The sequence below is a fragment of the Sceloporus occidentalis genome, unplaced genomic scaffold, assembly GCF_023333645.1.
Source record: "Sceloporus occidentalis isolate IW3139 unplaced genomic scaffold, rSceOcc1.0.p SCAF_313, whole genome shotgun sequence".
Classification (NCBI taxonomy): Eukaryota; Metazoa; Chordata; class Lepidosauria; order Squamata; family Phrynosomatidae; genus Sceloporus; species Sceloporus occidentalis.
The window spans coordinates 45-288,402 of NW_028317293.1; the positions used below are offsets into that span (position 1 = coordinate 45).

Consider the following 288,358-nt stretch of genomic DNA (forward strand, 5'->3'; position numbering starts at 1 on the left):
GGTCGGAGGGAGTCAGCGAGAGTTCAGGGGGCCGCAGGCTTCAGTGTATAGGAAGAGAATGACGCTCTATGGCAGCAGGCACCTGTTAGATGCTACTCACAATGGCTCAAGCGGCGAGTGCGATCCTGCCGACGGGAGAGGACTAACAACGCAAACAAAAGCTTGTTTAGGACTGATTATGAGAAGCAGCCATGCAGAGTGACTTGGTTAACCCTTTCTGCCAGGCTTAGAACCTACTGCAGGTTTCGTCTATAGAATTGGGGATTACCCCCTTTTTGCGGACGCAGGTGACAATGTAGTCACCCTGCTGGTGGACGCGCATTTAGTGGCACGGCTGGCGAGGGCACAAATGTTTTGCATGGTCTGTTTAACTCTCTGAACGTCACAGGGGCAGGGGGTAGCTCAGTACCAAACACATCCTTTCAAACATCCTAACAATTAAGGGTATGATTTGAAAATAAAAGGGGCCGTATTTTATTTACGGATTTTCCAAAATTAAGTCTGAATCTGAAACTCGTGAAACCTTCCGAAAAGATAAAAGTTTAAATAACATTAATGGGGTTGAGAAATGAAATCTTGGCCACGGTAGGGGAGTGTTTAGAGGACCACAAAGGGAGGGGCTCAATGATAGCTCCACCCACAGTATAAAGACACCACACGTGACTTCTTCACGAGCTGACACGGAGAAGCTTCTAAATATTACCCTATCGTCTCTTACCCCCCCCCCCCCTTATAAAGGCTGCCTGAACCAATCAGCAACAGTCATCAACTTGATAACAGGGGAGAGATAATTTAATGGGGGAGGAATAATCATGCAGATCCTGAGAACAAAATGTGAAGATGCCTGATCTAATGCATACATAATGCCTATTTTATTACATTGTTACATGTTGTACGTAGAACATTGAAACAGTATTTGGGAAAAATGACAGATAAAAAGAAATTTTGTAGCAAAATCTGTTTTGTATAAATTGTCTCTTTTCTCCATAGTCATGAAATGCATTATTCAGTAACATCAAGTATTTTAAGGCTTGATATCAAGCGTGTATAAGGAATGTAATCAAGATATAGAAAGCATATCTGATAAAGATACTAAGAAATAGAAATTCTGTAAAAATACAAAACATAGAAAAGAAGGGAAAAAAAACCCATGGTGTCTCATGGCAGCTGACCCAAACCTCCTGGAGAAATCATTAACATGATTGATTAATTAGGAATACATTTAAGGGGAGAAGAAAGTAGGGTTCGTGCAACATCATTCATTCACACACACGAAACCTTTTAATTCACAACTTAACTCGATATTATAGACGTTTTAAATACAGCTTTACTAACTACTGGCCGAAAAACATTTTATCACAGTTTTTGTTTCCATTTATGTAATAAAATTCCGTTTACCGCCCTTTCTGGCCATACTTGTAGCAAAGGAGATTTTTATGGCGTGTAAAAAATATATTGTAGAGAATAAAACAGTAACGCAGGCGGCGATTCTGTGAGCTCCGGCGAATGAACGGAAGGGGTACGGAGGCGAGAGGTCCAGTCTTTCCATCAGAACCTTGGACAGCAACAAAGACAACGCACACGTTTCAGCAGATCAGTGTTGGAATTAAGTTTATGTTCAATTATATCACATTCAAGGGCCTTTTTTCCCCATTAAAGACATTTAAGTCCACACCAGGTTCCCGATCATCTTTATCGTGCTTTGTTCTGTTCACTGGACAGAGAGGTCCACCTCCTTTCCGTAGGCTGATGCTGGCTCCATAACCAACGATGTGCTGTAAAGGCGAAACGCGTCGGCACCACATGTTATTCTTCCACCTAACATATCGGCCAGCGTGGGGACATCACAGATCTTGTTTTAAGCCTATCGGTTTCACTTTGAACGGGGGCTTAAAACGTTGTTCGGCCATGTCCTCAGAATTGTTTACTCTTTCCATTCATTGTCCTCATGGGCATAAAAACTTGGGAGTTCTTGTTCCTCCTTACATGGGAAGAGTTAAAAAATATACGTTTTAGATTAAAAAAAAGACCCAGAGATACAGGCTGAGGACGCAATCTCTTGTTTTATTCTGAAGAAGAATTCCGTCCTTGTAAGGTGCAAACCGACTAAACCCTGCTTTCTTCCCGTTTCAATAAGGTCTTTTGCTTCATGGCTGATTGGGGTAACATTAATCCTCCCGCATGTAAAACAAGTCTTAAAGGCTGAAGTTCTATTGGACGTGGACAGGGAAACTGTTGTATTCTGGGGAATTAAACCATCCGGGGAAGTCTAAAGACATTCTCAATACAGTAATCAGCGTGTTTTCACTGTGAAAGAATTTTTTTTTTTTTTTTTAGCTTAGAAAACACTGACCCCCCCCCCCCACCCCATTCTTGCTCTATCCTTTCTATGGCTTAAAAAAAAAACCTCCCCTTATTTCATGGCCTCAATACGCGTGCTTTGGAATATCTTATTGGACGCTACGGAAGCACCGGAATAAAAAAAACACAAAAAACCCCCCAAAAAACACTATGATTTTTTTCATACGCGGATTACGTTTGGATTGTTTTTCTGCCGTGAATTCAGGTGAAATTCTTTGCATTTGTATATGTTAGATCAGGATCTACGGCAGAATACTAATCTTATTGATAATTTAATTCAAGAACGTTCTACGACAATAAATCGGATATAAAAAAAAAATAAAAAAAATAAATATTAATTAAAAAACTTAATATAAAAAAAATAAAAAAACATTTAAAATATAATACTTAACACTTTCCCGTTGATGCATACTTCTTCTAATATATATACTTAAAAAGGTGAATCCAAAAGCCTGATAACTTAACCCTTACATGACTACACTTTTTTTTTTATAAATAAAATATGCATAAATCTCTCCCGGGCCTCCGCAGTTACGCCATGGCATGGGAAAAATCTGAAAATAAAACAAGAATATATATTCAATTATTATTTCGTATTTAAAAATAAAATATTCTGCTTCGAGGTGGAATGCGCTCACGAGAAATTGGCGTACGGGTTGAATTTTTAGAATTTCTCTAAAAGGTTTGAAGTTGAAAATATTTGTTCTGTTCTAATCTGAAAAATCCCCGATGACAACTGTGTACATTTCAAATTCATAAGAAAATAAGTCATTTTTTGTAAAAAAAAATAAATATTGGGCTTAACCTCGTTACATATTCTTTGTGCGGATTCTGTAAACCGGAGAAGCTGAAGGTCGACTCGAGAAACTAGCCGGCTAGGCCATAGGTAGTTTATACAGGGTCCGCACGTATCCCAAAAACTCTAAGACTAAAAGAACGACCGGAACGTTTTTTTTTTTTTTTTTTCCCTCTCTCAACCTTTTCATTCCGCGTCGCTTGGTTTCATTAACAATATAAAAAATGGAGAGCAGAGTACTTCAGCGTCACTTGAATTAATTAACTTGAAATTAGTATTGACGAACGCAGAGGGAACGAGTAGATTTAATCAAAGTGAGAACCAAAAACTTTTGTAGGAAAGAAAAAAAAAATAATAATAAAAAAATGATGAAATAAATAAATAAATACATCTCCCATCCCCCACTAACATTAGGTGCTCTATGCAAAATAATCAAACTCAAAAAGTTTTGGATACATTTTATTTCTATTTTTTGCCGACCCCAGTGGTGTTTTATAATCTTAGAATTTTTAAATCCGGTTGTTTTTAGATTTTTTTTTTGTAGTTTGTGGTAACCTAATACACGAAGTGCCCTGAGGAAACATGTCATGTTTCAGAAAACACACTGTTTACATGACTATAATGTCAAAGCGTGATGAGACCTGCCCCGTACTTTTTAAAATGTATAGAAGAGAGGACAGTACTGGAGGATGAACCCCTTTTATATTATAAATTACTTTAATACGAGCGGACAGGTAAGTGTCAGCTCTACAGCTGCCGGATAACTACAATTCCTATAATCCACCTTCACACCTGTAGGTAAAAACCAAACTTTGAAGATATTCAAGCGGTTTGATTCTCACAAAGAATATGGCCTAGCGGCCCGCAAACATTTTTCAAATTTATAGAAATTCAGTAATTTAAGTAAGTATTAATTTCTAATATTGGGGAATTCACTTATTACTGTAGGAAATAAGAGTTTAATTGGTAGATACATTGGGAGGGCCAACTGTTATTTTCTTTAATAATAATAATAATAATGATGATAACAATAACCCATTAAAAATAGGCTTTCTGAAATATTTAACCCATGCACCCCTGTTTATTTCTACCCCTCATCAAAACAACAGCTGAGATATTGATTTGTACCCTAAATTTTTTTCTTTTTATTGATCATTTTTTTTTTTTAACAGATACAAGTTCAATGAGCTATTATTGTCAGATTTAATAAGAATACAAATATTATTATAAATTTGTGCTTTTTGGCCGATATTGTGGAGTCCGTAGACACGATCTCAGAGGTCGTCCCCACATACGGCCCCCGCAAACCGCGTGCGCGACTTCTCGCTATGATTTCTTGGTGGATTTTAAAACAAGCTTCCCGTCGCGCTCTTGCACATCGAAGCCCATGCTCTTCAGCAGCGAGGTATCGGCGAGCCCTTGGCGTTCCATGGAAGCAATAAGGTCCTGGTTCTTCTCGTTGTTCTCGGTCAGGTTCCTGATGGCGTAGACGGCCCACTGGTTCAGAACTGGGGTCGTGACTTAAGGAAACGGACTCAGAACTCCTCACCCACCCAAAATAAAAATAAACAATTACCTGGAACATCACTGTATTTTAGTGTCTTTAAAGGTTCTGTTCCACTGATTTTAACAATTTTTGGCAGAATGCCCAAACCAGAAAAATCTTTACTCATGGATTCGGTCATCTTTCTTATGGGAATGCTTAACGGTCATGTGACATAAAAGCTGGCAATGATAGGTCGTTGCCATAGAAACAAAAAAATATAAAATAAAATATATATATATATATATGTTAAAATGTTTCTGTTTATGTGATTGAAATAAAGATGGATGGATTCGCAAAATCCACAAGGTTATAAAAACCTTAAATTTGGATATTGTTACGGAAATCACGATGTCTGCGAATATACCATTTTTATTTGTAGGTAGATCTCCCCGCGCTGCTATGGGATCTGGAAGTTTCTATTTACTGGTGTTTTTATAGGTCATATTTTTTTTTTTGAACGTTTGTAAAACGGGAACACGCCGTGTCCTTTCACAGCTCGTTATCCTATAACTCATGGTATAGTCGGTGCGGCCACGTACCCACACGGACACATAAAAGTTCCAACAACCACTGGAAAACCACGACGCTCGTGATCTGTCCCCAGCGCACGACAGAAAACAGAAAGCATGCACCGCCGGTCAATATTTCCATTCCTGATGATCTTAATAAGAACAGAAACACAGCAGTCGGGAACCAAGACATTTCCTGACAAATTAACCGGGATCTCCCAACATTCATATTCCTGGTGTCAGAATAAAAATACGTTTCCAAAACATTGCCCTGTTTTCTCATTTTTACCCCATAATATAAAGTTTTCAGGCAGCTGCATATCAGCCGTTTGTATGATTCTCGCTCTGTTATCTGACCCCCGATCTACTAAACCCCCCGACTCCTTATCATACTGCCTGTGGGGGCAATAGAATGGCTCAGTCTTAGTCACCAAGCTGAACACTTGCAGTTGTGACTTATGGAACCTTCTGATCCAGGATTGACACCTCTTTTAGGGAAGCGCTGGGAACCACAAAGATAATTCCAACGCTAAACCCGCTGGGACCGCACAGGACAGATCCAGTATTGGTGTAAATCCACCAAAAGTCTTGGCTTTTAGGGCACTTCTGCAGCTGTAACCACAACAAACAAAAAAGTTGTAGCTAGCGGGACAAAGTTTTAATATCAGAGAAACTGATCGGGCGAATGCCTCCATATACTCCCTGCAAGGTTTCCTCTTATTTTCTGTCTGTCAATGCCAAAACTTTCTGTCTCCCGGCAGCAGTGGTTCATAAGTGGAACAGCCTCTCAGCAGAAGTGGTAGAGGGTAATATAGTGAGGGTATTAAACATGCATGGGATAGACATACGGCTCCTGAACCTAAGATGAGACCAAGGACTGATTAAGGTTTGAGTCTTTAGAGCAGGAGAAACAGGCGACTAGATGGGGGCCGGATGGGGCCGGTCGGCTGGCAGAACCCATAGATCCAGACTCTGGTAAGAGGTATTACCCGTCTTTTTCAATTCTGGGATTTAGGCACATTATTTATGGCATATTCAATACAGTAGAGACAGAAGACGACCCCCCCCCATGAAAGAATCTACAATCCTTTTCTGCAAAAAGAAAAAATTAATTAAAAAAAACAAACAAAAGAAATACAAAAAAATGGAACCAACCGGGGCAAAGACGAAGTCTCTTTAATTTTCGGTTTGCTTGGAGCAGCTTCATAAATTTGAAAGCATATTGGAAGGACAGAAATCTAAAAATACTTCGCCAAGAGTTCCTTTCCCCTCTAATTACTTTGTGTATCTATTTTGTTATTCTTGGCTAATTCATTTTCATGGACTTTTTAAAACAAGGACTTTATTCTTCGGATTATCCTTCTTCTCTACATGGCAGATAGCAGAGAAGCGGCTAAAAGGGGCAATTGTCCCAGGGGGCTTCTCTCATCTATTAAAATACTTTTAGTGGTAATTCCAAGTCTAAACACCAGGGGGTCAATGAGGTTGCTCGACTGCACTTCCACCGTGACTGGGTTTTTCCTGTGCTCCTTCCAACAAAGGAAGGGATTCTTTACAGTGAGAGCAAGAAAGGTACGGAATCCACTGCCAAGGGAGGTGGTTATCATGAGATGCCTTCAAAAGGGGTCTGGATATTTTTTTTTTAGAAAGGCGTGACATACAGGGCTATAAATAGAATATTTTAGAAGCTTCTTCATCCAAAGAGAAATCCAATCGCCTTTTAGAGTCAAGAAGGAATTTTTCCCTCTGATGGCAGAATTCGAAGTATCTTAATTAGGGGTTTTCAGCTTAATTAGGGGGTTTTTTTTGGCCTTCTTTTGGATCAAGAGTAGGAAGGTTGGGTGGAAGGGCTGAACTTGATGGACTTAGTAAATAAGGTTGAAAAAAGACCATCAAGTTCTGCCCTTCTACCCAACCCTATTCTTGATCCAAAAGAAGGCAAAAAACCCTAATTAAGCTACTTTGTAACTATATGCGAATGCTTTTGGTGAATGGTAGTTTTGGGCCACTTTTTAGTGCTACGTCGCTGCCCAGGTTTCCAGGGTTAAAAGAAATTTGTAGAACAAATTGCCTAATTTTACTATTTACTAAGTCGTATAGTTTTATACTAGAACTATTCGCCCATCTTGTTTGCCCAACGGAGTGAGTGACTACTCTTGTTCTAGCCATGTATTTATCATTTTATACATAGAGGTAAAAGACGTTTACAAGAAGGAATGAAAGAAACTATTGCAAAGTCGATGGAGATAAGAAAAACACACAAAAAAAGTGGTGTTTTTTTGTTTTTGAGTGTATTTATAACGGGAAACAGATACATTGTTACTATGTGAATAATAAATGGGGATTGTACTAAGAATACATTTTTAAAATATACGTAAAAAATTTCACTTGGAGAAAGATAAGATTTGGCTTGGTTTTCGGAAGACGTTTGCCAAAAAACGTAACCAGGCAGGCGAGAGTTAAAATGCTTTGAGACCGAATGAAGTGAAAAAAAAAAAAAAGATGTTTTCATGAACAGAGAAAGAAAAGCTCTCGATGGAAAAGAGTGTGAAGAGCGGCAGAAAGCGGGGAGACTCGGAGTCGTCGGCGGAGGGGGGAATGAATCGGTTTCTAGGTTAAAGATCTCGTTGGGAAGGAATAAATAACGGCTCTCAAGCCGCGGCGGCTCAATTCACACAGCCCTGTCAATGAGCCGCGATTGTGCGAGCGCACCAAGGAAAAAACCCTTCTTTTGTAGCAGACACTCGACGATGCATTCGAGACGAGTCATAAGTTACACGGATCCCCGTCCTCCAGGACTCGAGTTACTGAAAGTTGTATAAAAAGTAGATTATGGCGAGTTTATCCGACTCCGGATCACATTCAGCGCCGGCCCTTCACCGCACAAAGACGTCAATAGGCTTTGTTTTGATGGCTTGGACATTATCTGCTCCCATGGAATAAAAGCCCAAGGAAGAATGTCTAAGAAGGGATCCGTGACGATGAAGTTATTCGCCGTCTCTCTGACAAAGGGGCTGAAAATATACGCAGCCACGAGGGAGATGCGACCCAGTACCACTATAACGGAGCACTCTATGAATATACCCCTCATCTGACTCCGCTGGGGGCAGCTAGAGGAATGCTGTCAAACACCACACTGAGCTGATGCTTTATGGCGATGCTAACGAAGTCCGTTCCTCTACAGACCTTCATGAGTCAAAGAGTCCCTCTGGGTGATTAAGACTGAGCCATTCTATTGTCCCCCACAGGCAGTATAAGGAGTCGGGGGGTTTAGTAGATCGGGGGTCAGCTAACAGAGCGAGAATCATACAAACGGCTGATATGCAGCTGCCTGAAAACTTTATATTATGGGGGCAAAAACTGCAACTTAGTAAAAAAACCAAAAAAAAACAAACAAAAAAAATAGTGCAGGAGTTTAATATATTTTAAACTAGGAATAAGAAAATTATGGGATATAAATCATATTAAATTTAAAAAAAGGAACATTGGCCCCTGGGAAGATGCTCAGGAAGATGTTTGTGACGCTATCCTCGCTCCTTGAATGCGTGATGGATGTGAACCAAGAAATATCTCGTTCCCTGCCTACAAAAAAATGGTATTAATTCCCACATCAGTTCAAAGGGTTAGGGTTAAAAATGATTGTCTCATACGGTATTTTACAGGCACATTCTGTCCTGGAAGGCACAAGGGGCTCCCGCGCTTCCATTCTCTGGTTTTGACATTTTTAAGGATGAAAATGAGGCTTAATGAATACTTAACCAGATCTGAAAACTGGGGACGTTTAGCGCAGTTTGTGGTTGGGTGCAAGAGTCGATCGGTGGCCTCATGCAGCCTCTCGTGAATTGGAGACCACATCATAAACATACCAGGCATAATTCCGCCCCGGCTCTTCTTTCCCCTCTGTGGCTGAGGCAGAGCGTGCTGTGTAACAACGCATTCGTAAGGGGTTCCTTCCAGCTCCACATTCTACTCAAACAGGTGTCCCGCGCCCGGGTGCCATAACAGTCCGTTATTAAAGGGACTAAGTCTAAGTCAGCGGTTCAGAGATATTTACTTTCAGAGGTAACCTCGGGGAAGCTGAGACCGGTGGCAGCCTGTGGCAGAGCCAGCATTACGTGATCGATTTCCTGTCCTAAAGTTCTCTCCCGTCTCCTCTCCCCACCCTTAAAAAGATTGCCACAATCAGCAACATAATAAGGGACAGAACACTTGGTGGATAAAATCTCATTTTGCCCCAACTCCTTTTATCCACAGACCTGGAGGCCACCATTGTTGCCATTTTGGGCGATTTTCCCGGATCAAACCCCACACTGAGCTGGTTCTTTATGGCAATGCTAATGAAGTCCGTTCCTCCATAGATGTTCATTAGTCAGAGTCCTGTTGGGTGATTGAGACTGAGCCATTCTATTGTTCCCCACAGGCAGTACGATAAGGAGTCGGGGGGTTTAGTAGATCGGGGGTCAGATAACAGAGCGAGAATCATACAAATGGCTGATATGCAGCTGTCTGAAAACTTTATATTATGGGGCAAAAACTAGTTTAAAAAAAGAAAACAGCGCAATATTTTTGAAAAAAATTTCTTAAACTGCCATTAGCAACAACCACGGAAATTCAGTGACAGCTTTCTGTGTCTTTTATCCAATAAAAAAACAACTGTTTATCAAAACTCATAATTAAACCTGAGCTAAAAAACCACGAATTGGCTTAAATTTTACAATCCTCTGCAATGAAGGGGTTAATAATAAGCAGAGCAGATGTGAAATGCTTTCCTTTTGCGGACGATGTCTCCCTATAGTTGTTTTGTCAGTGTGGTGACAGACGCCGTATACATACCATCGGGGCATCGGGATCGCTCTGATGTGGTGCACCATTCCGCTGTCCTGCGGCGGGCGGACCACCCATCGTCGTATAGCAGGATAATCCCTGCGTGGGCACAGGCAGCATAGGCTTCTATATGCTGAAGGGGGACGCCGCTGCCCAGGGATCTTTCCACAGCCAAGAACTTGTGAACCCAACCGCAAGAAGCGGAACGGTCCGGACACCTGCACATAACTCGGCGCCTCTGACGCCTCCTGTTGGTGGATCCGTGCTTCTGATCAAAGTACTTTGTATTCTGATAAATTGTTTGTACCGAATGACACACTGAGCGTCCATAAAGAGGAACGCTTTTGTTATAGGGGTGTGGTTAGGGGTGTGGCTGGGGTGGGGTGTTTGTGTAATGGGGCGGGGCATTAAGAAGAAGAATAATGGGGTTTATTTCCCCCGTTTAATGTATAAAGCCGTTCCCTGCTGTTTCTATACACATTATCGGGGCTTTTAGGGCTGTAGAACCCTGCGATCCCCTCATACCCAGCAAACATCAGGGGAGGTGGGGGCCATAGAGGGACTGGTCAAACTAAACAGTGACACTCGGGAGGCATGCAATCATACGGATGCCAGGCCATAACATATACAATTCTATACACACACTTCATACATGTTCCAGGTGCCAAACTTTAAGGAAGGAGAAGCAATTTACACTCAACAAGGAAGTGCTCAAGACAGAACGTGCACCATATATATGCTTCCCCCTGGCTGCCGAAAACCTTATGGGCTGGCAGCTTCCATTTTAAATAAAGTTTGTTTGCTTTCATCCTGTAAATTGTGTGATTTACTAATTTTTATTTATGAAAGAAAAAAGGGGGAGGAAAAGAAAAGTACAATATCGTGCCTCTTCTTGGCTTTTTTTTTTTTCTTTTCAAAACGAACATTTTCTGCTTTGGTTTGCAATCTTAAATCCAAAAAAATAAAAGGGATTAAAAAAATAAAAAAAATCTGAAAAAAATAAATAAAAATTAAATAAAATCCTCAGATGGTCTTTCCTGGCATTCGACGAAAACAAAATGCCATTGTTGTCGACCAGAGCAACTGGATTTGGGTTTAGTCTTTAGCCAGAGGTTTCCGAAGCCACAATTATACGGGGGGCTGCCAGAACGGCAGAAGTATTTTGAAGCTACCTCTTTGAGGACTTTTAGGCATCTGACAAAAGAGGGGGAACCGAGAAAGAGCCTCTGAAGGCGCTCGCCTTTCCACCATTTATATTTTTATCCGTTATCTAAACAAATGACTTGGTGATTGCGTCCGCAGAGACCGCCGGGGATGTAGGTGCCAAAACCAAAGCAGGTTTTTGTTGTGCCGAAAAAGCCGAGTACCGACTCCTCGCTGATCATCTTAACAGAGAGAAACGTTAACGCGGGCCTTTCGAGTCCTGCCTCGTGTTTGAAGACATATTATACAATTCCAAACCCAGAACCTGCAGGCAGATCGGCCCCAACCGGCCCCCGTCTAGTCGCCCGTTTCTCCTGCTGTAAAGACTCAAACCTTAATCAGTCGTTGGTCTCGTCTTAGATTCAGGAGCCGTATGTCTACCCCATGCATGTTTAATACCCTCACTGCATTACCCTCTACCACTTCCGCTGGGAGGCTGCTCCACTTAGCTCTACCCTCTAAGCCCCTGACCCTCTAGTTTGAGATTATGAGGCAGACGTGAGAGATGAGAGAGAGGATAGAATTTACCCAGATCTTTGGTTCTTGATACTCGGGTACATCTCCCCGGGGTTTCCTAAGAAAGGATACAGGGGTTGTTATCATCGATGCTGCAGTTGTCTAGGATGAGGGGGATCCCATCCAGCCGGTGGACCTAGAACAGAAGAAAAGCATAACATTAAAAATGCAGAGAACAAGGTGAAAAAGAGACTACCGAGGACACAAACATTCTCATGCAAAACGCAGGGAAAGGAGCCCTGAAAATGTTTTGCGAGTCGCCAGAATTGCTCCGGAAAATCTTTCAGTAACGCAGCTGAGAAATATATTCACAGGAGAAAACTCACCACATGCCTCCCAACTATCCCGCTTTGCACAGGACAGTCCTGATTACGTTACTCTATCTCGCTGAGATCTACCTCTTTCCCGCTTTTCACGACAGAGGTAGCGCTCTGCAGGATTTGGGACCCCAACAATAGTGCGCATGTGCGGTAACGCTGCCAGTTTGAGTGACACGCTACAAACGGACTACTTCCAAGTTCTCCCGGTGGGCTAGGTTCTCACTGAGATGGTGGGAGATAAGTGGAACAGCCACCCAGCAGAGGTGGTAGAAGGTAATACAGTGAGGGGATTAAACATGCATGGGATAGACGTACGGCTCCTGAATCTAAGACGAGACCAACGACTGATTAAGGTTTGAGTCTTTACAGCAGGAGAAACGGGCAGACTAGACGGGGGCCGAATGGGGCCAATCTGCCAAAAAAACGGCTTTTGAATTGATATTCCCACAGCCTAAACCCCAGCAGAAACATATTGTTTAAAAAACAAATAGCTTCCAGCGAGCGACGTATATGAGAGAAACGCGTCGGTCGCCTGCCTGGTACTTAAAGGGTTAATTACAGTCCCGGAAACGAGGAACTTAAAATACTTATTAGATGAAATCATTCGCTGCGTTAGGCTCTCGGGCAAATGCCTGCGCGTTAAGGGGCGGATCTCTACATCAAGCGTCAATCCATCTGATATTACTTCCTATTGGTCAAAAAAAAAATAAAACTAATTGAATACAAAAAAAAAAAAATAATAATTTTTTTTTTAAAAATTCCCCTTAGCGGGTATTCGCGGTGCGGTTTGAAACGATTAAATGTCATTGTATCAGTTAGATAAATAACAAGAGAATTGTTTCCAAGTCCCTTCCATAGCGACGGGGTTTCTTCAAGTTCTTAAATCATCTTAGGCACGGCAAACGTTTACTTTTAGAAAGCAGGGAAGTGGTTTCTGAAGTGCTGTCCAAATATCGAAATGAAAGATTGCCATCCTACCAAAAATGTGAAGTGGCGGAATAAATGTATTAATAAGCAAACTACGCCCTGAGTCCCGTCGCTAACAACCTCGGCCCTTACAGAAACTCTGAAGTGCTACACGTATTTTCAATTAGCTCATGGTTTGCGCGCGGCTATAATTGGACGCTTTCAGTTTGAAGACTTTGAAAATTGTGCAAAGGAACACACCCTGCGCGATAATCTAAATATTGGCTCACCTTAGGGTCAAACTTGTAAAAAAAATAAAATATATATAAATAATTTATTTATTTCTTTTTAAAATCTTGTTATTCTGCTGTCCTCTCACAGAGAGAAGGAATGAGAAGGTTCCATACAAGTCGTATCTCCAAGGTGTCCTTCTATAAGATGTTCGGTTACTCCATAGGAGCTGGATCAATTTGTCCCTCTTTCCTACCCGGTACAGATCAGTCCCACAAGCTCGGAACAGCTGGTATATAACAAAAATGGAAATGGCCCCGCCCCCGAGGAACAGGTTTAAGGAAAAAATGAACCAAAGCGGTATCTTCTAAGTTATTGTAGTTGGTTAAATAATCTGTTAATTTCTATATCAAAAATAGAAGGTATGATAACAATGAACAGGGGGATGTTGATATGTCTGGCTTGGGGGAGAGGAGAAAGAGAGAGGGGGGGGTGGGAGAGAGACAATAAATTACTTAAAGAGACATAGGACAGGAGGGAAACTTATTTTAAAGAAGGAGAATCGTTACAAGAAGAAGCCATAATCTAAAAGTAGGGTGTTAGAGGCTTTGATGGAATGGAAGGAAGTTCTACTTTTCAGAGAGAGTGCAACTGCAAGCAGAGGGATGTCCACAATGGCCCCCAAGGGCCATAACCCTACCATAGATCATCATTTGGAGATTTGTCTAATATGTATTAACTAACCAGAGTTACGCTCAAAAGCCCTGTTTATTAATAACAATAAAAAGTGTTCAGAATTGTTGGCAAATTCTCTCTTTTTTCTTAAAAAAAAATAAATCCATCATAAATGAGTGAAATCATGGATTTTATGCTTTGGGGGAACACAGAAAAGAATAAGGTTGCACAGCGACCTGGGCAGACCGGTCTATCAGAGAGGCATGCAAAAACCACTTAGGTTAAAATTCTCCACTTGAGGTTTAAGTAAATCACTAAGCCCTGCTAATGAAAGCTAAAATCCCTCGCATTGCATCACACGGCAGATCCTCCGTGCTGCGCTCTCCCCCAGTTGGCCAATCACAATAACTACAAGCAAAAAACAAAGCATTACACAGAAAATGTGGTGATTCAGATATTTTTTGCAATGCTGTCGGCGATCCAGGCCTTTAGAGTTTCTGACGCGTTTGACGGCCATATTTACTATATATATATATATATTATACAGGGGCTGGCTCGCCAATTTCATTACGTTATACAGGCCATCGTACCGATTCAACTATACATTATACAGGGGGCCGGCTCACTGATTCAACTATACATTATACAGGGGCCGGCTCAATAATTAAACTATACATTATACAGGGGCCGGCTCACTGATTCAACTATACATTATACAGGTCCCGGCTAAATAATTAAACTATACATTATACAGGGGCCGGCTCGCTGATTTAACTATACATTATACAGGGCATCTCACTGATTAAACTATACATTATACAGGGGCGGCCCGCTAATTTAAGTATACATTAGACAGGGCCAGCTCTCTGATATAACTATACATTATACAGGGGGCCGGCTCACCGATTTAACTATTTAAACATTATACTGGAAATGACAGCCGGTTATGCTCGCAGAAATTAAAGCTCTACGGTTTCCGTTTTGTGCCTTAGCGATACTTACTTACCATCTCGCAACAATGTCATTTACAAGTAAAAAAAAGTATTTTTTTTATTATCATTTTACTTATCGTCCCCCGCACCCTGCAGATTTAATCATTGCTGGATAAAGCGCACCCTTTGGAAATCCGACGTATAGATCCTGCCAAGGACAACAATCTACCGATCAAACAGAATAAATCTATATATATTTTTTTTTTTTTTTGTTACTGTGCCGGGGGGGGGGGGTGTTTGGTGATCACACACTCGTTACCGCAGCCAAACGCGCCGGGGGGCTGTACAGACTTGCTTGGCAGGGCGATCGTGCATACGCAGCACGGTCCTCCTCGCACAGGCAATAGGCACGAAAGACATTCTGTTACGTGCTGACCCTCACAGATCGGGCTCCAATTAGATCATTTATCATTTATTTAGAAATATTCTGACGTTCCGCTCCACCCTGAAATACCTTCGGAGGAACTGAATTATGATTGATGATTTAGATGACTGCGTACCGAGGAATTCCGGCTTTTAAAGAAGGTTGGTGATTGCCTCATTCTGGAGCTGGGGGGGGACTTTATTTGAGGTCAGGGGGGGGATATCAGAGGTATTGGCACCACGGGGATGTTTAACTGCAAGTGATATGAAGGGCAGACATCCATTTAGCCGGAGGGTGTATTTAACGTGGCTGCCGGAGCGCCATACTCCTCACGTTCTCCGCGGGTTAGCCCTGTAAGGGTTAAAAATAAAAAAAAAACCTGCCCCACGCGTTTTAAAGAGCCGACCGCGGGAAGCTTCTCCTGCAGGAAAGGATAAGCCGACCCTGTAGAAAAAAAAAATACTTCCTGAATTTGAGGAGTATTAAATCTTTTGTCGACATTTAGAGATAAAAATCTGCGATCTGAAATAAATGTCTTTCTCCGGTGATTTAGAAAGGTGAGCCGTGACATATTTTGTCTCCAGATAACGTGTAACTGATGGTGTGTGCAAGCCGTGACACTAGACTCTCACAATCCCCTGCGGACACACGCACCGCACCGTCTTATCAACTCGCCTTTCAATTACCGCCGGTGCCTTCCACGTACGGACCGAAATACACGCGTTAGGAGACATTAAACGCCCCAGCATACGTGACGCAGGATCCAAAAGAACTGTCTGCGCAATTTGATATTTTATTTCTATTTGTGTGTTTTGCGGATGACCACGACTCCCATGACTGATAGCCACACAACCCTGCTTCCCAGCTCGCGAAGCAGACCAGGTCCCGCAAGCGGCCCCAGAAAAGCTAATAGAGGCAACGCTCCGGACACGACACGTTTGCTTTAAAGGCGCTGTCGATTAGAATGCGATGACGCCCCGACGGCCCCCACTTCACCGCTGGCATTTCAGTTGCAAAATCTGTCATGTTGCGCATTATTTTGGAATGCAGAAAGAAAGGAAAAAAAAAAAAAAGAGAACTTTAAAGGCATTACGGATCTCCATCTTCGTTTTAGTAACCACATGAAAGGAGTCTGTATCCGTGGATCATTTTTATTCTTTCCCCCTCTTTAAAGGCTTAAAAAATATATTAATTACAGCCAGGTTAAAGAATGCAGAGAGATTAAAGTCTCTGATTTTTTATTTTTTTTTTTAAAGAAATTTTGATTATTTTCTTTAAAAAAAAAAAAAATAGAAAAAAAAAAAAATCAATTCGGTCTATCCGTCGCCAATCTCTCTTATTCTCATCGTCTAATAACGTAACAAGGTGTGTGATGTCACCGATAGCTGGCAACTTCCTGGCTCAGACTACCTGGAGCCTTTCCTTCTGGGCGGGACTGGTTTGGAGAGGAGCAGCCACAGATGGCTTAAAGTCTGGGGGTGTGTGGGAGGGGATTAGGGCGGGGAGTGGGTGTGCCTTAACCCTGCTGCTGCAGCCAAGAAACAGAGCACCGTGACCCAGAGAACTGAAGAAGCCGTCCTTGAGACTCCGGCCAAACTCGGGAGAGTTCCCAGGAATGCTGATGTCATCTTTATGAGGTTTGCGTGATGTCACCAATGTCCAAACACCATATCTGTATGTCAGCATTTTTGAACGGGCGTGAATTATACAAAAGGTACGAAATTTAGAGGTATTTAGATTAATGTACCTTATTTTTTTCAATCAAATATTTGTTCCCCTAAAATTTTCTTCACCAGGTGCATCCTTCTTGCACCCCAACACACCACGATCTCTGAAGAACACTAGGGAGCGATATAAAGATATCGCAGACAAAAAAAAGAAGAGAAAAAAATTGGAAAATAGTTTAAATTTATAAATATATTGGCAAATCCACCCCAAAAAAAGAAAATCTGGGGACAAAAAAAATTTTGCATCAACTCTATCTCCCAACTATATTCCATTATATATATATATATATATATATACACACACATATCTATATCTGACCGTTCCAGAGGATAAACGAATGCTGCTAGGCATGATATATGGAATATGACGTGCTAAATAATTGTATTGCTGGGAAAAAAAGGAATTTTAAACATGCAAAATCCTGCCTAAAATTCAGGTGTGACCATCTTCAATCTGCATAATATCATTTTATATAACGCCGTCTATTCTGGGTTTCCGGGAAAAAAAAAAAAAATGAAAAAGAGCGCACAAAGACAAAAGGTGTGATTCACAGCCAACCGCGGCGCACACAGCTCTAGGGTGGAAATATTTCAGGACTTCGGTAAGCTTGGCAGACACGCTCGGCTCCCAACTGCTAATTCCTTCGCCCTGTAAGAGACGGCTTCGTGACCTAAGCGCAGGGGCGTCAGGAAACCCTGGGGATTTTATGCTGTATATACCCATATAGTGGTGTTGGTAGATAAAGAAATAATCAACATATATCTATCAGAAACCCCCTTTTAGGTGTATAACATCGGAGTAGCCATCGCGGCTTCCTGTTTTCAGGATCTCCATGATTATTCCTCCCCATTAAGTTATCGCTCCCCTATTGTTAAGTTGCTGACTGTTGTTGATTGGTTTAGGCGGCCTTTATAAGAGTGAGGAGGAGAAGGGACTTCAAGGATTGGATAATGATAGTTCTGCCCCGTCTTAATCTTAAAAACAATTACAACGATTGGCCAAAAAAGGCAGAGACTATAGGAAGTTTTAAGGAATATTAGACCGGGGGTTCTACTGAGCATGTGCAGAAGTGTACTGCAGTACACCCCTGGCTTTCAGTACAGGCAGCTGTGGGCGGAGCTAAATGAGACAGATGTCTGATCTTCTACGGCTAGTAACTAAAGAACGCCAGCACTGATTTGCACGGGGTAAAATGCATCGGAGTCCGTGCAAAATGGACTCTGATATGTGTTTAAAACAAAAAGCAGGGTTAAGTTTTCCTTCAAAGTAAAGGTTAACCTGCGATCCTGGATCGTAATAGGCTGATTGAGGGAATCGGATGGTTTTTAAATGCCATCCTTTGTAATGGTCGGTCGGAGGAGAACAAAGAATACGTTTTTATGGGGGGGGGGAGAATAACAATGCACAATAAGTTTATAAAGATAAATTTAAGAAAATAAAAGGTGAAGAATCCCTCGATACCACGCAATACCTAGCAACATTTGCAGCCTTTACTAATGGGAATTTTCACTGATCAGTTAAACATTAATTTAATAGAACAAAATCCTTTAAGAGATTTATTTTTTTTTAGGAGAACTGTCTTGACCTCATCAATGTTCCTTTTTTTGAATGGAAAAAAAAATGAAGGATTAAAAGATAATCTAGGAAAAAAAGAATGACTCTGGGGGGGAAAAAATGAAAAGAAAATTTTGTTCAAATATTCTGTCATTGCTCCATCAGAAATTATTTGACTAATTGGGATAGGCTTCTGGTTTGCTTTAAGGTTTTGAGGGCATAAGTGAAGATCTGTGCATAAGAGCCCTTTTCTGTATTTACCCAATCTTTTCCGTTTGCAGTGAGAAACTAACCCCTCCAGCATTACTTCAAGGAGCTACGCCGTGATACGCTAAATCCCTGGCAAACAATTATGAAAGTCCCATCAAAAGACTTCCACTGAGCGCAGAACGGTGAATAAATGTTTGCCTTCCGTATAGATTTTAATTTTGAGGTCAAGTTGGTTTCTGGTGACCTCATAAAGAACAGGCAGATGTTACAGAATCAGCTATAAGGGATAAAATCGCCAGAAAACTCGGACGAAAGCCTCATTTATTAAGGGTTTTCATTCGGTTTTGCCGCTAAATGGTACAGCAGATCTTAACCGTCCCGTCGTAGGGACCAAAGCATCTTCCCACCTGTCCAAAGGTGCCAATCCCTTTCCAGTTCTTTGGGTGAGATCTATACGGAACGATGATACACAACGGCCCTCTTGGGTTTACGAGTTAGAACGACGCAGAGAGGGCAGCAAAGCTGGAGATGGCGGAGAATGCCGCGTCGGGACCAGACGTCACAATGAGAATAACCCTACCTTGTCTTGGTTCTCCGTGTGCCTGTAACAAAGGTTTGCGATCATGCGGATGAGATGAGCTTTGAATCCGACCACCGCGTGAGTCAAGTCCGTGCCTAAGGTGCTGGTGTGCGCGGACGTGAAGATGTTCTTCGTTTGCTTCCCGGCTAGATGCGTCAGACGTAAAATATCTAAAAGACAGGGAAAAGGACACAACGGAAGTTTTGTGTTGGTTCCCCGTCAGACCTTGGGGTGCATTTTACGGCCTCCAACTTGCTTGAAAACAGCGTCAAAAAACAAGATTAGTAATGTCATTTTCTAACTTTTTGGCAAGATGCCCGTTTTCTGTACTAAAAAGTATCACTATTCTTGTATAACAGCTTTACGTTCTCGCCTTGGAATTCTGGGGATCCCGAAGGCTCCGCTTACACCAGCCAAGCTCTGGGCCCCCCAGTATTTAAGCTCTTTAGCGGCCGGCCAAATCCCTCTAACAAGGCTTCGGCCCCTTATGGGCTACCAAAAGACAGAGAGAAGAGGAAGCCTGCAGCCCTTCCACCCCAGAGGTGATCCGCCCGTTATCTTCTCCATCTCCGTACCTATTACTGTTTCTAACAAAGAGGTGCAGCTCTGCAGACCATCCAGATACTCGTTGTTTGAGGTCATTTCACAGAGGACGTCGAGCAGCCGGACCACAACTAACGCCTCCTGTAAAGAAACGGACAGAGAAAAAAAATAGCTGTGACATAAAGCGCTTAATAGAGAAAAGTTTTGGGATCATGTATAACGGTCAACATTCTGGCTGTAACATAATTGCAAAAGGGTTTCTAACCATCAATTAGCCTTTTAAACTTAAACTCGGATCAGTGAACAGAATGTGCCACTGGAACACAGGAGTGATGGGAGTGATAAAGGGCCACTGGAACACAGGAGTGATGGGAGTGATAAAGGGCCACTGGAACACAGGAGTGATGGGAGTGATAAAGGGCCACTGGAACACAGGAGTGATGGGAGTGATAAAGGGCCATTGGAACACAGGAGTGATAAAGGGCCATTGGGACACAGGAGTGATGGGAGTGATAAAGGGCCATTGGAACACAGGAGTGATGGGAGTGATAAAGGGCCATTGGAACAGAGGAGTGATGGGAGTGATAAAGGGCCATTGGAACAGAGGAGTGATGGGAGTGATAAAAAGCCATTGGGACACAGGAGTGATGGGAGTGATAAAGGGCCATTGGAACAGAGGAGTGATGGGAGTGATAAAAAGCCATTGGGACACAGGAGTGATGGGAGTGATAAAGGGCCTCTGTACGCCTATGAAGAGATTTCATTAAAAATCAGCCGTTTCCAGCTACAATAGTCATTTACAGCATTAACCCCGTCTGCGCTGGATTTCTGGATCCATTTCAGGTTATTTTAATGGACAAACTTTTGAACAGTAGTGTATACTTTTGTTGCTGCGTCCCTTTAAATGCCAGGTATTGAATGCAATCCAGTGTTATATCGAGTTAGGTTAATAAAGGGATTTGTTGATCATGAATGTTTGCCAACAATAAATATATTTAATCTTTATGAAGGCAGGATTGCCGTTACCTCTCTGGCTAAACAAACACTATTTCTTTATTTCATTCGCAGCTAGTTTGCAGGGTAAATCTGCTGTAATATTAGCATTTTCCGGACGCGGCGTCTTCTCACCTGCTCGTCGCTATCCCCCGGCGCGATTAGTTTTAGGACGGCACGGCACTGGTGTTGGAAGCGTTCAGACAGAAACTTGCCAATCGTCCGCAGGCTGGTGGATTCTTCAGTGCAAGTTGGCTCTTTCTCTGTTACTTTGTCCAAAATGATCTCTAGCAAGGTTATCCTGTGGAACAGAACAGGGAATGATTGGCAGAACAGCGCTACGGAATATGATGGCGCTATATAAAACAATAAGTAATAATAATAATATTTAATTGCACTTATCAGAAGAAACATATTTTACTTTAAAGGGGCGCTGCAGCCATCACATTCAGGTTAATACTTTTGATATCTGAGAGGATCTTCCCCATGCAAATGCAACAGGGGGGGGGGATTCAGCAAAAGACCCCTACATATGCATTAAACCCTTTCCTCGTTTATTTTAATGGGAGCGCCTCGAAGCCACTGATTGCCTGTTTCCTATTGGCGGATACTTCATTCAACAAAGTTTCCCCTTTTAAATCAAACGAGAAGTTCAGAAATACAGAATTCTGTTTAAAGTTGTTTTTTTTTTATATTTTTATTATTTAATGACGCAGTAATCTGCACTCATCAAAAAAGAAGCATTAAACCCATTACGCTACTCTGGTGTGATATTAGATGAGCGTCAAAACTCACCCCCACAGATGGTTCATAGGATTGTAAGCCATAACGTGCTGGGTGGTAGATAAATAGTACAGTCACCCAGCAGAAGTGGTAGAGGATAATACAGTGAGGGTATTAAACATGCATGGGATAGACCTGAAGACGAGACTAACGACTGATTAAGGTTTGAGTCTTTACAGCAGGAGAGACGAGCGACTAGACGGGGGCCGGATGGGGCCGATCTGCCGGAGGGTTCTGGGTTTCTAAAATAAACGCAATGTTCGCCTTCCACGTAAAAAGAAATATACGTTACGGCCTTAAATCAGTTAAAGTTCTCTCTTTCTGAATGGCGCCAAACTGGATCCTGCCGTCTTACACAAATTGGTGCCAGTTTGTGGGCAACATGTAACGCAAGCAGCTAATTTAAAACCATTACGGACAGGAGAACATGTATTTAGGGACACCGTGCCAGCTGCGAAAACCACACCGTATTTCAATCATGTGAACGGGATGCACTTTGAGGAGCGGGACACGCACAGCGGCTCGTCGGGGGTTACCTTTCCGGATCAGTCTGCTTGGGGTACAGGGTCTTCACCAGGTCAGGACTCTTGAGGAAACATTCAGTTACGATCAGGTGTCTGAAAACGCAAACGGACAACGTTAGCGCCGTACACAAAGCTCCTACACGTCAAGAGAACACGCTGGCGACTCAAGAACATCCCAAGGTCAAACTGGTTCCCATCCCATGTGTCTTAAGGTGCCACGGGGAATATTCTTGAAGAAAAGTTCTGAGCCGAAGTTCTACATATGAGCAATTGCCATGGAAACCATATTTGTCCCAATAAACTCCCTTTATCTGCAGACCTGGAGCCGCCGTTGCTGTCAGTCATGTGATATTTTGGGTGACTTTCCCGGCTCAAACACCACACTGAGCCGATGCTTTATGGCAATGCTAATGAAGTCCGTTCCTCCATAGACTTTCATTAGCCAGAGAGTCCGGCTGGTGATTAAGACTGAGACATCCTATTATTTCCCACAGGCAGTATGATAAGGAGTCGGGGGTTTAGTAGATCGGGGATCAGATAACAGCGAGAATCATACAAATGGCTAATATGCAGCTGGCTGAAAACTTTATATTATGGGGGGGGACTGTTGGTCTTGCACTGGTGGAATATTTCTAACTTTTAAACAATTTCATAAAGAGGTATCATTTTCAATAATCGGGGCAATAACCAACAGAATCTGTCCTACTGGAATTCAAAACTTGCATTTCCAGTATCAGAGGATTTAAGGCAACAGATTTATTTGAAGTGTTTTGGTTTTTTAAAAAGCTTTCCTTGAGATTGCATTTTGCATCAATTTACAATAGTTTAGACAAAGAAGGATTTTGGCGGGGGGATTAGCTAATCTTCATATTTTTTTTTGTGTGTGTAGGGGGGGGGGTGGCTGGTTGTGTTACTTAACCACAGATAACAATACAGGAAAAAAAATGGTTATTTTCTTAATCCCGATACATTATAACACGAGAGGGCAAGAAAGCCGGGAATATATTTTGCTGTAAATAAACCAAGTAATGTTATTCTCCGAACGCGCAGCGAGCGGATCTGCCCCGCGCTTGCAATTAGAGAAATCCCTATACATCACTCATTATAAACCGCCTCTTAATGTTATAAATTGGGAAAAAACTGTCTGTTTTAAGAACGTAAGCTCGTAATCCGCTCTGAAGAAAAAAATGACTTGCAATTCAGACATTTGTGGGGCTATTAAAAAAATTCTAACAATGCCGGGAGACAAATAGAAACATGCTTTCCGCCCACCCCTTTCAGACGCGAAGCATGTCGGCCGGCGGAGAGAGAATGGAAGAGCGTCCGGGGGGGGGGGGGGCGTTGAGCCCTCGAGCCTGTGTGTTATGCCGTGTGTTAAAAACCTGGAGAAATTCAATGAGTAATTGCTTGCGAGCCGCGGAGGGGAACACGGCAAAAGGAGGAAAAAAAAGAACATAGCATACTTTCATAATGGTTACATAAATTAAACCCTTGTTTGTTCCTTGCTAGAGGGCTTAATGCCATCCAAAAGTTCCTAAGAAAAAAAGGGCATTAAAGATTTCCAGATTGAGGGTTGAAAAATTGAACTTAAAAGGTGTTGCAGTCGAGGCATAGGTTGGACGCGGCAGAACAAGCTCAGTGTGGAATACGGTCAGCAGTTCCCGTATTTGCTTGCTTATAAATTTGAGTTTTTTTTCAGAAAAAAAATAATCCGGAAAAACCAGATCCAACTAAGGCCTAGGGGTTTGTCACTCACTCTCTCACACTCACTCTCATGCTCTCACAAACTCTCTCTCTCTACCTCCGCTTCTTCTCTTGCCTCTTCTTCTGTCTTCTTTCTTCGCCAGCTTCTCCCCGCTACCAGCTCCGTTATCCAGGTACTCCCGCAAAAGGGAATAACGAAGGTGATACTGGGGAGAAGCGGGAGAAGAAATGGTGCTGCGGAAAAGGAGACGGGGACACAGAAGTGGTTGGCAGAGAAGGTAGGGAGACATTGAGAGAGTGTGAGGAGAGGGTGAATGAATAAATTAAGTGAATGAATGACAGCATGTAAGTGACGAAAGCAAAAACAGGGGATTTGTCCCCCCCCACCCCCCAATAGGATCATCTTATATTCAGGCATTTTCTTTTCTTTCATTAGGATCCAAACTTTGGGGGGTTGTCTTAAAATCAAGCAAGTACAGTAATGCTGGTGAGATACGGATGGGGCATATGCGAAAGCGGCAGCTACTGAACCATCTGGCGCCCCTGAAAAAAGTGGAGACCACCACAAACGGCTAATCTGCCTGAGATGCAACCCTGCCCTAACAAGATTAGACCCCACCTTGGGCAAGTAAAATGTGTCGCTGTTCAATCCCAACCCTGACATGAAAAGCCAAGCAGCTTCTGGGACAATTGATTAAATGAACCAGTCAAATCCATTTTATAAACCTTTAATGATCCAGCATGAAGTCCCTTTGAACTTCCTAGGAATTGAAGGATTAAAGCCACCCCATCACACAAATACTCTTTTGCGGCCTTCAAGCACTTAAAATGGAAATTTCTAAAAAAAAATAAAAGAATTTTCAAGTGAGGATATCTGGGAACCGGGTGACTGAATGAATATTTTGCCTTAAAAGGGGGGGGGGGGGCAAGAAGGCACCAGGCAGAGCTTTTGATAACTGGAATATCTGCTAAGGAGCTTCGTTGTATGAAAAAAAAAGTTCAGGAGATTTCCTAAATTACCGTGAAAAGAAGAGAAAAAAAAAAAAGAGGAGAAATCCAATTTAATCTTACATAGAAGTGTTAAGAATTTTGATAGAAAATCTTACAAGAGCCTCTTTAATTTAAGAAGCTGCATTAAGTACAGAGCGCAAATACTAGAGTTTTGTTGATGTCACAAAAGCCAACTTTACGATATCGTTCACACAATCCGGTGGCGTTTCGAGGGGCAAAGAGCAGGGATCAGCTTCCGACGGCTTACTTTGAAGAATGAAACAGCTCTCAGTAGTTAATCTAAGATACAAAGTATCATGAAGACAATGGCACATACTTCAGAAACGAGGAGCGCTGATATCCGACAGCTAGTGGATAATATGGGAACCTCGGCGTCCCCCCCCCCCCGACGCGGTTCGTTACTTTCTGTCCATGTTTGAAAACACATCGGCACATGAGTAGACTGAAGTGATTTCTGATTAAACTCCAAGCGGAAGATTAACGGGGGTTATTGTCTCCCGTTTATTTCGGACATGTGAGCACTTGATTTCCAGGCTCCGGTCCAGTTGGGCACAATAACCGCATTGTGCAACAGCGGCTTCAGAAATCGCTAAGAGGAGTTACTAGGAGTCCGCATCTGTGGGGGCAAGAATCCCCGCGCACAAAAGGGAACGAGCCCCGAGTGTGGGGTTCCAATAAAACATTCGCCCAATGTAGATGGAGGAAACGCGTTTTCCGCTGAACGAGACTTTTGTGCCTTTATTTCGCTTTTTTTTTGTGTGTGTTTTAAGTGGGAGGATTTGGTACTGCGGCTCTTTCACTCGCCGAAACGCTGTAATATGTAGTTAATTCCCCCGCTTTTGATTTGTGATAAAGGCATTTCGTGTTCAGAAGACCAGCTGGAGGTTTCAATAATAAGAGGGTTTAAGCCACATTCTCAGAAAATAAGAAGAAAAAAATTAAATCCCAACTCAAAAACAAAATTCTAGAACAAAAAAAAATATATAATGGTAATGATACTATGAGTTTAATGCTTTAGATTATCCAAAGCAAAAAATAATAAATAAAAAAGAAATATCCCAGTAAATCAGTTTCAGTTCAACATTTTTATATATATATTTTTTTGACATTTTTTTTCTTGAACGTGAAAGTTTGCTATACTCAACGAGCCAATGATAATTGGTTGATAAAAGTTCATTTAACTGTCATAAATATATAAGAAATCCGTAAAGTGTTTTAAATACTGTCACGGTCTTCTCCAACTTACTAAGCTTCTTCTACACTTAGGTGGAAGTTGATTGGCTCTTGGAGCCCCATGGTGAATCGTTATAAGGACAGAAAAAAAGGAGAGGGTTCCAGGATAAATAATCACTTAAATCAGAAAGTATTTACGCTCCATTGATTAAATGTCAGCTAGTGTAAAATAAATAAATAAATACAATTATAAAAAAAGACACCGTACGTCGCATTTAAGTAGCGATAAAAAGGAATACAATTAGAATACATACAGCCAATCAGCATCCTGCTGCCTTCCGTAGGCCGTAAAAACGCTAAGTGCGACGTCCGCATTTTCCAGTAAATCCCCCATTTTGTCGTCACTCATGCAGGTATAAAGGATCATAGAACTGAACCCGCAAACCTTGTTATCTGCGCTCTTCAGGCAATTTCTGCAACAGAGAACAGAACGGAAAAAAATACATATGTAATATGTATAGTATGTAATGTTAGTACAGTATGGAATGTTCCCACTGATTGGATTATTCTGTTGGTTGCTATGGTGATAGCCTCACTTTTGCATCAGAATTATTCTTTAAAGAGACCCTCTCGAGAACACGTTACGCACCAACTATGACGGTCTAGGGAAAAATGCTCCTTACGGCTCGGACTGGCCATTGGTCACGCTGGGTAAATACCCAACAGTACCTACCCACTAGTGCAGGACTTTTCTGTTTTCCTCCTCTATTGAATGTAAAGCTCGTCTGACCTCACATAATATGGTAATATATATTCCTATACAGCCGGCATCATGACTTGGGGAGCTTAACGGGTACGTGTGATAATGCAGCCTTGTGTTTCTTAATAAATATATTTATAAAAAATATATACAAAAATAAGCTGATGGTAATGTATGTATACAGACTACCGTTCAAACGATTGGGGTCCAGCACAGACGGGGTTAATGTTGTTTTTAATGGAATCTCTTCATAGGCGTACAGAGGCCCTTTATCACTCCCATCACTCCTGTGTTCCAATGGCCCTTTATCACTCCCATCACTCCTGTGTTCCAATGGCCCTTTATCACTCCCATCACTCCTGTGTTCCAACAGCCCTTTATCACTCCCATCACTCCTGTGTTCCAATGGCCCTTTATCACTCCCATCACTCCTGTGTTCCAACGGCCCTTTATCACTCCCATCACTCCTGTGTTCCAACGGCCCTTTATCACTCCCATCACTCCTGTGTTCCAATGGCACGTTGCGTTCGCTGATCCAAGTTTAAAAGGCTAATTGATCTTTAGAAACCCTTTTGCAATTATTTCCTTGTTTTCCATGAAGCATATATATATATATATACACATATAATTATAATATTTGGTACAAAACAATTACATCTGTTCCAGGAAATCCCGTAGAACATAATTTCTTGCTGTTTTTACATAAAATGTGCGCGGCCACAATTAAGGTCAATTAGCTGTATCCTTAAATGCCGTGTCTGCCTCCGCTGTATCCCCAGTCTGGTGAGCAATTTGAGTCTTTATGCTCCTGATAATAAGTTGCGGCGGAGGTTACCTTTGAACTTACAGCGTAAATAAATCTTATCAGTCAGGAGTCGCTGTATTACAATGCGCTTTCCACCACAAAACTGAAAATTATAAGACAGGGATTTACTGCACACGTCTCGTTCATGCTTACAAGAAGAGTTCTGGGAACGCACGCTTCCAAATGCTATTCTGGGAATCCGGGTTTCCTGCGGCAGCATTGCCAAGGAACTGAAGGCCGCAGCGGAGAGCTGAAAACGCAAAAAGAAAAAGGATCATTTATTTAGAATTCTGAGATACGGAAAATATTTTGAAGAATTAAAGCACCACCACTGGAAGCGGACCTGGAAGACATCTTCAAACCCCTTAGGTGGTATTTAAAAGAAGACCCCCCCCCCTGCACCCCAGTTCCTCTGATCGCAAGTGAAGCGGAGGCTCCGCCCCTTTTGCTGAAGCGCTCCGGGAGGCCTGGATACCTGAGCCGATACCGGGGAGAAAAGAGCATAAAGAAAGAAGATGGAAGAAAAAGAAAGAAGCAAGAGGAGAAATGGAACTGCGGAAAAGGAGCGTGCTTGCGTTAAAGTGACAGCTTTAAAAAGAATATTTTATTTTGAATTACAAACAAAAATAACATAAAAAAAAAAACAGCCGGAAAAAGTCAGGTGCAGAAAGTCAAATATATTATCAGCCAAAGAAATGGAATTTAATAACTGAATAACCATTTATCTAAAATATTGACATTTTTTTTGTAGTAATTTTTTTTTAGGTGTAAAGTAAATTAATTATTTTTAAAGAACTGCAGTTATATTCCTTTGAAATATGAAATCACTGTTACAGATACGTTTCAACAGATTTTGGGTTATAAGTGATCTTAAAAAAAGAAAACATTTATTATGGAAACATCTTAAAAAAATACACCATACTGGGCGCTTACAAATATTAATAACATATACGCATTTCTTTAAGATTTACCGATTTTTGTCTCAGAAAAATGCCAAGATTATCTACCAGTCCGTTTGTTATTTTTCAGAAAAGAAGAATAACTAACTAATGAAACATCCAAAACGAGCGGACACCCTACATAAAGAATCAGAAGATTTATTTTTATTATTTTTTTAACATATTTTTTTTAATTATATATATATTTTTTTTTATTAATCAAGGTACTACTAAACACAATGAAATAGATTGTGTTACATTTAATGAAAATGATAAATAATAATAATAATAATATCCCAGTATAATTTATATATATCCAATAGTAATTGGGCTCCAGCATGGAGATGAGTTCTGTTTTAGTAGAAGGTTTTGTGGTTATGAGTAACATCTTTCTTTTATTTATTTTTCTTAAAATTAAAACATTGTGTGTGGTCATAACTGCCTGATTTAATCCTACTGGTGAACCGCTTTTTTTTAACATTTTTCGTTATGACCTCAGCGATTGCTTGGGCCGGCATAAATATTCTTCCATGATATGAAATTTGTGAAGGAACCGACAGAAGGAAACTTCATTTTTTACAGGGAACGTGAGATATCAGGAAGTGTCTACAATGAACGAATGAATAATAATTATAATTGATTAATTATATATTATGCGTTTATACATAATCTGACGTCTGTAAACTTTTCAAGATATTCTGGATTGTATTGATCATGATTTTTTTGGACGGTCCGATTAATCTCTAGATCAGCTCCGGGATGCTTTTATTTTACAAAAATATTTCCAGTCCGTTATTAAATGGATCAACCTAATTCAAGACACCAGTGCCAAGCAGTGAACTTCAGAGCTTTACAGCCCTCACTGTAAAAAAAATATCAACAAATAAAAATAATTGACCGGTTATAAAAAGGTTGTTTTTCGAAGTTACAGGAAACTTTGACTCTGAATAGAAGTTGGGCACCAAATGTGACCATTACAGGAGTGTTGAGGTCGATGTCAAAAGTTGACGTTTTAGGCATCATTTGTTTCCCCCGGCACCACCAAAATCACCAAAATATGAAGTTTTACGCAGTTTTATATTTTAAGCCCTGGAAGCTCCTCTTTAAAATATCATTTATCTTTAAACAGTGGGGTACCGCAGTGTAGCGGAAAGGGTTTACTAACTACCACCAGCAGAATTTGTTCAGCCATAAAATAAAAACAATACCAACGGCTTAATAATGCAGTATATTTAATATTTTAGCCCAAAAGGAAAATTCACCAGGAAACCAAAAAAACCCCAAAGAAATCATCTGTCCAGCAGCTGCCCACCCACTGCAAGCATACATGTGCAGCGCGTAGATCTACAGCAGAGCAGGGGGCCGAGCAGGGCAGCCCCTACAGCAAAAGGGGGACAGAGCAGCGCACCGACTACTGCAGGGCAGGGGGCAGAGCAGCGCACCCACTACTTCAGGGCAGGGGGCAGAGCAGCGCACCCACTACTGCAGGGCAGGGGGCAGAGCAGCGCACCCACTACTGCAGGGCAGGGGGCAGAGCAGCGCACCGACTACGGCAGGGCAGGGGCAGAGCAGCGCACCCACTACTGCAGGGCAGGGGGCAGAGCAGCGCACCGACTACGGCAGGGCAGGAGGCAGAGCAGCGCACCCACTACGGCAGGGCAGGGGGCAGAGCAGCGCACCCACTACTGCAGGGCAGGGGGCAGAGCAGCGCACCGACTACGGCAGGGCAGGGGGCAGAGCAGCGCACCCACTACTGCAGGGCAGGGGGCAGAGCAGCGCACCCACTACTGCAGGGCAGGAGGCAGAGCAGCGCACCCACTACGGCAGGGCAGGGGGCAGAGCAGCGCACCGACTATGGCAGGGCAGGGGGCAGAGCAGCGCACCCACTATGGCAGGGGGCAGAGTAGCGCACCCACTACTGCAGGGCAGGGGGCAGAGCAGCGCACCGACTACTGCAGGGCAGGGGGCAAAGCAGCGCACCCACTACTGCAGGGCAGGGGGCAAAGCAGCGCACCCACTACTGCAGGGCAGGGGGCAGAGCAGTGCACCCACTACTGCAGGGCAGGGGGAAGAGCAGTGCAGGGAGGTAAGCAAAAGCATGCACTACTGCAGAGCGGGGGGCCGAGCAGTCACAGAAGGTGAAGGACCAGGACACTGAAAAAGCCACATATGAGGGATGTTATGTTTTAAGGCCAAAGCAGGTTTTTGGAATGTTTTTTTTCACTGCGTGAAATGGAAATTTTACAACAAACACCAGCTTCCGATGGTCAGACTGCACACGGAGAGGTTTAGACGGCCGGCCGGCCGCTTGGATTTCAAAGGCTTTTAAAAATAGAGCATCGGACGTGCCCCTAAGAAATTGGACGGCTGGAAATATGTTTTATTTTCCAGCTCACTAAAGCTTGAAAATAACTGGTTTTCCACCTATTAACCGGGTGCTAAATCCCCCCCCCAAAAAAAACTCCAAGAATTTTTATCCAATTAGGTAAACTAAACAACTCCACTAAAAACAATTCTCAACTTTAAGACATTTTAACTTTCAGCTGTTTAGCCTTCAGCCCCTCTTACCCTGGTACCATACTAAATAATACAATCAATGGTGGGCTGGGGGGGGGCGGATTACAAAAGGAAAACTTTCTTAGGATCAATGATATATTAGTTTTGCCTACTGAGGAAAACAGGAGCGTCCCTAACACCCTTTGTCCAAGAAAATAACATACACAATGTTAGTGGCTTTGTAGATTGGGCACGTGGTGGAACTGGGCAGCGCCGGCTCAAAATATGCTGGGGCATGAGGAGTAGGAGGAGCTATGTCTAACATCCTCCCCTGCGGAGCGGAAAAGTCTACTATGCACACCTTCCTTTTGTATCACATCCATGCTGACAACACACTAATTTACCTTCTTCTCTTACAACTCACCTCGCTGTCTCTCAGAAATTGCATCTTGGACGGCTTCCCACTAGGTGAACGCTCAGCATCTCCAATAGTGAGCTTCTGGTTATTCCCCGTCTCCTCTATCCCCAGTTCTTAATATCTCCATCTCTGCTGAGACCTCTTCAATCTACCCAACACTCAAGTTCACCAACCTGGAGTCTCACTCGACTCTACTCTTCCCCTTCACCTCTCGTGCCCAGTTGCTCACCATCTTCACCTGCTAAAAAACATCTCTCAAATGATCTCCCCGATTATTCTAGACGCTAAAATCTCTGTTTTTCTGCAGGTCAATTCTGATTTAAACTTACATCTCAAGTACTTTGTTCATGCTCAAAAAAAGAGAGGGGCAGTGAATATCGACTATAAGATTGACACACGTTAAGACGTATTGGTACAAATGGAGACGGGTGGAGCTGTTCTTGTGAGCTTACAATCTACTGGGTCTGTTAGTGACTAAACAACCCCGAAACATTGTGGTGTTGAACTTGGCAAGGTTTGGGATTTCGCCCGGACCCTCACCCCTAAATTGTAGGGTAAAAATCAGTCGACCTAAGGAACCAACATTTACCCTCTCGTTAGTGAACAGTGGGCTTACAGACAAAAAAATAAATATCGGAATAATAAAACATAACATATTCCAGCTACCGTTAATACCTACAGGCGCTTTATACACTAGCTTTGAAAAAACTAATCTCCACCACATTTTTAACGGAGACATAGAAAGGAAAGTGTCCAAAAACTCCCGAAAAAAGCCAAAAACAACAGCAATAAGTCAAAAGAATAAATATTAAAAAAGCACGGTCAAACCTATATTAAATTTTGAGGAGTATAATATATTTGTCACACTCCCATAATTATTTCCTGAAAGAAAAAAAAAAAAGTCATATAAATACTGTTCTGACAGCCTAATTATAGCCTCGGCTTCAGAAGCCGAAGAAGCGAACTGGCTTCTTATTCTTCCAATTAAACAAAACAAACAAAAAAAAAAAAAATAAATTGAAACAAACGGTAAACCAGGACGGGATATAAAATCAGCCGCGGAAAAGACTCTTCCAAGGGAGCGGATTTCCAGGTTCCGAGACGAAAATTAAGCTTGGATCTGGCGAAGCCTGAAAGGGTCGCGGATTCGACACCGTAAATCAAGCGATGGAAATTGTGCCCTCGGCAGCTGACGTCGGCGGAATGGCGCTTACCGTGCGGACGGTGACCTCAAAAACGACTAGCTGTCTCATTGAAGTCTTTAGGAGTAGCGCCAGTTCTTAAAGTCAGCCTGGAACGGCTCACCAGAAGCACAGGCCGTTTAAAGAAAGGGTCTACGCCTCTACGGTCTGCCATCAGATACAAGCATCTGCAGAGAGTCCGGAGTGATATGGAACGTATAATGGAAACTTTTGGCTACTGATAGCTACAGCATGGACTACCAATTTCAATCAAAAAACTGGTTGTGTATTAAACTGTTTACTATGTTGTTATTCGCAGCCTTGAGGGATATACGAGTTTCTTACACAAAAATCACGCGGTTTTAGAGGTTTTTAGGTTTTAAAAACTGATGACGAGACGTAACATTGAAGGCGATGCAGCCAGGGAGGGCTATGCTAGGGTGGGCTGGGCACCATTTTTAGTGGGGTCTCCTCTAATAAAACCTCTTGGGGAAAGGAAGATGGGTGTCCGGTCAACATGTCAACCATCGGGACACATTGAAGTCCACATGGCCTCAAATGGGACGCATTGGTTTCAGTGCAGACGGCATCGGAATCCCATTGGTCAGGCCAAGCAGGAAGTTGGAAGCCGCTTCCTGTTCTCCCCTCCATCAGCCCAAGCAGGAAGTTGTAAGCCACTTCCTGTTCTCTCCCCGCATTGTTTTAGCGGACCGCGCGTGAGCCTCTAGTGCTAGAGATTGTCTTAGGGGCAAGGGGACGATTTAACCCACGTGATGGGGCAGTAAGATGGCAGCTTAAACGTGCACAGCCCAGTAAAAAACAGGGAATTCATTATTTTTAATTCAGCGAAAAGGGGAAAACAATATACATTTTTGCCCAAGGAGCTCCGAAATGGCAGTTTTTATCTCCAATTGTTCTTTATTCAAGGCAACTATATAATTTAGATTTGCCTTCTGCCAATCAAGGTCCCGTGGTGACCGACTCTTGCTCCCACTGTTATTCACTAAGGGCTTCACCTTAACCTTATTTTTTATTAATTCGACAACAGGGTGCGTCGAGAAATATCCGCCAGATACACAGCTTCCCCGACAAACGGCTTCCTAACGACTCGCTGCGAGAAACCGGAGAAACGCACGACAGATTTAAGATGAAAACAGAAACCAAAGGCTGACTTTAATCTTCTCTGTGCAATAAATCACCGCCTTTTTAATGGCATTTGTGCCCTAGATGTTCTATTCAGAGAAACATAATTAAATATATTCTTTGCTGCCCACCGCAGCTCCGGGGGCTTGGCAACGGCACGCAGCAGTTTAGTGCCCCTGTCCGCTGGATCTGTAGAACATTCTGAACTTTCATTAGCAATTACTCGGCCACAAGGAGAAATAAAGGGGGTGGACGGGACTGAAATAAAAAAAAAAAAACGGTTTTCTGTAATCCTCTAATAGCAATTACCGCCATGGAAGAAAAAGCTCTCTTTTACACCCGTATCAAACAAAGGTTTTTTTTTTTTGAGGGGGGGGGTGAGAAGTTGGGCACTTAATTTGGGTAAAGTAACTTACAGAGTTACATACACTGTTGATTTTTGTCAGGTCGATGTTCCACTAAGAATTCCGGTTAAAATAATAACAAAGAAATTAAACAGTTAAAGGGAAAAAAAATGTATCATTCCCAGACAGCGAACAGAAGCGATGAATATTAGAAAATTAGAAAAATAAATCTGATGGCACAAAAATATTGAAATATATCAAAAAAACACGATAAATAGTTTATCTTAGCGCAATTTATCAATATAATGCTTGAGAAAAGAAGCAGAGACAGCAGATTTCCTTTAAAAAAAAAAAAAAAGGAAGCCCCATAAAAACAAAAGAAATTTGGGAAAAAAATGTAAAATAATCTTACCAATGAGCCCAGGTTCTTGTTTATCGTCGTACGTGCTGAAGCTCTTGATGAGGCCAACGGATTCTTCGATTAAGCCCACATTTCTATTGCAAAGAAATTTACGGTTTCAGAGCATTTGAAATGTAAAAGTATTTTTTTTGTCTATTTGCAATTACAAAGAAACATTCATTGAAAAAAGATCTTAAGTAGAAACAACCATTCTCGCGGTTTGTGCAGCTTTTGTTTCCTTGGTTTTTGGTATTTTTGAGTAGTACAAAATAAATAGCATCTCCTGCTGTACCACACGCGTGTGGCGTGTTTAATATTTGCTCTACGCTACAGCTCAAAAGTTTGGGGTCACTCAGAATTATTATAATTATTTATTTATTTTTAAGAAAAGCTAATTTTGTACATTTAATTGAAAATGGATCAGAAATCCAGCACAGACGGGGTTAATGGTGTGAATGACTATTGTAGCGGGAAACGGCTGATTTTTTATGTAATATCTTCATAGGCGTACAGAGGCCCTTTATCACTCCCATCACTCCTGTGTTCCAATGGCCCTTTATCACTCCCATCACTCCTGTGTTCCAACGGCCCTTTATCACTCCCATCACTCCTGTGTTCCAATGGCCCTTTATCACTCCCATCACTCCTGTGTTCCAACGGCCCTTTATCACTCCCATCACTCCTGTGTCCCAATGGCCCTTTATCACTCCCATCACTCCTGTGTTCCAATGGCCCTTTATCACTCCCATAACTCCTGTGTTCCAATGGCCCTTTATCACTCACATCACTCCTGTGTTGGATCAATGTTTAAATACACTCTACTAATGTATGTGAAATATTTCATTTAGTCCTGACTTTCTCATATTTATTTCTTCCCTACCAACGTGTTCGCCCGACATTGTTACACGATAGGGTGGGTGAATCATCTAAAACAATCATTATTTTCTTTATACCCGGTTACTGAACTGGCGGCTTCGTCCCGGTCAGTTCGTTCAGCATTAAACAGCCACAATTGGGTGGTGGAGGCAGCTGAAACGATGTTATCTCCGGACGCCGTTTCCTGAAGGTCGCCGTTGCCAGAGGCTCCCGATCCCATAGACACATCTGCTAAACAGCTCCCTAAGCTTTGCGGTAACATCATGCAAGGTTTCTCTGTCTAATTAAAGGGAAAGTCTTCAGCCCCACACAGAGAAGCCACACTAACATGCAGCTATTTTCTGGAGGACGCTACGTGCCAAAGCATTGGGGCAGAAACATCTGCTTACTCCGCACTTTTGTCGTGATACAATGTTTCTGTATAAATGAACCTGTAAGAACGGATTACATAGGACGGTAAATTCAAAGAATACAAACGTTATTCAAGTCACGTGACACGTTGGCTGGGTCTAGAACGGGCCATTTCTTCTGCCAAGTGGCCAGGGTCAGCCAATGCAGCGGACATCAACCTGTGATGTCATACGCGCAAGAACGCCTGCATCATCACCAGTCAAAAAATATTAAATAGTGGCCTATTAAAAACCAGAAAACAACCCATTATTAAGGATTTTGCGCCTTACCTGATCACGTCCTGATTCTGAGAGCACTGCACGCAAGAATTTCTCAAGCATCGGAAACATTCAGCCACCAGGAGAAACGAGTTCTCCAGCGCGTCGGCCCCGACCTCTGCCGTGTCGATCCGGTGCGAAGCTCTCGACAGCGTCGCCAAAATCACTTTGAATACACCGTCTTCTGCGAGTTCTCTGGAAAACAGTAAAAAAAATATATGAAGTGTGATAAAACATGGCGATTTTTTCAGCCTGGTGGATGAAAAGATGTTGTTATGAAAAGATTATTAACAATGCTATATATATACATACATACATGCATTTATGCATATACACACACGCACACATACACAACCCCACATACACACCCACATACGGTGAGAAAACAAAACCTGTCCCAACAATTCTATTACTCAAGCAGCATATGGAGCCGCTTAGGCCGTATTTATAGAAAGGAGGCTATAAAAATATTTGGGGGTATTTTTAGTAGAAGGAAAAGAAGGGTTATTTTTTCACCTGAGGCATGAGCTCACAATGCCACACTTTGGAAGCTCTTTTGCGGGGCGTTCTGCTGAAACACTCCGATGGAGGAATTAGTGGTCAGCCGCTACTAGCGCCACAACACACAACTATTTCGAATTAGCAAAGCAGAAGGGAAAAAGTACCCAGCTAAGTATATAAAAATAAGGAGCAGCTACTGTGCCGAGCTTCCGTTTTCCCCTGAGTGATAAAAACTGCCAATCTTGGGAGCTCCTTGGGCAAAAATGTACATTTTTTCCCACTTTTTGCTGAATTCAAAAGAATTAATTCCCTCCACCTCCACTGAGGGATCATGGAAAACGGAGAGGAATTTGCATTTTGGTAGATAAAAGCGACGTCAGATTTGTGAAATAAATTTCAAAAAGTTTATTTTTAGACGGAAATAGTTTTCAGGGCTGGATCCGTTATGGAGGATCCCAGAAGTGAGTCTCTCTAGAAAAAAAGAATAATAATTTAGGACTCTATAAACTAAAGAGAAACAAGTTATTTGAACAATAACCCCGCGGGGCGCCACGTTTCACAGAGTTGATATTATTGCTTTATAAAGCCCGGTTATAAGCCACAAGCTTCGTGGATATGATGCTGGTCCTTTATGTGGAGCCACAACGCAAAACATAATAGGAAAAAAAAAAGCGTGCGATCTTGCAGAAAATCCCTAGAAAAAATAAAATAATATATATATATAACACTCCCCTCTGACCCCAAAAGCAGGACAGTCCTGCAAAAACCGGGACTGTTGGGAGGTATGAGACTTTTTTGGCTCATCAGATTCATGTATATACACCTCGTCTGAACCCCCAGATATTTGTCTCCAGTGGATGCCCGAATAAACGCATCTCCTGTGCAGAGCTTCCCCCCTGGCGGATATCCGGCGGCGACGGTCTCCGGCAGATCGGAAGGGATCTAACAAGAATCCATATGCACCGGGGGATTTCAATGGGAGAACTTACTTGCCACTGACTTACGGGGAGCGGAGGGGTCCGAGCGATGCACCGTGTACAGCGGACGTACAGAACGAGTCGGGCTGCAGATCATACCTTTAATTACATTTTTAAGGATTTGACGCACAAGTAATTCCTGGGGAGCCATTCTGGGCCAAAATGCTGCCAATGCATAAATTATATATATATATATATATATATATACACACATATATATATATATATATACACATACATACACACATAATACAGGGGAGAAAGGAAGATACAAAGTATCCGGATGTAATTAACCCCGTAGGACAGTGATGGCACACCGTGACTACAGTCATACACTGTAGTCACGGCGTCGGCTCCCGCGGACTACATCTCCCACAGTTCTCTGGGGGAGAACCCTCCCCAGAGAACACTGAAGCCACGCCCCCCGCTCTTAAACATCTGACGCACCTGCGTGCAGTGGCATCGCTACAGGGGGGCAATTGCCCCCCCTAGGTTATTCCTTGCCCCCCCCGCCGAATTTGGAACCATCCAGCGGATTGCCCAAAAAAGTGCAGCCTAAAAAGCTATTTTTTTTTTTGGGACGCGGAGGAGAGAGAGAGAGGGGCGCCTAGCAACCGCTCGGCCCCCCTCACTCTCCTCCACGAGGCCTCTACCCCCGCCGCAGTGCTGGCGTTTCATACTGAGCGCCGGTATATGACGTCATATCCGGCGCTCAGGAGTGAAGACAGAAGCCTCGTTCTCCCGCTGCAGGACTTGAAAGGTGAGTGAAATACAAAGGGGGTGAGTAGGGAAAGAGGAGGGAGAGGGGTTAGAAAGTGATGAGGGAGAGGGGTTAGAAAGTGATAAGGGAGGGAGAAGGGGTAGAAAGTGATAAGGGAGGGAGAAGGGGTAGAATGTGATAAGGGAGGGAGAAGGGGTAGAATGTGATAAGGGAGGGAGAAGGGGTAGAAAGTGATAAGGGAGGCAGAAGGGGTAGAAAGAGATAAGGGAGGCAGAAGGGGTAGAAAGAGATAAGGGAGGCAGAAGGGGTAGAATGTGATAAGGGAGGCAGAAGGGGTAGAATGTGATAAGGGAGGCAGAAGGGGTAGAATGTGATAAGGGAGGCAGAAGGGGTAGAAAGTGATAAGGGAGGGAGAGGGGGTACATGTTAATGAGTAAGTATGAATTAATGTGTGGATGCATTGTGTGAATGCGTGAGAGTATGCATTAATGTGTGAATGAATTGTCTGAATGAGGGACAGCATGAGTTAATATGTGAATGAATTGTCTGAATGAGGGAGAGCATGCGTTAATATGTGGATGAATTGTCTGAATGAGGGAGAGCATGAGTTAATGAGTATGTGTGTATCATAGATGTGTAATTGTGGAAGGGCAAAGATGGCACTCACCGATGGCAGTAGGAATTATTTAATTTATACTTATCCAGAGATAAAATGCCCTCCTTAAGTTGTAGTGACTTCAGGGGACAAAACATTCAAGGCCCTGAAATCATTAAGTGGAAAAGTTGAGGTATTGTGTTATTTATGCTATAATATTTATTTAGAGGATTAGTCGTACTAAATTGTGGCTTCAGGCTTCCCATGTTGAATGACCGAGTATTATGTTAGTCCAATAACAAAAGTATCATTCCATAGCACATTACTTTTGGCAATATATATATATATATATATATATATATATATATTATATATATATTCTCAGTGGTATGATTTAATGGTGGAAATTATGAATGCCCCCCCAGTTTGACTGTGGTATCTTGTGTGCCCCCCCTATATATTGTTTCTAGAGTCGCCACTGCCTGCGTGGGATATCACCTGACACACGGACATCACAGGAGCGACTGGGGACTGACCCCACACCGATTCCAGCAAATCAAGTAAGTTTTATAACCAATTTAAAAAAATACCGTATTGGCTCGGATATAGGCCGCACTTTTTCCCCCCACTTTAAGTCTTTAAAGTGGGGGTGCGGCCTATATTCGGGGTCTAGCGCCCGACGCCCAGGACATGAAGTCCCGGGCGCCGGGCAGGGTTAGGATACAGATCCCCCGCAGCGGTGCAGGGGACCCGCATCCTACTCCCCGATACGCTCAGACAGCCTCCCCTGCACTTTCCCGGGGGGGGGGGTGCCGGCACGTTGTCTAAGCTTTACCTCTGCCCCCAAGACTTACCAGAGGAGACTCCCGGGGTGTCTTGCGGTGCCGGCACATCAGCTGAATGCCGGCACCGGAAGTTGTGTACGCGTATTGCGTATGTGCCCCGCAAGACACCCGGGAGTCTCCTCTGGTAAATCGGGGGGGGGGGGGGCAGAGTGGCAGAATATCTCGGGGGGGGGATAGTGGCAGCATATCTCGAGGGGGGAGGAGGACAGTGGCAGCATATCTCGAGGGGGGAGGAGGACAGTGGCAGCATATCTCGGGGGGGGGGAGAGACAGAGTGGCAGCATATCTCGGGGGGGGGAGACAGAGTGGCAGCATATCTCGGGGGGGGGAGAGACAGAGTGGCAGCATATCTCAGGGGGGGGAGACAGAGTGGCAGCATATCTCGGGGGGGGGAGACAGAGTGGCAGCATATCTCGGGGGGGGGAGACAGAGTGGCAGCATGTTTTTTTGGTGCTTTTTTAAAGAAAAAAACTTTTTCTTTAAAAAAGCACCAAACTTTTAGGGTGCGGCCTACATACGGGGGCGGCCTATATCCGAGCCAATACGGTACATGCACGTGTACAGTTGTTGTTTGTTTTTTTCAATAAAAAAAATGTTTAATGGAAACCTCTGTTATTGTGTTTTTCTTTTTAAACAAAAGCTGTTAATTAGTTTGAAAAACTGTACGAATTGTTTTTTCTAAACTAAAACCTCGTTATTCAGGTTTAATTGCAGTGTTGGCACGTTGAAAAAAATAAGTCGTTTTTGTTTGCAGTTTGGGCACTTGGGCTCAAAAAGGTTTGCCATCACTGCCGTAGGAGTTAAACATTAAGTCACTGCATTGCACATACACAAAAGGTCTTTGGGGTTAAGAGACTAATTTCGGTGAGCAATTTGGTGTTTTTTCTCCCCTCCAGCTCTGGTTTACCGCATGGGAGCGGCCGTCTCCCGACACACAGATGCACCGTATGTAACGGCTTGGTCGTGGCCAGCCGGACAAATACAAGTAAATTGGCAAACGAGCGCGGCAGATGTCAGGAAACGCGAAACAATCGCAAGATACTTATTAAGGGAAACGGATAAGGTCAGGACAAGCTGAGCAACCACATGTTCTGCCGGGGAACAGAGCATCCCACGGGCAGAATCTCAGAAAAATAGAGAAATATATTAAAAATATATATATTTAAGCCTAAACACTCTAATCCATGAGGTCAGTAGAACCTTTTTTATTATTATTATTATCTTTTAAGACAATCTAATTGAGTGTGAGTGATCATCAAACTCTCACGTTCACAAAGAGAGGCGAGTTATATCATAATATAAGAAACATTTATCAGCTCCCCAAACTATACAAAGAGGGACTCATGATTTTAATTTCACCGATACAGAGCGCGTTATCCCATAAAACATACATTATATGTATATATTCATTACAGTGCAAACTTTTGGGGTCACTCAGCTGTTTTCATGGAAAACAAGGACATTTCTGGCTGTAACATAATTACAAAAGGGTTTTCTAACCATCAATTAGCCTTTTAAACTAAAACTTGGATCAGCGAACACAACGTGCCATTGGGACACAAGAGTGATGGGAGTGATAAAGGGCCATTGGAACACAGGAAGTGATGGGAGTGATAAAGGGCCATTGGAACCCAGGAGTGATGGGAGTGATAAAGGGCCACTGGAACACAGGGAGTGATGGGAGTGATAAAGGGCCATTGGAACACAGGGAGTGATGGGAGTGATAAAGGGCCATTGGAACACAGGGAGTGATGGGAGTGATAAAGGGCCATTGGAACACAGGGAGTGGTGGGAGTGATAAAGGGTCTCTGTAACGCCTATGAAGATATTTTATTAAAAATCAGCCGTTCCCAGCTAAAATAGTCATTTCCAACATTAACCCCGTCTGCACTGCACTTCTGATTCCTTTCATGTTATTTTAATGAAAGCTCAGCGCACACTCAGTAACCAATATTAAGAATTAGACAGAACTCGTCGAAATTGGGGAACTCGTAGTGTGACGGAATCCCTAATATTTGGGCTTTTAAATGCTATTGGCTGAGTGTGCGCAGATTTCCTTGCTTTCTTGTATGTAAATATTGGGCACTTCTATATAAGCTTTTTTAGGGTGTGCTTTTCTCTCGACATTTTTTTGCATATATATATACACATACATTTTATCTGTGTGTATGTTTGTGAATATATGTTTATACACATTACATCATATATTTTTATATATATGTCATGGATTAAATATTGTATTCTAGTCATAGACACAAACTTTGCTGCAATGTTTAAAAATACATCTACTGATTAGACTAGTGCATTGGTTGCCATGGCAATAACACCACTGCATCACACCGTAGTCTGTGGCACTTCCTGCTGTAAAACACATAACTGTTACTACATTAATATAAGGCGGTGTGAGATCGGTCTCACCGGCACGCCGGGTCCCTGAACATGTCGGTGAGTCGCTGGAGCAGCTCCAGCCCCGGATCCCCCCGGTCCCAGCCCTCCTGCAGCCATGTCTCCAGCTCCGCACACACAGACGCGAGCCGCTCCGTGGGCGCCGCCATCTTGAAGGGGGAGAGCCCGTCTATACTGCTGCTATGGTAACGGAACGAAACGACAGGAAGTCGCTGAGGTGTGGTGGCATTGGCCCGGATTTGACAGCTGCCAGATCCTGATTGGTTTAAAATCCCATCCGTTTTTCAGTCAGCGAGCACATGGCTTGTGTTTATGGTGCTGGGGGTCAGAGGGGTATCTTTTGGGGGTCTTATTGTCGTTCCCCCCCCCATGATGCTGGGAGACTGGCACAGGATATGGGGGCAATTGGCAGACAGAAGCCAAAATACATAATCAGGGTTGGCAACCAGCTGTAATTTTAATGGCAGACTGGAAAAAATATGAAAATTTGAATTTGTGTTCATTTTATTATCTTCTGCAATGAGGAACCAATAACCCCATTCTGAGGTGGACTCCGTCTGTGACTCCATAACCAGAATCAGCGGGCGGATAAAGTAATTTAATCACCGTGACTTTTTCTTATCACAAGGAAAATTTTCATTTTAATCATTCGTTGGTAGTTATGTGGGGGGGTTTTGGCAATATTGTGGAATTTGGATTGAAACTTTAATCGGCGTCAGCGATGAACGGCAGACAAGCACACAGGTGAGGCGCACTTTTTTTTCTGATGCTCACTTAAAGCTGGAATATTAATGCAGAGGCTAAAAACTGGTTTCGGAAAACCATGTATCGGCACACCGTTTCATTTGTGAATGGGCTCATCAGAGAACGTGATGGAAAAGCGGAACAGCCTCCCAGCAGAAGTGGTAGAGGGTAATACAGTGAGGGTATTAAACATGCATGGGATAGACATACGGCTCCTGAATCTAAGACGAGACCAACGACTGATTAAGGTTTGAGTCGTTACAGCAGGAGGAACGGGCGACTAGACGGGGGCCGATCTGCCAGAAAAGTCTGTGTTGGTACAGTCCTGGTTTGACGCTTGGCACCACTGATTGGATGCTTGAAGCAGCCAATTAGTGCCAGGAAAGCTTTCTATGCATGTACTCCGGGGGTCTCGGAACGCTTGCTAAGCCAGTGCTGGATCTGACTGCTGGTAAGTATAGCACATGGCAGGACACGTGTTTGGCTGAACTCATCTACACGCCAGAGAGCTGGAAGGGGGGAAGAGAGGCAAATGTATGTGGCGGGGGTTCTGTAGAATGCATTTGCAAGGGGGACGCCATGAAAATTTAAAGGGACCTCTCATCACTTAGCCCTCAGATGCATTAAAGTGATGGCTGGAATGTCCCTTTACAACATGTTAAAGCTCTTAATAGTTCTAGATATGCTGGGGGGGGGCATTGGCCATTAGAAGAGTTTGAAGGTATGAGGCCCTTCAAAATGACGCCCCAAGGTGTTTCGAAATGTAATTCTGACCCAAAAAAAAAAAAAGAAGCCTCAAAGCGATGGGATTTCCACCCCGCCGATTTATCTTTCAACTCATCTCACCTTTAAAGTAAGAACAAAACCCCCCGACCATTTAACATATTTAGTAAAGTGCAATTAATCATTAAGAATCAGCGCAGACTCGGGAATACTGACGGTCGTGTAGCTGTGAGTGATGGGGCTCCGGGCTCTTTCTGTAGGAATCACACGCTTGTCAGTTATCCGGTACTTTGGTTCCGTGTGCTTTAAGTCATTTTACACGGCAGGTGTTGAATTTCCATTTTTTTAAATCTTTTGCTTGGGGCGGGGGGGGTTTCATGTTACTGTATCGATTAGTATACACTAAAGGCCATATCAAGGCCATTTGGAGGTAAAACCATTATAAATTCCATCGCTTCGGGGGTCCTGGTCATACTTTAGAGCCGTGTAGCAAAACTTTATCAGAGGTACGAAGGTTTTATCTTAGTTATGGCAATAAAACAACCAAACTGGGCTACTAAAATACATCTATGGAACGTAAAGCGTCATCTTCCCCCCTAACATCAGCTCCGATAACCAGGTCTCCTGGAGCGTGTCTGCAAAAGGGGGCGGGGCCTCCGTACGCACTCTCCGTACACGGCAGCGAGACATTGAGAGAGTGAATGAGTGTGAGAGAGTGAATGAGCAAAATCCCTCCGACTCTGTCCAAACCCAACCAAAATTAATTATCTGAAAACGAACAGACCGAATACAAAATATTTGGCGTTTTTGGGCCATTTGCACAAGTCTATTACTTCCTACCAACCAACCCGAGCACTGGCTCCTGCTAGAGTTCCATGGGGTTTAACGAGACCCCCCCCCCCGCGCACATCCTCAGAAAAAGCTGCCGCTACATACAATGCATCTTACGGAGCTTTCCCCTAAATACACAAATACACCACCCTCAAAATAATAAATGTGACTTTAGTGAATCTCCCTTTTTATAAAATAATATTCATGTCCCATTTAAAGAGCCGGCATACCTTTCAGTAACATTAATGCATTATATCGGAACTTGTACAAGATAACAGGTGTGCGCCGTCAGCGTAATGTTCCAAAAATGCTCTCGAACACTTGCATTTTTCCGGTTTGGGGGGAATTCTAGAGCATTTTTCGAGATCAAAGAAATAAAATGAAAATTACTGTGATGGTGACATCTAGTGGGCAATTTTAGCATTACACCCTTTTCAATACAATTCACACACCTTTTAACACAACGCTACATTTATTTATATAGCGCCACCAGATTCCGTAGCGCTGCTACTAAAGGGGACAGTGAAATTTGACAACATTAAAATTGACAAAATTTACTGTAATATAAATACACATTAAGAAATAAGGAGGAGAGGACCCTGCTTTTGCGAGTTTACAATCAAATTTGTCTTTACTTTGTTTTTTGAATGGTACTCATGTTGTCGTCAAGCCCCCTTAATGTTTAACGGGGGGTCGCATTAGTCTATAAAAAAAAATATATAAAATAAATGGATAAATTGAACTGAATTTATTTAAAAAATATATATGAATATAATTCTTTTCAAAATAGATTCTTTGATTTCACATCAAAGTAACACTGTAGCGTTTAAAGCCCGGTCAGTTAACCAACCTGAGTAGGATTTACTTGCAGATCAATGGATAAAAATGTCATATGGCGGAGAAAGCTTTTATTGTTTGTCCACCTCCTCCAGATCTGAAAAAGGAATCCAATTCCTGAACTCTCTTCCAACTCCCATAGACGAGAAGAAAAAAACAAAAACATGCATTTTTAATTGAAATGTGAAGGCGTGCAACAAGTCTGGCTAATCGTATCTCTGAAGGGATGCTTTGTCCATCATGTTTAGTATCGCTTTTCAAAGGATTTTGTTACCGTGATGAGTTTTAGGAAGATGGCTGATATAACAAAGATTGTCTGGAGATGCTACGATCTAGACGCATAGCATGCGACTCGACACAGAGATTGCATCAGGCTGGACGGGTCTGTCTACCCAAAGACTCCGACAGTAACTTCTAAGCAAAAGTAACTTTTTGTTGCGAGCGGAAGAGATGGCGAAGCATTCATTTACTCGTATTCTGCTGATAATATGTTCCTAGCGGAGACTATACTCTTTCTTTTAAGCAAATATATTACGTTATCTGACACTTTAAGGCCAATGGCCGTACATTACGTTTTTATACTTGCGCGGCTTGTAGCCTCTGCTCCAAAGGCAGATCGGGGAAGTATGAGGCGCTATTGGTATTTGCCTGGCGTGATAGATTTCCTGGCTGGTCCTATAGAGCGCCAGCAGATTATGTACCGACATTACGATAGGGAGGAGTGAAAATTGACAATTGACATAAAAAATATACAAAATTAACAATAATATTAAGACAGACTGGTACAGAAGGAGAAGAAGGTTCTGAGCTTATGATCTACGATCTGTTAGGGGGAATGAGACGTTGGGAGAGGGGCTGCCTGGTTGAGGATGATTTGATTGTGGAGATGTCAGCGTCCAGAGATCTCCAAGGTGGGGAGGACTGATGGCTTCTTCGGTATGCAGGCTGGAGATATTATAGATTGTAAGCTTCTCTGAACAGTTTTTAATGAGCATTTAAATTTAGAATAAGTAGGAAAGAGTCCGCAGGTTCGGAAATTCTGGATATCTGTATATTTCTGTATAATAAACCCCAGACTGGACAATTGTTTATTGAAACCAAGAGACTCGCCATGATTCTTTCCCTGGCTGATAATACAGAATCTCACGACATTCAATATATTAAGTGATCTCAGCCCAAACCGCCGTGTCCTGGCCAAATCTTACATCATACAGGTGGCCTTCTTATATATTAAATATTTATTATTTTTATTATTATTCTATTTAGTATTATTATTTAGTCTTAAAAAATAGTACATTTGCATTTTCTTTGTATTTTTTTATTCACCTGATTTATGATGTTATCGCATCTGTTTGGAAACCTTTAATTAATATTTATATGAACCACCTGCAAAAACTAAAATTGGCCTGGAAACTGTGTATTTATATATACTTACGTTTTCCCCAAAGATTTAATTTACTAATAACATTTTTTATTAATTTTTTTTGGTGTTAGCAGCCAAATATTTCATGTTTTTGCATTCTTTCGATGTACATTGTGAATTATTATCTAAAAAACTAATTCAAGCAGGATTGCATTATTTATAACTCACCTAAACGGCATTTAGATTTCCTTTGCAGTAATTATGTATGGATTTTTTTTATATATATTCTACAAGTTGCTGCTAAATTTAGATGGTTACAAAAAGTATTTTTGAAATTTTATTTTTGGGAATAAAAATCCAAATCGGCTAGAATTATTTTTTTTTCCCATGTAAATCATATTTTGTAGCAGGAACGGGTGGCTTTTGCCTTTTGGGGAATTTGTCGGGATGATTTCGGTCTTGTTAGGAGACCGGCCTGTACATGCTTTATGGAAGCTAATTACGAGTGGAAAGAATGCTTGTCAGGAACTGTCAACGTTATAGAATGGTAAGGATATGAGGCAAGCCGTTAGACTGCGTTGGGCTGGGATCCGGGAGGCTCCCACTGCGCTTATTTCGATAAACTTGCCAACCAGCATGGACTGAAATCCTGGAACCGTTTCATCTCGATACAGTAATAATTCCGGTGGTCGGTTACAGGGACGGACGGGGTATTCAAAATAAACCCCGGTACTTTAAGGCCAGCAGCCGTCTGCTGGATACATGCACACGCTATGCTCTTTACCAACTGGTGGCCACGCAAGCAACAATAAGCAGCATAGCTGCCAACAGTCCAGAATTTGTTGGAACTCTATGAACTGTGGTTTCCTTGGTTGACATGATAGCAGCACTTTTTGAATGGCAGGATGGTGAGAAGGTGTGATGTCACCGGAGCAGGCCATCGTCTGAGGAGTCCTTGTCCAAGATTTATATTCCAATCTATGTTATAACTGATAGAGGATTTATGTTTTTGAATATTTTCCACCCCTCCCCGGTTATCAGAACTGGCCGCAGGACTTCTCTTCCGCTGCACCACGACGAAAGTGTAGATCATGCCTCCATTATTGGGGGGATTCATACTTTTTTCATGAAGCTGATTGATCATTTCCCTGTCGATGAGAAAACCCCAACAAGATTCAGCGGCATGTGGAAGGCATCGTGATCCATGAGAGTGTGAAGAGGGTTCCTGGAGATCAAGGATTCCTGTTTTTTTTACCTTTTATTAATTTAAGTAATTTTTCCATAATGCAATTCTCCAAAAAAAGAAGATTATTGAGGACAAAAGAAAAAAGGCTTCTAATACCCCAAAGGGCAGAACGTCAGTAGCAGAGAAATAGCTAAAATGTCAATTTTTTTCCAGCAATATTTTGAAGAAATTGCATAAGCTGCACATCTGTCAGTCATGTTAATGGCGGTTATTGATGGTTTGTGGGGTAATTAGCCAGGCTGGATGACAGTGTATTCTAATCTTTTGGTTCCTATCGTATCACTCGCAGGGTCTTTCAGAATCTTTTAAATATCAATTGATTGCACTCGTTAAGGTATTAAGTTACTTTGTTTAAGTTTCAATTTTTAAATTTAAGGGGGTTTAATAGTCATAGGTTTGGGTACAAAACAGGAAAGCGTTTGAGGTATAGCGTCGGAAGAGCAGGAATTTGGTAAATTGATCCAGGGCTGGCACATCCATAAAGCCAAACTTTCTAAATGAGCAGCTTTTAATGCCACGTCAAGACACCCCGACCGCTATTACCAAGAACTTAACACAGTGAAATTTCCGCCCCAGTTGAATGTATTGAGAAGAAGGCTTTATATGCTGAAGATGAGGCTTCAGACAATGATGGTGGCAGCTGTGCCCCCCCCCCCCTTACCGTTTAATGAACTTATATGGTAAGACCTCCATACGCTTTAAATATTGGATGGCATACCCTTTAAACCATCGATACGGCTGATCAAACATGGAGATTTCTAAAAAAAAAACCTCACTTTTATAACTTATTTATGCGAAAAAAATCTAACTTGACTTACATCACCCTTTTCTGGATCCGTCGCCGTTTACCAAATTACCGTTGATTGTCGAGTCCGACCCAAACTATAAACCACAAACCTGCACTGCCCTTAATAAATGTAATTTCACTTCTAATAAAACTCTATCTCATAATAACGGCAATTTAGTCTGGATCCCAAATACCGTACCCCGCCGCCAGCCACAAAAAAAAAAGTGTCAAATTTGGCTGTCAAACAGGGGTACGGCCGAGAAACCTCAGCGGTTTTAAGAATGTTCACTCCGAACGACGCTGGTGAAAATGATCTGCGCACGGACAATTTTAACGCAGACAGCGTGAAACCGGAGGACGAGAAAACCATTAACATTCCTGCACTGTTTACCCTGCGAAATGCGGCAACTCTGTTATTTTTTAAGCTTCTTTCATGGTTTCAATAGATTGCGTAGAACTTTAGCTATATATGTTACGGAGCAACGGTTATAGAAGCTTTAACTCTGTGTTTGGAGCCTTGAATGTGTCCACATCTGGAATTTTACCGAATGATGGCCTCTGAAATGTTTTAATTGTTTCTTCAAGTGCTCCACGTGCTTGTTCTCTGGAGTCACGTTTGAAGACCCTTCTATTTTCCTGGGTTTTGGTCAATGTCAGAAACTTCCCTAGTCTACACGTTGACCAAGAACATACGGTCGCCTTACTAAAGTGTGGAAGAAAGTTGGGGAAGTTCTTTATTCTAGAAACTTTCTCAGCGGCCACCATGTTTTGTCTTCTGGTCTTCAAGGCATCATCTCATCGTGTTTTATGTGGGACCATCCAATGGCTGCGTTTTGGTGGATCTCCATCCTTGACTTCAATGGCTGTCAGAACTCTTCTTCTGGAGCCTTTGTTTATCTATTGGATTTACTGGGGAACTCGCCCTTCCTGGTACAGTTAAGCACCTGGGTTCTCTTGGAGTGTGCAGATTCCTCATTCTATTTATTCAGAAGTCTTCTTCTGTGACGGGAAGGTCGCCACATGGCCGGCAAGTAGACAGGAACTAAACTGATCGTGGCTGAAAGAAAGCCAAAAGCCACCATTGTTGGAAAGCTGTGGGTTCCCTGTTTCCACCTAATCCTGAAATGTCGAGATCTATGGTGTGAACTCATGTTGGCTTCATTGACAAATATTTTCCCAAGCTGGGGCTGTCTAACCCTGTTGTTATTACGAAAGGTCAGTCATTATGTGCTTCTGTTTATCCAGCAGATCATGAAGCTGAAATAACCAAGGCCAGTCCCGACCACCAGTAAAAATGTCCTCTACCTAACCAAAAAAATATTATATATAAATATATATTCTTTTTGTTGTTGAGAATTGAAATTGAGACGATAAAATTTTTTAATCTAGAAATAGAATGTTTATGTGTTTTCTTTACAAGGGTTCCAGTGATTGGCTTTGTGGAATTAGACACAAGAAGTTCTCATAGATCTATAAAGATAAGAACGCTAACATAATCATAAGATAATGAGCTGCCACATAAAAGCTAATTGTTAACGTCGTAGCCACCATTACAAGGAGTGGAGCGAAAAGCACCCGTCGGTAACATCGAGAGCAGTAGAGGGCTTGGGCCACCATGGTTTGTTTTGACCTGCTTGCTCAGATTGGGTTAGATTTAGCTTTTTAAAAAAAGGAGGGCAAAATAAAGTCCGGGACTGGCTATTGTCCTCATAACCCGTCAAAATCCCTACCAGATCAGAGCAGGGCTCTGCAGCAGGTAAACGATGACCAGTAAGCCATAATATGAATGGTCATGATCATTGGAAGATGGGGGTCCATTCAAAATCCAGAATTGTACAGCATGCCTTACCTGCCAAAAATAATCAATTTGGCTTTCTAAGAATCTTGGATTAAACAAAGATGATACAATATCTTGGTTTCTTCTATAAAAACCACTTTTTTAGGGGGCGGGGGGGATTTTTAGCCCTTAATGATAGACAATTAGCATGTAAACTTAGAGTCTTGGATCAGGATTCCTTTCTAGGTCAGCAAACCAAAGGGTTTCTAGATCTGCTTCAAGGTCACGGAGCCCCACTCATAATTAGACCTAGAAAGACATCATCTTTGTTTCCCTTTTTGGAAAAGACCCGGAAAAGAGCTTAAAGACAACGGACTGAATAAACAGAGCTATCGTCCATGCGGCTTGGCAGGAGAAAGGCGAAGAAAAGAGGAGGCGCGGAACCTTTTCTCGACGCGATCGCATAAACCCAACTGCTGCCTTGGGTATTATATCTGGCTTTAAAAAAGGAAAGTTTGTGGTCTCTGCAATGGGCTGATAAATGGCAGATCGTGTCTCTAGGATTTTGGTTTTTGATACAAGAAAAAAAAAACTACCATCTTAACCTTGGCTGCTCTGTACCTTTTATATCCAGAGCATCTCCCTGCAGTAACTCTGACTTATCACTTTTTGTCCACTTCCATTGTCCTTAAAACTTTTTTCTGTTACAGGAAGGTCACGCTAATTACCACGTCAATTATTTAAGCCCAGTGTATTGCGTACTAAGGGGGCTGTTACTATATACAGCGCTGGGGGGGGGTTACATTACTGTATACAGCGCTGGGGGTTATATTACTGTATACAGTGCTGGGGGTTATATTACTGTATACAGCGCTGGGGGTTATATTACTGTATACATCGCTGGGGGGTTATTACTGTATACAGCGCTGGGGGTTATATTACTGTATACAGCGCTGGGGGTTATATTACTGTATACAGCACTGGGGGGTTATATTACTGTATACAGCGCTGGGGGGTTATATTACTGTATACAGCGCTGGGGGTTATATTACTGTATATAGCGCTGGGGGTTATATTACTGTATATTACTGTATACAGCGCTGGGGGTTATATTACTGTATATAGCGCTGGGGGTTATATTACTGTATATTACTGTATACAGCGCTGGGGGTTATATTACTGTATACAGCGCTGGGGGGTTATATTACTGTATACAGCGCTGGGGGTTATATTACTGTATACAGCACTGGGGGGTTATATTACTGTATACAGCGCTGGGGGGTTATATTACTGTATACAGCGCTGGGGGTTATATTACTGTATATAGCGCTGGGGGTTATATTACTGTATATTACTGTATACAGCGCTGGGGGTTATATTACTGTATATAGCGCTGGGGGTTATATTACTGTATATTACTGTATATAGCGCTGGGGGTTAAATTACTGTATACAGCGCTGGGGGGTTATATTACTGTATACAGCGCTGGGGGTTATATTACTGTATATTACTGTATATAGCGCTGGGGGTTATATTACTGTATACAGAACTCGGGGTTATGCTGGATGAAATTTGTTTTGTTTTTGTTATACTTTAAGTTTCCCAGCTCTGATCCTCACGTCTGGCCAACAATTTGAAAGAACCTTTAAGGAGGAGAGTAAATTTTGGCCATTATTCTTGGGGAATAATAGTATCTTATTAGGTAAATTCCTCTAAATGAGTTTCTTTCTATCCGTGAGATTTACGAGTCTCCCTCCGTTCACCCCGGTATATCAGGGTTAAGGATGTATGTATCCTGACCAGACCATTATGGGGCGACCACAATGAACTCTCGGCCCCAGTTCTGAAGTCACCGCAGGTTCGCGTTTCACGAATGAGGCTTATTCTTTGCTGTTGTATAAATAACATAAAACTTGCTACAGTCAACAAAAACTTCAGGTTCTATATATGGTGAAAATATAAATTTCCTCGGGAGACGCAACGAACGTGCAGAGTCACCATATGTAGAATTATTTCTTATTATAATCATTAGAGCTCGAAACCAAAGTTCTGGCAGTTAAATTCCGCTCGGAACGGACTAGCATATAATTTTAGTAATGATTCCCCGCTGAATTCTGGCAGAATATGGTCTTTACGCTGAATTTAAATCTGAAGTAATAATAATAATAAAAAAAATTCTGATTATGCATTTTTATAGAATAAAAGCTCTGACTTTTAAAGGGACGCTCCAGGCGTGGTGGGCAAAGCTGGGAGCGGCTTTGTGTGGGGGGTGGTGCTAGCCCCAGTAGGTGGGAGGGGACTGATCAATGAATGGGCGGTGTTTGGGTGGGGCATGGGTGTGGCCACACGCTGCTCCCCTGTCCGAAGAAAGGAAAAACTGACCCCAGGAGCCAAGGCTTCACTGAGACACTTAACTGACATTGAAGCTGCTGATCAGTTAAGTGCTTTATTTTTTATTTTGAAGGATATATATTACTCGCAGGAGGTTAAGGTTACATTAAACTGTCCCTTTAAAGCTTTACGAGGTGTGGGAACCGCTGTGCGTCAATCGCAACACTAAATGCGACAATCTTCTCTTTCACACAAAACAAACGTGACTTTCTTTTCAATCCGTAGACAATGTCCTACTGATTATCCGTAATCCCCCGAGGGACACGGCGGGCGAGAGACAATTCTTTATAAAAGCAAAAAAAATTATTTTGGGATTTTAACCCCCCCCCCCCGGGTAAACAGGAACATTAGGCGTGATGCGGCATAGCTCAAAAGCATCAGCTTCCCATGGATTATCGGTGACACGGAAGAGATTTTCACAAGTTGTTTATTTTTCTGGGATACTTCTTAGAAAGAGAAGAAGGAAAAAAACACAATTTCAAAGAAAATAAAATACATTCTCTTAGCAAGTCACCATTCCATTCTGTATGATCCGGTCTGTTAAAAAAAAAAAAAAAAGATTTTTTCAACGCCATCGTTTATGTTTTTGCAGTCAGATATTTTTATAATGACATTATACCACCCAGAATTTGGGGCAAAAAAAACTGTGAAAGGATAAATATTTAAGATGATAAAATAAGTTTTATATAATTTTAGTACAGTTTTAGGGAATACATTTAATATTAAACCTCACCATTTAAAGTAGATTTTTGGTCCGCTTAACCTTACTCAATTTAAGAATTTATTTTGATACTAATTAATAATTTGAAACTAATTCTGAATTTATTTATTTTTTTTAAAATCGTTTTCTTTGTATGCATTATTTCCAGCTTTGTCATACAGCTTCATGCTCAAAAATGTTCTTTTGGGTACTTTTATATGATTTATTAGTGATTTGTAATTTTTGTTCTTCAATATAAAATCCTACATACTACGCGTATCAAACTGTGTGTTTTTATAGCAATTTACTAATCAATTAACCTAACTGATGAATGTATATATAGATACTTTTATACGAGGGCATTAAATATTTACCCCTATATGCAAATATTTCCTATTTACATATAAACCTGCTCAATTAACCTCATCTCCACCAACCTTTAGGTATTTAATACATCTCATAATCATGTGTGAAGAGGTGCCTATTCTAGGCTACCCTATTGTGGGGGAGTGGCTTTGTATAGGAGTGGGGCTAGCTGCGCACAGGGCTGGGATAGCCCCAAAACGCCTCTAGTGGGAGGGAACAGGGGAAAGTGGGTGGCTAGAAGGCGGAAAGTGGGTGGGGAGTGGGCAAGGTTTCACCCAGAGACCCCGAGCAAACCTGGAGAGTTCCCAGTTATGCTTATAAAATTCCTATTTATTGTTTAACTGGAAATAAACATCCATTATCAAGAATAAAACCCTGAATATTAAATATGTCTTTAATTGAATGTGATACTTTTTATTGGACCAAAGAATGACGTAAAAGGGCCTCAGAGGTCTCTTCTTCGGATTCCATCCATAGCAGGAAAAGCAAAAACATCTATGACTACAATTAGTGAGAAATAAGACAGCGATTTATATCCATATTTTATTACCATTTCTGAAACCATAAAGTGTTAAATATTCTGATTACAAATATTTTATTTTTATTAAAAAAAAAAAAGCATCGCAGCCTAAAACATTTCATGAAAAGACCGCGAAACGCGTTTGGCCGCTAAGCTAACGGATGCTGTTTTTCTCTAATGCCTCTGGTTACCTTCCAAAAAAAAAATCTGGGTTTAGGAATTTTAGAAATCTACCTCTAATAATTACTGAATAATTTAAATGGTGACACGAAAAACAAATGAGAAAACATTTTAGAACTTCAAAATTGCTCTAAAAATGAAAAGAAAAGAAATTTATCAACTAACGAAACCACACAGTGTATCTACGAATGTAAAAACTACTTTTCCGTTGTCTCCTAAAATAGCTATTTTTAATGTATTTACATATTTGTTGTAATCTTGGTGAAATTGAATGAAAAATGTTATTATTTGTGTCGTTATGTAGCATATTTCGGAAAAGAAGCTTCAGATTAATACTTATTTTTTACGCAGGCTTCATTAAATGATTTCTACGTAAAGCGTATGCATAGAACTCCTTTCTCCGTCTACCTATACAGTCGAGTCCGTTTGCCGACCGGCTCGTAGGAATCGTTTCGGACGCTCGGTTTAACGGGAGCTTGCCCGAAAAAAAAAGCTGCCTAGAACCAGAATTCCGAGATGAAGATGTGGACGTTGACGATGTTTCGATGGGAAACCACCCCTCCTATCACGTAATTCATCTCCAGTTTCAAGATTGCGTGGAATGGACCTACGATGGGCTTGACTTGACGGACAACACCTGGAGGAGGACACAAAATAGAGTTTTAGAACGAGATCCTAAGAGTTCTTCTGGAACATTCTTCCAAATATATGGTGAGAATCTGGATGGAAACTTCAGTGATGGAAGACCATTATTTAAAGGGACGCTCCGGCCGTCATGTGCACTTTAATGATATGATAGCTCAGTGGTCCCTTTAAATTGTTGTGGTTGACCTCTTTTGCCCGACCCCCACTTTGTGCAGGAGATGTGTTTTGGCCGAACACACATACTGACCACCAGTCAGCTCCAGCTCTATCTTGGAGAGCTTTCTGGGATGGGTCTAACCAGACCCCCACTTTGGAAAGCGCTCCCATTGAGTTCAATAGTAACACTTTCCTGCCACCGATTGTCTGCTTTGTTGGACCGCGTAGAAGTTGTCCTGCTGCAGCTCTGGTGCTGCAGCTTCCCCCTAAGGTAAGCATTTTATTTTGAACTGTCCCTTTAAATGGAGGACATTTTGGATGCTGCCAGTCCCTGGTGGTTATTGGGTAAAAATCGGTGCGAAAATAAATGCAACCGATTTAATAGTTCAACACTTTCCTGAGGTTTGGATGCAGTCCAGTCATTAGGATCGGCATGCGCAGACGCACCAACCTCAGAGGGTGTATACTTACCTTGGTTTCCGGCACTAATGTGTTAGGAATTAAAGATTGTGGCAACGGCCAAACATCTCTATCACGGCTTGATTCATGTAGAAGCAGCTATTCGGTGTCACAGAGAGGTACTTGGCGGGGCGGAATAAAGAGATGTCGCCTGAATTATATCCCTAACCACTTATCCAGCGAGCGAGGCTCCTACAATTCGTTAATGATATATATCCTGCGTGTATTACAAAAGCAGGTGGCGATGACGTAGCCCCCTTACATTGCAGGTGCCTAAATGGGGGCTTCGCTGTTGGAGGTGTGGTGAAGGGGGTGGGTCCCTCCTGGAAATGGGTGGGGCCATAGTCATGGACATCCTTCCAACTTACCGAAGAGCCGCCTCTCAACGCTCAGCTTCAGAGCCATGCAAGGTGGCCACGTGAGAAGCTGCAAAATCGGGACTGTGTTTTTGCGTAGTATTCCTTTCTTTTCTTGTAAAAAATCTTGAAATTGTTATAACACAATAGTTTTTTTACCATTTACTCAGTTTTTTATAGTTATGAAGATTAACCTCTGATTTTATTGTCTTCTTTAAAGGTCTAAATTCTCGTTTAGGCGATGCTGCCCCTTTAAACCTCACCCATCATTGTTACTCAGAGCCAGAAATGTTGCTTTTTAAAGGGGAAAAAAATATCCTCTGATGTCTGTATCCCAAAACATGACCTTTTGCCGGTGAAATCATGAGGTCAATTGTAGCTTGTAGTATTAATGTCAAAACAGCCCGAGTCTTGTGTGGCCATTTTAAGTAAATACAGTTTAAACAATGGCGGGGGTCAAAGGTCGGGCGTCTTTACTTTCCCAAGAGATCTAATCAAGGAAGATAATCCTATGAAATGAAGGATCAGTATCTACAGATTCTATTTATCAGCCGATATGGATAGGTAACCCCCAGGCGGAGTGCAACCCTCACAACCCTCAGCCATTTGGTTTAAAAAATTAAGATATAGTGGTTCGAATAAACGATAGTCCATGAATTTAAACAAATACATATTTACATATTATTATTATTAAATTTAAATAATTACATTTAAAAATGTTCCTTCTAAAACTCGTCTTAGATTCAGGAGCCGTATGTCTATCCCATGCATGTTTAATACCCTCACTGTATTAGCCTCTACCCCTTCTGCTGGGAGGCTGTTCTACTTACCCACCACCCTCTCAGTAAAGAAAATTATCTCAGCAATCAGTTAATTATGTAAATCATAGAACTGATATAATTTTTCCCTTTTTAAATCTCCAGTTATCTGAATGTCTCAGAAAATGAACGTATCTGAATTATCTGCTTCCGTCCTCAAACTGTCTGGAGGGAGCCGCAGTCTTCGCTACAAGAACAGATGGATTAGAGTTGGCAAAAATTTAAAATTTTATTTTAATTTTGTAATAATATCAAATATTTAAAGGGCTAATTTAGAAATCCTTGAATCAGTTCCAGAGGTTAAAAAAATAATTGTCCGCTAAAAAAATATTCTGGGACTCAGATCCAGGTTCCGGGAGAGACGGTATTGATTCCATATTGGTTTGACTTCAGGGGCGTAACAATAAAGGTTCACTGACTCAAAGAACCGTTCAGAGCGGCTCTGAGTCACCAGTTCACTGACTCAAATAATCCTCAGAGCAGCACTGATCGGCTCACTGACTCCAAGAACCGTTCAGAGCAGCTCTGAGTCACCAGTTCACTGACTCCAAGAACCGTTCAGAGCAGCTCTGAGTCACCAGTTCACTGGCTCCAAGAACCGTTCAGAGCAGCTCTGAGTCACCAGTTCACTGACTCCAAGAACCGTTCAGAGCAGCTCTGAGTCACCAGTTCACTGACTCAAATAATCGTTCAGAGCAGTTCTGAGTCACTAGTTCACTGATTCAGACTTCAGAGCAGCTCAATACTGCCGCCTACAGCCAGCCTGACGATATACACCCTGCCCCGGTCCCTGCTGAGGTGACTTTTCACCTATACACTGTGTTAGCCCGTTGGTTAGGAAATATATGTGTGAAAAGTTTGGGTTAATGTTAAATGCCCCCCCTGTGCACAATTACACGTACAAAAGACCCCAAGCGCGAACTCACCAACTATTATCCCGTCCATGTAACGCTTCTGGATGTCGAAGGAATCCCTCAGGTTGCCGTCTGTGATGTGGAAGATAATGTCTGGTTGGGGGCTGTTTGGGTACGAAGGGGTCAGAGCGCGCAGGAAAATAATCTCTGCGGGAAATCCAAGAAGAGACAAAGGTAACGAAAGGAAAATGCAGCATGAAATCAAGTTTAGATACATCCGCAATGAGCGTCCTATACTGTGATCTGATCACATCACTATCATAGCTACCAGCAGTCCTGTGTTCGCCAGGACAATCCTGAGAACATTTTGTCACTTGTTCTTGGGTGTCCCAGAAATGAGAAATGTGAGTGTTGGTGACCGTGCGTCCTGAATCTTTAAGGGTACTTTTACATTATTTAGCTAATTGCTGTTTTACTTTACATTTATTAAACTGATTTTATCTAACATGTATAGATTAATCAGTGACCGGCCCCCTGTATAATGTATAGCTAAATCAGCGCCCCGGCCCCTGTATAATGTATAGATAAATCAGCGAGATGCTTTTACCTTCTGGGCGGCTGAAGTCCCGGAACGTGGGCAGAGAGATGACCGTGTTGGAAATGGTGTGGACGGGATCCATGATGCAGCTGATGTCGTTGGACAGACAGGACTTTATACAGCGGACCGTGTCCGATCTTTCGTAACTGAAACAGAAGCCAAGAGGCGTTTGCTGGATAACTTTCATTAAAAGCCGAGCACCTTGGTTGCTATGGCAACTGCATCAGTTTTACTAGTCTTTAACAGAACTGCTCTTTGGTACGTAACCCCTCAATCGCTTTATAACACATTCTAGTGCAATGTGTAAAGAGTCCTATCGCCATGGCGATCAGCAGGATGGTCCAATCAGCAGAAACACACTTTTTATCCATAATAATGACCAATTCTTACCTCGATGCACTTAATGTGTATTTAATTTTATCGTGACAACACCATATGCCCATCACTGAAATTAATATCGAAGAATTCACTGGAACAATCGCCGTAGCAACCCAGACAATGATCCGCTTTTACCACTTTGCATTACCTTCCTGCCACCAAATGTATTGAAACAAATATGGCAACCCAACCGGCCCTCCAAGCCTCTTAAGTAATTCATTTTTTTATAGAGTTTGTTGTGGGCATCCCAGGCTTTTCTTGGATTTCTTTACTGTGTTTGGCTGTGCTACATCTTCTGGAAGGCCATTCCAGGCATCTACTACCCTTTCATTAGGTAGCGTTATCTCACATCACCCCGTGCCCTCTTGGTCTTGTCGTCTTTTTATATTTAGGTCAGAGGAAGACCCGAGTACAAGGTGTAGGATGGCATTTGTTAACCCACTGAAACCTCCAAGATATCCATTATTTATGCATTTTTTAATACACAAATACTTTTTTGGGGGGCTACTGGCAGTTGAGTGGCCCCAAAGCTACTTGGCCACCCCAGTAACACACTAGCGCACACACTAACACACATACACATACTTACACTAAAACATACTCAGTGCATCACACCCTTACCTGAGGGCGCTATTTGAGGAACTTTGGATCTGCCCTTATCTATGCAACAAAAGGGGCTGCCATGCCCCAGAAACTTTTCGTTGGGCATAGGTGTAGTCTGTCTAGGCCAGAATATACCACTGAGCTCAAGGAGTCTGAACCTGGATTAAGTGTTACGTATAAATAGTGATTCTGGTACAATGTATGAAAGTGTCCTGGTCACCCTACCAATGGAACGACCCAAATCAGCAGGAACTTTCCATTGGTTGCTATAGCAATAAGACCACTTTTCGAAACTGCATCAGAATCACTCAGGCCTGGACCAGCCGTCTGGCACACGGGGCAAATGCCAACAGTGCCACCGACGCACTCCTGAGGTGTAGCTGTGCGTAGCCACTCGTCGGCTTCCCGTAGGTCACCAGGTGGCTGCTGGCCTTAAAGTAGCAGTACCGCCTGGTCATTGCCAGTCCGGCCCTGGAATCAGTTTTGATACGTAACCCCCGAATTTCCCACCCTCTCCGGCATCCTTTGGCTCTGGCGTCGCCTCTATTGTCTTCCCTTAGACCTTATTCAACAGCTCAGAGTCCTCCATGAGAGCTTCCACCTGAGAACCAACAATTAGGCTGTTAAATTTAATAATATTTATTGAACTTTACCAAGTTATTACAAATTATAGAAATCCTATTTTTTTAAATTGTTTTGGGCACCAATTTCCGCTTCCGACGGAGAGCACGCTTTTTGGTCGCCGACTGTTTTGGATGTTGGTAGTCGGAAATCATGCGTTGTATGAAACTGTTTTGTTGCGTATTAATAAAGGTTGAATTTCACCCCCACCCCACCCCCATCGCACAAGCCGTGGCACGACTTCGAGGAGATACATCGCGTGGAGAACACGTGACCTTTTCTGCTGCCCCGGTAATTGGAAACACGTTATTACGAAACAGGAAGCTGCCATTCCCGCCAACCCAGCCGGAGGCACGTGCAACAACGTAAACTTTATTGAAACTAGAAAAGTCGAACAGAACATTAACGAAGACCCGCCCCGGAGCCCGTGGTTGGATTAAAGCTCGGCCGTGATAAAGACGTGTAGTTTGGCTACGAAAGTGTTGAGAGTCCCGTGGCGAATGAGATTCATCTGGATAGTAAGGAGGATGTCCTGCGCTTCTGCGATTGGTCGTTCTACAGCCACGAGACCGCTGTGAGAGTTGACCTTTTTCGTGGCGAAATAGCCCTTCTCATTCCCGCTGGTGATGGACAGTTGAATGTCATCGCCGGGGAGGGCATGGGACGGGCCCATGCGGAATATGTCGGCGGGGGCTTGGACGTTGGTGGGGAAAGAGAGGTGGTGATAGGTAACTCTCAGGGGCTGGCTCTGGCACTCATTGTCACTACAGGGCAAGCGGTCGCAACGACTGCAAGAAAAGTGAGAAGACAAAGACAAGAAAAAGGGTTAATGCACACGGAGCAAGCAAGCGGGGGAGACAGCTGCAGAACGCAAGGGCTTGGCTGCCAACTTAATGGGGTCGGGGGAGAGATATACTGGATGCACAGAATACATGCCTCTGGACATCTGACAACACTAGGGGTGTCCATGAAACCTGTGTTCAAGTATTAACTTTAAGCACAGGTGTCGATCAGATGCATTTAAAGGCACAGGCAAAGCGATACTGATAGCCCTAATGGTCAACATGCAAGCAATAAATTGTGTGATGTATGTGTACATACGACTTTTTATATATATAAATGCCTGAACTGAATCAGATGGGCTAAACAAACAGGATACAGGTGTATATATATATATATACACACACACACAGTATATTCAATATATATATGTGTATCACATAATGCTTTTAACCTGCCGGCACATCGGCCCCATCCGGCCCCCATCTAGTCGCCCGTTTCTCCTGCTGTAAAGACTCAACCCTTAATCAGTCGTTGGTCTCGTCTTAGATTCAGGAGCCGTACGTCTATCCCACGCATGTTTAATCCCTTCACTGTATTACCCTCTACCACTTCTGCTGGGAGGCTGTCCACTTATCTACCACCCTCTCGGTAAAGTCAAACTTTCTTACATCCAAGCCTCTGACTCTAGTGTTAATATTACTTGTACTTGTATATGAATGTATTTGACACCATGGAAGGAATCCAATTAACCGTTTCATTGCCAGCAGAGCAGTGAAAGAAAGATATTTAAGCAAAACTAGAAGAAGATTAATTACTGACAGCTTTCTGTGCAGCCGGGTTGATCAAATTAATGCAGGGCTTTGAAGTTAAAATATATTTTACATGTAAGAACAAATCATTAGGTATTATCCAGGATATTTGTTTTTAGGTTTGGAGGATGGATTTTTTAATGTTGTAAAAGTCAGCCCTACAGATTCTGAAACAACTATATTTCTTTTTTTTGGGGTGAAATAAGTTGTAATAACTTGAGGGATTTTAACTATCAATCAAAAATTGGCTTTTGAGGGCGTAGCCATGTTGGAAATACCAGCCACGCCCCCAGATGGACAGGAAGTTGTCAGGAGTGAAAGTGGCACAAAAACCACCACATAATGGAATATGCTTTATATATTGAAACATTCTGCTACCTGCTGTACAGAAAAATATTAATAATATTATTATTAGGCAACATTTATGGGTAAGGCATGATAGAACTGTGCATGTTAATATTTAACCCTTTTTTGTTATATAACTCCCTTGCATCCCTGTTTAATCTGAATCAGTTCCTTTTTAGGCACATGTGTCCCTTTTCTTTCCCCTGATTTTTCAGATATAGTCACATAAGAAAGTCTGGTTAAATCCCTATCCCGGCCACGTCTCTCACCGCACCGCCTAAAACTCAAGTGCCCCTCTGGCCATGTTTAATGTTGCAAGGTATGCCATGTATGTCTCATTGAAAACCTAGACCTGAAACTATCTCTATAACTATAATGGGTATGAGTGACGAACCCCTGCGCCAACGGGAAGAGTCTACCCACATATATATATCTATGTATGTATTTATATAATATAATATAATGTAGGTCCATATATATCCCAAACGTTTCTGGTGTCTAAGTCAGGATGTGGGAAGATACCTACTGGTGGTAGGGGATTGGACCAAGGTCAGAAGCTACTTTCAGAGCGGGGCAAGGTGGCCATTTGGCGGGTGCAATGGAGGCCTGACAACCAATACAGCTCCCTGGGCCAGTCAGGGGAGATCCGAGGAGCCCTCCAACTAGCCCATAATCCCCACTGATCAGGATACACCATGCTTCAAGGGTTGCAGATAAATGACCTTCCATTGAAGTCAAGAACGTTCAAACATACTATATCTCTACGGAAAGAAAAACAGTCCCACAGCAACACATAACGTATCCAGTAAAGATTCAGTGCAGGAATCCTTGTTTTGTTATTACACGTATACACGGAAGCCGTGCCCGGTGACGTAGGAGGACAATCCTACATTGTTACATTGCTAGTACATCCCTAGTTACTCTTGGTATCTCTTAACACCCTTTCTTGCCAAAACCCAATCCAATTTATTCCGAGAAGCCCCCGCGGACCACATAGCTAGTGGATTCCGGAGCTTTACAGCCCTTACAGGGAAAGAAATCTCTCTAGTTCATTTCCCCTCCTTGAATGTACCTCCTGGACTCTTTTCAGAGACACATTATTAGCTTTTTGCCGCGTTTCCAGAATCCCAGCCGCCTGCAACAATCCTACATCTATTAAACGGGCATTCTAAAGGCTAAAGTTTTTGGAACTTAATCTCATAGTGGCGTCTTTCTCCACTGTGTAAGAGTGTTTTACTTACTTGTCGCCGGATTTGCGGTAATTTTTGGGACATTCGAAGGCAAGGCACCGGAAGCCTCCCTGGATGTTGAAGCACGTTTCCGTCCCGGAGCAGTTGTGTGTCCCGGTTACACACTCGTCGACATCTGTGAATACATTTCATTTGTTACGCAACTAATCCGATATAACAATATGGCAAGATGACATTGAGCAAATTATTGAACCTTAGAAACTGAAAAAGTAGCCTATACGGTACGGCAGTCCAGGCAGAGCAATTTCCTGAGCGCAGGTAGATCTACAACAGGTGTGAAATCACTCCCATAAGGCTAAGTCAGCATGTTATAAAAAAAGAAGTATGCCTATAATTCCCCCAGCATCATGAGAATTGTAGTTAGCTACAAGTTATGCATTGAGTTGGGTTTGTACAGCATCAGAATAACCTTGATGAGAAGGAATTGTGTTATTACGTTGAGGCTCCACTAGGTGGCAGCATTTATCCGGGATAGTCAGCGCTAACCACATATATTAGTTTATATAGCGCCATCGTACTCCGCAGCGCAGTACAATGGGTAAACAGGGCATAACAAGTAGCGCATCACATAACAATCTGGACAGAAGCAAAATGTAAGGAGGGCCCTGCACTGAAATCGAGTCAAGCCACCCCCAAAAACACGTATTCTGGGGTCACCTCGCTGAAGACAGTGATAAGATGAGACAATTATCGCAATATCTCACGTTCCTTTGTGTTACATTGGACATTTCTCTGCCTCTGTAAATCTTCTTGGTTTTGTACGACGGTTCTATGAACCTCGATACCTTGGGATGGAAATGCGATGGGAAAGGTTTTAATACCTTGACAGTTGCGTCCGTTGGGTGCCAGTGTGTACCCGGTGACGGGGCAGGAACACCGGAAGCTGCCGGGGACATTGTTACAGCGATAAGAACAGATATGGCCCCCAGTCGGCAGGGCACATTCGTCGATGTCTGTAAACGGATACAAAACAGATACAATGTACAATGACAGCGTCCAATCACGAAGACCTCTTTCACAATAAGATCCAAGTATGTTGGTGACGGATCCCAAAGATCTACTTTCGGAACTGTACAGTTCAGTGGGTGACAATCTAGAACTCAAAAGTAAATATCAAGAAAAGGCACGCCATTTCTTGCTCTAGAGACTTAAAGATTGACTATTTTATTCTGTATTTTTAAGCCTTCAATTTTTGCAAGTTCTCTTGATTAGTATATTTTGGCTCAATTAAAACTACACGGATTGCAAGCTCTTAAGTCAAGACTCACTCTGATGTCTACAGTATGTATTCTGTATTTACCTTCGCATGTGATTCCATCCACATCGCTGAGCTGGTAGCCGCGCCGGCAGAAGCATTGGTACGAGCCGTACACGTTGGCGCACTCCTGGCTGCACGGATTGCTGCCGCATTCATCCACATCTAAAGACAAGATAGAGATGCGTTGGGTCCGGTCCGAGATCTGCCACCCAATGCCCCCCCCGCCCTCGTATTGTCCATCTGGACACCACGCAAGCCAACTCCTCACCTTCACAAGATCTTCCGTCCAGAGCTAATCTGAACCCGGTGGTGCAACTGCAGTAAAAGGAGCCGGCGGTGTTCTCGCACTTGTGGGCGCAGATACGTCCCGTATACCCCCGGCACTCGTTTATGTCTGGAACGGAAAGGAGCAGACATCAGGAAGGACGACCGACAACTGAGCTTCGCATTCTTAGCGCTTACTCGTATCGTTAATACAAACTGAAGACAGAAGATGGACAATGCTGAGAAGAAATTAAAGAGGCTGAACAGGACTCTGTGGACGGCACCTGTCTGTCAACCGTTAAGTAGACGCGGCTTCTATCTCCAGATGGGTTGCAATGAAAGATGTTTGGTCCTAAGCAGAATTCTGGAGAGGCTTCATGGCCGAACCTCCCCATCAGACAGAAGATGAGGCTTCTTACCGGCACAGGTTCTGGTCAACGCGTCAAACTGATATCCTGTCCGGCATTCGCAACGGTAAGAGCCGGCCACGTTCAAACATGTGTGTCCCTCGCCACAGGGGTTCTGAGAGCTTCCACACTCGTTCACGTCTGTGTGCAAAAAAGACTGGAGGTCATGGAAGGGGCAACGTGGATAGGGCAATAAAGAGTTTGCTCATTCATCCCAAGACTGAGACCCAGGAGACTTTGCCCCTGATACCCTGAGGCTGTGGAGAAACCACACACGCGCACCAAGCCACCCAACGTTTCATTGTCTCATCACTCGAGAGAAGCCTCTTGAGCTATTACCCACCTTCACACCGGGTGCCATCAGCGCTGAGGTGGTAACCCCTTCCGCAGTTGACCACGTGTCGCTGACATGTGTAGGACCCTTCCGTGTTAATGCAGGTCTGGCCATGAGGACACGGAGCGTTGAGGCTCAAGCACTCGTTGATATCTAAAATAAAACCGGAGCTTCATGAGACCTTCCGCACTAAAGCCCAGGCGACTCCAGGCGCAACGTCGCACAACCAGTGGTGCAAGGACACACAAAGCCACGCAACTTCGTAGCACTCGGTGTAATTCCGCACTTGTCCAAAGGGGGGCGCGCCGGACCTTACCCATGCAATTGCCCCCCGCATCCTGGATGTATCCGGCAGAGCACTGAAGTTTGGGGCGACATCGGAATGATCCCGCGGTGTTCTGACAGACGAAGTTGGGGAGGCAATTGTGAGTGTTGGAAGCACATTCGTCAATATCTGATAATCAAAGGGTACAGGAAAAATATATTCTGTAATAATTAACAATTCTAGTCATTTATTGTCATAGACTGTATTCATATATATATTATACATTTTATATTGTGACATTGTATCAGGAGACAAATAGTTTGAAGTCGATTTCAGGGATGCGATTATTCATTCCAGAGATTAAAAAAATACAGAGTAACTAAATCTATTTATTTTATTACTTATCCATTTATTTATTCACTATTGGTCAAAAGCCAGCATTGTCTAATAAGTTCTCTCCCTTCTCCCCTATCCTTACAAAGGCTGCCTGAACCAATCAGTAACTTAACAATAGGGGAGAGATAACTGAATGGGGAGGAATAATCATGCACACCCTGCACATAGTTTATTTTAATCTGTAAACAACATTTGTAAGGACGGACGTGACCTACCTTTGCAGCTGTTGTCCTCTGTGAGTTCGTATCCCGTACCGCAGTTAATCTCCCTCTGACACCGGAAGGAGCCCACCAGGTTGATACATACCTGGCCCACTTTACAGGTGTGAGACCCCGTTATACATTCATTGATATCTAGACAAAAGAAAATACAAAAGAGGCGTTTATTCAATCTACGAGGAAGTAGCCAAAGCGACCTCGATATGTGACGGGAGTTCTTATTACCTTCGCAGGAGACGCCGTCGGGCTGAAGTTGGTAGCCACTGTAGCAGGAGCAGACCACGCTGGCCCCCGTGTCTCTGCACTGCTGAGTGCACGGTCCCCCACCTGAGAATAGAAGAGGGGTACACAAAAATAAGTCTGACCCATCAGAGGTCTCCTGTCTGAACCCCCCTCCCCCTTTTCGCTGCAGTGTCTATGATGTATCAGAGACCACCAATACTATATAACCCAAAAGTTTGGGGTCACTTAGAAATGTCCTTGTTTTAGGAAGAAAAGCATATTTTATCCACTAACATCACATAAAAAAATGGATCAGAAATCCAGCACAGACGGGGTTAATGCTGTAAATGATTATTTCCCATCACTCCTGTGTTCCAATGGCCCTTTATCACTCCCATCACTCCTGTGTCCCAATGGCTCTTTATCACTCCCATCACTCCTGTGTCCCAATGGCCCTTTATCACTCCCATCACTCCTGTGTTCCAATGGCCCTTTATCACTCCCATCACTCCTGTGTCCCAATGGCCCTTTATCACTCCCATCACTCCTGTGCTCCAATGGCCCTTTATCACTCCCATCACTCCTGTGCTCCAATGGCCCTTTATCACTCCCATCACTCCTGTGTTCCAATGGCCCTTTATCACTCCCATCACTCCTGTGTCCCAATGGCCCTCTATCACTCCCATCACTCCTGTGTCCCAATGGCCCTCTATCACTCCCATCACTCCTGTGTCCCAATGGCCCTTTATCACTCCCATCACTCCTGTGTCCCAATGGCCCTTTATCACTTCCATCACTCCTCTGTCCCAATGGCCCTTTATCACTCCCATCACTCCTGTGTTCCAATGGCCCTCTATCACTCCCATCACTCCTGTGTCCCAATGGCCCTTTATCACTCCCATCACTCCTGTGTCCCAATGGCCCTCTATCACTCCCATCACTCCTGTGTCCCAATGGCCCTATATCACTCCCATCACTCCTGTGTCCCAATGGCCCTTTATCACTCCCATCACTCTTGTGTCCCAATGGCCATTTATCACTCCCATCACTCCTGTGTTCCAATGGCCCTTTATCACTCCCATCACTCCTGTGTCCCAATGGCACTCTATCACTTCCATCACTCCTGTGTCCCAATGGCCCTTTATCACTCCCATCACTCCTGTGTTCCAATGGCCCTTTATCACTCCCATCACTCCTGTGTCCCAATGGCCCTCTATCACTCCCATCACTCCTGTGTCCCAATGGCTCTTTATCACTCCCATCACTCCTGTGTCCCAATGGCCTTTTATCACTTCCATCACTCCTGTGTCCCAATGGCCCTCTATCACTCCCATCACTCCTGTGTCCCAATGGCCCTTTATCACTCCCATCACTCCTGTGTCCCAATGGCCCTCTATCACTCCCATCACTCCTGTGTCCCAATGGCCCATTATCACTCCCATCACTCTTGTGTCCCAATGGCCATTTATCACTCCCATCACTCCTGTGTTCCAATGGCCCTTTATCACTCCCATCACTCCTGTGTCCCAATGGCCCTCTATCACTTCCATCACTCCTGTGTCCCAATGGCCCTTTATCACTCCCATCACTCCTGTGTTCCAATGGCCCTTTATCACTTCCATCACTCCTCTGTCCCAATGGCCCTTTATCACTCCCATCACTCCTGTGTTCCAATGGCCCTCTATCACTCCCATCACTCCTGTGTCCCAATGGCCCTTTATCACTCCCATCACTCCTGTGTCCCAATGGCCCTCTATCACTCCCATCACTCCTGTGTCCCAATGGCCCTATATCACTCCCATCACTCCTGTGTCCCAATGGCCCTATATCACTCCCATCACTCCTGTGTCCCAATGGCCCTTTATCACTCCCATCACTCTTGTGTCCCAATGGCCATTTATCACTCCCATCACTCCTGTGTTCCAATGGCCCTCTATCACTTCCGTCACTCCTGTGTCCCAATGGCCCTTTATCACTCCCATCACTCCTGTGTTCCAATGGCCCTTTATCACTCCCATCACTCCTGTGTCCCAATGGCCCTCTATCACTCCCATCACTCCTGTGTCCCAATGGCCCTTTATCACTCCCATCACTCCTGTGTCCCAATGACCTTTTATCACTTCCATCACTCCTGTGTCCCAATGGCCCTCTATCACTCCCATCACTCCTGTGTCCCAATGGCCCTTTATCACTCCCATCACTCATGTGTCCCAATGGCCCTCTATCACTCCCATCACTCCTGTGTCCCAATGGCCCATTATCACTCCCATCACTCTTGTGTCCCAATGGCCATTTATCACTCCCATCACTCCTGTGTTCCAATGGCCCTTTATCACTCCCATCACTCCTGTGTCCCAATGGCCCTCTATCACTTCCATCACTCCTGTGTCCCAATGGCCCTTTATCACTCCCATCACTCCTGTGTTCCAATGGCCCTTTATCACTCCCATCACTCCTGTGTCCCAATGGCCCTCTATCACTCCCATCACTCCTGTGTCCCAATGGCCCTTTATCACTCCCATCACTCCTGTGTCCCAATGGCCTTTTATCACTCCCATCACTCCTGTGTCCCAATGGCCCTTTATCACAACTTTTGAATGTTCGTGTGTTTGCTTGACCTGGGAACTTGATCTATACATAACGTAAATGGATAATTTGTTCACATCTGTTTATTGTATCCACAAATTATCTTTTTATTAGTATGTTTTCTGTTTTTGTTTTGTCCAAACAGCTTGTCGTGTTTTCTAGCTGCAGGTATTCATTCTCCCAGCAGAGGGCGCATTTTACATACAGGCATAAACCAAAATGATTAGGAAAAAAAGTAATTCAAATTACTTTTTAAGCAATTTAAGTAAAATTGTTCCTATTGGTATCCAATTAATTCCCAAAATAAGCTCCAGTTGTTGCTTAAGTAGCAGAAAAAGTTAATAATATGATTTATTATTATCATTGCGCATGCTCTCACCTCTGCAGCGATCATTCAGATACGGATCTTCAGTATCCGCGTGGGCTATAGACGGCCCTCTCGCTGAGGATAAAAGAAACAGGATTGGTTAAACCAAATTAACGTAATTTAACATTAATAAAAAATGGAAACAGAAATTATGTTTTTCTGTTATAGAACAAAAATACTGCCATATTGGTATTTAAAACATTTTAGGCCTCTGCTACATGGCTAAAAAAAAAATTTTTTGTCATTTTGGATCTTATTGGAACCTTAAAAACCAGTTATTATTAAAAACAATTAATTTTATTAAAATTTTCCTCTGTTTCCCATAATCCCTCAGTGCAGACTGCACCGGAATCCCATTGGTCAGCCCGAGCAGGAAGTTGTAAGCCACTTCCTGTTCTCTCCCCGTGTTGTTTTAGCGGATGGCGCATGAGCCTCTAGCACTAGAGATTGTTTCCAGCCGCGCATGTCCCTCCGTAACGCTATTATCACAGATATCTCAGGGCGACGGGCGATTTAACCCCGCGATGGGGCAGCAAGATGTCGGCTTCCGCGCACTTTTTTAGATTAATATGTAATAAAAAAAATTCAAATATGTTGAACTTTGTTACATTAGATAGCCAAATGCGGATGTTTGGGGGATAAAGTCTGTACCTTCATCCCTGACTCCATTGTTGGGGACTTCCGGACCCTCTTGACCTTTGACACAGCAGGCCCTGAACACGAGACCGCACTGATACCCCAGGAATATACTCTGCTCACAGCTCTGCCCCTTGGACTGCGCGGTCCTTCCCAGCAGACAGCAGCTACAGCATCTCTGTGGGGACAAAAGAAAACCTCATTAACACACTGTATTAGCCTCTACCACTTCTGCTGGGAGGCTGTTCCACTGATCTACCATCCAAATAACAATGCAAACATCAATTAAACCCTAGCAAAAAAAATAAATAAATAACACATTATAAAATACATGGATATTGATCTAGAAATTATCTGATTTAAGCATTTTACTGAGAATCTCACTTTTATGAACTGGGCCTCGCAGCTCGAGTTGTGTTCGCGTTCGTCGATGTCGCAGGACTCCTGTTCGTTCGCGGTGGTTATTCCGGTGGTACAATGGATCTCCTCCAACTGGTTAATACAGCACTGCTCTTGGGTTATTCTGAGGACAGGCAGACAAGGGTTAACATAAAGAGGGCATTTTTATAGAAATAGCCACGGACGGGGCTGCTTTGTTTCAGTGGGTGTGGTTAAGGACACTACTGGAGGCGGAGACTTTTGTGACATCGATAGCGATACCCTTATTGGTTCATTAGGTACGAAGAGGAGGTCTTCTGAAAAATAGTTTCTTGAGGCATATTTATCAAGGATATCCCTGAGCAATTCTGGGCTGGAGTTCTAAATGTGGAGTAGTCGCCTTGGTAACTGGAGGGAAGTGTCTGACAGCTACTCCACATATAGCACTTCGTATTGTTGTTTCTTTTTCTCTTATTCCTCGTATCAGATTAAATTATGTTTCTTTTTTACCCCAGTTGTAGTTTTTGCCCCATAATATAATGTTTTCAGCCAGCTGCATATCAGCCGTTTGTATGATTCTCGCTCTGTTATCTGACCCCTGATCTACTAAACCCCCCGACTCCTTATCATACTGCCTGTGGGAAACATTAGAATGGCTCAGTCTTAATCACCCAGTCGGACTCTCTGACTAATGAAAGTCTATGGAGGAAGGGACTTCATTAGCATCGCCATAAAGCATCAGCTCAGTGTGGTGTTTGAGCCGGGAAAGTCACCCAAAATATCACATGACTGACAGTGACGGCGGCTCCGGGTCTGCAGGTAAAGGGAGTTTATTGGGGCAAAATGAGATAAAACCAGGGTTTTTGTCACCAACTGACATTATTGCATATAGTGCTGGGGGTGTTATTACTGTACACAGCGCTGGGGGGGGTAATATTACTGTATACAGTGCTGTCTTTTTTTATGGGACTTCTCTAAAATTTGAAGCTGAAGAGGCTGACGATATCTGGAAGTTCTATCCCCAAAAAACCCTGAGTTCAGATGGAAAGGGCAGAGGAGACTATATGTTTTTGGTTAAGAAGCTCCTCTGCCTAATGGCTTTTCCCTCAAGTCTTCTTTGATCTCCTCGGAGCTTTAAAGTTTTAATGATCCTCTCTATAGAGACCTCTAACTCCCTTCAATAAAAGGCGGCTGGTTCATTTAGCGCCGAAACATGTTGTTTTTATTAACAGACAAAAAATGGCCATAAAAAACAGATTTTGGGGATTTATAGAATGGTCCTGTTCCACAATCCGTACCAAGTTCAAACCTCTCGGGGGTTAAGGGGTATCAGGTAATAACATTTTTAGTAAAGGAGGGGCCCACGGGCAAAACAATGATGCTTTTATCTTTCAGTTAATTCAAACCAGACAATATGTTCACATAATGAAGACATCTGCTCCTCCAGGGAGACTCAGGAGGTTTGCATGGATCTGCCAAGGTTTAACCACTTCAGTGCTGCTGACTCCCTTAAAAGCCGCCGATCATGTGTATAATTGGAATGTATAAAGGGTTTTGGGGTATAAAGGGTTTTGGGGTATAAAGGGTTTTGGGGTATAAAGGGTTTTGGGGCATTCCCTCCTGAACAACAAAATGTTCCTGGATAACCTGGTTATGTTAAAGGCACCCCAACTCAACATGTCAAATAGTCAAAGTGGGGTCATTTTTAGGGGGTGTGGTTACAGGTGTGGTAGGGCGGAGTTATTTGTGTAACTGGGTGGGGCATTTAGAAGAAGAATAATGGGGTTTATTTACCCCGTTTGATTTATAAAGCCGTTTCCTGCTGTTTCTATACACATTATCGGGGCTTTTAGGGCTGTAGAACCCTGCGATCCCCTCATACCCAGCAAACATTCTGACCTCCTAGAAAAGATGGGCATCAGGGGGGGAGAGAGGGGCAACAGGGGAGAAGAGAAGGGCATGAGGCTTTGGATACCAAAAAGGGACTGGACAAACTAAAGATAGACACTTGGGAGGTATGAAACAGTCTTCTGTTACTCCTCATTATGTGCAGCATGGATCACACTGCCAGACGGGTCCCTGATGGATGATATTCATCATACACATTTATCTAATTGGTTTTTTTTTTTCATTATCTAATGATTTTTTTTAACCAGCAAAATCAACAAAAAGAACAAAAATTTCCAACAAAAGCTTCCTTTCTTACGACTCCTGAGCGTTCCCAGCGAGACCAATCGGCTCCGTTTGTTGACGGGACATATTTTGTTAAAAAGTTACAAATTGTCACATTGTTACCAGATCTTCTGTTTGTTTTGAAACAATAACCCTAATGTTTTGGCAACATAAACACAACAAGGAGATTGTTTAGGAGATTCTGGGCGCAGAGTCCCAACCACTGCCCCCCCCCAAAGCCTGCTGTGACGGGCATTAAATGTATAGGTAAACTCTGTATAGGTGCAAAATCACACCTTCTCTAATAGCCCATTAAACACAGATGATGTATGTGGCTCAGTGTGTCACCGTGTGTGAAAGGGTTAATTTGACATTTAATCCATCCCATGTTTTGGGTTTTTTTATGAGATGTTCTCCTTTAACTGTTTCAGTCCTGGGCTGTGCACCTCAGAGGGAACGTTATTTTTAGCCCGGCAGCCGGTTCCCACTCACCGACATTCCTTGTCATCTGAGATGACGGGCAGGCTGCCGCACTCCCTTTTCTGGGTCGCCCACTCGTATCCGCCGGTGCAGCAGGAATCCACCGTGACCTGGGCAGAAACTGAAAATAAAAATCATCACAATGTGTCATTAGTACTCCAAAATATCCTTTTTTTAAAAAAAAATTAACTCACAGAACATGCGCAGCTCACAGCCCTGAGAAATATTCAGTTTATCCCATTTACAATGGACGCGGAATGCATGATTCTTAGTGTTCCCTCTGAGGTGAACAGCCCAGCCTTGAAGCAGCTCCATAGATGGCTTATAAGAAGGGGTAGCATCTTCAAGAGGGGTCTTTCTCTGATTTCCCACAGGCAGTATGACGAGGAGTATTATATTAAGGGGCAAAAACTACAACTGGTTACTTTAACATAGAAACCGAGAACCCGCCGGCAGATCGGCCCCATCCGGCCCCCGTCTAGTCGCCCATTTCTCCTGCTGTAAAGACTCAAACCTTAATCAGTCGTTGGTCTCATCTTAGATTCAGGAGCCGTATGCCTATCCCATGCATGTTTAATCCCCTCACTGTATTACCCTCTACCACCTCTGCCGAGAAGCTGTTCCACTTATCTCCCACCCAAGGCTATACATCATACCACGTAAATAAACCCAGGGCTCAAAAGTGAAACCCAAGTTAACGTGAGTGTTAATGTTACTGATATTCCTCTACCTAGGCCATTGTATCTAGAAGATCTCGAAACTCTGGAGTGGAATTTTCCGAGTGTGTAAATCTTTAAGATTTAGTTGTTTTCACAGTTTTTTTTTACTAGACTTGGCATGTTTTCGGAGACTTGGACGCGACTCCCGCGGTTTCAGACGGATGCCACTGAAGCAAAAACAACAGTTTTAAAAGCCTGTAATGAAACGCTTGGACGATCTGGAACAATGCCTGCCAAGAGCCTGACGGGCTACAAACATCTAGAAACCCACGAGAGTAGTCAGGGGTGGTGGAAACGTCAAAACTTTCATCGGGGTATTCAGAGAGATTCCAACTGGGGGTCCGGGTGTCATGGAGGATATGATAGTAATCTGCCCCATCACTCTAGGAATCTGCCCCATCACCCTAGTAATCTGTGCCATCATCCTAGGAATCTGCCCCATCATCCTAGTAATCTGCTCCTTCACCGTAGGAATCTTCCCCATCACCCTAGTAATCTGCCCCATTATCCTAGGAATCTGCCTCATTATCCCAGGAATCTGCCCCATCACCCTAGGAATCTGCCCCATCATCCAAGTAATCTCCTCCTTCACCGTAGGAATCTGCCCCATCACCCTAGTAATCTGCCCCATTATTCTAGGAATCTGCCCCATCATCCTAGGAATCTGGCCCATCACCCCAGGAATCTGCCCCATCACCCTAGTAATCTGCCCATCATCCTAGGAATCTGCCCCTTCAATGGAGAAAATTTCTTATGCGAAGACTCAGTGCAGTATTTTTATTGCAATAAATTCAATAATTTACTGTAGATTTGGACCAGGTAATGATGGTAATTAATTGCCCCCTCCAACCATTTAATGGGATATGAGGCCATATGACCAAAAGTGGCCCCCATAGATAACCCCTTTAACTTCCTGAACCGAATCGTCTTGACCGCTCCGCTCTTTGAAGTTACCACTACTGAGTGGCGCAGACGTTGGCGTGGGACTGATCCGATTGGCTAACTATTCCAACCAGCGGCCAATTAGGCGACTGGATAGTAGGAGCCAAAAGAAAAGTTTGTAGTACGAGATATATGAATGAGTTTTCAAAACTGCAAGGGAAAGAGGTCATAGATGTACATACCTACCAACTGTCCCGCACAGAAGTAGGTGCTGATAGGCTTTTGGACTGTGGCGGCTCCATTGAGATCATAGGCTGGGCAGTGGAGGGAGGAGGGGGTGGGAAACTGGGCAGATTATTACTGGGCTCCAAGATATTGGATGGTGGCCCCTGATCCGGCCCACGTGCCGAGTACACACGGCACCCACAGGCAGTCACTGAATCGACCAATGACAGCCATTTCCCACTACATGGGGGGCGAGGGATGCAGCCGAGCGTTTCTACAGCCCCCCCCCCGTGTCCCTAGATATTTGCCCCCCCCGTTACGTGGAGCCCCCCCGCTCTGTAGATGGGATACATTGTATCTCAAAAGGAAGACGTCTTGCGTTATTTGGGTTCCGTTTTCCATCCCCGGCCAAGACTTTCCTGCCGTCTCAAAGTTTAGTGGAATATTTTTCTTTTGACAAATTTCATCTTCAAACGCAAGAAAAAACCTTTTTCCAGAAAAGTTGCCGTAAAAACGCGTCGGTTAAACGGGGCGGCAGCTGCTGGGCCGGCCGGACGGGTGACTTGGCAAGAAAGACCTCCCGACACCTCATTCATCAGCTTTAAAAAGCATCGCGTGTCGGATTCGAAGTTTATATAAATCCATCTCGAGTGAACTCATAGAAAATACGCCACCAATTAAACGCAATTATCTGCGGAACGGCCACATTCCTGAATAACAAAAATATAACTCCGGAATCGGGGAAGATAAACCAAGTATTCGGCAAAATGCAATTATCAAACCCAAAGGGGTTATAGGGAAAAAATGACATTTTCCATAAGATTTAACAATAGGCTTTGTAAGAAGAGTGTATGTAAGACCACGAGGACGAGTGTTTTCACTTTTGGAGAGGGTGGTAGATAAGTGGAACAGCCTCCCAGCAGAAGTGGTGCAGGGTAATCCAGTGAGGGGATTTAAACATGCAGAGGCAGCATTTACTCGTAGGTCGTTACAAAGCTCGTTAGAGGCTACTCGAGCCCTGTCTCTCGCATTTTAGTAAATCGTTCCCACTTTGGAACAGACAGATTATTAACCCGGTCCTGTTATTCTACCGCATGAGAACTCAGACCGGTGGCAGCCCGTGGCAGAGCCAGCATTATCTGAAGTTCTCTCCCTTCTCCCTCTCCACCCATACAAAGCCTGCCTGAGCCAATAAGCAACAATCAGCAACCTAACAGGGGAACGATAACTTGATGGGGAGGAATAATCCTGCATATCCTAAGAACAGGAAGTTAAGACGGCTGCTTCCATCGTATACACATAAGGGGGGGGGTTCTGAGACGTATATATGGCTTATTTTATCCCATAGAAACCATTATATGGGTTTGTTTAGTGGATAGAGTGTAACCTATAGGGTTTGGAAGCTGTCGCAGTGAGAAATATTTACTGCCCCGGCGGGGGTGTGGGGGGGGGGGTAATAATCAGTCTTCTATGTTTAAATGGCTTTGAAGATGAGGGAAGGAGTCTTTTGATGTTGGGATAACAAGGGATGAGTGTAACAATGGCGGAGATAATGGTGTCTGTGCGCCAGTGCACCGCTGGGGGTTTACAGGCTTTTAGTTGCCCTTTGATGTGGCGGCATGGGGTAAACAGACGGCCGGACCCCTCCAGATACACAAAGCAAACATTTTTCTAGAGACCGGGCTGGGGGTGGAAGGGCCGGTGATGGCCCCCGCATGTCCTACAAACAGCAGGATGTGGCGCAACCAACTCCAACATTCCAGTGGTTTCCATGACGACTACTCCAAACTCAGATATTTCCCCCCAGAATTGCTCTATAAGTCCAACCCAAGGTTATCAAAGATTAACCCTTTTATATATCAGGCCGGCACCGGATACACTTGGCCCGCGGGGGTAATTGTAACTATAAAAAACTGCCTGAGACAAAGTTTTTTTCTGTAATTAAAGAAGTTCGGGATTCTATGCTCTAAAAACGGATTTTTACAAAATATGCATTATATTCTAATTTAGAGAATTCTTCCAGCATATTTCCTCGCGTAAACTGATTTATTCATCTAGAGTGTAAGCTTCTGAGCCGAGCCATGTTTCCCTAATATCTCGGGTCTTGATGCTATGTAAATTAAATATAATAATAATAATAAAAAATGTATAATAAAATAATAATAATAAATATATAATAAAGTAATAATAATAAATATATAATATAATAATAATTAATATATAATAAAGTAATAATAAATATATAATAATAAAGTAATAATAATAATAAATTTATAATAATAAATATATAATAAAATAATAATAATAATAATAATAAATATATTTATCGCCATCCATACTGCACAATGTATATAATTTAGAACCATAGCTTAACAAATAGTTCTGGGCTACACATTTCAGCTGAGGGTTATGTGAGTGGCTGGATGTCAGAAGGTTAAGGTTCCGTACAATCTGTTCATATTTAACCCCTTGAGAACCAGAAGCGTGCAGAGCAGAGCGACCTTTTAGGGAGAGGCTTTTTAATGTAAAGACAGGACTTTCATTTAACCAGCAAAACGTACGAATGATGGCAAAAAAAGGTGTTAATTGTGTTTAACCGGTGATAACGAGGAAAGAACCAGAGTTAATTAAAATGGTTAGTTAGCTGCCCCCCTGCCCCCGTTCCCAGCTCCACTAAGCCCTAACCCTTATTCCCCTGCCTCGTTTGTCCACTACCCCCCTGACCCCAGCATCTATCACTTCATCTATCACTCCCTGACCCCTCACTCTTACCCCCTGACCCCTACCTCTTACCCCCTTACCCCACGCTCTTACCCCCTGAACCCTCACTCTTACCCCCTGACCCTCCTCCCTATTAGCCCTGACCCCTGCCACCTATCCCACTACTTCCCATGCCCCCTAGCTCTTCTTTCCCTTCCTCTCTGTTTCCCCTAGGTCTTACCACCTACCACCCTGTCTATTACCCCCCGACCCCTAGCTTGTATCCCCCTGCCTCTCCTGTCCATCACCCCCTGACCCACAGCTCTTACCCCCCTGTCTATTGGCCCCTAGCTCTTATCCCCCTGCCTTTCCTTCTCACTAACCCGAGACCCAATAGCACCCATCCTCCTGACCCCCTGCCCACTACCCCTGAGCCCTGGCACCCATCCTCCTGACCCCCTGCCCACTACCCCTGAGCCGTAGCCATTATTTGCTCTGTTCTCCAGCCCAAGGTCAGTGCTGGCGGAGGAGGCTCATAACATCTTACAGCATCTATCAATAATCACAATTTATCCAAAAACACTGGATTCATAAAAATTCCACAAGGTCCTGTCTGAGGGTCGGGGGGCAAAAAATACCCACCAAGAGTGAGGAGTCCGCGGATAAGAATCACATACAATATATCAGGCTGCCAGTTACCCCCCAACCGATACTGACCCCAACCCCGGGGCGGATACAGAGGCAAACAATGAATTTGCCCCAATCCCAACCCAGCACAAATTGCTATCTGCCCCAGGACTTACCTCTGTGCAGGAACAGGGGTAACAGCGCTAAAAGCAGCATCGTGCGCGGAGACCCCATCCTCAGTGCTGGAGAGCGGACCTTAGGGGACACTCCTGCACTCAGATCTGGAGGAAGGAGGGATTGGAAGGATCCCTTTGATGGAGGCAGGGAGAGGAGCAGAGCGAGGGAGGGAGGGACTGCTGCCCCCCTTCCAAAAAAAAATCCCTTAACTGGAGCCAACTGGGAGAAATGGGAGCCCGAAATGCCTCAACGTCTTAAGATGACGTCATTCACATGTACAACTTTTACAAAGTGCGCTAGAGAGGTAGGGTGACCCCTAAAGGAGCGGACCCTGAGATGCGTGAAATATTAACCCTTTAATAGCCCCCACTGTGAAGATTCCATGTCGTGACTCCCCAGACGTGTTACCCTAATGGCTCAATGTATGACCTCATATATGATCACAGCGGGGGTAGAACAGGAAGGGGTCAGACTCGGTGACCCTGAGAATCTGCCCCTTCACGCTGAGATTGGGGCAAAAAACCCTGAGAGCTCCCAGGTATGGTGATCAGATCGTCCGGGACTGTTGTATAATGCAATGAAAAGCTCTGGTATATGGTGGCGACATCCCGTGGCTTCAGCGGAGGACTAGCATGATGAGACGGCAGCCCACGGAGGTTTGGGGTTCATTCGGAGATCCTTTGGATGCCCGTTGAGTTTCAGAGGAAAACTGAGTGAGTCGCCCCGTCCAGCTCTCCAGAATCAACTCTGGTCAGAGCTCCGCTATTCACTAACAGAGTGAACTCAGTTGCAGTAAGTTGAGAAATTGTGGCCAAGATCAACCGGAGAGACAAACTGGGGCTTTAAGAGTCCATTTGAGTTTGATAGCAAAATAGGGGCCCTTTTTACGTGACTTTGTGCCCTATTGCGGGGTATTTATGTAACTGAGGGGGGCATTTAAAAGAAGAAGAATGGGGTTTATTTCCCCCGTTTAATTTATAAAGCCGTTTCCTGCTGTTTCTATACACATTATCGGGGCTTTTAGGGCTGTAGAACCCTGCGATCCCCTCATACCCAGCAAACATTCTGACCTCCTAGAAAAGAGGGGCATCAGGGGGGGAGAGAGGGGCATCAGGGCAAGGGCATGCACACTACTAAGAGCAGACTCTGAAATGAATACACGCACACACACACTCACGCTAACACAACTAGACACATTAAGACATGGACAATAACACTAACCAAAACTAACACACTTACAAACCCAAACACAATCACACACACTAACATACCCGCACACACACAATCACACACATTAACGTTCCTAGACTCACACAGTCACTCCGTCTCCTCCTTGAAATTATGGGCATTAAGTGCTAAGTCCCTACTTAATTCGGGCTGACCTCTTTATCCCTACCCCCAGAGCATGCACTCATCTTTTTGGTGGGGTCAGTTACCCCCCCCCCTGCAACCACCCAAGCATCACGGAAGGAAGAGGGACACAGAGGGACTGACCAAACCAAACAGGCACACTTGGTAGGTATGAAACCAGAAATGACTGAGAGGTCGATGCTGTTTGATCCACATTCTGAGAAGGTACGTATAGAAAGTTGTATATCTGAGGCTGAGGTCCATTTAGTTTTCGACAGTGGCGACTCTAGAAACAATATACAGAGGGGGCACACAAGATACCACAGTCAAACTGGGGGCGCATTCATAATTTCCAAAAGTAATGTGCTATGGAATTATACTTTTGTTATTGGGCTAAAATAATACTTGATCATTCAACATGGGAAGCCTGAAGCCACAACTGAGTGCGATTAATCCTTCAAATAAATATTATAAGACAATAAATAACTTTTCCACTAAATGATTTCAGGGCTTTGAAGTCCCCTGAGGTCACTACAACTTCAGGAGGGCATTTTATCTCTGGATAAATATAAATTAAATAATTCCTACTGTAAGTTAAGTGCCAGGAAACAGATGACCAAACACACACACCAACACAGGCTCTGCCACACCGACACCCAGACACACACACCAGGACAGGCTCTGCCACACCGACAACCATACACACACACACACACCAGGACAGGCTCTGCCACACAGACACCCACACACATCAGGACAGGCTCTGCCACACCCACACACCAGGACAGGCTCTGACACACCCACATCCAAACACACACACACCAGGACAGGCTCTGACACCCAAACACACACCCTAGGACAGGCTCTGCCACACTGACAACCGAACACACACCAGGACAGGCTCTGTCACACCAACACCTATACACACACCGCCGTGGACAGGCTCTGCTACACTGATAACCAAAAATACACAAACAGCAGGACACAATCCACGTCACAGACGTCTACATCAGGTATAGATCAATTGGAATTCACATAAAAACACGTCATTAAAAGGTATATTTAAAACCCCCTAAATTACAGGCATAGATCACAGGTTGCACACCCCAAAGCCTGCCCTGGCGTCCACACTGCCCACACAGCAATCACACTCCTATCATACCCAGGCAACCAGTAAATGCTGGTACCTAGGCATGATGGGACTGTGCTTGCTGTTAGCAATCACACACCTATCATGCCAGGTCAGCCAGTACATGCTGGTACAGGGTGGCTGTAAGTGATGTGTAGACCCCACACTGCTGGCAGCATCAATACACAAGGGGGGCAGCTAGCTAGGTTTCAGCATGTACTGGCTGACTTGGCATGATAGGAGTGTGATTGCTAACAGCAATCAAAGTCCCATCATGCCTAGGTTCCAGCACTTACACATCCAACCAGTAAATGCTGGAACCTAGGCATGATGGGACTGTGATTGCTGTTAGCAATCACACTCCTATCATGCCAAGTCAGCCAGTACATGCTGGTACAGGGTGGCTGTAAGTGATGTCCAGACCCCATACTGCTGGCAGCATCAATACACAAGGGGGGGCAGCTAGCTAGGTTTCAGCATGTACTGGCTGACTTGGCATGATAGGAGTGTGATTGCTAACAGCTAACATGCTATCACACCCACACTCATTCATTCATATACTCATTCATTCACAGATTAATTCCCTCAATCACGCATACTCATTCAAACACCCTCCCCACCCCCTTACCTGCACTGCAGCTCCTCGATGCCCCTCACAGACTTCAGCAGGGGGCGCGGCCTCCCTCTGCGTTCTCTGGTACTGCACAGAGGAAGCAGGACTGGAGCAGAGTCATGTGATGTCACGTGAACACTGCTAGGTTCCGCTTCCTCTATGCAGTACAGAAGACCCTCCCACAGGTAAGTAGCCTGGCTCGAGGTGCGGCCCACGTAGGATCGGTTGCCCTGGCTGCCGATCCTACGCGGGCCGCACCCTCTCTCTCCTCCGCATTAAAAAAAACACGGGATTTAAAGTCGCATGGCGACTTTATTCCAAATTCGGCAGAGGGACAACAGGGGGGGCAAGGATTAACCTAGGGGGGGCAATTGCCCCCCCTGTAGCGACGCCACTGGTTTTGGATTTGCTGTTTTTCGCACCCCTGGGGGGGGTTGCTGTCGGGTTTCAGTGACCCGGAATAAAGATGGCAGATTGCTTCTGTGCGAGAACGGGATGTGTAGAGCGGACGATTCCTGGGTCCGACGCAGACCCTTAATTTAGTCAAGCTGCTCCTGCGTGAGATCAGACGGGCCCTGAAACCCTGCCGGGAACACGCTGCCCATCACGCCGAGCCGACTCACATGTGGAGAGATTAGTCTGAAACTTTCATTAAAACAATAATTTGTCTTCAAAATTACGAGGATTTTGGTTTTTTGCCCATAATGGAAGCCCTGAGGCTGGATAGGGGGGAGAGTGTGATGATAAGGAGGAAACATTAGAAAACACTAAGGAAACGACAATCCAGATTAGGGGGGTAATAAGGCTCTGCGACCTCATGTTGGTAGTAAGCAGGTTTTACTCTACTGAGAGGGTGGTAGATAAGTGGAACAGCCTCCTAGCAGAGGTGGTAGAGGGTAATACAGTGAGGGTATTAAACATGCATGGGATAGACATACGGCTCCTGAATCTAAGACGAGACCAACGACTACCCAATGATTAAGGTTTGAGTCTTTACAGCAGGAGAAACGGGCGACTAGACGGGGGCCGGATGGGGCCGATCTGCCGGCAGGTTCTTAATTTCTGTTTCTCGTCCTGCCTTTGGCTCCCTTTCTTGTGTTATTGGGGGGGGGGTCTCATTTTGCCCTTTGCTTCCAATCCAAACTAGATTAGGGGCACTTTTGTTTCAAAGGGTGTGGTAAGAGGTGTGGCTTGGGGCGGGGTTATTTGTAAAACCAGCATTTAGAAGAAGAATAATGGGTTTTATTTACCCCGTCTAATTTATAAAGCCGAAAAGAGGGGCATCAGGGGGAGGAAAGCATTTAGGGTCTTAGGAGGGACTGGCCAAAGTAAACATGGACAGCTGGAAGGTATGATGCATAGGGAAATTAACATAAAGGCAGCCCAAGTTACATCATTGGGCAAATCAAGGGACCCTGCTGTGGATGTCATACATGAATATTCCGTGTGGCCCCTGTGTGTGGCCCCTGGGTGTACAGTAAGGGGGTCTTAGTGAGTGAGATATCTGGGGTCCGAGAAACGGATTCCTCTCTAAATTATAAAAACAGACGATCGAATCTGAAATGAAGGTTAGCGATGAGGTCACAGATGGAACGGGTCATATTACAGGAATTCCAGTTACCGGCTCCATATATTTAATAGGATTTGGGGGTCGGGGAAGCGCTCGGCCATTGAACGTTTCTAATCCGACACACGGGGGGCAGCTCGCTGCGTATTTTTACTTCCAATTTTGGCCAAAAAGGATCAAGATTTAGGATTTTCTCGATTGATACATTGTATTTTATCTCCTAGAGTGCCAGCATGGCTGAATGATTTATATGGCGCCATCGTAGTCCGCAGCGCTGTACAATGGATAAACAGGACAAAGAGTCTATCTCATAACAATTTGGATTTGCGGAAGCCGAAGGTGAGAAGGGGCTCTGCTCCAAGAGCTTACAATCTATGCCTTAAGCAAACGACCCCTTGTGACCTCCTCGCCGGCCCCTAACTACGATATTGAGTTAAAGAAGTGCCCCCTGTTCCTCAGTCTTGTTGTAATCGCCCCCAAAAGGAGCCCCTTGAAATTTGGGCAAAAGCTTGGCTTGGGCTCCCGCCAGAGCTGATAAAAAACAGAAAGAAAAGTTGCACCTCTCTGCCACATTTTTGGGAGTGTGAGTCTCCTTGTAAAGGTTGGGGGCAGCGGTGGGATCTCGCACCCCCCCCTTCTCTTCGCACGTCCCCTGGAACAGCCTCCGTGACGATCCGAAAAAGAGAAATGTGACCCCCAGGTGGCTGTAATTGGCAACAGATTGGGGGCTATAAGAATGTACGTGAATATCTGTACCTTACAGAGACCGAGTGAGATGGAAAGTCACGTAGGCTTTCGAGACCTCAGAGGTCCCTTCTTCGGATGTAGGAGGACATTACCTATTTTCTCTTGAAAGATACCCATATCTGTAAAGTCTGCAGTGTCTTAAATGGACAGTCTACTGCCCTGAACAGCTGCACCAAAGTCAATGCACTGGATTAGCATCTACCACTTCTGCTGGGAGGCGGTTCCACTTATCTACCACCCTCTCAGTAAATCCACCAGGAGACTTTGTTACAAGATCCAGCGAGCCGAGGATTCGGGGTCTTCTTTCTGTGTCGAGTCCGACACTGGTCAGCTCTATACCTCGGAAGTCTCCCCGTCAGATGGTTCTCGTTAACTCTCATCCCTCCTGGCAGCGTTGAAAGGATATTTCTACTTGTTTTTTTTCACAAGAGAAATCTGCGTCTCGTTTGACCCCCCCCCCCCGAAATGTATCATTTAATCGAGATCTTTCCTTGGCTCGGAATTCGCCGTCTCGCCTCTGTTTACAACTCGCTTAAGACGGCTGCTAATCAGCGCTGGATCCGCGCCCGACCAACGCCGAATCCCTCCGAGCCTCGCGCGGCGCAACGAAACAGCAGAACCCAGACGCTTTACTGCGAAGTCAATTCATCAGTTAATCTGCAATAAAACAATGCAGAAAGATGACGTTTTCAGTGTAAAAAATGATGTGTTTAAAAGCTTCAAACAACAGAAATGGAGGGTAACAACGTAACCCCCAGCGCTGTATACAGTAATATAACCCCCCCAGCGCTGTATACATTAATATAACCCCCCAGCGCTGTATACAGTAATATAACCCCCAGTGCTGTATACAGTAATATAACCCCCCAGCGCTGTATACAGTAATATAACCCCCAGCGCTGTATACAGTAATATAACCCCCCCAGCGCTGTATACAGTAATATAACCCCCCAGCGCTGTATACAGTAATATAACCCCCAGCGCTGTATACAGTAATACAACCCTCCAGCGCGGTATACAGTAATATAACCCCCAGCGCTGTATACAGTAATATAACCCCCCCAGCGCTGTATACAGTAATATAACCCCCAGCGCTGTATACAGTAATATAACCCCAGCGCTGTATACAGTAATATAACCCCCAGCGCTGTATACAGTAATATAACCCCCAGCGCTGTATACAGTAATATAACCCCCAGCGATGTATACAGTAATATAACCCCCAGCGCTGTATAGAGTAATATAACCCCCCAGCGCTGTATACCGTAATATAACCCCCCCCCAGCGCTGTATACAGTAATATAACCCCCCAGGGCTGTATACAGTAATATAACCCCCAGCACTGTATACAGTAATATAACCCCCAGCGCTGTATACAGTAATATAACCCCCAGCGCTGTATACAGTAATATAACCCCCAGCGATGTATACAGTAATATAACCCCCAGCGCTGTATACAGTAATATAACCCCCCAGCGCTGTATACAGTAATATAACCCCCAGCGCTGTATACAGTAATATAACCCTCCAGCACGGTATACAGTAATATAACCCCCAGCGCTGTATACAGTAAATATAACCCCCAGCGATGTATACAGTAATATAACCCCCAGCGCTGTATACAGTAATATAACCCCCCAGCGCTGTATACCGTAATATAACCCCCCCAGCGCTGTATACAGTAATATAACCCCCAGCACTGTATACAGTAATATAACCCCCAGCGCTGTATACAGTAATATAACCCCCAGCGCTGTATACAGTAATATAACCCCCAGCACTGTATACAGTAATATAACCCCCAGCGATGTATACAGTAATATAACCCCCAGCGCTGTATACAGTAATATAACCCCCCAGCGCTGTATACAGACCTGGAGTCGCCGTTGCTGTCAGTCATGTGATATTTTGGGTGACTTTCCCGGCTCAAATACCACACTGAGCTGATGCTTTATGGCGATGCAAATGAAGTCCGTTACTCCATAGACTTTCATTAGTCAGAGAGTCTGGCTGAGTGATTTAGACTGAGACGTTTAGTAGATCGGGGGTCAGATAACAGAGCGAGAATCATACAAACGGCTGATATGCAGCTGCCTGAAAACTTTATATTATGGGGCAAAAACGACAACTGGGGTAAAAAGAAAATATTTTTAAAACTTATTTTTGATCAGAAACTAGTAATAAAGATGATTTTAAAGCCGTTTCCAACAATCTCTTGATTGATTGAAAATTGAAAGAAACTTGGCTCAGAATCCCGACCTACAAAACTAATCTCCGCTCAAAAAGGACAACTTTTAGGAAATAATCCAGCCGGGCCGTAGAGGGGGTCCTCCGCTTCCCAGAAATACTTATTATCGGATCTGACGCCTTTTCCCGGTATCTTCCTATAAAATTCCTTTAATAAACAGACGTTACAAAAAGTCATGGAAAAAGAAAAAAATCACGATGATTAATGGAAGAAATCGTTATTGTTTTTGAAATCTCTCGCGGCCCCCGGACTTCCACGCAGATCATTCGTTTGAAATCAGTGATTATATTGGCAGTTTCCGTCTGAGAATGCGATTTCACGGCGGGTTTTGGCCGGAATCTTCAACAAAATAAACCAAAGGTTTCACAACTGCGTCGGATCTCGTAAAGATGAACAAACAAAACTATCGTCTGGGTCCAAGACGAAGATGAATGTCCCCTGCGGCACCAGATGCTTCGATTAACCCTTGTGTTATCTGGCAAAACAGCGCCCAAAGGGTTAAATTGTGGCGCTGGGGGAGTGAAAGGGGAACGATAATGACATAATAAGAGATAATTGGTGAAAACTGTATTTTCATGGTAAAATAAAGTAGGAAAAATTTGGTGATAATTTAGGTTTCAAGGCACCGGGCGGCATCGGGGTAAACGCGCCTTGTTCCTCCCCACGGCAACCGGAATAATCCAGATTATGCCCATCCAAATTCTTAGATTTTACGGTATGTACTAAACATTCATGTGACTTTTTTTTTTACACTTTAATATTAATAAGAAAATTCATTCTGTTATTTTATGACTAGTACCGGAGTCTCGCGTGCCGTCGGCTACAAACAAAAGCCGAGAGAGTCCAGCAAGCGAGCCGCAATCTTCTGTTGGGATCCTAAGGGATCATGGGAAAAAAACAGGAACATTTGCATAAATAATAATAACTTTAAATTAAATAATAATAATAATAATAGCACCAAAGAGAAACTTTTTTTTTTAAATGTGAAATCCAATTTTTGTTTTACATTTTTTTTTTAGTTGCTACATTTTATTTCATCGCCAGATAATAAAGTGATAATTGGGATAAGTTTCCTTCAGCCCATCTGTGAGATTCCTCAGGTCGCTGGAAATTTTTTGTCATCTGGGAATCGGATTTATCTTTATGTGCCCTACACTCGATATTTCAATGCTCCACGCCGTCTGGGAAAAAAAAAGTCGTTCCTCTAAACCGACATAAATATAATTTATTATAAAATTAAAAAAATATAGATATCACCTTAAATAAAAAATAAAAAATTCCTCTTAACGGGCAGGAAAATAATTTACACTAAAATAAAAATGTGACTTTTGCTTCGCTGAAGCCCGTGGATTATTTTCGCTGCTATAAAAGGATAAACCATAGCAGAGGAATGATGTAAATTGGGTTTTCAGCCCAGAAAACTGTACTCATTCTTGGCAAAGTGAAAAGATCACAGTTGGGGTTTTTTTTGGATGTCACAGGGATGCAGAGCAGAAGCTTCAGCTTGCGGCTAATTCTTCATCCAGATAATAGATACAAATAATAATAATAATTACAAATACAACCAAATAATTAAAAAAAAATTAAAGAACGTGTGGGAATAATTTGTAAACATCTGCCAGCCAATAAAATTGTGAGCATTAAAGAAACATTGTTAAATGTTAAGGTATAGCTGCAGCTGCTCATTTCCCCCGTGGTCCAATTATTATTGCCGCTCATTGGCTGCCTGGAGCTGCCAATCAGTGGCAAAATAGCGCTTCCACTGTAAACAATGGGAGCACTTTCTATGTATTTGCACCGGGGTCTGAATAGCCCCGCCCCCTCCCAGCTTACGCTGAGCCAGCGCTGGAACTGATTGGTGGAAACAATAGCACGTCCAGTAAGATGTAAAATAGCTGGGGTGGGGAAAGGGGCAAATGCACGTGGGGGGGGGGCAATCTGTAAAAGTGCAAAAGGGGGCATCGCGGAAATTTAAAGGGACCTCTCAGCTCGGCGTTAAAGTGCCTCTGATGGTTGGAACGTCCCTTTAATGTCACATCTGAGATAAAACCATAAATACACCAAATACCAAAAAAAAAGCCTAAAAATAGTTTTGTTTTATTTTTAAATTGTTAATATTTATATTTTTCAGCTGTGAGGCCCACCGAAGAGCCGTTGCATTTCACGTTATTTATTCTTCTTTTCTTGCGGCTAAAATTAGCTTTTAAAAAATAGGTAAATTGTTAATATTTTTATTTAAAATGCAACGATATAAATTATTATTTTTTTTATAACTTTTGAACGCCGTCTTCTCATTGGAAACTGATTCAGATGAGTAAAAGGATTAACAAGCCTGAGTCTGATCTTTTTTTGTTTGATCTGATAAATTTATTTACCCATAAGCTAAGTGACCTACTTGCCGGCAGAAGTATTCATGTTTGGCGTTAATCCTGTCCATCGCGCAGCTTCTTAGGAAGGATCAAAGGCATGCGGTCTGCCGGTCGTCATCGAATGTAATTATAATCAGTGGTCTCGGCTGGTTCCTGTGCGAGTTAATGGGAAGTTGTGCAAAACATCACCCTGAGGACATTTAAACATCCAAAGGATACAACCAAACTGTAAGTAATGTAATGTAAGGAAGTTTTACTGTACTGAGAGGGTGGTGGATAAGTGGAACAGCCTCCCAGCAGAGGAGGTAGAGGGTAATACCGTGAGGGTATTAAACATGCATGGGACAGACATACGGCTCCTGAATCTAAGACGAGACCTACGACTGGTTAAGGTTTGAGTCGTTACAGCAGGAGAAAAGGGGGACTAGACGGGGGCCAGATGGGGCCGATCCGCCGGAAGGTTCTATGAATCTATGTAGATTTAGAGGTCGCAGTGAGACAGGGGGGTTGGAAATGCATTGCTTGCAGCACTGGCATACGAAGGGTCTATGTTTTAGGAGGTATAGCGAGCCCTGGTTGCCAGAGCTTACACTCTAAAGAGATGCGGAAAGCTGATTAACAAGGGTGGGGGGACTATTAAAATAGGGCACAATTATGTTAACAACGTTTTATCTGTTTTTGTTTTTTTATTTGTCTACTAGAGATTTACTGAATCGATGGATCTTTCCGGTACGAGACCGGCGAGGACTCTCCTAATCTGCGCATACACCGTCCTCTTTCTTGCGTTGCTCTCGTGTGCGAGCTATACCTGCCTCTTCATCGTTATATTCGCATCCAAACTGCTCTATGGCTGCCACTGAATGCATATTAGAACGCACGGGGGCAAAAGAGACAGCTGTCATACAGCCCCTAGGCGTGGAGTGCTGATCAGTGACAGCCAGCTTGCTTTATGTAATGCTCTGTACAGCTACGGTCTGTAAATTGCGTGTTTTCAGCTTTAGGCCTTTTTTTTTATCGCACCTTGTAATATTGCTATTAAATCCCAGCGTGTTTAAAGCATTTGGATCGGATGCAGAGTCTTTCCTGCTTGTTTGAGTTTTACAAATGATGATGTCACAGCCATCGTGGGCTCTGGCAGACGATCATGGCCTGCATGCGTGTGAACAGAGGTCATCATCACGTGACGCACGTCTGTTTTCTTTCTGTCCGAACTGGCAAAATGAATTAAGTAAGAAAGGAAACTTTTTTTATTTTTTATTATTGAATATTTTAATGGAGCTTCTACCCGGTATTCGCTCCATTAACCAGGCCTCCCGGAGTGCTTCTGCAAAAGGGCGGAGCCTCTGCACATACCCTCTCTCCTGATTAGAGGACTGTGGAGAGGCTTTCCTTGTGGAGTGCGCCATGGCTCCGCCCTTTCTCTGCGAATCCATCAGCATTATTCTGGCCTCTAGGAGCACTTCGACAAAAGGGCGGAGCCCTGGGGACAGCCTCTCCCCGTCCCTCCAATCTTCGGAGAGGGTGTGTGCGGAGGCTCCGCCCTTTTGCTGAAGCTGGTTTACGGAGCTGATACCGGGAAGAAGCGGACGAAGAAAGAAGACAGAAGACCAAGAAGAAGCAAGAGAAAAAGGAGAGCTGTGGAAAGGAGGACAGGGACACAAAAACGGTCAGCGGAGATGGCAGGAAGACATTGAGAGAGAGAGTGTGAGTAAGACTGTATGAGAGCGTGAGAGAAGGGGAAAAGTACCAAAATCCAAACAAAAACTCAGAGCTCTCTGCTTCGTTTTTGCTTGCTTCATTGGGGGTCCCCCCTTGTTTTTAGGACATTTGTGTGAATTAACGAAATTGGCAAATTTTGTTTAAATTACAAATTGAACGCCATCTGTAAAAACGAACACTTGAGGATTTGTGACGGCTTTAAACACTACAAATGCAGCCCACATGACACAAGGGGGGTAGATTCAATCCATTTGGGGTGAAGATGGTTTAATAGAAATATTTCACCTGAACGCGGAAGGCGATTTCAGCCCAAAACGTACCAACACTGCGAACTTTAAACTCTGCGACACACATGATGAGTAAGGAATAAATTTACTCGCACAGTTCCAAGTTCATAAAGTTGAAATAAGTTACGGGAAAAGCAGATGTATTCCTCCCCGCCAACCCTCTGCCGCGGAACAGGAACATAATACACTGAAATTCACATTTATTCAGATAAAATAATATAGATCGTTGCTCGGGTGCAATTGAAGTAAGTGTTAAAGTACGTGTGATGTCATCAGCTTCACTCAAAGCCACTGTTGTGATTTCATAATCAGCAAGGTGACCTCTGACCTTCACCGACTTGTAGTGTTGAACTGTTTAAAATAATCAGCCGTCGGGGTATTAGAAAACACTTCTCTCTCCATGTAGATCTTTCTGTAAATGGAAAATAAAAATGGTTAGTTAGGCTTTAAATAATATTTCAATACTTTATGTAGGGAAAAAAATGCCATGATAGTCGCAGTACTGTACATTTCTGTCTCGTAAAATAAAATAAAAATTAATAGAAAAATACAATTTTAAGTTTCCTAAACACAATTTTTTCCCCATAAAATTCCAATGTCAAGAACAACAATTAATGCTGTTTAAATTGTGGGCAATATATAAAGAAGAGATTATTAATTATTATTATTTCTTATTTATATAGTTGTAAAATCTGCATTAATAATAATAATATTCAAAATGTACAATTCTCATCTTCTCCACCAACCTTAACTGTTGTATTAATGGAACGTTTATTAATATTGTGTAAAAACTGTGGGCATTATACAAATAATAGGTAAAAAAAATAAATATATATATATATAATAATAATAAAAATAATCAGAACTGTGATTCTTACAGAAAAATATGTGGCGAATTTTGCGACATTAAGGAACCTCCAATAATCAGTTCCTGGCCTGATGGTTTAAGTGTCTTGGATGCGGATACTTACTGTGCTTTGTGTGCTTGCGCGAGCTGGGTGTTCAGGTGATCCTGCACTTTGCGCAGCTCCCGTTCCTGGCGTTTTTGCTGTCTTTCTAACAGCAGCATCGCCCTGGCCTCCTGGACCCTCCGCCGATCGAGCTCAGCCTCACTCAGTCTCTCTTCCTCCTTCAGCCTCTGCCGCAGAAAAAAAAAAAACAGGTCAAATAACCCAAAACGTGTTTAAAAGTCTCTTATCTATCAACACAAAGCCGCCTGGAAGTGAACTCCACATCTTTATTGCCCTCCCTGTAGCAACAAACGAGACCCCCTACCATCTTCTCCTGTATCTGCTGCTGCTGAACAGCTTTGATTTCTTCCAGCTGCTCGGGGCTCATTCCTTTCCAGCGATCAGGGGCCACTCGGTGAGGACCAAAAGCACTCGCCGCTTGATCAGGATTCTCAGACAGCAGATCTCCTTCCGAGAGGTTGGAGATTTCCGCTGAGTTGTCTTCAGTCTCCTTTTTCCTCTCCAGCCTTTTTCTCTCCGTGGTCTCCTCGGCCTGTAAATAACACACGCAGGTCGGTCGTTAGACACGTTAGGAGGTGGCTTGCCGTGGCCGCGACCCAACATGCCCATCGGTCGGCACGTGGACTAGATGTGTTCCCACTCCTGGGTTTTAAACGCAGACCAAGTTTGACTTTACTGAGAGGGTGGTAGGTAAGTGGAACAGCCTCCCAGCAGAAGTGGTAGAGACCAACGACTGATTAAGGTTTGACATTTGTAAAAAAGAAGCAGACTAGAGGATCTGCCCCAAATTCTAGGTTTCTAGGAAACAAATTAAAGAAAAAATGAATTTAAAGGCAGCTAAACGTTTGTTTTCCTGCGGCCGTTTCTGTCCCTTTAATTCCTCCCCAGACATCCGTAACGCATCAGCTTGTTGACTCAAATTTACTGCGGCTGTCATTACTCGCAACATCTGAAAGCCGCTTCGCCCGGACGCCGGGTCGTCAACTGCAAGGATTAAAGCCGACAATTACCTGGGGGACTGCGCTTCCACCTAAATACAGGGCGCACACATGTCTTTTAACGAGGGGCTGCTGATAGACACGCGGAAGCACTTAGACACGCGTGTGGCGGCCAAAGACCGAGACAGCCCTGATTACCGAGACGTCCCTTAATAACGTCCCGTTGGAAGAAAATAATGACATCATTCTTACATAACAGTGACCCGGGTCCAGGGAAAACATTCCAGAACAGCGGCGGATCTAATCCCAGAGACCTGTAACCGAGGTCACCAGATTGCGCAATACTTTTCGCAAAACAATTGTGTTCTTTTTTTGTTTTTTTTTTATTATTTTTTTTCCAATTTGGGGATTTTAAAAAAAAAAAGTTTCGCAATGAACAAAAGGTGATGAAATGGCAAACCACCCCTGCGTTATAACTCGTGGAAATGTAATATGCCGATCCCGAGAGCTGAGAAAAGCAAGAATGCTGACCCCCCCCACACACTTTTTTTTCTTTGTTTTAGAATGAATCATTGCGGTAATAACGCTCTTTTATAAGCGTGTTTTAACCCTGAAATCTCTTCCATAATACTTTAGCCCCATTTGGCCCCCGTCTAGTCGCCCCGTTTCTCCTGCTGTAACGACTCAAACTTTAATCAGTCGTTGGTCTCGTCTTAGATTCAGGAGCCGTATGTCTATCCCATGCATGTTTAATACCCTCACTGTATTACCATCTACCACCTCTGCTGGGAGGCTGTTCCACTTATCTACCACCCTCTCAGTAAAGCAAAACTTCCTTCCATAGATAAGTTATCTTCTTTTAACATTTATTTTCATATTTTTAGGGCAATCACTCTCCTATTAATTAAGTCATGAAAGGGGTCATGAAAGTTTTTCGGGTCTCCAAGTTGTATGTAATAATTTGGATTCCTTACTAGATTAATGGCACCAATCGATCTATTGGGCTTCACGTAAAATAAAAAAAGGGATCCTGATTCAAAGTTTGGAAAATTGTCTTATTACCATAGCAACGGTGTTAATGGTGCTAGCAGCAGGGACATTTTATTGGTTGATCTGATGATATGAAGACTCTTTTAAATATATCCCTTATTGCGTTTTCTCTGCTAATTACCTGGGCTTTATTAAAATCCTTTGTGAAAACGCACATAGCTTTTCTTGCATTTTCCTCCATTTTCTGTAATTCCAATGCCTTTTGGTCGAATTCGATTCTCATCTTGTCGTAGAGACTTTCTGCAGTGTGAGAGGAGAGGGATGATTTAGGAGACGGAGAAACACCGAGATATGAACTGCACGGGGGGGGGGGGGGGGGGGGGGGTTGTCTACAATATACGGGGAGCCGGCTGGTGTTCCTTGTTTGTCCTTTTGTCCCCGATCTCCTGTCAGCCGGTAACGCTTCACTTACTATTTCTCACTCACATAAAAGGACTTCACTCTTTATTCATTAACATCGCCATAAAGCATCAGCTCAGTGTGGTGTTTGAGCCAGGAAATCACCCAAAATGTCACATAACTGACAACAATGGCGCTGGGGGGTTATATTACTGTATACAGCGCTGGGGGTTATATTACTGTATACAGCACTGGGGGGTTATATTACTGTATACAGCGCTGGGGGTTATATCACTGTATACAGCGCTGGGGGTTATATCACTGTATACAGCGCTAGGGGGTTATATTACTGTATACAGCGCTGGGGGTTATATCACTGTATACAGCGCTAGGGGGTTATATTACTGTATACAGCGCTGGGGGTTATATTACTGTATACAGCGCTGGGGGTTATATTACTGTATACAGCGCTGGGGGTTATATTACTGTATACAGCGCTGGGGGTTATATTACTGTATACAGCGCTGGGTGTTATATTACTGTATACAGCGCTGGGGGGTTATATTACTGTATACAGCGCTGGGGGTTATATTACTGTATACAGCGCTGGGGGGTTATATTACTGTATACAGCGCTGGGGGGTTATATTACTGTATACAGCGCTGGGGGTTATATTACTGTATACAGCGCTGGGGGTTATATTACTGTATACAGCGCTGGGGGGTTATATTACTGTATACAGCGCTGGGGGGTTATATTACTGTATACAGCGCTGGGGGGTTATATTACTGTATACAGCGCTGGGGGGTTATATTACTGTATACAGCGCTGGGGGGGGTATATTACTGTATACAGCGCTGGGGGTTCAAGGCCAGGGCTCACATGTATGTTTAGTAAAGGTGGAAACCCTTTCAGGAATGTTACCGGTCATCTTGTGCTCCTCTAACGTCTTCGCCCACTCTTGCTGCTGCTGCAGAGACCATTCCCGCAGCTGTTCCTGTTGCTCTTTTTTCCTGTTCTTCTCCTTTAAATCTTCTCCCATGAGAATCTGAACGCCTGAGACGCTGCAGCGAGGGTCCGAGTCGCACACTCGCGCAGGGACGTCCTTCTTCAAACCCTGTGGGTCATACAAGTCAAACTCCCTGCGGTCCTCTCTCTTCTGGAAGTGCAGACGGAACTCGCCGATGGCTTCATTCAGCTTCCGGATGTCTTCCTTCTGACGCTCGTCCAGCAGACAGGCGATTTGGTCATTCTGGATGATTTCTGCATCTTGAAGTGAACAAGAATAAAATAAAAAATCAGCTCAATTCACACCGTAATACTTTCATCAGGCTCTACTTACCCCAAAATGTGAACATTTTTATTATAAAGGGGAGTGTTTTCCTTACCATACGCTTCTTGTCTTTCATTTTCAATTTCTTTATACACTTTTTTATCATGAATTTGAACGTCCAACGCCTGCTTGTCAATCTAGTAAAGAATAAAGACAAAATCCAAGTTACAACATAAACAAAAGATATAATAAATAAATAGCTACAGTTTATGATGCACAATCAATGCTGATTGGCATACATATTCCATTCTTTGGACATTTTTATATATATACACTACCGTTCAAAAGTTTGAGGTCACTTTGAAAGTTCCTTGCTTTTGAGCGAAAAACCAATTTTGCCCATTAAAATAACATGAAATGGGTCAGAAATTCAGCGCAGACGGAGTTAATGTTGTAAATGACTATTGTAGCTGGAAACGGCTGATTTTTAATGCAATCTCTTCCATCACTCCTGGGTCTCAATGACACTTTGCGTTCGCTGATCCAAATTTAAGTTTAAAAGGCTAATTGATGGTAAGAAAACCCTTTTGCAATTATGTTACAGCCAGAAATATCCTTGTTTTCCTTGAAAAGGAATCCCTGATAATGATTAACGGATTATTTGCAAATAGCTACTATCCTCCAGGGAAGTTTGCAGCTTTGTGGATAAGGCAGAACGATCATTAAAGGGACAGTCCTGCAGTCCATGCAGCCGCATGTAACGAAAAATACATATTAAAGAATCATTATTCAGGTCAAAGAAACCCCCTCCATTGAGAAACGTTCCTGCCAGTTGTGCCGGCTAATCGCTAGCAGAAAGCGCTCGCATCATGGGGGCCAGAGCGAGCCTGCAATGGAGCGAACTGGAATTAAGTATAGCGGCAGAACATGTCTACTGTAAAGCAAGGAGCTGGGACACTGAACGAGATCACATGGATGGATGGAGAGGGTTCTGATGAATCTCTTGCATTTATAAGGAACAAAATACAGAAAGTCACATGATGGCTGGAGTGTCCCTTTAAAAGACCAGAAGGGGCTTATGGGGCGCCATCTAGTGCTGATCACCGGTACAGCAAGCAGAATAAAATACACTTTGGCCAGTATAGATATGTCTAAAACAATCCTGCTCTTAAGTACAAAGTTCCCAAAGCGCCCCAAAAATCCCCGGCCGGATACACGTGTTGCCCCCTTATTTGCACTTGCCTGCTGTTTTATACATAGCACAGGGCAGGGATTACACAGCCCGAGCGCCATTACCATAAGTGTTTCATGCCACAGATGCAGCCCCCTGTTTTTGCAGATCCCCTGCAGCACAGTCCCCATCCCTTGATGCCCCCATGCAGTACAGCTCTGCTCTCTTGCTGCCCCCACGAAGCGCAGCAACCCGTCGCTTTCTGCCTCACCCCGATGGTCCTGACTCTGGCGTTGAAGACCCGCTCCTGCCGCTGCAGCTCGGCCTCCCTTCTACTCTCCCGCAGGGCAGCCTCCTTCAGGTCCACGGGCAGCTGCAGCTTGTGCATGGCGGTACCTGAGGCTTAGCGCAGCTTCACTCCACACACTTCCGTCTCTTCCAGGATCTGGAGAATCGCGTTGCCCCGGGAGACGTCAACACATCCCGGTTGCTGGGAGACCAGGGTCGCGCGGCCACTGTCGCGAGAACTCGCGCCCGATCCTTGGCGCAGGATGATCACGTGACGCGCGGTGATGATGTCACCGCCTCTGAGGGACTTTAGGCGGGAACGAGTGAAGCGACGGAGAGGGAAAGGGGAACTCCGGCTAAAATTAATTACCTCAGTGCAAATATAAACACACAGAGCTGTAATGGGGTACCTTAAGCAGCTGGTGCTGGAGGATTTTAAGTCATGGCGAGGTCGCCAGCTCATTGGGCCCTTCCAACGGTTTAACTGTGTGATTGGCCCCAATGGCTCAGGTAATGACAGCCTGAGGTGGTGTGACCCAGGAGCCCTGACCATACCTGCCAAGTGCCACTGTATAGTTTGCTTAGTCTTTCTTCTGAATCCCCCCTCCTCCCCTGATGCCCCTCTCTCCTCTCCTGATGCCCCTCTTTTCTAGCAGGTCAGAATGTTTGCTGGGTATGAAGGGATCGCAGGGTTCTACAGCCCTAAAAACCCCAATAATGTGTATAGAAACAGCAGGAAACGGCTTTATAAATTAAACGGGGTAAATAAAACCCCATTATTCTTCTTCTAAATGCCCCACTCAGTTACACAAATACTCAGCAATAGGGCGCAAAGTCACATAAATTCTTGCCCCGAGCTACATCTTGAAACATAACCCCTAAAACAAAAATGCCCCTCTTTGGGCATCTGAAATGTTGGGGGGTAGGTGCCTAAAACTTAATTGAGCCCTCAACCAAAAAAATGACCCATTAACCCTATGAGTGCTCACCCTCCCCAGTACCCAAATCATTACCCCCTCATATTGGAAATCTGCCACCAGTGCCTGATTTGCTGGCAGAATTATGGCGGTTCCAGACTTGATCAATTACTTCACGCGCCATGGCCTAGAAAAGGCAACCCAAATGATGATAAGGGGGGTATAATAAGGGGTGATTACTTTCAGTACAGCATCATTACTGATACCCCTTCATACTGCCCCATAGTTAGGAACTGCTTTACTTTAATATATATATATATAATATATATATATATATATATAATATATATATTATATATATATATAATATATATATTATATATATATATATAATATATATATATATAATATATATATTATATATATATTATATATATATTATATATATATATTTATAAAGCTGCAGTTAGGGTCTGACCGGTAAGTGGACACGTAAATGCCCCGCTCTTGCCTGACTGCAGACCTTCCATGATCAATATAGACCTAAGTGCCCGGATGTCACATAATCAGGGTGCAAATCCAGCCCAGTGCCCCCCAATCATCACTGACCGCATTGCCCCAAAACTGAATCCTCTGCCATTGCAACACTAATCATTACCGGCATCCACTCTGCCATTTGTGCCCCATGATGAAGGACCTCTAATCCCACTAATCCTATCCCGGTTCACACGCATATGTTCTTATCTGTGCAATAATTGTGTATATCTGCCATTTTTAATTTAAAGGAAAATCAAATCTGATGGATGCGCTCAGTTTTGTAATGGGCGAAAAGACGTCAAACCTTAGAGTTAAGGGCATCAAGGAGCTGATCCACGGAGCAAACATCGGGAAGCCAGTTTCTTCCACAGCAAGCGTTCATTTGGTTTACTGTGAGGATAATGGAGAAGAGAAGACGTTTTCAAGAATCATTGTTGGTATGGAGGAACAGAAGCGTCTTTGGGTTTTGGGATAAAGTAATGTCCAGCGAAAGACCCAGATATACTTATGCTTCCCCAAAGTTCACTTGCACATTAAATGTAATTATTAAAGTAATGGAAACTTGTCTTTCTAGGGAACTCTTCTGAATACCGATTTAATGAGAGAATATTAAGACGGTCGGCATACATTTTAGAACTAGAGAAAATTGGAATAATTGTAAAAGCCCGGAATTGTTTAGTATTTCAGGTACATTTCGTGTGTCTAACATTTGTTTGTTTGGAAGCCTCACTGGTACTAAAATAAGGGTTGCAATGGAGTTCCTTTTACGTATTAACGGGGACCTCTGTAAATACTTCTGTTACAAATATAATACCCCAAATTCCATATGTCTGAAGTGTTCGTTTTTCACAAATTTAGGGCAGCTTTTGAACAATCAAAATAATGTCTTGTAATTATAGTACCATCTTCGTATTTTAACCACTGCCCGTAGAGACTGGAGAATCGCAGTATGTTACTGGATTTTATCCTACCCCCACTGCATGGCACCAAGGAAACTCCCCATGCTTTACAAATAAGTGAAATACTAAGTAATTTGTTGTTAATGGTATGTAATGCCAGGGTGAAGTTGAATCTATTGCAATGAAGAAACCGAAAGAGAGAACCTGTCTCTTTGAACAAATAAGCAACTCGTGGGAGTTAGCCGAGGAATATGAGAAGAAGAGGAAACTGATGCTGCAGGCGGATGAAGATGCCCAGTTTATTTATAATAAGAAGAAAAATGTTGCAGTGGAGAGGAGGCAAGCCAAGCTAGAGAAGGAAGAGGTTGGTACATTTGTTTCAGGTTATGCTCTTTTGTTGTATTTGGTCCCATATTGCCTTATTTGCTCTCTTGCTCTACAATACATATCACTGTTTGGTTTTATTCTTTTCATTTAATTTTTGCCCAATCCATGCATGGTATAGGATTATGGCTTCCGAATCTAAAACAGGATCAAGGAGTGATTAAGGTTTTTACAGCAGAAAAAACAGGAAGATTAGACTGGGCCGAATGGAGCTAATCTACCGGCAAATTCTCTGTAAACTGTCTAAAGACCTTTAACGTCTAACATAATTTGTAGTTGTAGGCAGACTGGTGTTCATTCTACTATGACATTATTTTCAAGGGTTTACTTGTTTTGAACCATTATATTAATAGTTCCCGCTCTTACATTGCACTGCTTCTCGTCACAGGCAGATCATTACCAGATGCTCAGCAAGCAGCTCAAGCAAAGTAAAGCACAGCTCCAACTTTTCCAGCTGTTTCACAATGAACGCAAAATTGACTCCTTAGAGAAGTCCTTGGAAGAAAAAAATATTGATACTAACAGCCAGAAAGAGCAGCTATCCATTTCTGAATCTGCCCTCAAGAATGAAAAAAAGGAGCTCGGGAGACTAAGCCGAAATCTGCAACAAATTGAAAATGAAATCAAGTGAGTAGCTCCGTAAAACATCATGGACAAAACCAAGAAATGTATATGTTTAATAATAAGTCATTATGATTGTGCATGATTGTATTCCTCATTCATCCTAACTGAGTGTTATTTTGTTCCCAAAGAGCCAAAGAAATATCGCTGAATCACTCAAGACCTCAGTATATTAAAGCAAAAGAGAATACAGCCCACCACTTGAAAAAAATTGAAACAACCCAAAAATCTTTGAAGAACAATGAAAAGCGCTATGTTAAGCTGGAGCAGGACGTTGGGGAGTTGGAGGAGGAGGTGGGGGACATTCAGAAAGCTTGGCAAGAATTTGAAAAGAAGGTAGAAGAAGATCTGAAGACAAGACATGGGGATGTTGAGCTGGCAGAAAGCCAGGTAATCAAAATGGATTAATAAGAGATTAATTATTATGCAAACTATTCCGTTTTATTCAAGGTAGCATTGGCATCACACAAGAAAAGAGACACACAAGAAAAGATGTCTGTCTGTATTACAGGTCTGGAACCTGCATTACTAGGTATAGGGCAGAAAATATGAAATTTATATCCCAGTTTCTTTTTTTGCAGTTGGATCAGTACAGACTGCTTAAGGAAGAAGCAAGGAAGAAAAGTGCAGTGTTGGGGCAACAACTAGAAAAACTCCAGTGGGAACAACGTGCTGACCAGGAAAAGCTGATTTTCGACCAGAGGAGGCAGAAAGAAGTGCAGGTTAATGGTTTAAGGCCTTGGCAGCAATTCTTACTACAGGGCTGGCATAGAAGCCAATGTGAAACTGTATATATACTATATTGAATTTTACATCCTGACACATGGCTGCTGGATTGGTTATTGACCTAAATAAAATGCTGTTTCTTATTGTAATTTTTCTCTGAAAAACAGGCAAACAAAAGGCATATAGAGGAACGAATTGAAGATCACAAAAAGCGAATGGAGAAGTTGGAGGATTACATTAACACATGCATGTATGTAATATTTCCACTTATCATTTTCTGCTGTCAGTAATTGCAAGCTTAAAGGGACTCTCCAGCTACCTTATGTACTTTAATGCACAAGAGCTAAAGGGGCTTAATGAGACCCTCCGCACATGCACAGAAAGCACTCACATTAATTTCAGTGCAGGAGCATGGAAAGGTTGACACACTGCTGCTCTGTAGCAGTACTTTAATAGTACTTAAATATGCATTTTCACATTTCTCATAATTTCTCATAATTAATACAATTTACATTATTATAATAATTTGTGCATCAGCCTGTATCAGGAGCTTCTATGCCCTATGTCACTCAAGCACTTTCATTTTGGTTAAAGTTCATCTCTTGTTGAAAACCGAAAACAAGAGGAGCAACTTATAAACGAAATAGAATCAGGAAAACTGAGAATGGCAGAAGTCAATGAGGAACTGAACGGCATTGTGGGAGAACTGCAGAACGCACGGATTGACTTTCACGAAGGGAAGCGTCAGAAGATGAAAGCGGAAATTCTAGAGAGCATGAAAAGAATGTACCCAGATGCCGTGGTAAATTGGCAAGCCAATTCTTACTATCTTACTATCCCTAATGCCTTTATGGAGCCATATAATAATGACACATTCCACAAACTATCTACACATGTGTATATTCCTTTATCGGAAGATTAATGCATTTCTGTCCCATCAAATAGAATAGATTGAAGTGTTTCCTTTTTTCCCTTGTTTAAGTTTGGCAGGTTATTCGAGCTGTGCCACCCAATTCATAAGAAGTACCAGATGGCCATTACCAAGGTGCTTGGCAGATATATGTACGCCATTGTTGTGTCTACCGAGAAGGTTGCAAGAGATTGCATCAGGTTCCTCAAGGAGGAACGAGCAGAGCCTGAGACCTTTTTGTCCTTGGATTACTTGAATGTAAGTGCTTATTCTAAAATGCACCAACGTTGAAGTCATAGCACGTTAGTACATTAAAGCGAGTGATGGTATGTTTTGAAAGCATTTGGTAAAAGGAAGATTAAAAGTTTTTAATGCAGTAAATGTCTCCCTTACTTGAATTTACGCTGACAGCATCTTTTAGTACTTATTGTAATATTTATCTCTGTTTTCTCACAATGTTCTGTAATTGTAGATTGGATTATATTTTGAGTGAAACCCAAGAAATTACTTTTTGGTGCATTAGTTCTATCTTTGTCCCTTGTCTCCATGGTGTTTAGTTAAACAATGTTCGTTTTCATTCTCTATGAGTAGTACCACAGCCTAAGACTGAATCTCGAGTGTCCAGAGCAGTCAATGGCCTCTGTATAACTGTATCTATCACCAAAATATTATGTGTCCAGCCTGGTGTGTGTAATAATTAATTTGTTAGCATAGCATGAGAGAATTATATAATTTCATATAGATTCTAAACCTTTGTACATTGTTTTAGGTAAAGCCAATAAATGAAAAGCTAAGGGAAATTAAAGGATCCAAAATGATGATTGATGTTATCCAAACGGCAACCACCTCACTAAAGAAAGTGATTCAGTTTGTCTGTGGCAACGGGCTGGTGTGTGAAACAGTGAAGGAAGCCAGGCATATTGCATTTGATGGCCCTGAAAGGATAAAAGTGAGTACTTATGGGACACCTTTCTGTGCATTCATAAAGGTGCTGGTGTATGTTCCTTATTATCTCTATATGCAAGAAATGCATTACTTTTTTTTTTGTATTTACATGTTTTTTTTTGTTTCCCTCATCGACCCACCATGTTACCTATATGAAATATTACCTTTTTTACAGACAGTTGCCCTTGATGGAACATTGTTTTTAAAGTCAGGCATCATTTCTGGAGGATCGAGCGATTTACGCTTCAAAGCAAAACGGTGGGATGAAAAAGAGATAAACGAATTAAAAGAGAAAAAAGATGCATTGATGAATGAGCTCAGAGTAAGTCTAGTGTGTATTTTACAATCGTGCCGGCAAAACTCTGTATAACGAAAGACGTAGTATTTTTGCCAAGTATTTTTTTTTGTTTTCATTTTGTTTATAGTGCCCCCTTGTGCCCATTCTTTGTGATGCAGGCTGCATGTAACACCCTCAAAGCTTTGGGTCTACGACAGATAATTTAATCTATAGCACAGGGTACGGAGGAAGTATTCTGCCAAAGAAGTTGAATTACATTGTAACTTTCAAAAGTCAAATTACTTATTTTTGGGAATTACAAGTTGCAATTAAATGGACACTCAAAATATACTGTAAATTAACATTTTCCAGTGCAAACTAATGGAGGGATTCATCAGAGCCCCTTCTATTAATATGTCACCTGCAATTCATTGGCTTGCAGGAGAAGTGTTAGGCCGAACACATCTCCTGCATGCCTGTGTGTGCACAAGCTATGCTTACCACCAGTCATCTTCAGCGCTGGCTCAAGCAAAACTTCCACGAGGTCTAATGAGACCCCCCACGTTAATGCACTGAAAATGCTCCCATTGACTTTAGTCTGAGTACTTTCTTGCCAGTGACTGACTGCTTTAAGCAACCAAACCTGAGACAAATAGTGGGGCACAGAGTGTGTGGTTAGCTGCAGCTTCTCCTAAAGGTAAATGGCTTTATTTTTTCTCCTTTATGGAATAAAACATCCATGGGGGGGGGCAGTATGGCACACTAGCTTGTGGTTGTTCTTATTTGTGTCTTAAATGTTCCTAGGAACTTATGAAATTAAGGCGAAAGGAGAGTGATTTAAAGCAGCTTCAAGCCCAGTTACAAGGAACACAGACTCGTCTTAAATATTCCCAAAGTGAACTGGACGTGATTAAAAAGGAAAAACTTGCCAGCTCCTTAATGGTAAAAGCTCACACTTTTCTTTGTGGGTTGGAAGATAATCTATAGGACATTTTCTTCATGAATTTAATTTATATTGTCATTCACGTTTCTCAAAGTAATTGTATTAATTTCTGATGACAGTTTAATATAAGTAATGTTTTTCATACCAGGGAACAGGAATCTGCAAATCTGGAATCCTACAGAACTCTACAGAAATTAATTCAGTCCAGGTCCATAACCTGAACCCTAACTCTACTAAAAATATATTTAAGGGAAAAATTCCCATTGGCATTTGTGTATTACCAATCAAAATGCTTCAAATGGTGCAAAACAAAGGTGGAAAGAAATTGAATTACTTAAAGTTTCTCAGTGATGGTGAAAGGTGTTGCACAATTTTTTTAGGTAGTGAATTATCTCTACAAAGGAAGTTGCATCAACAGCTCTTGTTTTAATTAGACATCTACATTTATTTAGGCTAAACATTGACATAGATTCCAAAAAACTAAACGTGTCATCCCTGGCAGGAAAAATCAAGGCTTGAAAGTGAGTTGGCAAACTGTGAATCACAGCTCACGATGCTGAGAGAGGAGCTCGATACCCGAACAGTGAAAATCGAAGATCTTCAGGAACAAATGAATAAGGTGGATATATCCGTGTGACACCGGGGAATTTCTCAGTGCCAAATATTCCATTTATTTGATGCCCGGTATCATGTGCAGCTCTTTACTGTACCCTGCTTTGTATTTTGAAAGGTCGAGGATAGAGTGTTCAGAGAATTTTGTGAGGAGATTGGAGTGTCTAACATTCGTCAGTATGAGGAGGAACACGTCAAGCAACAGCAGGAAACTGACAAAAAAAGGTCTTTGCTTTGAATCCATGCGTAATGTAATTCTGGGCAACTTCATGCAACACAATATTGAATCATTTTATGTTTCACAAAATCAGTTTTCCTTATTTGTGATAACCATAATTTAGCAGGGAATGTATTCTTTTAACTCTTTTGCGTTGCTTTGTACTAACATGGGGGTTTATGTATAAAAGTTGATTCTGGTACAAACTTTTACCAACACAAATAAAATTCCTAGTGATTGGCTCATTCCATGGGTTGATTCAGAATCATTTTTTCTACATAATCTCCAGTGTGCGTTTAACGCTGCATGTTGTTACATTAAAGGAGTGTTTGCTAGATAATTGATAAAAAAACATATACCTGCTCGTTATGACTTAATTAGGGATAATATTTACGTGAAACCCATTTTATTTAATGAAGGAGTCAATGTATTAGTTTACTTATAAAATTTAAACTCCCTCACCCCTTTGATGTAGTGATAATCAGTTTGTTTGTGTAACCTTAACCTCCTATCTACCTGAAGCAAGGATTTTCAAGCTGATTGTCTCACTTTAAGTTTCTTGAGATGGCCCCATCATAAGGGTTAGCAATTTCACCCATGGATTTAAAAAACTGTAACCACTTGAATTTATGGCATCCTCTCCAGTCTTATGATGCTTTTTTATTCATGTAGACTGGAGTTTGAAAATCAGAAAACCCGCTTAGGAATCCAGCTTGAATACAGCCGCGGACAACTTGAAAAGGAAGTGAGGAATATGAAGAAGTTACAAGAGGCTGTGTCTGCAGAAGAAGAAATAATTGTCAAGCTAAAAGAGGCAAGTAGCTATCCCAGTGATCAATATAATAAGAATCCCGATTCGGCCTAAACAAGAAAGTCTATCTATCTATCTATCTATCTATCCATCCATCCATCTATCGATATTCTGATCCAATTTAGGAGGAAGCAAAAGTCTTAGCTGTGGTAGATGAGACTTTGAGAGAACAGAAACAATTAAAGAATGTGCTCATTCTTAAGAAAGCTGAACTCGCAGATGCACAGAAGCTGGTGGATGAAACACGAAAGGAACTCTTAAATCTAAACAGGTAAGGGATGCGAAGAAGGAAAAACTGAACTCTGGTAAGGGTAAGAAACTGGTGCAGTCATTGTTGGCCGTGTTTAGCAATCTGTGGCCTATAGTTGTGTTGATTTCGCTCTTGAGAGGTTTCTGGTAGTGTAGATTTACAGATTTAGAGGGACACTCCAGCCAACAAATACACTTTAATGCATATGATAACTGGTGTCCTCTGTGAAAGTGCATAGGGGGATTGAATAGAATCCCCTTGTTTGCATTTGCCCCCTTCCATGATGTGTTACTTGAACTCACAGTAATTTATGTGTTGTGACTATGTGGGGTAAACTTAAAAAGGTTATTGCACTTGGCAACCCAAAGAGGGAAAGTTGGGTATTAAAGAGATGTTAGACATTTTAGGAGAAAGTAAGAGTATGAAAATAAGTTGTTTTCCCCCAAATAAATTGCTTTGAATAGGGAGATTGGAAGGAGACAGAAGGAATCTATGGCAATTGAAAGCTTACTGGAGCGGAAAAAACTGGAAAGACACAACTTGCTTCTGGACTGCAAAGTACAGAACATTGGAGTAACTCTCCTCGCAGGCTCGCTGGATGATATCACAGAGATCGAGGTGAGGTATATGATTTTTGGAAATCTGCCTTGTAATGTTCATTCATAATATGGGAAATGTGTTATCCTGTAAGCTTCCATCTGCTGGATTTTAAATATTTCCTCAGCTGGAAACAGAAGGTACACAAGAAACTGCAGATATCTACGAAAGAGAAGGAAACATTCTCATAGACTACAGCGAGCTTCCTGATAATCTAAAGGTAGAGTCAGTTATCCTGCACTGTGGGGAATATTACTTTGAGTAATTGTTTAATTCGCTCGATTTAATGAAACCAATTCTCAGTCTTAAGCTAATACCATTCTCATTGGTTACAAATTTTAGGAATAAACAAAAAAAATGGAATTTTCCTTCTGATGAGCCCCATTCAGCCCCCGTCTAGTCTGCTGTAAAGACTCAAACCTTAATCAGTCGTTGGTCTCGTCTTAGATTCAGGAGCCGTATGTCTATCCCATGCATGTTTAAATCCCTTCGCTGTATTACCCTCTACCACTTTTGCTAGTGGGCTACCATCCTGGAAACATGTTTTACATGAAATGCCAAAACATTGGGTCTCTCTTTCCTTAATAGAACTTAACAGCTGATAAGGACATAGCTGCTGAACTCATGAAATTGCATCAGGAAACCATTACACAAGAAAGTACTTTACTCAAAACATCTGCACCCAACTTAAAAGCTCTCGAAAAACTAAATAACATCAGGGAAAAGTTTCAAGAAACTGCAGATGGTAAATATTATATACACGCATGTTTATTTTCATCTTTGCTATTCTTCTGTATAAATGTTTTACTCCTTTCCACCACTACACTTCTCCTACTCACTGTCAACAAGGCGTGTGTAAAAAGCTCACGTACATACAAAACACACGCATGGCCTTCAACCCAGTTTCCATTCATTATGTGTGAATATAGGACTAGGACACAAACACTACAGGATTACATCATATCCTTAAGTACACAACAACACATTTTTACCTCCTTCTTGACTGAAATTCCATAGCATCCTTTACCCTGTTTGTTTTTTGTAGCTTTTGAGGCCAGCAGAATGAAAGCAAGGCTTTGTAGGCATGAATTTGAGCAGGTGAAACAGAGGCGATATGAGCTTTTTAACAAGTGTTTTGAGCATGTTTCTATAGCTATCGACCAAATCTACAAGCAGCTCTGCAGGAATTCCAGCGCTCAGGTTTGCATGTTTAAATTAAACTCACTGCCTGTGGTTAAAGTTAAGCAGAGGATTTGGTTACCATCACACAACAAAAAGGGACAACAAAAATAATCTACCAAACATTTTGTATTATTTGCGTCCTTGTAGGAACTGAGCATGTTTAGAGAACATATAATATGCATTTGTGTAAAATATGACATGAAAGGTCTGGATTTTATTTTTATATAGTACAGACTCCTGCTGACAAATACTGTTTTTAGGCCTTTCTAAGTCCTGAGAATCCAGAAGAGCCGTATCTGGAGGGAATCGGCTATAACTGTGTAGCTCCTGGCAAACGCTTTATGCCCATGGACAATTTATCCGGCGGGGAGAAGTCGGTGGCCGCCTTGGCCCTGGTGTTTGCTATTCACAGGTGAGCGTGCTGTCGTGTCTGTTACAAGTAAGTGATCACCGGCGTGGAAGGTCACCCAAAGGCTATATTGTTGGAAAATGCAACCCCTTTGCCTAAAATATAGGCATATAAAGCATACTGGGGGTTTGTACAATTACTTGTTTTTGAAATTTTCTATGTAATGCACATATGGTGATCGTTTTGTGTTTAATAAAAAACAAAGCAAATAAGAAGAGTATATTTTTATTACTTGCAGCTTTCGTCCAGCCCCGTTCTTCATTTTAGATGAGGTTGATGCTGCTTTGGATAACACCAATATTGGGAAAGTAAGTTACTACTTAGCAATAGCACCAAAATATTAGGGTGAGCGTGTAGAACCCCAAAAAACTGTCAAAATGTGACCAAAACACGTTCCAGATATACATGTCATGCATTTACACTTAGATCAACTTTCTCTTGGCCCAACATGAACCTGGGCTTCTTTCCCGATTGGCTGCTATTATGTACTAATCATTGGTAACCCCAAATTTAGCAATAGCGGGTCAAACAGACCAGTAAAACAGAATCCTCTGCTTTTAGGTGACAAGTTATATTAGAGAGCAGTCCCGGCAGCACCTGCAAATGGTGGTGATTTCTCTGAAGGAAGAGTTTTATTCCACAGCCGACGCGTTAATCGGAGTCTGCACGGAGGTAGGTGAAGCAGATGCTGTCTGCAGCGTGGCGTAAGTAGCATAGCGTGTGCATGTCAGAAAGTTGATTTACCCAACTGCAAAACTTTTCCACCTTTCTAAAAAATTGTGTAGAACTTCGAGGACCTCCTGACTTTGTGTCATGCGCAGTCGTCACAAAACTTAGGGTTTCAAAGCTTCTGTCAGCATCACAATCCTGGCAGCTGTGACATCTGTATACTAAGTTACAATCGTAAGCCCCTGTGTCTAAAAAGCCTAAGAAAATAATAGTGAGGTGCAAGGGGTTTATACCCTATAGTGACACTCTTTGAGACCCTGAACGCCCATAACACTGTGCATTTGCAGGTTATTATCAGCTGCCCATGTCTCTGCCGGCCCGGTATATGTCTTTTACCATACCAAATGTCTTGCATGCTGTTTTTCTTGTAATAACATAGTAACTGTTAATTTTATTAATGAAAAAAGTAACATCTTTGCTGTGCGGTGCCCACACGTCAGAGGCTGTTCTGACAATAGCATAAGCTGTACATCTTTCTGTGTTTGTGTTTCTCGGCCCCTTCCATTGCAATCCATCTTAATATTGGTTATTCTTATTTTCTTAGCAAGACGAATACATTTACAGCATTGTTCTGACTCTGGATCTCACCGTGTACGCGGAAGAGGATGAAAGCGACGGAAAGGAGTACATTTCTGTACCTCCGTTCCAAAGTGGTATCTGACCCATATAAATGTTATGTAGTTACATGGTTAGTATATGATTGGTGATGCAGTTATAGCACTTAAATAAGCGCGTCACATGTTTTGTGGCTTGGCATTTTTCAACGTTTGAAATAAGTTTGTGTTAATAATTTGAATCGGATCTATGAAGCGAATAACAATTTATGCAGTTAAATGGATTTAACAGCTTTGTGTCATAAACAAACACGGTGTTATATGCGTTCTGAAATTAAAGAGCATTAAGGAAATGGTTCGTTCAGAGATAAAGTCCAGAGAAAATGGCACGTTCTTTCTTTTCTGTTCCCGTTAACCTTTTCGCTGCTGTGGTTTAGCTGCTGATGCCTGCTACACGCGTGTTGAAGAACCGGAGGTCCTGTTTCTGTCGTGTAGAGCCAGTTTCAGAAGAAAAGCATCACAGAGATGCACGCTCAGCTTTATCGGGCATAATGCATCTCTTTGATGTTTTCTGCTGCAAATTAGGTCTGCCGACAAAGACCTTCAGCTTCAACCCGAAGGAAACAGTAGAGTAGAATAGGGTGTTATTGAAAACATGAAAACCTTGACGGCAAGTCAGACCCATCCTGCCTATTTATTCTGCCTGTTTTTCCTGATGACCTCAATATCAGCAAATGTCAGAAAAGGAGACTAAACAAAAAATATAGACCCAGTAACTATCACTATTAATCTATATGTTCTATATATCAGATTCTGTCAAATGCAATGCATTCTATTTGGGGCAATTAATTAAAAAAACTGACACGGCAAGAAACGAGCCAATGATTTTTATTTAAGCAAGACGAAGTTTAGACTACAAAATGATTTATTTTACAGCTATACATTGGGATACCCTGTGTTAGAAGCACTTTGCAAAATGTAAACATTACAACTTTATTTCTTAAGCTTGCTCTGGTGCATAGTAACATGGGCAGCCATTTTTTTTAATGGTAGTAAAATGATCACTACTTGGCATTTATATATACATATGCCTGGAACAGAAAAGGTTACCCTAAATTAGGGAAGGTAATGCTGCTGGGGATCTGTAACGGCGGGTTATGTTATGCGTAGTTAAAAATGCTGCTGGTGTAGAAATACTTTGTCTTAGTGCTTAAAAATAGCAAAACAAGGAATTAGCGCACACTCAGCAAATACTATTTAATAGCACATATCTAACGCATACATATTGGGGATTCCTTCATGTTATATGGCTATATATTGCTTAGCCTGCCAGAGATGTGTCCAGAGTGGGATTTAAATTACAGGAGAGTCTCAGTGGGTTAAACGTGCAGTCCCACTGTTTCGGCTCCATGGTAAGCAACGTAGCCATGTTAGGGTTAGATAGGACTTGCCAGAATTGGGGTACTTTGATGTAGTGGCGAGCTAAGAAATACATGCCCTTGTAGTGTGACAATGCCCAATATTTATGGCCCTAGATAGGTGATTTTAAATAGTATTTGCTGATTGTGCGCCGATTCCTTGTTTTGCTGTATGTCTAGATTGGTCATTTCAGAAGCATCAGAATGGCCGTGCTTCCCTTTCTGTATTTCTAGTGCTTAAAAATAGTCAGATGCTAAGAGGTGGCTGTGCGGGGTCTCCGATGTACTGTGACTAAATATGGTACGGCTGGTCTCTATGCTGGGAAGAAGCGGGGTAATAGACGTGAACAAAACCATTATACAAAAATCAGTTTCAGTTTTCCTAAATACCATGTATTTTGCAGCCCTTCGTGGTTAGCCTTATGGCATATCTCATAAAGTCAGTATTCCTTCAGCATCATCGCTCGCTGATCAAAAGTAGCTGGTCTGAAATTGTTCATTTGTGTCTCAGCTCCCTATTATACACATCACACATTCACTAAACCCAAACCTCACCCCTACAAATTAAAGAGTCATCTTTACGCAATGTAACCATAATTGGCATTTAACAACAGTATTATGACCCCTCATTGCAAAAGTCTGCATATATATATAATATATATATATATATATATATATATATACACACCTCTTGGGTTCCGGCATAATGTCAAATACATTAGTGTGTAAATGAAACCTGTATCGTTATGGCCGTGTTCTAAATAAAAAATTTCATACCCAGACAGTAGGAGATGTGAACGAAATTCAATACAGTGAACAGACCCATTCCTGTAAAAACAAAGGGGGGACACGTTCATGGAACCTAATTGTCCTCCTATCACAGCGTAAGATATTCACATTAACAGAACTTGAGTGTTTTAGTCTTTGTACTCCCATTTTCCCCCAAGATTTACAAAAGCAGATTGTTTTAAGGCCGGTACGTTCTTGTATCTGTTGCATGACATGTAAATTGTCAAGTGGATCCGTTAAAGATACTCCAGCTGCCGGCCCCCAAATGGGTTGTTTTCACACAAAATCGCCCGCCGATTTCACCTTGTCCATATACAATAGCGATTTATACTGTCTTCAAATATATAAAGGGCCAATTTAAAAAGTTGTCAGATCTCTTTTTTAAAAACTTCAAACAAGTTGTATTTTCTTCTACGTCCTCTTCTGTAAAAAAATGTCACAGTGCTTACAATCCAGAATACATAAAAACATACGCGTTAACGTTCCCTTCCTGAGGTAGGCGGCCCGGCGTTTAGAACAGTGGTCTGTCTGCGGCCTGAACATGTCGCCACATGATTCTTAAACTCGCACATTGCCTATATATAAGCATTACTGATTTCCACGCATTAAAAAAAAAATTATAATCATAAGGACATTCACCGAGGTCCTTGTGGAACGGCACTTTGGTTAGACACAGTCATATTGGATTTATTGATCCAGCATCAAAAGCGTCCAATATATCTGCAAATAAATAAAATGCATTTTAGTTTCCTCCGTAATCTTTATTTACCAGAGGGGCAGGCAAGTTAAAGGGACACTCCAGCTACTATACGGCCATTAATGCATATGATAGGCACGGCCTCTAAATTTTCAAGTGCTCTGTTTCGCAAATGCATTTGCCCCTTTTACCACCCCACCCCCCAGCTAACTGCCCTGGCAGGCGGAGGCATTTCCCTGCATGCGATGCACTTACCTTCAGTCGGCTCCGGTGAACGCTGCCAGGGTCTGTATAAAGTCTTGCCATTGAGTTCAACGGGAGTATTTCCCTGACACTGATTGGCTGCTTAAGCTGTCAACAAGTGACAGGAAAGTGCTCCCCATTGATTTCCTACCACTGACTGACAACTTCAAACAGCCAATCAGTGGGAAGAACTGTTGGAGCGGAGGAAAATTTGCAGCAGGGTCAGGAAAGTTATTGTTTTTGTGTTTTTTGGAAAAATGCATATTAGAGAGGTTACTCGCAGAGCACTTTAATATGCATTCTTCTTCATTGGGGGGGGGGGCAAAACATATTAATTACAAACTAAACAATAACAAAAGTTCACTAAACTTTATAAAATTCAAATTAAACAAAAAAAAAAACCATTTCATTTAAAGTATCAAATGAACTCACAATATAATATGAACAGCAGAGAAAATCAGCACAGATTTTTGTAGACCCCCCCCATCTTTTCCAACCAGAAAAATGTCTAGTAATATGTATATAATGATCATTGTTTTTTTCTAGTAAGGAATTTCTAGGCCCGACTTATTCCCACTAAATAAAATAGTTCATACCGGAACTCAGTTTTTTACTTTTTTCCTCGTGCTGACGGAATTTTCTTCTGTTTTTCTTTTTGGGCCATTTTCATCAGATTGTTCTGTTTGATTTAAAAAAAAATGTATATGTTACAGAGATTCAGTTGAGCTAAATCATGTCTGTTTTTAAGAATTAAAACTCAGAAATGAGTTTTAAAAGGTTTCTTACAAACAGATAGCGGCAGGCAATAAATAACTTATGTTGCGGGTTTATTAAAGAAAGAAGAAACAGTTACAATCTTAAAGACGGCTTTTTGTGTTTGTGATTTCAGCAAAAACAAAGAATTCCTGTTTGAGCAGCTCGGCCCACGAGCGTAAGAGACAGATAACCTCTCCTTATCTCACACCTAAACACAGATGTTTCTGTAACTTTATCCAAGGTCAGATTGCACAAAAAAAAAAAAAACTATTACGGGAAACTGTGATTACCTACAATAAAGATAAACATAGATTGGCTGATTTTACCCTTACGTCCCAACCTTCCCATGTTGTGTGGGAAATAATTTTTGTGTATATGCTACCGTTCAAATGTTTGGGATAACTTAGAAATGCCCACGTTTTTTTTTGTTGTTGTTTTTTTAAAGAAAAAGCATATTTTATCCATTAAGATAACATGAAATGAATCAGAGATCCAGGGCAGACAGGGTTAATGATGTAAATGACTATTGTAGCCGTAAATCTCTCCATAGGCATACAGAGGCCCTTTATCACTCCCATCACTCCTGTGTCCCAATGGCCCTTTATCACTCCCATCACTCCTGTGTCCCAATGGCCCTTTATCACTCCGATCACTCCTGTGTCCCATCACTCCTGTGTTCCAATCGCCCTTTATCACTCCTGTGTTCCAATGGCCCTTTATCACTCCTGTGTTCCAATGGCCCTTTATCACTCCCATCACTCCTGTGTTCCAATGGCCCTTTATCACTCCCATCACTCCTGTGTCGCCCGTGGGAAAGAAGGGGACGGGTGCATGATGTGTATAGAGCGGGCAATGTGGCATTTAGAGCTAGGAAATGAGTAAAAGTACATAATATCCAGTCAGTGGAACGCATACAAGTTCTTTATTGGTTACGTACTCACCAAACAGAAGCGCAGATGTGTCTACGATGTGCTCGGCTTCTAAAGATACAGAGGAAACATGAGAACGAGAGCCCTGTTTACTTCCCAGTCTTGTGGATTTTATTTCAAGGTTAGGAGCTAAAATACCAAAGTATCCGGATTACGCATTCTAGATACACAGACGTTTTATTATCATGCTGTTTTCTTTTTTAATACACAGACTGCGGCTGCAGTCCCATTTGCTCTGAAATCAAGGCATTTTAGTGCCATAACTGGGGAGATCAGCCGCCATGTTCTGCACTCTGATTGGCAAATCCAACTTCACTATTGGTCAATGGTTATTGATCTCTGTTAGATTAATAGAGTTTTCTTTTGGAATATTCACATTCACCAATATGTTCCACATCATCATAAAACATTGTATACAAAAAGCTGGATTACCTGAAGCTTTGTGGTTGCACAGCTGTAAGGACAGACGCTTCACATAGTCTGGAAAATGATTATGGGAATTCCCAAAGGACATCAGCTTGATGCCGACGAGCAACATGTCTGCTTGAAGCTTGAAGAAGTGATCTTCATTGTCCTTGAGGACCAGCATGTAGTGTTCGAGGTCCACTTTGTTCTGGACGGTGTATAGGAAGAGCGCTTGGAAGATCTGGTCCCGTAGAGTTTCTCCGCAGCCGAGGAACAGGAAAGATTTGGTGCAGTACAAGTTCTGTAACACCTCCTGTCGAGAGAAGAAGCCACAGTGATTTCGTCGTAGGGTGTGCTTTACAACCCTGGGTCATGGACCGGTAAAGATGGCTTCCTACAGTCATGCGAGCGTGAAACACTTTATGCCGGTCGTGCTTTACGGAGTCGGGTGCCTTGCTTTGTTTTTCTCTTCTCGATAGAAGATATGACGAAACTTTAAAACAAAAAACAAGCAATTGAAATAATTTCAGAGGAATCTCACCATCAGCTCAGTGTCCTGCGTGACGTCTTTATAGCCAAATGGATCCAACACCATGCCACAGGGGTCCGTGTACAAGCCGTGGATATGGAGAACGCCATATTTATTGTGGCCCCGAGCCCACTGCAGGACCTGCGAACACAGCATTAGGTCACTGATCAAAATGACTGCATCTGAAAAATAGGACCTACTTAAGTGCAACAAGTCCAACTTCAAACACACGGATTAAGGACTCATGTAACCACATGTGCAAACTGCCAGAGCCAGGACCTACCTTTACTTTATCGTTGAGGTCGATGGACTCCATGGGTTTCCCCAGCCTCTGCCCGTAGATCTCCAGCAGGTCGTCATAGTTGGTGGTGAGGACCATGGCTCCTCTCTCCATGAGACTGAGGATAGACTCCAGGACCATGGGGTTCTGGATGTGATCCTCCAAATTCTCAAACACCTCCATCAGACAGTCTTGGAAAAAGCTGGGCTTGCTGTCACCGGTCCGCTAGAGCATAAAAATCCTCAATGGTTAGTTTTTAGCCAGAGAACATCTACTGAGCACTTTGATCTAATTCAAGTAGATCTGAGGTCCCTCTGATTTGATCTTAGTAACAAAACTTTTATAAATGTTACTTTGTATTGTGACCTGTGCTCTTCAAAAATGTTTGCATCATTAATGTACAATTCATAATTTATTCATTATATGAGTCTCGGAATCTGGAGCCTGGATCCTGCAATTAAAGGGTCATATTATTATATTATAATTATGAATTATATTATAATCTGCATGCACCTTCATATTCAGGAGGGAAAGCCGAATAACTTACCGGCGACATCTTTCTGATAAGATCGTGAGCCACCACCAGCAGGTCTCCCTCCGTCTGCACCTTCCGTCTGAACTCCGCCACGTCCCTCGGGTGAAGCACTTCCAGCTGCTCCGCCGCATCGATCACGGCTTCTATACAACAGCGCCACGAACGCAACGCCGGGATTCCCGGGGCAACCGCCGCGCTCACCCCCGTTCCGATGACCAGCAGCAGCTCCCCCGGGTGCTTCTTGGTCAGAGTTTTTAATACCTTCCTGCGAAGACACAAGACCGATAGCTTTAAGAGGAAGAAAAAAAATCTACGCACGGATACCAAATAATAGGTGAAAATATCAGAGCGTAAATCTAAGAAGAAAGAGAAATCCCTTCCAATGTAGTAAAGTAAGATTTTTAGTTATTCCACTAAAATACAATCTAAAGAAATCCGATTTCCGATGTTGCTCGGGTAGTGGAACTGAACAATCCCCCGTCAGCTATTGCATCATGTGACTTAGCAATAAGCAAACATAATAGAGCAGAAAGAATTAGAAGAACCCTCATAGAAAACAAATTACGAGCGCGGCAAACACTTCTAGACGTCTCTGTGAATTATTTCACGCTTTGTCTGTTACGTATGTGGAAGGTTCCACCGTTGTCAGAATGTAAGATTTTTTCCAGTCCCACATTCGGTTCTTTAAAGGTTCTTAAATGTTGCAGAATTTACACAAAATTATGCCACTGATTTTTTTTCCTTCCTTCAATAATCTGGATTTACCTGGATTTAAAGTCGATCTTACTTGCGTCCTCTTTCAACATGTTTTCCTTTGAATCCGGACACCTCATAATAAAAAAAGCAACAGTTAGAAAGCAGATTATGGTCCCATGGATCTAATATGAACAAATTCTGATGGACAAATGGTGCAGAGGGAGCCGGCTTGGACATGACGTGGATCTTACACACTTGTCCCTGTGTTTTGGGGCAGATTTTTAGTTCTGTGAAGCTGGAGGGTCTGTACTAAATTAGAGCAACTGATGGACTACAACTCCCACCATCCTCAAGGTTACAATGTAGATCCCAGACCTATACATTCACGCAACAAGCCAATCCTCATCATTAAACAGGTTGATTGTTGATTCCTGAATTTGCATTTTTTTGAGTTTGTAACTAAATGCAGAAATGCCACCAAAGAATAAAATACGATAATAAAACCGCTGCTGTTAGAATGAGGGGTATGAGGCTGATCTCTGGCAGTAAAGAATCTCTCTTACCCTGACCTCAACCCATTCTAAATTTATCCCAGGTAACACATATAAACAGGACAGGTTTAAATGGCTTTATCTGCTTACCATAAGGGAGCCGACCTCCCAGCTAAGCTCCGCGCGGCGTGTGTCTGCTGATCTCTCAGCGTCCCCTGATTTCACGACGCCAATGGTCTCTGCGACAGGTAAAAGCTGTCTGCTCGGACCCTCCAAACACCCAGCTGGGACCTTAGTGCCCCAGCCCTCCTGCGCTTGCCAAGCCCTCCTCTCTTAGCTCTTCCCAACCCCTCCTACAGCCTGGCTTTTTAAACTCTTTGCACTCAGTGAAAACATACCCAGATTTACAGATCCTCCTTTCCTCTAGCAGGCACCATGCACTCCAAAATCTGACAGCCGGAACTTAGTTACTCCAGTGCTATGGGAATGCACAAGGCAGTGTGATATACCCCAGGGCACCCAGACTGCTTATATGCCTCATATTGACAGTAAGAAAGATCCCCCCTGCCGGCCATACGCTGTTCTCTCCTATTCCTTTACACCTCTAAGCTTCTTGATATTTAAGAGCCCTGATTACACTGCCCCCCCCCCCCCCCCGAGACATCTCAGAACTGTGCGACAACAGAGCCCTGCTCTCTTCCGGCATTCTGGAGCAGCCAGATACTGGACTCGGCATGACTCCTAAAAGCTTTCGGAATATTTCCACATATTTCCCCGAAATATGTACATCCGGGACCTAAAGCCTGCGTAAATGTGCCGTTCCTTAATTTATCAGCCAGTCCACCCCTAAAAGACATGAGACAGCCTGCGATACATTGCATGACCCCCTTTTCATACATATAGTCTCCTAGAATATATTCTATACTGTCCAGGTCTAAATACTATATTAGCCTCTCCTCCACCTCTCCAGTATATATGTATATATATATATATAAATATATATATATATAAATATATATATATATATATATACAAACCTCATTAGCTTTGGTATATATTCTATATGATCCTCTTCCTCGACTATATATTCTGTTCTGTCTTCAATATACATTTTATTTGAGCCCCTTTCTCTCCCTGCTTCATGTAACATTATATATTACATCTTCTCTCCCTGCCTCCAGAATATATTCGACATTACCCCTTCAATCCTGCCCCATCATACATTCTATATTACCCCTTCTCTCCTGCCCCATCATACATTCTATATTACCCCTTCTCCCCTGCCCCATCATACGTTCTATATTACCCCTTCTCCCCTGCCCCATCATACGTTCTACATTACCCCTTCTCTCCCAACCCCATCATACATTCTATATTACCCCTTCTCTCCTGCCCCATCATACATTCTACATTACCCCTTCTCTCCTGCCCCATCATACATTCTACATTACCCCTTCTCTCCTGCCCCATCATACATTCTACATTACCCCTTCTCTCCCCACCCCAGTATGTATTCTATACTACCCCTCCTCTCCCCACCCCAGTATAAATTCTATATTACCTCTTCTCTCCCTGTCCCCAGTATATACTCTGTATTACACCCTTCTCTACCTGTCCAGTATGTATTCTATACTACCCTTGTTCTCCCTACCCCATTACACATTCTATATAAACTCTCCTCCCTACTCCCAGTATATAGTCCATATTACATCCCCTCTCCCTGCCCCCAGTATATTCTATGTTACCTCTTCTCAAAATATATATCGTGAGATGCCCCTGGCAGGTCCTGCGCCGCTCTCTTTGCCCCACGGGCTATTTTTACCCCTCTCTCACTTTCCCCAACAGCTGCTGCAACCACCTGGATGTAACCGGCAAACATTCAATTCCAGTGCACCCGATAACACGCTCCCCCGGTGCAGAGGCTGCGCACAAAGGTTCCGGCTGCGCACAGCTGGCACAGGGGCTGGCGTTACACGCACAGCAGGCAGCTGCCGCACAACTGTACAGACAGCCAGCGGTGGGACTTAACACCGGACTATTTAATTACCCCCCATGAACACCAGACATTGGGTAAAAGCAACAATTTACACTTTTTATCTGCCTCAATACCTGGAAACATCTTTACATGAACTGACACTGGTGCCCTATTATTATTATTACCCCTTTAGTTCTAGCCCCTTGGTCATGTGGGGTAATAGCCAGTTGGATGAATGTAATATTTATAAGAAATGGCAAAGCCAGAACCCAAGGGCCATCAAATCAGTAACAAGAGTTTGAAAAGTCCCATACTGCCCCTGTGTAACTGCCCCATCGCTGGGAAAATTTTCCCTCCGATGGGAAAATTTTCCCTTCACCCTAAAATTTTCCCGTCGCTCTAAAAATTGTCCCATTACCCAACAAATCAGCCGATTCCCCTGGAGAATCTGCTCCTCCTCCCCCAAAATCACCCCGTTCGTAGAGCGCGCACACAGGGCCCCTGTTTGGAGGTGGCAGTTATAACGGCGAGGCTTGGGCCGGTCGGCCGTTACAAACAAACCGAGCTGATTTTTAAATTGAAATGAACATTTTTATACTTTATTTCATGAATCCAGCAAGTTACAGCTAAAGACGTAAAAAAAAAGAAAAAGTATCCATAAGAAATGATACAATGTTTTTTGTTGTTGGCGATGTAAACAAATAATTGGTATAACCTTCCTTTCCACTGGTCAAAATATATTTAGAATTTCATTGACTATAGAAAATATGTTTTCGGCCCATAAAGCTCCCAAATTTCAAAAAAAATAAATATATATATATATAATTTAGGTTTAGACTTGAGAGATTTTAGGGGACAATCGGGACTGCACCCTAAAAAAAGAGACAGATGGTAACTCTAACTCCCTGTCGTTCAGCGGGACAAGTTTAAGGTAAACTTTTATTTTTAAGCTGATCCGCCCCATTTAATGCAGTTGTTTGGGTTGGACGCTAATAATGAGGACGTGACGCTGGGATATCGAGAATTCGGTTTCTGGTAGGCTTAGAAAGGGGAGGAATAAAGTTGGCCGAGGAAACGTCTCAGCGGGAAATAAAAGAGATTCACAGAGAGATTTGTTTTCATTTGTGTTAAAAAAGCAGGAGTCTGTGGGGAGGCTGACCCCGTAACCGCGAATTCGAACGTTAACGCAAAAATACAGTAAATCATGTGTATTGTGTACATGAAGTCACTGCAGACCCCACACTGGGGGATCAGAACGGGGTTACGGCTCTTCCAACACCTGCTATGTGCCCCATCACTGGGTATTTGTGTAACGGAGAGGGGCATTTAGAAGAAGAATAATGGGGTTTATTTACCCCGTTTAATTTATAAAGCCGTTTCCTGCTGTTTCTATACACATTATCGGGGCTTTTAGGGCTGTAGAACCCTGCGATCCCCTCATACCCAGCAAACATTCTGACCTCCTAGAAAAGAGGGGCATCAGGGGAGGAGAGAGTGGCATCAGGGGAGGAGAGGGGGGTACATAGATTTGAGAGAGGGACTGGCCTAACTGAACCGCAACACATGGCAAGTATGATGTCACTAAGGTAGCTGGCACTGTGACATGGGTCAGTGACATCAGGGGACGCTGAGAGATCAGCGGACACACACTGTGCGGGGCTTAGCTCGGCGCTCGGCTCCCTTACGGTAAGCAGATAAAGACAACGTAATCTGTCCTGTTGCACGCGTCACCTGAGACAAAGGTGAACGAGGTTCCCACATTAACGGCGAAAGAATCTGCTGCCAGTCATTTAATGATCTATTAAACCCTTAATATCCATCACGAGGATTCTGTTTAATGTTTGTACCAAATAACTCTTATAATGGTCGTTATGGAAACCGCGACTTATTAGGGAGTAAAGATACTCTGAATGTTTAATATCTGCAAGGGGTTAAATATTTTAATATATATTTAATATTATATATTAATATATATAAACCTGAATGATTTTTTCACCCTTTAATTTCAGTTTAATTATTATTTGCTCCCAAACATCTCACAATTACATTCCAATAAAGGCGATTCTGTCGTTTTCTTTTCTTTTTTCCATGACATCATAGGTGAGGATATGCATTGTAGACAACAGACTGAGAAATGGTGGTAGGGATTGGAAGCGACTCATCAGTTAACTATTTCAAGCTTGTAGTTTTGTCCAAGCCGGCCCCCCTCGGGGTCTATGCACCTTTGGTCAAGGTGTTTATCACGTTAGAGCCATGCTTCATCTCATTGTATCGATGTCTCTATTACAGACAAACATGGAGACGGAACAAAAGACGGCGAAAGACTTTACAAACAATGCTGCCCTTAAATCAAGGTAGGTAAATCTTTACATTTTTTTTTAAGCCTGAATTTGGAAAGACAAAAAAAATTTAAAAAAAGAAAAATCATCAATGTCTCGTTTCAGAGCACAGAAGTTATTTTAGTTTTTTATATTAAACTATACTTTGCAATCGGTGGTTAGAAGTTCTAAAAGCAAAGCCAGAAACCACCTATATATTTAGCGGACTTGGAAAATAACTTAAAAAAAAAAACATATTTTACTACTTTATTTCTCTTTCTTCTTAGATTTACGCTCTGATATTTTCACCTATTATTTGGTATCCGTGCGTAGATTTTTTTTCTTCCTCTAAAAGCTATCGGTCTTGTGTCTTCGCAGGAAGGTATTAAAAACTCTGACCAAGAAGCACCCGGGGGAGCTGCTGCTGGTCATCGGAACGGGGGTGAGCGCGGCGGTTGCCCCGGGAATCCCGGCGTTGCGTTCGTGGCGCTGTTGTATAGAAGCCGTGATCGATGCGGCGGAGCAGCTGGAAGTGCTTCACCCGAGGGACGTGGCGGAGTTCAGACGGAAGGTGCAGACGGAGGGAGACCTGCTGGTGGTGGCTCACGATCTTATCAGGAAGATGTCACGAGTGAGTTGAGGTTTTCGACAGCCGTGGCCACTTGTGCTTCTTAGATATGGTTACAAAGACTTCTGTTCCCTGTGATGAGTCTTTGGAGTTTGTAAATAATCCCCAAACAGAAAAGAACATTTTATAGGGGCGGCCGTAGTCAATAGTTCCCGCAGCCCTTCAGAATAGTCAGCTCTGCAGTCCGGAGGGACATTCTTCTTAGTGGTAACACTTCCCAGAGGGACCGCTGGCCGCTTTCATTCCTCTCTGAGATGGTCTGAAGTCTTTCCTTATATTGTCTTCCTGGTAGCTCAACAATGACAGCACCAAGCCCAGCTTTTTCCAAGACTGTCTGATGGAGGTGTTTGAGAAGATGGAGGATCACATCCAGAACCCCATGGTCCTGGAATCTATCCTGAATCTCATGGAGAGAGGAGCCATGGTCCTCACCACCAACTATGACAAGCTGCTGGAGGCCTACGGGCAGAGGCTGGGGAAACCCATGGAGTCCGTCGACCTGTATGACAAGGTCAAGGTAGGTCCTGACTCTACCAGTCTATACAAGTGTCCAAGTCAGACTCAAGACTAGAAATCCCGTTCCGATGAGTGACCTAATGCTGTGTTCGCAGGTCCTGCAGTGGGCTCGGGGCCAGAATAAATATGGCGTTCTCCACATCCACGGCTTGTACACGGACCCCTGTGGCATGGTGCTGGATCCGTTCGGCTATAAAGACGTCACGCAGGACTTTGAGCTCATGGTGAGGTTCCTCTGAACTTATTTTGCCGACAAGTTAAATGATGTCTCCTGTTGAGTAGAAACAAAGAAACCAAAGGTAGCGAAGGACCTTCAATGCACGAAATGACCACCTTAAAGCGTTTTGCGATTGCTTGATCATAGGAAGCCATTTTTATCAGTTCATGACCCTGGTTTTCGTCTCTTTGCAGGAGGTGTTTCAGAACTTGTACCTCTCCAAATCCTTCCTGTTCCTCGGCTGCGGAGAAACTCTACGGGTCCAGATCTTCCAAGCGCTCTTCCTATACACCGTGCAGAACAAAGTGGACCTCGAGCACTACATGCTGGTCCTCAAGGACAACGACGAGTACTTCTTCAAGCTTCAAGCAGACATGTTGCTCGTCGGCATCAAGCTGATGTCCTTTGGGAATTCGTACGATACTTTCCCAGACTACGTGAAGCGTCTGTCCTTACAGCTGTGCAACCACAAAGCTTCAGGTAGTCCAAAAAAAAGCTACGGTAAAAGTGCATGGCACAACGGAGGGTGTAACGGCCAATCACGGAGCGCCCCTTACTGATTGGACAAATCTCCCCTCGTTTCTAAACAATGGGAACCCCAATAAGTTTGGGGTCATAATACAAGAAACAAGAGTCGGTTTTCTTAGCGTTCTATTAACCGTTTTTTTTTTAATGGCCCCCTTTTTTCATGAACTTTACCAAGTACTGTGTTTTAAGGAGCTATTTTTCAATATATGATGTAATATGTGATATTTTAGCCCTAACCTTAAATTATCATAAACGGGGTCTTCAACCTCACATTTCTCGTTGATTCCTTAGATGCCCAACGCCAGGTACGCACCCAACCGATAATCACGCACTATCTCCCTACCGATACCGTAATGTTATTATTATTTATTGTTTTATATAGCGCCAACAAATTCCTATGGTTTTTATTTCTAACGGGTTGGAAATCCAGTCCTTGAAGCTAAAGATACGGGAGTTGGGAGATCTAAAGTTGAATTATATATTATTATAATTTATTATTTATTTGGCGCAGAACAACCCAAAGAAAAGCCACCGAAAAGAAAAATGGAAGAACATCCCGGGAGCGTGAAACCCGGGTTAACGTCCGACATATGGTACGGATTCCTCTCCCCGGAACAAATATTATTTCATTTAGTTGGCATGAGCTCAGGCGGCAAGAGACCAAGAAAGTTCTTCTCTTGAGAAACGAGAGATAAAGATCACCGCGTTCTCAGCGCCATCAATGAAATTCAGCATTAAAAAAAAAACAAATACTTGAGAATCGCATCTTTTGGAATGGATGTAAAAATTACTTTGGAGTGTTTTAGTTATTTTTTTATTTTATTTATTATCTAGGGGGCATGACCATGTATGCTATTTATTCGTATACACACCACCATGGGGGCACGTAACTCCTTGTTTTTGAAAGAAACCATTAAAATAACATGAAATGGATCAGAAATCCAGTGCAGACGGGGTTAATGCTGTAAATGACTATTGTAGCTGGAAACGGCTGATTTTTAATGGAATCTCTAAATAGGCGTACAGAGGCCCTTTATCACTCCCATCACTCCTGTGTTCCAATGGCCCTTTATCACTCCCATCACTCCTGTGTCCCAATGGCCCTTTATCACTCCCATCACTCCTGTGTTCCAATGGCCCTTTATCACTCCCATCACTCCTGTGTTCCAATGGCCCTTTATCACTCCCATCACTCCTGTGTTCCAATGGCCTTTTATCACTCCCATCACTCCTGTGTTCCAATGGCCTTTTATCACTCCCATCACTCCTGTGTTCCAATGGCCCTTTATCACTCCCATCACTCCTGTGTTCCAATGACCCTTTATCACTCCCATCACTCCTGTGTTCCAATGGCCCTTTATCACTCCCATCACTCCTGTGTTCCAATGGCCCTTTATCACTCCCATCACTCCTGTGTTCCAATGGCCCTTTATTTGAACAGTAGTATATATATATACGCACAGATATATCTCACATCTCACGCATAATACTTTAATGATATATTGACTTATAACCCCATATTTATAAAGGAGGACCTTTGTTGCAGGTTTTACGGTAATCCTAAAATCTGTTTTATTTATTTACAGAAATGTCGGACGCTTTCAACGCGCAATCAATAAAATGCACCAGAAAAGGAACTCAGTCCGCGTCCCCACAAGGTTTTTATTTATTTGCACCGATATCGAACAGTGTTAGAAAAAAAAAAAAAGGATCAGTTACATTGACCAATCGGAAACGGATTCCTGGTACATTGGGGGCAGAACAGAAAAAATGTCACCTACCCGACATCACTACACGTTAAGGCTGACCCTGCATAATGTACAGTTAAATCACACAGGTCGCTGATTTACCAATACATTATCTAGAACATCTCACTGATATAGCTATACATTGTACAGGATGACTTATGGTTTAGTGAATAACCCCCCCCCCCCCCCCCCCGGCTTAACTGCCTCTCCACTAATTGCCACAAATATACATTTATTAATTATGTTTTCTGGGTGAGATGAAACATTTCGTACGGGGGAAATACATCTTGTCTCCATTATATTGATTAAAATATACATAAAGATAGCCCCCAAAAATACAATTCTGAATGTGATTGACGGTTGACGGTAGTGAAGGAATCGGTGCGGGAGCCGCCAATCAAGTCGATAAATCACAACCAGAAACATTTAATAGAATTATATCAATTATCCTAGATTAGGACAAAATTATTTTTCTTTACTTTTACTTTACTAAAGAAATCTCCATCAAATGTGGGAAAGCTAGGTTTTAACCCTTTGAATGGCAAAGCTCATAAGACCCCCCTCTAACAATCGAAAAGTTAACAATTGGGCTAAAAGACACTGAGCTGGCCCCTGTATAATGTATAGATAAATCAGTGACCGGCCCCTGTATAATGTATAGATAAATCAGTGACCGGCTCCTGTATAATGTATAGATAAATCAGTGACCGGCCCCTGTATAATGTATAGATAAATCAGTGACCGGCCCCTGTATAATGTATAGATAAATCAGTGACCGGCTCCTGTATAATGTATAGATAAATCAGTGAGCCGGCCCCTGTATAATGTATAGATAAATCAGTGAGCCGGCCCCTGTATAATGTATAGATAAATCAGCGAGATGCCCTGTAAACAGGACAGACGGCTGATTCTTTGTCTCTTCCGGAAAAGCAGCTTTTGTGAGACAAGCGAAGGCGCTTTGGGGGTTTCTTGAAATTCCGGTCGGCCGGTTTCTCCCCGGAGAGCGTCCCGAAACCCTCCCGAGGAGCGCAAGGAATGCGGTAATTTCAGAAATGTCCAGGGTGCAGCCGGGTCGGCGAGAACCTCGACGACAAAGCCGCTAACGCTGCAGTCCCACTCATTCCCCCTAATGTAGTGCTTACATCTATAAACGCTGCGTTAGGGTTTGAACGCCTAAATCCCTCCCTGAACTCTAATTTTGTATAATTCCTTCATGGTTTTATCTTTTTCTGGTGTTTCCCTTCTATTTATAGCTCTGACATCGGCCGTGGGGAATTCGCGTTCTTCCATTTTTTTTCCGCATTCAGGAAATGTTTTTGTAATAATATCATAAGAGACTCTGGCGCGGCTAAGCAGACCCGGGCTGGCTGTGACGAGGCGGCCCTGGAGCTTTAAGGCCAGCAGCCGCCTGATCCGAGTCCGAGAGCCGGACATGCGCGGCCACGCGTTACGCTGTTATGGTCACATGGCGTGTGGCAGGGCTAACCGGTGGCCGCACATTGCCAGATTAAAATAAATAAAAACAAATAAACATCGGGCAGCTGCTGGGAAATCTGCCCCGTGAGAACTTGCTAGGCGGCCTTTAATAGGAATAATAAAATATTTTATATGAGAAAAAATGGCGACGTCGCAATATCTCAATCTTAAGAAAACACAGATAACTACTATGTAAGAGAGAAAAAAACCTCAACAATCCTGCTTCATAGCGGTTAAGCCACATTCTTCAGCCTCATGATCCAGGAACAGATAGCGTATGGAGGGGGGCATTGGTTAAATAAAAAAACAAAAATAAAATATAATATATATATATATATATCGTATATTTATTATTTTTATATATTTATTTTTTTATCCAATGTTTAACAAGCATAATTCTCAGTGGGTTTTATTTCAATATAACCAAAACAATAAGAAACTTAAGAAAAACATAAAAGATACAACATTAAAAAACGCGGTCAATTAAAGTGACTTCACCAGAACTTATTATTATTATTATTTTTTTAAATAAAAATGTAACGTTGTATCTCCCGATATTCCGTGTCCTGAAAAAAATTCAAATATATACAAAAATGTAATTCCTAAATACAGCTTCACGGCTCGGCCCGTTTAGAGTTTGTCCGTAGATTTAATTATTATTTTTTTTTGTCGCCAACATTTATTACGAAAACTCAAAGGGCCGATTAACTTTAAGGGACGCGATTGTAAGAAAAACAGATCCTTCCCCAAACTCACCGACATAACGAAGTCAAAAGTCTTTTAAACAACATTTTATTGTAAACCTCAAGTTATAAACAGAAAAGAAAAAAAGCAACAAAATAATATCTTAAAAACATTTCTATGCAAAGGAAAATTTCAGAGAAGGGCACAAAAATAAGAAAGAATGCAGTAAAACGGTTAGTTTTCACATTTAAAGGTTTTTTAATCTCCTTCTCGGTAACAAATTCTCTCATTGTGAATAAAAATACGGGGGGGTATAAAAAAAACCAAAAAAAAACCGCTTAACGTTCTATTATATTACCAATGGGGGGGGGGCTTTCTATTGCTAGATATTTTTTGGGGGGGTTAAAAATCATTGAAGGAAAAGGTGATTTTGGTAAAGAGGAGATTTCTGACATTTAATATTTACAGGGGAGAAAAAAAAATTCAATAGTGGAAACGTATTAAACAATAAAGAGAAAAAGAAAAAAAAAAAAAAGTCCCCCCCCCAGGGATCCGGTTATTATTCACTCCAGAACTTGCGAGCGGCGCGGCCGTCGGGCTCAGCTCTCCGGGTGGGTCACGTACTGCACTCGCTCGTCGGACGGCAGGGTGGTGGCGTACGTCGGCTCCGGCGCGCTCTGGGCCTTCATCTGGGGCTTGTGGGTGGTCCGGGATTCGTGTCTCGTGGCTTCCATGCCAGACGACGAGGAGCCCCTGCGTGGGAATCGATACAGCGGATTAACGCGGGGTAGACACACATTCTACGCACTGATGATGTCATATGTTGGCGCTTTGCGGTCATAGGGGCCGTGCACACCGACGAGAGGCCCCCCTTGGAGATTCCTGTGGCTGCGGCTCCAGGGACCCCCTACGGCAAACCTGCGGCTGGGGAATTTATGCCGTGGCTGAGGGGTCTCAGCTTAATGCGGAGATACCAATTAACTCTCGCATGGTGGGATAGAAAAATATTGGGGTCCCAAAATATTGCCGTTTCTGACCCATTTCGCTATACAATTTTTTTTTTAATGAGAAGTAATTATATATATTTGTGCGTCAGGATATGGCGCTTTATGGAGGGGCTTCGCAGAGGGCTGGACTCACAGCAGTCCGGAAGCGATGGCGGCGACGAGACCGAGGAGGATGAAGAAGACGAGGACGCTGAGGATGGAAGTGAGGACGATCATCCCGCCGCTCCTCCTGCCGGGCCAAGTGTCGATGGACGAAGGGTCTTTGGCTACGGGGAGGAAAAACAAAAACGCGTTGGTGGCTCAGCGAAAACGCGGGATTATAGAAGGATACCACGGCGGCCGGATCCCCCACCCAGCAGCTTCTACTACTATCGTAGATTCTTTACCTTTGTTTGTTGTGATTGCAGGCGACCAATTGGTTTGACCGTTGAAGACATCGTTTGAATCCGTGAAAACGTATTTAAACCTTAAAAAAAAAAAAAAACAACTTTTAGAGATACAAAAAACAAAATAAATAATTTTCATGTAACTTTACGGTGAGGGTGGTAGGTAAGCAGAACAGCCTCCCAGTAGAGGTGGTAGAGGGTAATACAGCGAGGGGATTTAAGCATGCGTGGGATAGGCCAATGACCGGTTAAGGTTGGGTTGATCGCTCCGCATTTGGGGAGTTACCGGTACGCGGTGCTATTCCTGAGGGGCGCGTTGCACGTTCCGGAGAAGTTGGGATCGTCGAGGCAGGAGAAGTCGGCCCCGACCCGGGCGACGGATCGATCCAAGATGTCCTGGACCAGAATCGCGTTCGACGATTGAGTGAAGTTGGGGAAGTTTCCACAGCCGGGGTAAGGAAACGCGGCCGCCAGGTAGGGGCTGTGCTTCCCGCCGTCCGACTCGCGGAACGAGGTGCGGAGAATCTTATCGGCGATCATAACAGTCGCGTTCGTTCCGCCTGAGAAGGAAAAAGAAACGTTTACTCCGACGACATACACCGATTATTATTAATGCAGCGGCGGGGTGCCAGGGCAGGTATTAAACACACGGATTAATGCCGCGGGGCGCTTACCGGCCTGCACCACGTACAGATACACTCTGTTTGCCGACTGCTCCGCGCAGTACGGCTGCTGCAGGACCACCGTCGTCTGCGTGGGATTTATCCGGATAAAATTATTATTCGCCAGCGAAGGAACGTCCGCCCCGGCTTCAAAAACACAAAACAGAAGGATTATCATCATCATCTTTTATTTATACAGCGCCAACCACTCCCGCAGCGCTTCTTGCAGTCCCTGCATTCACCCGGGGGCTCTGCGTTTAGTACCGCTGAGAATCTCTGGAGCTGTGTAGAGACACGCCCATTCCCCGCCCACTCCCCGCCCACTCCCGACATCATAAACAGAGCGCCCCCACAGAACCAAGGTGTTCCCAGCTATGCTGATCACCCATCCACTGCACTGAACCCCCCCCAACTGTCGGTCATGTGATATTTTGGGTGACTTTCCCGGCTCAAACACCACACTGAGCTGAGGCTTTATGGCGATGCTAATGAAGTCCGTTCCTCCATAGACTTTCATTAGTCAGAGAGTCCGACTGGGTGATTAAGACTGAACCATTCTATTGTTCCCCACAGGCAGTATGATAAGGAGTCGGGGGGTTTAGTAGATCGGGGGTCAGATAACAGAGCGAGAATCATACAAATGGCTGATATGCAGCTGCCTGAAAACTTTATATTATGGGGGCAAAAACTACAACTGGGGTAAAAAAGAGAATTATTATTTTTGATGAGTAAGAACAGCAGCAGAGGGTCCCCTGTCGGATAGATCGCGTCCAAAACGTCGCCTGTTTCCCTCTACAGCCTCCTTGGATTGTATCGCGGGGGTAACGGTGGTGAAAAGTTTTGTTATCATCATAGCAACCAATGAAACGGACCGATTGGGGGATTCCATCGGGAGCAACGGTGTTAAGACCACTTTTTGAAATGTATCTATACGTTATACAAGGGGCCGGCTCACCGATTTATACATTATACAGGGGGCCGGCTCGCTGATTTATACATTATACAGGGGGCCAGCTCACTGATTTATACATTATACAAGGGGCCGGCTCACCGATTTATACATTATACAGGGGGCCAGCTCACTGATTTATACATTATACAGGGGGCCGGCTCGCTGATTTATACATTATACAGGGGGCCAGCTCACTGATTTATACATTATACAGGGGGCCAGCTCACTGATTTATACATTATACAGGGGGCCGGCTCGCTGATTTATACATTATACAGGGGGCCAGCTCACTGATTTATACATTATACAGGGGGCCGGCTCGCTGATTTATACATTATACAGGGGGCCAGCTCACCGATTTATACATTATACAAGGGGCTGGCTCACCGATTTATACATTATACAGGGGGGCCAGCTCACTGATTTATACATTATACAAGGGGCCGGCTCACCGATTTATACATTATACAGGGGGCCAGCTCACTGATTTATACATTATACAGGGGGCCGGCTCGCTGATTTATACATTATACAGGGGGCCGGCTCGCTGATTTATACATTATACAGGGGGCCGGCTCCCTGATTTATACATTATACAGGGGGCCAGCTTAGCCCTTTCTGCAGCAGGGCCCTTAAAAACATTAAACAAGCTCAGGGAGAAGAGATGTTCAGCTCTCCTCCAAACACCCAGTTTAGTGAATAAGTCCCTGTATCCTTATTTTGTAAACCCAGACACACTGCATCATTGTCCGACCTCAGCCTGCTGGTTGAAGAGTTAACGCGGCCCCGTTAAATTTTTATTAAAAAAACCCCCACAAAAATAACAAAAATTTTTCTGACCAATCATCAGAGACCCGGCCGGCTCGTTACATAAAAAGACATTTAAAGGAAGGAAACGCGGAGAAAACGACGTGAAACGCGAGATTTACTAAACGGCTCACCCAAGGAATTCTGCAAAAGCAGCCAAACGCAGACCAGGAACCCTCTGCAACGCCCCATAATTCCGGAGGTCAGCGCGCCGCGGCTTCCGACCGATCTGCAGCAAAGGATGAAATGAGGCTCTCAGGTGTATGGAGACGCACCTGCACCCCTGTGGCCCCGCCCACCCAATCTATCAGCCAATCACAAAACCTGCATATTGGTTTCTAAACACCCCCCCCGCTGCGGGTCGCTGTAAGAGGAAGGGGCAACTCACACAACCGGTTTTACTTATTTACCCCGTGGGGCGACAACGTATAAAAAACGCATTGTGGGGGCCGTAAGGATTTTTATTGCACCATGTAAAATGCATATCTCATAACGCCCCCCTTTCATTGATTATCTTGGTTGCCCTCGTCCGGGTATGGGGCCCCCAGCTCGGCTCCCAGGGGGGGACAGCATGTAGCCGGCTGCTGCAGAACCTCTTTGGGGGCCAGACGGCGGGAAGTAATGAAATAAAATCTGCAGATCGTCGCCCGGAATTTAAATATTCTGAGCAAAACAAAAAACCCAATTTTGCAGCTTTTGGAAGTTATTTTGGTGAAATCCCCCCCCCCCCCCCGACAGCGGAGGAATGCGGCTCGGCGAGAATGACGACTTTCTGCTTTATCAGATGTGAGATCTCTTTTTGCCCCGGGGCAAGTTTTTGTTTGACCGTCACCCCAATCTCCCCAACACTCACTGCGACCCCCCCCATAATATTCTGGAGTATAAGAGATTTACCCCCAATCTTTCCTAATTCCGTTAGTTTAGGGCAAATTCATTCTGCAAAACCCCCCTCGTCCGCATTTGCCCCCCTTGCCCGCCGTGCAGGAGATATACTTACTGTCCGCTCCAGCGGGGGGCTAAACAAATGTCACGGAAAGGGGGTCTCAGCAGTTTTAAGCGGCCAATCAGTGGCGAGAATCACTGGATGATGGAGGAGGCCGGGAGCTGCAGCTTCTACCTAAGGAGAGTTTTTTTTCGTATTATTTTTTACCTTTTTAATGAATTCATATTAAAGCCCCGAGCGTTGGGGTCTCTCGCGTTTTCGGTTTAAGGCGACGCGATCTGCTGATTATTCCGAGAATTCCGAACATTTCTGGAATCTGCAGAAACCAAACAGACCGGTTTTATTGCGTTGCTGCCGACGTTGCCGACGCTTTGTGTTTAGAGCGACTTCAATCACCCAAAGAGTTACTTTTCCCAAAAAGACACATTTTATGAAACATTCGCCTCAGGTGACCCCAACCATCCAACCCCTCTCGGCGGATGAGACCCGCGTGCGCGATCCCCTCCAGCATACAAACCTTAATCAGTCGTTCAGGAGCCGGATGCCTATCCCATGCGTGTTTAATACCCTGACTGTATTACCCTCTACCACCTCTGCTCGGAGGCTGTTCCACTTATCTACCGCCCTCTCAGTAAAGTAAAACTTCCTTCTATGTTGGCAGCATGCCCAGTTTAATCTTAGATTTACCCCCAACACACACTTTTGATGTAAAAACACCCAAACGCTCACTCACGCTAACATCCTTTCACCCTCTCTCTCTCTCTGTGTTTCTCTCTCTCTCATACCTTCTCCACCGACCACTTCTGTGTCCCTGGCCGTGTGTTGGCATGAGTGTGTAAACGTGTGTGCGTTAGCGTGTGTGTATGTGTAAATGTCTGTGTGTGTGTAAATGTGTGTGTGTGTGTGTTAATGTGTGTGTTAGCGTGAGAGTTTGTAAAATGTATGTTAGGGGGGTCGGGAAGGTGCCGATGAGGCGGCTTGGCTTTGGTGGCTCCCCGGCCCCCGCGGTCTCCTCTTCCCTCCTGTCTGCTTTTCTAGCCCTTCATGTATTTTAGAGCCGAGGATTGCGATGAGGGAGACGGCCGTCGGCCGCGTTGCACTCGGTTAGCGAGGAGGTCAGCGGAGGAAGAGAGATACGGTAATTGCACTCCTGTCCATTTAAATTATTGAATAACACCGGCGCCCTCTAGTGGTAAATAAATGCACGCGCGTCCGGGGATTATACCGACGAATCAGGCGAGTGAACGGTCAGGAGGTATATCAAGTCACCTGTATTCAAGCAGGGATTCCAGCTGTGATATAGCAGGGAGAAAAGCACCAATCGGGACGCTCAGATATCATTAAATCAGAGGAGAATAGGAAGGAGTCGGCTCCAGACTGAGTGACCCCAGAATCTGCCAAATCACCCCGAGATTGGGGTAAAAACCCGGAGAATCTGCCCATTCACCCTGAGATTCAGGGGCAAACCCCGACAGTTCTCTGAATAAACGACATCCAAGGTTTTCCCCCTCATTACAGCCCTGATCCAGGTAAGAATTACACCCACAACCCCAATAATACCCCCCAAGGAGGCAAAACCCATCATCATGTATGATTCATTCCGGCTCAGATTTGCGGGGAGTTTTTAAGACACATTTATTTATTTTTCCCAACAATATTGGATCCGGAGTCATAAAATTTATCTTCTAATCACAGAAACGGAGGAATAAATATTAATAAAGAAGGATTTCATTTCCTGGAAACGATGCCGTTTATCCAGCGAGGGAACGAATTTCACGTGGAAATAAAATTGAAGCTTTTTATTAGATTTTCACGATTGGGTTTTTCCATAAACAGGAAATTATCGCCGGCCTCGCGTCCTCCGCCATTCCTGATCAGATCCTCCGCGTTACCCCCCAAACACTGACACCCCTGCCCCAGCCCCCCCCCCCGTTGGCAAGATTTCACTTTTAATTAGCGACAGAAGGTTATAAACTGATCGACCTCACGAGACTCCCGGCCCCTGCAAATAAATAAAAAATCTATTAAAATATAATAAAAATGACTGAATTTAAAACCCAGACCCTGCCGGCAGATCGGCCCCATCCGGCCCCCGTCTAGTCGCCCGTTTCTCCTGCTGTAAAGACTCAAACCTTAATCAGTCGTTGGTCTCGTCTTAGATTCAGGAGCCGTATGCCTATCCCATGCATGTTTAATACCCTCACTGTATTACCCTCTACCACTTCTGCTGGGAGGCTGTTCCATTTTTCTACCACCCTCTCAGTAAAGTACCGTATTTTTCGCTCCATAAGACGCAGTTTTTTTCCTCCCAAAGTAGGATGAAAAATCAGCCGCGTCTTATGGAGCGAAGATGCAGGCAGGGAGGGGGCAACGATATACCGTATTTATCGGCGTATAACACGCACTTTTTTAACTAAAATCCGGAGCTTAAACCCTACCTGCGTGTTATACGCCGATAAATCCGGGGTCGCAACTGAGGCAGGCGGCGGCGGCGGCCGCCAGCAGAGGAGTCCTGGATTTCTGCCAGTCAGGGGGGCCCAAGGGGTGCCGAGCGGTTGCTGAAGACAACCGCTCGGCAACTCTCGGGCCCCTCTGCCTGACAGATATACAGGAATCCTTTGCTGGCGGCAGCCGCCGCCACCGCCACCGCCGCCTGCCTCAGCGCTTCAACTCCTGTGTTGGAAGCGTTTGTCTCGGGTGCCGGCGCTTTACGCTGGGCGCCGGCATATGACGTCAGACGCCGGCGCTCAGCAGTGAAGCGCCGGCACCCGAGACAAACGCCTCACGCTTCCAACACAGGAGTTTAAGGTAAGTGACCGGGGCGGGGGGGGAGATCCTGAGAAGGGGGGGTTAGGGAGTTAGAGGGGAGATCCTGAGAAGGGGGGGTTAGGGAGTTAGAGGGGAGATACTGAGAAGGGGGGTTAGGGAGGGAGGTCTTACTGTGTGTGTCTTACTGTGTCTGTGTGTGTCTTACTGTGTCTGTGTGTGTCTTACTGTGTGTGTCTGTGTGTGTCTTACTGTGTTCATAGCTTATTCAGTTATTGTAATAAATATTTTAGCCCATTTTTTAGCTCAAAATATTTTTTCCTTTTTTTTCTCCTCTAAAATCTAGGTGCGTCTTATCAGCAGGTGCGTCTTATAGAGCGAAAAATACGGTAACTGATTAAGGTTTGAGTCTTTACAGTGGGCGGAACGGGCGAATCAGACAGGCCGGATGAGGCTGATAGGGGTTTTAATGGACGCGAGGTCCAATTAATAAAACACAAAAATGTAAATAAAAATCAATAATAATGAACTACTTTTGCCTTCAGGTACTAAACTATAATATGGAGATGATTGTGCACCCAATGCTGGTCCTGTGAACATACAAACTATGATATTATTCCATATCATACATGTGTCATGTATGTGGGGAGACCCCACCCAGAGATCTGTGTCTGTATTCCGAGCGCGGAGATAAATCCACCGCCTACCCCCGGACATCAGGGATCTGCCACCATCCTGCCTCGCCCGCCGGGGCTCCAGCTCTCCCCACCCGCGACTACGGCCCTTTAAACCCGAGCCGAGCGCTGATTGGCCGGAACTGTCAGAACGGTCATGCAACCGCATAATGATTGGCTGCGCGGCTGTCAAAGGCCCTTGGAATGGAAGCGAGCGCTGATTGGCTGCTGGCGCAGCACAGCCCTTTAAACCTTATGCATGCTGCTGATTGGTCGCCTGAGCCAGAACGGCCCTTTAAACCAGTGAAGCAGCTTGTTGCAGGAAATGCCCGGGGCGGAGTGAGGGATCCCAGCTGATCTGCTATGGGAGGCGGAAGTGCCGGGTGACGAGAGGGCTCTGCCTGCCATGGCCGTGTCACTGCGGGCTCCCCGTCTACCTGCTGGGCATTAAAAAGAAGGATAACCGCGAGGAGGGCACCGGCAGCACTGCTACCCCCATCATCCGGCCCGGGGCTAGGGGGCAGCAGGGGGATCCCCGCCTCTGAGATCACACAAAGACTGCGATGAAATCATCTTTGGCAGGATGGCAGCCTTCAAGACGATCAGCCGGGTGGGGAAGAGAGAGGAGGAGGACGGAGATCCGGACAGATCCCTCCAGGAAATGATTTCTGCCATAGTGGACGAGAGGAATCGCCTGAATATCCGCCAGGAGATCAGCGGACTGGGTGAGTGGGTGGCACCGATTCCATGCCAGCCGGTACCCAAAGGGTTAAGGTGGGCATTGGGATGGGGACCCCCTAGGACAGCGGTGCCAGTGATGGGGTAATTCCTAGGAGGTGAACCAGAGCTCTTATTGCTGGGGGGGGGGGGGGGTGATGATGTCTCTGGGGGCTTTTATAGACCTGAAATGACAGATGTGCCCCGTAAGATGCCCCTCATACCTGGGTGGGGGTCACGGTGTGGAGAAGACTCAGGGAGTATTGGTTATTTTTGTCAATCTTTATCACTCTTTCTGTATTTAAGGCTCATTTCATCATCATTATTATTATTTATTGATTTATAAATGGGGGGGGGGTCTGCCTGTAGCCCCCATCTTTGTGTCACCTCGTCTGCCAGCCCCAGCCGCCCACCCCGCACGGTGCCTTCGAAGAGTTAATCAACCACGACCTGGGATTCCTGTGACCGGAGACCCGGATTTGGGGATTTCGGCTGTCGTTGGGTCCGGAGCGCTGTCTGATTCTTTGGGATTGTGACTCTGTATTCCCTGACGCGCCGGGGGTCTCGGGGTCACTGGGGGGTCTGCTGGCCGGATGTGGCTGCCTATATTGTGCGTTACTAGTCCTGGTCTGATCAGGGCCCGGAGAACCGGTCTGTGTTCTGGTTCCGGGGGGGTTTATTAGCCGGACCTCTGGGTCTAAACGGGGTCTTTAAATTGCCCTCCTCTGCCCGAGAAACGCGTGGAATCCGCTGAATTATCCCGAGTGCGCCTCGCTGTGGGGCGACGTCCGGCGGTTACCCTGCGATGGTCGTCGGGGCCGCTGGGGTTAGGTTACCGCTACGCCAAATTCATTAAATGTTAGATTTCCACACACATTCCGTCCGCGGCTCTGTCTGCTTCCCGCCGTCCGTCTGTTACAGCAAACCGAGTAACATCCCTGCGTTATGGTCTTCAACTCCGATCACTCCCAGCCAGCCTCCGAGTCGGGGTCGCTGGATTCTGGTCACTCTTCTACCTGTCGGGAAATCTTATGTTTTTTCTTTATATTTATAAATATAAATCCCTCTTTTTAGTGAAATTACATATTTTTATTTTTAAGCCGAGGTTTCTATAAATAACGCTCCGAAACTCGTCCTGCTTCCCTATTTCTGATTTTACTTCCCGTTGATCTGCGAGTTCCGTTTCCCGAACGCGTCGGGTCGTCTCGGTCCGTCGGTTCTGGTTCCGTCAGACCCTGTGAATGTAGGGACTGTAAGAAGTGCTGCGGGAAGTGTTGGCGCTATAGAAAAAATGACTTGGTGTCTTCAGTCTTTCATTAGGGGGCAGATGATGCCCCCGACCCCCCCCCCCCCCCCCGAGCTAACACTATCGCTTGCGTGTGACCCCCTAGCGTGTAACTAGCGGTCTGTATGTAGCTTTCACAGGGACCTGCGACACTCTGGGATGGGGGGGGTTGTGGGGGTCTGTGTTTGCTCTTCGCAGGATGAAGGCGTCTGCTGCCTGCCGAGTCCTGTCCTAATCGCAGACCGTTCTGCAGGCACATCTCGCTCGGTCCGTCGCTGACGCTCTTTTGTTTGTTTAAAACGTATTCGTAGGTCGGTCCGACGCACAGACGAGTTTAGCTGTTTTTGGCTTCCTCGCCTCCTTCTCCGCTTCTTCTGTCTTCCAGTTCTGTCTTCCTTCTTCGGTTATCCTGGTACTTCTGCAAAGGGGCGGGGCCTCCATGCACGCCCTCTCCCACAGTGGGATGAGCTGGGAGGAGGCAGTCCCTACCGTGCACGTCGTGGCTCCGCCCCTTTGCGGAAGTGCTCCATGAGGCCAGAATATCGCGCGGGATCCGCGGAGAAAGAGAAGCGCGTGTCTTATTTATTATTTTTTTTATTCTTTTAGTGCAGGGAGTGCGGATCGCGTCGGCTGTTGCTTTGTTATCAGGACCGAGAATTCTGATTTATTAAAGGCCACGATAAAAATCCCCTCTGTGCCCGGAGCGAAGCGCGTCCCCCGCTAACCAGAGAGAAACGAATATTTAAACCAATCCTAAATAATTCGGCATCGATTGGAAGATCCGTCGCTGGCGGAGCAATAAAAACAAAAAAAAAATGTAAACCAAAACTACCCCGGAAACAAAGTATTGAGCGTCCTGTTTGGAATTGTTTTTTGTTGGCTTTTTTCTGTTTAAATCATAGAGAATATTTTGGATATTATATATTTTTATATATATGATGTATTTGTCTGTCTATATCCGCCATGTGACGCGGTGGGATCAGATCCGTGATTGGGAGACAGTGGTAAAAAGGCGGGGCATAGGGATTATAAAAACATGAGATGGGTGGAGCTATGAGTTCGCAGGTTCTCAGTATAAATTCTCTGATCCAAAGACGCTCATCGCGGCGGCTCTGTCGTAAATGATAATTTTTTATTTCTATAGCGCCAACCTTTCACGCTCCGCTTCTTGCAGTCCCTGCGTTTGAAACACGATTTCCTGTAACCTGGGATTTTAAAGGCTGATACTTTGTATCCTCTGTTTGTTTTGTCGTCGTTCTCTCCGGCGCTTGCAGGACTCGATTCTTCATCCACAAAAGAGGAGAAAACCCTTTAAACGTCGTTATTCTGGACAAAGTACCGTTCAGCAGCCAGAGCCCCAGACTGTGTATAAATAGTGTGACTTAGAAAGTGAGTCGGGTTCTTGGCGTTTTTTTTTTCCATCCCGGCGTAGAATGTTTGAGTCTCTGCGGGAAAATAATAATAAAAAAATAATACTCAATTTCTAAGTAAATTGCCCAATTTTTCTATTTTGGATCCTTCATCCCGTCAACAACTCGTGACTGCAGACTTGGCGTTCCGGGGCTGTGAGTCACTATGAAGGAGCTGCCAGTTTGAGTTCCGCGGGCCGGAGTGACGGACCCCCCACCCCCCCCCCCACCCGTGACCGGCACCGATTAGTCACGTATGAGGCAGTCGCCTGGAAATGCCCCAGAAATTGGGGTGGATGTGGAGTCTTAGTAACGATGCAGAAATAAATGAGCAATCGGAAAGGTTTAGAGATACATACACCCCAAGTGTCCCTGTTTAGTTTGTCCAGTCCCTCTATGTGCCCATCTTTTCTAGGAGGTCAGAATGTTTGCTGGGTATGAGGGGATCGCAGGGTTCTACAGCCCTAAAAGCCCCGATAACGTGTATAGAAACAGCAGGAAACGGCTTTATACATTAAACGGGGTAAATAAAATCCATTCTTCTTCTGTGTATTAAACGGAGCTGCGATCGGGAAGGAACGTCGCGTTTCCAGAATGATGATTAGTGTTAGATTAGATGGTGGCGTCTTTACCTTTTTTTTTTTTGTTATACTTTGATTTCGGCTGGCTGGGAGTAGTTGGAGTTGTGCTATAACATGATGTATGTTGAATAAATATATTTTCTTGGAATTTCTAAGAATCCCTTACAATTTACATTTTTAATAGAACGGAATTCCATTTTGTTCCAGATTTCCCGTGTGTTGTTGCTGCTGCAATGGCAACAGTCAGGGGGCGTGTCCCATCTTTGTCACATGACTTTTGGGTGATGTTAAGCAGCAGCTGATAAAATATGAACGGGAATTTGAGAGGATTGTTTCTGCCGAGCAGGGCCGGCCTTAGGGGTGTGTGACCTGTGCGACCGCGCAGGGGCGCCTGCCCGGGACATAACTCATGTTAAATAAAGTTTAAAAAAAACCCGATGCTTTAATCTAAGTCCCGGGCAGGGGCGCCGAGCGGTCGCTCGTGAATTTCTCAGCAACCGCTCGGCGCCCCTCACTCTCCGTGACTCCGTCGCGGTGCCGGCAAATGCTGGCACCGCGGCAGAGCGAGAAGACGGATGCCTCCCGCTCTCACCGCAGGACTCCGGCAACAAGGTAAGTGTGTGTGGGGGGGGGGTCGTTTGAAGGGGCGGAAGGGGGGGGGTGTAGTTTGAAGGGGGGGTAGTTTGAAGGGTCAGAGGGGGGGTGTAGTTTGAAGGGGCAGAGAGGGGGGGGTAGTGAGGGGGGGCACCAGAGGAGTAGTCCGCACAGGGCGCCACAACGCCTAAGGCCGGCTCTGCTGCCAAGTGATATTTAATGGTGATATTAACCCTTTAATAGCACATCACGAAGCTCGTTATATTCTATACGCCCCAGGAGTTAAAGATCTTTCTAAATGAAGTCACCTGTATTTATTTTATTTTTTTTTTTATAAATTTTGTTTTTATTTATTCCCCCCCCAGGTTTCTTTAAAGATGACCGCATCGTGTTCTGGACTTGGATGTATTCCACATATTTCATGGAGAAGTGGGCTCCCCGGCAGGACGACATGCTCTTTTACGTCCGTCGGAAAATGTCTTACGTTGGCGCCGACGGCAACGAGGGAAAGAAGGTGACGCCGGCAGAAATCCGGGTTAAATTCCGTATAATAAAGAGGTTTTTATTGATGGTCCTGATCCGGATGTTAACCCTGTACTCGTACTTAGGACCCATCTGGGTGTCTTTTCTGGGCACCTGGGGTATGCGTGGAAGGGGCGGGGAAAGCTGCACATAGCTCCTCCCACTTCCCACCTGTTCATCCTTTTAAATGTTTCTTTCTGACCGGAGCTGGAATTGTCTCTTAATAATGGCGGCATCCAGCTGGTTAGAACTGTTACAGTGCGGTGCGGATTATAACGTTCGATTTTTGTTTCGTTCAGCAGGTAGACGTGGAAGTCTATCGAAAAGACTCCAAGAAACTTCCAGGACTTGGGGACCCGGATATTGACTGGGAAGAAAGTGTCTATTTAAACCTCATTTTACAGAAGGTGACATCTGCGTTATATTTGAGCACTCGGTAAAGGGGTTATAGATAAGTGGAACAGCCTCCCAGCAGAAGTGGTAGAGGGTAATACAGTGAGGGCATTAAACATGCATGGGATGGACATCCGGCTCCAGCGACTGGTTAAGGTTTTTAGTCGGATTTAAGGCCGTGTCGCTCATCGCCGTCTTGCTCCTCCGCAGTTGGATTACATGGTGACATGCGCGGTCTGCACGCGATCGGACGCCGGAGACATTCATATCCATAAAAAGAAGTCGCAGGTGAGCGGAGGGGCAGCGCGGGTCTAAAACACCGCAATTAGGGATATGAAAGAAAATAGCCGGGGAGCCGAGGCTTTTTTGGCCAATTACATTTAAAAAAAAATGGTAGGCTAAAAAAGTTTTTTTTGTTTGTTTTTTTTGTTGTTTTTAGTTTAGTATTATGAAAGTAACAATATCTTGAATTCTATAAAAAAACATTTTTAGATCCTTTATCTCAGTATTCAGTAAAAAAAAAAATAAAAAAAAAATTGATGATGATAATAATAAATAAAATAAAAATATAAATAGTTACGTTTTTTTGTTTTTCATAGCAAGTTTTTGCGTCTCCCAGTAAGCACCCCATGGACAGTAAAGGGGAGGAGTCGAAGATCAGTTACCCGAATATATTCTTCATGATTGACAACTTTGAAGAGGTAACACGGGTGCGGGGCGGGGCGGGTGCGGGGGGGGGGGATGCGGGGCGGGTGCGTTACGTTGGGGTTCAGGTGTTTTCATTTTATTTAAAATTTAGAGCTGATGTTTTATTAGTATTTTATAATTTTTTTTATTCTGGTTGAAGGCGTCTTAAAGCGTTATTCGCAGCTCATTCCATGGAACAGAATAATGTATAATCGGCTCTTCTGGGGGTTCCGGGGGGGACTGTTCCGTTTTGCCCCCCGATAATCCGCGCCCCCCCCCCCCCCCGTGTGTTTATGTGCGTTCCAGGCGTTCAGTGACATGACCGTCGGGGAGGGTGAAATGGTCTGCGTGGAACTCGTCGCCAGCGATAAAACCAACACCTTCCAAGGCGTGATATTCCAGGGGTCCATTCGCTACGAGGCCCTCAAAAAAGTGTACGATAACAGGGTAGGTAAACCCCCCCCCCCTGCGAATTTATATATTATAAAGAACAGACCTCTGAGGTCTCTTGGTGTAACTCGGTGCAGAGGTTAAGGTTTGAATAACCTTTTCATGGTCCTCATAATTAGCTTTTTCATGATCTTCTTTAATAATTGGTTGGTAAATTCACCCCCCCCACCCCCCCCGGTTCGTATTTTAGGTCAGCGTGGCTGCGAAGATGGCCCAGAAGATGTCGTTCGGCTTCTATAAGTATAACAGCCTGGAGTTTGTGCGCATGAAGGGCCCTCAGGGCAAGGGCCACGCGGAGATGGCGGTGAGCAGGGTCTCCACCGGTGACACCTCGCCCTACGGCACGGAGGACGACTCCAACCCGGGCTCGCCTTTACACGAGAGGGTAAGCGGCGGTCTCGTCTGCTACTGGCCCTCTACGGACTGTCTCTTAGTAGGAAAACCAATGGCCAATTTAACCCTTCGTGTCTCCGCTCACCCCCGTGCCAGGTCACCTCGTTCAGTACTCCGCCGACCCCAGAACGCAACAACCGGCCCTCGTTCTTCTCCCCGTCCCTGAAGAGGAAGGTTCCCCGGAACAGGAACGCCGAAATGAAGAAATCTCATTCGGCCAACGACAGCGAAGAGTTCTTCAGAGACGGCGACGACGGCGCAGGTGAGAATAACGCGGCGGATGGATGGCGGATGCTCCCGGATCCATTGCGTATCTAGAACAATCGTTCAAATAAAATATTTTTTTTTTATTTTCTGAATTGCGATCGAATTAAAGGCGTTCTGATGGCCGGATTGGGAAAGGATTCAGGAAAACGCCGTTCCCAAACCGAGAATACCGCCCCGAACTCCCAATAACGTTTTTATAAATCTCTCCGCAGATATACACAACGTGACGAACCTGAGGTCTCGCTCCCTGTCCGGAACGGGCCGCTCGCTGGTCGGGTCGTGGCTGAAGCTGAACAGAACCGACGAGAACTTCTTACTCTATGCACATTTAACCTACGTCACTCTGCCGCTGCAGCGCATTCTGTCCGGTGAGCGTGGATGGAGGGGGCTGGTTAAGAAGTCCAATGGAAAATGTATTTACCCCTTAACCCCCCCCCCATCCCAGCGCTGTATCCTCCATAGCCTATCATAAGTAAGAGAGTCTGAGTGGGTGATTAAAACTGAGCCTTTCTAGGATAACCACATACTCATGGCTAATATGCATTTGTAAAAACATTGAAAACATTATATTGTTGTATTTTTATTTTTTTTTTATTTTTATTTTTTAAATATAATGCTAAAATTAGTATGTCGGGCCCCCCCCCCATTACGTGACTGTTTTTCTTTTCTGTAGATATCTTGGAGGTGCGACAGAAGCCCATCTTGATGTCGTAGCGAGAATTGGCTCGGTCGTGGGGGGGGGTGCAGCATCGCTGCCAAAGTGCCTACTCGCCCTGCAAGCGATATCGAGTGAGTGCTGCCGCCTAGTGTCGAGGAGGGGATGCGCGCCGAACAAAGAAGCCGACAAAAATCAAATCCGAACGCTCTTCCTGTTGGACACTGTGTGGGGGCTTGCGATACAAAGGGGTTAAAAAATACCAGCCAATCAAAAGTGCCTCTTTTTACCCCCTCCTTTTGATGTATGTGTATTCTACATCCATATGGTGTTTCGGAAGGGGCTGTGATAAGAAAAACGCCCCCAAACCACCGTTTTTATATTTGTTATCCGCCCTTTAATACGAACAAAGTCCGCCGACCTGGCGCCGCGTTCTGTCTGCGCCTCGGTAACGTTTCACTTGTGATTCTGTGAATGTCTTTCTGCGAGCCGATGAACCGAGAGTCTTGGGTAAGAGGACATTATTATTATTATTTAATTTTTTTTTGTGCTTTCCAATGCAGAAAGCATTACTTTGGTCCTGCGCCATTTCCTTCAATCCGTGAATATGAAAGCCGAGCAGCTGTTTGATTTTTGTTACTGCAAAAAAAAAAATAATTTTAATTTCTCCAAAGTTTGGACATAATCAGGCTGTATTCATTTTATTTTTAAATATAATTGCACCTCCTATGATTCCTAAATGGGGCTGTAATAACCGGTCTACAGAAACTGTTATTTTGGTTAAAATGGGCAAATACAAGAATTTGTCGGGTTTGCTTGTTAAAATCTCATTTTAAAGACCCGGACTAGGAAACGAATCCGATTCCTTCGATCCTGCCTGCTTTCAGAAGTCAAACGGACTCAAAAATAAACTCCCTCTCCATGGGGGATTTTTGTTGTATTTATTAAAATAGGGAGGTTTATAACCACGTTTAGTAAATACCATGGTAACCTGTGCTTTACACCGGATCCGTTTGTGTAATAATGTTGCACACAAAGAACTAATATTTCTGACTTGAAATCTAAACTGTGAATACGATGATTTTTGTATATAGAAAAACCTGTAGTGTTTCCATGTAACGCGGCCGGGGGGGGGGGTGATTTAAATATTGCGTTAACTCAATTATGATTTAAATTGAATGTAATTCTTTACAGAGGTCACAGTATTAGGAGCTGCGCTGTGAGCCCGGGTTGGGTCACAATGTTTTTGCTGTCACTCTGTGGAGTCAAATCGGTGGAATTTATAGAAATTGCTTCCTTTTGTGTATTTTATTTTTTGTGGGGGGGGGGGCGGTGAAGCTTTTCCAGGTCAGACGGATTCTAGCGGTTTTTGGTTTAGTCTGATTTAAGATTAAGTTCAGCGGTGAGGGTTTTTTTCTTTAATTTTTACCCATTTTGGTTTTCATGCCTTTTTTGTTTAGCCCTGCTGTAGCAGCGAGGGGGAACGACCCGTGTGTGAGAAACACGCCTGTGCCCGTTACATACGGATCAGAATAGCGAGCGCATGAACACGGTTTAGTGTAAAAAAAAAAAAAAAAAAAAAAAAAGGGCTTTAAATAAAGTGTGCAGCAGTTTTCTACTTACTATAAGAGCCCAAAACCAAACTTGCTTCTCAGCCTATTCCATGCATCTTAATCCTTTTTACTAAACGCTACCACTTCCACTAGCATGCTGTTCTGTGCATCCACTACCCTCCCAGTGGAATATTACTAAAAACCCCAAAAACTTCATTTTCTACCTTCCAAAGGGAAAAAAAAACTTATTTGCAAAGGGCAGATTAATAAGATTTAGGGCTTTGTAGTAAAGCTGCTGTTCCACTTACGCAATTCACGAAATCTTTAATTGTATAAAGTGTTGCTTCATTCAGAATTCACAATTTTGTCACATGACACAGAAAGAGGCACTGATAGGTTGTTGCCAAAGAAACTTAAAGCCTCAAATGTTTAATGTTATTACACCTTTAGGGGAAAGAATAAAATAGATCTGCTGAGGTTTATTCACTTAACATACTAGAGAGCGATTAAGGTTTAGTCTAAGTGGAACTGCGCCTTTAAATTTATAGCAGTGTTACTATATGTATATACTAAGGGTTTTTTTATGCATGTAATTTTAGGTCACTGGTTTTCACCGATTGTCTACAACAATGTATTAAATATCCGAGATTTATAGGCGAAAAATCAGCGTTTTCGTGGATTACCAAAATAAGAATTTTTATACTGATTTTGTAAAGAATGCTGCAGCTTAGCGACTTTTTTTTTCTTCCCCCTATGTGTATTAATTGTGCTTCTGATAAGATGTCTTTGGCCTGGTTTGCAAACAACTCCCACTAGTCTCAGCCAGACTCTTAATGCAGGTGACAGTATTTCATTACAACAGTGGATACTAAATATACCCCCCCCCCCCAGTAACTCATTTAGTGACCCTGAACGTAAAGAGGCCCCTAAAGGTAAGCTTAATAAACATTAAAAGAAGCGCTTCGCTATGTGATGTCTGAATGTACGGCCCGGGCCGACGTCGCCATTTTCTGCACTAGTTAAATGTATTAGGGGGTGGCGGGGCACTCAGACCTTAATCAGTCGTTGGTCTCGTCTTAGATTCAGGAGCCGTATGTCTATCCCATGCATGTTTAATACCCTCACTGTATTACCCTCTACCACCTCTGCTGGGAGGCTGCTCTACTTATCTACCACCCATTAGGTAGCAGAGCAGCCCCACAATAGAAATTGGTACGGTCTGATCATACAGTGTAAAAAAAAAAAAAAAAAATCTCAAACATTAAATTATCTCAAGATGCCGAGTTATGCCACAAAGCAGTGTTTAACGCTTCAGGGGGTGCCCAAAGTGGTACAAGGGGCTGTCGATATACGGCTCCTAGACGAGGGCCACATTTGCATCTGTTAGAGGCAGTTTCCCCGGTTGTTACGTTTTATACTCATCTTTGAGTTGATCCGGTCACATCGTCACGGAATAGATTGTGTGCTGCGCGTCTACATTTGTCTTTGTTTTATGTGCGTTTATATAGAGCTGTCTGTTTCTACTTTAAAACAGAATTCCTGGCTGTCTGATAAGAATAACTCATTAAAGTAACAACACTTTGCCTTATGGTTGTGGTTCGTATCCTAAAAGCAACGCCAAGGTCTGATTCATTCTTCTTTCATTAATTAAAGTGTATAAAAGCCCTAAAAATACCAGCACCTGCTCCGACATTCACTGCCGTGAAAGCTGCTGCTGCTGCTTCTATATCTGTAGAAGGGACCGCTGAGGTTTAAGTAGGAAACTAGGTAAAAAAAAATAATTGTGAAGACCTCACCATTTGAAAGACCCCCCATTATTTTCCTGTAAATGCCACACTAAGTAGTAATTTATTTCCCACCCCTTAATAAATATTCAACCTCAAGGCAATAATCAGATGGAATTGGGATTTTTGTCTGCATTATCGGATGTTGTATAAACCGCAAACACCAGAATTTATGAAGAAACAGAACCGAATTTATTAGCGTTGATCTGCGTCAGGCACCAGATTTGACAACCTTAAGACTAAATTGCAAGCATTTTCTTTTGATCGACAACTGGCTGCAAAAAAATTTTTCATTGCTTTGTGAAACAGGTAAAATAACCTTTAACAGTCAGTGAAAACACAAAAAATAAAACCCTTCCCTGGCTGGTTTACCAAACCAAAAAAAAAACAAACAAAAAAAAAACAATTTATCATGGATCCTGGAAGAAAAAAAAACCCCTCCTGTCCCATTTCAGCTTCACATCCAACCTTTTTCTAAACCAGAGCCGATTTTCTCACGCCGAGCGTTACTATGGAGCGGAGCGAGACTATTGCTATTGAGCCTAGTAGCCGACAGCTGTCAGCCTGTAACTCGTTGGCGCTCGGACCCCACAGCAGACATCTACGAGCCTCAAGTTGCGGCTGGCAATCACCAAGAAAAATAAGTCATAATATATATTTTCCTTTAACATTAAACAATTCAGCAGCTCAACAAAAAATGAACTAAAGCTAAAAAAAAACAAAAAACTAATTGAAATGCTAACATATTAGATATTCCCCACTTCCTAAGATCTTCCACATCATACCTCGCATCATCAGAAACTCGTCCTAAGGCAAGTAGAGCCGTCTTACACGAGTCTGCGCTCCACTTACAGCCTATTCACACGGGACACAGGGACACGTAACGGATGAAACAGATTACAAAGTGGTTGAAAAAATGCATTGCTCAACCTTTCAGCACCAAGCGCGGTAGTGTCACATTTTCCAGGGCTGAAGAACTCAAACCAAACTCACGGGTCAAGTTACTGAAGTAAGGATGAGTTTTGCCATTAAGGCAAAATGACGTGCAAATAAAACATCACTAAATTAGACTTCAATAGCTCAATCGCCATCTTTAAATCCTAGAAGCAAACATACAGATTCCGCATCGTTCAGCTCTATGACGTATCCATACGGGACAAGAAAAGCTCAGCCGCCAACATCGTGCCGTTTCTATTACTTGACAAATATTGCGGTATCGCTCACAGCCATGCTTAATGAAACATGCCAAGTCGGCAGACGCGCTCACGTACTTTCAATACTACTCACTGAGCAGGAGATCGTAAGCGCTCCGTGCGAAGGAGACCAAGGATGTATTTATTTCAACCAGACATGCATTTAAACAGAACCGAAGATCCACAACCGTGTTCAAGACTGAAAGGGTTAAACGCCTTTAATAACCAAGGGGTAAGGGGTTATGCGTCTGAAGCCAGAAGGAAAGTCAGCAAAGTTCTTAAACGCATCAGGAGTTTGTTAGATTTTCAAAATGAGTTTTGCTGAATTTCAGAACTATTTTACATGTCAGGAAATCATACGGCAAAGCGCGTTAACAGTGCTCAGCAAGTTACAATCATACTGGATCCTTTTGTGTATGTGCTATATATATATATATATATATATATATATATATATATATATATATATATATACACACACACACACATATCTCCCTTGGACAGTCAAAGGGTTTACAGTGTTCTCAAAAATTGGTCAACACGGCTGCACCTTTTGTTTTAACACCATGGACGGCAGCGGATGTGATTGTAACGCGTTTAAGCAGACAGGGACTTAAATGACGGTTATTGGAAGCATTACTTCGATGCGACTAATAGTCCTTCGAGAAACACGTTAAGGCCTCTAAGATTCTGTAGTGGGAGACTGTAAAGCACCAACGGAAAGGCTGAATTTAAACCCAAAAAACTAATTGCTTAAAAATGTCAGCGTCCTGCGTAAAGGAAAGCCGGCTCGAGCTACTCTGGAACGCGACTAAAACACTAGCAATTCCAAGACAACCTAAGGGGTTAAGGCTTCGGCCGCCACAGGCCATAAACCATTTAAGGCTCCGCTCTGAAACACCTTCCATAAATATTTAACTTTATTTAAATGCATTGGCACACAACCTGCAGGCTAATTCCACTTAAAGCTTTTATTACTATTTAATTTTTTATTTATTTTTTTAACAAAAATTAAGACAACCTTTGTGCATTCAGAGATAACTCTGGCCATGGTAAAAAGAATTTATCCACTGAATGGACACATTTGAGGTTTTGAATGAGCAGCAATTTTGGAGAGGTGGGGAGAAAAAAAAAAAAAAAAAAGTTTGTTTATGCCCCTTTTTTCTCAAGCAAAATCCTATGTAGCTCATCAGCATCGTCCGCCGTTTTCACTCTAATCAGCATCGTCACCGGGACGGTTGGATTCTTCTCGTCGATCGCCGGGTTCGGGACGCAGACGATCATCACATTGTTCTTTCCCGTTCGTGAGCACGGCATGGACGGCTGGACCAACACGTTCAGCAATATGTTTCCTGCGGTTTTAATTAAAAAAAAAATACAAATGTAAAAGGTGTTTAAACTCAGTTTGCTTGGACTACAAAACATTAAGCGATCGTAAGTTTCACATACAGCCCACCTTACCACCATGTTTGCAGTTTTCATTGCCATGCAGTCTACTACTGATGGCAGAGATAACAGGTACATTAAAAAATCCCTTTCCCCTATACATTTGCCAGCCAATTGCCTAGCACAACGTATAGCTGAAAATCTGCCTCCTATACACAGGGCACCTTGTAATTTGTTATTTGCTATTATGGCAGATACAATGTAGAGGGACCTTGTACAAGAAAACAATTTTCAACAAAACTGGAGAAACAGCTGTAATTGTTCAGATTTGTAAATTGTTGCTGCGGCTCAAAGTCAATCTGCCAGCAACGTTCGAGTCAGCTTTACAAATGAGGGACGTTGGTTGAATAGCAAGAAAGGAAAAATGAAATGCTATTCCGCACCGTCCACACGAGAGAATACAGAAAGTTTTCCTGCGCGCCAACCTTGTCAAGAATAAATTGAGATTACCACTGGGGACGCCGGAGCGCACGCTACCGATCCTAATCGGGAAGCTGGGTTTCAGAATTCACTCCGTAACCCGCAAACAATTCCATTTTCAGCGTGACTAATACCGTTTATTATTCGGGTCTTGTAGTCCATCAAAATGAAAGACGTCACGTGTTACAGATCTGCTAACACGGTACTGAAGATGGATATTCTGCAGGAGGTGGGAATAGCATATTTTTCTCTACCAGCAGGGATGAGAACCTTTAAACGCTCAAGATAGAAAAGGACACCAAGAGGATTCAAAAGTGTATTTATAATTTATTTGGCTCCCCTGATACTAATCGGTAATATTTGGAGAGAACAGGACAAACTAAGCAAATAGACATCCATTTAAACTGCTTGGGTTTTATGAGGTTTTAAAAGTCTACATAATGTCTTTTAGATTTGTTTTATGCCTTTATATAAAACCCCTGACACGCTTGGAGATTCGTAGTAAAATCAAGGTTTATCAATGTTTGAGAACTCACCCAGGTTGGTGTCGGCACGGACTAGAAGCTGAGTCTTCTGATTCCCTACAGGTTTTAGGTGCAGCGTTCCCACTCCCTTCTCTTTAAACTCGGTATCTTTTTTGTAGAAAAGCTTGCACCTGGGGATTCAAAAGTCAGTAAGATATTCAAACTTAAGTGGAACACAATGTATGAAGAAGAGGAGGGGGTATTTGTTCTGCTATGCCGACAGTACATAGTAAGCAGCGTACTCAGAGCCGAGCCGGCTAACGGCGCTTTGCACCCTTATTGCAGCATCACTACATATTTTCCCTTTACGGCTTCTAAATACACTTTCTTTTCAGTCTGTAAACCCAATTAAAGTTTGCATACTAAACCGTAGGATATGAAAATCTGACACGTCCAGTATTCACAGAATCAATTCTCTCACCCTGTAACAAGACTTACTTTTTGGAATAAAACGCGTCGTCCTCTTTCACTTCTTGTATTTCAACCTTTGGTGGTTCTTCTTCCTCCTCACCACCTGTTAATTTGGAGGGGGGGGGGGGGGGGGGGGAAAGAGTTCTCACGTTTATATACCTGCAAACTGTACATCTAGTGAGCAATTTCTATTCTCTGTTTTCCTCACCGGAGCCAATATATTTCATATACAACAGCCGAAAAGAAAAGCTATGACATCATACTCAAGGATTGATTTGCATGCCGATTAGTTTTTATGATTATAAATTAAGTTCATGAATTCAAGTTTTATTAAATATAAAGCAGCCAAGGAGCTAAAGCATAAAACTGGGACACAAGGAAGTCTGCGAACCATAGCAGGTTATCAGAAAATAAGTGCTAGGGCAATTAACAGGATCCCACCTACTAAGTCCATTTATTGGGGTCTCCTGCAGTTTACCAGGAGCCGCAATGAAGCTGGAGACTAAAAGCCCTGATCTGCGTGGAGAATTCCCTCAAACAGGGAAAACCAGGAGCCACCCAGAATAGGCAGCTGACGCACAACTTCACCGCTTACCAGCTTCAGCATTGGTGGTGGTGCTGGGTTCCGGGGCCTTGGCAGGAGCCAGAGGAGCTGCATCTTTCTTGAACAGTCCGCCACCCACAGAGAAGGAGAAGGTAGCTGCTGCTGCAGAACTGGCGGCACTAAAAGCGGAGGCGTCCACTTTCTGCCCAAAGTTAAAGGTAGCGATGGGCTGAGATGTCTTCTCCTGCTTGTCAGAGGTGCTCTCTCTGCTAAGAAATGAAAATGTTCCCTTGTTGTCGGTTTTGAGAGAGTGAGAAGTCGTAACGGTCGGATTCTGGGCTGACTTGGGGGTGCTATCGCTTTCAGATCCACTGTCTGTGCTGGCACCGTACTTCTGCTCAATGTCCCCTAAATGTTTCTCGTAGTCCCTGAAGATGGGCGTGAGGTCGCACAGAGGATTGGCGTTAACGTGCTTCACTATCCAGTCGCGCACGCAGCAGTTCAAGGACGACAGCTGCTTATTGTAGTCGCTGCTGTTACAGGACTTTTTAGGAGCCGGTCCGGAGGTAGAGGTCACCTTTTCACCATTGGTTCCAGAAGTTCCCACAGTAAAACTTGATGAAGGGCCATTTGAAAGCGGAGATCCTGAAAGAGGTCATGACTAATTTAAAAGTCCTAGATAAGAGCCCAGCGTATGAAACAAACCGATAGATTTACTAAACAGATTTCTACACATACCCTACTTAGTATAGGAACATCTTACTGTTGTAACTATTAAGCAGGGCTTTCTACAGTGTGCGGCGGACCACTCCTGTCAAACTCGTCCAAAGTCCATCACTTTTTATACTTACAAGGAACGATTCACTAGCATGTGATGCAAACCTCTGGCCATATCAGTAACCTACAGAAGTGCCAATCGATCCCTGTGCCCACTGATCCACAAACCCTGGAGTTCAAGAGGTTATTAACTGAGTTTAGGTGCATTTATTGCACCAACCCCCTTGGACAGGACCTGACCTATAACAAGTTTGCCCCATTTCTAGATATTTAAATAAGTTACCGGTAATATCGTTTCATTCCCAGCACTGTGTTTAGTTTGTACTTGTTTTACAGTTTAATAACGTACCGAATGTCAGCTTTGTGTTTGTCGCAGGCTGCAGATTAACGAACAAGGAAGAGCTCGAGGTGCTGGATCCGTTCGTCAAGCCTTGCAACGGTTTAAGCCCTGTCCCGTTTCCAAATGCAGAGAACGCACCTCCGGTCGATGGGACGAGGCCTTTAAACCCTTTAAAAGCTCCACTACTTTCACCCTGAAACGAAAAGCGTTAGTCGTGTTAATCTCCCCCCCCCCCGCGGATAAGAGCGCAGAACCATGTACCAACATGCGCAGCGCCGGATCTTACATCAGCTCCAGCATTTCTACGCTTTGCCTTTTTGATCTCTCTGTTCTTCAGTATGTCCTGACTCGCCACAGAAAAGGTCCCAGCCTATCAACACATTAAAAACATGTCAAAGTGTGTTAAACGCATTCAAAACAGCACAGGAAATACATCACGGTGAATGTAACGCTGCGGAAAACAGCTGATTAAAGAACCGGTGTGGCCCTTTCCATATTATTAGAAGCCACCATTAACTCTACAGTTCCCAATTTCAAATTAATGGCAGTTTTACTAAAATGCATTAGCTTTTTTGTCTTTATGATTTGGGGGTTTTAACTCAATAACTGCCACACAGATTTATTGGATTTGTTGCAGCTAACACAGTTCACAGTCCATGTAGAAGCTAAAACACGTTCATAAGCCTCCCCCACACTCACATCCTCAGCCTCTTCCTCCTGATCCCAGTTACGGTCGGTCAGCTCCTTGTCTGCGAGTCTTTTTGCCATTTTGATTTCACCTAAAAGATTAAAAAGCAAAGATGTGAGCTGGGGTCCGCGTGCGAAACAAAGAATTCCTCTACACATATCACAGGGCCCCGATCGTATCGTGCTAAACACACAGCGTAACGAAGGGCCGGACAAACACGTCTGCAGGACCGTGCCTTTACGACGCGCAGTTTGCATGTAATCGTCACGGGGCTTGTATTTTAGTTTTATTACGGATGTTTTCATAGAGCTCCCATTTCCCGGCTCGTGACCCCGACTCGACCCCTCAAAAGGGCTCCATACAGACCCAGCCTCCTCATCAAACAAGCTGATTTCTTCTGTTTCTCGGTTATTTTCATTATCAGCTCCAATACGCGGCAATTATTGATGAAAAATCTCGATCCTTAAGTTTCTCTGCCCAAAGACAATAAAGGGTGCGCGATTTAACCCTTTCCTGCACGGTAATTCTGTCTATAAGTTCCCCCAGCCCGGACACACAGGTATTAATGCCGTGACCAAGACGCTGACGGACCGGTAGGCTAACAGCGATGGGAGTGCGGGCTGACGACGCTGCACTGGTGCCCAGAGTCAGACGAGCCGCGGGAGATCTGTTGGACGGGTCTCCAGCCTAGAAGCACTGAGCTTGGTGCCGTTACAGTACATATGGACTCAAGCCCCAGGTACCAGATCATGATGGCAGGGTATGGCCAATGCAGGGTACAGGGCTTCCAATGAGTAGCTCACTAGCCCTGGAAATGCGACTCGAAGCTTTGATTTGAGGGCCAGCGCTCTGCTGCCCCGGTTACTCCTCCAGGATCCGTTTCTCCGGGAGGATCAATGCTTTATATTGCCACAAAGTGCAATCGCATCACGCAGCATCCCACACGAGTCTTCAAGAGTTAAAAAGCATCACTAGTTACCATGAGGAGTGTCAGCTTACTGGGCAAGCACCGACAGACACCCCCTAGAGGTGGAATGTATGAACCGGCCCATCAGGAAGGACTGGAATAGCCACTGCTACTAAAATTTCACCTAAGTGCCAAAATTTGCACCATTGACGGATTCCACGCCTTAAATGGGGTCACTGCGGGTCATCTCTTCCCAGCTCAGGAAACGTATATCTACCATTCATCTACGGCACCATCCCCCCTCTCTCTACACCCCTAGATTGTAAGCCTGCGAGCCGAGCCCTTTTCACCCCAATGTATCTGTTTATTTTAGGCTGACGGTTACAATTTTGCCAGAACCTTTTAATGTAGGGACTGTAATAAGTGTTGCAGGGATTGTTGGCACTAAGTATCCTGCAGAACCTCTTGGCGACCAGTTGATGACACGATATTCGTGCTGAACACGGGTCTCAGTCACACTGCCAACAGCCAAGAGGTTCTGAAGCAGCAGCGCCCTCTGCAGACTATTTAGTGCCCAGACCCAGGTGGGAAATAACCTCAGGAAACCGGTAACCATGCCTCTGCCTCGCAGGATCCTCCACAAGCAAAAGCGCTACAGGCCCTGGTGGCAGCAAACTGCTCAAGGGGACGTGGCCCCGACTTAGAGACCCGTGGGGGCCCCAACCGTTTCCCTAACACCATTTACCTCACGGTCTCTGTCACAGACACGAGTGGTCGCCGAGTATTAATACCTCTAGACACTCCGTGTTCGGTGCTGTCACAGACTTCACATGCCCGGTACACCACACAGGAAAGCAGCCCAGCCAGAGAGCGGGAAGCGGCTTTAGGCAGCCATTTTGTAAGAGCACAGAAAGCGCGCGGCTAATAGGCATGCGCGTAAGCTAACGCTCGGAAGGGGCGGGGCTATCCTGGCAACGTACCATCCATTCATTGCCTGTCAAGATGGGGCTGAGCATGCGCAGACCAACGTAAAGCCTTGCCGGAGCTTGGAGGGGACCCCAGGTACCCAGGGCAGCAAAAGGGGCAGCGCGCATGCGCGGTGGGGTTCTCATGTGACCTCAATAGATGAGTCCTTAAAGGGGCACGACCATAAAACGTATAACAACATGTTTTACAGCCTGTGAGGACCGGATATTGCTTGTTTAACCGGAAAAGATATCATGCAGCATTCAAATATCTGTATTTGTCATAGGTGGCTCTGTTCATTGGAGCCATATTGCAAGAAATCCACATTTTTTATTTCAACAAGTGAAAAAACAAACTAAAATAAGTCTTGCTGCGCTCTCTGGTTGCCATATTGTTCTTTATTAATTTTGTAGGAATGTCTCTGTGACCGAACATAAGACAAAATCACAGCTTTTACATGTTTCACTAATGGTCCAGTAATGCCAATGTGCGGTCTTATTGAAAGCTGCCGTTAATTAATTTTTTATGAATTAATTCTATAATTAAATGATGATTATTTTTTAAGCAACTAAATTAATTAATCAATTTCAAGAGCACATTTCAACTTGGAAATTTGGCATCTGATCACCCTGCCCCCATGTCCTATTTGGGACATCTTTGAAGCCAATTTTGTTTACCCTCCATCAAACCATATATTAAAAAAAAACTAGACCCACCCAGAGTATTTTCAAACTTTAACACTTTCCATGCTCTGATTCCACTACCAGCCTTTGTCTTCTGTATGGTTATTAAAGGCGAGTAACTGTGGGAACCGCCCTTTGAAATTCTGATACACAATTCCAATGGATTACATTTCTGAGACTTATTTGATGCCTTATTGTGTTTGTGATCCTCCACACCCAACGTTTCTCCCATTATCCAAGAAAAGAAACATCTGCCATTCATCATGGGCATCCCTGCAATCTAAACACATTCGTACATTAAAGGGTATCGTATAAGTGGAACAGCTTCCCAGCAGAAGTGGTAGAAGCGAATAGAAGAAGGGATTTTAAACAGACATATGGCTCCTGGATCTGAAACGTTAAATATTCAATCACGCGACGTTCCGGAGGGATGAGCGGGCGTGATTGATTTAACGCAGAGATGCGTCTGTCTTCTGTGTGTTTAAATAAGATATTACAGACCTCGCCGTTTGATTTTGTCTCCTTCCCTCCGATGGGATCTTATTATGCTGAAGGCAGCGTCCATCTGTCGCTCCGTAAATAACACATCTCAGAAACACAATTTTCATGCGTTTCATATACTTCAAAGATCCTCAACGTGGCGTGAGAGCGTGAGAGGAGGGGAAAGGGCAGCCACCGAGCGGAGCGGCCCCCGCGTGCCGCGAATCTTAAGCGATAATGATGAGCGGAGAATAAGCGAGTAAATGACACCCGCAGGAAAATTCACAGGAATTACCTGTTCTGAATCATAATGAATGTTTACGGCCGAATGTTTTGTTTTTTCAGCTTTTTTTACCCAAATATCTGATCTTGGTTACCGAGTAGGATTATTGCTGACGACAATTTTTTTTTTCCTGTAACCCCCGAGGTACCTCGCGCCTTCTGATGGACTATGGAAAAAGGGTGAACAGGTGCTCCAAAGTGTAGGGCCACAGTGGACAGCAGGTCCCCATGGAGGGATTTGTGGCCCCTTCCTTCACCCCCAGACCGAAGCCCGGGGGGGCAGATCTTATAGGGTCTTACTGAGGAATAACTACCTCCTCTCCTGGCCCAGCCCTAGAGATTGGCGGCTGGAGAGTAAAATGGAGTCAGGAAGGACAGAGCAGTCAGAAAAGACTGGACAGGAGAGGCTCTGGTTAATGGGTGGAAGCGTACCTGGGAACTTGTGGGCTACCTGGAGTCAACCCTGGCTACCCCAAGCACCCCCCACAGCCTCCCAGCAGAGGTGGTAGAGGGTAATACAGTGAGGGTATTAAACATGCATGGGAAATAGGCATACGGCTCCTGAATCTAAGACGAGACCAACGACTGATTAAGGTTTGAGTCGTTACAGCAGGAGGAACGGGAGACTAGACTGGGGCCGGATGGGGCCGATCTGCCGGCGGGTTCTCAGGTCCTGTGGCAGTTTCTTTACAAAGGAGTTCTGCATCGTAAACCATGACAAGGACATCATCCGTTTAAATGTCACCATCAGCGATGGAAATGACTCCATGTTATCTCTGCTTTACATCCTCCTTCAAAATGCGTTCGATAAAAGCAAAACTGACGAGAAAAAAGATTTTTCTAAAAAAGTATAATAATAATAATATACAATTATTTATCTTTATTTTAATCGATTGCCGCATTGAAAAATTTCCTTTCTATTGGATTTCAGCTTCAAAGAAGAAACGACCGTCAATTAATAGACATCGTGAGCAAAATCCAATCATTAACATCCGAGGTCCGATCGGCAAGCAGAAGATCCAGGAGCTTTTTATATATTTAGGGTTATTATTTATTATGTTATTTCTATGCGCTTTTTAGAATATGGCTTTTTCCAGTAAAATCCAAATGATTTTTTTTTTTATTTTAAAGCTTCTTATCATTAAATTTTACCCAAACCTTGAAGTTTATAGCAAGGATCAAAAAAGTAGATATTGATTGAGGGCAGCAGATGTTTTTAAGTAAGTCTATTATGTTGGAAAAATAATAAAAATTGTATTAGGGGCGCGTCTCGAGTTACAGATAATAAGGTTTTTTTTGGACCATTAAGATGATTTTACACCCAGGTTTAAGATTCCTTATTTTTTTTTCTCCCCAAGAGGAAGGAGGCAACGATGAGCATCATATAAACAAAATATTGTTTTCAGACAGCTGCATATCAGCCATTTGTATGATTCTCGCTCTGTTATCTGATCCCCGATCTACTAACCCCCCCCCGACTCCTTATCATACTCCCTGTGGGGAACAATGGAATGGCTCAGTCTCAATCACCCAGCCAGACTCTCTGACTAATGAAAATCTATGGAGGGACGGACTTCATTAGCATCGCCATAAAGCATCAGCTCAGTGCGGTGTTTGAGCCGGGAAAGTCACCCAAAATATCACATGACTGACAGCGACGGCGGCTCCAGGTCTGCAGATAAAGGGAGTTTATTGGAACAAATGGAGATAGGGGTTATATTACTGTATACAGTGCTGGGGGTTATATTACTGTATACAGCGCTGGGGTTATATTACTGTATACAGTGCTGGGGGGGTTATATTACTGTATACAGCGCTGGGGGTTATATTACTGTATACAGCGCTGGGGGTTATATTACTGTATACAGCGCTGGGGGTTATATTACTGTATACAGCGCTGGGGGTTATATTACTGTATACAGCGCTGGGGGTTATATTACTGTATACAGCGCTGGGGGATTATATTACTGTATACAGCGCTGGGGGGTTATATTACTGTATACAGCGCTGGGGGTTATATTACTGTATACAGCGCTGGGGGTTATATTACTGTATACAGCACTGGGGGGTATATTACTGTATACAGCGCTGGGGGTTATATTACTGTATACAGCGCTGGGGAGGTTATATTACTGTATACAGCGCTGGGGGTTATATTACTGTATACAGCGCTGGGGGGTTATTACTGTATACAGCGCTGGGGGTTATATTACTGTATACAGCGCTGGGGGGGTTATATTACTGTATACAGCGCTGGGGGGTTATATTACTGTATACAGCGCTGGGGGTTATATTACTGTATACAGCGCTGGGGGGTTATTACTGTATACAGCGCTGGGGGGTATATTACTGTATACAGCGCTGGGGGGTTATATTACTGTATACAGCGCTGGGGGGTTATATTACTGTATACATCACTGGGGGGTTATATTACTGTATACAGCGCTGGGGTTATATTACCGTATACAGCGCTGGGGGTTATATTACCGTATACAGCGCTGGGGGGTTATATTACTGTATACAGCACTGGGGTTATATTACTGTATACAGCACTGGGGGGTTATATTACTGTATACAGCGCTGGGGGGTTATATTACTGTATACAGCACTGGGGGTTATATTACTGTATACAGCGCTGGGGGTTATATTACTGTATACAGCGCTGGGGGTTATATTACTGTATACAGCGCTGGGGGGTTATATTACTGTATACAGCGCTGGGGGTTATATTACTGTATACAGCGCTGGGGGGGTTATATTACTGTATACAGCGCTGGGGGGTTATATTACTGTATACAGCACTGGGGGTATATTACTGTATACAGCGCTGGGGGGTTATATTACTGTATACAGCACTGGGGGTTATATTACTGTATACAGCGCTGGGGGGTTATATTACTGTATACAGTGCCGGGGGGTTATATTACTGTATACAGCGCTGGGGGTTATATTACTGTATACAGCGCTGGGGGGGTTATATTACTGTATACAGCGCTGGGGGGTTATATTACTGTATACAGCACTGGGGGTATATTACTGTATACAGCGCTGGGGGTTATATTACTGTATACAGCGCTGGGGGTTATATTACTGTATACAGCGCTGGGGGGGTTATATTACTGTATACAGTGCTGGGGGGGTTATATTACTGTATACAGCACTGGGGGTATATTACTGTATACAGCGCTGGGGGGTTTCTCCAATATTCCACTTATAGCGTATGTAAGATACAGGAAAATACTGGATTTATAGTAATATGATAGATATTATATTCTGTATGTAACGTGAAAATACTGCAATAAGGCATTTCTTACGGCTGTAATATTCTGTAGTTCCCGAGTCCCCTAATCATAGGGTGCAGATAATGGAATATATATTACGCTGCAGGTAACACCGCTGGTCAGTATAGAAGACGCTGAACTATTAACTTGTCGAGTGCCAGTTTCTATTATCTGTTTAACCGATTGTTAAAGCCTCTCCATACACTCTAACGCTGCACGGTCCCTTTAAATTTTTGCGGTGTCCCCCTTTGCCCTTCCCCGATTAACATTTGCCCCTTTTCCCACCCCCAGGTATTTTTCCGTGCCGGAGGTCCTGCCGCGTGGTCTACTCACCGCCAGCGAGGTCCAGCACCAGTCACTTATAGGGTCCAACGGGACCCCCATGCACATGCGCAGAAGATGCCATCATTGATTTCAATGGAATGTGGAAGACTGTGATACCCCCCCCCCCAACAAACATTCCGGGCGTCATTTAAAGAGACTTAAATTATGGGTTCACCTGGGGGGGTATCAACGGAGCCGAACATCGCAATCTGTTCCCAGCGGGGATTAATTGCGGCGACACTCGTACTTTGCACTTCCCAGCATGCGCCAAACGCATCGCTCGGAAAGGATTACGAGTTCCGTGACCAGCAGGAAGATACGATCCGGTGCGGACAGCAAACTTTCTATTATCATCTTGACATCACACGACATCACATGCCTTGTTACATCACACGGCGCATGGGAATGGAGACCAGCACAATGATATCCCAGAGTGGGGCGATCCAGTACTCCTCATAAGTGGATATTCAATTAAAATACCTACCATGAGGGTAGTAGATAAGTGGAACAGTTTTTCAGGAGAAGTGGTAGAGGGTAATGCAGTGGTGTGATTTAAACATGCATGGGACAGACATACGGCTCCTGATGAGACCAACGGGTGATTAAGGTTTGAGTCTTTACAGCAGGAGAAACGGGCGACTAGATGAGGTGACGGGCCGGATGGGGCCGATCTGCCGGCAGGAGTGGGGTTTTTCATGCAGCCACACAGATTGCATCTTCTTTAAAAAAACACAATTAGAAATGGCAAAAAGGGGCATTTTTATGTGACTTTGTGCCCTATTGCAGGGTATTTGTGTAACTGAGGGGGGCATTTAGAAGAATAATGGATTTTATTTACCCCGTTTAATTTATAAAGCCGTTTCCTGCTGTTTCTATACACATTATCGGGGCTTTTAGGGCTGTAGAACCCTGCGATCCCCTCATACCCAGCAAACATTCTGACCTCCTGGACTTTAAGCGCGATACTTAAATGATAATTCAGATAAAATGATTCTGGTCGTTCCAAATCCCTCGTTAGCTTTATTGAAAAAAAGAAGAAGAAGAAAAAAAAAGAAAATGAAACTTTTCTTCTGATTATTTCTGCGAGGAAGCTCCAGATCTAACAAAAATTTGTATTTTTTAAAAAAATATATATTCAAGATTTTACACTACTTCATCACTTTGAAAGGTTTATTTTGGGGTTAAAATGAAGCAAACATCAACAAATGAACAAAATCAAGAAACAAACTTAACTTGGTTTCGAAATAACATATTAGGAAGTTTCAATAGAATACAAAGTAACGAAGCGCATTATAACTCCGCTACATTGTTACCAACGCGTTCGCCGGCTGCAGCGGGGCTGCTCGCACTTCACGTTTCCGCCACTAGGTGGCAGAGCAGGGAAAAGCATTCTGGGTAATGATCAAAATAGAGGTTTTGTTTGCAAAAGAAAACCTCTATTTACTCTGTGAGTGTAGTAAAGCCATTCTTCACGGTCTTAACCATTTACAGGCTGAAACTAATTGAACGCACGCGCTTGCCAGGCAGCTCACGTGTGTTTGATTTATTTCTATGTATTTAGTTTCTAAAAAACAATGTTTTCCCAATTTTTATTGTGTTAGATGGGGATGGGGGGGGGGGTTGCCAGCTGTTTCTATGACAACTTCTGCCATGTTAACGTCGTCGGTGAGAGGGGGGGGTTGGATGCACCTCTCAGGAAAGGCAAAATGGTGGATTTCAATCGTTTGCTACTCTGTATTTCCCCATACACAAAAATAGTTAAAAACAGGTAAAAATAACAATATGAGAATTAAGGGATTTTAGTCACTTTTTGTAACAATAACTTTCCATTGGTGGAAAAGTACGTTGTTGGGAACTGCACCGGTTTCTTTGGATGTTACGCTCACTAAAGGTTATTTTAAAGCTCTTTCTGGACAATATCCAATTTTGGTTTATTCTACGACAGCAACAATGTCTTCACATGGGGCATCCATGACATCACGTGCCTCGTTACATCACACGGCGCATGGGAATGGAGACCACCGCAATGATATCCCAGAGTGGGGTGACTCGGTCCCTCCTCATAAGTGGAAATTCCATTAAAATACCTTATAAATGGGAATATGAGCGACATTGGCGTAAGAATTGGCTCTTCCATACAGGGTGGTAGATAAGTGGAACAGCCTCCCAGCAGAAGTGGTAGAGGCTAATACAGTGAAGGAATTGAAACATGCATGGAATAGTTCCACCAGCTCACATGGCAATGGGTGGCCTTTTTGGTGCACAGGTAGCAACTTCAAGAACAGTCACGGTAACCGCCACCGAAGCGTTATGTTTGTGCAGGAATTTCCACGGGGAGGAATTACTGCTTACTGCAGCCTTTCGGATCGCGGGATCGCCGTTAGATTCGGTGAATTCTTTCCAAGGAGCAGAGATCTGTCTAAGCGAGAACTCTCCATCTGCTGAGGGTATTCCCTTACACTACGGACAGGGAGAGCGGCGGCTGAGCGGCAGATGAGCTACTCAGTAACTGTAACTCAGTATACTGCGCGATCAAGTTGCTACCGTTTAACATTCTGAACTGAATAAAAAAAAGACGCAAAACATGTTCCCATTAACCTTTCCAGTTCCAGAGGGACTCCGGACCCTCGTTTTACTTTACTGAGAAGGTGCTAGGTAAGTAGATCAGCCACCCAGCAGAAGTGGTACAGGGTAATACAGTGAGGAAATGTAATGCACGGGATAGACATACGGCTCCTGAATCTAAGGGCAGACTAGACGGGCCGCATGGGGCTGATTTGCCAGCAGGTTCTAGGTTCTACTGAGTATCTTGCTTGCACTAAGCTCTTTAATGGCAGAAAACAGGTAAAATGGGGTATATTCACAAAAAAGTGAACGTGACAAAAAAGTGGGTGGGCAAGTTAAATGGATATGGGAGGGGCCACAATGACACTCCGCCCCCACCTGCCTCTTACAACGCCCATAATAAAAATGGAGCTTCCAGTCCCCTCCGTTCTTCGCGCCCCTTAGCACCATTTACCCGGACCGGGGTATGGAGGGTATCTCCGATCTCACCTCGCAGCCTTAATTAAATGTCTGTTGTGATTTGAAAACAGGACTTTATTAATTAAATTTTAATTGAAGTTTATTACACCTGCTATGTTAACGCGCGGAGCATCGGAGCGCCCGACGCGCCGGAGATTCATTATTTATTGCGGCCACTTATGGCGAAACATCACGTTTTTATAGTAAATTTCTAATGAGATTAAATCCAAGTCGCGGCTTCGGTTTATTTGGCAAAGAGCCGCGTGAAATTCCCGCGATTAATTCCAGCGACGCCGACATTTTCACATCACATTAGATCAGCTTTATGATTGGGCCGTAAATTAATCCGCAATATGATGTTAGCGGCCGATAATCACCATTTACTTCCCGGAGATAACGGCTTCTCCCCCAGCTACGGCCGCCATAAATATCCGATAAAGACCCCGAACATCCTGACAATGTGAATAAGAGTTCAGTGTTTATAGAGTAACAAATAACGCTTTCTAAAATGGGACGTACGCAGAATATACACAGAACCCGCCGGCACATCGGCCCCGGCGGCCCCCGTCTAGTCGCCCGTTTCTCCTGCTGTAAAGACTCAAACCTTAATCAGCCGTTGGTCTCGTCTTAGATTCAGGAGCCGTATGTCTATCCAATGCATGTTTAATCCCCTCACTGTATTACCCTCTACCACCTCTGCTGGGAGGCTGTTCCACTTACCCACCACTCTCTCATTAAAGTAAAAGTCTCTGACCCTCTAGTGTTGGATTCTGGTCTCCTGTTGTAACTTTTCTTCTCCTTTGAAATAAATTCCCTCCTGTACTTTGTTAAATCCCTTTATGTATTACAACATCTGTCCTACCCCCTCTCTCTCCCATCCTCTCTCTCTCTTCTCTCCCATTCCGTCTCTCTCCCACATGCCAGACATATTGAGATCCCTTAGTCTTTCCTTTTAATTGAGTAAATGAACATAACTCTTGGGGCATGAATGGGGGGGGGTATAAGGGGCCGCTTTGGAGCAGTTTAACATTTGGATGTATAAAACGCGTTGGGCACACGGGGCTGAAAATAAGGTTTCTTCACCAAAAGTACTCAGAGAAACGCGCCCGGGAACCTGCGGCAGTAATTATTATAATAATTTTACATTCCATTTAAGTAAAGATTCCTTCCGAGTGGCGTCAGCGAATTAACCCTCAAACTGCCGCTGCAATTCTGGACCTAATCAGCATTCCCAGGCACTTTGTGAATGCACTTTCCTAAATATTATCCCTTTAATATTACGGCGACTCACCAATGGTAGCAGCCAAATGGTTCTAATTACGTCCGTTATGGCTTGTGAGAAGGTAAATAGCAGTATGTTCTGAATGGAGTCACCTGTATTCAAGCAGGGATTCCAGCTGTGATTTAGCACCAATCGGGACGCTCAGATATCATTAAATAAGAGGAGAATAGGAAGGAGATTGGGGTAAAAACCCTGAGAACCTGTCCATTCACCCAAGACCCTGAGATTGGGGTAAAAACCCTGAGAACCTGCCCATTCACCCCGAGACCCTGAGATTGGGGTAAAAACCCTGAGAATCTGCCCATTCACCCCAAGAGTATCACATTTTCTGGGAATAAAACCATTTTCTGAGCTCCGTTTTGGTTTGCAGGAGTTCATTGATTTGCGGATTCGCCCGGCGGGGAGGAATTAGTATTTATGGCGGCTCGGAGCGTCTCCTCTCCCGCAATCCTTCGGTATTCAGACTCGTCACAAGTGTTAGGGGCGTCTCGGTGTGAAAGACAATCAGATCTGCGACGAGGATCTCAAATGGAACAAAAGGTTCAGAGAGAGGACGTGAAGGTGTTTTATTTTTTCGTACTGCGTGATATAAATCGCCATGACGACAGTAGCCACCTTGTTTAATAACAATTCCATGAGACAAAAGTGCGTGGACCGCGTTATGGTGTCCGGCGGTGACGCCAAAAGCAATCGCAAGCGGGGGCCAAACATGGGTTTTTGACATTTTCCAAATAAAGACATTTACCAAAAATACATACTTCCCAACAGTCCCGGTTTTCACAGGACAGTCACGGTTAATGAGCACTGTAGTAGCTGCCTCACTGTTTTGCAGGCATTTGGGGATTCGGGTCTTGACCCGGAGAACCAGAGAAGCAGCGCTCACCCGGAGAGTTCCCAGGTATGATAATCAGTCGTTGGTCTCGTCTTAGATTCAGGAGCCGTATGTCTCTCCCATGCATGTTTAATACCCTCACTGTATTACCCTCTACCACTTCTGCTGGGAGGCTGTTCCATTTATCCACCATTATCTCGAAAAAAGGCAGTTTGGTTTAAAACACTAACTCCTTAATACATGATCCGACCCTAGGAAATACGTCACGTCTATGGGTTTTATTCGTAGTATAGCTGACACACGCATTTCACGCTGATCCCAAGATACTCAATGCGATAAATTGCCTCTTAACCCTTTACTCTGCCAAAAGACTCATCCAAAAGATTGCTCCTTCATGGCCTCTGCTGCCAGCGAACTAAAAAATGTATTTTATTAAGTGCTGCGTTTTGGGCAGAATCCCACGTCACTGAATTTCCCTGTATCTGCAGCGACACTTCCAAAAATGTATCATCTCAAAGAAACACAGAACCTGCCGGCAGATCGGCCCCATCCGGCCCCCGTCTAGTCGCCTGTTTCTCCTGCTGTAACGACTCAAACCTTAATCAGTCGTCAGTCTCGTCTTAGATTCAGGAGCCGTATGTCTATCCCATGCATGTTTAATACCCTCCTGTATTACCCTCTACCGCTTCTGCTGGGAAGCTGTTCCACCCTTTCTGTAAAGTAACAGTAAAGTTATCAAAGATGAACAAGGGAGGGGTCAGATCAAATTAGGGATTTACAGAATTTAAAATATATTATTTATATAATATTATTATTTTAATATTATATATTATTATTTTTATATATTACGTTTTATATTATTATATATTTTATATTTTTATTATTTATTATATATTATTATTTAACTATATTATTTTAATATTATATTAAATATTTTCATATTATTTATATATTTTATATTACATTATATTTTATATTATAATTTATATATATTATATATGAAAATAAATAAGGTTAACGAGGACAGTAATGGAGAATGATAAAATTAGGAGAGAGCCAACACATGTAAAAATGCCCTTTGATCTATACATTTGCTGGCGGTTTTGCTAGCACAATGTATGGATCCATTTTTTTACTTTGTTTTAAAACGAAGAGCCTGTTAGATGATCGAGGCTGAATGTGTGAAATTGCACGGGCAGAATACCGGTATAAATAAGCGTGATGGATACTTTCAGTTCTATTACGTCTTGTAAATGTATGTTTTTTTTCACTAGCCGCTGGGAGATCAGGTTAACGCTCGCCGGCATTTTCCGCGACGGAAGCGGCTTCAGTCAATAGACAATTTTCTGTCACAGTTTAAAGCATCATTTCATTCCGTGCCGTGTGTTATGAAGGATAGTAGCGGCTGAAATCAGCGTCACGTCCCCCTCCTGACTCTGCTGCCAACCAAATGAGATTTATCAAACTAATCGCACGGCGCCCCTTTGACGTATTACACAATAAAACCACAGTGAGATGTTCAGCTCGTTGTAACCATCGGAACCTGGATGAATTAGAGGACGACTCGATGGGGTTTAAGACACTTTCTTTGCTCAAAAAAAAATATTTGACTTTCAGGCTACACGCTGTGTCTGGGTTTGTACCGTGAACGTGAAACGCGTCGGTTCATTTAAGGAATAAGGAAAACATTTCATGTTAAAGGCTGGTCGGTGAAATTTATCGCTGTTACTTTAATGATACTGGTGATGCTGCCGTATCTAATGTCCCAACATTCCTACCCGATAGAATGTTGGTGGCTATAAAATTCTGATCCGAACTCCATCAGCACATCAGAATCTGCTGATCCTTTCTACACTTAGTGGGGCGGTCTCTCTATTGTCCACAAACACCTGTTGCCCCTCTCTCCTCCCCTGATGCCCCTCTCTCCTCCCCTGATGCCCCTCTTTTCTAGGAGGTCAGAATGTTTGCTGGGTATGAGGGGATCGCAGGGTTCTACAGCCCTAAAAGCCCCGATAATGTGTATAGAAACAGCAGGAAACGGCTTTATAAATTAAAAGGCGTAAAATAAACCCCATTATTATACTTCTAAATGCCCCTCTCAGTCACACAATAGCCATGCCTCTAACCACACCCCCTAAAACAAAAAGTGCCCCTCGTCGGCTGTGTAAAAAGTACAAATTCTCCATTGTGAACCGTTAAAGTCTCATTTACACACCGCACTTTGGGAGAAGGCTACTACCTCCTTTAATGGGTGACAGTGATGGGATTTGATGAGCAGCATCTAGCCCCTATGAGTTAAATAAAATGCCTTCTATTATCTCTATTATTTAGCATTTCCCAACCGCTCAGACCTCGTTGCCCCCGATGGTCCGGAGAGGGTGAAATGCCGGGGGGCCGTGGCTGAAGGGGTAGGTGCAACGTTGAAGAGTGAAAGGCTTGGAATGTAATAACGTATAGCATTAATAATAATTTATATAGCACCGACATATTCCACAGTGCTGTATGTTGGGTACTACAGATCATGACAAATATAACCACCCAGAAACTGCAGACACCCTGGTCGTAGGAGCTTACAATCTAATAACCAACTTGTGACTTTGTTAAGTATATTGGAGATAACAGAGGAACGTTAGCCGCCCCGAGGCACAGCGTCTCTTCTGCGTGTGATATCATTACCGGCACTTAAAAAGGGTTTATTGTAGCAGCGAATGCTTTTTGATCTATACTGTATAGTAAATTATATATAATAACTGGGATTGCGTGAGACAGACAAATCTATTATCTGATGAGTGTACACACCGCGCGGCTCTACTAATCCCGCTGCTTTACTACACAACGGGGTGATTTATAAAGATGTAAACGAGGAGAAGAAAATGTTGCACAAATGTATAATTTATACTGCAACAAAATATCTGCATAAACACAATAAAACGTGGCAGATACTTATTATTTACTGATTTCTATGGCGCCATCATGTTCCGCAGCGCTGTACAGGGGGTAAACAGGACATGACAAGCAAAGGACTTATAGAAACAACATTTAAGGATGATCTTGGTTAAAAAGCTTACAATCTAGAAGACTAATTAAAAATTGACGTGACTATATTAGCAATTAGCAGAAAAAGACTAAGACTCCTCAATATTTCCGGCTTTGGGGGAGAGAGAGACATGAACGGACTTCATTAGCATTGCTATAAAGCATCAGCTCAAAACTGTATATATATATATATCAGTCATTGAGTGAATTATCATAGATAGATATAACTTGTCTTGGGTCTGTTAAATTGCTTTGCTTGGGACTGAATTGGCCAACAGGCTCGCTACCCCCATAAATAACACAGCAGCCAACAGTTCAGCTGAACATGTCATAGTTTACCTGGCGCGGCTGGGGATGATGGGATCTGTAGCCCTACCAGGACCCGATTGTTAAACATTACCCATCATCAATCCTTATACCAGTGGTTTCAGTCGGAAGTCCCCTAATAAGATTCGGTAAGACCCAATTATTGGGTCACACGCTGGCCCTTTAATGAGTCCCGAGCATCAATACCTCCTGCAACCCTCGGCTTTTTTAATGGACTCCAAGCAGAACAAACCAACTTTCACAGCTCGTACGGATGAAATGTGGCAAGTGAGAGAGGCCATAAATGTGGGTCTGTCTCTAAGGGGTCATAATGGGTAAAATGACCTCTAAATCCATGAATCTGCTCAGTTCAGCCGCCAAGGCGAACCATCCCAGAGCCCACCATAAAGAGAAATAATTTATAGGGTCTCGGGTGGGTTTCCAATCACAAGCCCTGGGATTAAGATCTGTAATCAAATTAGATCCAGTTCAACACAAACGGGAAAATACCCGCATATGGGTGTAAATGAGGATATAAGCCTCATATAAGTGTCGGCCTAAGGCATTGCTCATTCATCTGGTGATTAAATAGTTAAATCAAGCCAGAGGGGCTGCCAACCGCCCCTGGACCTAGTTGGCGCTGGTCAGAATACACCGCTGACTCTCTATCTCCAATAAACCCCAAGCTGCCTCTATTAACGCACATAATTGTTAACGTGTAAATGTATTTAATGTAAACATAGAATTCTTTTCATTGTTTAATTAAAAAGATTAAAGTAAAAAAGTGCAATAATTAATTAACGGTGTTAAAACAGGTGAAAATTACTTTATTTTTTTGCTGAATGTGCTGAGATGGAATCGCGATCTTTCATCACGGAAAAAAAAAGAAGGAAAAATACAATAAGCTATTTAACGAAATGTACAATTCCAAGGGAAATTAACATCCCGCCACAGTGGTAATTAATGCCATTTCCGTGAGATTCTTCCTTGAAAGTTCATCGCATTGAGTGGAATATTCTCGTTCACCGAAAAAACTGTAAAAACACAGATTCTAATTAGATTGTTTGATATCTCTCGGGTTAAGTATTTCAGCAGACTATGTCCCTCAGACAAGTATTCAAAAGTCTGTCTATAATATATCGTTTTTAAATTAAAGGGGAACTCCCCCATTTCTTAAATTAATATTAAAAATAAGTTTAAAAATATTGCTCTGTTTCCTTTTTTACCCCGGTTGTAGTTTTTGCCCCATAATATAATGTTTTCAGGCAGCCTGGGGGTTATTACTGTATACAGCGCTGGGGGGTTATATTACTGTATACAGCGCTGGGGGTTATATTACTGTATACAGCGCTGGGGGGTTATATTACTGTATACAGCGCTGGGGGTTATATTACTATATACAGCGCTGGGGGGTTATATTACTGTATACAGCGCTGGGGGTTATATTACTGTATACAGCACTGGGGGGTTATATTACTGTATACAGCGCTGGGGGTTATATTACTGTATACAGCGCTGGGGGGTTATATTACTGTATAGAGCGCTGGGGGGGTTATATTAATGTATACAGCGCTGGGGGGGTTATATTACTGTATACAGCGCTGGGGGTTATATTACTGTATACAGCGCTGGGGGGTTATATTACTGTATACAGTGCTGGGGGGTTATAATACTGTATACAGCGCCGTGGTTATATTACTGTATACAGCGCTGGGGGGGTTATATTACTGTATACAGCACTGGGTGGTTATATTACTGTATACAGCGCTGGGGGTTATATTACTGTATACAGTGCTGGGGGTTATATTACTGTATACAGCACTGGATGTTATATTACTGTATATAGCACTGGGAGGTTATATTATTGTATACAGCCCTGGGGTTATATTACTGTATACAGCGCTGGGGGGGTTATATTACTGTATACAGCGCTGGGGGTTATATTACTGTATACAGCGCTGGGGGGGTTATATTACTGTATACAATGCTGGGGGGTTATATTACTGTATACAGCGCTGGGGGTTATATAACTGTATATAGCACTGGGTGTTATATTACTGTATACAGCGCTGGGGGTTATATTACTGTATACAGCGCTGGGGGGGTTATATTACTGTATACAGTGCTGGGGGGTTATATTACTGTATACAGTGCTGGGGGTTATATTACTGTATACAGCGCTGGGGGTTATATTACTGTATATAGCGCTGGGAGGGTTATATTACTGTATACAGCGCTGGAGGTTATATTACTGTATACAGCACTGGGGGTTATATTACTGTATATAGCGCTGGGGGTTATATTACTGTATACAGCGCTGGGGGTTATATTGCTGTATACAGCGCTGAGGGGTTATATTACTGTATACAGCGCTGGGGGTTATATTACTGTATACAGCGCTGGTCTTTATGGTGCAGCAGAAAACGAGTTTTTCTATGGAACCCCCCTTTAAGTAGCATGGAGGAGGTCTCTTTATATTAGGATATATACAGTATATAGTATACAGTATATAGATACCCCTCTCGCGTGACCTTTTAGGTGGGGTCTCAATGCAATGAATACAGAAAAAGGTTACTGAGCTGGTAAGTTAGAAATGGATAAAACGTCACGTTTGAAGCTCCTGTTGCTTTCTGTCCGTTGTGGAGTTTATTGTCTCCTCTCTTTATATTCATAGTTCTGAGTGATTTATCTGCTATTTTTATCTCACTCTGTAACATTTATTCCGCCCCGTTGTGAGGCGATTGGCGATGTTTATTTGTGATGTTTCGATGCAGTTACGCGTAAGGTGAGGATAAAACAGTTCAGAGTGTGCTTTGTAGCCTTAATAGTCGCCTATGGGCCCTGCGTACAGACAGCATTCATAAGGCACAAGGAACAGGAAACCTCCTAATGTATGAATTATACAGAGGGGGTTTATTCACCCCGTTTAATTTATAAAGCCGTTTCCTGCTGTTTCTATACACATTATCGGGGCTTTTAGGGCTGTAGAACCCTGCGATCCCCTCATACCCAGCAAACATTCTGACCTCCTAGAAAAGAGGGGCATCAGGAGGAGAGAGGGGTGAAGATGAGGACATACATATATATCCAAGACCATTGCAGACTCATTTTGGTACAAATTGCTACATTTTATGCAATCGCCATGGGAACCAGAAGAATTTTCTGCCGTTTGAAACTTTGTAACAAATTGCTAACTTTTACAAACGTGTTTTATATGTTATAAACCCCCTTTTTGCTTTAATTTTATTATGTATTTTACTATCCAAGAGACTCATCTAACTTGGAATGACTAAAGTTAAAGGAAAGGGCGGCAGAGATATAGGGCACAAAAAAGGACTGGCCAAAGTAATCAGGGACACTTGGGAGGTATGAGAACAGGAGGTAAAAATAAATAAATAATAAAATAATAATAATAAAATATTTATTTCTTTTTATTAGTGAGAAGTGGTGACTTAAATGTGTTTTGGGTTAAAACATCTTACGATCTGTACGGGTCTCACCCCATGTTCGAGAATATCCTTTATTTCATTCCACGGTGGCTGATTTGAAACAACTCATAGATTTGAATTAAAACGATATTTTTTACTACAGCGATGGACGCTCAAACGCAGAATATTACCCCGAGGAATTGCCAGAGCAATTATTTGCCATCTCCGGAGTACTTCTTGGATGATATTATGCGGCGTTTGGACACCTCCTCTCTGTAATACGCATCCCTTGTTGATTTCAAATTTACATTTGAAAAAAATAACAATAAAATAAAAAGAAGGAGTTAACTCTCTCAATACTGGAAGGACGAGCCTTTCATTTGTTACCCCTCTGGAACTTTTTTGGAACCCTTTGCTTTAATTCGCTATTAAACTGCCTTTAAAAAAAAAAGAAAAAAAAGAATGCGCGTGACTTTACAAAAAAAAAAAAAAAAAGGGGGGCAACCCTCATTCCTACTTTTAATATTTTTTAATGCCTCTTTTTTTTTTTTAGGATATTAGAATTTGATGTAATTATGTTTTCCGGTTTTAAAACAAGCCAATTTTTGCTAAGAGAAGAAGAAGAAATATGAACAAGTTTTTCTTTTCAAAGCGGGCTTATCGGTTGCGAGTCGTCCAGCGTTCTTTTTTAGAACTCACAGAACACGCAGGCTGACGGATAACCACGAGACACAGAATGAAGAGAGTGTGCGGCTGCCTCGCCCCACGCGCATTCTAATTCACAGCCATGCGGTTGCTGATGTTTATGCAAAGGGGGTCTGATTGATCCCCGTAACATTTACTGCTTCAGAATGCGGCGCTGTCCTCCCAGCCGCACGCTGCGAAATAACAGCAAAGTACTCGGGAAAGGGAAAGCGTTCGTTAGCCGCCGGCGCAAGGATTTAAACGCCATGGAAGATGAGACCTTGAGGAAGCTGACGCATCGGGGAGGGATAAATAAAACAGGTTGGAGAGGAGCGAAGAGTTGGAGACTTTCGCCAGTCAGTCATGAAATGCAAAGTAACAGATGATGGAGAGGAGAAGGCTGCATCTCAGGAGCTGCGGGGATCCAAGGTTAAAGCGGGGGAGGGGAGGCACGCAAACTTAAAGAGAATTCAGAAGCAAATTAGAGGCCGAAACGTGAGGAGTACGCAGGGTTTTTTTCGCATTTCGGTCCCTCGTCGACAGCCGAAGCTTCATTTGTCAAACAGCCCATTCAGAGATTCATTACGGAAAGCCTGAATGGTTAAGATTTTTTTTCCGATCTTCCTGAGCGAAGCCTGCGATCCGATCCCCTTTCTCTGCCTCCGGGAAAACACTTTGCATTTTTATACAATGCAGTCAGCGACTCCGGGGGTTTAAAAACTCTCTGGGTTAACAACGCCGGCGGATAAAAGACTGGGCGTAAAAAAAAAAAAAAATAATAATAAAGAATAAATAAAAAAGCCTTTTAAACAAATCCTTTAAGACAAAAAAAAGGAAAAAAAATGTTAAAAAATATTTGACAAATAAAACCTTTAATAAAATAATATCCTGAAATATGTGTAATTGTGTAAATTTGTTTACTTAAAAAATATAAATAAAACAAACAAAACAATAACATAAAGAACTCTATGACACGTATGAATGTAAGAACACGGAATGTTACCAACATTCTACGCTATTCATTCTTAACTCTGTTTAATGGAGTAAACATGGTTTAAGGAGTCTTCTGTTTCCCAGAATGCTTTGCACAGAAGCATCTTTTCTCTCTCGCTGTTTATCGCCGTCCCTTTTGGTAAGTTTCATCTGGAATGGCTAATAATGTTCGCCTGGTCATTCACGGACAGTCCCTACGTGGAGATCGTCAGGCGACTTCTTTCTTCTGTCCTTTTGTTCCCGGATCCACGCAGAGAAGTGGGAACTGCATCTCCCGGCAGCCTTTTCTCTGCTGCGATGCCCTCCGACCCCCCGAATACGGAGCGACCGCAAATAAAAGGCTGAAGGAGTGCGAAATAATGAGGAGGCTGGGACCGGGGGAAAGGGGTTTTATTTACTGCGACACAAATCGCTACGGCACACGATCCAGACCCTCGTCGCAGTTACCGCTGTACGGCAGTAAACTCACGCACCGTTTAATCCCCCAATTATATTTAAAAAAATCTTTAGCGTGCTGAAAAGCGTTACATTCCAGACTACAGTTTTACACATTGTAGCAAAAGTGTTGTAAAAAATATTATTAATATATGCAACTTTTTCTCACATTGGGCCAAAAGTGACGTTTCAATTTTTTTAATATAATTATGAGTTTATCTGGATCTCTGTAGAACGCTATGATTCACAATCATAGTAATCGTTCAGCCTCTTGCCCATTATATACAATATGATGTCACAGCCTAAAGCTGGAGCTGATTGGATCATTCTGTAGCAGAATTAACTGAGAAGGTGTTAGATAAGTGGAGCAGCCTCCCAGCAGAAGTGGTAGAGGGTAATAGAGTGAGGGGATTAAACATGCATGGGATAGACATACGGCTCCTGAATCTAAGACGAGACCAACGACTGATTAAGGTTTTACAGCAGGAAAAATGAGCGGACCAGATGGGGCCGATCTGCTTGAAGATTGTAGGCTTCTATAGTAACGTGCTTAAAAAAAGTTCTATTTAATACAATTTTGAACTTTTTAAATTGTACAATTGATTAGGTAGTTTGTAAAATACTTTGCGGGGCGTACGTTTCGGCAGTTTGAAGGTTAAAAATAAATCACTTTGGATCTGAGCCCAACGATCCGCGCAGCTGCCGAAAAAAAAGATCCTGTTTTGCACAGATGGGGACGTAACTTTATCCATAATCGGGTTTGAAAGTTTACACGGATCGGCCGCGTCCAGGAGGGAAGAACTCCGCGGCTGGTGACGCCACCTCTGAAGCTTCGCTCTTTGTTTGATCAGCAAACTATAGCCCTGCAGCCAGTACATACCTGCCATCACACATTGGCAGAGGAAGGGTTAATAATGTCCTTGCCGCTTGTTTTCCATAGACTGGAAAAAGAATAATTTACATGACCCCCCCACCCCAAGAAAGAAGCTTCAACGGGGGCCAATTTGGTCTTTTTTTTAATGGTGCCTACAGCTTATGGTGTGATGTGCAAAAGTGTAAAGGGCTGTGCTGTGATCAGTAAACTTACAGAGAAAGCAGATAAGCCGGGCACAACGGCTTGTAACACAGGGGGCTATAGTACAAAGAGCAATAATTATTATTTATATTGTATATTATTATTTTTATTATGTTTTATTTACATAGCAAAGTTGGAAAGTGAACTTATCACCATAGCAACCAATGGAATGTTGAGTTCTGATTGGAACATAACTGCACTTTTAAAACTTTGCTCTAAAATAACTTTTCTTATAAATCCACAATATTTGGTCAATGTATACTTGCATTAAAACAAAGAATAATAATAATTATAATTTGTAAAACAATAATATTTGCAAAATATTTGAAAATTAGAAGCATTTTTAAAACAAAACGGGACAGACGCTAAAACGCCGACTCTGGACGCCACACACCTTCTGCTTTATCATAAATCACCTTGGCAACCGTCTGACAACTAAATGGTTAAAAGCAAAATCAATATTAATTTTCTTTACTCCAACTCGCCAATTATATTCACCGGAAATTCCGCTACAAAAAAGAAAAATTGCCATGGAATCCGTGTCTGAGCGCACGCGATTTCTAATAATTCAGAAAATTAGGACTTTTTGATCAAAATGACATTTCGCCATGAAATTGTTCAAAATTAACCAGCTCTATGACGTCTTCAAATAAACTTTCTCCGGATAAAAAGGTGGTGATTACAATCAATTCCAGTTAGAAATGGTGAAAACCCGATTAGACTTCAGAGACGTCCGTCATGAGTTTAATAAATAAAAAAAAAATTGGCGCTAAGCCTCCTTTAAATGTAATAGATGCATGGCAGAGACTTCCAGCAGAAGAGTTAAAAAATAGACATTTAAGTTCTGGATTCTATACATTTCAAGAGAAGTATCTGAAGTCATCTGATAAACTGCAGGAGAACAAAAAGGGGAGAAGCTGCAGCTCCAGAGTTGCAGCTTAACACTTCCTGGAATGGCTTGAAAGAGCCAATCAGTAGCAGCAAAGCGTTCCCATGGAAATGAATGGATGTGAGTTCTGAGCGTGCGCGCCGACCCCTCCTTGCTCCCGATTCTGAGTTTATTTTTAATGTTTGAAATGATCTTTTATGTTCCATAAAGTATCCGCTTTACATTAATATTTTTAGAGAACTTTCTGTATCAGAGAACCAGCGACCCGACCGACATGCAGCAGAGCGCCAGGGAGCTGTCCGTGGTATAATAAGGCATCCTGCAAATATTGGGGCAAAGCATTGTGGGATTGTGGAATGATTCTTCATCGTTGTTGATGCTGTGTTTCCCGTACAGGGATATAAATTAAGCTTTAAAAAAAATGCAAAAATGAGCCAATTTATCTACCGAGACCCAACTTTTATAACACGTCAAACCCAGCAATCCGGGGCCAGCACATCTTAAACGGCACTCAGCACACTATGGGTTAAAAGCTGCCCTGCCTGCTGTCCGTATTGTATGTAATATATATATATGTATTAGAACCCCCCCTTTGCATGTACCACATGGGAGCAGCCGTCTTAACTTCCTGATGCCCCTCCCCCCCCCCCCCCTGATGCCCCTCTTTTCTAGGAGGGTATCGCAGGGTTCTACAGCCCTAGAAGCAGGGCCGGCCCAAGGCAAAATGCCGCCTGGGGCGAATTTTAAAATGCCGCCCCCCCCCTTATCTACCCTTCCTCTCCGCCCCCCCCTTGTACTTACCTTTCAGCAGTCCTGCGGCGAGTCTCCCTGTTTGAGGTCATCTTCCGGCACTCAGCATTACAAGCCGGCACCGAGACCGAACAGGAAGACTCGCCGCAGAGGAGAGAGAGAGGGGCGCCGAGCGGGTACCGACAGCTTGGTAAGCGAAAACCACTCGGCGCCCCTTTCTCTCTCTTTCGCTTTAAAAAAAAAAAAAAAAAAAGGGCTTGGAGCGGTTGCCCCACTCGGCTACATTGTCGGGCCGGCCCTGCGTAAAAGCCCCCATAATGTGTATAGAAACAGCAGGAAACGGCTTTATAAATTAAACGGGGTAACTAAACCCCATTATTGTCCATAAGTTTATTTGATTATTATTATTTAACAAAATACCTTTTTTTTCACCAAAGGAGGAAAAATGTGGACAAACAAAGGGCCAGAATCTAAAACTAGAGGGTGAGAGGCTGATATGGAATGGAAGGAAGTTTTACTTTACTGAGAGGGTGGAGGATAAGTGAAACAGCCTCCCAGCAGAACCACGACACCCATCATGCTCAACCAGTCTTCAGTGATGGGAGTAGTAGTCCAAGGCCCCTGCAGAGAGTTCAGGTTTCAATAAACGCTGGAGCTCCTGTGGCCTAAAAGTGTCCCTATGGTCAGGTTATAAGATGGCTGAGCATTATAGGTGTTGTAGTCCCCTTATTGCTTATCAAGTTAAATTAAAATCACTGCTCCGGACAGCAAGCTCACAATTTCTTTCCGGGCATGCGCAAACACGCCTCACAGCCGAGACCCCACCCCTAATCGCGCGCACCCGCGGCTGGTCGCGCGCTTTCTACTCACGTCTTCTCTGATATCCCTCCACCCGGAGATATAGTCCGCTCCGCCGACAGGTGATAACGGGAGTTAGACTTGGGTGTCCAGCTTTAACGACGCCCTGGCTCCCTGCTTGGCGGGAGTTACCACACAAGCTCTCCGGAAGTCCCCACAAAGTTCTGCCCGAGCCCCTCCCAACGCGGTGTCACGAGGTACATCCCCCGCGCGAGACACGGAAAGGGCGGGACTGTCGGTACTTTGGAAGCTGGAACCCCCGCCCACTTACCCCCCAAACATAACCTTCTAAGGTGCCTTAACCCTCGGATACCCCTCAAATAACTTCCCAAAGTACCCCTACCCCTTATACAATTGCCCAAACCCCTGCGTACCCCTAATACATTCCCAAGATACCCTTCCCAAAGTGACCTACCACTCAAAAAACCGCCAAAATACCTCTACAACACTTCAAAGTGTTCAGACCCCAAAGACACCCCTACCTACCCCTCAAATCACTCCCACAAGTGACCAAACCTCTGCCTAAAGCTCATACGACCCCCTAAAGTACCCCCACCATACCGACCCCTCAAAAACCTTCCCCAAAGTGCCCCTCACCCCTGCCAACCCTTTAGGTACTTTCCTAAAGTGTCCCTACACCTCAAATACCTCCCTGAAGTACCCCCACGCCTACCTACCCCTCATAAAACCACCCAAAGCCCCTCCCAACCTGTCAAATAACTTCCACAACTGCCCCTACCACCCAAACTGCCTCCACCCCTGCCTCCCTCCAATAATCCCCATTTACCATCACACCTCTTTTTATATTCCATTCAATCAAGTTCTTCTTACACCACCCATGTACCAACTTCTGCACCAGCCTCATCTACCCCCTACCTACTTATCCAACCCCTGCGAGTTCTGGCTGCCCCCACTCCTCCATACTCTCACTCCTCTCCCTGTCACTCTCCCTTCCCCCCCCCTGCCTGTGTTTGCATCATTTTCCCTACTTTTCCCTCCTCTTCCTCCTACTGTTACTCATCCCTCCTCCCTTCCCTTCTCCTAACCCCCATATCTCCCATCCCTTGCTCCCTCCCCTCTTCTCTCCCCCCATCTTGCAGTATACCCCCTCCCGCTCTTCTCCCCACTCTTTCCCCATCTCTCCCCCTTCTCCCTCTCTCTCTCCCCCCACTTCCCATAACATGCCCTCCTCTCCCCGCCCCCTCCATCCCTTCCCTTTTCCTGGAGCAAGCTACAAGGATTTGGAGTAATATTGCGGAGCTGCTGCTGCTGGAGATTAAGACGAGACCTGAATATTTATGAGCTGCTTGGGGGACCTGCCTCTCTCTGTTTACTTGTCTTTGTTCCTCCCCATTTACATCAAACTTGAGACACTTTCTCCATCTCCCTCTCCACTCACTTCTTCCTCTTTTTCTTTCTTTGCTGTTTTTCCCCCCCGGAACACTTCTTTTATTTATTATTTTTTTCTTGCAAGGATTCCTGGCTTCTTCCTATCACCCTATTACCCCCTTTTTTAAGAAACTAGTTGCACAGATGAAGCAGGAGCCACAGGTAAAAAAAAAATAATACATTATTCTTAAACAATATCTCTAGATGTGTCATTTTTTGGTTTAAATTCGTAGAATTTCGGTGGTCCTGATGCAACCAAGCAGAAGGTGACAAACTTTGTCCTTCCTATATAAATAAATATGTCCAAGTTTACGCGATTTCATTGTTTTGTGTAGCTGGAGATGCTTTAGAGGATTTGTAGAATTACTTGTGAAATTGGTCAAGAGGGCTGGAAAAAAGTGGAATTTTGTTGCATTGCTGGAAATTGCCTTTTTTTTCACATTTTCACTCTGTGCTGGGGTTTGATGACTCCTGGTTATGTGGATGTGTATAAAAAACCAAACTAGGACTTTAAACCGAATCAAGAGCTTCTTTATTGTTAATTTGTTGCAAGTTTCTTCTTCTTTTTTTGTTAATGTGTAGCAGCTAGAGGATCAAAACTGCCCCCCCCCGGTTATAACAAATAGGAGAGGGGGCTGCATCTTAATGACACTCACGTGACATCAGCTTTTAGACTCTCTATGTGAGATATTTATTTTAATTTTTTTTTATTTTGTTGTAAGTTTATTTGTAAATACCCAGCAGCAAGAGGATCATAAATACCCCCCTCCAAGGGTGATACACATTGAGGAGGGGGCTGCATCGTAGTGACACAAGAGTGACATTAGCCTTTACACTTGCCCACGTAGGGGAATTTTTTTTTTTTATTTTTTTTCCTCCCAACTCCATAGTTTGGGAAGCGCCTGTAAAAGTGCTTGGTTTTTGGTTTGTGGGGGGGTATCTGAGTGCTAGGCAGCAGTATGCGAAAGCCCCCCAGCAAGCCCGAGAAGGTGGGCTTAGAAACGCAGGAGCACGATCACTACTTACTAGGGATTTCTTCACTATTTTTTTTTTCTAGGCGTCCATTTTGAGTTGGTCGACATGTTTTAGGAAGGTGTAAAAAAAAAAATGTGTACTTTTCTTTGCCGCGACTTTGTGCTGCTGCTTGTGTGATACAGTGAGGGGTGGGGGGTCTTTGGCCAGATGGAGCTTGAAGCCCCCTTTGTTGCAGATTTTGCTGCATTCCCCCCCCCCCTCCTCCTTTGACTTCATGAATCACTTTATTCAGGCACTTTCACTCTTTTTTTTTTTTTTTTTTTTTTTCCTTCTCGTGCAATATGGCAGCTGATCCAACCCTGGAAAGTTGCTGCTGTGCATGCATTGTGTGTGTTGCGTGTTGTGTGTTTGTGCTGTGATTGTGAACAGATGCCATTAAAGGACTCTCCCTGCCTCCCATCCCCTCGGAGTGAAATGTCAAACAACTTTAATGTCACAAGCCCTTTAAAGCTTTCGCCGCTTTGGTTGTTGTGTGTGTGTGTTTTTTTTTTGTGCTGTGACCTCCTGTGTGTGTTTGTGTATTGGTTTTGTAAAGCCCCCAAGGGTGAAGGTGTGCAATTTTTTTTCCTCCCCATTTTTTTCCCCCCTTCTCTCCTGCGAATGCATTTGGCTTCCTCCGGAATGCAGCTTTCAGCACCAAACTTGGAACAGCTCCCCAGCCACACACCGGGCTTTTTTATTTATTTCGGTGGGGTTTCTCTTCTCCCCACTTTTTAAAAGTCCCCTCTTTGTGGTTTCGCCCCCCTCCCCGGACTTGCACCTTGTGCATGCACTCTCAGTTTGGTAGTGGAAGCTTCCATTTTGTGAGGAAGGGGTGTTGGTTTCTTCCTAACATGGAGAAAAAGTCTGCAGAGTTTGAGATGGGGGATGGGCCCCATTCATGCTGAACATTACCATTTTGATTGCTTTGATGCCATTTTTTTTTTTAGTGGGGAGGGGGAAGGGAATAGTATACCCTACTCGACAGAGCACAAAGATGTCGTAATCACTGCACGGAATCAAATCAGATACTTTCTTTTAGAGAAGCTAATCTTGCATTCCCCAAAACCCAAAGCCTTCTGGTCCTTTCAGGATGGAAAGGAAGCAAGTTGTTGACTTCAGCTTTCTAAGCGGCGCAGATACCCCCCCACACACACTGCAACAATGTGTTTGAGAGCCGAGGGGCAGTTAATGTGTTTTTATTATTCCGAGTGAATCCGAAACAACGCTGCAGTCATTTACACCATCGAATAAACCGTGCGTCCCTTCATCGTGTGTGCATTAAATGCCGGATTCCGGAATCGGAACAGCAAAACAGATTATTTCACTACATTGGCCAAACTTTTATATATATATATATATATATATATATATATAAATAATATATACGGATGGCTTTCTATGACCCGAGTCCGTAAGATACTTAATTAGCTTTATCACGGAATTAAAAGTAGCAAGGGCTTTATAGAACTAGCTGGAAGTCTACAGTTGTGTGAAAATAAGTCCAAATGGCCAAACCTTGAAAATGTAACACAATTTCTACCCGATATGACGCTGAAAAGTTGTATATCTGGATTTGTGTAAAAAAAAAAAAAAACATGGCTTTATGTGTTTGGAAGTCTTATCTTTGAATGATTTCCTGATTGAAAAAAGAATTGTTAGGTAGAATTTGTCCATCTTTTATATTTTTCCCTCCTCCGTACCTATAGGGTTTGTTGGTCGTCGTGATGAAATGCGCGATGTGCCGGTTTGCCCACGTAGCAGCAGAGCCACTTACATGACGGACAGCCCTTCATTGTCTGCTGAATAAACAGCACGCTTCGCCCTACGGTTTGATCTAGTTCTACGAGCCGGCGAGCGCACTTTCCTTCTTAATAAAATAATTATTATATACTTTACTCCCTGAGTACGTTCGTTTCCCTAAGGAGCCGGCGCTGGGATATAAATACGTTCCGTATCCAGAGCTTTAGCGAGATGCCATTCTCAGCGCCAGCTGCACCGGCTCCTCGGGCTGATCTTGGAATAGTTTCATAAAAGTATATTTTAAGGCTTCCGCTCATCGTGATTCGGCCCTTTTTAATTATTATTATTTTATTTATGTTATTGGCCGAGGTCTTGAGATCTGGGGAGGGATGTTATCAGGCATGCGCAGAAATCACGTACTCATGGAAACACAAATATTGTTTAAAGTGACCTTGCAATCAACCAATGAATCCCCATTTATTCAGGTGTAGGGATTTATACCCATTATGCGTGTAAATAAGGACACGGTAACGTAGCACTTTATGTATCGGACCCCCTTGTATTACTTATGAGGCCGCCGGCACGTCATGTACTATATCAGAATAAAGGCCATGTTTATGAAGAGACAGTTCTGGATGTGGAGTATTCATCGGAAACATTCCTCTGGTTTCCACGGCGACTGCTCTACATTTACAACTTTTCTTGTTTTTCTCATCAGAGTGGCCTTGCATACCACCATGAGGACAATTCCGAACGAAGCCCGTCGTGTTTTAGCAAAAGGTTTAAGATGAGATTTCTATGAGTCCTTTCAGAACAGGTTGAAAAGAGAACCGGTAAAATAACTGGGAACTAATTGATACATTGATGTGAAAAGGCTACATTTTAATATTATTTGTAAACAGAGTAATGACTCGGTGACTCTTTGAAGGCAGGTTATCATTTATCGCTCGTGCTTCGCTGTGTATATATTTAGCGGAACTGTTGCGGGGAACCTTGGTTATCACCCCGGCGCTCCCCATTGTGTGTTGTATTGTGTGTCGCCATCTGCTCACAAGCTAACCTGTGCAGATTTTAATTGTGTGCTTGGCTTGTTTCACGCATCTTCCTGTAGACTTTCATTAGTGCGCCGGGCAGACCGGGGTGGAGGACAAACCAGCCGGAGACCTAAATATTCACAGCCAGATTTAAACACAGAAGAGAAATCTTTGCGTTACTTTATAGGAAAGTGGAATTGTCTCTTTTCTTTAAGATAATGGACTCATAAGGAGCGTATTGAGCATACAGAGCATGTCGTGATGCTCATTTGATTTTGTTTAAATCTCGGTATTGGGGTGGAAGCGACGTGGAGGTTTTTGCAGATTTTGTGTAGTTTATGTGCTGCCAGAAAGTAACCCTTTCCATAAGAAAGCCTTCGTGCGAAACTATGCATGCTGTGGGGATTGCTTTGCCCTCCGCTACAGTTACCAATAAAAATAGGACTAACGTTAAAGTGTGGATTTCACCAACTTTTTGTCTTTTTTTCCCCCCACTTGTGTGAAATATATGCGTCACCTGCTATGACATTGGGGTCTATTCACTAAGGAGGGCGCTTGCAGGAGAGATGTACATTTTAGCTCCCTGATATCACTCTGCGTTAAGGGCCGACCACAAGGAGCTTCTCCTGCAAGTCCTGTGCTGGCCCTGTATAATGGATAGGTAATGTGGGAAGTTTCTATATATTATATATATTATATATAGGGCCCGCATCCCTTAACACAGAGTGATATCAGGGAGTTGAAATGTTGCGATCTCCCTCCTTGGTGAATAGACACCATGGCCTCTAGTGCAGGATTGGGTAACTTGTATCAGTCATGCTAATGATAGTCTATAACTCCAGCTAGTTCGGCGATGGTACAGATGGCTGAGGATAATTAGAGTTATACACCATCACGTGTGGTGTTTGCGAGGCCAGTTTATACTTGGGAATTAGGTAAACACTCATAACATTAATGGATGTTATGATTTATTAAGAAATTAAAGAAACGCCTATGATAAAGCTGATGTTGATGTGAAATACGCGGGGTATTTATTCCAAATGTCCTCCATGTCAGATGTCAATAAAGATGTGAGTTTCAAAGAGATCCGCTGGTAGGTTGGCCATTCCTGTTCGTTACCCTTTGGGTTTGTCCGGCGTCCTTGGAACCTGTTCATGGATGACTCACTTTACTCATGTTTTGTTATAAGAAACAAAATATCATAGTTACTGTGTAACTATATAACTATTATACGAAGAACGTTTATGGGATATGTGGATGTGTGACATCATAAATCGAAGTATTAGACTTCACACCCGAAAATCTGTGTAATTAACAAAAAACCACAGGTGGGGGAGAAAAGAACTTGAAAGCCGGCTGACAGACACCGCATGAAGCGTTTTATACTTTTCCATATGTGCGTATTTTACAATCCACCTTTCTGCCGGTTGTTTACTCTGTAATTCCCACTTCTGATTGGTAATAAAAGTATTTTAAATGAAAGAACGGGGCAAAGTCCAGCAGGCGGCCGGCCAGCACTCTTTTTTTTTTTTTTGTTCATTTGGATTTGTTTTTATGTATTCTGGTTTCTGTATTCAGTTTGTCCAAACCTGTTCCTGTCCCAGTTTACAAGTTCTTTATCTGTAAAACCCTGAATTTTATAGGGAATTTATGAATCAGGATTTATTGTTCAGGGATATTCGATTGATCAAGTTGTCCGATCCATTTCTCTCTCCCCCTCAGTTCCTGGTCGGTAAAAAGGCTTTTTTATGTGGCTTTAAAATGATAGCAAATCTTGTCGGTAAAGAAGCCACAAAAAGACTTGTTTGATTTGTACTGACTGCTTACATTGTATGCATCTAATCTCATTACACAGCATACTCGGAACATATATACTTATGGCGGGGCAGTAATTAGTGAACGACCACATGCAATGCTGTTCATTTGGGGTATCGGACACCGTAAGAGTTAAGTTATCATTGGCAAAGATACTAAAACTGAATCTGATGAATGTTTGGAGCATTGCAAATTCAGCTACTTATACTGTACTTAATTTTAAGTCATTACCAGATGCAGAATTAATTACATTACCCCAATTATACAATCCTACATCTTCGCATGTCCCTTACATCTCCTCCCACCCTTCCTCTCCTTTTTCACTCCCCACTGCCATGTATTGATTTTGTAAAGCAGTACATATAGACAGGGAACACTTGTCGTAAATCGTTACTACAATATAAGACTAAAATCAGCATCAATAAATTGCAATTATTAGAAACATGGATTCAGACCCCGGCGGCCCCCGTCTAGTCGCCCGCTTCTCCTGCTGTAAAGACTCAAACCTTAATCAGTCGTTGGTCTCGTCTTAGATTCAGGAGCCGTATGTCTATCCCATGCGTGTTTAATCCCCTCACTGTATTACCCTCTACCACTTCTGCTGGGAGGCTGTCCTGTTTATCTACCGCCCTCTCAGTAAAATAAAACTTCCTTCCATTCTATCTCAGCCTCTGAACCTCTAGTTTTAGATAATGGCCTCTTGTAAAATGTATCCTCCTTTTTGAAATAAAAAACTCCTCCTGATTTACGAGCTAAATAACTTTCAAAACAGATTCCGGTAACAGTGCGTGAAAGCATGTGATTTAAATGACCCGGAGAAAGGGTCCTGCGCTGGGGGTTCGTACATTTACAATATGCAAACAGCACGGCTATTGTGAAAATGATCAAGAAACGAATTTTTCTCGCATCAGACAGCCCCACTTTATTGGAAACAATTTATCAGAGGATATAAAATGACCCCCAGTCTGATGAATCAGCAACATCGAGTCACACGCACAGAAAAAGCCCACAAAAGATGAATCTGATGACGGCTCTGTTTTATATTCTACATTGGAACAAAAGGCATTAACAGGCTGTTCATTACCTCCCGGAGCTGGCCAGGGCGCTGAACTGGAAGAAAACATTCTATGGAACCCAACCGCTTTCTTCAATTTCACATCTTTATTAGTAAATACAACTTTAATAAAAACTCCAACGGGGAAAATGTATTTTCCAAGGGATTAAGTCAATAAAGAGGCCGGTGCTGATAGGTTTAAATATTTATTGCTGTAGCCGTAGCAAAAATAGAACACAATCTCCAGTGCATATTACAGATCTGCGTACGTTTAACGTGATAGAACACATTGTTATTGTTACTGCTTGGTTGAGGGTTAAGGGCAAACTTAAAGTCCTTAATGGCTTGAAAACATACCCAGATTCCGGTGTTAAAATCAGAAATAAAAGCAGTGTGCTGATTGGCTCGTCCTCCAATCCCGTGAAGTTTGGGTGATTCTAATACATTTTTATTGAAGCATAATTGGTGTCTCTAAAAATGAAATTGTGCAGCTGAACTTAAGGTAGCAACACCTTCAGGGCTTTAAATGCCACAAGACATTTCAGTAATTTGCTGCCTTCCCTGCAAATGTCATGCTGATGTCCGCACGGCCAGGACTCAGCAATCCCGTCCTCGGGGGCATTTCAAAATGGTGAGATTATTGCAGGTTGGAAAACAATTGTTATTCTTGTATTCCTACCAATAAATGTAATACTTGGTATTTTTATTCCTTCACTACGATCAGGTTTTATGCCACACTTAACTGTATGTATTTTTTTTTTTCACTAGACATTTATACTTTTTAGCTGTTTAAAGTAGATCATCAAAGAAGTCACTTTCCCTGCTTAAGCACCACACTTAGCTGATGCTTTAAGGCAATTCTAATGAAGTCCGTTCCTCCATAGACTTTCATTATTCAGAGAGTCCGGCTGGGTGATTAAGACTGAGCCATACTTTTTTTTCCCCACAGGCAGTATGATAAGGAGTCGGGGGGTTTAGTAGATCGGGGGTCAGATAACAGAGAGAGATCTCATAGAAATGGCTGATATGCAGCTGCCTGAAAACTTTATATTATGGGGCAAAAACTACAACTGGGGTAAAAAAGAAAACAGAGTAGGATTCTTGAAATGTTATTTTAATCAGGTTTTTTGGGAGCGTAACACAGCGTGTCAGGTGTTAAGTGGGAATATGTTTGGAATCTCCCCCAATTTTGCTCGCTACCAGATCAGAGCCCCCGCAATGTCCTTCGACGTTTCGCCATCATATTCATGTTCTTTACATTAAGATTTAAATAATCGCAGCCCGAGAAGCAATAAGGGCCTCTAAACAACAAACCTACATGCAGCTCAGTTCCTCCTTCTCCAGCCTCTTCTGGAAATCTTTCTCCAGGCTTACTGTAGGTGGCTTCCCCGTGACTGGATATCTTCACGTGGGCTGCGCTCAAGCACGGCTACAACGTCTACAACACAACATACGTGTTAGGTCTGCGGAGAGAGCCGGTGAAATTCTCATCCACGAGGATAAAGAACCTAAAGAAGTCTCCCCGTTCCATACTTTATTTCATTCATGCATGTCCTTAACGTGCAATGATCTTAAAGCAAGTAACCCTTCGAGTGGCCCTGCCTGCAACACTCTCAGCCGTCCTCCTTCCTCCCAAGCCTTCGTTTCCAGTCACTGAGTGTTTCTTTGTTTACTCCAAAGATTGCATCCGATTTATTGCGATCCAAGTAAAGTCCTTCTAACTTTGATCTCTTGACATATGTTCCCAAACAACTATCAGATCGCTCTTTTGTGCATCACCTGGGGCTTCTCCAGAGGGAAGAAGGGCCGCTTAACAGACCATGAAGCCGCACCTGGTAGCCCACTGACTACTGACTGCAAGGCATTAAGGAGTGGTCACGGGGACGGCAAATTTGGGTCCCGGGTGCTATCATTATACAGTGTATTGTCTTAAAAAAACAACAACAAAAAACAGAACTTTGTGAACTTCTAGTCCCAGCAGCCCCAGTTTAGACAAAACGTTGTGATGTTTTTTGGAAACGTTTGGATCACGCGGCGAGCTCATTACCAGGGAGGCCAAATGCCGTGGCACGTTTATTAGTCCCAATGCTTGTAAAAACCTCATCCTGGCCTTTAATAGAATTTATTAGTCACCGAGCAATGTAGCAAAACACTGGAGATATATCTATTAACCAAGGTCATTTGAAGTAATAAAGAAATTCAGTTCCAGTAGTGGGAATGTTTTGCAAAAGTAAAGCATTCTGGGTGCAGCCAGCTGGGTTCGGACTGGCATTAATAATGCGCGACGGGGTTTATTTAGGTGTCTTGGAATAAACATTTGGTAAACGTTCCAGGCGCAGGTGAAGAGCTTCATCGAGGTTAAAGGACTTTCCTAATATTCTAACTCTAGATATCAGTGTGAGGTTCACTTGGGAGTCACTTTGGCTTTCCAAGAGTTTTACATCCTTCACGCCACAAGTGATTGCGGTTCTTTAACTTCGTTCCTCTTTCATCTTAATGTAAAAACTTGCAGTCTTCGTCATGCATCAAAGTCTGATTTATGTGTTTTTTTGCTAAGATTTGCTTAAAGGGGACCGATTTGCCTTTATGAGAAGCTGCAGCTCTGGAGCTGCATTGAACCATCGCTTCTGCACTGTTTTTGTGCTAGGATGGCGCTTCCATTGAAGTCAATGAGAGTGCGTTCTGCTCATGTACACAGGGGTCTCCCTAGACCCCCTGGAACTCTCGTGGCAGTCAGCGCTTGGCAAGCAGGAGGGTGTTTGGCTCTTTAACCAGTTAGGCCAAAAACTGTTAGATTTGGCACATATTTGCATTTTTCTCTCCACGTCGTATCATGTCTTGCCTCATTAAAAAGAGAGCTTCTATAGTGTGTACCAAGGAGAGTGACTTTGCTTGTGGCCCATCTTGCTTGGGGTATCTTCAAATTCTGCCATCGGTTTACGAATACATTTGACAATATAGGAGAATGTGTAACTTAGCTATACTTTACACATCTGTATGATATATACACTTAGAAAACAAGGGACTTGTGGAAACGATTCTGGAGTCTTGAAAAATCAAGATCTGTTTTTAAATCCCTTCTGGTCTCGGCTGGGGTATCATTTGGTTCCTGTATTATTAGTCGGAACTAGAAGAGACCCAGCTTGGCTATATATATATATATATATATATATATATAAATATTCCAATGTCATGTGTATTATTTTTATTCTGCCCAGAATAACGCTAAATAAATGTTTTCTGAATATTTTCTTCCATCGCCCTCTGGATCCAGCTATGGCGGACAGCGTTGTATCTGCTGCCATATTTCTTCTACCCCTCTAACCAGAAAATGGATACATTTTGATGGATGAGGTGGAGCGGTTGTTGCCGCACCAGGGGATACTTATAAAGAGTAATTCTGGAAAATGGTTTAAAAGTAGCTTTATCGTCATAGCAACCAATGAAATGGTCTTCCTGGCTGGTCACTTTCATTGGTTGACGTGTTGATTGACCACTTTGAGAACATTACAGCAGAATCTCTCTTTGAAAATGACCCCCCCCTTAGTCTTTCCCGAATCTGTCTAAGTTCACCCCTAAAACTTCTCCCACTTTGCTCAATATCCCTTTGTTTCTTGGGGTTTTTTTTGGTGGATCTCTCCTTCCCTTGCAGCCTCCTTCTCCCCTATTCCTTCAGTCACCCTACCCCATCAAACTGGGGTCTCTGTTACCCCAAAGACAAACGACGAGACCTTCCTACTTATCTTACGCTTTGTGAAGCTCTCTGTTGCGTACCGGTTACTTTGTAACACAAAACTGCTGACATGGCTAAGATTACACCACATCTCTCTAACCCATGGAAATATTATATGTTCATGTCATATTCTACACGCTCAGCACCTTATTTCAAAAGAGCTTAAGGATACAGATACTACAATTTAAGCAAATGGAGTACTGACGCGGTGCAGCGACACTTTAGTATTATTGATAATAAAAAGACGTAGGAAACTAAAATGTAAATATATATATTTGATAGTCTCTTTACACCCATGCCAACAAATCTACTGTATACAGCGCTGGGGGTTATATTACTGTATACAGTGCTGGGGGTTATATTACTGTATACAGCGCTGGGGGTTATATTACTGTATACAGCGCTGGGGGTTATATTACTGTATACAGCGCTGGGGGTTATATTACTGTATACAGTGCTGGGGTTATTACTATATACAGTGCTGGGGGTTATATTACTGTATACAGCGCTGGGAGTTATATTACTGTATACAGTGCTAGGGGGTTATATTACTGTATACAGCGCTGGGGGTTATATTACTGTATACAGCGCTGGGGGGTTATATTACTGTATACAGCACTGGGGGTTATATTACTGTATACAGCACTGGGGTTATATTACTGTATACAGGGCTGGGGGTTATATTACTGTATACAGCGCTGGGGGTTATATTACTGTATACAGCGCTGGGGGTTATATTACTGTATACAGCACTGGGGGTTATATTACTGTATACAGCACTGGGGTTATATTACTGTATACAGGGCTGGGGGTTATATTACTGTATACAGCGCTGGGGGTTATATTACTGTATACAGGGCTGGGGGTTATATTACTGTATACAGTGCTGGGGGTTATATTACTGTATACAGCGCTGGGGGTTATATTACTGTATACAGCGCTGGGGGTTATTACTGTATACAGCGCTGGGGGTTATATTACTGTATACAGAGCTGGGGGTTATATTACTGTATACAGTGCTGGGGGGTTATATTACTGTATACAGCGCTGGGGTTATATTACTGTATACAGCGCTGGGGGTTATTACTGTATACAGTGCTGGGGGTTATATTACTGTATACAGAGCTGGGGGTTATATTACTGTATACAGTGCTGGGGGTTATATTACTGTATACAGCGCTGGGGTTATATTACTGTATACAGCGCTGGGGGTTATTACTGTATACAGTGCTGGGGTTTAAAACTCAAAGAGAAATATCTGTTTTCCATGAGACTCCCCCTGTGTTTGTAGCTGCCGACAAAAACTATTCCCGCGGATGGCGTGTAGATGAAATTATATTATTTGAACAGCAAGAGTTACTTTTAAGACAAATCGCTCTCTTTTGTTTTTGTTTTTTTTATTACGTATCCAGATATTCATTATTTTTTTAGTTTCAAAAGTCTGGCAGCTTTGTTTAAAACGTCCTTTAATGAACTTCTCTTAGCAGCTTGTAACCAAGCAACACATTTTATCACACAGGAGCGGAAGCAGTCTGCAGATGGAGTTACACACAGTCATTTATTCATCTCGCCTTTTTTCATACAGTTTGTACTCCATAGCGACTCGCCCAGAATGTGCAGAGTTAGCTGCTTGTCGCTAATGACTTGATCTGAATCCCAGATCCGTTCTTTTTGCTTAACACGGTTGATCAAGAGCTTCCGAAAGGCTCGATGGAACTCTAGTGTGCCGCGTTCTGAGCTTTATTTTGTTCTTAGTTACGTGATGGCGGAATAATAGAAAACAGTTCAGAAATGTAACACTGACATAAGAACACGAACACTCTAGAATCCAGAATGAAAATCTTATCGCGCTGCAGTCATGCTTCGCCCTTAACGGTTTATGGAGCACACTTGCTAAAGTAAGCATTTTAAAGGCGCCGTTCCGCTTACAACACTTTAATCGCACTATCTGCCGCGCTAAGCAAATAAGCCTTTAGAAGATCTGTCATTTTGTTCTTTTCCCTCTGAAGGTTCTATCACATGAAAACGACACAGAGAACTTCAATAAGCCCCTTTTTTGTTTCTATGACAACCACTATCAGGGTCTGCTTTTGTGTCACATGACAATTGAGTGTTCCTGGCAAAAATGATGAATGAGGCCAAATTTCGTATGATTAGAGGATTATTTCTGGGACGGGTTTTGGGATTCCAGCAAGACTGGGAATGATGTTTCCAATGCAGCATTTAGTTATTAAAGTCTTCGATGCAGCACATTTAACCTTTAACCTTAGTTCAAGTAGTATTGCTCAGTTTCATGGCCTCTGAATGCTAGGTTAAGCCCCCTCCCCCACTCATACTGGGGCCAGTTTGTGGATATGACGATCACGTTTGCTGCATTTTGTCTCATTTAGAGTTCTTTTTATTTACTTTTATTTGCATTATAGCGATGACCGTATCACCCCCCCCCCAATTACAGTGTTAGTGGTCATCCCCAATTTACAGCATAACAGGGAAACTTCCTAGCACCAGAACCCCGTGCGTGTTCTAAAACCTTGAAATGATTGGCATTTAAGAAGCCTTCCCACACACATTGAAACGTATACATCGCTCACCTTCCTTACGGGCAGACGAGAAGAGCCAGGACGTTCTTATCTGCCGTCAGATCCTATGTTTCCTAACGTTTGCCAGGAGATGGCATGCGAGGTTCAGAATTGCATGAATTCATAGAAGACGAGAGAGCTCATACCCGGCTGTTAATCTGTTGCTTTTATAGCAATTTCGGAATTTAGATTAAAGCGTCAAGCAAACAAACCACCAAAAACTTGGAATGTTTGAAAATTCAACGTTACTATGGCGACGAGGAGGATAGTGAAGTTAACGTGGCAAGGCTGTCTTTTTCATAGCATCCTCTTTATATAAGTTTTTTTTTTTTTGGAGTAAAGCTACCTCTGACCATCGGAATTCTGATGACCAGAAGAAATCCTAAACTACCAAATCCCCTGTTTTCATGCTTTTTGTGGCATATTCTTTGTGCACTTTAATAGTTAAAGACAGGCCGTATTCCTTAACATATCATAAACCCAACATCACTAGAATTATCCGTGTTAATTCAACATCGCTAGAATGATCCGTGTTCAGCATGATCAGCCACTCTGGTAACACGTAAACACGTTACCATAATCTTCTGTTCAGCTGTGATTTTCTTTTTTTGGGGACTTTTAATACAAAATCTGATCAGTAAATTAACATCCACATGAATGTTTATGCAAACTCTGCATGCATTCTTAAAATCATGTCTTTTAAATAAATTGGCCAATATTCAATGTTTTCCCCCGAGGCCGTGGCAACGACGGTTATTATGCAGTTGAGTTGATTAATTCTTATATGCATTCAAGGTCCGAAGAAAAAGCGTGTTTTATTATACATCTATTATCTGGTGATTGTGATATAATTTAATTCTGCACTTTATATATTATTAGAAGTATGTAAATTAAAATTGTAGCCTTAGAGTGAATTTCTAATGTCGCATAAAATCGGATTATTTTTAAAGAGATAGAACCCCCCCCTTCCCCCCCCGACATGGACGTCTAAAGCGAATCAGGATTTGTTTTGCTTTCCATTAAATATTTTCTAAATATAGTTCATTGTTTCTGTGATGTCATAAAAAAAGTAAATGATCATCAAAACCCAGCTTCTTTAAATATGCTGGCACAGAAAACCATAATAATGGCTTAAAAATAGAATATAATACATTTTCCCTTATATTTAAAGCTAAAATTCCATTTAAAAATACTATTTTACGGCTGTTTAATTAAAAAAAAAAATCCCAAGGGCACCCAAACACTTTCCTTTCTCTTCTATTGTTATTATTTATGTATATACATGTTGTTTTTATATATATATATATATATATATATATATATATATGTAGCACCATCATATTACTCAGTGCTGTGCAATGGGTAAGCGGGTCGTAAGAGGGCCCTGGCTCAAAGAGCTCACAATCTCCTAACGCCGATTATGTTTGAGCTCCCAGTAAGTGCTCTGGGAGTCAGCTCACCCCCCATTTATCCAGGGGGCTGCTCATTGAGATAAGCATGGATATAATTATAGTTTTAATATCCCCCCCCCCCCTGCGCGATGCTGGGAATGGAGTGGGGGAGAGCAGATGATGGAGGGAACGCCGGTGCGGGACACCACTTACAAAGGAAAGCTCAAACATTTACTTCAATAAATTCAGGAGATAAAAAGGGCGCTTGTAAAACATCCCCGGTGACGCGAAACGCCTGCTTTAAAATAATCAAACTTTCCTAGGCCGGGAGAGATAATTTTCATTCTGCATAAGGAGATGTCTGCAATTCTGCTTTATCACAACAGAAAGAATCGGTTCTTTTATGTTCTCAGTTTGTGAAGCTTCTTCTCTCTTGCGATTCTTTATTATTACAAATTTCTAATGTCTTCTGGGTGTTGCCAATGTGTTTTTGTTTCCTATTTTGTTAAAATAATGATTCTTTACATCCTGTGGGGCAGTATTTGGGTTTAAATCGGCCTGGTTCCAATAATACAATCGTGATTTTAATCACGGACTGAAAAATGCAAATTCTTTCAATCAAAAACTGAAACTTTGACACTTAAAGCTGCTGTTCCACCTGCTGTATTTACCACTAAAGCCAGCGTTCGAAACATCGTTCATAGCGCCGCCGAATGTCGAAATGCTTTCTGGAAATAATTTTGTAATCGTGGCTCATTTGTATTTTTTTACCATGTGACACAAAGGCAGGAACTGATAGGCTGTTGCCATAGAACTAAAAAGAAATCTTAAAAGCTAGGAGTTTTTTTTGTGATTGAATGGCTGATTTGCTAACGTTTATTTGCTTTACATGAGAGAGCGCGATTAGTGTTTTTTGGTAAAAGTCACACTTTTTTTGTGGCAAAATCCGGTCCTGATCACTGCGTCATTTCTGACTTTTCAGAGCGAAATTATTCAGCCTATACTTTGGGTGGGAAAAGTATATCCGGGTCACATGATTGCTCCTGTTAGCAATTCAAAATAAAAAATATGGCTGTATGCAGTTTTTGTAGGTTTAAATTGAATAAAGGGCAGTGCAAAAAATAGAAACACAATATATATATTTTTTATGTACTGCCAATTCCTACATTAGAATGACTGGGTTCCATTAACCCCCGAGATGAGTTTTGCGGCCCGGCATAGATCCTCTGAATGGCGTTTTCATTATTTGTTGTCTGATATGTACAGATTTATAAGACGTATACATGGCTTGGCTGACGTGATTCACCATGACATTTTTCAGTTAAATAATAATTAAAGTGCCTTTATCGTTCCTCGAAGCGCGTATTTATTGAACAAAACCAGTAGGGTAAATATGATAAAAGCACGCATTATGTAACACGGTACTTTGATTAGAAAAGAAAATGCCTTTTGAGTTAAAATTCCCGGCGGAAAATATTTCCACTCTCTAATTGCATTAAACGGATCGCCATGTAGTGGGATTCGATTTCAAAGCAGCCAACTAATAAATGAATTCCAGCTCCTGCGGAAGAGAAGCCGAATTTCAAACCATTGAATGGATTATTAATATTATTATTATTATATATGTGTATTATTATGAATGTATTTTTATTATTATATATTTATTATTGTTATTATTATTATATATTTATTATTATTATAATTATATATTTATTATTATTATATATGTGTATTATTATGAATGTATTTTTATTATTATATATGTATTATTGTTATTATTATTTATTTATTATTATTATTAATATTATTATTATTATATATTTATTATTATTATTATTATATATGTGTATTATTATGAATGTATTTTTATTATTATATATTTATTATTAATATTATTATTATTATTATTATTATTATGTCCGTAAGTCACGATGGAACGTACAAAACATTTTTTGGATCTAGAAAGCCAAAGAAAGAGCGTTTGTAGTATTTTTTCTAAGGGGTTTTTGTTTTTTCTCCTCGCATTGGGAGTCTTCTGCCGGATTCCCCCGTCCTGACAGCGATGTCCTGTCTCTACCTTGCTGCATGCAAACAAAGATGGATGCCCGACTAGATTGTCAGGGGAATACGCGCTCACACCCTCTTTCCTTTCTCTCTACACGATTGCATTCCAGACCCTAATTGGAGGCAGAGTCCAGGAAGGGGGAGCAGCTGTCTCCTTATACAAATGCTTTCAGGGAGGGGGTTATTACCAACCTTCCATTCTGACAGATGGATCCCTTACTCCCAATTACCAAACAGATGCAACTGCAAACAAAACACAGCACTCTCCTGGACTCTGCAATGCACTCTACCACTCGTGTCAAGCAAAGTGATTTGCGAGTATTTTGATACTTTTCCCGAATGTGTCACTTTTGTTACTTTTTCTCCCGCACCGATACATTCGCCTCGTTCCTCTGTTGACTTAATGCAAACACTTTTACAAGTTATTTGTTGTGTAATCGTTTAAAAATAATCAAACAACCCCAACAAACTTGTATCCCTCTGCCGGTAGAAAGCGCTGTCCGCTGTCCGCCGACACGGCCGTATATCCTGCGGATTTTTGTTCTTAGAGCAGTGATGGGTAAAAGTGATGGACAGCATCTGCGCCTTGGCCTCGCAGCCAAATAATTCGAATACAGAGGAATTTCTCTCTATTTTAAAGTTTCTCTGTGTGACGGGATTCCTGTCTTTGCACCAGATTTCGTTTTTTCTCCCATTCTGCTCCCAATTTCACGCCGATCTCCCCAACAATGTTTTTTATGTCCAATGTATTGAATATTTTGCCATCTCTTTCCCTCAAAAAGCCCACAACTGTCTTTTTTTTCCTCCCTGCATTAAGCTTTCTGTCCCTATCACTGTCACTTATTATGTCGCCCCAACCCCCGCCCCAGCATCTCAGTCCCCGTCAATTGAAAAAACTGCCCTGTTTCCTCTGCTTAGCCCTCTGCTACACCGAATGGCCCAGGTTACTAAATCATAATCTCATCCGGGTGCTGTCAATCGATAAGCATCACTAAATACGGAAACACTCAGCTGCTGCTCCACTTTTAGTTGTGAGGACCTTGCAATTTCTAGATAAAGAAACCTAGAACCTACCAGCAGATCGGCCCCGTTCGGCCCCCGTCTAGTCTCTCGTTTCTCCTACTGTAAAGACCTTAATCAGTCGTTGGTCTCGTCTTAGATTCAGGAGCCGTATGTCTATCCCATGCATGTTTAATACCCTCACTGTATTACCCTCTACCACTTCCACTGGGAGGCTGCTCTACTTATTGCCACCCTCTCAGTAAGTACTACATTATATATGTCGTGAGGACCTACTCTAGCACGAGAAATCCATCCTGTTTCCGCGTTCCATGTGTACGTTCCGGGATGTAGCACGTCGGCTCTATAGAATGGGGATGGAATATGGAGAGAATTCTCCTGGTGTCCTCTCTGTACGTTTCTCCTTTTCAGCCCATTAACCGTTATGTTTTCAGTAAAATCGTCCTTTTCCCCCAGCGATTCATTTGACCTGCTCTGTGTTGCTACGATACCCACAGGTCTCTTATGATTTAATTTTTTTATTTGCTATTAAATTGAAACCCAAATTAAAAAAAAAAAAAACAGCTACCGTTGCCTTCAAGTCTAAAACGCTTCATGCTCTGACGACTTGGCAGCCAGATTGAACGCGCGAGCGTTGCCATATCAGCACATTTTAATCAAATGAAGTCAAACGGCAGCCAATAACTTCCTTTCGCAAGTGAATCTCATCCTCAAGTGAACATATTGAACATCTGACTGCGTTATAATCTTATGCTTACGCTAGGTGACCAGGCAAAGTCCCATGGGAAAAACCCCAGCGCTGTATACAGTAATATAACCCCCAGCGCTGTATACAGTAATATAATCCCCCAGCGCTGTATACAATAATATAACCCCCAGCGCTGTATACAGTAATATAACCCCCAGCGCTGTATACAGTAATATACCCCCCAGCGCTGTATACAGTAATATAACCCCCCAGCGCTGTATACAGTAATATAACCCCCAGTGCTGTATACAATAATATAACCCCCCAGCGCTGTATACAGTAATATAACCCCCAGCACTGTATACAGTAATATAACCCCCCAGCGCTGTATACAATAATATAACCCCCAGTGCTGTATACAGTAATATAACCCCCAGTACTGTATACAGTAATATAACCCCCCAGCGCTGTATACAGTAATATAACCCCCCAGCGCTGTATACAGTAATATACCCCCCAGCACTGTATACAGTAATGTTGGGGGCAAAAACCTGGTTTTATCTCATTTTGCTCCAAAAAACTCCCTTTATCTGCAGACCTGGAGCCGCCGTTGCTGTCAGTCATGTGATATTTTGGTTGACTTTCCCGGCTCAAACACCACACTGAGCTGATGCTTTATGGCGATGCTAATGAAGTCCCTTCCTCCATAGACTTTCGTTAGTCAGGGAAGAACATTCTATGATTTTGGAGTGATTACTTGATCTCTTACTACTTACCAAGTCATCATGTGGCACACAGTGTAGCTTCCTGTGGAAAAATGCTAAAATATACGGAAAAACCCTGAAATATTTAATACACGGCTTGTTTCTTTGAAGAAAACAGTCCTTTGAAAATCAATTTATATATATTTTGAATAATGGTTTTCCCGCTGTGTTATTGAACGCCTTTAGATTTATTGATTTATTTGTAATTACATTCTCTGTCTTTAGAAAATCAGAAATATTTTTTTGCCGTAATTCAGACGGTTCTGAAGACCGATGGGCGAATGAATGCCTCGCTGGTATGTGGCTGTTGGGTGTCCGTTTTCAGAGGGATTTTGCCAATAATTGCGGCTTTTCATTATAAATGAAATTGAAAACGAAATTCTGGCTTTAACCATTTAGGCCCTGAGAGTTGCAAAGTATATTAAAAATATGGGAACCGCTAACGACCGACGGGTTAACAACGGCCACGAATCTCTCTCTTTCTCGGCTATTTCGGAGTGACGCTTAGAATTTAGCTTTAATGATTTTTTTTGCCCGTTATTTGATGAAATAATACTTTTATGGTTTATGTATGAGGAGGAGCGTGCACTTTATTGCAAAATGTGTGAAGAAAACGCGATAAGCAGCACGTAAAATTGACTTGTGTTTTCACCGCCTCGCCGTATTATTTCATAGATATTGATTCAGTCCGGCGTGAAAATGGTAAAAATAACCTCGCCATCCAAATGAGTTTCTGTTGATATTAAACTCCGGACCGATAGGAAATCCACAGCATTTTGGGCAAAAGAAACCCACCAGGAATGGGCCTCTCTCTGCAGTTCCTGCCCCCCCCCCCCAAAAAAAATAAGGCTGAAAATGAGAATAATTTTTACGTAGCGGTTTTTGTATGTTTTTCATATTTTTATGTAAAGTAAATGATTGTAACGTTCAGAAAATGTAGCATTGGCCAGAATTCTTTATATCAAGACAGAAACCCGACAATTTACATTTACTAAATATTTAACAACACGTTATTAGTGAAATCAGCAAATTCACTTCACGCAGTAAACCGGATATCAAGTTAGTTGTAGCTCTCGCTTTTAGTTACTCTTCTTTGGGCCATTTTGCGTGTTATTTACATAGAAAATGTGCCCTGTTCGGCCCCCATCGCCCCATCGCTCGCTTCTCCTGCTGTAACGACTCAAACCTTAATCAGTCGTTGGTCTCGTCTTAGATTCAGGAGCCGTATGTCTACCCCATGCGTGTTTAATACCCTCACTGTATTACTCTCTACCACTTCTGCCGGGAGGCTGTTCCACTTATCTACCACTTTCTTTTTCCATCTCAGCCTCTGACTTTCTAGTGTTAGATTCCGGTCTCTTGTTGTAACTTTCCTCCTTCTTTGAAATAAATTCCCCTCCTGTACTTTATTAAATCCCTTTGTGAATTTAAATGTCTCCCCCCCCCCCATCTCTCTCTTCTCTCCCCATCCCCCATATTGAGACCCCTTAGTCTTTCCTGATCATTTCGTGAATGCGTTTTGCCGTCAAAATATGTCCGACTCCCTTAGATCCTTCATTAATGTCCTGGATTGAGAAGGTCATCGGGATCCGGCCTCAATTCCTCTGTCAACCAAATCATGTCCCCAGCAGCCATCTGGCCCCTAATCGGCCGCGGGGGCATTAAAGTATCCGGGATGAAAAGAGCCGCATGTAACGGCTGAATGGAGCGTCAGAGCGGCTACCGATGGCTAATTCACTCCCAACAAATCCCGATGATCTATTGTAAAAGTCACTTAGAAGTAATTTACTAAACTCCATTATGAGTCCGACTTATCCTGACTGCTTTATACACCAGAGCAATAAAAGCCGCGCATGTCCGTCTCAAGGAGAAAAGAGAGCGCAATAAACACAAGGCTTTTACTGGGTCCGTTCACTGAAGTTCATTTGGTGATGATGATCGCGCTTTATTTTTCAGAGGTTGATTTCAAGTATTTTTAGGGATACATTTCTGCACTTGGTTACCTTACTTTACTGAGAAGGTGGTAGATATGCGGAACAGCTTCCCAGCAGAAGACACATTTGGCCCATCTAGTCTTAGATTCAGGAGCCACATACCTATCCCAGGCATGTTTAAATTCCCTGTTTCATCCTCTACCACTACTGCTGGGAGGCTGTTCCACTTATCTACCACCCTTGATATCTCACCGTAAAAGAGGAAAAAATATATATTTGAATGTCTCGTCTTGTTTGAATGATTTTCAGTAAATCGCTGTATTTGGGTAATTACTGAGGTTCATTATTTTAGGAATATATCCAAGTGCCCGTTTTGTAAATGTTGCATCACTTTCTGATGACTCTACACTTTTTTCGCGCCCCAGCTCTGTATACAGTAATAACCCCCAGCACTGTATACAATAATAAAACCCCCAGCACTGTATACAATAATATAACCCCCAGCACTGTATACAGTAATATAACCCCCAGCGCTGTATACAGTAATATAACCCCCCAGCGCTGTATACAATAATAACCCCCCAGCGCTGTATACAGTAATATAACCCCCAGCGCTGTATCCAGTAATATAACCCCCCAGCGCTGTATACAGTAATATAACCCCAGCGCTGTATACAGTAATATAACCCCCCAGCACTGTATACAGTAATATAACCCCCAGCGCTGTATACAGTAATAACCCCCAGCGCTGTATACAGTAATATAACCCCCAGCGCTGTATACAGTAATAACCCCCAGCACTGTATACAATAATAAAACCCCCAGCACTGTATACAGTAATACCCCCAGCACTGTATACAATAATATAACCCCCAGCACTGTATACAGTAATATAACCCCCAGCGCTGTATACAGTAATAGAACCCCCCAGCGCTGTATACAGTAATAACCCCCCAGCGCTGTATACAGTAATATAACCCCCCAGCGCTGTATACAATAATAACCCCCCAGCGCTGTATACAGTAATATAACCCCCAGCGCTGTATACAGTAATATAACCCCCCAGCGCTGTATACAGTAATATAACCCCAGCGCTGTATACAGTAATATAACCCCCCAGCACTGTATACAGTAATATAACCCCAGCGCTGTATACAGTAATATAACCCCCAGCGCTGTATACAGTAATAACCCCCAGCGCTGTATACAGTAATATAACCCCCAGCGCTGTATACAGTAATATAACCCCCAGCGCTGTATACAGTAATATAACCCCCCAGCGCTGTATACAATAATAACCCCCCAGCGCTGTATACAGTAATATAACCCCCAGCGCTGTATACAGTAATATAACCCCCCAGCGCTGTATACAGTAATAACCCCCGCACTGTATACAGTAATATAACCCCCCAGCGCTGTATACAGTAATATAACCCCCAGCGCTGTATACAGTAATATAACCCCCCAGCGCTGTATACAGTAATAACCCCCAGCGCTGTATACAGTAATATAACCCCCAGCGCTGTATACAGTAATATAACCCCCCAGCGCTGTATACAATAATAACCCCCCAGCGCTGTATACAGTAATATAACCCCCAGCGCTGTATACAGTAATATAACCCCCCAGCGCTGTATACAGTAATAACCCCCGCACTGTATACAGTAATATAACCCCCCAGCGCTGTATACAGTAATATAACCCCCAGCGCTGTATACAGTAATATAACCCCCCAGCGCTGTATACAGTAATAACCCCCGCACTGTATACAGTAATATAACCCCCCAGCGCTGTATACAGTAATATAACCCCCAGCGCTGTATACAGTAATATAACCCCCCAGCACTGTATACAGTAATATCACCCCCCCCCCCCCAGCGCTGTATACAGTAAAAAAGGCTAAAATTATCCCGTTCATTTCTGATATTATCCTCGTGATGAAAATGTGTAACATAGAAATAATCCATCAAATAACATTTGGAAAGTGTTACCGATTGGCTGAAATGGTTACATTGCGTGTAATATACATTAGATACATATATGAATATAAAGTGAAATGTACCTATTTTTAAATACACGTTGATAAATAACCCCTAGGCATTAAAATGCAGATTTGTTGCAAACAGCATTTACCTAGAGGTAAGAACCCCAAACAGTATAACAGAACGTTCCTCCTTTTCCCAGATTGGGGGGGTAGGGGGGGATCCAGGGGGCTTCCATGTTCCGTGTATCTGTCTCCCCGCAGGCAGCTCGGCTGGATTCAGAAGGGAACAGAGACGCTTGCTGTTAGTAATAAGTGAAACAAAACGCACGGAGCAGAGAATCATCGTAATTGCCACCTCGAGTTGCCCAGCTGGAGGCGTTTCACCATGGGGGGGGATTTGGCCCTGCGGTGCGATGTTGTCCTGCGTCCTTCTGTGTGGGATGCTCTGTATGAAAAGCCGTCTCCTCTGCTCTGCGCTCCGCAGAGACAGATGGTGCGTCTGGAATATGTTCCCCCTTATGAAGCTCGTGTCACCGCTTGCCGTAACATCAGGAGCAGTGGGAGGGGCTTCAAAGACAAGTGGGAGGGGAGCGGAGGTGTGTCTTCCCGTCTCATCTCCTCTCTTCTTCTCTCCTTCTCATTCTCTGCTTTTTCAGAAGCTGGCGGTCCGAAGTTGTCCTGTGGGGAACGCGAAACCCATCCCTCTGATCAAAGCACCCAGCAGCCAAGGCATCGCCATCTCCGTCGTTCCGGCCAAAGCTCCGGTCACTATGGTGACTGCCCACCTCAATGGCCAAAAAACAGCTACAGTGTCCACAGCTTCTGCGGCCAACAGCGCCGAGCCCCCACAGAGCGCCCCCATCAACCTGCAAACGACCAGCAAACTGGTGGCCAGCAACGTGAACATGGCCACGAGACGGGTCTCCGAAATCTCTCACGCACAGGTGAGTCCTTCTCGCGAGACGCCGCTTCCAGGAATTCCTCGAACCACAGCAGGCTGGTGCCCTTAACCCTTTCAGTGCATTGGCGTGCTTTAGTTGCCTGGTTGGCTTCCGAAATAGTCTGTGGACAGATTTAGACATCATTTAGTTTAATGGGTATTTAATTCCATCTACCTGTTAGAAGCTACGAATAAGCAGAAATAAGTTATGGGTTGTGTTACCTTTTAGTGACTAATAAGGGATGAATCCTCCGACTTTTGTTTCTTGCCGGTTACGGACTTTGTTGGCTTTTACGCTCGGATAATATTTTAGTAGCTTTCTGATTTTGTTTGTTTTTTTTTGAGTCTTTTAATATCTTGTTTTGTTACGTGTTACATTATTATCGTTTGCTACATTATTACTCTGGGCGTTTGTTGTAAGCCGGTAGATGAGAATCCTGGTTTCGTGGGTTTTACCCAGTGGGGTGATTACACATTGTATGTATCGCCGCTCGGGGGGCTTCACTCGACATTATTACCTTTTATTGAGCCGACAGGAAAATGTGTGAAGTTACATAAGCTTTTGGGACCTCAAAGCTTTTTTCTTAAGGTAGGATCACCGCTAGGGGGCACGATAACAACAGGGAGCCTGTCAGAAGAGGAAGGAAAATATTAAAAAAAAAAGCAATTCATGCTTTACTTATAAATGTGTTTGTGGCGTGTGTATATATATAATTTGAATAACAATTGATACCTTATTTGTGTATGGATGTATGGATATATATAGATATATACCGAATATAAATACAGTAATATTTACTATGTTTTATAAATTATATATTATATATTCTTTTTTTGTTTCTTTATTTTTGAAATCACTTAACGCACTTCTATAAAAATAAAAGGCTCTGATTTAGCACAGAAACGTTTGGAAATAAGCCAGCGATCTTCATTAGATGTCTCCGGAAGAAAGCGCTTTCATTAATAACGTGAGAGTGAACGGTTTGGATGGCGCGAGCGTGAAAGATTATATTCAAACCGTGCAGCGCAGGGCTTCAGATATACTCGGCTCGTACAGGTTATTGTCAGACCCGTAAGGAATACAAGTTATAAGAGCTGAACGGTAATACGTTTGCAGACAGACCCCTAGTCTCGGTGTTCCTCCTATGACCTCATATCCCATATTAGAAGCGGGAGACAGACATTCGACCCAGGGCCGCCGTCGATAAACTTTGGGCTCGGTGAAAGCTTAAAGAAAGAACCCTCTTACTTGCCAGTCCAGAAAGGGGTAATTAGGAACCAAAACACTGGGAAGGAGCCTTCCGGGTCCCAAAAACCTGCAAGGGATCAGACACAGTGTAGCTGGACGTGGTGCCCCAGTGCCGGGGCATTATAAGAGGGCCCTGACAGATCCCAGAGGCTTGTCGGGCCCCATACATGGCTACTGGTTGTACAGCAGCCCTAATATGACATTTGGATGAACTCTATTCTGTGCGCACTACGATTTTACATTTTCTGAGATACCCTTAGTGCTGCTTACTGCCCCCGCGTACAATTATTATTGATACTGTCCACGGAATACTAAAGCAACATTTCCAGTTGTTTTAGTAAAAGAATAAGAACCCGCTGTCTTTTTCCTCTGTGACGCAATGTGGTCCAGCCTGGCCCTGTCACAGTAGCGGCCTTGACTTTGCCTGGGCCCGGCTCCGATACACCGGGGGTAAATGGGGTGTACGTTTACCGGACAGGGTTATTGCAACGGCGGCTTCATAAAACCCATTTATAGAACATTGAGAAGAAGCGCTGCTTCGGAAATCCTGACCTGGAATGGGACAGTCGCTAAGGAGGCTGACATATGCGTTCATTAGAGCCGCCATGGGTAGCGTTCTGAACGTTCATCAGGCATTCGCGTGGCTTCCGCTGAGCTAGGATCTGTTGCGATCGCAGCTGCTCTGCGTTAAACGTGGAGCCGAGTCTGTTATATCTCACTCTTCCAAGGAGGAGGCTTCATTAACAGAGGCTGCGTTCTGCGCGATGCTTCACACCGTGGGACAAATGACTGCATGTTAATAAGGAGGCAGCGGCACGCGGCGGCGCGGCTCCATCACCGGCAAGTGGAAAGCACGCACATCTGTCATAGCGGTATTATCACGGGCTTTACCCGCGGCAGGTTGAACTGTGAATGGTTATGCTTTACATAGCGACTGTTCTCCGCAGCTTGCTTATTATTAATTCTGCAAAACTAACCGGGTGAGGAATAGATAAGTGGAGCAGCCTCCCAGCAGAAGTGGCAGATGTTGATACAGTGAGGGAATTGAAACGTGCATGGGATATAGTTTTTGAGAAAGTATAGGACTGTTTCACCTCAAAGAACAGGGCAGCCGTATTAGAGGGTACAACCAGCGGGGGGGGGGGGTATACTGCTGAATTTGCTGTTTGTTGACCTTATTAAGGTGACAAAATCCTAAAACTGCGGACAAACAGCTCAGAATCATGGCTAAAAAATGTAATTTGATCCAATCGCTGGCCAAGATCGCTCACATTTAGTCCGATCAGCGTGCGCATTCTAAGACCATGCCACGTACAGCTTAAAATAGCTATTTATACTCCCCCTCCCAGTGAAAACGGCTAAAATCTATCTTTTAACCCCCCCCCCGCTTGTATTCATAAAAACGCAGTGTGTGTGACGTCTAAATTATCATCCAAGCGTCTCGAAGCTGGCGTCGCCGCTGCTCGTGTAAAACAAGCTCAAGGTTCAAAAACAACATTCAGCCCGGGAAAGAAAAATGAACGTTGAAATGAAATGACTTTAGTAAATATCCATTCATATTAACAATTGTCCTCTCTCCTGTTGCCATAGTTACCATTACCACCCCCCCCCTCTCGCTGTATCACAATCCCATTCTGCAAAAGCCGTGTCAAGCCATTCAGTAAACTCACCGGCGCCCAGGGACCGGCGCGTTTTGCTCATAAACGGCTATTTTTACTCCGTACGTTCTGCATATTGTAGGTTTCACAAAAGCTGCTGCCGAGAAGTGGAGCGGTTATTATTCCAACGGCAAGACGCTTACTGACAGCCTTTTCTTTCTGTGAAGCTGCCAGCTCGCTCGCTCGCACGCTCCAAATAGCTGGTTTTCCAGTAATTTTGCAATCCAGATATTGATAAAAATGATCAAAGATTTGGGGGCCCAACCGGCTTTTTAAAGCACACAGGGGAGCGTAATGAATAAGTCTTTGGGTATGTTAGTGAGTGTGAGTGTGTGTGTCTGGGTATGTTAGTGAGTGTGAGTGTCTGGGTATGTTAGTGAGTGTGAGTGTGTATGTCTGGGTATGTTAGTGAGTGTGTGTTTCTGGGTATGTTAGTGTGTGTGTCTAGGTATGTTAGTGAGTGTGAGTGTCTGGGTATGTTAGTGAGTGTGAGTGTCTGGGTATGTTAGTGAGTGTGAGTGTCTGGGTATGTTAGTGAGTGTGAGTGTCTGGGTATGTTAGTGAGTGTGAGTGTCTGGGTATGTTAGTGAGTGTGAGTGTGTGTGTCTGGGTTAGTGAAAAGTTAAAAGGAAATGTAGAAAACGAGTCACTTCTCATAAAAAGCAATAATGTTACTCTGTTCAATTTAAACTGAAACTGCCCTCTCTTGAACTGCATCAAATATATATTTCTGTATAAACCGAGAGCGCTAAACGGTAAGAAAACACAGAAAACCAAATATATTCCCCCAAAACAGTGTTTGCGCATGTATTTTATATTCGGTTTATTTATATCACAGTCCCGGGGAAAAGTCCTAAGTCTTTGGTTGGCATCAAATGTCTAAGAGAACTCGCTTGTCTTTTTTTCTTCCGCAAGTCCCATTAAACACGGTTCGGCTCGTTCTACGCGGGGACGGCGGTAATCCCCCCCCCCCGTGAGAGGTATCGCCGGCTTCCGAAACTTCAGGGAAGTGCATCAAGCTTTGTTTGCGAGAGTGAAAGTGACAGGACTAACGACGGCTTTAGCTCCAAACGCGCCCCGAATATCTATGATCCGCAGTTAGAACAGATAAAGCGCTCTGCTCCAATTACGTCTCCACACCGTAGAAAAATGCTGCTTTTCTCTCTTTTCCGTCGTAACTCACGTTTCTGTTTTGCTTTGTCAGGAAATGTTCTGTTTTGTGTAACAGCATTTTTCTTTTTGAAAACAAGCACTTCCAACAGATTTTTTTTTTACCAGACTTACTTTGCTTTTGTGATGTGCTGTATTTTAAAGGGGAGCTCCCAGGATTTATTTTACTCCTCGTAGCAAATTAAAAATACATTTTCTAAAATGCTGTTTCCTTTTTTACCCCAGTTGTAGTTTTTGCCCCATAATATAAAGTTTTCAGGCAGCTGCATATCAGCCGTTTGCATGATTCTCGCTCTGTTATCTGATCCCCGATCTAATAACCCCCCCCCCCCGACTCCTTATCATACTGCCTGTGGGGAACAATAGAATGACTCGGTCTTAATCACCCAGCCGGACTCTCTGACTAATGAAAGTCTATGGAGGAACGGACTTCATTAGCATTGCCATAAAGCATCAGCTCAGTGTGGTGTTTGAGCTGGAAAATTCCCCCAAAATATCACATGACTGGCAGCAGCGGCGGCTCCAGGTCTGCACTTATTCACGCTTACACCATAAACGAATGAACAAGGTGGCTGCATGATTTATGAGAAAGTATCGTAAATCGTCGTGTCCTGCGCGTCTCTTTGATGCCTCGATATAATTTCACTAATTCTATTCCATCGACCGGCTTTTTTTAACCTTCTATATCCCTCTGTATTAATTGCTAATCCGCTATTCACGTACGATGTGTTTTTTTTTCTTCCGACGTCCTCCCTTCTCTTTTGCTGAATTCATTTCTTATTAATGAATTTGATAAAAGTGAAAGTCACATTTCTGACGGTGGATAACCCCCCCCCCCCCAAAGCACCCAATTTGCAGATGAAGTGATATTTTGTTTCTTGTTTCTCGCAGACTTTGGGGACGATCGCGGCCGTGCCCATTAAAGTTCCTCAGATCAGTTCCTTGCACAGACTGGCGGGACACAGACCAGCAGTTCTACCTCAGGTAACCGCCATTGCCACGCGACGCGTTTCACTAACTCATGACGATTAGTATATCGGGACTAATGTGACCTTTCTGTGTAAAACTCTGTTCCACCTCCTCTGTTTGAACTCAACATTCGACCCAAACCCCTTCACAGAGTTAGTTTATTGATCGGGTAACTTTTAAAAATGATTTATTGATTAATATATCGCCATCATATTACAAAGCGCTGTACAAAGGGACTGTATTATTATGTGTATATTGGATCAGTAACCACTGAGAAGCTTTATCGTAGACTCTGGTTATTGCCCATATCTGTATTAAAGCACGGAAACGTGTCCCGTTGTTGGTCTGCCGCGCGTTTAGTTGACCCGTGCCGCCTCCTGGCTGTCCGTGAACGGCCCTCGGGATTGTTTCAAACAGATATTGATTGCCGGAGTCATTATAACCGGAGCCAATTAGCCTGAGGGTCGGCTTAATGAAGCATCGGCCTTAAGAGAATTTTTAATAGAAACGGTTCATTTACAAACATGTTTTCCTCAGAATAAACATTCGGATTACACTTTGCCGCGAGGTGGCAGGGATTAGCAGCGTTTCAGGCCTTTTCGATACATTCATAGCCCGTCCTTTTAAACATTTTCTTGTTTTTCAGTTGCTGTTTTTCTGTAGCCTGTTACATTTTTTTTTCCCATTCATTTGCAAAAAAAAAAAAAGATGTCTGCTCGGTGTTATTTGGCAAATTATTCAATGCTTATAAACACGTCTGCCAATGGATATAATCAGGGGATGAAAGAGGGATTTGCGGCCCTTAGAGGGACTGCTCAAGAAAAACAGGGACACTTGATATGCATTAATTGTCTCCAGTGTCACAATCCTGTAGCATTGGGTATTCTGGTTACTGACCCACAGAAGCTGTCCCCGTGCCAGTTTCTTTTTACTTTCTATTATATCTTCTTATATGTAAACCATCCAGAGCTAATGCATTGGATTAATGTAAAAAACATTGTATAGACATATGATGATACAAAGAATCCACATAGTATAGGAGAGATGGGGAGAGAGGAGAGAGGGGATGAGAGAGATGGGGAGAGAGGGGATAAGAGAGAGGGGATGAAAGAGATGGGGAGAGAAGAGAGAGGGGATGAGAGAGATGGGGAGAGAGGAGAGAGGGGATGAGAGAGATGGGGAGAGAGGGGATGAGAGAGATGGGGAGAGAGGGGATGAGAGAGATGGGGAGAGAGGGGATGAGAGAGATGGGGAGAGAGGGGATGAGAAGGATGGGGAGAGAGGGGATGAGAGAGAGGGGATGAAAGAGATGGGGAGAGAGGAGAGAGGGGATGAGAAGGATGAGGAGAGAGGAGAGAGATGGGGAGAGAGGGGATTTGATAGAAACATTGAAATACAAAAGGGATTTAACGAAGGACAGGAGGGAATTTATTCCAAAGGATGAGAAAAGTTACAACAAGAGACCGGAATCTAACACTAGAGAGTCAGAGGCTGCCGGCAGCTTCTAGGTTTCTCTTTTGTTTTTTTCTACAGAATAGGAAAAAAAAGTGTAACATCACTTATGTAAAGTAATTTACATTTTTTATGTATGTTCTTGTTTTTTTTTTTATTTTTAGGTTAGGCCAAAGACTCTGATTCCAGAAAGCCTTCCCGTTTCCCCCTGCAGAGAGCAGCCGACCAAACAACCAACTACGTTTCAAAAAGCCACAGTAGTCAGCATCAAAAACCCCAGCCCGGCCCTCCCCACGGCCAACAATACAGTAGGCCACAGTCAGACGTCCAACGGCCAATCGCAGGGCACGGGAGACTCGGCGGTAACGTCACCCCTCAGCAGTGCCGGAGTGGCGTATGCCATAATCTCCACCTCCCCGAGCAATGCAAATCCCATCACCACCAGCACAGTCTCCGTCGTCAATGATGGTATTAAAGTGCAGCCGCTTCTCATCAGTGCTGACAGCAAGGTACGCTCTGCTGACATCTTTATTAACTGCTCGAGAGAACGCTGGCAACCCCATCACCTTTAAGATGAATTTCATTTTGAAATCAATGTTAGATGGAACTCTTATGGGGAAAACTGTCACATCAGAGATAAAACCATAATTGAATCCAGCACCAAAAGCAATCTATCACACGGGTTATCATTATTCATCTTAATTTAGTCTTCTTCTTTTATGTTGTTCGGATTTAGATGTTCCACATCTGACCTTTATTAAACGCACAGCTGGGAAATTTAATGCAAATTTTCCTCTACTTCCCATGATTCCTCCCGCCAGCAGGAAGTTGTAAGCTGCTTCCTGTTCTCACCCTGCGTCAGCCCAAGCAGGAAGTTGCAAGCCACTTCCTGTTCTCTCCCCGCGTTGTTTTAGAGGACGGCGTATGAGTCTCTAGCGCCAGAGATTGTTTCCCTCCGTAACGCTATTATCACAGATACCTCAGAGCGACGGGCGATTTAATCCCGCGATGGGGCAGCAAGATGGCGGCTCCCGCATACACAGCACAACACAGAATAGCAGAGGGGGATTTCTTATTAATAATGGAATGTGGCATTTCTCATAAAAAAAAGTTCATGAAAACCCACCCACCTTTGCCAAAACTTTACCTGTTTCTTGTACTTTACTGAACGTTCTTCTCTTGCGCCCTCCTTCGCGCTTCGCCCTATGTTGCTGAAAGTCTTCAATTTTCTCTCTCTCCACGCAATAAGTCTTCTTATTTATTTCTCTTTTTGGAGCAAGTTAACACTATAATAACTGTTAAAGTGCCTCAGAGCCAGTCACGTCATTAATCAATTGCATTTATAACGTAGGAAACCTACCGTGGATCTCACGCTGTCCAGCTGCCATTTCCAGCGGCTAAGTGATGGTGAGGAGCAGAATTTGTTTATCGCATAATAAAGGGATTTTTCCTTTTTCACAGGTTATCATCATTCAGCCTCAAATTCAGAGCCCACCAGAGAACAAGCCAGAAAACAAGAAACCTTGTCAGGAGCCACCTCAGGGACATCCAGCCCCCCGAAGGAAAAAGGAAGACAATCCTGAGGTAAAGGGGCAGAAAGTCATACCCCCACCCGCGTTACGGGTTTATAATGAAAGAATGAAGGTTTGGAAGGCGCTGCATGTCCTGTAAAACAGAGTTTTATATTGTTTTTTTGTTTTATCGGTTGTATACAGACGGCATTATGTGAACATATCGCATGAATCGTGTTTTATACCTTCAGACAAAGCACAAATCATGAGTATCCTGAAACATGTCTCTCGTTTTAGTAGTTTCCATAGAATTATGCATGCGTTGGTTTCAAACGGTGCACGCCGTGATACATTTTTACTGAATATTCCCAGATCCAGCTAAAACTTTTTTGTATTGTTTTTTTGTTGATTTATATAGCGCCATCGTGTTCCGCAGCGATGTACAGTAGACAAGTAGGAAACAAGTAGAGCATCACGTTTGGAAACGAAGGGGCAGGAGGGTCAAAAGAGCTTACAATCTAGTAACTGCAGGCTTTACCAAAGGGGTGAAATTGAAAGGTCTGCACAGTAAAAAAAAAATTACTTTTCACCCCGAAAACGGAACAGAGAAAACCTGCTTTAAATATTATATATATATATATATATATATATATATATATATATGGCCTGAGGACCTTATGTTACCTGAAACTGTAGCTTAAAGATTTTTATGTGGAATCAATGTGTAAATGTCTTAGATGTAGCAAGGAGTATCAGACAGTTATTTACTTTGATATAAATGATGAAAAGTAGCGTGTGATGGAACTTAATTCATGTCCTGGCTCTAAACTCTCTAAATATTTAATATCAGGTTACAGGGATCCCACTGAAAGAGAAACAGAGGGCTCCACGTGGTCTCTCGGTAACCTCCCAGCGACCAAACTTCAGCATTTTCAGCATGTAGGATGGGTGGGAGAGCAGGGCCGTCCTGAGCTTGGGGGCCCGAGGTAACTTTCCTTATATAAAGGACGGCCCTTCCCTGAGATCTCTGTACAGCTCTACGGAATTTGATGGCGCTATATAAAACAATAAATAAAAATAATAATCCTTGGAGGACTCCAGCGATTCCACCCCCTGTGTTGGGACCCTCTGACAATCTCACCAGGTCAATATGCCTCAGGGGTCCCTCTTAGTACTCAATCCAGAACTAAAAGGAAAACACTCTAACAGAAACGCACTCGTGTTTTTAACAGAAACCTCATTAAAATTGTCTCTTTTTATGTATTTTTCTTCTCCACCTCTAGAAAATTGCCTTCATGGTATCGTTGGGCCTCGTAACCACAGAACATTTGGAAGGTAAGGTTAACTTAAAATTAGCAATAAGTTTTAAGAAATGTTGACTATATCAGTGTTTTTTTTTGTCTTATTATTTAAGGTCTTCAATGCTTTTTTTGTAACGTTAAAGGAGTTATGTGAAAAAAACAGAATAAAAGATTGGGATTAATTTTATATTTTTATTGTGTGTTAAACGCACCGTCCAGTGTTGCATTTTCAACTATTTGCTTTTTTTACATTAAACTTTAAATTCTTTTGAAGTCTGGATTTTTTTGGTTATTGTGATTTTATATCTTTTTTTTTTTTTGCTGTGATATTTCTTTGGTAAATGTTACTTATTATTTTCCAAAAGATAATTTCCCAGAACCAGTGAGAACGTGCAGCAGGGATACCCGAGGTCTTTATTTCATTTGGATAATTTAATAAGTAACCAATAAAACCCAGCACGTTAGAAGAGAAAGCTGATTTAATCTGCTTTAAAATGGGGGCTCCCAGAAGCAGGGGCCGCGCTCAACCCCCCCCATGTAACGTTACAGGGGATACAGCCGTATATTAAAGAGCCGAGTCTTTGAAGCAAGAATTCTAATACATTAACTCAAAACTCGGGGGACCTTGCGTTGCCATATTTTACTTTCCCTATGTAGGCATCTATATTATTTATAGCAAGAAAAAGATTCCATAGCAAATCCCTAAAAAATGGAACTATGTAAAACCATAAAAATTACAGAATTCGCAAGACGTGCAAATATATCTATATACCGCGTGATGATACACATGCCAAGAGTTGTAATTGCAACCTTTAATTACCGGCTCCGTGTTTGTCAGTGAATGTTTTGAATTAATCAATCTGCCCCCCCCCCCGTGCAACTGAAGGTACCCCTTTGCGAATTGGGGATCCAGAGAGGAGGCGAGTTGTGCAGGGATTTGGTGATTTAGCTTTGTTTCGCCTTATCTTCCTACCGTCTCCCTGCGGCAGAGTTTGGAACCCCTGAAAAACACATATAAAATGATAAAAACGCGTCCCGGCGGCACCAGAAACGTGTTTGTTTATTTTTTTTTTATCAAAAAAGCGTTCAGATGTTTTAGACTAAGGAGATTATTCTAAAGGAAAATTATGCAGGAGCCAAATGAAATGCCCAATGCGCCGGCGCTGCCTCCGGCCCCGGCGAGTCCGGACTTTATTATAAAACACTTTGTTACATGGTGAGTTCTAACAGATATCCGTTTCCATGGTTACAGAAATCCAAAGCAAACGTCACGAAAGGAAGCGAAGGAGCACAGCCAACCCAGCCTACAGCGGACTCCTTGAACCCGAGGTACGGCACGCGAGATCCGTACCTCTATATTTATATATTTTTTTTGGGGGGGTGGTAGGAGGGCAAGAAAGTGCCCAAAGTCCAAAACACCTTGGGAGCGCTTTCCATGCATGCGCACAGGTGTGTGAACAGGCCCCACGTTGATAGAGATGAATAGATCTCCCCCACAGCTACTAGCCGGGGGCCGGGGAAAGAGGCGGCTGCATATGGGGGGGGTATTGTGCATTTGTGAAATGGACAGCATGAAAATGTAAAAACATATTTCTTTTCCCCCCCCAGAGAAAACGCCTGGCCTCAAACTATCTGACTAACCCATTCTTATCAGGGAAAGGTAAGTATCTACCTCTCAGATCCCGCTGTCTTTGGCTCCAACCCGTGAACAATTTTATTTGCAGATTTAAAAAAATCTTTTTAAATTCCTGGGTCTGGGCGGTCAAACTCTACCCGGGGTCCGCATCTCTTAATGAGCGGCGAAAACATTAAAAAAATGAATGACTTTCTCTGCCATATAAAGAATAATTATGTAGAAATGTATCAGTCGCCTATGTTGTTGTTGTTTAGTAAGCGCCAACATATTTGGTTAACAAAAACACAATAAAAACATAAAAAAAAAAATACACGTAGAGATACAACAGGAATTGGAGACCCTGTCTGCGGGTTTATAATCCAGCCACGTGATACAAAGTTTCTAGCAAGAACCTCGGGTTTATGAAGCCCTTTAATGGAATCGTAGGGGAAAAGTCACCATTCCTTTGACTTCCGCACGTTTAAATGTGAACAAATCTGATTGGTTCCTGCTTATGTCGTGCCGCTCCTTCACCACCAATCACAAGAGTGAAAAGATAATTGTTATTTATTTTATTTTTAATAATATATTGATAAATGGCCGCTCCGGAGATTCTGCCGCCGACCCACATGCTTTACCCTCTATTGTGGGAAAAATCTGCTGACACTTTGTATCTAAAATATATTAAAAACAAATCAGCTGAAAGGGATTTTTATACGGTTTTAGCTTTTGTGTAGAGCAAAAAACTTATCTTATCTGTTATGAAATGGATTAAAAAAAGGTGGGCATTCACACGGCCGGAAGAACTTTTAATACATATTTATTAAAAACAAAGAATAAACATTCAAACGGATCATTGCAGCATCGTAACAAGTATTCCCAGGGGTTACTATAACTATCACAAATCTTAACCGTCCCTGCATATAAACCAGCACATACTTCCAGTAATAGAATCCCTGACTCTGCGGGCGGATCGGCCCCATCCGGCCCCCGTCTAGTCCCCTCCTGCTGTAAAGACTCGAACCTTAATCAGTCGTTGGTCTCGTCTTAGATTCAGGAGCCGTATGTCTATCCCATGCATGTTTACTACCCTCACTGTATTACCCTCTACCACTGTGGCTGGGAGGCTGTTCCACTTATCTACCACCCTCTCATTAAAGTAAAACTTCCTTCTAACGTAAGAACGTAAGAAGGAGCGGGTTTACTGTTTTTTAACATGTATTGAACTCCATGCAAGGAACTTTCTGTTTGACTAATGGACGTGAAGGTTATTTTCTGAGCACATTGATTAGCTGATAATAACAATTTGCGCACGTAAAGGTTAGATAATTTGCTGAATGTCACCGAAAGTCATGTCCTTTTAAGAGCAGTGTGATAAATAACTCCAAGCGTCCCGGTCTTCGTTCTTAACAATCCTTTGCTAATAAAATAATTATTAAATGTCACACAGCGTGCCAGAACGCCCCTTTAAACAAAGGAGTGCGATCGCATAATGCCCCCCCCCCCCGATTTTTAACTCTTTAACATATATACTTTTTTTTTTTTAATCGCTAACCTATTTTCTGCCCTTCTTTTACGTGCAAGCCAATTTGGATCGCTGTTGGAAGGTATGTCGGACACCTTTTGCCATTAAACGCATTTTCTGTTTTTAAGGAATTTTTTCTTTTTTTTTTCTTTTTTTTATGCGCAACTTCACGAATATTTTCTCTCTTCTGCTTTACAACCCTAGAAACAAAAACAAAGGCTGTGAATGAGGCATTCATCTGATAACAGATGCTGTTCTACTTAAAGTAATCTCTTTATTACCGGAGCAGTACCTAAGAATATGAAAACTGCAGAATGTTTTATTAACTTCATATTGCGCCCTTATGCTGAACCAAAGACCGGGGCAGCGACGTGCGGGGTAGTTAAGTTTGCGTTTAATGGAAGTCATTTTTAAGCAATTTATTATTTTTTGCATTGTTTTCCAGACCGAGATAACACACGACTTGCATTGTACGGTGTGTAGACATGATGGGGACTTGCAGCTCTGTGACATGTGTCCAAGGGCTTACCATTCAGACTGCCTGGACTCGCAAACAAAAATCTCACCCAAGGGCGTTTGGGTTTGTCCAAAGTGCCAGCAAAAGGTAAGAAATTCTGTATTCTACTGCAACAGAGTAGGGAGCGTGAAATGCATTAAATCCCAGATAGAATCTTAAAGGTACAGTAATATAACCCCTCCCCCAGTGCTGTACACAGTAATATAACCCCTCCCCCAGTGCTGTATACAGTAATATAACCCCTCCCCCAGTGCTGTACACAGTAATATAAGCCCTCCCCAGTGCTGTATACAGTAATATAACCCCTCCCCCAGTGCTGTACACAGTAATATAAGCCCTCCCCAGTGCTGTACACAGTAATATAACCCCTCCCCCAGTGCTGTACACAGTAATATAACCCCTCCCCCAGTGCTGTACACAGTAATATAACCCCTCCCCCAGTGCTGTATACAGTAATATAACCCCTCCCCCAGTGCTGTACACAGTAATATAAGCCCTCCCCAGTGCTGTACACAGTAATATAAGCCCTCCCCAGTGCTGTACACAGTAATATAAGCCCTCCACCAGTGCTGTATACAGTAATATAACCCCTCCCCCAGTGCTGTACACAGTAATATAAGCCCTCCCCCAGTGCTGTATACAGTAATATAACCCCTCCCCCAGTGCTGTACACAGTAATATAACCCCCAGCCCGAGAACTCATACAAATATACAAAAAATATATTATGGGGCAAAAACTAGAACTGATTTAAAAAAGAAAACAACGCAATATTTTTGAAAACTTATTTTTATTAAACAGTAATAATATAAATAATAATAATTAGTTAAACGTTCAGGTTTATGGAAGCGTAAACACAAAGTCTAAAATTTTCATCGTGATATAACGTTCATCAGGTGACCTTTTCTGCTCTATTCTAAATCACGTGAATAAAATCTTTAGCGCTTTCTCTTGTGTGTTTTTATTTAGGTTTTAAAAAAGGACAACGTGCCGTGGGCTGGAGCCCTTACTTTGGTTCAGTCGTACGTGACGCATAAAACAGGTAAAAGCAATTTCTCATTTTTTTATCTCTCTGAAATAGTGTCTATATAATCTCAGAGGTATCATGAAGATGACGCAACATTCTAACAGAATGTATGAATCTTTTTTTTCTTTTCTGTTGGTAAAATCCTCTGTTTAATTATTTTTTCAGTGAAAGAAGAAGAGAAGAGAAAGTTATTAAAGAAAGGCAGCGAACTGAAAAATGAACAGAGACAGCTGATAGAACAAGAGCGAGCGCTGAATAACTCCATAAAGGTTGTGTGGCTAAACTTTTTTCTTTCTTTCTTTCCATGAACCCGGCACGATTTAAAATGGTCCAGCCGCCTACATAATGAGAGGACCAAAATTCTGTCGTTGTAGCCCAAGTTGGGACCCCCGGCTTCTTAACATTGTGTAAAACTCGTTTTCTTGTCCGGGGGAATAAATACTGTGTAAATCCAAAACCTTAGTCAGCTCCCTAAATCATTCACGTAATCGAGGGTATAAGTTTTATGACATCATAAAATATTATTTGTGGGACCTTTTTGTTACACTTTCTTTGGCTTCTTCCTGGTTGACACAAACATTACAGAGGCGATAGATTTCTTTCCAATTTATGACCCTGTAATTGTTTTCTTTTTGTTGCCAATGATTAAGTCCTCAGTGTTCCAAACCCATATCTGTTACTATTTGACGGCTGAATGCTAACGGAACTCTGAGAATTAATATTTTTTTATTATCCCTCGGGCCCCGCTTGCGTTTGGTCATCTAACGGCGACATCCTGTTTTTTTGTTCTTTCTTTCTCCGACAGAAATGCTTAGAGCTAAAAAATAGCTTGCTGGCCCAGCAGAAAGGGACCCAGTCATCTTTGGAACGCCTCAAAACCCTCATTAGACTGATGCAGAGCGAGCAGATGATTCAGGTTACCATGACAACCACCACCTCCTCCTCCTCCTCTTTGCTTACTGTCCCTTGGATGAAGCCTTCATCTACCAGCGCTTCTCTGCACAAAGGCCTGCAGCAGTCTCAAAGCAACAACTCTCACAGCCTGATGGAACAATAACTTTAAGCGTTTTGTTTTGCCAAGAATGGAATTGAAAGAACAATCCATTTTATTTTATTTTTTTTATTTTTTTTTAAATAAATATTTAAGTACACAAACACTTGTGTACAACCAGACTTGCAAACACATGTTTATGGTTTGTAGGTGGCAGCTGTGTATGCTGCACTTTATGCTGAAACCTACAGTGCTTTCTGGGTTTTTTTTTTTTCCTTTTTACGTTGGCCTTAAAAATACTTCTGGATTATAAGAAGAAGAATAAAAAATAAAATAAAATATATAAAACAAAAAAAGGCCAAATTTACAAGTAGTGTCTTGGAGGGTGGATTGTGGTTGACGTCCACCCTACGTAATATATCAAAGAAAACGCAATTTAAGTAGATTTCGTTTGGAGGGGGTTTCAGGATCTATTTTGGGGAAAAAATATGTAGAAAATAAAAAAAACTGTATTAGGTATTTTGGACTGATTTATAACCCTTTTGAGTCAGATCTGCTACATTTATTCAGGTGAATTGTTTAAAGGGGCTGTTGAAGATGTATGTGTTCATAATACCCGAGCCTTCAAACAAAAAGTTGATTTTTTCAGTATTATTATTATAGTTGAGATTTGCAAGATATATGAAAACTGTATAAATTTAGCGTTTTTAGTGGGATATTGAAGTATTTTCATGCCGATGCTTGTGTATATGCATTCTGAACTATTTAACAAAAAATTCCACTGTAAAACTCCTTAGTTTTTTGCAGGTCCTTTTTACTTATTTTGCTATTGATGTATTTTTCTCATAAGGATTTTTTGTGAAGAAGAAAAAAAAAATTAGCAAAACTACAAAGTCAGTATCTTTGGCAGGCTGAATTATTTAGATTTTGGTAAAATAAGAGAAAAAAAGTTTTTTATTTTATATATTATTTTTTTTATCCATTTTTGTTTTCTTGCCAGTACAGACAATATGCCAAAAATCATAGCCTTTTTGTACTGCATTTTTATTGTAAAATTATATAAACGTGAAAGGAACAATATGCTCATTTTATTTTATTTCTTGCTTGCAGAAAATTCTGCGATATGGTACAGGAAAAAAAAAAACTGCCTCAAGGGGAGTTTCTCATATCAATTATATCAAGATTTTTGTCATTTTTTTCTTATTTTTATCTAGATGGGCTGGTAGAATGTTTTTATTTTTTCAGCACTCAGTTTCTGGAAACATTTATTTCATCTGTAAATATTATAAAACTCCATAAATTCAACGAATACGCTTCCTCGTGTGACGGTGGTCATCCTAGCTTAGCGCCTTTGTGGATAGCTTTGGTTTTTAGTGATCAGGCAACTCGTTAAATATAAATTGATTTACAATCTCTGCCTCAATCCCCAAATTCTGTTTCATTGTCTTATACTTAAAATTATATGTCAAACAGTATATTCCTACTGTGTTAAAAAAAAATTAACAAAATTGGAAGAAAATTGAGCACCCAAAACAAATCTTAACTCCTTCCAGAACTTTCCAACGCTGACTCTAACTATCCCTATATATCCCTCAACATACCAGGTGTAGTTTTTTACGTGGCTGTTACTAGTATTTAAACTAAAACTGGTATTTAAACGCCTTGTTCCATTGTTCCTGCAGCATTTATTTTATTTTGTTCTGATTTTTTTTAAGATAGCTTTTGCTGCATTTATTTATTTTTTTGTGTGTTTCAGACATGACAGGCTGCTTTAAAATTGATCTCATATTGAGAGTATGTCATCTTCTACAAAAATAAAATAAAAAATAAAATACACAAATCTTGGCAGCTCTACAGTACATTAGCATATCACAAGATTGTGAATGTCTTAAAAAAAAAACAAAAAAAAAAGAGGGGATTGCAGTTATCGATAGCCTATCACCACGGGCGATCTACAGTCCCTTCAACCATTTTCGCAGCTCCGGGAGAAACTGTGCAGTACTATACAGATCTATTTTAATACATTTAACACTGGATTCACCGAGATTTTTTATATTCTTTTATTGATGAACAAAAGCAAATTTGACTTTAAAAAAATAAAATTAAAAAAAAAAATGTTAAACATTGGTTATTGTACACAAATTATGCATTTGAATATGGCTTGCAATGTTGTTTTTTTTTCTTTGTATTTTTATATTTTTTTAATTTACATTTTTTGTTAGAATCATTAATTTATTGAAACAAAACATGCAGCTAGAAAATATGAATTCAGAGAAATTGTATTCGGACTGTTAAAGTAGGATTTTTTTTTTTTAATGGACAGTCCATTTGATAGTGTGCATAGAGAAAGTGTTTGTCCTAAATATGACATGTAGTTTTACTTCTCTTGATGCATTAAAAAAAACACAAATGATTGACAATTTCATGTTGTTTGTATTCAACTATATTTGTCGATGGGGGGGATTTTATTTATTTATTTTATTTTCTAAACACATTATATTTATATTCTGTCACTTAACTGAGCAATGGTTTGCAAACTTGGTAAAAAGTTAATTAAAAAAAAAAATCTTTAAATAAATGATTACATGGCTCCAAAAGATTGATAACCGTTGGATAGAACGTCATTTTCTTAAAATAGTAATAATTCTCAATAGGGAATTGTTAGGATATTGACCGTGATTTTAAATTCCAGCTTTGGTCGAAAACGTAAAATATATTGGCATTCAGATCTGTTTTTTTGTGGACATTTTTAAATGTTTTCCTTGTGTGTGTATTTCATACTTTTTGTACTTTCATACTTTTCATAATTTTTTCTAAAGTATTTTTTAATCTCTCTCTATGGGCTATTTTTTTGTTTTTATTTATTTATTTTTATTTATTTTTCACATTCATATTAAGCCTATTGTCTATTTAAAGAGCTTTTATTTTGTCTATTTAAAGAGGGGGGTCACTAAGATAAATATATTGCTTTATTTTGTTTAGACTTTACCATGTAGGATTTGGTAGATTCCCTTTAAAGTGACACATCGCGCATGCTGATGTAGCGCTCCCGAGATAAAATCCATAGGAAGATACACATTACCTTATTAAAAAGACCTCCTGAAGAACAAACTTCCAAATTGGTCATTAATACAGTATTTTTTTTCTTCAAATTAACCTTAATCTATTGCTAAAGTTCTTTTTTTTTTGTTTAACTAAAAGTGAAATGTTTTGTCTTCCACTGGGTAGGATTGCAGAGTTGTCACCATGGCAACAGGAACCTCGGATCCCTGTACGAGTTATCAGCGTCGCTTGGAGGTAGTCCTGCTGTTTTTTTTTATTATCCGTACAAATTTCTAAGTTTTAGTCGATTTTGTTTGTTTATTAAGCTGTAAACATTTGGTCTGATAAATAATGAATTCCTCGTCTTATTCATTATAGATAGTAGAATGTTCGGCTCTTCAGACTCCGATGGTTCTTGGACTAAGCAAATTTTAAAGGGTAACATTTAGATGTGCGATGCATTTATCTTAGTAACCCCCTCCTTATGTGTATCCCATGGGACGATCCATTGTAACTTCCTGTTCTTGAGATCCGCACCATTATTCCATGGATGCCATAGAACTCTTTAAATAGACATTGGCTTAATATAAAAAATTATACTTTAGAAAAAAATATAAAGTATTAAATAAACACAAGAGAAAAACATAAAAAAAAAATTAAATGTGCGAAAAAAAAATGCAGAAAAGGGGTAATTGTTTTATTGCCATAGAATTTGGATTCTTTGTGCGATCCCCCCCCCCCCCTCCACCAAGACAGCTGGAGCAGCGTCCGAGGGCCACGCCGCGTGTTCATTAAAACAATCTCTTTAAAAACGAGTCATGTTTAATGAAAATCAAAACGCGTTCGAAAATCTTAACCTAAAAAAAAAAGCCCAACACTCGGCCGACAGGCAGGAGCCAATTACACGGCACCGCCGGGGGCTTCCATAACTAATCCAGATTCAAAGGTGCGCAGACTTATTCCGGGCTTAAATCTTCAGAATTATTGCATTCTATTATTTTTTTTTAACGCTCAGGAGGAGTGGAGAGTAAATTGGGGATCCTACCGGAGGGAGTGAAGCTTCTTACCAAATATTTGCAGTTATTTTTAGGGCTTAACGTATTTTACGGTATCTTTATTTATAAAGCGCCAGCAGATTCCATAGCGCTGTTACAAGAGTGAAAAAAAGAGTAACATGTAAAAAAAAGTGTAAAACGGACACTCCGGCCGTTACACTCACTTTACTGCGTATATTATAGCTGAGAGTGGCTTTAAGTTTAATGCAAATAAATGGGGGAGGGGGGTTCTACAGGGCCCCCAAATGCATTTGCGCCTTTTCCCACCGTCAGCCAGTTTCTGGAGATGTGCGGAAAGCACCCCCTTTCATTTTATTGGGTCACTAATTGGCTGCTTTAAGCCAATTGGATCACAGAGGAGGCAGGGGGCTGCAGCTTCTCCCTAAGGTAAGTATTATTTTTCTTATAACTTTTTCGATAAAGCATATTAAAGCCCTTAAAGTAATCCACTGTGCTTTATCCTTTTGGAATAGCTCCCTGGGACGTTAAACTGTCCCTTCAAGACATACCTGTTGGGATGGAGAAAAGGGCCCTGCTCCCGAGAGCTTACAATCTATTTTAAGGGAAGACATTTCTGGGATTAAAAGCAAAATCTTTTGCAAATTACGATATTAAATTAGCAAATTAAGTATTTAAATAACGAGGTAGCCGGGGGGGAACGCAATTTGGTCTTGAAATATGCTCATTAAGTTTTGCCCCGTGTAGAGGTGCAACGAAGCTATTTCAAGAGGTCACCCTTAACCTCTTTAACATTCAAGCGGATTAGCGGGGTTAATTGGCTGCACACACCGGGCGTTCTGACTAAAGGTGAGGTTTCGGTCTTTTGCTGCTTACTCAATGCCTGAAATTAAAATATTTTCTCAATTAATTAAGGAAAAGGCACCAGGGGTGGGGGGGGCACTCATCATTTTAAAGACAGCAATGTTTTTCCGACTTCGATCGCGTTAGAATCTCATGTAACGGCATCTAAAGTATTCCAAGTTCTAAATCTCTTGCCTAGAGCCTGAAAATAAATGTCTATGCCACGTAAACGTCGTCAGTCATTTCAAATAATAATAAAAAGGGTCCTACATCTCCTCGGTTTCGGGGAGCCCGTCGGACGATAGAACGAAAGCGCTGGGATTTATTGCGGATTTAGGTGATTGCGCAATACTCTTTTTTGTTACCAAGTATTTCAAAGATAATTGGGATCCGTTTACAAAGTCGACCAAATCGCTGGGTTGGTTATCAACGACACTCAATCAACCCTCATAAATAATTCAGAAAACTTCTACAGGGGAGAAAAAAAGATTGTGTTGTAAAAAATGTGCGTTTCCAATTTCACGTCTTCTGCGGGAATCCCGCGGCTTCACCCCCCGCCGGTCTTCTGATAGCAGAGTCTCATAATTGTGCAATTCCAGTCCTTCCATTCCGGACCCTCTTAAAGACAATTTTCCCGTCTCCTCTTCGGCCGCGGAGAAGTCGATTGCGGTGGGTAAGCTCGGCAGAGATGTCTCCGCCAGACGTCCGTCCGTCTTCGACGATAAGACGAAGCTTCTCTGCGTGGAATTGACTTTGTGAGCTCAGGTTATGTAGTCGTTGCAGGTTGTGTGTTGGGGACAAATCATAAAGGTCTTCTACGGAGGAAGCTCATGACCAGCGATGTTCTCCAGCATGGAGATCCAGCACCGAGTGAAAGCTTTGGATCTAATGCTCACATTGAAGAAGAATCCAGGGATTCTCCTGCCACTCGCTTACCATGGACGCCGTCTCTCGCGGGGGCACCACCAAGCTCTGGTGATTAAAGCGGCCTACGAAGAACTGGTCAATGTGGGGCTTCTGCTAGTCAACCACTTGGAGTCAATCGCTGGTGGTGGACTGCCCAGTATGAGACGACATGTTGATGTATTAAGGCCATCATTTAATGACTTAGATCCCAACAATTTGTGAGCCGAGCCCTTGTTATGTATCGGTTTGTCTCCGTCTGTCCGCTCTACTCTCGGCGTTCCCCTTGAATGTAGGGACTGTGAGAAGTGCTGCGGGAATCGTTGGCTCTTTACAAATAGAAGATACTAATAAAAGACGATCGCTATATTTCCTAATTTGATGTTCTGTTTAGAATCGGGTCTCATTAAGCCATATGTCATCTTTGATCTCCTGCAAGGGTTCATCGTTGGCCAGAATGTTAGATCGTCAGCTTCTTGGTCCGGAATGTCAAGGGCAAACAAAAAAAAATAAATGAAGCGATTGTTTGGATTATGATCCTGTCGCCGAAGCTTCCCGCAGATTGTCAGGAGGCAACAAATTATAAAAACATTAAAAGACGGTTAACTTTAATTATCCTTCATTACAACGAAACCTGCGAAAGCAGCTGGAGTTTAATCAGTGAGCGGGGAGCACCGGCGCCTGAACTCTTCCCCAGGTGACCGGGCATCGGAGCGCAAGAAGAAGGAGAGTTTTCAATTAAATGCCAGGAAATGCGGTCAAGCCCGTCGCTGGGGGCAGAAGACTGATATGGGGGTAATTATGTCCAACTTCTGCCCAATCTTATATTTTTATTACAAACCACAGAAGTCGGGAAGGATGATTCCAAATGTCTTCTATCAACAAGACCATCTTTACCACTAAGAAGAAAGAGGCAGCTTCCAGGACAGGGCCACCCTTAGGCTTGGGGCCACAGGACTTAGAAGGGCCCTGAAGTGCCACTACTTACACAGAATTAGCCCCTATCCTTAAATTCAGCCATCTTCATCCCGCTGTAAAGACTCAAACCTTAATCAGTCGTTGGTCTCGTCTTAGATTCAGGAGCCGTATGTCTATCCCATGCATGTTTAATACCCTCGCTGTATTACCCTCTACCACCTCTGCTGGGAGGCTGTTCCACTTATCCACCACCCTCTTCCGCACCTCTCGCTCATGGTCTCTGCATCACTGACTGATGATGTCATACTGTGTAATTACTGAAACACAGCAGCACTCGGAATATGTCGTCAGCAGACCGGACGCTAATTTCCCTGTTTGTTGGGTAACAATAACCCTTGCATTCCGATAAAGGCGAGAAAACGAACAAAAACTTTATTATTCTGGACAGAGCCGCTGAGAACGCGTTGGGAATCCTGCCGAGCTTTCGCCTCCAATTATCGGGTTTAAATGAAGTATTTTCCGAGAAGAATCGCCGGGATCAGGTGAGGAAAAAAAGCCTCTTTTTGCATTCTTCTGCATCCTGTTTGTGACCTCAATTTGCATAAATCATAAAGTTGATGATAATTAGTTAAGTAAATCGTGAAACATACATTAACTCCGCCATTTACCGTTAATCGCAGGGGCAATCGAGTCCAAAAATTAATAAAAACAAAAAAAAAACATTTTTGTTTACAGTTTTTTTCTCATTCCACATCAAAAACATCAGGTTTTTTTCCTGATTTCCCCAGATAAGTAAATCTTTTATGGTCAGGTTGTAGCTCGTTGTGACCCCTACTGGAAAAAAGTGGCTACTCAAACACCACCGAGGGGGGGGGCAAAATATTAACTTTTTTAATACCATGGCATAGAGGGTTAATAAAAGCAGTTCGCTTGATTGTAAGCTCCTTTGGTCAGGGCTCTCCTTACTTTGTTTCTGTCCGGATTGTTACGCAATTAACTAACGTCCTGCTTACCCATTGTACAGCGCCACGGCAAATGATGGTGCTATAAAAAATCAATTGATAATAAGACTTCATTCTAATGTTTTTTATTTTTATGGGTGCTTTGGAGTCAGTTTATGGGAATGCACTTTTTCTACAATAGAGGGGAGGGGAATTATCTGTGGGTTATTTTATGCAAATCCCATTCATGTCAAATAATTACTGACTCTTATTTGCCTAATTTAACCATTTTTTTCATTAAACATAAGAGATCCATCGTACCCTGAAAGCTCACTTAACCAATTACTAATTTTTTCTGCAGAATTAAATACATTTTCAGTCGTTACAAATTAACATCCATTTCATTCCTCCATAGACTTTCATTAGTCAGAGAGTCTGGCTGGTAATTAAGACTGAGCCATTCTATTGTTCCCCGCAGGCAGTATGATAAGGAGTCGGGGGGGGGGGTTAGTAGATCGGGGATCAGGTAACAGAGCGAGAATCATACAAACGGCTGATATGCAGCTGCCTGAAAACTTTATATTATGGGGGCAAACAGCTCAACATTGTTGAAACTTATTTTGAATCTAATATTAGTAATAAAATAAATGCTTCTAGTAAAGACGTTAATCCAGTTGCAGAAATAGATTGTTATTTTGGTTAAATGCTACAATAACGGTGAAGTAAATGTGAAAAAGGCGCACTGGGGAGTGAAATATATTATATATCCATATATCTCGCACAGCTTGGATCACGGGAATGTTCTTTGATGGGGAAGCCATCCGATATAAGAAGAAATTCCAGCACCTTTTTATATTATTATTATTTTATATATTTTTTTAATTTTTATTTTTTTTCACATACAGGCATCAGTAGGAAACACGAATTTCAAAAAACAGATTTATTACAAATACAACAAACGATCTTATAACAGAAAGCCAAATAAATACAAACAGGTTTCTTTTGTAACAGTTTTTACTTTGATATTAATGTCTTAAAACAAGCGGTTCGTCCTTCAGTATATCGGTAACGAATTCCACGTAACTAAAACTAAAAGGGAGACGATATTCTTCATCCCATCAGGGGAAGAAATCGAAATGTGTTCTCTCATAAAGGGGGGAGGCCAAAATATATATATATTCCCCTTGAGCATAACCTCCCCAGCACTGTATACCGTAACAACCCCTCTCGGTGCTGTATACAGTAATAACCCCCCAGCGCTGTATACAGTAATATAACCCCCCAGCACTGTATACAGTAATATAACCCCCCAGCACTGTATACAGTGATATAACCACCCCAGCACTGTATACAGTAATATAACCCCAAGCGCTGTATACAGTAATATAACCCCCAGCGCTGTATACAGTAATATAACCCCCAGCGCTGTATACAGTAATATAACCCCCAGCGCTGTATACAGTAATATAACCCCCCAGCGCTGTATACAGTAATATAACCCCCCAGCGCTGTATACAGTAATATAACCCCCCAGCGCTGTATACAGTAATATAACCCCCCAGCGCTGTATACAGTAATATAACCCCCCAGGGCTGTATACAGTAATAAACCCCCCAGCACTCTATACAGTAATATACCACCCAGCACTGTATAAAGTAATATAACCCCCCAGCGCTGTATACAGTAATATAACCCCCCAGCACTCTATACAGTAATATACCACCCAGCACTCTATACAGTAATATAACCCCCCAGCACTGTATACAGTAATATAACCCCCCCGGCGCTGTATACAGTAATATAACCCCCCAGCGCTGTATACAGTAATAACCCCCAGTGCTGTATACAGTAATATAACCCCCAGCCGCTGTATACAGTAATATAACCCCCCCAGCGCTGTATACAGTAATATAACCCCCAGCACTGTATACAGTAATATAACCCCCCCCCAGCGCTGTATACAGTAATATACCCCCAGCGCTGTATACAGTAATATAACCCCCCAGCGCTGTATACAGTAATATAAACCCCAGCGCTGTATACAGTAATATAACCCCCCAGCGCTGTATACAGTAATATAACCCCCAGCGCTGTATACAGTAATATAACCCCCCAGCGCTGTATACAGTAATATAACCCCCCCAGCGCTGTATACAGTAATATAACCCCCAGCACTGTATACAGTAATATAACCCCCCCAGCGCTGTATACAGTAATATAACCCCCCCAGCGCTGTATACAGTAATGTCGGTCGATGACAGAAACCTGGTTTTATCTCATTTTGCCCCAATAAACCCCCTTTATCTGCAGACCTGGAGCCCGCCGTTGCTGTCAGTCATGTGATATTTTGGGTAACTTTCCACCCAAACACCACACTGAGCTGATGCTTTATGGCGATGCTAATGAAGTCCGTTCCTCCATAGACTTTCATTAGTCAGAGAGTTTGACTGGGTGATTAAAACTGAGCCATTCTTTTTCCCATGGGCACTATGATAAGGGAGTTGGGGGGGGGGGGTCTAGTAAATAACAGAGCAGAGTACAAATGGCTAACTTCTTTCAAAAGCTAGAAAAAAAAAGTGTTTTAATGCAATAATAGTAATAAAAGAATAGAAGACGTTCCCCTTTAGAATTACTTTTTGAGTGAATCCGGACACTTATGACGTAGAAGGCAGTGAAAGGGTGTGAAAAAATTGCATCTGCGCAGCACATCGAGAAAAATATTTTAAAGGTTCCAGGATATTAAAAAAAAAAATGTTCGTAGTTAAAGGGCCGCGCCGTGTAAATGGCGTGTCGGCTGCTCGTGGCCCCCGCGGTCAGGACTCGCTCTCTCCCGGGACGGTCCTGGAACTGAAGACCTTGGGGTAAAATTCTATTAATAACTCCGTGAACATATTTATCGGAACAAGAGCGCTGATGGAGGGGACGCCGTCCAGGGGCCAGATAAGATTCACTCCGAAGACGCACGCCAGGTTCGCAGCGGTCATTTTATTTCTAATACTGTCCTGAGACAACTAAAAGACAAGAAAAAAATCAATTAATACTTAAAAGGCGCGCAATACAAACATAAGGAGGGGAAAAAAACAAAAAATAGTATTAAAAAACAGTTTTAATGTTACATTTTTTTAATACTCAACGTTAACCCCTTCTGTGTCTAAAGGAAGTGCTGTTGGTGTAAAAAGAAGAAAAAAAAGAAAAACAATATATTTTTTTAAAATGTCCACCCAAAGAGTAAAACGAATGAATTTGTTTGACGTTTTGTAACTTGTTAAAAATTGATACAAATTCACCAAACCCTATTTAAAGCTGCTGTTCCACCTACTCTGCTGAATTTAACACTAAACGCCGCATTAGTCCCCCAAACCTGCCCAGAAATAATTCTCTAATCGTGTGAAAATTTTCTCTTATTCATAATTTTAATGGGAGCACTGAATTGTCACGTGACACAAAAATAGGAGCTGATAGGTTGCTGCTATAGACATGAATCTGGGAAAAAGGTGTTTTTAATCGATTTGCTTAATACACTAAAATAGGTAATTGATGTTTTATCGTGAAGTAGAGATCTACTATATGGAGCGTTAAACCGCTGTATAAGTATGACGGCAGATCGGCCCCCATCCGGCCCCCGTCTAGTCGCCCGTTTCTCCTGCTGTAACGACTCAAACCTTAATCAGTCGTTGGTCTCGTTCTTAGATTCAGGAGCCGTATGTCTTTCCCATGCATGTTTAATACCCTCACTGTATTACCCTCTACCACCTCTGCTGGGAGGCTGCTCCACTTATCTGCCATCCTCTCAGTATAGTAGCTCATGATCTGGCCCCCCCAAGGCTCACTTGGGATCATTTGCTGAGCGAGGTCGGCGTAATAACTAAAAGAGGAATATTCTCATGGAAACGATGACAACAGCTGAACCTTTGAAAGTGAAATCCCCAAAATTGGAGCGCCGTCCCTTTAAGAGAAAGAACCTCAGCATCTCGGTAGATACTTTAGATATCAAAGTTTTTGCCTGGTCTCAAGTGCACCGAAGGGTTTGAGTGGCTTTGGACGCCTCCGTTCCTTCACCTCGAGGGAGAAGATCATAAGTCCAGCCTATGCCCCACGGCAGCGAGATCCATACACATTACACATGCGCGACTAATCATGCTTACCGCGTGCAGAAAGCCCACGAGATACTTTAACACGGCGTAGTTATGGTCTGGAAGACTCTGCACGACCTCCTTACATCTGGTGACTCGTAGGATGCTCTCCACACCTGGGAAACCAAGAGGGACGGCACTCAGAGACGCACATTGAAGTATGAGCGAGCGCATGAGGACGGCAGCAGGAGGACGCTAGTCTGGCATCAATTGAACTACCCCATCCGGGCCACCGGCAGCAACGTTCACAACATTATGTAAAGCCGCTAATAACCCGCGCTGGATCTTTCTCCAGTCCTGTACATTATGTGTAAATGCTGCTGCCGGTGGGCCGACCGGGGAAGTTCAATTGATGCCAGACTATTGCCCTCCTGCTCCCGCTCTCGCACGCATCTTCAGCTCGATAGAACTCACCGGTGATCTCCAGGATGGGTCGGTACGAGGCAAAGGTCAGCAAAGGCTCCGGAAGTTCACGCAAAAAAGTCTTCAGGATCACCGCGGGCACGTGGGCATCTCCGCAGTCATCAAAATCCACCGGCTTTCCTGCGGGGCAACGGCAGGGGCACATGGGGTTAAAAAAAAGCATTCAGCCATCGACCAATTACATGAAGAGCTTCAGCCACAAACAGACTCCACGAGGCCAAGAACCCGCCGGCAGATCGGCCCCATCCGGCCCCCATCTAGTCGCCCGTTTTCTCCTGCTGTAAAGACTCAAACCGTAATCAGTCGTTGGTCTCGTCTTAGATTCAGGAGCCGTGTGTCTATCCCATGCATGTTTAATACCCTCACTGTATAACCCCTCTACCACCTCTGCTGGGAGGCTGCTCCACTGTTCCATTTATCCGTGTGTCTCAGTTACCCTCCCATCATGTAGGGAAACACTTACCGAGATCATAACGTTTCTGAATGTCTTTAATGATGTGGATGTTCACCGATCTCCTAAACAAGCCCTCTGTCCCAAATCCTAAAAAAAACCCCCCCAAAAACACACAACGGGTCTTAGGTTTAAAAATTCTTTTTTTATAGAAAGAGGACACTTCTTCAACACGGAGGCAAATTAGATGAGAAGATGACCCCTGGAGTCCTGAAAAAGGGAGATTTCATGGTAAAAAGACCAGCAGTCTCTCGGCTTTAGGTCTATGTATTACCCCTCTTGGGGTATTTCTGAAAGGGTTCAGGGGGGCTTTCGAACATTTATAATTTAATGAGTTAATGACAGAGAACAATTATTATTATTAATATTATTATAAACATTTTGTGTGACAACTTACGGAAAGAGCTGTAAAGATTCGGAATTCACCGCCTACGACGCATAACAGCCCCGATTGGGGCACTTAAATAAATCATCGACATGAAAATTCAACGTCGATATTCTGGGCGAAATTTAACAGCAATCCGAGAGCCTGCAATTTTATTTTATTTTTTTTTAAAAACAACAAAAAACTAAATTTGAAGGATTGGAGTTTTTGGTTCTTATTTTTGTTACAAATTTTAGTTCAAAACGAGATCTTTTACTTCCTATTTAAGATGATTCATGATGTTTTGATCATTCCCTGATGATGTCTTAGCGTTATTATTGTGATGTCATAAAGAAAAGAAAAATTTTCTACATCCTACATAAATCTATTACGATGGTTTGACGATCCCCTGATGATGTCATAATCTTATTATTGTGATGTCATACAAAAAGAAATCAAAACAAGATTTTACATCCTATTTAAGATCTTTTGTGATGTTTTGTTATTATGAGGTCATTTTGACAGCTGAAGACGGAATCCTGATAACCCATCAACATAGACCTTTGTTTGTTGTTGTTGTTCATCCTCAGTATCTATGTTGCCATGGCAACATTTAAAATTTTGGAGAAATGAAAAGCGTTTGAGTTGCAGAGATGGAGACCCCGACTCGAGGACCTTACCTTTAATCTTCAAATACGAGACGGTCTGCTTCATAACCGGAGGAATCAACGCTCCGGAGTTTTTGTTCTTCAAACTAAAAAGAAAACAAAATATATATATTTTATCTGGACGCATGCGCAGGGTGACCGCTGCTTTCTTATTATCCTTCCTTGGAGTTGGAAGAAGGATTTTACTGAGAGGTAAGTAGATAAGTGGAACAGCTTCCCAGTGGAGATGGTAGGGGGTTAATCTAGTGAGGGAATTTAATCTGTAAAATATTTAGTTTTTTTAATTACAGAAAAAAAAAAAAAAAATATTCCTCAACTACTAATCTCCTATAACAGAAAGAGATGAATCCATCCGTGAATCCGACCGAATACTCTAATAAAATTATTATTATTATTATTTTGGGAGAAATCCCAACAATAACCGATTGTTTTGCGAATAGATACTTAAAGCAGAGCTCCGATTCTCTGGCACTTCGAGGGTTAAAGGGACGATCGCTTTGTGTTTGTATAAACGCGTTAACGATCGGGGTCGCCCCGGCTCTCCTCCGCGGTAATCAGCGCTTATTACGGTTAAGGTTTGCGCGCCGGCGGCTCGTTGAAGCAAATAAACGATGTTTGGGTCCGCGGGGCTCGATAGACTCCTCGTTAATGAGTGACAGAGAGCGCCGGCCGCCGTGGGCAGAGGTTGGCAGCGGTGCGGGGTATAACCCCCCCCCCGATTGATTTTCTATTGGATATCAAATAGTTACTATAAGCCAACAGTAACGGAGGATTTTATCTGATCTCAGGGCTGCGAATCACGAGTCTCGGATTAGGCTGCTGGACTTTTAATATTTTACGACTATTTAGAAATAGCAAATTATTACTACTGACGCCGGCTACTAAATGCATGTATATTACCTCCATATAAACAATAGAACGTCTCAGTCTTAGTTACCCAGAGGGACTCTCTGACTAATGCAAGTCTATGGAGGAAGGGACTTCATTAGCATCGCCATAAAGCATCAGCTCAGTGTGGTGTTTGAGCCAGGAAAGTCACTCAAAATATTACTGTACACAGCGCTGGGGGTTATATTACTGTATACAGCACCGAGGGTTATATTACTGTATACAGTGTCGGGGGGGTTATATTACTGTATACAGCGCTGGGGGTTATATTACTGTATACAGCGCTGGGGGTTATATTACTGTATACAGCGCTGGGGGTTATATTACTGTATACAGCGCTGGGGGGTATATTACTGTATACAGCGCTGGGGGTTATATTACTGTATACAGCGCTGTGGGGTATATTACTGTATACAGCGCTGGGGGTTATATTACTGTATACAGTGCTGGGGGGTTATATTACTGTATACAGTGCTGGGGGGGTTATATTACTGTATACAGTGCTGGGGGTTATATTACTGTATACAGCGCTGGGGGTTATATTACTCTATACAGCGCTGTGGGGTATATTACTGTATACAGCGCTGGGGGTTATATTACTGTATACAGTGCTGGGGGGTTATATTACTGTATACAGTGCTGGGGGTTATATTACTGTATACAGCGCTGGGGGTTATATTACTGTATACAGTGTCGGGGGTTATATTACTGTATACAGCGCTGGGGGGGTTATATTACTGTATACAGCACTGGGGGTTATATTACTGTATACAGCGCTGGGGGTTATATTACTGTATACAGCGCTGGGGGGTTATATTACTGTATACAGCGCTGGGGGGTTATATTACCTGTATACAGTGCTGGGGGTTATATTACTGTATACAGCGCTGGGGGGTTATATTACTGTATACAGCGCTGGGGGTTATATTACTGTATACAGTGTCGGGGGGGTTATATTACTGTATACAGTGTCGGGGTGTTATATTACTGTATACAGCGTCGAGGGTAGAAAAGGATACTTTCCCTTTAATATTTGAACATTAAGTAACACGACTTACTATTGCAGGCTGACTCCGAACTGTTGGGTGGGGAGTGGTGGTCGCGGGGGAGGGCATCTGGAAGGAGGTGGGGGTTTGCCTTTACGTGAAGCGCGTAGCTTTTCATCATGCCTAAACAACAAGCGGGAAGTTAAAAAAAAAAACTAAAACAGTATTTAGAGGAAAAATACAAGAAAATATATTTAAATCTTTCCTGCAGGTGTGAGACGGATCCCCTCCCCCCACAGAGATATATAAACGTATTAAAAATTATTATTATTATGATTATTACTAATATTATTATGATTATAATTATTACTATTATTATTATTGTTACTATTATTATTATGATTATAATTATTACTATTATTATTACTATTATTACTATTATTATTACTGATGGTTTGATACTCACTGTAACACTTCCTGTGGGACGACGAGGCGGTTGAATTTCAGATGCTCTCTGAGGTCACTTAAATAATTCATGTACAGAACTTTTTTCCCAAACTTGTGACTAAATAAAGGAATAAAGAATTACAGAACATTCCGTTCATAAACATTACTGAGAAACATTGTGTCTGAATACAACAGAAACATAAAGAAAAATAAAATATATTACAAAGGGGGGGGGCTGGAATATCGAGGGTCCTCAGAACGGCGTCCTATTCACATATGGAATTGGTAAACGTTCATAAAAGTGTTAGCTCTTGGGAAAAAGAATAAGCTGACGGCCAGAATAAGAGAACCCATATAAATATTTAGCGCACGGGGTTAATGCGGGCTAGAGTGTGAGCTTGGAATAGGGTCCGGCTGCTGGGGAGGTAAGCGATGGGCCGGCCTGGGGCCAAAATTCACCACGGTGTCTAGCAGCGAATCCCGATGATGGGTGGCACTGCCGCTTTAAGGCCAGCGGCTGCCTAATGACGTAAGTTTGGCCGACCCTGGCGAATCAGGCGAGTGCCAGGCGCTGTTGGCCAGCGGCCCTCCGGGGGATTTGCCCAGTGCGCTAGATGGCAGGTTCAAGCCTGATTGGCACACATACCTCCAATAGGCAGAAGTGGGCGGAACCTAACCAGGAAGTGGGTGTGACCAAGCCCGTGTCCACAAAACGCAGTTTACATTTTTTTTTAAAAAGCACAAATTGGAAAACTAAATTTTTTTAGAATTAGAAACCAAAACGTATTTTGGGTAAAAGGAGGCATTTTGATGAGCGCCGGCGTCTCACCTGATCACCGGTTTGAAGATGTTCCAAAGGACTTTGATGAAGTTGGTCGGATGAACCACATATAAAGCCTTCAGATTCTTCTTATACCTAAAGAGAGGCAGATAAAACCTCCTTACAATAAAGATAGTATTAGCCTCTACCACTTCCACTGGGAGGCGGCTCCACTAATCTGCTACACTTTCGGTAAAGTAAAACCCCCACACATTACATCGAACCCTTAGATTTTAGCTTTAAACCAATTTTCTCCTGCAGTTTAGAAGCGGATTTTTCACCAATTTATATCCCAGACCCCAGAAGCGGGTAGCAGACAGAACTCTTTCATGTCCCCGGGAAGGAGTCGGGAAATATTCAGAGCGTCTGGTAAGCGGCTGAAGATCACAGGAGGACGGAGAGCGGCTCTTTGGCCGGGGTCTCGTAACGAGGGGGGGGGCTGATCAGAGTCCATTATCCTCTCTCCTTCTGCACTTTGAAGACCCTCCCGTAAGATCTGAGCGGACCCCGCGTTCTATCCAAGCCTTCTCTGTAGAGAAAGGAGAGCTGGGTGTGCAACCCCCCCCCCAAAAAAACACATTTTTTATACTAAAAATTATGAATTATGTGATTCCTGCAAACTGCGGCCCCGGAGTATGTATAGATCGAGCGTGTGCATTGAGGGCAGTTTCCCCATTATTTTTAGCTTTAAATGCCTTATTGCTGCTGATTGGTTGGGATCGTCCCATATCTCTCACAAATGTTTCCCAGTCACTCTTTGGACCCCAAATCCATGAGCCAATCTTTCCCCCCTGATGCCGTTCTGCTCTGCCCTGATGCCCCCCTCTCTCCTCCTGTTTACCCCTCTTTTCTAGGAGGTCAGAATGTTTGCTGGGTATGAGGGGATCGCAGGGTTCTACAGCCCTAAAAGCCCCGATAATGTGTATAGAAACAGCAGGAAACGGCTTTATAAATTAAACGGGGTAAATAAACCCCATTATTCTTCTAAATGCCCCGCCCAGTTACACAAATAACCCCCCCAACCACACCTCTAACCACACCCCTATAACAAAAAGTGCCCCTCTCTGGGTATTTGGCCCTCCGTAGGCTCGCCCGGACGCCCCGTTTCCATACTTGCGGTCGAAGGCTCTGTACGCGTTCTGTAACCAGCTCAGCGACGGTTTGTTTTTGCTGTTCAGGCCGTAGTGAAAGTAGACGACGGTGTAATCGTTCTCCACGTACCGGTCCAGAGTATACTTCAGGTATCTACAGAAAATAATAAAACATTTATTGGGGGACCCTGCGGTGATATTATAAACACCAACGGGGGGGGGGGGTATGGGGTCCGCAGATACAATCTGATACTTTGTAACATCGCTAATAACGGCAAAATGAATAAATCCACCAAAAAAACCCCAAACTTTCAAATATCAGCTTTACTCTCCTAGATGAAGGATATTTTTTACATTTTTTATTAAAAAAAATAATTATAATAAAAACAAATAAAAAAATATTTATATATAATGACTTCTGTCCTATTAGAAAATGCTGGGAGGCTGTTCCACTTACCTACCACCCTCTCAGTAAAGTAAAAAAACCAAAACATTACTCTTTCCTACTAGGGATAAATAAAAATAAATATTGTCATGTACCGGACCATGCTAGCAGAAACAACGAGGCATTCGTTTTATTGTGTGAGTGAGTGTATGTGCATGAGTGTGAGTGAGTGAGTGAGTGTGAGTGAGTGAGTGTATGTGTATGAGTGTGAGTGAGAGAGTGTGTGTATGTGCATGTGTATGAGTGAGTGAGTGTGAGTGTGAATGAGTGTGTATGAGTGAGTGAGTGTGAGTGTGAGTGAGTGTGTGAAGCGCCACGTACTCCAGCAGTCGGATGTGATCGATCTCGTGGCCGGGAGGCAGCCGGCAGCAGCTAAACGCGATTACCTTCCGTCCAAAATTATCATCACCTGCAGGACAAGGCAGGGAAAGGGTTACTGGATCCGGAACGAAAAACTCACGGAACAAAATAACTACAAGGATCGGTTGATTTTATTATTATCTTTTATTTATATGGCGCCAACAATCCCCGCGCCGCTTCTCACAGTCCCTGCATTCAAAGGGTCCGACAGAACCAGAACCGACAGACTAAAACGGCCCGACACATCAGGGAAAGGGGGCTCTGAGGATGGCGTGAGGCTTGGAGGGCAGCACTGGGTGGGCTCAGCCCTTGGAACCACATGACGCCAGGGGTAAATTCCAACCCCGGGGGTAAGCGTGATGTACGGGGTGGGGGGGGGGGCGATGGGTAACGCTACGGGACGTCTATCGACCAAAAAAATGGTTTTATGACACCAAAAACGCACGTTTAAATGGAATGTTTGAAGCCACTTACCAGCTACGTGAATGATGCCGTGGCGGGCGACGTCGTAAAACGGGTGAGTAAGGCTGACGTCGGCGGGGTCGCAGGGGCCGGGGGCCGCTGGCTCGTCGTGGCCGAGACTTGCGAGATCTTCCTCATCTTTCTGCAGCTCTAGAAGAGTCACAGAGAGCGAGGAGGACCACTTATAAAAATCCTCTCTAATATTTTGGAAACATTGCTAGAAATGAAGCTATAAAGACCCCCAGAGAAAGGATTCCCCGAAATCGGGGTAAATTAATCAAATTTCCGCCCATAGATTAGGAAAATATGTTTTTTCTTTATTCCATCAGAATTCTGAACCGGAACGTCTCCGATTCTGATATTAAATCAGCAACAACGGCTCCCGAGTCTTATAGATCCTCACCGATCTCGGCTAACTGCTCAAAGTCGACGGCTTCCATGGCTGGCGCTCCGCGTATCGCACGGCCGACGGTCGTCCACGGAGTCCGGAGAAAGATTTCTAACGATCTGCGGATAAAAAGGAAGTAAGTGGAAGAAAACCCCGCTGTCGTCCAGTCCATCCGCGAAGAAGTATTTCCTCGCAGGACGGATGACTTCTCCTGATCCCGCCTCCGAGGATCGTGAACTCCTCTTTCCTCAGCTCTGACTTTGAGCCCCATCGCTGGGTATTTGTGTAACTGAGGGGGCAAGAAGAATAATGGGGTTTATTTACCCCGTTTAATTTATAAAGCCGTTTCCTGCTGTTTCTATACACATTAACTATTTAACAATTAACTATTTTTCCCCACCCCCGTCGATATCTTCACAAATTTACAGAAAAAAACAGAGGTAAAAGATTCCTTTTAATTTTCGATTTTTTTTCCGTTACATTAAAAAGAAAAACGAAAATCAAAGTTTTAAAGTTCAAAGCGCCTCGCTCACACGGATGTCTAAATCTCGTTACCATGGAAACTATGTTTATTTACCGAAGCCCGGGGCGCGATCCCTTTACTGCCAATCAGGAAGGTAGCCTTGCGCGTGTTGAGGACCCCCCGACCCCCCCCCCCACACACGATAGTACCCAAAACCGGCACACAATTAATTAAGATTTTAATAAAACCCCAACCCGCTGATCGATCTCCTGCTCCCCTCGCAGACTCTCGCTAACAAGCCGCTCGATTGGCTCTCGGATGGAAACCTTCCCTCCGGGGGTTAAACGCTTTGAACTTTTAACGCCGGTTTGGAGATTTTCTTAGCGTTTTAATTAAATTAACCTGACAAGTTTGTGGACAAAAGGTCCGCGCTACGGCAACCGTACTTCCTAATTACAGCATTCGGCTCGCCGGGGATTCGCGGAATAAACGCCGAGGGAAATTCATAAAAAAAAAAAACGAAAAAGCATACGAGAAAAACGGAGAATCCGGGGATTCTATCAATGGGGGGGGGGCGCTGGCTCAGCCAAAAAAAAAATTTAAATAAGAAAAGGCAACGCGGCGGAAATCAGCGCCGTTCACGGGGAGGACTGATTGGCCAGAATATATTTTAGGAAGTACTGAGTACAGCGGGCGCCCCCCTTATAATCTTCTGTATCGTGGGACTGATACCTGCCAACTCTCAGGCTTTTGCCCGGAGGCTCTGGGTTAAGCGCCGGTGTGTCGGGGGTCTCCGAGGCCCCCGTCTAGTCGTCTGTTTCTCCTGCTGTAACGACTCAAACCTTAATCAGTCGTTGGTCTCGTCTTAGATTCAGGAGCCGGATGTCTATCCCATGCATGTTTAATCCCCTCACTGTATTACCCTCTACCACTTCTGCTGGGAGGCTGTTCCACTTATCTACCACCCTCTCAGTAAAGTAAAACGTCCTTCCATTCCATCTCAGTCTCTGACTCTCTAGTATTAGATTGCGGTCTCTTGTTGTAACTTCCTGTCCTTTATGTATTCAGGCGTCTCTCACAGGTCAGAGCGGTCTCCCTGCACGATGTATTTGTTATAAATGTCTCGCTGTAGAGGATCACAGGTATTTAGCAGATCCGGGCACATTCCAGACCGAGCGTTATTTACTAACCTTGCGCAGGTCTGTAGATCGCACGCCTCGTGGCCCCGGCGCCCGGATAACCCTCACTTCACTGGAGCAGATTCTGAGCTCAGGTGTCTCGGGCCTCTACCTGCCCCGGGGGCCGGATCCGCACCGAGGGGTCACTGATTTCCTGCTTCTTTTGTTGAAATGACTCGAGAAGGCGGGGCGGATTCCAAAATAACTTCCTTAAATCACGGAGAAATTAGAAACCTTCCGTTTAGTGAATCCGCCCCTGATTCCCGGCAGCCGGAGGGCAAGAATTACCTGTAAAGCCAGCGATGTCAGATCTGCGAACGCGTTTAACCCCGTAAAAAAAACACAAAGATTTTGTTTAGTCTGAGTTTGTGAATGAACCCTTTACATGCCAGGGAGTTTAGCAGAGCGAAAAGTGATTTGTTGCTCTCGGTGCACAAACAGTTAAATGTGTGACTTCCAAATGTTCAATGTCACCCCCAGGCTGATGTCCCAACGTATGATGTATGCTGTAAATACACAGGAATCTGTGATAAATTGTAAGAAAGTTTTACTTTACGGAGAGGTGGTGGATAAGTGGAACAGCCTCCCAGCAGAAGTGGTAGAGGGTAATACAGTGAGGGTATTAAACACGCATGGGATAGACATACGGCTCCTGAATCTAAGACGAGACCAACGACTGATGGAGGTTTAACTCTTTAGAGCAGGAGAAATGGGCGACTAGACGGGGGCCAGATGGGGGCCGATCTGCCGGCAGACTATCCCTAAAACTATCAGGGTTGTCAATATAAACTGAAAATGAACCTTTAGAGCGGCTGCCACTAAATTATATCCTGCACCCACAGGGTGGTATTAAGTTTGAGACGATTTCATACCCCCCTAAGAGGTGGAAATATTGGGATATTTCAACAGTCAGCACTCAGGGAGCTGGCTGAGAGTCAGAAGAGTTGTAGTTCAAGTCAAGAGGGAGATGAATCTTTACAGGGAAAGGAGAGCTCCTGTGTACAGCTAGACCCGGCTCAATGTCTTCTGCACCAAAAAAAACCCTGTAGTATCGGAGAAAGCAGTGCATGGTTCCGCGGGGGAGGAGTTACCATAATGCAGGGGAGGGGCAGCGCATGGTTGACCTCTAATGCCAGCTCAGTCACTGTCAGTGTCTCATTTTAATTCTATTCATGCGCAGAGAATCATGTGACGCGCTTCATATAATAACACAAGCGTAAAACGTTATTCTAATTCCCACGATATAAAAAGTAACACTTTTAGATACAAATATAATTTAATGCATCAAATTCCTTCGTGGGGGGGGGAGAGAAGGAAACCCCGAAACTTTAGCTCCACCTACAGGTAATACGACATGTGACATTAGGCGTGACGTCCCATTGGAGCACCGACCTCATTTTATTTGGAGGTTTAGAGTCGGACTATGACATGGGTTATGATGTAAGAGGGTTAAACAGACGCCACTCTTTCCCAGCCTGTGATTCATTTTGACAAATTAACCCTTTGAGGGCCAGGTGTTGAAAAAAAAAGTCGCCCTCCCCTGCACGCCGGAAATTAAAAGTTTTAATAATGAGATTTAGATTTCTGCTGCAAATAAATAACGTTTTTTCTCACTGAGTCTTTATTCTGAGGCACAAACAGCATCAAAAGATCTCCTCCAGCACACAATGGGTTAATCTCCGGCCCGCTAGACTTTACCTTTCGCCCCCCCTGATGTCATTGGGTAGGAACGTCCGGCCCCCGGCGGCTCGCGGTTAAACATTAATAGAAATTGAAGTTTTTCGCTCTCTTCTTGTCCTTAAAATCCCAGAATCCACCTCTCACCCCAGCGAAGCATTTCATTACAGAATCACCAAAAACATGCCTTCTTCATGAAAATACGCTGCGATTCGGGGGGGGGCAGACCCAGAATGCAGGGGGACCCCCCTCAGGTGTTACAGAAAAAGGGGGACTCTTTCAGCATTAAGGAAGTTTTATGTTACTGAGAGGGTGGTGAATAAGTGGAACCGCCTCCCAGCAGAAGTGGTAGAGGGTAATACAGTGAGGGGATTAAACATGCATGCGATAGACATACGGCTCCTGAATCTAAGATGAGACCAACGACTCCCCCTGGTGGCCAGAACTTATTCTACCGGCAATAACCACCATTAAATAATAGTTTGATTTCTTTATATAAAATATCATTTAATTATCTGAACATCAAAAAATGTACATTTACAATTTACAAATATTCCAATATTTTGGGACTAAAGGATTTCATTTTTTTTTTAATTTATTTCAAAGTAAATAAACTGGTCATTTTTAACAAAAAAAAGAGGCAACGACCCAATAAAACGAGGCATCTGCAGCTCAAGATTTTTTGACAATTTATTTTTGATACGTAATTGGATCCGAGTAATAAAAAAAAAATTAGTGGCAGTTCCCCTCGGAACCCCAAAGACCACAGAACCGAACGAGCCGGACTTCTTGTGACCTGGAAAGAGTCCAAGGAAGTCCTGAAGAGCGAAATCAATCAATAAAGCTATTTTGTATTTTTTTTTCCTTGGCATTTTTTATAAGTTAATTTTCATAAATCCATTTTAAAAGAAAACACCGTGAGAAGTGTTACTGCTTGTGACATATAGAAGATCGCATTGAATTTTAGTGCCTCCCCCGACCCCCGAGTCCCGCTCCAGTCCCAGACAAGTCCTAAAGATTTTAAAAAACACAGAGAATGAGCAGCGCGGATCTCCATGGCGGCTCCTACCCCACGATAGTCTGCGGCAAGGTGGCTCTTTGGGTGTGGCAGGTGGGCGGTCCCAGCCATGCCCACCATTACTCTGGCCACTCCCCTAGCCCCTCCCTCAACACACGTTGCCCGATTAGTAATGTTCAGAGGGTCTGCATTTTTTCGTGGATTAAATTGATAAAAAATTTGTTAATGAGTCCTTTTTATTGATTTAATCCACCCGGAGCCCCCCAGGTGGTTTTAAGGAGGGTAAAGAAGAGAGTTTTGGGGTCTTTCCCACTAAAAAGGAATCCATTTTTTTAGGGGTAACTGCAAAGACTTAGGGAATTTAGACATTTAAATAAAAAACTGCACAGAAAGCTGCATTTAGGACGATGTCTACCTTATTAATGACCCCATATAGGGGCTAACCTCGGCATAGAGGTGGTGGTGGGGGGCAAAACAAAATCTCCAAAAATGGCATCCGGGGGAAACCTGGTTCCCATGGTGACCATGCCATGATGTGTGTGTCAAGTGATCGCTTGCGACAATCTAATAAATACAGCGTTTCAGTAGCTATTCTATGTTTCCGCGTGAAAAAGCGGTAGTTTCCGCCCAGGTTCGCGCATGTCCGCGCCTCCATGGGAGTTACTTGCGGAAGCCCTGCCTTTGGCTGTTGGAAGGGAGGCAAACACATTGTGTTATCTGAACCCCTGGCACTTGAAGAGTTAATTAAAAATGCAACGACAGAACATTCTTATGAATAGTTTCGGGTTCCGTGAAGACATTCCAAGAAGAATCTTTCATTCTGCAAAAAAATGGAAAAATAGGTTGAAATATCTTTAAAAAAAAAAAAAAAAAAAAATTTAAAAAAATTTAGAAAATGTGAAGTCCTCTATACAAGGCTTTGTCTCCCAACATCCATGGTGTATCCGGGTGATTTGGAGCAGCCTCTCCCAAAGTCGATAAAAATCCCTTCGGAGTCCGAGTCAATGGACTCCAAGATCTGGTCCACCATGGTCTCCGGGCTGGAGGAAGGCGGCGGGAGTGATTCCGACTCTCGGGGAAGCTCGTCTCTGGAGTCCTGGCCGTGGAACAATCCCGCCTGGTTTTCGTTGAGGTCGTGCGTTGGGGTAAATTGTCCGTTGGCGGCCGTTGGCCTCTCCGGCTCTCCCGGAGGCAGCGGCTTGGAGGCCGACACGGACAGCTTGGAGCTGGAGTCCAGGATCGTGGTCAGGTTGGAGTAGCTTTGGATTTCCAGGAGCGAGGTCATCTCCGACACCGAATGCCTCCGGATCCCCGTCCCGCTGGAGGCCAAGTTCTCCATGTCGTACTCGGCCACCGGCGTCAGCAGAGGGTTGTTGTAGCTCTTGGATCGAACCACTGGGTTCTTGGTGACGATTTCCCCAGACTTCGGACAACGCCTGAATAGCCTTTTTTCTGTTGAAAAACACACCAAAAAAACGAGAAAATCACCAACTAAAGAAATACTTTTCTGGGGTAAAAAGATCCAGAATCCGATTGCGATCCAAAACCAAACCATGTTTTAAATCAATAAAAACACATCGCCTGGAAAATGGAGCCCCCTATAAATCCAGGCCGACGATGGACCTATTACCACCCATCAATATATTTACCAAAAAGAGTGTAAAAGCTGCCCAAATGTGTCTAAAAAAAAAAAAAATACATATAAATTGTGTAAAATGTTTGGAATAAAATGTTACAGGATATATTTATTTTACGGGGCGGCCCTTTTGGGAACTCTTCTAAGAGACGTTCTACTTCCTGTTCTCTGCACCAATTACGACAAAGTTACGCAGCAGCCAATCAAAAAGCAGAGTACAGGAACACGCTGGGATACGCTGCCACGCGGTGTCTCCGAAATATTAGTAGTTTTTATAATCTACTGCTTATATTTTTGGCAAAAGATCAACTTTAAAAACCAGTAAGATCTTACATAAAAAACACAGTTACACTCTAGCCACTAAAGCTGGTTTGAAGCATAACCAGGGGCAAAGAGGGTGGTAGAGAAGTGGAACAGCCTCTCAGCAGAGGGTAATACAGTGAGGGTATTAAACATGCATGGGACAGACAGACGGCTCCTGAATCTAAGACGAGACCAACGACTGATTAAGGTTTGAGTCGTTACAGCAGGAGAAACCGGCAACTAGACGGGGGCCGGCGGGGGCCGATCTGCCGACAGGGTCTGGATTTCAAAGTAACACAACGGTGAAACTTTTCCTAAACGAACATACTTTAGAAATACTCATGAAGGCCACTAGGGGGCAGTAGATTGTCGGCCGTTTACTGACATTCTCTTACCTAAGATGCAGGAGGCGTGGGTGACGGGCCCGTCGTTAGAGTAGAGTCCATATGTACCAAGATACGGTGAGACCACCTTCTGTAAGAGAGACTCCAGGTTCAAATACTCCTCCGATACCCCTCTAGATTCGTGAACTCCCTGAAAAACACATTACGGGAAAATGGCTTTTATAAATTAGAAAAATACTGCTTATTTACCTTAATTCAATTTAATCACCCAGCCGGACTCTCTGACTAATGAAAGTTTATGGAGCGACGGACTTCATTAGCATCGCCATAAAGCATCAGCTCAGTGTGGCGATTGAGCCAAAATATCACATGACCAACAGCAATGGCGGCTCCAGGTCTGCAGATAAAGGGAGTTTATTGTTTTAAATACAGCCCTACAGCAATGGGCACATTTCAGGGGGTGTTTGTTGAAGTTGCCCCCTCTGTGGATGTATTTTCTCACCTGAAGTATTAGCAGCATCTGGATAATAGAGGGAGGGACGCGCGCCCGCGGCCGGGATAAGGCATCGTCCAGCTTAAGATTCAGGGTGATTATATTCCTAAAGTGCAGCAGGGCCAGCTGCCGGATGGAAGGTTCCTTCCCCTGTAATAAAAGCGGGCGATTAAACGACGCCGTTATACTGCTGTCCGTCCGAAGGCAGGTTTACGCAGATCTCTCACGTTTACCTGGACGGGGTAGAAGATCGCTTGGAGCATCGGGAGGACATCGCTGAAAAAGAAATCCCAAGTTTCCGCTAAAGAATCCAAAAGTTTCTGCCCTGAAATAAAAATATAGGTTTATAAAATAAAAAAATCTACTGATCGCAGAACACATTTGGTGTCAGTAGGGGGCGCCAGAGTGCAAGAACGGTACACAACTTCAGCCTTAGTCATATATTTTATATATTTTATTTTTTATATATACATATATTTTAGATTAGTATTTAATACAAGCCCCTCCCCCACTTTTATTAGACTAAAACTCTCATCAACCTCTGCCGGGCCAATTGATCGGATTTTAAAGGCGATTTTCAGACGGTTTCAGGATTTGGCCTCACCTTCATAAAAGCGAATTTTGTCCCGAAGTATCACCATCCCCTTCGTGAGAAGCTGGTTCTGAAACCACAGAAAGTAAATCATTTTAAATATAAATTGTTTTGGGAATTTAAATGCCCTTTAGTAAACGAGCCCAAATTTCAGTAAATTAATTCACATTTTGGGACAAAAAAGTGTTATAATAGAGCTATTTCCCCACGGAATCGTCTCCTTGTGTCCTTAATCAGTCGTCGGTCTTGTCTTAGATTCAGGAGCCGTATGTCTATCCCACGCATGTTTAATCCCCTCCCTGTATTACCCTCTACCACTTCTGCTGGGAGGCTGTTCCACTTATCTACCTCTCTTTTAGTAATGACATGCCCCTGGACCACCATTGGTGAGCAAACCACATAGATGAAATCACCTGAAGGTATTCTGTGAAGAATGATCCGAGCTCAGTTTTTAGCAGCTGCCTGTTACAGAAAAAACGGAAATTAGCGGATTCTACAAACATATTAATCCATTCATCCAAAAAATAGAAATATTTCCCTGTTTATTCCCATGAGCGGATTACTGAAATATCGCATGTTTAAAATAATGCTGCATTTTTATTATATTTACAAATAAAACAAATAACATTCTAAGTTTCTCTAAAGTCCTGTAAACAAAAGAAAATGTTTACATTAGTAAACAAAACATTCTATCCATATAATCCTGATATCGGCTCGTCAGGCCTTAGAATATTTTTCTTACTGTATTAAAACCTGATTCCTATGCAACTTTGAGGGTTTTTAGAGGTCCTAGCGGTCTCTCCCTCTGTCTCTTTCTTTATCTGCCTTTTGTCTGATTCCTGCACCAGTTACAAAACACATAAAACCATTAAAAAAAAAAACCAAAAAAACATCCAAACTTAACAGCCTATCAGGAAGCGGGAAAAACAATTATAAACTCGAAAGCTGCATTCTTAAAGTGATTTAAAAAACTGTTTCCCTGTTAAAAAAGTTCATAAAACTCTTTATATTGGGAGTCGTTTAGGGGCCGGATTTATTTTAAGAAAATATATGTTTAAGTAAAGAGCGTTCTCTTTAAATAAAGGTGCGGGAACAGAAGATACAAAGTTACTGAGTGATAAAATTCGCTGGGAAACAGAGCAGTAAAAGTCGGATAAACACTTTTCTTATCGGAATCTTAAAAGGGAATAAAAAAACCTCAGAAAGAAGACAAACACCGTAAATCGGCCCAATCCGCCCGCAGCGCCACAAACCCAGCTTCAGTGGCAATAAACGGGAACTTTGACAACCGGGACGAGGCATCGGAAATATTTACAGCTTAATCCCTTCATTTTATTATTTTATTTTTGTCACTTAGTGCGAGACGATTGACGGGGAGGAATAGCTGCCTGGAACATGAAAGGGTTAAATACATGCAAACCATAGTAATTTACCGATACCGGCCAACTCCTTTTTATTTTTGGGGCCAAATCAACGTCTTCTTCCTACTGAGTCCGGAAGGAAGTTCCACCGATAATTCTACGCTACTTGTTACAATTATAACATTGGATGTTTTTACCCAAAAAGTACCCCTGAACAGTCCCTGGGACTAGATATGATTTATCTATACATTATACAGGGGGCCGGTCACTGATTTATCTATACATTATACAGGGGGCCGGTCACTGATTTATCTATACATTATACAGGGGGCCGGTCACTGATTTATCTATACATTATACAGGGGGCCGGTCACTGATTTATCTATACATTATACAGGGGGCCGGTTCACTGATTTATCTATACATTATACAGGGGGCCATCACTGATTTATCTATACATTATACAGGGGGGCCATCACTGATTTATCTATACATTATACAGGGGGCCATCACTGATTTATCTATACATTATACAGGGGGCCGGTCACTGATTTATCTATACATTATACAGGGGCCGGTCACTGATTTATCTATACATTATACAGGGGCCGGTCACCGATTTATCTATACATTATACAGGGGGCCGGTTCACTGATTTATCTATACATTATACAGGGGGCCATCACTGATTTATCTATACATTATACAGGGGGGCCATCACTGATTTATCTATACATTATACAGGGGGCCATCACTGATTTATCTATACATTATACAGGGGGCCGGTCACTGATTTATCTATACATTATACAGGGGCCGGTCACTGATTTATCTATACATTATACAGGGGCCGGTCACTGATTTATCTATACATTATACAGGGGCCGGTCACTATACATTCTCGTTGTTCCCGTTTTACTCACCGGACGCCCTCGTTGAGGTTATAGAGTTCATGATCTGGAAGTCCTTTTTTCTGAAACACGGAAATCACTCCATTCTGGATGCTGTAACAGAGAGAAATCCGGCGTTATTCCACCCCGAACGCAGCGGGAATTTCATGCTATTTACAGCGATTTCAGATCATTGAATATTTCCCGTTCCTTGCCGTTTTTAAAGCCTCTTATATATCAGGTATTTATTTATCACCTTCATCCATTCGAGGTGAAAAAACCCGATTTTGGAGCCAAGGAACAGGTCAGCGTTTTTTGAGAATCCGCTTTTTTGCTGAGCGAAGCCAAACGCTGATAAAAGCTAAAGGCCGTCCCATAAATCACCAAAAACACTTTAATTGACTCATTCTGTAAAACGTCATTTATCCTGAAACCATCAGCGGCAAACCTCCGAAGAAACCCCAAAATCTGCTAATTTTCACCAATCAATAAAATTGTATTTTAATTCCAAAAATTTGAATAAACAAAAAAGTCAGCTGCCTCGGAATTCCTAATTTGGCTAATTTTGCATTAAAAAAAAAGATTTACTCCATGAATAAAGCGCCAAGAAATTCCAATAACCAGATTATAATTTTTTTGGAATTTATTAAAACAACGCGTACTCGGAGTAAAATCAGATTCCGCATTCTCCTGATGAACAAAGATTAAGCACTCCCTGTTTCTAAGGAAACGGGGAGAATGATCAGATAATGCTTCAATTTGTTGTTTTACACAATATTTCAATCATCCAGACGGAAGCCATTAAACTCCAATTAGCTCACTTCGGGCGTTAATGAGACCTTGGTTTACTTTGCGGGGGGGGGGGGGGGCGCGCACGGAGTGCTGAGTGTCTCTTTACATAAGGGATAAAATAAGTCAAGCAGTGGAACTGCCCCTTCACTATACCTGGGATTGATCTAAAGGAGCCGACCTCGGGACTCTTTCAATCTAAACCCTTTAAGAAGATTCTATGTAGACTTCTAATCCCGGTCGTCATGGAAACTTGTCATTATTTAAAGATACACTTAATTGAGTCACCTGTGTTCAAGCAGAGATATCAGCAATCACATACTGGGAGCAAAAGCACCCAGCAGGGGGGAATAGGAAGGAGTCAGACTGTGTGACCCCCAGAATCTGCCCCTTCATCCTGAGTACCGGGGTCAGGAAGCCCCCCCCCCCAGGATGCTGGGCCAATTTTTTTATTTTTGCTATAATTAGAGTCAGGAAAAAAGCTGACGCTTTACCTAATAACACTAATAATAACAATAATAACAATAATAATAACAATAATAATAATACTAACAATAATAACAATAATAAGCTGCTTGAACGGATTGTGTACAATCGCCTCACTAACTTCCTCTCCTCTAATTCCCTCCTTGACCCTCTACAGTCTGGTTTCAAACCCCTTCACTCTACTGAAACGGCTCTAACAAAAGTCTCCAATGACTTGCTCTCTGCCAAAGCTAAAGGTCACTTCTCTATTCTAATTCTACTGGATCTCTCTGCTGCTTTCGATACTGTTGATCACCACCTTCTTCTTGACTCACTTGCTTCTATGGGCATTCGAGATACAGCTCTCTCCTGGATCTCCTCATATCTGTCTAACCGTTCCTTCTCTGTCAACTTCTCTGGCAAGACATCATCACCCCTTCCACTTTCGGTTGGTGTCCCCCAAGGTTCAGTCCTTGGCCCTCTGCTGTTCTCTCTTTATACTTCATCTCTTGGCAAACTAATCAACTCATTTGGCCTCCAGTATCACCTATATGCAGATGATACCCAAATCTACCTGTCTTCTCCTGATCTCTCTCCATCTCTCATGTCCCGGATCACCAGCTGCTTGTCTACTATTTCTTCATGGAGGTCACAACACTACCTGAAACTTAATCTTTCTAAAACGGAACTCATTATCTTCCCTCCCTCCATCTCCACTCCACTACCTGAATTCTCTATCACCATTAACAACACGACTATCTCTCCTACTAACCAGGCCCGATGCCTTGGGGTCATCCTTGACTCAAACCTCTCCTTCATCCCTCACATTCAGTCCCTCGCCAGATCCTGCCGCCTGCACCTAAAAAACATCTCTCGTATCCGCCCATTCCTCACCCAAGAATCCACAAAAACTCTGGTTCATTCACTTATCATTTCCCGTCTTGACTACTGCAACACTCTTCTGGTTGGCACTCCACTGTCTCGACTCTCTCCTTTACAGTCTATCCTAAATGCCGCTGCTAGGCTCATCTTCCTTGCACGTCGCTCCTCTTCTGCTTCCCCCCTCTGTGAAACCCTCCACTGGCTCCCAATTACCTTTAGAATTAAATTTAAGATCCTGGTACTGACATATAAGGCCATCCACAATACTGCTCCCCAATAATACCCCCCATAATACTGCTCCCCAATAATACCCCCCATAACACTGCTCCCCAATAATACCCCCCATAACACTGCTCCCCAATAATACTGCTCCCCAATAATACCCCCCATAACACTGCTCCCCAATAATACCCCCCATAATACTGCTCCCCAATAATACCCCCCATAACACTGCTCCCCAATAATACCCCCCATAACACTGCTCCTCCGTACATTTCTGACCTCATTAGCAAATACTCTCCTACTCGATCCCTACGTTCCTCCCATGGGCTAAGGCTCTCCTCCTCACTCATCACCTCTTCCTTTTCCCGTCTACAAGATTTCACTCGAGCTGCCCCCATATCTCTGGAATCTGCTCCCAAGGAACCTTCAGAATTCACCCTCCCTCCCGACATTCAAGAAACATCTAAAAACCCACTTCTTCAGAGAAGCCGCGCCATCTTAGCTGCTAGAACTTCCTTGTCATTGATACAACCCCCACAATACCTCTCACCCTTTCTCTATGCCTTATGTTTATCACCCCATTTTCCCTCTAGATTGTAAGCTTGCGAGCAGGGCTCTCTCCACCAAATGTATCGGTTTGTCTTAGTCTGTCAATTCTTGTCTTGTCATATCCCTTGAATTTATGTATTGTATTAAGCGCTGCGTAAACTGTTGGCGCTATATAAATAAAAGATAATAATAATAATAATAATAATAATAATACTAACAATAATAACAATAATAACAATAATAATAACAATAATAATAATACTAACAATAATAACAATAATAATACTAACAATAATAACAATAATAACAATAATAATAACAATAATAATAATACTAACAATAATAACAATAATAATACTAACAATAATAACAATAATAATAACAATAATAATAACAATACTACTAATAATAACAATAATAATAACACTAATAATAATAATAATAATGTGGATTTTACATTATTATATTAATATTACTCGATTTTCTTTAGCTGATAAAATTATGTCTTTTAAAACCGAAGCAAACTTTTAGGCAGCTTTCCCTGCCACTATGGCAACAAAGAATGGTCACCTATATGATTGATGCAGCACCCTCTAGATTGTAAGCTCCTTTGCGCAGGGCCCTCCTCGCCTGTTGTTTCTGTTATATACTACTTGTTATGTCCCGTCCACCCATTGTACAGCACTACGGAATAGGATGGCGCTAAATAAAACAATAAATAATAATAATAATAATAATAATAATAATAATGTTCCGTTTGTTCCGTTCTGAATCATTTTCCTCTGTTTTGATGTTTCTTGTCCTTTTATGTTAATTAACGTAACCGAAAACATTCTGTAATTCCGGCAAACGGTTCGGAGCCGGAAATTCTGAATCACCGGCCGCCTCTCTGCCAAAACTTTGGAAAGAGTGACAGATACACCTGAGGGGGGACAGATGTGCCCCCCCCCCCGAACACAAGGATTAACCATGTGTGTTCCAGCTCCCAGGAGAACGACTACTGAGCGATAAACTGTTAAACTGCACCATTTTCACCAAAACCTGGGAGAAGTAAATCACCAAAATGTATGGAAAACGATGTCTCTGAGCCCAAAAAGACACATTTTCCTACCAATTTCTACCAGGGAGGTTCTAGATTCAGAGTCAGGAACCCCCCCTCCCCGGTAAAATTCCAGAAAATTAAGCTGGGGGCTTGCAGGGCATTTAAACCCATCAAAGAAACGGTTAAACTGCGTCTAAGCCCTTCTGTCCCGGTTCATGCGCAGACGCCGTACCTCGGCCGTACCCTGAGGGGCCCCGAAAAGGCGTCGCGGTTTATCCGGCAACAGCTTAGTTACGCGAAAAAAAGGATAAGCGCACATTGGATCAAAGTTTTAAGTCCGGAACCCTGCGTGCGTTAAAGGGTTAACGCACGCCCAGCTGCCTCTGTTTATTATTCCGGGCACAGCTGGCGCTGCGACCCCGGGGAGGACTAATTCTTTTTACGTGGTGTATCGATACTCCCCCCTGGGGGGGCCGACATAGAGCTCTTTTAACCCCTTCGAGGGCTGCTTCTTAAAGAAACCATGTGAGAGCTGAGTGGTCCCTTCTCTGAGCCTCTCGGGCTCTAGTTTCACGTCATAGCCTCTTAAGGGTCAGAGGCTGAGATGGAATGGAAGGAAGCTTTACTTTACTGAGAGAGTGGTAGGTAAGCGGAACAGCCTCCCAGCAGAAGTGGTAGAGATTAATACAGCGAGGGGATTAAACATGCATGGGATAGACATACGGCTCCTGAATCTAAGACGAGACCAACGACTGATTAAGGTTTGAGTCGTTACAGCAGGAGAAACGGGCGACTAGATGGGGGCCGCCGGGGGCCGATCTGCTGGTGAATTCTGTGTTTCTGTGGGTTTTGCGTTGTGAGTTTTCAGGTTTCTTTCCCTTTTAATACTAAAGAATTCCGCAATCCCTAATCTCATGAAAACAGCCTCATAACACAAATGGATTAACTCCTAAATCCTATGAATCCGACCCTTTAATCACGTTTAGAGAGCAGCGCAGGACGGTCCAGCTTTAAAGGGGGTCTCTGCACCCCCTACCGGAGGGTATCTGACAATTAACGGTGCGGTTCCACTTCAGCTAAACTTTAATTCTCCAGCACATTCGCGCAGAACGGGCATTTTATTCTTTTCCCTAATGCAGATACTTTTAATGTTTTTTTCTGTGGCAACAATGTATCAGCGTCTGCTTTTGTGTCACATGACAATTAAGTGTCCCCAGCAAAAATAATCAAATATGATAAAATTATTTTTGGGAAGGCGTTGGGCATTCATCAGAACCAGGAAAGGTGTTTCTAATGCACCATACTTACAAAGGGTTAAATTCGGCAGAGGGGCCCTTGTTGAATTTAGAGATACATTATATCTGACAAATGTATGTACATTCTGTCCTTTTAAAATACCATATAAGGCAAAATGGCATTTTATATATATATTTTTTTTACAAATCTAGATATTTTAAAATGTACAGTTTATTCTGATCCTCATATTTAATAAATAATAAATGCAAATAATTCTAAATATATATTACCATATATATATTCAGAATTCATAACCCCAAATATATCTTAAATCATGCCTTATAATACCCATATAAGGCAAAACTAACATTTTAAATAGAGATTTTAAAATGTATGAATTGTTCTGATCCTCATAATTAATAAATAATAAAAGTAAATATAGCTTAATGTATATTACCATATAAGGCAACATTAAGATTTTAAATATATATATATATATTTTTTATTATTTCAATAACTATGGGAAATTTTACATTTACGATTTATATTCATAAATAATAATTGTAAATTTCGCTTAAATTGTGCCAGGCCAAAATAAGCTATTTTCTCGGAATCACAGAGTTTTTATTATTTTCCAGTTTGACAGCGTGGGCCGTAGAAAGGTTTAAACAGGGATATTTCATCTTTTTCCGACATTTCCATTATAAATATATACATAAGTCAGCGTTTGGTTACATTTCTGTGAAGCCGGCAGGTAAAGCGACATTAATCGCTATTTCTGTAACACGGCGGAAACGCTTTAATGCAAATAATAACATTTTTTTTTTCCATTTTGCTGAAAATAAATAAGTACATAATATTAGTTTAGGGTCCCTGGGAACTAAAATTACCAAACTGTACTCAATTTTAGTGCAAAATTCCGCATGTTGCTATGGTGACTGGGCGACTATTATCATTTGTTATACATAACTCCCATTGGTGGCTCCAAGAAGCAATTTGTGATAAATTGGATTTTACAGAAGCAGCTTTCTTATTGGCCGATGGCCGACTAGGACTAGATTGGTGGTGGTGGTGGTGGGGGGGTGATGAGGGAGATCCCAGATCTTCCCAATTGGCTCTTTTACACTATGGGGGTGGAGCCAGGCCCCCACAGCCTCCTTAGGACAGATTAAAAGGTGCTGCGTCCCTTTAAATCACAGAATGGCAGGATATGACATCATATCCTGGTACTCTATAGTGATGACAGCAGACATGGGGGTGGTGGCTGGAGGACGCTGCCCTAGGCCTGACCCAGGGGTAAATTTGTCACTTCGCACGGCGTTTCTCACCAATCGGGTTGTCGCTCGAAAAGCAAGTTCCCGGCACATGCTTCCCGGTAACACCTCTGGTGACCCCAGAATCACTTCCTGTATCTCTGATGACTTCCTGCGTTCTCATAACCCTTCCCTCTTATCCAGACAGCACCTTTTTTTTTGCCCAACTTGCTATAGGGGGTGGGAGGTAACTGACAGACTTGTCCCACGCGACTTCTCTTGGAGGGGCAAATAAAGGAAACAAATACTCGATATCCTCTCTGCATGATACCCTATACAGCAAGAGAGACCACCGAGGACAGAAAAGACCACGTGACTTTATATCGTTATATCTGAGGGCTTCTCAGTGAATAACATTCCACCACAGGGGGCCTCTCCACATCTCTGGGCCCCCGGGTCACCGCACCCCACTCCTCGCCACTTCCTCTCCAAAAACGGGCAGCTTTCAGCAGGACCCCCCCACTGACGTCATCGGCATACCTGGGAACTCTCCGGGTCGCAGGAGCGGGGTCTTGACACGCCTCACTCCCCGCCCATTTTCCCTTAAAATGGGGGTGTTTCCCACTGCCATCAGCGGGAACGCCCCCAATGTCAGGGGGACCGCCCACTGACATCAGGGAGACCTTTGCAAGGGAAGGCTCCGGGTAGTCGGAGCCCAGAAGTTCCCAGGTATAGTCATCAGTACCGACGACCCGCATTCCAGAAATGGAGGGCTTCAGGTAGCCGGAGCCTGGATGCTCCCAGTTATGGGAATTACCCCCTCACCCCACCATACGAGCCCACGTCTTCGGGGTTTCTATTTGGAGGGGTAAATAAAATGAACACATAAGCTGTTGTTGGGGTGATTTTCAGTTACAGCATGTGGACCGCTCCCGTCAATGGGCGTTCCTGCTGCCGTTGGGGGCGGGAAACACCCCCATGTAAAGGGAAACTGGGCGGGGAGCGGAGCGTGTCAAGGATTCAGGTCTTGACCCCGGAGAACCGGTGTTCACCTGGCAATCTCCGGGTCAAACCTGGAGAGTTCCCAGGTATGTGTATTACCTTCTACCACTTCTGCTGGGAGGCAGTTCCACTGATCTACCACCCTCTCAGCTGGAAAATAACATTAATATGGTATTATAAGGGTTAAAGAAAATGGTACCTGTTCCAGGTGGCGTTAGATCCAGCTTTCTTCTGCTGGGTCCCTCGCTCTTCCAGTGACGTCGGCTCTCGCTTCCCCAAATCACTAAGGCTGGGTGAACTCATGAATTTCGACCTGCGAAGAGTCCTCATGGTCAGTGCGCGTTTCAGCATTTGCTGCAGAGAATAAATCCCGCGAGCCGCCCGGCTTTGCATAAATTAACGGACGTCTCGGCGCAGCCCGGCAGGGAACGGCGGACTTTTAATCGAGACCAAATCCGACGGAGCGGCCATAAAACCCGGAGGAAATATTCGATTCCGAACGCAGGTTTAGGTTTCCGAGCCTCTTCTTCCCCCAAAGAGTCGTCTTACGCTCGGCGGCTCCCTCGTGTATCAGAAATCGTGGCTTTGCAGCCAAGTTTTAGTGTTTCATTCTTGTGGTTCGGCTCTCGGTCTCTTTTAGAGGAGTGGGGTAAGTATCTGTAGCTGTAAATGGAATGGCGGAAGCAGACGGAGTAAAACGAGATAGAGAGAGGAGAAAAAAAAATAAAGAGAAAAAAAAAAAAAAAGTTTCACAAGCCGTCGGGTTCAGATGTTGTAACTTAGAGAGCGAGCGGAGCTTGACTTCCTCGTACAGAGACGGCACGGAGAGCTGATCGTATAAGCATGGAAATGAGAGAGAGAGAGAGAGAGAGAGAGAGATCAGGGGAAAAAAAATCAACACTGAGCCTGCAGAGGACGGGGGATTCTGATTGGCTGTTATGTGAACCCCTTTTTTTCCACCCCACACTTTGCATTTGAATAGTGAATAGAGGGGTGTCTAGAGAAAAGAAAGGGGATTTTTTAAAACAAGAAGCTCTATTAACCCTTTATTTTCCCAGAGAGTTGGCAAAACACACTCAGAGTTATAACTGAAAAACTGCATTTTTGTCATTTTTGTTATTGTTATCACCTAGGGGGTAGTTAACCGGGAAGGAAGGTAAATTAACTCTTTAGAGTGACAGACGTGAGGCGAGAGTGATAGCAAGCTGTAACATTATTTTAATGATTTAAAAAAAAAAATATATATATATAGTTATTATTGTTTTTCATTTTTATTGAATTTTTTTGGTTCGTGGCACAGCTCTGCTCCTCATCACACCTTAACTCATCTAGTGCCGAGTGAATGAGGAATATGATCAGTGAGTTTTGAGAAATATCTCTGGAAATCAACCCCCCCAAAAAACATATTTTTATTTTTTGCAAGTGGCTGTACCATCCATAGCAGAAGTAACACTCTAACGTAACGCAGCTTAGTGAATCTTTCCCTGATTCCGTCCCAGCCAGTCCCTGCATCGCGGGACACTTGGCACAATTAAATGATTCGACAGATTTGTATACAAGGTGAGTCATGGAGTTATGTATAACGTCCCGGAAATGAGACTTCGGACGTGACTCAACAGCGTGAGTCAAAAATTAAAGTTCACTTAAAGGGACAGAAGATCCGCCGCCCTAACAGCTAACGACTAATGTGAAATAATTCCATAATTCTACTAAAAAAAATCTCCTATCAGATCAAATTTTTAATCTAATTTTTTAAATTAAGTTTTAATATAAAAAAACCCTCTTTTATTCCTTGCTGGGCTGTATGCGGGAGCCGCTATCTTGCCGTCGCGGGGTTAAATCGCCCGTCGCCCTGAGGTATCTGTGATAATAGCGTTATGGAGGGACCTGCGCGGCTGGAAAAAATCTCTAGCGCTAGAGCCCCCCGTGCTGTCCGCTAAAACAACGCGGGGAGAGAACAGGAAGCGGCTTCCAACTTCCTGCTCGGGCTGACGGGAGGGAGGGAACAGAAAGCAGCTTCCAACTTCCTGTTTGGGCTGACGGGATGATTCCGATGCAGACTGCACTGGGGGATCATGGGAAATGGAGGGGAATTTGCATAAAATAACTCTGCTGTGTCTTTTAAGCTTCGAGATGGAAAATATACATTGAAATAACGAAAAAAAACCTGAACTTTAAATAATGACACAATCAGGAAGTCAGCGATCATTTATCTCACATGTGACAGTTCCCTTTAAATCCACGTTTCCACCTCTCCCGATGAGTGCTCGTCTGCAATAGGTAGCTGTGTATGCGTTCCTTAAGTTATTGATAACATTTCGGCCCCATTCCCTCACCTTTCCGAAAGAGAAAACAGGAAGGGGAATGAGATCTTCAGAGTCTTTGGCACCGAGTGGCCCCCGATCCGCTACAAGCCAATCTCTGCGATGGAAAAAACAAAAGAAATTATATATTTATATAATTTTAATATTAAAGAAGCGTGAATTGGGATAAAATTTTCTATAAATTTGATTTTTTTTTGTTGAATAATTGTTGGCTGTGTTTTTAAACACATCACAGCATACATTCACACACCTTCGAGACACAGAAACACACGATCACACATGCTAACATCATACACTAACACATATGAATATCATACACTTACGCATGCCCACTCTAATACCACATATTAACACACACTCTCTGTAACACCATACATTTACACACAGTCACTCCAATATCATCACACACACACACACTCTAACACCGTACACTCACACACGCTTACCCTAACACCATACACCTACACTCTCTAACACCATGCACACACACACTCTAACACCATACACCTACACAATCTAACACCATACACCTACACTCTCTAACACCATACACCTACACAATCTAACACCATACACCTACACTCTCTAACACCATACACCTACACTCTCTAACACCATACACACACACTCTAACACCGTACACTCACACACGCTTACCCTAACACCATACACCTACACTCTCTAACACCATACACACACACACACTCTAACACCATACACCTACACAATCTAACACCATACACCTATACTCTCTAACACCATGCACACACACACTCTAACACCATACACACACTCTCTAACACCATACACCTACACTCTCTAACACCATACACACACACTCTAACACCATACACTCACACACGCTTACCCTAACACCATACACCTACACTCTCTAACACCATTACACCTACACTCTCTAACACCACACACACACTCTAACCCTCTGATGACCCATAGATGAAAAACCTAATTGACCAATTTATCACTAAAAATGATATGAAAAATCATCAGAATAATCAAATTATATGAAAGTTTCCACATTCTGGAATGGAGTATAAATATATTTTGCGGCGTCTTCTTATAAGCTGCTCTCTAGCGGAAAAAAAACACCAAACTTTGATCTTTTTAAGGAAGAATATTCCAATAATTATCTATGGGCTGCAAATTAACACTTACAGTGCCAGTTACTGGCACATAAATGGTACTATCTCCGCGCGTCCGACCACCTAAACAACGCGGCGTTTCCTTTTATATTTAAAAAAACCCCGTCATTTTAATGCATTTCTCATAAACTTCCACTGCAGAAAATAAATGTTTTTGCCTCTTTATCCAAAGATAAATAATAAGAATTTGCCCCGTACCTACCTAGTGGGGCAACTACTGCCAGGCCTATTACTCATAGCCGGCGTCACTATTCACTGAAACATTACATTATAAGGGTCTGACCCCAGTGAGCCCCTGCGCCACAAACAGGTTGGGTGGCCCTGGATAAAGCATGTTTAAATCATTTGGTTTAAGTCATGTCACTGCTTGATCTATACATAATGCAGGGCCAGTTCAGCTCTTCCAGCAGAATAGGTGCCAACTCCCACCTTAGTGAATATACCCCTACAGTGCCGCCTAATAGTGAGCTGGTGAGATGATTAAAGGATCAAAAAGAAATCTCCTTATTTTTTTTTTCATGTTTTTATTTTCGTAACAAATGAACCGATTCAGTAGCAACTAAGTAACTTTTGTCCCCTTGATTGTTATCTTCTGAGCTCATTATTTCTTCTCAGACCAAAGATCCCTATTTCTCTGATTAATTGCGCTTTTAAATGTTCAAAGGGCGTTCCGGCGGCTTTATTTCCAAAACGATTATAAGAGGATTATAAATATTTTGGAGAAACAGAATGTTGGTGGCGGCAGCGCCGGCTCCCTGCGTTTAGTAAACAAGGGATTTTAGTTTTCCGGCATTCCAGACCGAAAAATTTGTCTCTGGGGCGACTGTAGAGTCAAAAGTTTTTAAATGTGTTACATGTAAACCAGTTGTTCACATACCCCCCCCAACTTCTACCCCCCGGTGTTTCGGGACCCCCAGGGGGCGGAGCTTGGGAGGTAGAATGCGGAGTATGAGACCGGAGAATGAAATCGTTACCGTGGGATCGGGGTCTCAAATTCCGCTATCCTCTGAAGCTCTACCCGGGAACTTTATGGCTCCTCCTACCCAGAACCCCCCTTGCGGGATGCGGGCAGGAAGTCCCTGTGGGCGGTCCTGTTGACATCAGCGGGTGGACCCATTGACAAAGGTGGGCGGTCCCGTTTACATGCATGGGCGGTCCCGTTGATATTGGTGGGCGGTCCCGCTGATGTAGCCACACACCGCTGTTAAAGGGGGGAGATGGGCGGAGAGTGGGGCGTGTCAGAACTATGCTAACAATAAGCATTATACTTTAATAGAGCTCGGGATTCCAAAACTTACACGCTTATATATATTTAATTATAGAATATTTTTTTGCTCCCCCAAATATTTTTTAAATTTAAATAGAAAGGAAATATATCAGATGACTGCTTCCTGTACTAACCGTCGAATTTTCTGCCGTTAATATCACGCGGTCTGGTCTGGTGCGTCTCTGAAGGCTCCCGTTGGCTCAGGGTCTTTGCAGATGTTCCATCAAGAGCTTTTAATATTCTTCTCTTTTTAAACAAACAAAAAAAAAAGACCCGGAAGGATAGAAATCACGTTTGGAAATGAAATCAGGTTATAATCTCTAATAATAGAAGCCGGCGCTTTTCTGGAGCAGCTGCCGGGAGAATGGCAGCCCAGAGACGCCTCGGCCGGGCAGACGCTTATCTTGGAGGATTAAACAGGCAGAGGAAATGCTGAGGTCACAATTAAAAGATAAATAAAAAGTCTGCGCCGGCTCATATCCAGCGTAAGCTCCAAGGCAACGATATGTGGCCATTGGCTGGGCTGTCGGGGCATGTGGCTAAAAGTCCTGCTGTCGTGACTGTCCGTGGCGAATCAGGACAGTTGGCAACTATGACATCATCAGTTTCGTTATATCAATACGTTAATAAGCCGGTAAGGACAAAGTATCCTTAGGACCCAACCAATGCCTAAGCGTCAGAACCCTAAAGACCCCACGTTGAGACTGTCCAGCTCGTCTATGGGGGGGGCATTGATAAATAAGAAGTTATCCTGGGACACAGCAGAAGCTGAAAAGTCAGGATTGGCGTCACTATCCCAAATTATTTTGGGGACTGGCCCTTTAAAACGCACCCCGAAGTTACGGCATAAAGCGCATGAGACGCATGAGACACCAGCTTAGACAATCGTGCCCTAAAAAAGAAATTAGATGAAGCCGAAGGACAGAAGAAACATTTTAAAAAGGACCCGTCCTCGGCCGTGATCTTTATACCAGCCGGTTAATGACCTTCAAGCGACCTTGGAATGCACAGTTAACTTTATGCTGAGAAAGCGGAATTTATTTAAAATACAAAAAATTCTGCTGAAGATGCTTTTTTCTTTGTTGTTTTCTGTTGGAGGATAAAAAAGAGACAAAAATAGGGGCGAATTTGTCGGAACGTCAGAAACCATTATAGATAAAGATATGAACTGGAAAAAAAAGTTTACAAAAGAAAAAAAAATGTGGTCCTATTGGTCGGAATGCACCAGAAAACGACCAATCGTGCCGCAGTGTCGTAAACATGCAAATTAACACGAATTCCCATAAACCACTTGGATCAACAGATATAATAAACCTCCATTATAATTCATTTCTTCCTAAATAATATATTTAACTAATATATTTTTGCAATTTTTTGGTTATTTAAATTATATATTTTGTGAAATTCTTTCTTTATTTAAATGGTAAATTTTGCGCAATTTCTTTTTATTATTTTAATTTATTTATATATATATTGCCTGATTTTTTTCATTATTTAAATTATACAGTTTACGTGCTTTTTAGTTATTTAAACTATAAATTTTGTGTTATTTTTCTGTTATTTAAATTATTATTTTGCACATTTTTTGCATGATTTAAATTATACATTTTTCTTGTTTTTTTTTCGTTATTCAAATTATATATTTTGCTGTTTTTTTTTATTTTTACGCCTGACACTTTGTAATTCATCAGTATAAACATTTTACTAACCGCTCAGGTTAAATTTTCCGCTTTCTTCTCCGACTGTTTTGTACACAACAAACCGTTTACAGTCAGCAGCATCAACAACTGAATCTGCCCTCCGCGGGGCTGTAAAGGTTAATAATCGGTGTTGGCGTTCTTTATTAACTACATAGTTGCTGGGAATTCCTGGCCGGGGGCTGGGTATTCCTTTGGTGGACACACCATGATGTCATAGCTCGGCTCACGTTTTAGACTGAGCTACGTATGATGTCATACATGGAAACTGTAGAAGTAGGGCATGGATTTAATACCCATACTTAAAATTAGTTAAACTTAACTTATTTAATGAGTTTAATAGCTATTTACGGTCTGTCTTTCTCCATATATAGTTCTACAAATACTCGCCCTGTTGGTGGCTTTATGAAAAAGAGTGGTAGATAAGTGGAACCGCCTCTCAGCAGAAGTGGGCCCCTTTAAGTATTATCTAACTAGAGACATATGCATCAAATTAACATTTCCGTCACCGTAATTCCTCCACGCTGCGTAAAAGCGAGTTTTTTTGGACAGTCTTGCCCTTTATTACGCAACCAAAGCATCTGGAATCTATTGTAACCCCCCCCCCCATCCACTTATTACTGTCCAAACTGGAACGAATGGTAACATTTAGTAACACAAACTGGGAATTCTGGAACACGAGCGCGGGCCTCCACCGACGACGCTCTCAAACATTTTCCGGGTCCGATTCATCATTTTTAACGTTTCTCGGAGAAGGAGAGCGAAAGCCCCGAAGCCACAAACGTCCCAGAACGAGCCATTCGCGGGGTTTCCGGTGCTCGTGAAATAGTCAAAATCTGAAACATTTTACATGAAAAGAATATCCCGAGGTCCCGCTGCTTTATCGCCTCTAACATTCTGAAACCCAGACGCTGCCCGCAGATCGGCCCCCATTCGGCCCCCGTCTAGTCAAACCGTAATCAGTCCTCGGTCTCGTCTTAGATTTAGGAGCAGGGCCGCCATCGGACGGGTGCAACCGGTACAGCTGCTTGGCCCCAGAGAAGCGCCAAGCGGGGTCAAGTAACGTGCATCATGCGGGCCCCTAGGACCAGCTCCCCCCAACCCCCCCTGGAAACATGGGATGAATGGAGTTTGAGGAACCTGCCCATGAGCTTGCAATCTATCCTTATAGCTCATGAGGGTCCCGCCCGTCATCAAACAATCTGATTGAAACATCCCACCAAACTATTCACTGACATTTTGGCCGGGAACACTTAATTGTCATGTGACACAAAAGGTAACCATTGATGGGTTATTGCCATAGAAACGGAAAACGTTTCCAGACATTTAGTTGATTAAATCTTCAAAGGAAAGACAGAAATGATGGAACTACAGCTTTGCACCATTATGTAACTGTCGATTTTGTGAGAACGTGATATTAGCCAAAAAGTCACCAAATTTCCACCGGATTTAGCGAGATGTATATCAGGACCTCATATATATATTAATATTCTAATTAACAGACAGGAAGTCTGTACGTTTTCTATTAGAAAGGGTTTTACTCGAAACATAATCTTTTTTTAACAAAAGGGATGCATTTTTCCGTTACAATAGCCACTTCCTGCCGTGTCTTCAGCTCAGGAAGTGCCAGACAGATAAAGCGCACAGGAAAATTGCTCCCCCGTTATTGAACAGTAAAAAAAAAAATTTCTGGTATATAAAAGCAGGATTTCAGCTCTGACTTTTTAGTAAAGGTGTCCGGAATAACATTTTTGGTAGCATTTGAAACAATCAAAGAGGGGTACTTTTGTTTTAGGGGGTGTGGTTAGGGGTGTGGCTGGGGCGGCGCTATACCCTATTCCGGGGTATTTGTGTTACTGAGTGGGGTATTTAGAAGAAGAATAATGGGGTTTTTTACCCCGTTTAATTTATAAAGCCGTTTCCTGCTGTTTCTATACACATTATCGGGGCTTTTAGGGCTGTAGAACCCTGCGAAAACCCCCAATGACCCCGTCTCCTGCACCATACTTTTCTAGACTGGTACTAGATGTGGTGTCCATTCTCCGGGCCGCATTTTCGTTGTTGGGGTGAAATTACGCCTTCTGCCTGTCGGACCCCCATCACCCCGCGGCGCTCGTGACCAGTAAGAGGCGTCACTCCCTGGAGCCGCTGAACCTTAACACAGTTTGTAAAAGTTTCCGCTCTGCAAACCGGCCGAGGACTCCTGAAATTCTAGTTTTTCGTGTTTTTCTGCAAAACAAACAGACCTCACAGAAAGCCGCGCCGAGGCCGTTCCCTAAAAAACAAGGTTTTTTTACCCAATTCCGGGACCCTCACTTGGTACCAGGGCCTAACGCAGGCTGAGGGGCACACGGGGAACCCCCACCTGGGGAGAGATACTGGCGCCATAACTGGGGGTACAAAAAGGCAGTTATGATGTTAAGACGCCCTGATACCGAAGTAGATGAAGGCCCTGCTCCTAGGAGCTTACAATCTATTGGACCTAACTTAACCGTTTGTTTACTGGAATAAGGAGTTGGGTAATAATCCTTACTATTTGCCCAGATACCCCACACAACAGAGTGAGTATGGATAAGTACCCCAACATCAACCGGGGCGCCCTGAGCAAACACACACTACTACGCAACAAGGTATGAGTATGAGAGACACATCTCCACGAGCCGGTACCTGCCCCGCCGGCACATAAGAGGTTAAAACCACTTCCTACCCATCGACGAAGGGGCTCGATCTGAGTCACCGGAGCGCGTCTCCAATCGCGTGCGATTATTCGAAGTTTTACATATTTCACCAAAAATTTCCAGTTAACAAAAGTCCCCCCCCCCCAGGTTATTCGCGGCCTGCGGAGCAGGTTCAGCCGGGCCGCTCAAAATTAACCATAAGCGGGTATTTCATTAAAAACGGTATTTTTATGGCTTCGGTAGCAAAAGGTGACGGCTTTAATGCCTTTCACGAGATTAGCTTTCCTAGCCCCGAGCGTTTGTCCCCCAACAGCACAGTGGGGGGAGGGGGTTAATTTATTTTATTTATTTATCTTTATTTATTTTATCTTATTTATCAATAAGCAGATCGGCCCCCAACCGGCCCCCGTCTAGTCGCCCGTTTCTCCTACTGTAACGACTCGAACCTTAATCAGTCGTTGGTCTCGTCTTAGATTCAGGAGCCGGATGTCTATCCCATGCATGTTTAATACCCTCGCTGTATTACCTTCTACCACCTCGGCTGGGACGCTGTTCCACTTTTCTAAAACTTCCTTACATTCCATCTAAAGCCTGTAAACCCTGAACTTTCTTTGAGTGAAACTGTAACATTTTGATCGTTACACATGTATCTCTTTAAGAAAAACTGATTTCTTGGTCTGGCGGACACCCCAAGGACATTGTTTGAAAAATGCTGCTAATTGTGAATTTTTTTTTTGTAGATAGTAAATTTTGTGCAATCAGCATCATGTTCCTGCAAGAGACAGAATCGTGGGAACAATGTGTCTGGGGGGGGGTATTATTAGGATTTGATTTATGGGTTCTCAGGGTACAGCATGCAGTTCATTGCCAATGGATAAGATATGATATTGTGGTCTGGCTCAACAAAGACAGACGTAGGGAAAACTGGTATTAAAATGATTGCTGCTGGAACACATTTTATTCTTTGTTAATAATAATGATGTCACAGATATTAATATACGTAAAGAATATTCAAACTAATATCACATTAATTTTAAATCAACAAAAGGTGAATTTCTGACCCATAATGTGTTCATATTTTTAAATTTCTACAATATTTTCTGCAGGACCTCCGTCGCTGAGTAGATGAGGCTCACGGGGCCGGTGAGTAGGCCAAAAGAAGCCGTAAAACGTGGGTTTAGATATAAAATGACATAAGAGGGCGATGTACAAATTAGATATCTGAGCAGCCTAAAAGGATTAATATAAGAGAGAGGGCATTTAACCCTTTCCTGTGCATAGTCGAGACCACCTGCTATCTAGAGACTGAAGCAGAATTAAGCGACTTCTAAATCCATTTCTAAAAAAATATTTTTTTTTAAATCCCACTCAGGATAATTATTCTAAAATAAATGAAAAAATATTACATTGGACATTTTAATTTAATCTGCCTTAAAAAAAAATGGCATATTTCCCTTGAGAATTTCCGAGGAGACCCCCACAGCAGCTGCTGTACATCCATCAATATCTACAGGGACCATCTGAGCTCTGAATGCTGGCTTGCCTCAGGGAGATCATGACAGCCATAATGAAGCTGTACTCAGTACCAAGAATCCCAGTGACAGAACCCAAACAATCCTGATGCAGGGCTTTTCCTACAGCAAAAATACCCCCCCCCCCCAAAAAAAAAAACCCCACTGAATTTGTAACAATGGTCTATAAAATACCCCAAACTGGCATCTCTGGGGTCCAAGAGGTTCTGCAGCAGCTACACTCTCCACCCCACCCCATGCTTCCAGATCTGTATGTGCAATCAGTGGCAAACTGTAAGAATGGCCTGTATGTCCAGGTCATGAAGATCCATTCTTACCCCCACCTGCCCCTCCTCTATCTAAAAGCTTCTACCCTGCCCTGACAACAGGGGTAGACCATGCCATAAAGGTACCCCAGCAAACCAGAAACACCATTAACCCATCACGCACCAGATGGCTGTGCAATGCCCCGGCACTCAAAAAGCTTGGCATGTGCCTGGGTTCTGGACAGGAAAGAGTGTTTGGAACGTTGGGATTGTTTTGTTTTTATAAATTGTTACATAATTGCCAGTTTGTAACAATAACATTTCCTTGGGATATAAGAAGCGGGGCTCTGTTTACAAAAAAAGGTAACTTATCAATATCACGTTTTAGCAACAATTAACCATGTGTGTGACACAACCCCCCCCCCCAATCCTTGGGAGGGTGTCTGGTCCAGGGGGCTCTGCCAGGATGCAGACATAAGCATCTCCTTAATGTGTGTCTTGGTCTGATCCCCCCCCCCACCACCTCCTTGTACCACCCTGCAAATCAGGCAAACCCTGAACATGCTGAATGTAATGGGAGAAGACCCCCGGAAGGGGATCCTGAGACCCACAGAGGGTTAACCCCTTGCCTGCTGCAGAGGAGCACATGCCCAGGGATCCCTGTCTGTGATCATTGATGATCTGGAGGCTGCAGCAGTGTCTGGGTGATCTATATTATTAAATGCAGCCATGCATTAACACTGTGTTTGCCAGAGGGGATCCCCCCCCCCCTTACCCACTCCCCAAGCAGGTGATGGAGAAATGCTCACCTGTCTGCAGTGTGGGGATCCCGGTGGATCTGTCTGGGGGATCTGCCAAGGGATCCAGTGGAAGCTGGTATCTGGTTTAGCAGCTCCGAGGTCGGGCAAGTGACATATTAACCCAGCCCTGGTGCTGAGAAGCTGCCTCCATCCTGTGAGGCTGCCATCCTCCACTGCTGGAGCCTGAAGGCTACTCCCCTCTCTCAGCCTCCCTCCTCCCTCGTCTCTCACACAGCCTCCCCCCCCCCCCCCAGCCATGCACAGTACCACTCTCTGCCTCTCGGAGGAGGGGGTATTATCTGATCATCCCCAGAACACAGGGTAATAATTATCCCCAAACTGCTGTTTAATCATAAACATGGCAGAATGCATTCACTAACTGAATAAACAGGAGCTTACAGGGAGACTGGAGTGACCTGCACTGCCAGCTGCAAACAGCCCCTGCTGCCCCCTCCCTGAGTGCCTTTCCCTTTAATAATCATTATAGATAATATGCAAGATACATGGATGTGTACAGTTCATTAACCCTCTGTGTGCCAGAGAATGTTAAAGCATCATCTAGTAGAAGAGGTCCACGGTGCTATTAAGTACCCTCTCTGGAATATGGGGGGGGCTTGCTGGGGTCTAAGTACCCTTTAGGGGACAAATAAAATGCAGAATGCCCCAGTGCCCTGGATCTGGTGTTTCTTGTGTCCATAAAGGAGGATCAGATGGAAAGTTCCTTTCAAATATATATAAATCAGGCAAAATATTGTGTCCAAAATTCTATGGGAACAAAAGCTGAACTAGATTAAGATCTCCTTAGCGTCTGCAGGAACTCGATGTGCTTCCCAAGCCACGTGTATATCTTCTAACTGGAGAATTTACCGGCAGATCGGCCCCCATTCGGCCCCCGACTAGTCGCCCGTTCCTCCTGCTGTAAAGACTCAAACCGTAATCAGTCGTCGGTCCCGTCTTAGATTCAGGAGCCGTATGTCTATCCCATGCATGTTTAATACCCTCACTGTATTACCCTCTACCACTTCTGCTGGGAGGCTGCTCCACTTATCTACCAGTACTCAGTATAGAGTTGTAAATATTGTGTCCATTCCAGTTTTAATGGGGTCTAAGAGAACATATTTAAGGTGCCCCCCCTTCAACCCAAAGTATAGATTTTTATTAACCACATGCTATGTGTAATAGGTAATGTAATACATCAGTTCACTTGCTCGTCTCCTTTATCTTCTGACGGGGGCCGAGCAGCTTGGTGGTAGCGGCCCTTTTTCTCATTACCCCCTGCGCGTGTGATTTTTGGGGAGGAGGTGGGGGTCCATCCTGCCGGCTCAACTCATTCCTAAAACTTTCCCCAAAGTAAGGAACATTCTCAATGATCCGTTTTTTTAATTCCCCAAAAATCCAGTCGGATTAACCCTTTCCGTTGGGTCATTTTTCGGTCATCGGTTTATTTTAAGAAGTAGTTATTCTGAACATCTGTCGCTGCGCAGAGTATGTGACGTATCTGTAAGAAATAAATCAGGACTGAATTAATCCAGAGCCTTTATAAATATTTTATCATCCTTTAAAACGAATGCTTCAGCAAGTCAGAGGTCTCCGGCAACATCTGTTTCTGCACCGAACGGGGCTTCCGGTCCGACTGGCCGCCCCCCCAGTATAAACCAGTAAAAAAAAAAGAGAAGTTTACATGAATCCAGACGGCGTGACAAACCTGATCCTTCATGCCATTCCACCAGTAAATTCATCAGTTTCATAAAAAAAAATTATTTTTACATAAAAAGGTACATTGGGTGTGACCCCTGTCTACTTAAAGGGACGCTTAAACTATACTCCCCCTACGTTGTATAGTGTTCCTGACGAAGAGACCTTAGAGGCCTCTAAAGCTTGCACTCTAAATCTACTCAGTTAGCCGATATTAACTTGACTCTTGGCATACCTCCCAACAGTCCTGGTTTTCACAGGATAGTCCAGAATTTCCTGCACTGCCCCTCTCTCCTGGGTAGTTGCCCCACTATCCTGCTTTCGTGGGCAGTGTGGACCAATCAATATTTCAGCTCAGTTGCCCGGCAAGGGGGGGGTCGGAAGACCTCCAGCAAGACAGCCCCGCGGCAAATTGGGTTGCCACATACCCTGGTTTGCGGCCCTAATGCAGGCAGTTTGTTTACTAGAAGCGGGGGAAATGATTGAAGATGTCCCCCGATGTGAAATTTCACGCCAAAAGCAGACGATTAATCCACCACGTGGAAAACGGTCATTTTTAATTAACTGGGCGGCCGTTGCCAGGATGCCACGATTCTCGATGCCCTGCGGATCCTGGGAACACTTCAGACAACAAAAGCCTCAATCAATAAACCCTCGAATAGTTAAATGTTTATCTCTGAGGTCTGTTCATTTATTCCAATCCGCAAAAGAAATGGCAGATACATTGTAACTGATCCCCCCCCCCCCCCCCCCCCCCGGAATATCACTCGCTTCCCCTACAATGATTTACAGGCTGCATGCGTTTCCTGCGGCCTGACGGACGGACGGACGGACGGACAAACCGACAGCCAGAAATATCACAATTTCAAAATATAATTTAGTTAAATCTGCAGTCCAATCAAACAGCAGTGAATTCAAAGGAGATCTCCGGCCAATTGCTTCATTCCTAGTATCTGATTAAAAATACATTTTCTTTTTTACCCCAGTTGTAGTTTTTGACCCATAATATAAAGTTTTCAGGCAGCTGCATATCAGCCGTTTGTAGGATTCTCGCTCTGTTATCTGACCCCCGATCTACTAAACACCCCGACTCCTTATCATACTGCCTGTGGGGAACAATAGAATGACTCGGTCTTAATCACATAGTCGGACTCTTTGACTAATGAAAGTCTATGGAGGAAAGGACTTCATTAGCATCGCCATAAAGCAAACTGTTGAAAAGTGTGATTCATTGGTAGGTACATGTGCCTCTTTGCCCCACATCAGGGACATTGCTGACTCGGTGGTAAAGTTTCGGGGTAATTAGACAAATTTTTTGCCCCGAAGCGGAAGAAGTTAGGGGTAATTTCTTTGGGAACAATTAAAACATGTAACAGTATATCGTTTCAAAGATATTCTGCTGTAAAATTTGAGATTTGCTGCTATATCATAAAATGTTCATATATTTTTCTCACTTCTTTTTTTTTTAAAGTTTGTCACCCCCCCCCAAAAAAGCCAATTTTTTTCACCATCAATAAATATTCAGAAATTCTACAGAAAAGAAAACAGCCAAACCAAATAAAAAACGTAACATGTTTTCCTACGGAGGAAGTCGAAATGTTACTGTACAAACGTTCGGACCGGGAGATTAAATATTTAATTCATACACAGATTTCTGCGACAAACGCAATATGGCAGCCAAATGGCAGCTGATCCGCCAACCAGCAGACTTCCCGTCTCGCTGCTTACCCTGGCCTTCCGATATCTCAATGTTACGGCAAAAAAAAATAAAAAATATATATTTTGGCAGCTGAGAGAAGAATAGAAAGCTCAATCTGAACATTTGGTGGTATTTATTAACGTTCCAGATGCTCCAACATCCAAAGACATTGAGAGAATAATAACTGTTACCGGTGGGAAAAAGGAGAAGACAAAAAACATCACAAATTGTTTAAAAAAAGGTTTTAAAGTTACAGGGGGGGTGGGGGGGTCAAGTCTTCCAACGTCACCTTAAAAAATAATAAGCTTTTTTTTTTCAAGCATCCTAGCTTTTCCCCTACTTTTTTACCCAATGCATCAAATAAATGAAGTTATGGATTTTTTGTGTTTTTTTTTTTCGTTTTTTTTTGGTTCTCTGTGCCTGTTTTTTTTTTTTTTTTATCTGTCTCAGCACTAACATTATCTGGAATAGTAAACTAAAAAAAGAAGGTGTCTGTGATGCAAGGACGTTTAGATGTCATGTAAGTTAGTTATAGTTTACTGAGAGGGCGGTAGATAAGTGGAACAGCCTCCCAGCAGAAGTGGTAGAGGGTAATACAGTGAGGGGATTAAACATGCATGGGATGGGGCCGATCTGCAGCTGAAAGGAATTATTTATTTCTTTTTTTAGGAATTTTTTCATTGGGAGGAGAAATCTAATACATAGACTTCGTTAACTAAACAGTTCTAAAAGGAAGAAAAAGGAAAAAAAACCCTCACAGAATAAAGTAATCTATTTTATTTTTATCTTTTTTTATAGTGTATACCGGTATTTTTGAGTAATACTAATATCCTGCTTGTTGGAAAAGAAAAAGATATTTTTTCAGAAAATAATTAAAAATACTATTTTTTCCTAATGTTTATTAGGGTAAAAAAATTGCCTTCAAATTATTATTAAAAATATTTAAAAAAAACCCTCACAATTTATTTTGCCCATTTTTTTTTTTTAACAGAGTTTCCACAAGTTAGTTGTGTTGACTGAATATTTTTTTTTCAGTACAAATGAAACTGGGTGAAAAATATTCACAAAAAATCGAATTATTTTGCCCATTTTTTTATTCCAGTTGTAATATTTCCAGCTCCAGATTTTTTTTCCCGGCAGATTAAAAATTCACAACAATGTAACTATTCAGAAAGTGGATACGGACTTTTCAAAGTATCATAAATCTGCGTGTTTGCAAATATTTGGACAGGATTATTGCATATTTCATGACAAATACGGATTTCTTTTCTGTTAACCCCGTGAGTGCCTGGCTGCACTTATCTCTTTAAATAAAACAAAACAACTCCAGAGTAAGTGAGATGACGTGGGCGCTCGCTGGAACTGAACGAGTTAAAAACATTTAAATTGGCAGATTACGCGCTGTAATTAAATTAATATTTGTGTGTTTAGCAAATATTTATAAATTTATTTGGGAAAAGAGTAATAATTGAACCTATTGTTCCATCTGTGAATTTGTCAGCAGATCGGCCCCATCCGGCCCCCGTCTAGTCTGCCCCTTTCTCCCGCTGTAACGACTCAAACCTTAATCAGTCGTTGGTCTCGTCTTAGATTCAGGAGCCGTATGTCTATCCCGCGCATGTTTAATCCCCTCACTGTATTACCCTCTACCACTTCTGCTGGGAGGCTGTTCCATTTATCTGATCTGCTGGTCTCGCTGCCATGTTTTGCCACCTGGCCGCACATAACGCCATTCGCAACTATGAATTTATTGTGCAAAGAAGAAGCGTTCCTGCAGAATAATACGCCGGTCCGTATACAAAAGCTGATTTACGTCTCCTCGGGTCCTTAGTCCTCAAATAAAATCAAGTAAAGTCGTTTGTTTGAGTGATTTTAATACACGGATGCTTCAAAACCACGATCTAGGCCACGAGACACGGATGCGGCCAGAAACACAGCTCCTGATCACGCTAGCACAAAAAAAAAAAAAAGAAAAAACCTAATGCAGAGAGAAGCTGCAGCTCCAGAGCTGCAGCCGAACGCCCCCTTCGTGTTTGGATATCACTGTAACCAGCGGGAGCACTTTCTGCACATTTCCAGGGGGGTCTAATTAGACTTCCCCGGGACGCTCACGGACCGGTGCTGGAGCTGACTGGCGGGAAGTTTATCGCACCCCGCGAGATGAGGTCATCCGGACGTGGCAACAACAGCTGGGAGGGAGAGGGGCAAATTCATATAGAGGGCAAAAGGAACGCCATGGCAATTTAAAGGGACCTCTCAGCTTTTCTATGCATTAGAGCGCCTGGAGCGTCCCTTTCTGATTGGCCGAGTGTGACCTGTGTATACGATGATCTTTAATTATTAGTCGGGAGATTAGCATATGGCTGAATAGACTGAATGAAGACGAGGGCGCGCAGGACGGTCACCGATAACAGACAGGGAGTCTCTTTGGGTGATGCGCAGAGAGCGCTCACCGTCATCTCTTTCCAAGAACGGAAGCGCCTTGGAGCGGAAGATGCAGCTTCAGTCCAACAAAGATATTTCTTGTCGCAGAAAATGCCGCAGTTGTTGGCAAGCGAATCATTTCGATGACTTCCTCGGACTTCTAATCGCCGCTCCGTCTAGAAAGGCGGAGATCCCGAAAAACCATGAAACTTATAGAAAAAAGGGAAAAAATAACAGACAAAAATATCCAGATGGCTCTGGGTTTATTTGGACTTCTGTCTCCACGCGCTCCGTATGATGAGCGTTCTCGTGTTTCCTCCATTTTTATTTTATTCCTCGTATCAGATTAAGAATAAGTTTCCTTGCCCCAGTTCTAGTTTTTGCCCCATAATATAATGTTGTCAGGCAGCTGCATATCAGCCATTTCTACTAAATAACCCCCCCTAGACTCCTTACCATACTGCCTGTGGGGAACAAAAGAATGGCTCGGTCTTAATAACCCAGAGGGACTCTCTTGACTAATGCAAGTCTATGGAGGAACGGACTTCATTAGCATTACCATAAAGCATCAGCTCAGTGTGGTGTTTGAGCCGGGAAAGTCATCCAAAATATCACATGACATGACGGGGTTATTACTGTATACAGCGCTGGGGGGTTATATTACTGTATACAGCGCTGGGGGATTATATTACTGTATACAGTGCTGGGGGTTATATTACTGTATAAAGCGCTGGGGTTATATTACTGTATACAGCGCTGGGGGTTATATTACTGTATACAGCGCTGGGGGTTATATTACTGTATACAGCGCTGGGGGTTATATTATTGTATACAGCACTGGGGGGTTATATTACTGTATACAGCTCTAGGGGTTATATTACTGTATACAGCGCTGGGGGTTATATTACTGTATACAGCGCTGGGGGTTATATTATTGTATACAGCACTGGGGGGTTATATTACTGTATACAGCTCTAGGGGTTATATTACTGTATACAGCGCTGGGGGTTATATTACTGTATACAGCGCTGGGGTTATATTACTGTATACAGCGCTGGGGTTATTACTGTATACAGTGCTGGGGTTATTACTGTAGATGCAGAAGGAGGAAAATATTTCGTTTGGTGGGATTCGCCTTTAGCCTCCCTGGTTGTAAGATATTCACAGTCGGGGGTTGGTGTCGTTAGTTGTTGAGTAGAGAGAACGTTCTGTTTTCTTACAGAAGTTGTTAAAAGGTAACTCGGGAGGAGAAGCTGTTATTTCAGGAGTTTGTGAGATAATGGGACGGTTGGTTAGAATGCTTGAAATATTTGTTGTGTCCTTGAAACCTTGTGAGAAAATAACGCAAAATAAACAAGGAAAAACCTTGAAGTGTCTTCTGGCAAAATACCTCCCAGCTGTCCCTGTTTAGTAATGCCAGTCCCTCCATGTAGGGTTGAAGTCTGTGCCAGCCTCTTCCTGAAAGCCAAGCCTGAACATCACACAATAACACAACAGTAATGCGCTCGACATTCTAATAGCCAAATAATATTAATATTAATGTAATCAACATATGATGGCAGATCGGCCCCATCCGGCCCCCGTCTGGTCGCCCGTTTCTCCTGCTGTAACGACTCAAACCTTAATCAGTCGTTGGTCTCGTCTTAGATTCAGGAGCCGTATGCCTATCCCATGCATGTTTAATACCCTCACTGTATTACCCTCTACCACTTCTGCTGGGAGGCTGTTCTGCTTATCAACCACCCTCTCTGTAAAGTAAAACTTCCTTCCGTTCCACCTCAGTCTCTGACCCTCTAGCGTTAGATTCTGGCCTCTTGTTGTTACTAGATACAGGAAAACCATGACTGTTGTCCTACAGGGGAGTGAATCACACGTTATAGAGGCCGGCCCCGGTCGGACCGCGAGCTGTTGATTAAACTGTCAATGTTTTACAGGGTTTGTAGAAGGCGTTTTATTTGATTTTATTCCGGATCTTTATATAAAATTCTATAAAACAACTTCTCGCTGATTGACGCCCATAGTAAAAAAATCTATTTTAAGGGACAGAAGTGAAGAGCCCTCCGGGGGGGTAAGTGGGCCGTTTGGGGAGGTCAGTGATCGCAGTACCGCGGAGGCTCCGGATGAAGAGCCGATTCTCTGGGTCTCCGGATTACTGCGGAGAATCTCCCGGTCGCAGGAGCAGCATTGAGACACGCCCACTCCCCGCCCACATCCGCCCACTCCTTGCCCACTTCCTTCCACTTATATTTGTGCATATAGGGCTAGCCCCACATGTAAGGTGAATGTCCCTGCCCACTGATGTCAGTAGACCCACCCACCCGCATCCCGAAGTGGGAGGGCTCTGTGTGGGCGGAGTCTGGATGTTCCAAGGTATAGTGATGACTTATTGACTGGGGGCCAACATGCAGCCAATGGGAACGGATAGACCCATCCCTCCCAACACTTCAATTTGTTATAAAGGGCCACTTTTGCTTAAGGGGAAGTGGTTAGAGGCATGTCTTGGGCGGGGCTTTATCCAGACCAGAAGAATAATGGGGTTTATTTACCCCGTTTAATTTATAAAGCCGTTTCCTGCTGTTTCTATACACATTATCGGGGCTTTTAGGGCCGTAGAACCCTGCGATCCCCTCATACCCAGCAAACATTCTGACCTCCTAGAAAAGAGGGGTAACAGGGGAGGGAAGAGAAAGGCATCAGGGGGGGGAGAGAGGGGCAACAGAGGGAGGGAGGGATATCAGTGGGAGGAAATAGTATTTAGGGACTGGAGAGATTTCCCAAAACTTAACGTTTATGCGTTTTGTTTAAAAAGAGTATTCTACGTAATCAGCATTTTAAGTTTGTTTTATGTGTTTTATGGTTTATATTAAAACGTTACGCTGGTTTTCCTGCCTTAAATTAACGCCGCCTCCTTCCCATTAAACCCAATAATTTTTTTGTGGAGGAAGCGAAGCCGAAATATAAATCATAATTAGAGCCATCATTCTGCAAATACAGAAGGAACATCTCCTCCTATCGACCAATAGAAAGGCAGAGATCTCGCCCCGGGATAGTTACCAAACCATCAGGTACATTTTCCTTCCAAATGACGTCATTTTCTAAATTCCAATTTTCTTAGTTTGGTTCGGTTTAAAATGAAAAATAATATTCTAAAAATAGATTTTATTATTAATGTTGACCTATTACTAAGGAAACAAACCCAAAATATTGTTAATTAATTATTGATTACCGGTAACTACTTTTAATGAACAGAGCAGGAGGGCTGAATGTTTGAAACATATATAATTATATATATTTTTTTTTCTTTGGTGATATAGTACAGACTGGGTTAGAGGTTCCTCACGGGCGTGTCATTTAAAAATATGCCAAATGAGTAGCCAATGAGATAAAAGTAGCTGGGGAAAAATACTTGAACTGTAGATCAGGCTTTCGGGCAAACGGGGCAAATGTCTGGTGAGTTGGTACCCAATGGCACCTCCCATGTAGGCCTCATGGGCCACCAGCTGGATAAAGATGGCCGCACACTGCAGAAGTATAGGAGTGGGAGACGGAGCGCATGTCATAGAGGACCAGAGCTGACTTTACTCCCTAACTCATTGGTTTTAAATATTTTGAATACAAAATACTGACTCTGAGCTTTCATGCATGGGGTGCGAGTGAAGTGCTAATTGTGGACATAGCACTGGGGTTAGAAAGTGGTGGTATGAATCCCCTAATGAGGGTGGTAGATATGTGGAACAGCCTCCCAGCAGAGGTGGTAGAGGGTAATACAGTGAGGGGATTAAACATGCATGGGATAGACATACGGCTCCTGAATCTAAGACGAGACCAACGACTGATTAAGGTTTGAGTCTTTACAGCAGGAGAAACGGCGACTAGACGGGGGCCGGATGGGGCCGATGTGCCGGCGGGTCCTGTGTTTCCAATCACCCGTATGAGCCCCAGCGCAGTCTGTGTACACCGTCAGGAGATATTCTGCTGAGTCTTAGAAGTTTAGAAGCAGAGTACGGAGGGGGCGCATGAAGTCACCTTTAGGAGAAGATTCTTATCTGTTTGTTGTTTTTGTGAACGCATCCGAAGCAGAAGAACACGGCTGCCCCTCGTGATGCACAAAAGGAGACCCAATGTGGGTGCTGGGGGGGCGGCTTTGTGCCCTATCAGGGGAGGGGGTAACAGGAGAGGAATGAGGGGCACTGGGATTTTGGCCCAAGAAGGGACTGGACAAACTAAACAAGGATACTTGGGCGGTATGTAAATGGCCCGCTACTACCATCATATCCACGCAGATCCGCGAACCTCCTAAAAAGTTATCTCTCTTCCATCGTTTTAAATGGGGTACTTGATCAGGGGTATGCAAGCAGGTTGGTATACTCCCAACAGTCCCAGCTTTCCAGGCACAGTCCTGCTGTCCTGCATAGCTTCACCACAGTCCCAGTTTTCAAAGTGTAAATGTATTTTTTGGAGGTAACTGGGGAGTTTTGGTTCAAAATAATAATAAAAAAAATAAATAGATGAACAGATGTAGTTTTGTGATTGTTTTTCTGAAGTTTTTGGCACTTTGCTGGGAAACGTTCTAATTTAGAGGAGTTAATGCACACAATCCGGCAGGGAGAAATAAAAGTGCCAGGGGCTGAAAGAGTTAAAGCTCCGAGTCTGGTTTTCCTTATATGCCGGGATACAGGGAATGTGCGAGGAGCGGTTGTTGGGAGCGATCTAATGGGTTGCTATAGCGACTGCACTATTGTATTCACTTTGCACAATGATGGCTCTTTATATATTAATTAAAAAAAAAAATTATTTTACTATTCGAGGGTCAAACAAATAATCTGATTGGACGAAGCGCGGCGCCGGCCACGGAGTCAGGGCTTCTATGTGATAATTAATGCGCTTTTAATAAATCCATTAGAAGATATTTAGAGCTCTTTTACGATCTATGAGAGATAACACATTAGAGCGGGGGGGGGGTGACTTCAAGGTGTTCACAGCAACCAATATTTGTTCCTGCTGCACCATGCCATTGGTTGCTATAGTAACCAGACCACTTTTTAAAGTTTGCATGAAAATCGCTCCTTGGAAATAACCCTCAATATGTTTTAAGTAACGTTAACGAGCAAAGATGGAATGTAAGGAAGTTTTACGTTACTGAGAGGGTGGTAGGTAAGTGGAACAGCCTCCCAGCAGAGGTGGTAGAGGGTAATACAGTGAGGGTATTAAACATGCATGGGATAGACATCCGGCTCCTGAATCTAAGACGAGACCAACGACTGATTAAGGTTTGAGTCTTTACAGCAGGAGAAACGGGCGACTAGACGGGGGCCGGATGGGGCCGATCTGCCAGCAGGTTCTATGTTTCTAATTAATTACCCATAGCCAGCTTTTTTTTGTTTGTTTTGTGGGTTTTTTTGTCGGAAAAAGTTAAACCTCATGGAACTTGAGACCGGTGGCAGCCTGTGGCAGAGTCAGCATCATCTAATCGGCTGCCCCCATGGGATCCACATAGAGCGGGGGGCTCTGATACCTATTTACCGCTTGTTTTAAGCTCATCACACGGAAATTATTAGGATTCAGATCCGTTTTTCGTAACAAAGACCCAACAGTAACCGGATCATTGGGTTCCGGGCTCAGAACGTCGGAACAATAGATACATTGTTTCACTCGGGTGGAATCTCGGAACAATGCTGCGTTCTACTGAAACATTGTAACAGCTGCCAAGCAGCGCTGTTCTCTCATTGGCTGACGGCTCAGCATCTGGCAGATGTGTTATCTCCCTGGAACACATGCAGATCCGCTTCACACACCTTGAAATAATACTTTTTTAGGTCAATCCAGAAAAAAAAAACTACAATAAAAATAAAATAAATTAAAATAAAAAGCTGCTTTTATTATTTTATTCTTGTTAAAGTTCAGAGTTTTGGCTGCTTTATGGTCGGTCGTTTCGTGTTCTAAAGTCACCTCGTCTGCATTTGGTGTTGGTTTTGCCCCCCATTATTATACGATATTTATAAGAATAGGGAAATAGTAATTGGGAATTCTTACCTGGGGTACATTTTGGGGAGGGGGGCATAAAATAGAGGAAGCTGCCTGTGTCGCTAACAGAAATTTGGACTTACAAGACCGCTATTAGTACCCTCCAATGCCTTGGTCCACTTCTGCTGGGAGGCTGCTCCACTGATCTACCACGCTCTTAGTAAAGTCAAATAAAAAGATGTTATGAAAGGGTTAAGCCTTTGCTTCGTACACTCATTCAGGTTAATGTATTAGTGAGATGGAGAAGGGGAGGTCATGACTCTGAAACAATAATATAGTTAAGGGCGGCACTTAAAGTGATCGCGGATATTGAAGCAGCCGGGAGTTCCGATAATTAAATGGAACGACTCAGCCGCTCGCTGCAAAATCAATACCTCGCCATTAACTTTCTAACCGAATCCAAAGCGGCCATCGTCATCCGGTATACTGGAACCGGTGAGCAGAGCGCCCGCGGACAGGCGGGTAATTAAGAACCCTGAACTGATACAAAGATGGAATAATCAATTGGTTTCCATGGCAACGACGGGTAAGATGATCAATCAGCACCTTTCCCCCCGATACGGCTTCGTACACGGAACGCACATGGAACCCGCTGAGACTGGATTCTAGAATACGACGATCTTTCAAGGTAAATTCCTAGGGGTAAAAAAACTGCATTATACCCCCACCTGCATCCAGAATAATCTGATTAAAAAAACATACACATTAAATGGGGAAGATTCAGAAAAAAATGCTCATTCGTACTGGAAATTGGAGAATTCTTGGAAATTGGAGAATTCTTGGAAATTGGAGAATTCTTGGAAATTGGAGAATTCTTGGAAATTGTCTCTCATACCCAACGTCCAGACACCGGTGGAAAAGACGCGAAACGGCAGGAAAATGAAGCTTTCTAGAGAAGTAGGAACTTTTTCAAAAGAAGGGATTTCATTTTTATTTCTAGAACATTGTGTTTTCTAAAATATTCGCTTCGTCCAAACCAGGTCTGATATTTTAAATAATAAATTACTCGGCCATCTGACTCTTGGCATCCAAGTAAAAAAAATTCCTACTGATGTCCCAACGCATGTAACTATTGGTCAAATAGAAACATGGAGCCTGCCAGCAGATTGGCCCCCATTCGGCCCCCATCTAGTCGCCCGTTTCTCCTGCTGTAACGACTCAAACCTTAATCTCGTTTTGGATTCAGGAGCCGTATGTCTATCCCATACGTATTTAATACCCTCACTGTATTACCCTCTACCACTTCTGCTGGGAGGCTGTTCCACTTAAGTATCACCTTCTTAGTAAAAGCAAAAAAATAAAATGGAATTTAGAGAAACTTGTATATACAAGTGAGCAAAGCATGATACAAAAATATTAACCATACACATACCAGGGCCCTGTAAAGTTTTTAGAATTGTGTGAAATAAACATGGTAGAACAGGTAGAATGTATTGCTGCCTTTGGCTGTATTTATAACATAAACTCCAGCGCCCCCTAGTGGCACCAAAAGCAGGCGCTATTCTGCCAAAACTGAACTCTTACCATTTTTTTAAAGGTGAGCTAATTAACCCATGGAGGAAATTGATACTACATATTGACAGTAGATGTTTAAAATGCCTCTCTGTGTAAGCCTTGACCACCTCTGCTGGGAGACTGTTCCACTTATCTCTTAGTAAAGTAAAACGTCCTTCTATTCATCTCAGTCTCTGATCCTCTAGTGTTAGATTCTTAAGAATATCAAATTCCACTTGGGTAATTGAATATCTCGTTAAAACCTGCAAAAAAAATGTTGCCTCTGGGAAAAAACATTCCTGCAACTTCTGAGAACTGAATTTACAAAATTCCACTAGGTGGCAGCATAACAACAGAAATGGCCATTCGCTTATTATTATTATTATTATTATTATTATTATTGTTATTATTATTATTATTATTATCTGATCCCCAATCTACTAAACACCCTGACTCCTTATCATACTGCCTGTGGGGAACAATAGAATGGCTCAGTCTGAATCACACAGTTGGACTCTCTGACTAATGAAAGTCTATGGAGGGACGGACTTCATTAGCATTGCCATAAAGTCACACAAAATATCACATGACTGACAGGGATGGCGGCTCCAGGTCTGCAGATAAAGGGAGTTTATTGGAACAAAATGAGATTAAACCAGGTTTAAAAATGTAAAATACAGAACATTTTTAATTCTCACTTTTCTTTCATTTTACTTTATTGCCACTGAGAGGAGCCCTAGGATGGGAATAAAAACCGACTCGCACACAGCAGCCTCGTACCTCCGCACTGTCACCAACTATACCTTTAACACGCATGTAACACGCAGCAACATGCAAAAAGAATGACAAAAACAGCAGAAAGATTAACCCTTTTGTTTCCAGACTCCTTAGAGTTGATCATTTCCCATCAGATGTAGCCAGGCTGATGTGCAGAGATCTCATTAACTCATTTTACTGGTGACATTAACTCTTAGAAACTGACATTAACCCTCTTAAACTGAGAGAGCCAATGGGATAAGCATAAAGCTGTTCTGGATACTGAGAGGATGGTAGATAAACGGTACGGCTTCCCAGCAGAAGTGGTAGAGGGTAATACAGTGAGGGGATTAAACATGCAGGGGATAGACATACGGCTCCTGAATCTAAGACGAGACCAACGACTGATTAAGGTTTGAGTCTTTACAGCAGGAGAAACGGTGACTAGACGGTGGCCGGATGGGGCCGATCTACTTGTCTAATCTACTTTCCGCACAGTGAGATCCCATTATTTTTACATTGATTTCTGTTGGGTATAATCAGTTTTAATAACTATGCATTTAAACCTCATCTTAGAAAAATCAATATTCGAGTTTTCGTATTCTCACAAAACAGAGAAGGAGGGGGGGTTTGCAACAAAATGTTTAATTATTTATATAAAAAAGGAAATAGGATAAAAAGTACTGTTTAAAACGCCAGACATGATGTTAAACGCGTCGGATACACATTTTAAGACGTAGCATTACACCCTCCGGCCTATCAAGGGTTAAGTGTAAAATAGATTAAAAAAACCAATTAGTTCACCGTAAACTCATTACCTGGAATTAATTGGCTCCCTCTTAATTGCTTATTCTGAAGAATAACCCGAAACGCGCGTTGCGTGAGAATGTAACGTTCTTACCTGTAATTAATGCTAATAAGTTAATTTATTCAAATCTTAAATAAAGCTGATTATATACATTTATTGTTTAATGAATCCAGGCAGATGTTGAGGTTATTAAGCAGAATGAAATGGTTTCCAGCAAAAAATAACATTCCCTGCGATAATTCCGAATTTATTACATTGCATAGTCGACAAGGGTCCTGATTTTATGCAGACAGTCCTGATAACAGTGCTAATAGAGCACACAGAATGCAGGTAAAGGAACAGACTGTTCCATATGTTCCAAAGTGTCTCTGAAACAATTACTGGTTGACAAACAGTTAAAGGACATTTTAATGCCCCTGACACCCCCTCTTAGGAAGAATGCATATTACTCAGTAACCTTAAGAGCCTTAATATGCATTCTTCAAAATAAAAAACAAACACCTACCTGAGGTAGAAGCTTTAGCCCTGCCGCAGCAGCTGCCTACCTGGTATGACTATTCTTGTCACTGATTGGCTGCTTCAAGTAGCCAACCAGGGTCATGAAAGCTCTTCTATTGAAATTAATGACAGCTCTTTCCACACATGAGGACGTCCAAATCCATAAATATGTATTTTTATTTATATTATACTACATATTTATTATATTTTTTTATGTTATAATACATATATATTTGATTATATATTTTGATATCATAATATATTATATTTATTATATTATATATATTTATAAGATGCATTTAAATTATAGCATATATTATATTTATATTATACTATATATTATATTTATTTATATTATACTTTATATTATATTTATTAATATTATACTATATATATATTTATTAGATGTATTTATATTATACTATATATACTTCTTAGATGTATTTATATATTCTATTTATTTATATTACACTATATATATATTTATTAGATGTATTTATATTATACTATATATACTTCTTAGATGTATTTATATATTCTATTTATTTATATTACACTATATATATATTTATTAGATGTAATTATATTATACTTTATATTATATTTATATTATGCTATATGTATATTTATTATATTTATTTATATCATACTATATATTATATTTATTTATATTATACGATATTTTATATTTATTTATATTATACTGTTTACATATGTATTAGATGTATTTATATTATGATATATATTTTATTTATTTATATTATGCTATATGTATGTGTATGTTGAGTATGTCTGCAGATGTTGACATGCACTGGAATTAGCCTGATGAATTAGTTACACTCAGATACGCTTCAGGGATTATTTGAGATTTATTACTAGGGGTGAGCAGCACCCCCTAACCCCCCCACCCCACCGGTCCGACCATCTGCCACGTCTAATTTTCTTGATTCAGCCTTGTCAGAAATTCCCTGCCGTTTCTCCTATTACCGTGAAGTCATCCAAGACCGGGACCCGGGGGGGGGGGGGGGGGGCTGGAATCACAAATGGAAGAAACCAGATACATGCGAGTGAAGTGCGGTCACATCTATAGCATATTCAGCAACACGTATACATTAAATTTAATATTTAAAAAGAAGACTTTTCCCGGGAGAAATGTTTTTTTAAATATAATCAAATAATAAAAATAATTTTCTTAGTGGTCCTGAACATTTTTAAAAAAATAATAATAATAATAAGCCGCGGTTTTTGTTCACCGGATGTAAGGTCCATTATCTGAAGTGAGAAGAAATTATAACGTGTCGTATAAACAGCGAGACACTTTGATGCTGGTAAGGTCCACACACCTGTCCCCACCCACTTCTGACGCCCACATTCCGCCTCCTGCCACCCCGCCCAATACAGGTGTCCCGATTTGGACACCTGAAATATTAAGAGGTTGGGTATGAGAAGGGGGTGGGGCTACCCAGCTCCGCCGAGGGGTTCATTTAAAGGTCACTTTAAAAATCTTAAAATCTTGACAGTTCACGGCCCCCTCTTCCCATTCCTTCCCTGCCAAAAACACACAGTCCAGGATTTGGGGATTACCAAACTTGGGTCCGGAAGGGGTACCCAGAAAACCCAGAAAAAACCTGGATCGTTGACTGGCCCTGGGCACTGGGAGGGAGAAGCTGTGATAGAAGCAAATCCTGGTTATGGATCAGGCGGCAGATTTAATATTCACATTTACAAACGCAATTCGGAGATGGATTCCGATTGGTCCGCGTGATCCGGGATTAAAAGGTAATCTGTAAAAAAAAAAATTTTAATCATCATTTACAGCTCCAGCGCAGTCAGTGATAAAAACCGACATATAACCCCTAAAGTGGGCTGATCACAATTTACATATTTATGAGATAGAATTTCCGAAACAGAGTATTTTTGTGCATTTTTCCCCCATAAAGATGTTAAATGTGTCATTTAATGTTTTTATGATAAAAATATTTGTGTGCTTTTTTTTATAATAAAGATGTTAAATGTATTATTTAATGGTTTTTTTCTGATAAATATTTTTTGTGTGTTTTTAATAAAGATGTTAAATGTATTATTTAATGTTTTTCTAATAATTATAAATCCTCGCGGTCTTCCTTCCAGTTCCTTTTTGTTGTTGATTATTTTAAGATGAAACGCCTCCTTATTAAGAAAGCCAGAAGCAATCAACTTCCAAAAAGGGGGAGGAGTAACAGGAGGGATTAATTATGCAAATCATATGTCCGCAGTTTATTCCGTATTAATTAATTTAAAAAATGATATCCACGGAGGAGAAATGTTATAACAAGAGACCGGAATATAACACTAGACGGTCAGAGGCTGAGATGGAACGGAAGGAAGTTTTAGAGGGTGGTAAATAAATGGAACAGCCTCCCAGCAGAAGTGGCATGGGCTAATTTGGCAATTAAATATATATATTTAAAAAAAAAAAAACTTCTGCAAAGCTATGCTGTATTAAATAAAATATGTTTTTTTTAGTTTAGTTTGACTTAGCCGGGTACTCAGACATGCGGTAGAATTACCCGTAATGATATGTCTGACGATACGTCGGCGGCAGGGGAACCGTCTTGATTGCGCGCCGAACTCCAAGTTTAGCTGTAATTGCGGACACTTAGATTTCACAGCGTTTTAAAATGAAATGTTTCAAATTACGCCGCTAATGACGCTCTCGAGTATCTTTATCACCACCTGCTTGGAGCGGCGACGATGAACGCCCCGACAACAGAGCAGCCCGCCGGAATTCCGCTACACTTTGTAGTGCAAACCATCGACCACTTGGGTTATTATTATTTTTTATATACTTCTTAGATTTTAAGTTATTTTCCGGATCCATCGTCCTCCAGAGACATTTCCCCCTGAGCCTTCAAATTCTACTCTTACCCCCAGCATGATGTCATAAACCGAGATAAAACCCCACTCAAGAAATAGTAACATTTACCCCACCGATTCTACATGATTTGCCCCGAATACTGAAAAAGAAATATTATAGTTTCAAAAATTCCATCAACATAGAAACCAAGAACCCGCCGGCAGATCGGCCCCATCCGGCCCCCATCTAGTCGCCCGTTTCTCCTGCTGTAACGACTCAAACCTTAATCACCCGTTGGTCTCGTCTTAGATTCAGGAGCTGTATGTCTGTCCCATGCATGTTTAATACCCTCACTGTATTACCCTCTACCACTTCTGCTGGGAGGCTGTTCCACTTATCTACATACCTGGGAACTCTCCCGGTCTGAGCCGGAGATCTCCGGGTGAAGCACCGCTTCACCGGTTCTCTGGGTCAAGACCCGAATCTTCTGGGTCTCGGGAGCGGGGTCTTGACAAGTCCCGCTCCCCGCTTATTTCCCCTTTAATTGGGGGTTGTTTCCCGCCGACGTCAGCGGGAACACCCCCCGCCGTCAACAGGAACTCCCATCGACGTCATTGAGACCGCCCACCGACGGATTGAAGGCATTGGGGTCGGCACCAAATTCCGCACATTAACGCCCCACGGCGTTTCCTGTCACATGACGCACCCAACCCTATTCCCATTGGATTTTACCTGCAACGGAAGTCGCTACTTCCTGCCCATTTTAGCTTTTTTTTAATCTAATTTTAATAAAGTATTTTGGGCACAAATATAAGATTAGTGGCCAATCCCTAGTAGGGAGGATAATAATAAAAAAAATGCACAAAAATCCCAGAAAGCGGTTAGGTGACATCATCCGCCACCCGGGGAAACCTATTCATCTGGCTTTGTCCCGGCTCTTTTGTGGCGGCGCAGGCTGAATGCCGCGGATACGAGATTCCGAACCTCGATACGATGTAACTTTGAGCCATCATTACGGCCGCTGCCCGCCATTCGGGGCGTTTGATGAGCTCCATTGATCGCCTCCATTCTCTGACGGGAGTGCGACCCCCCCAGGGGGCTCCAGAAGGGCCGATCTTTAGACATTGCTATGATGATCGTCCCCGTTTCCTAGTAACGGCTTCTGATTGTCTTTTAAGCGGCTTTTATAGAAATCCGATGGCATCTTACGATATCCGCGGGCAGAGTTTCGTACGGCTGGTACAGAAATACACAGGAGCAAAAAACTGCTGTTACATGCAACTCCCAGGCTGTGTCTGGCTGAGGGTAATGGGAGCTGCAATCTGAAAAAGTAATATATATATAAGATATTCATAGAATAGCACCTGCATATACCATCACGTATAAAGGTAATCCCTGAAAACGTTGGAAACAGCGACAGGGTGCTGGGTGTTTGGCGAGGGGCATTAGTGGCAGGAATAGAGAGACGGTTCTGCCACTTTATAGACCCCACCGAGAGTGCTGCGGCCAGTTCTGGAGACCCCCATCTCTAGGGACTAAAATGAGAAATGGTTTGCTGGATTTAAATGATCAGGAAATATTTAGGGATCTCAATATGTCCGGCTTGGAGGAGAGAAAAGAGAGAGGGATGAGAGAGAAAGAAAGAGGGGGAGAGAAGATAGACAGGGTGGGAGAAGAGAAAGAGAGGGTATGGGAGAGAGAGATACGAGGGAGAGAAGAGAGTGAGGGGACTGGAGATAGAGAGAAAGATGGGGAGAGAAGAGAGAGGGAATAGGAGAGAGTGAAAGAAAGAGAAACGGGGAGAGAAGAGAGAGGGGGTGGGAGAGAGATAGAGAGCAAGGGGAAGAGACAGGTGATGGGAGAGAGAGATACAGGGGTGAGAAGAGAGAGAGAGAGGATGGGAGAGAAAGGCGAGAAGAGAAGAGAGAGAGAGAAAGGAGATGAGAAAGAGAAACAAGGAGAGAAGAGAGCGGGGATGGGAGAGAGAGGTGGTTTTTATGTGGAGATTATCTGTGTTTTTAGACAAAACTTTCTGACCTTTGAAATGAAACAAAAATTCTCACACCCAAATTGGGCCATATTTAAAAAAAATAGATAAATTACAGAAATGTTGGGTTCTGGTTGTGCAGGACGTGCCGGCTCATCGCTCCTCCGCGATACACGGTATAATTTCCTCTGAAGATTCAGTAATGGGTGTGCGACAGAAATAAGTTTTCTTCGGCCTCCCTGCTGAGATCCTCGCTTTAAATGCCATTTGTGACTTTTTTCCAGGGACACGATTTGTTTCTCAAAGGAAAATAACAGCGTTCCAGTGAAGTGGGAAATGTACGGCGGATAATCGGCGATGACAGCAGATTTGGTTTTTTTAAAGCTTTTTGCATGTTATTTTAAGAAAGAATGGAAAGAATATATAAGATCGGCCCCATCCGACCCCCGTCTAGTCGCCCGTTTCTCCTGCTGTAAAGACTCAAACCTTAATCAGTCGTCGGTCTCGTCTTAGATTCAGGAGCCGTGTGTCTATCCCATGCGTGTTTAATCCCCTCACTGTATTACCCTCTACCACCTCTGCTGGGAGGCTGTTCCACTTATCTACCACCCTCTCAGTAAAGTAAAACTTCCTTCCATTCCATCTCAGCCTCTGACTCTCTAGTGTTAGATTCTGGTCTCCTCTTCTAACATTTCTCCTGTGCTTTGTTAAATCCCTCTCTGTATTTAAATGTCTCTCTCCCCCTCTCTCTCTCTTCTCGTCCCCCTTTCTTTCTCTCTATCTCTCTCCCATCCCCTCTTTCTCTTCTCTCCTTCATGCCGGACATATTGGGATCCTTCAGTCTTTAATCTTGGAAACTATTCATCGTTTTAGTCGCCCTCCTCAAAGGTCTCAGCAGAGTTCTTCACTTCCAATGCCAATGGATCCAACCGTGAGCCACGTGCCCCACCAGCCACTGACTTATGGGGGAGACTTATTAGGGTAACGGGGAGACTTGTTAGGAATTAGGTCGATATGGAAAGGAAAGACGTTTCATATTGATGACAACGTGAAGCTGCCAAATGACCAAATCTCAAGGTGAAACAATGTATCATTCTGAGCTTTAGCGCGTTGAAGGTCATTGACCGATGACCATTGAGTTGGGGAAGGTGTGAAAGTTCTTGGTGACCTCTGATGAGGCTCTTCATAACCCGAGACTTCTAGAGACCCTCATGCGTCCCTCAGCTGAGATGGGCCGAGTAAATATACCATCAAAATAAAAAATGACATAATTAATGGGCCAACATTCTCTTCAGAATGGGACTTTATCCCTTCTTCCATGTTGAGCTCCCAGCAGACATTCTCATCCAACCTGTTGTCGAGGACCAAAGGGTTGACCACTTATGGTTAAACTTTTGAGTCCTCGGGGGGGGCCCACCTTACGCTCAACCCTTTAAGAAAACACTTAAGATAATCTCTAATTAGTTCTTCCAATGGATTTATGGGCCGGGCCAGTCCCGTTATCTTTGATCTTGTAAGTGGAGGACCGGTGGCTTTCGTCCGTCCGGATCAGACGCTGTAAGCGAAGCGAGGGAGCTTTGATCTGCCTTCAATAAACCAATACGGAGATTCAGCATCGCTGGGAACGAGCTATCCTGTTACCGGGCTACCGTGTCCTTTACTCTCCGTCACCATGGTAACGCGGATCACTCATTCTGTTCATTCTAAACGAGGAACTAAATTTTCTTGATAAGCCCGACGGAAAATCTTTGATACGGCCCTTTGATCCGTAACTCTTAGCTCACCGGGGATAGTAGATTTACCCGGATTATAGCGAGTTTTTCTATCGGCGTTGCGCACGACAACAATATTTTCTTTGTTTCTTTGACATAACCCGACTGCTCTCTTTTTTCGGGGTGGAAGTCATTAGCATACAGGAACGTTTGAAGGGCAGCTACTGTAGTTTTTCTCAGAGCCGGGGAGCACC

The 288,358-nt window shown here is 43.0% G+C and overlaps 11 protein-coding genes across 12 annotated transcripts; 4 read left to right on the forward strand and 7 right to left on the reverse strand.

Moving 5' to 3' along the window:
• Nucleotides 1-4,483: 4,483 nt before the first annotated feature.
• On the reverse strand, nt 4,484-42,269 carry LOC149274871 (ataxin-10-like). Its single transcript, XM_089505157.1, has 11 exons — nt 42,133-42,269; nt 36,088-36,270; nt 34,544-34,626; nt 27,765-27,861; nt 26,361-26,519; nt 22,171-22,251; nt 20,987-21,152; nt 19,891-19,999; nt 19,316-19,485; nt 11,828-11,891; nt 4,484-4,665 (listed from the first exon to the last, which is right to left on the reverse strand). Exons 1-11 carry the CDS (start codon nt 42,267-42,269, stop codon nt 4,484-4,486), a joined length of 1,431 nt encoding a protein of 476 aa, XP_089361283.1.
• A 12,813-nt stretch (nt 42,270-55,082) lies between these two features.
• Nucleotides 55,083-78,612, reverse strand: LOC149274872 (fibulin-1-like). Its single transcript, XM_089505145.1, has 17 exons — nt 78,573-78,612; nt 73,256-73,364; nt 70,598-70,736; nt 70,229-70,391; nt 69,590-69,652; nt 66,628-66,729; nt 66,400-66,537; nt 65,840-65,977; nt 65,533-65,676; nt 65,202-65,330; nt 64,787-64,912; nt 64,561-64,680; nt 64,082-64,213; nt 63,252-63,375; nt 58,481-58,617; nt 57,946-58,080; nt 55,083-55,222 (listed from the first exon to the last, which is right to left on the reverse strand). The coding sequence occupies exons 1-17, from the start codon at nt 78,610-78,612 to the stop codon at nt 55,083-55,085; spliced, it is 2,079 nt and encodes a 692-aa protein (XP_089361271.1).
• Nucleotides 78,613-90,932: 12,320 nt separating this feature from the next.
• LOC149274873 (RIB43A-like with coiled-coils protein 2) lies at nt 90,933-96,732 on the reverse strand. The gene is made up of 7 exons (XM_089505158.1): nt 96,616-96,732; nt 95,289-95,370; nt 94,825-95,169; nt 93,683-93,801; nt 91,878-92,105; nt 91,574-91,740; nt 90,933-91,014 (listed from the first exon to the last, which is right to left on the reverse strand). The coding sequence occupies exons 1-7, from the start codon at nt 96,730-96,732 to the stop codon at nt 90,933-90,935; spliced, it is 1,140 nt and encodes a 379-aa protein (XP_089361284.1).
• A 301-nt stretch (nt 96,733-97,033) lies between these two features.
• LOC149274874 (structural maintenance of chromosomes protein 1B-like) lies at nt 97,034-115,458 on the forward strand. Its single transcript, XM_089505144.1, is given in 26 exon segments — nt 97,034-97,142; nt 98,335-98,523; nt 98,661-98,773; nt 99,146-99,349; nt 99,758-99,996; nt 100,122-100,380; nt 100,572-100,712; nt 100,884-100,966; nt 101,311-101,518; nt 101,699-101,884; nt 102,396-102,575; nt 102,747-102,893; nt 103,653-103,790; nt 104,294-104,410; nt 104,522-104,628; nt 105,293-105,434; nt 105,557-105,702; nt 106,146-106,299; nt 106,406-106,498; nt 106,867-107,023; nt 107,324-107,478; nt 107,721-107,872; nt 108,108-108,177; nt 108,431-108,541; nt 109,143-109,222; nt 115,428-115,458. Coding segments are annotated over 26 exon segments (3,711 nt in total).
• A 5,732-nt stretch (nt 115,459-121,190) lies between these two features.
• LOC149274875 (SIR2 antiphage-like protein 2) lies at nt 121,191-123,134 on the forward strand. The gene is made up of 5 exons (XM_089505160.1): nt 121,191-121,249; nt 121,592-121,844; nt 122,134-122,358; nt 122,453-122,581; nt 122,769-123,134. The coding sequence occupies exons 1-5, from the start codon at nt 121,191-121,193 to the stop codon at nt 123,132-123,134; spliced, it is 1,032 nt and encodes a 343-aa protein (XP_089361286.1).
• Nucleotides 123,135-127,609: 4,475 nt separating this feature from the next.
• Nucleotides 127,610-129,398, reverse strand: LOC149274876 (uroplakin-3a-like). The gene is made up of 6 exons (XM_089505162.1): nt 129,308-129,398; nt 129,078-129,212; nt 128,690-128,963; nt 128,404-128,483; nt 128,151-128,283; nt 127,610-127,763 (listed from the first exon to the last, which is right to left on the reverse strand). The coding sequence occupies exons 1-6, from the start codon at nt 129,396-129,398 to the stop codon at nt 127,610-127,612; spliced, it is 867 nt and encodes a 288-aa protein (XP_089361288.1).
• A 6,392-nt stretch (nt 129,399-135,790) lies between these two features.
• Nucleotides 135,791-143,219, forward strand: LOC149274877 (uncharacterized protein KIAA0930 homolog). Of its 2 annotated transcripts, none has more exons than XM_089505153.1 (10): nt 135,791-135,932; nt 140,159-140,307; nt 140,615-140,722; nt 140,919-140,996; nt 141,308-141,409; nt 141,702-141,842; nt 142,036-142,230; nt 142,335-142,500; nt 142,718-142,873; nt 143,179-143,219. In XM_089505153.1, exons 1-10 carry the CDS (start codon nt 135,791-135,793, stop codon nt 143,217-143,219), a joined length of 1,278 nt encoding a protein of 425 aa, XP_089361279.1. The 2 variants fall into 2 exon arrangements, with proteins under 2 accessions (XP_089361279.1, XP_089361280.1); XM_089505154.1 differs by having other exon boundaries at nt 135,869-135,932; nt 140,159-140,328; nt 140,618-140,722.
• Nucleotides 143,220-148,839: 5,620 nt separating this feature from the next.
• On the reverse strand, nt 148,840-152,920 carry LOC149274878 (nuclear pore complex protein Nup50-like). The gene is made up of 7 exons (XM_089505155.1): nt 152,852-152,920; nt 152,439-152,522; nt 152,162-152,345; nt 151,087-151,680; nt 150,519-150,594; nt 150,093-150,211; nt 148,840-149,042 (listed from the first exon to the last, which is right to left on the reverse strand). Exons 1-7 carry the CDS (start codon nt 152,918-152,920, stop codon nt 148,840-148,842), a joined length of 1,329 nt encoding a protein of 442 aa, XP_089361281.1.
• A 49,026-nt stretch (nt 152,921-201,946) lies between these two features.
• On the forward strand, nt 201,947-217,550 carry LOC149274879 (PHD finger protein 21B-like). The gene is made up of 13 exons (XM_089505163.1): nt 201,947-202,054; nt 202,218-202,505; nt 207,470-207,562; nt 209,164-209,508; nt 210,461-210,583; nt 211,794-211,845; nt 213,064-213,140; nt 213,420-213,471; nt 215,011-215,033; nt 215,397-215,555; nt 216,436-216,508; nt 216,659-216,762; nt 217,299-217,550. The coding sequence occupies exons 1-13, from the start codon at nt 201,947-201,949 to the stop codon at nt 217,548-217,550; spliced, it is 1,749 nt and encodes a 582-aa protein (XP_089361289.1).
• A 10,407-nt stretch (nt 217,551-227,957) lies between these two features.
• LOC149274880 (rho GTPase-activating protein 8-like) lies at nt 227,958-237,122 on the reverse strand. Its single transcript, XM_089505164.1, has 12 exons — nt 237,086-237,122; nt 236,695-236,832; nt 236,182-236,269; nt 235,438-235,569; nt 234,334-234,420; nt 233,524-233,622; nt 233,130-233,240; nt 231,196-231,269; nt 230,164-230,241; nt 229,692-229,820; nt 229,290-229,393; nt 227,958-228,155 (listed from the first exon to the last, which is right to left on the reverse strand). The coding sequence occupies exons 1-12, from the start codon at nt 237,120-237,122 to the stop codon at nt 227,958-227,960; spliced, it is 1,275 nt and encodes a 424-aa protein (XP_089361290.1).
• A 5,191-nt stretch (nt 237,123-242,313) lies between these two features.
• LOC149274881 (proline-rich protein 5-like) lies at nt 242,314-254,816 on the reverse strand. The gene is made up of 8 exons (XM_089505139.1): nt 254,665-254,816; nt 247,059-247,139; nt 245,188-245,236; nt 244,787-244,844; nt 244,416-244,507; nt 244,192-244,332; nt 243,741-243,879; nt 242,314-242,858 (listed from the first exon to the last, which is right to left on the reverse strand). The coding sequence occupies exons 1-8, from the start codon at nt 254,814-254,816 to the stop codon at nt 242,314-242,316; spliced, it is 1,257 nt and encodes a 418-aa protein (XP_089361265.1).
• Between the last annotated feature and the right edge of the window lie 33,542 nt (nt 254,817-288,358).

What these genes read in the sequence shown, in the direction of transcription:
- LOC149274875 (XM_089505160.1), top strand. Translation starts at nt 121,191, where the DNA reads ATGGAGACGGAACAAAAGACGGCGAAAGACTTTACAAACAATGCTGCC. An exon ending in TTATCAGGAAGATGTCACGA is followed by an intron (nt 121,845 to 122,133) that starts GTGAGTTGAGGT and finishes TCTTCCTGGTAG; the next exon opens with CTCAACAATGACAGCACCAA. An exon ending in ACCTGTATGACAAGGTCAAG is followed by an intron (nt 122,359 to 122,452) that starts GTAGGTCCTGAC and finishes CTGTGTTCGCAG; the next exon opens with GTCCTGCAGTGGGCTCGGGG.
- LOC149274880 (XM_089505164.1), bottom strand. Translation starts at nt 237,122, where the DNA reads ATGGAAGCCGTCGACTTTGAGCAGTTAGCCGAGATCG. An exon ending in GTCCCACAGGAAGTGTTACA is followed by an intron (nt 233,241 to 233,523) that starts GTGAGTATCAAA and finishes CTTGTTGTTTAG; the next exon opens with GCATGATGAAAAGCTACGCG. An exon ending in CTCGTATTTGAAGATTAAAG is followed by an intron (nt 230,242 to 231,195) that starts GTAAGGTCCTCG and finishes GGTTTTTTTTAG; the next exon opens with GATTTGGGACAGAGGGCTTG.
- LOC149274876 (XM_089505162.1), bottom strand. Translation starts at nt 129,398, where the DNA reads ATGTCGGGAGTGGGCGGGGAGTGGGCGGGGAATGGGCGTGTCTCTACA. An exon ending in AGGAATAGCACCGCGTACCG is followed by an intron (nt 128,484 to 128,689) that starts GTAACTCCCCAA and finishes TTTTTTTTTAAG; the next exon opens with GTTTAAATACGTTTTCACGG. An exon ending in TGCAATCACAACAAACAAAG is followed by an intron (nt 128,284 to 128,403) that starts GTAAAGAATCTA and finishes TCCTCCCCGTAG; the next exon opens with CCAAAGACCCTTCGTCCATC.
- LOC149274881 (XM_089505139.1), bottom strand. Translation starts at nt 254,816, where the DNA reads ATGCTGAAACGCGCACTGACCATGAGGACTCTTCGCAGGTCGAAATTC. An exon ending in TCTAACGCCACCTGGAACAG is followed by an intron (nt 247,140 to 254,664) that starts GTACCATTTTCT and finishes TCTCTGTTACAG; the next exon opens with CATCCAGAATGGAGTGATTT. An exon ending in CCACGCCTCCTGCATCTTAG is followed by an intron (nt 242,859 to 243,740) that starts GTAAGAGAATGT and finishes GTTTTTCAACAG; the next exon opens with AAAAAAGGCTATTCAGGCGT.
- LOC149274871 (XM_089505157.1), bottom strand. Translation starts at nt 42,269, where the DNA reads ATGGCGGCGCCCACGGAGCGGCTCGCGTCTGTGTGTGCGGAGCTGGAG. An exon ending in TTCAGGGACCCGGCGTGCCG is followed by an intron (nt 36,271 to 42,132) that starts GTGAGACCGATC and finishes ACTGTTTTCCAG; the next exon opens with AGAACTCGCAGAAGACGGTG. An exon ending in CGGGGGATAGCGACGAGCAG is followed by an intron (nt 20,000 to 20,986) that starts GTGAGAAGACGC and finishes GTTTCTTTACAG; the next exon opens with GAGGCGTTAGTTGTGGTCCG.
- LOC149274878 (XM_089505155.1), bottom strand. Translation starts at nt 152,920, where the DNA reads ATGGCAAAAAGACTCGCAGACAAGGAGCTGACCGACCGTAACTGGGAT. An exon ending in AGGAGGAAGAGGCTGAGGAT is followed by an intron (nt 152,523 to 152,851) that starts GTGAGTGTGGGG and finishes ATGTGTTGATAG; the next exon opens with GCTGGGACCTTTTCTGTGGC. An exon ending in AAACACAAAGCTGACATTCG is followed by an intron (nt 151,681 to 152,161) that starts GTACGTTATTAA and finishes GACCTCTTTCAG; the next exon opens with GATCTCCGCTTTCAAATGGC.
- LOC149274879 (XM_089505163.1), top strand. Translation starts at nt 201,947, where the DNA reads ATGGGGGGGGATTTGGCCCTGCGGTGCGATGTTGTCCTGCGTCCTTCT. An exon ending in CCCATTCTTATCAGGGAAAG is followed by an intron (nt 213,472 to 215,010) that starts GTAAGTATCTAC and finishes TTTACGTGCAAG; the next exon opens with CCAATTTGGATCGCTGTTGG. An exon ending in GTCCAAAGTGCCAGCAAAAG is followed by an intron (nt 215,556 to 216,435) that starts GTAAGAAATTCT and finishes GTTTTTATTTAG; the next exon opens with GTTTTAAAAAAGGACAACGT.
- LOC149274873 (XM_089505158.1), bottom strand. Translation starts at nt 96,732, where the DNA reads ATGCACAAGCTGCAGCTGCCCGTGGACCTGAAGGAGGCTGCCCTGCGG. An exon ending in CCAGAGTCAGGACCATCGGG is followed by an intron (nt 95,371 to 96,615) that starts GTGAGGCAGAAA and finishes ATTCTTTACTAG; the next exon opens with ATTGACAAGCAGGCGTTGGA. An exon ending in AGGATTTTAATAAAGCCCAG is followed by an intron (nt 92,106 to 93,682) that starts GTAATTAGCAGA and finishes TGTTATTTACAG; the next exon opens with GCCGAGGAGACCACGGAGAG.
- LOC149274872 (XM_089505145.1), bottom strand. Translation starts at nt 78,612, where the DNA reads ATGCTGCTTTTAGCGCTGTTACCCCTGTTCCTGCACAGAG. An exon ending in TGCGGGGGGCAATTGCATGG is followed by an intron (nt 65,677 to 65,839) that starts GTAAGGTCCGGC and finishes GTTTTATTTTAG; the next exon opens with ATATCAACGAGTGCTTGAGC. An exon ending in TACCGCAAATCCGGCGACAA is followed by an intron (nt 58,618 to 63,251) that starts GTAAGTAAAACA and finishes CTTCTGTTTCAG; the next exon opens with TTACGAAAGATCGGACACGG.
- LOC149274877 (XM_089505153.1), top strand. Translation starts at nt 135,791, where the DNA reads ATGGCAGCCTTCAAGACGATCAGCCGGGTGGGGAAGAGAGAGGAGGAG. An exon ending in CCAGGAGATCAGCGGACTGG is followed by an intron (nt 135,933 to 140,158) that starts GTGAGTGGGTGG and finishes TTCCCCCCCCAG; the next exon opens with GTTTCTTTAAAGATGACCGC. An exon ending in TGATTGACAACTTTGAAGAG is followed by an intron (nt 141,410 to 141,701) that starts GTAACACGGGTG and finishes TGTGCGTTCCAG; the next exon opens with GCGTTCAGTGACATGACCGT.